The 237,535-nt window shown below is 38.6% G+C and overlaps 2 protein-coding genes, 1 long non-coding RNA gene, 1 other non-coding gene and 4 pseudogenes across 25 annotated transcripts; 3 read left to right on the top strand and 5 right to left on the bottom strand.

The window, feature by feature from the left end:
- Positions 1-17,035: 17,035 nt before the first annotated feature.
- B3GALNT1 (beta-1,3-N-acetylgalactosaminyltransferase 1 (globoside blood group)) lies at positions 17,036-44,158 on the bottom strand. 13 transcript variants are annotated; one of them, XM_042954908.1, is made up of 7 exons: positions 44,076-44,122; positions 42,491-42,586; positions 39,910-40,006; positions 26,063-26,126; positions 24,791-25,009; positions 23,140-23,235; positions 17,036-19,885 (listed from the first exon to the last, which is right to left on the bottom strand). In XM_042954908.1, exon 7 carries the CDS (start codon positions 19,849-19,851, stop codon positions 18,856-18,858), a length of 996 nt encoding a protein of 331 aa, XP_042810842.1. In that variant the 5' UTR covers positions 19,852-19,885; positions 23,140-23,235; positions 24,791-25,009; positions 26,063-26,126; positions 39,910-40,006; positions 42,491-42,586; positions 44,076-44,122; the 3' UTR covers positions 17,036-18,855. The 13 variants fall into 13 exon arrangements, with proteins under 13 accessions (XP_042810842.1, XP_042810849.1, XP_042810841.1 ...); XM_042954915.1 differs by lacking the exon at positions 24,791-25,009 and adding an exon at positions 20,313-20,379; XM_042954907.1 differs by lacking the exon at positions 24,791-25,009.
- Positions 44,159-44,294: 136 nt separating this feature from the next.
- On the top strand, positions 44,295-139,376 carry LOC122229619 (annotated as a pseudogene).
- On the bottom strand, positions 46,139-52,289 carry LOC122229622. Its single transcript, XR_006207080.1, has 3 exons — positions 52,184-52,289; positions 49,400-49,551; positions 46,139-47,189 (listed from the first exon to the last, which is right to left on the bottom strand). It is a non-coding gene; the product is annotated as an uncharacterized LOC122229622 (long non-coding RNA).
- On the top strand, positions 52,455-65,740 carry LOC122229321 (annotated as a pseudogene).
- LOC122199034 lies at positions 68,181-68,312 on the bottom strand. The gene has a single exon (XR_006193306.1). It is a non-coding gene; the product is annotated as a small nucleolar RNA SNORA72 (small nucleolar RNA).
- On the bottom strand, positions 95,958-96,822 carry LOC122229621 (annotated as a pseudogene).
- Positions 139,377-141,962: 2,586 nt separating the features above from the next.
- Positions 141,963-209,088, top strand: NMD3 (NMD3 ribosome export adaptor). 10 transcript variants are annotated; one of them, XM_042955668.1, is made up of 21 exons: positions 141,963-142,066; positions 142,631-142,686; positions 143,629-143,763; positions 145,457-145,553; positions 152,679-152,759; positions 153,774-153,902; positions 154,177-154,267; positions 161,843-161,921; positions 162,866-162,962; positions 164,750-164,867; positions 165,842-165,987; positions 168,713-168,825; positions 169,638-169,710; positions 170,924-171,030; positions 172,580-172,650; positions 173,090-173,200; positions 193,743-193,862; positions 195,359-195,461; positions 197,844-198,018; positions 208,337-208,411; positions 208,949-209,088. In XM_042955668.1, the coding sequence occupies exons 2-18, from the start codon at positions 142,643-142,645 to the stop codon at positions 195,394-195,396; spliced, it is 1,650 nt and encodes a 549-aa protein (XP_042811602.1). In that variant the 5' UTR covers positions 141,963-142,066; positions 142,631-142,642; the 3' UTR covers positions 195,397-195,461; positions 197,844-198,018; positions 208,337-208,411; positions 208,949-209,088. The 10 variants fall into 10 exon arrangements, with proteins under 10 accessions (XP_042811602.1, XP_042811603.1, XP_042811604.1 ...); XM_042955669.1 differs by lacking the exon at positions 141,963-142,066 and adding an exon at positions 142,234-142,301; XM_042955670.1 differs by lacking the exon at positions 141,963-142,066 and adding an exon at positions 142,291-142,309.
- LOC122230029 lies at positions 193,074-193,400 on the bottom strand (annotated as a pseudogene).
- Positions 209,089-237,535: the final 28,447 nt, after the last annotated feature.

The raw sequence follows: 237,535 nt of genomic DNA, 5'->3' as shown, positions 1-237,535 counted from the left end.
TATTTGCAATTCTTTAATCAAAGGAATAAACAATACTTACATTAAAAACTCCAAAGCTAGTTCCTAAGATCTGCATTCATTTTATGTGACCAACTTGTCCAAGGCACTTAACGCTGAAGTCACTATTGTAATACAACATGACTGTGCACAGATGTACACATTACTGGTAACCAATGGCTACATTCTATTCCTTGCGGTAGATAAAAGGTATTGGCCTCTTGAATCTTGTCTATGTGATAAGGGTATTACGAAGAGTATTTTTTTTGTAGAGTAAAGGAGCACAGGCAATCTGGATAATTTAACACAGGGCTTATTTCAGGCAACTGTAATGATTTCAACCCACATACATTTTGTGCATACGGGATTGCGTTAGAGTGACAGGTCGTCATTTCAATCCAACTGAAGTAATTCTAGGAAATTGATTACATTATTGAATTGGATCACTGGCAGTACATGCAAGATACACAAGGGAGTGATCACTTTTTTCCTTTGCCCGGTATACCTTGATTTTCTGGATTTTTTTTCTCCCCGAGTTATTGCCAGATCGAATGCTCTTACAGCTGTGTCAATGAAGAAGGTTTAGAAAGGGCAACATTTTGTAGTGCATTTGAAAGTCTAAGAATACATGCTGTGGATAAAGCTTTATTCTTTAATGGTTTCAGAAAAATTGTTTTTCCTTTGACTCATCATCATTAGACTGATCCTCCCATAATATTCTCCCCAGATTGCCTTAGCTTGTCACACCAGCATTCCTGAACCAGCTCTGCAGAAATGACATGACTGTTAGATACCATACTGGGGCCTATTTAATTGCCTCTAGATTAAATTGTTGGTATCTAGACTTTTGAGCTACTTAGCTGAACATGGCAGGAGTAATAGAATCCAGTGTTCCCCAGAGTGTGTTCTATAGAACCTAAGTTCCAAATGGAGGTGCTCTTCCAAATATAAGGTTCCATGGTCAAATGAGTTTGGGAAACATACTATCTTATCATACTGTGTGCTTATAAGCACATAGAAGGTTTTAATTTAAATGTCCTATGGCGGGGCGGGGGGGGGGGGTGCGGAATATACCACAAATGTAATTTAAGTTAGCTCAGTGTTTTTCAGATTAATTTGGACAGAGAAACTTTTTTGACTAACACCTAGTAACATTCCAAGGAGCTTGTGTTCCATAGGACCCACATTGGAAATTCTGGTATATGGAAACATTACTGTTTTCTCATTCACTGTGACTCTTAGTAGTAGCAGTACAGTTCGCAATTTTGAAACAAGTCCTTTCACATAGGAGACTGATTTGTCAGTGAAAGCAGTGTTAAGAAGCAGTCTGACTTAATAAGCCCATCAGCAGCCTCCCGTTGATAACAGAAGCCCAGCAGTCCTACCTGAAGCTCTAAACTTCTCTCTTCTTCCATGTGAATAATAAGTAGGAGCCTTGCTGTAGCTAGGGATTTCTTAGATTCATTCCAAGAGCTTTCCGTTCTGTTTCGAAGTTACCTCTTGGCTTTCCAGATTGAATCAAAATAAATAGATTTATATTTCATCACAACGTGAGAGTTTAAATATACATATTTAAAATAATAGAAAAGGGGGAAAAGACTTGGTTTTAATTCATTTTAAATTTTTAACTCAATTTTTAAAATTATGTATCCATTGTGTAATAATGGAAATGTAAACTAATACTTCTTTACTCTCCTTCCTCTGTCATTCTTTCTAGATTCAATGATATAATCCGAATCAGTCAAAGCTCATTCATTCTAAAATCCCTTTCCCATATTTTCCCACCTTTCACATTTTATGTAAAGGATAGTTTGGTAAGTCAACTCTTGCATCAGATGTAGGGCTTGACTATATAGCTCCATACTCCTCACTCAGCCTGGGCAGTGCTGGGAAGCTCTGAGAGGCAATCCCAAAATAACAGATGAAATAAATCTAGTCCAAAACGTGGCGCACGGGGAATTTAGGGTAACTTCATTAACTCAGAATTACCTCCACTGTCCAGGAATTATACCCACCCTGTGGACATTATCCAAACTAGTAAAAAACTGAAAGTGAAATTATTCAGGCCAAGTGGCAGATGGTGGAGGGCAAGTGATGGTTGACACTACATGGCTTCCGTCAGATATGTGCGTCTAGACACGTTTTCTAATATGTAAATTTTTTGCTAATTCATGATGTTTATGCTTTGTCCATTACTTTTTTGTTACCACTGTTAAGCTGCAGACTGTTTAACTAAGAGATGCTTATACTAATTTTGATGTGCTTAGTAATGACCACACCAGCACCTGTATAATCACTTTATTAATCCAAACTAAGGACTTTGTAGAGAGCATGTAGTAGCTGTGCATTTTAACAAATCATCATAGGCATTTTCACAACTCAAAACTCTGCCAGCCAGCAAGCAAGCAGCAAAGGTGTAGATTATATTTAGAGATGTGGTTCCATTTATTCTAGAAGTCCTATAATCTGGTATTATTTAACTACAAAATTCCCCCTGACATTTGCCAAATTTGAATTAAGCTCAAAGCCTCCAAGTACCTGAGTCCTTGGCTCTGAGCACCAGCAGATTGCCGCGAAGGATCTGGCAGCAGATTGTGGTGGGTGAGCATTGAGGGCAGGACCACGTGCCTGAGTCACTCATTACCTCTGTAGGAGAGGGAGTATCAGCCACACTCTCCCATCACCTTCTGTCATGAGGAAATTCCAGAGGTTAAATATGATATCATGCATTATCTCTACTTGCTTCTGTATATATCTGACAATGCATAATTTAACCTATGTTCGCACAGAAACAATGGTAGAAGTAGTAATCAAGGAACTGGGGAAGAATATCTTAAGGGTATCCAGACACTAAAACTGTAAAAAGCAGGTTTTCCAAAATTTGTGTTATCAGTCTTCTGCCATACATGGGTCGTATTTAATAGCAATTGCTGACACGTGCACACAGATCAGTAGAAGGCAATTGTTCCTACATCTTACCTACTCAGACGAGTGGCTTTCTACTTAGAGTATTGGCTAATGCTTTTTTTATGGGTTAAGAAAGACAGAATTCTAGAGCTCCTTTTATAGGACTGCTAGAACAGGCAGAATGACATCTAAGAAAAATAATTTGAACATTTTTTTAATTTAAAAAAAGGCAAAATTAATTTCCAGTATGGTCAAAGTCAGAATGAAAAGAAAAACATTTTTAAGAACACATAAAAGACAAAATTAAAAGAGAATAATATAAAAGGAAATATTTTAAGAAAAGGCATATTTTATTACATTATGAATCATGCTTTCTGATACTTGTGGTTTTTCTGAAGTTAAGGAGATAACATTGAAATAAGAAAATGAAAATTGAGTTATTTGTAAAGTTAGTAAAATTACAGTCCCTGTTCCATTCTTTCCCAATGAAAATGAATACATGTGGTCTTATTTATTGCTGTTCTAAACACCTTCACTGTTCTAGGTTCTGTTTACTTTCCAAATCTTAGCTACAACAGAGAGAGAATTTTAGAAGACATAATTTTTCAAATGCCAACATGAATACCAGTGAGTATTCAATTCAAAACAGACAATTATGAATCACTCAACTGGGTTTTACTCCTGAAACCAAGACTACACTGTATATTTACTAACTTGAATTTAAATAAACCAATTTTAAAAATAAATAAATAAAACACAATTACAAAAACAAACAACAGGGTAATTCCGTGTTCTCACCTGTGGGAGGTTTTCTAATCCATAGAATGCAAAGGGCCATATTTGCTCATATAATTTAAAAAAAACACCGATCGTGTAGAAATGATGTTTCAGACATCTTTAGCCCAAGAGAATGAGGTCTTTTGTGCAAATTTTAAATTTCTGTCTGTCTTAGTATATGTAAGAATAAACAATGACTGCTTAATGTACTAATGAAAAGGTACAAATCCTGCTATTTGGGAAAAAACTAGAAACATGGGACATTAAGCAAGACTACTCTCCACATTTAGGCTCTAAGACTATAACCAAACAGGCTTCATGTATTGGTTATTTTGATTGCCCTTTTATCTCAGGCATATATTCAGAAAATAGAGTAATAAATACAAAAATGGAGAAAATCCAATAACTTTTGCTTCTATTTTAGAATGCAGGGATGCCTAGCTGGCTCAGTCGGTAGAGCATGCAACTCCTAATCTCGGGGTCGTGAGTTCAAGCTTCACACTGGGCACAGAGATTACTTTAAAGAAATTAGAAAGCAGTGTTTGCCCTTGTTAGTTTGTCTGAAATACTTGTTCATATTGAAACATTAACACCTACAACATTGTCTTCAGTTTACCCTTCAATTACTAAAGCAAATGGCTTTGAGGTATAGCACGTACACAATTTCAGGGCAGGTTGTCCAGCTGAAATTTACTTTGCAATGCCTCAGTGTTCCCATGGTGAGCCAGGAAAAGGAAAATAAAAGGAAGAAGAAGAAATTTTAATAAAGTCAGAGAATGGTTATTCTGACAAGCCTGGAAAATAGTAATGAAGTTAAACGCTCCAGTGTGAACGTACGTAATTTCTATATGCCAAATGTACAAGGTATATTTTTAAATATAAGCATTATTGCATTTATAACAGATTGATCTACCTTATGAACAGATTTAATTAGAAAAGACACTATTTTTGCTGTAAGTACATCTTGTATGTTTTATTCTTTCCTTTACTAATTTTTCTTTTTTTTCAGATTACCTGACATGTGCCAAGCAGAGATAGTCTGAATGTCTCTAATGGTGAGCACTCAGGCACCATCCCTGCCTTCTTGGCATTTACAGCCCATGGGAGGTTTCGTAGATATTCTAATGCTCACTTTTGGCTGAATGGGTTGAAAATTGGCATCTATCATGATTTCCTCCAATAGGCTTAGATTTGTGAAGACAGGACAGAAAATTCTTTCCTACACATAAGAGGGTGCATGATAAAAGATTAGGGATATCTTGCTCACATCCAAGCAAATTGCATCAGATAATTATTCCATGTTAGATCACCTAAGTTTTTCTTAGGAAGTGAGGAAGTGAGACAGAGAACCCCTGTAGACCAGGGCAGGGGTAAGGCTGTCCCAGAGGAGGCCATCATTGAGGCCTCCACCCAAGTCAGACAACAGCCATACAAGGGCTCAGCAGTAGTATGGTCAAAGCCAAGGTGTCTCTCCCTCCAGGATCCTCTCCTGGAGGAAAGAATTACAGAAAAGGAGAATAAGGAATAATGACAACATCTCTCCATGGAATATTTTAATTTTTGTTCCCAAGAAGCTATATAGTGTAACAATCTTATGCCCCAAAAGAGAACCCAGAACTGAGGGTGTTTATCAACAGTGTTCCTAAATATATAAATAAGTGAACTCGTTATATAGAAAATTGACATGTCTCAGGAATATAATTTCTTTGTTTTAAAAATGAAGAGAAGACTAAATGCCAGATTGTTTTTTAATCATAAATTTGGTATCCATAGTAACTTTTGGCACAGAATTTAAGTTTTATATTTTGAACAAAAATAGCAACATCTATTTTCTGTGTGGCAAAACAAAACTAAATACCAGACTTTTATTTTTAACCACAGAAGCCACCACTTCTAAGTTCTTTGCCTGGTCATCTTACCGAGATCTCTTTTTCTGTTTGTGGCAATTGCTTCTTTATCCAAGGAACGTTAGCTACTGCCAAATGACATTAGAATCCTACTGAATTAGAATAATAGAAGGTGAATGATAAGAGATTGGGAATATCTCATAGTGATAAGAAGTGGGGAGTTTTGTTGCTGTTTTGTTTTTAAGCATGAGAACATATAAAAGAAAATTCAAATTAAGGCAAAACAACTTATGATTTGGTAAGATTAAAACCAGAGGTGGAGCCCCATTATTAAGGAAGTAAAGGAGAGTTGGAGAGAGGAAGAGAAAAAAAAAACAAACGCATAATTGAGTATGTTTTTTATGAATGGTATAGCTCCAAAGCTCTGATCTCATTCCTTGCTGGATTTTAAAACAGTGACTTTGTATAAGGTTTGACTGAACCAATTTCAACATCACGAAATTTTTCCATTAGTACTTTCTTGCTATTTTAAAAATTATAAGAGGGGCGCCTGGGTGGCGCAGTCGGTTAAGCGTCCGACTTCAGCCAGGTCACGATCTCGCGGTCCGTGAGTTCGAGCCCCGCGTCAGGCTCTGGGCTGATGGCTCGGAGCCTGGAGCCTGTTTCTGATTCTGTGTCTCCCTCTCTCTCTGCCCCTCCCCCGTTCATGCTCTGTCTCTCTCTGTCCCAAAAAATAAATAAAAAACGTTGAAAAAAAATTTAAAAAAAAAAATAAAAATTATAAGAAGTTGTTTACAAAACGATAACCAGGATCCATAAATTATTAGACAATGCTTTTTTTTTTAGGAATCTTCAGATTATATTTAATCATTAGATCACAGGCCAAAACGATTGCTCAAATCAAACAGGCTTTCTGATAAGTTAGTCCCTGAAAATTATCCATGATAAATATAACAAAATCTTCACAAAACCTCATTACTCTTGGTACTCTTTAGAGGTTTGTATACCTACTGTTCTATATTTGTCTCTAAGAGACATTTGAAACAACGTTAGATGTTAGTTTGGTGTAGAGCTCAGAGTAGATGGCGGTTCATGGTCACTCAAGATGCATGGTATGTCGTTCAGGTCCCTTTGATGTGTGCTAGGGGTAGATTTAGCCTTGTAGAGACTAATGTGTTCATGCAATCACTGATTCTGTGTTGTTGTATACAAAATGAACAGCTAAAAGTTCACCCTTGATGACAAGATTAAAGCAAAAATAAACACATTAAAGTTATTGGACTTTATACATGGGATCGCTGCTGTTCTGTTCTTTTGGTTAAACTTGTTTTCCATTCTAATCTCTGCTCTGGGGTTTTACAGTTTCTCAGTGCTTTTCAGTTAAAGTAGCTGTTGAGTGGAGAGGCCATGTAGGAAACAGCAAAACAATTCATGGGCCAAGACCAAAGCACAACAGAAGGAAGAGATAGGAGATACTGAACCTTCGAGTGCTATCATTTGGAACAGGAATAAGCCTGGCTATGGTTCAAAACAAGGTAAATTTTAAAAAATGGATGCAACAAAAATTTTTTATTGTTAACACAACTTTTATCCAGCTTGATACCTCATCAACCAAGTTTATATAATATAACTAGTATTAGGTGATGACAGAGTAGCTATACATACATGCAAACTCTAGCAACATGGTATGGCACACCTCTCAGAAAAGTGTTCAGAAGAAAATAGCCACGTACAAAGGTTCTCACAGATGCAGGAGAAAACACTGTGGAATCTGGAGACAGTGAAATACACACACACACACACACACACACACACACGCACATGTAGTACTACTTTTAGGTATTCTAAAGGTGAAATGCTCAAGCGTGACCAGTACCTAAAACCTAGATGAAGAATGATAAAAGTTAATCAGCAGATTGCCAAATTTGAAATTGGGTGTGACAAAGCAAAAAAATATGGTCTTGGATTAGTTTTCTCCTTTTCATTACAAATAATATTTGATAGCCAGTAGAAAAAGCAGCCCCCAAATTCTAGTCTTCTACCCCTTTTTCTAGGTAGAAAATTTCTAACATAGAATGAGAGATGTGATTCAAGATTTCAGGATGGATGTTTGCCATCTGAGTTAGAGTAAGAACTATGGACTTTTCCAATACTAGCCACAGAGCCAAAGAAATAGGAATGAAGATCCACAAATACCCCATCTTCACTTACAGCAATGGGTTATATACCCGCTCTCTCTTTCCTTCCTTCTATTTTGTTTTAGAAATATAGTAGTGGCAATTTATCAGTTTGTTTTTTGGTTTTTGGTTTTTGTTTTTTTTGAGGTAACAACAGCAGATCCTGGTAGCATAAGCAGAATGGGAATTTAACGATTTTAATGTAAGTGGTGCCTCATGGAATTCAAGGTCAGTAAGTATTTAAATACAGTCTTGGGAACAGTGCACACCTAAGACTCAAAAGCTATCAAGGATGCTACAGGGCTTCCTCTTCTAGCTCTCACAGACTGACTGGTATTGAACTAGGCCATCTACCATAAACAACTATAAAACTGGACGTAACTATATTACTAAACTAATATAATATACTAATATTATATTAGTATAAACTAATATACTAAAACTAATGCTGTTTTCAAGCATTAGACAATAGCCAGTGTAAGATAGCAATCTCTGAGAGAAGGGATCACAAATTATCCCATGATCAACTCTGTCTGTAAAGGGACAGTTTTCTGATTGTGGCACAGCATGCTGGAGTCCAAGCAGAGCTGGACCAAACCAAATCTACAGAAATCAGAGTTTGGGGCAAGTGATGTGACTAGAATCTGTGGAGGGCTGTACAGGGGGAGTTTCAAGAAGTCTATGTGTGGGCCCTCCATGAGTTCTTAGCCACGGGCTTTACTGAGTGTGTGCAGGGTGAAACACTGAGGCTTAACAGAAAGTGGCTGCTACTGTGTTGAGAGTGAAATAGAAACACTACATCTTGAGCATTGCTGGGGAATATCAAGTTCTGACCCAAGCAGAGTGGGGAGACCTCCTTAACACTGTTAACAACCCAGACATCCAACCTGTGCCTTAAGGGTAAAGACCATTATCTAAATTAAGGCCTACTTCAGACCTAGCCTAATTGAGCCTAAAACCAAGTGCTAATAAGATCCACAAGAGAGCCTAAGGTGGGAAGTTGAATTCTAACAAGTTGGAGGGGCTTGAGGACACTTCAGGCTTTTATAGACAGGCTGAAACAAACCATAATATGTACCCCTTCCTCCATCCATCCCTCCCCAAGTCCCACCAAAATACAAGGTCAAGATGATCAGCTAATGACTGAACCACTTACTAGAACAAAAATAAAAACCCAAAACTCTTCAGAAGAAGATAATGGAATCCAGAATATTTACATATTTATAACATTGCTCCCATTGTCTGGTACAATATAAAATCAAGAAGTCACCAGACACCCAAAGCAACAGGAAGATGTGACCACTAGTCAAGAAGAAACAGCAGTCAATAGCAACCAATTCTGAGAGGCCTAGATAATTGATCTTAGCATATTTTACAGCAGCTATAATAAATATATTCAAGGAATTAAAGGCAACTATGGTCTTAAAGAGAAAATAGATATGGCATCTCAATAGAGAAATGGAAACTAAAAATTCTAGAACAGAAAAGTAAATAAATGGAATGAAAAATTCACTGGATTCGCTTAACAGAACTTAGAGATGACAAAAGGAATCAGTGAACTTGATTATACACATTGCCCAGTTTGAGGAAAAGGTGAGAAAAAATTGAAGGAAAATTAATGGAACTTCAGGGATATGTAGGACACTATAAAACAGTATAAGATACAAGTTAGTCAAATGCCGGAAAGAGACAAGAGTGGGGCAGAAGAATATTTGAAGAAATAATGGCCACAGATTTCTCAAATATTATGGAAAATATCAATATATAGGACCAGGAAGATCAACCACAGGGAAGCTAAATATGAAGAAAGCACACTCCATAAAGAATTACCTGATGCAAAGTATCAATAGCAACACAGTTAAGAAGTCTTCCTCTAAGGGGTGCCTGGGTGGCTCAGTCAGTTAAGCATCTGACTTTGGCTCAGGTCATGATCTCACAGTCCATGAGTTTGAGCCCTCATCAGGTACAGCTCTGAGCCTGGAGCCTGCTTCGGATTCTGTGTCTCCCTCTCTCTCTGCCCCTCCCCTGCTCATGCTCTGTCTCTCTGTCTCAGAAATAAATCAAAACATTAAAAAAAATTTTTTTTTTAAGAAGTTCTCCTCTAAAACAATCGATTTGAAAAATAATTTTTTTTATTTTTTTTTAACGTTTATTTATTTTTGAGACAGAGACAGAGCATGAATAGGGGAGGGTCAGAGAGAGAGGGAGACACAGAATCTGAAACAGGTTCCAGGCTCTGAGCTGTCAGCACATAGCCTGACGCGGGGCTCGAACTCAGGGACCGCGAGATCATGACCTGAGTCAAAGTCAGACGCTGAACCGAATGAGCCACCTAGGCGCCCCCGAAAAATAATTTTAAAAAGCAAAGAGAAGTAGCTAAGAAGGCATTTGAGGAAATTATGTGGAATATTAGTGCTTAGTTAACTCAAAAGGGGAAGGAAGGGGCCATAAAGGTGCAAAACAGAAAGTAAATAACAGAATGGTACACTTAAACCCAATCATTTCAATAATTATGTTAAACATAAATAGACTAAGCACTTCCTAATAGGGCAAGTCTTTTTTTTTTTTTTTTTTTTTTAACGTTGCTGAGACAACTGGGTATTTGTATGGGAAAAAATGAACTTCAAACCCGTTCTCACTCTGATTAAAAACTTAAATTGGAGATGGATCATAGACCTAAATCTAAAGCTTAAAACTCATAAAACTTCTAGGAGAAAATATAAGAAAAAAATTCTCCCTGACCTTGGTCTAGGTAAAGATTTCTTGGTTGGGGCACCAAAAGCATGAGCCATAAAAGAAAAAAATGTGTGGGAATGTACAATGACAGACTTTTGAGAACTATTTGGCATTTTATAATAAAGTTATATATACATCTACCCAAAGCCCCAGCAATTCCATTCATATGCATTTACGCAAGAGAAAAGAAAACAACACACAAAAAAGGCATTACAAGGATCTTCATGGCAGTCTTATTCATAATAGCCCCAAACTGGAAACAACCCAAATGGATAAACAAATTGTTGTTTACTCATATGACAGAAAAATTCTCAACAATAAGAATATACTGACACATTTCTGGTCTGGAACCATAAACCTCCTGAAGGTGCTGGGTCCCCCATCAAGACCTTTTGACTCCAGATGTCAACCCTTTACCCTCTTGGCCTCTGTTCAGCCTGCCTGGTAAGGAGGCCAGTCTGGGGTTGGCTTCCATGGGAATCGTTGCTGTCTCCTGCAAGTTCTGAATGGAGAAGCCTATAGAGTCTCAGGCCTACCAGTCTGGCCCTAGACCAGCCATGGAAAAAGGGCACTTGGCCCCAGCTAAGGGTCTATTTGAATGTGGGCATTTTCTCTGTTTCTGTAAGCTACTGCCCTTCGATAAGCCTTAGACCCCAGCTCTGAAGCTCTGGCCAGAGATCACAATCTCAGTCTCACTGAGAGTCCACCAAGAATCCAATGTGAACTATGGACTTTGGGTGATAATGATATGTCAGCCACTGTAATACATGCACCACTCTGGTGAGCAGTGTTTTAGTAGTACAGGATGTGCATGTTGGGGGGCAAGGGAGCACATATTGTCCCTTCCTCTCAATTTTGCTGTAAATTTAAAACTGCTCTAAAAAATGAAATCTAATTTTGAAAGAAAAAAAAAACCAGCTCATACCAAAATTTCCCAGATTTCCTTAGTTGGAGGTAACCTTCAGATTTTAGCTTAAGTTGCTTTGCCCTCATTCTAAAATTTTTGAGAGGGACTGTCGTTGCCCTGATAGTGTCAAGTAGACCAATGGACTGTCTCCAGGGTGCTGGGATCTTAAGATGGGGGAGTCCTCGTGGCTTGGGTCACATTGCACTAAATATGATTTTCAGTAACATGAGTTTCAATAACAAAAGTGAGGTTTCCTACTAGTCATTGAGCTAAGAGATAGGGTTAATTATCACTTGACCTTTGAATCTCAAATGAATCATTATTTATAGATATTAGACTGTCCTGAAACCTTGAGACACTTCATTTGGAATAAAGTAATGACAGCGGCCTTGAGGCAGGAAGAACGGTTAAGACCTGTGTCCCGGGCACTGGTCATTTCATTGTGGAGTTACCAAAAGGCAGAGATTTTCCAGTTTCTCATTTATGAAGAGGACATAGTGAGTGTTGTTACCAGCAGGCCCTGAAACTACTTTGGTGCCAAGTTCATAAAACAAATTTCTGATATGATGATAGTCAGGGAGTAGACCTTAAAAGGCAAACAAATGTGGCCGTGGCCTTTCTTCTCATCCAAATAAGAAGCCGTGGTCCCCCTGGTGAGAGATGTACAGACTGTTCGGGGCTACAACCCTTGGCCTCTTGCTCTTCTGTCTCTCCTTCCGACAGAGGAATCACAGACAACCGCTGCCTTAAATGGAAGGCAGGCACTGCCAGGCAGAGAGAAGGCATTTCCTATCTGCTCCAGTCTCCACTGAGCAATGTGGGCTGCTCACAGGCAGGGCACCATTCTCCAGCAAGATCTGTCCCACACCCTCAGAGCTCCAGGCCATAAACCAGAGGAGAGTGTGACTGATTTCCTCACATCTCCCCACTCACCCTGGGCACAACCTGTCCTGGGCAGGGACACTGTTCTTGTGGCCCCACAGTCAGGATGCCCTCAGCTGTGAGGAGCAGATTACTGGCCTCACCACTACAAAAGTTCTAAAAGTAAATGGTCTCAGGGTGGACCCGGCTTATCACCTCAGCCCACTGCCCTGATCTTTAGGCTTGTCACTTCTTGGGATCAACACGGAAGCTGTGGATCCCAGCAGTGTAGACAGAACATCTGATCAAAGAAAAAGAGCCTTTCTCCTTTGCCTGCTTTGCGCTTTTTTTTTTTTTTTTAAATTAGGGAGGAAGCCTCCCAGAAGCCCACCAGCAGACGTCCCCTTGGGTCCCACTGACTGGGACTGGTTTGCACACTGTGGCCTCTGTGGTGGGGATAGCCTTTGCCTGCACAGGAGAAGGCCAGAAGGCGGGAAGGTGGGCTGGTAGCCCAGCAGCAGGCACAGCATTTGATCTCCCCCCACCCCACCCTGGCCCAGTAGCCTTTCCCCATGACAGTTTCTGACCCTGCTTTTTACCTTGGCCCAAATTTCTTGATATATTTGTTAAAACATTTATAAAAGTAATTTGTCCTCATTGTTGAAAATAACAACGAGTAATAAAAGGTACTTTAAACAAGAAAAAGTCACTGAGAGGCACTTCCTGTTAACATTTTGGTATGAGCTCATCCCGCCTGTTTCTCAAGAGTTTCTACATCTGCAGCAAGGGGGAAACGTGGCATTTAAAATCGTCACTGCAGCTGCTGCAGACTTCAAGAGAATGCCCTAATTTATCTTGAGGGAAGTTGATCTCTTTTTATCTGGGAAATCTCTCGAATGGGCTTCCTTAATGGGGAATTGGTAAGTGGCACTCACCTCCACCCTGTCTCCCACACAGTCTGAAAGGCAACAGTAAAACATAACGAGGACTGAATTAAAAGACATTTTGTAAATTATTTGTTGGTGACCTCAAACAGGCATGAGGGCTTGCAACTGTGGGAAAAGGGCCAGAGGTGGGGGGAGAAGGCTAGGCCTGGGGCCTGGGGCCTGGGGCCTGTGGCAGGTCTGTTAGGGATGCTATAACAAAGTACCACAGACTGGGTGGCTTATAAGCAACGGAAAGGTATTTGTCACAGTTGTGGAGGCTGCTAAGTCCCAGATTAGGGGGTCGGGTTCTGGTGAGGCCACCTTAGGGTTACAGACTACAAATTTGTTGCATCCTCATATGGTGGAAAAAGGGAGACCAACTCTCTGACTTCTTCTTCTAAGGGCACTAACTGCATTCATGAAGACTGCTCTCCTGATCTCCCAAAGGCCCCACTTCCTAATACAATCACAACGGGGATTAGAGTTCAACATATGAATTTTGGAGGGACACAAACATTCAGTCCACGACAGAGTCCAAGTTGAGGGGGAATTTTCCTTGAGGAGAGATGTTTTAATTATCTATGCAAGACAGACGACTGCAATAGCTGAAAGCAAAATTTAGGATTTCTCATGGTTCTGTGGGTTCATGGGGACTGGTTGGGAGGTCCTCGTTTGGGGTCTTATACAGCTGGGGTTGGAGTTGTCTGAAGGCTCAACTCCAAAACGATTTCTTTACTCACGTGTCTGGTACTTCGGCTGGCTTGGCGGGAGCACGGGATCTGGCCAGGTATCGCTTCTCTCTCCACATGGCTTTGCACATGGCTATCTTGGCTTTTCTCTGTGTGCTGGGCTCAGAGTGGTTGGACTTCTAATGGAAGCGTCCATTCCAAAAGACCATGGCAAACGTTGTAAGGCTTTTTTTGACCTAGTCTCGGAGGACATGCATCTCTTCTGTCAGGTTCAGTTGGTCTAAAATTACTTCTCTAACCAGCACAAAGTGTAGGTACTCCATGACAAATCTGAAGTACTATTTCAGAAGTCCAAATGCAGTGTCTCATCAACAACACAAAAAATACCTAATAATCATATAGCATTTACTGTGTGCCAAAAGCCCTGTGAGGTAGGTCATTTCCTCTCTTTTTGTAGGTAAAGAAACTGAGGCACAAAAAAGGCAAAGTGACTTGCCAGTGGCCACAGAGCCAGTAATCAGAGAAGCCTTAATTCAAACCCAAGCAACCTGGCTCAGGGTTCCTCAAGAACAGGAGAATCCAGGGCACCTGGGTGGTTCAGTCAGTTAAGTATCTGACTTCAGCTCAGGTCTTGATCTCGTGGTTTGTAGGTTCGAGCCCCGTGTCGGGCTCCGTGCTGACAGCTCTGAGCCTGTAACCTGCTTCCAATTCTATGTCTCCCTCTCTCTCTGCCCCTCCCCTGCTCACACCCTCTCTCTCTCAAAAGTAAATAAACATTAAAAGAAAAAAGAAGAAGAACAGGAAAACCCATTTTAGTGTTTCTGGCCCTGGGGTCTGAAACTTCAAATAAATATATTCCCTACTGGAGGTGACTTGAGGATTGCAACAGTCATTTTGCTGTATTGTCTTCTCCTGGGTAACGGACACCTTTTCACTGAAATTGTAAAAAAACCTACAATCCTGTAACAAAGACCCAGATCCTATTTGGAACTGTCTCACTGGTCTTGACCCTCATCCCCTTCTGGAAACCTGAAATTGACATTCTCGCCTCCTACATAGCCCAAGGCATTTCCACACACAAACACCCTGACCATATGCATGGAGGACACATTTATTTTGAAATGCATGTGCAGCAAACTTTGTATGATGTCATCAGGACCCTAGTCTTCTCTTCTTGCTGGCTATAGGATCTTGTCATACTGCTGGGGACAGCACTTGTCTGCTAGGGAGTTGCTACTCTGTGCTCCATTTGCCACTGCCCACTGGCATCTTACTCTACATTCTGTCCACCTAACTTCCCCAAGATGCCTGGTGGCTGCACATTTCCTTAAATCCATTGGAGACTATACACTGGCACCTCCAAGTTCCTCCCACCCGAGTCAAGGCTAATCCTTTCTGGAGATTTCTGCATTTCCATTGAGGAATGTGCTCTAACCAAACTCGAGGTTACCAAGGGAAGTGCAGTGTAGCTGGGCCTGGAATATTCTAGTCCTGGCTTGAAAACGAGCTTGGACAAGTTACATGCCCTCATATCAAAGAACAAGAGTTCCCAAGTCTTTTCTTGGCAAAGATCACTTTGCCCTCGGTGAACCATCATCAGTGACTCTGCACATACTAAATTAGAACAGTTTCTCCATGTTATTAATCAAATAAAAATTAACCCCCAATTAAGCTTCTGTTTATAAGCTAATCATGGCTGTTGTCTTAGCTTATTAAATTCTAGCCATGGAAACCTTTTCCTTAACTTAGGCAACCCTATCTTGGGTAAATGTATGGAATCCTCTCAGTTTTGGGGATTCTGAAAATTGTGCAGACTCCATTAACTAAAACCCCTGGCTGTGTTGACAATACCCAGGACTCAAAGACTAAATCCAAGTTTTGTGCCTCCATCACCCACTTTAAACACAGAGTGATGATATCTATCCTTCTTGGGCCCTCCTTTGTCCTTACAAGCCCCATGAGATAGCCCTTCCTTTGGGCAAAAATTCTGTCAAGGGACTGCCCACTCAAATCTCCTCCCCTTGGCTTTCAGATCAACATGTGCCATCTATTTTGATGGGATCCTTGAAGGTTTGCTCCCATAGTAACTACATTGCGACAAAGAGCTGATGGAGAGTGTGGGGGATCCCAATTAGAGTTAGTCTTCAGATCACACAAATCCAGAGAAGTTGGCTTAACATAAAGATTAATTCCCAGTGGATTAAAGGATAGAACACCACCAAAGATGGCAGGATGGACCTGCTACATAGTCACCCTCCCCATGAAGTCTGGCCATTTTCCAACTCCTCTCTCTCCCCTCCAGCCTGCAATAAGTGCCTACCAGACTCCAAGAGAAGGTTGTCCCCAACCTAGTGATCAGAAATTGTTATATTGTTATAAATAGCTCAGCTCTGGCTGCCCTGCATGGGTTGAGTTGCTAGGAACACAATAATGCCCAGCACATTTAGGGTGGAGCTAGGGAAAGATTAACAGGGGTGAAAGGGTAGCCCTCTCAGGAGAGGGATCAAAGCACCAGCAGCCAGTGAGCCAGAAAACTTCTGATCCACTCGGGCCAGCCTAAGAACTGCAGATCCTGAGCCTCCCCTCCCCTTCACACACTAGGTATGGCGGATTATGTTACTGTACCCAACTATTCACTCCCTATCCTCTAGAACAACACATCCCTGCCTGCCACCACGTGACTTGCACAACTTCCTGTGAGAATACACTATACCGCCTGCCGCTGACACTGGGCTTGGCATGGGATTTGCTTTGGTCAGTGGATGTCAATGTGTTTTGCCAGCTCTTTTTTCCTTCCCTCTATAAGAATGGCATGTTCCAGACAGGGTGTGACCTGCAGTAGATGTTGTGAGATGAGAACGTACAGGCAGCAGGTTGTGGCCACCGCGTGCAACCAGTGACACGCAATGTGGATGGGGGAAGAAAATGTCTATTGTTAACCTGAGATTTGAGAGTTGCTCTTGCAGCCTAATTGGGCAAAAGCTAATGCACTAGGGGTCACAAACTCAATGCTGCGGGCAAGCAGAGTAAATGAGTGAGGCAGAGCGTGTAATGCCATGGGGATGGCGGGGCTATGGCAGATGGGAGAGAATCAGCCCAAGGTTAGTCTCCAGCACTAAACTTTGCTATGAGTCAAAATAAAAAATGCTGTCTCTTTGGTTAAACATCAAAGGACAAAGTTTTAATAACACAGCTGATATTTACTACTTGAAAGTTTAGACTATTAAGAAACATACAGTTAAAAATAATGACCCAACTTATTTTTTGTAACCATTTAACTCTTTAGAGATCTTTTAGGCTCCAATCTCTAGTTGAAAAGAAACAATCTTCTGAAATTTGGCCACTATTCACAGTTTACTTGTGATTTTTTTTTATTTTGTTTTAAAAGTTCTCTCTTAAGAAATTTTTTGATTTAGCTTACAACATCAATATAGACTTCTGCAAAACCAATCTAATCACACTACAAAAATACCCACCATCTGTCTTAAAGAAAGTGACTCCTTATGAATGGGGATTAGCAAGGACATAGATTGATTCCATAGAATAGTTCATTTAATGGATTTTATTGTGACTGGTATCAGGTCTGAGATCAGGGAAATGGAAGTAACTGTTTTATAGAGAATCACATATTATAACAGTTCTAATTGAAATTAAGCCTCTCTTTCTGGAGAATCGTAAATATTTCAGTATTACTAAGCTGACTACATATTTTCAAGTTTATATTTTCTGCCAAGGGATTTTATCTTTTGCCAACATGTCATCTGGAAAAAAGCAATCACTTGTCCCATATCAGCCTCCATGGGAAATTGCACAATCCCCAAAATCTGGGGCCAAGGAGTCTTCCTCTTTGACTTCCGGTAGGTCAGAGGTGACCAACATCAACACTCCTATGAAGAAATGTGCTTCTACACAACATGGAATTCAGATAGGATCTCAGACCATATTTTGGGGCTTTCCTTTTGATGTGAAACTAGTAACAAAAGCAGCAGCACTTTTTTTTCTTTTTTCCCTCTTTATTTTCAAATTGATTGTTAATGAGAACGCATGTGGAGCAGATAAGAATAATATTCATAGTATTCTGGCCATCAGGGTCCTTCTTTTCTTTTTTGCCTTCAGAATCCTTTCCAAAAGGAAACATGCTCCCTGGCATTCTATATTATTCCCAATTTCCAGGTGGAAAAATGAGACAGATGGAGTGACATAAAAACACTGGGGATTGTAGTTTTAAAAACAAGACAAAAATTCAGATCTTCTTGCTTTTATTCTTCTCTGTATTACCACAGTAAAATATTTATCAAAGTCCAAGAGATTACTGATATGTGATAATTACCAATGTCTTTACATTAATGGAGCTATGAAATAATAAGCTCATCAGTGAGGTAACTGGGAAAAACTTCAAATGGATAAGGGTGAATCACTATTTGCTTTATACAGTACTGAAACAACCATAACATTCAAACACCAGGAAGTCCTAAGTAATATTAAATAGTAATTCATAACTGTGAAATGCTGTAACATCTTGAAGTACCTTCTGAATGACCAAAACGGATGAAATTTTGTTCAGTGTAACTTCAGTTTTTTACAAAGAACTATGTATTTTTAAAAACTGGTAATCCATGTCAGATATACACAAAACCCTTAACAGACTAGACTGCTCAATGAGTAGAGCTCCCCATTGCTTCGATGTTATGGACTAATGAGCTTATAATTCAATGAAACCCTTTTAACAAGTTCTAGCCTACAGAATGGCACGTTCAAACAGTTTGGCCCTATTCGTTTTATTAACAAAAATCCCCGATTCCTTTATAAGGTGTTTAATTCCTCTTACAATCACCTTTAAAGGGCCTGACTTGGTTTTGGTCTAGGTAAATCAAAGTGTGACCCTCCAGTCCCCAGTCTGTGCGTTCTTCATGAGTCTCAGTTCAGTGTAACTCAACACAGTGACCTTCCCATGAGTTTTCCATTGGACATTTTACAGTAATATTAATACTTTCCACAGAGTATCCTGTCTTTCTCTAGGCTTTTGTCAAATTAATAATGGCATGTGGTATTCCTTAGCATAACCTGCCAAAATGTGATAATCTCCTTGGAAGAAAAGCCATGAGCTGCAATCACACGTCTGAGTTGACAGACATCCAAATGGATCCTATATAAAAAGAAAAGGTTTGTGTCTTCTGGAATATGGATGTCCACGTTTAATAAATTCAAACAGATCCCAACATAAACATCTTCAAACTTGATGGGTTTTACGTGACTCATCATTTCATAGATTCTTGGCACCAAATCGCTGGACATTATATAACCCAACCCACTGCAGTAGGGAGGAAACACCTTGAAGGGATACTCTTGGTACGAAATATGGGCTTTTTGGTAAAATCCTCTATAGGAATAATTATCGATTAGAGGATAACCTGTGAAAAACTTCTCTGAATGGTTTACACTTAAAAGATACTTCACTAAGTTGCCAGTATTGATGAAAACATCAGTGTCTGTCTTCATGATGTACTTGGCATTGGGGCAAAACTCAGTTACCCACCTGAATGCCATAATTGTTTTCAAGGTCAGATTATTATACGTGTCTAAAAAATCTTGTCGTATTATGTCACCATAAAGAATGTGCTCATCCTCTAAGGACAATGCTAACACTTTGTCTTCCTTTTCGGCCGGCTGGCCTAGTAAGAAAAATGTAAGAACCTCATATCCCCACCAAGATTTTTTTTCACCCCAAGTAACTCTAATGGCCTGTCTGGCTTTCACATCTGAAGGGTGTGAGGTCACCAGGATGACAAGAAAAGGGTTTTGATGAGAGCAGTTTGAATGCTCTCGAAGTGTGAAGCGAAAGTCTTGTCTGTAAATTGGCTCATACTCATAGAAGTACATCCAGTTTACACGTTCTATCACATTGTAGTGGGGCAGGCTGAGGTACCACATCACAAGAAAACTCAGGAGGGATAGCAGCAGGAGGCTCCATTTGAGGGATCTCAGTGACATCCTACTCGGAAGAGTGGTCAAGAGAGCCAGGGCCATCCACAGCAGCTCAGAAGCACACGAGCCTGAGGTTCTGGAAGATTTATCAAAGACCTGGTTAGTACTCCACCACCCAAGACACAGTATTAAATGATATCTGATTATCTACTTAAAGAGTTGGAACAACAAAAGCTCCCAAGCAAAACCAAGAATCCTGACCCCAACCTAGTTCATTTCATTTAACTATAAGCAAATGGACACCAAAAACCAAGAGGGCATTTTAGCTTTTTACATCCAGACCAAGATTAAAAACATATCCTTCATTACTTCGGGAAAATTAATACTTCCTGTTTGATTTAAATAACTGTTGAAATATGATTTTGTCCCGGATGTCCAGAGGGACAGAAAAAGATGAGTAATGGGGGGGTTAAAAAATAAATCTGCAATTAAAAAAAAAAGCCGCATTTCTTCTTCACCGCTATGGAAAGAGAAGTGAAGGATTTAATGCAAGGAGATATTACCAGCAACATGTCCAAATAAACCAAGGGTCTTTCTCAGCTGTGTGATCAGATGTGGATTCTAGCAAATCTGGAATAAGGAAAACCCAGTGGCTACAATTATTCATGTGAAATGAGATGGGAGCAGACTCTTCACCTGAAAGGCAAGTCCTCTAGACACAAACAGGGTAAGCATCTCCAGAGTTTTTAAATGGTCAAGACTGTGAAATAGCTTTTTCCTTGCCCCAAACAGATCCCAGCTCCCCTTTTACCTCACTGGCTGAACTCCATGCTCAGTCTGCATATCAAGTGCTTAAATTAAAGGCCTGTCCATAGAATTGAGTTTTCATGTGTTTCCCATTCTAATCTATTCAGAAATCCTGTGCCAGATCAGAATCATGGGAGGGACCCTCCAGCTGAGATGAGAAGAGCGGTAATGTTACAGCATTCAGACTGGAGTGACAGTGTCACCTCAGTTCTGTGCTAGGTCCCAAGGATGAGGTTGGTTCACAATTCAGGATCCCACAGGGCTTTCTGGGCACCATGATATCAAGACAAACATGTGCTAAGTGTTTCCTAGACATTCCGCACCCACAGACAACACCAGGCACTAAGACCAAAGGAAGGAGATGGGAGAAGGGGACCCCTAGGCAACAGGTAAACATGGAAGGACAGGGTGGCACTGACTGTTTATATCAATGCTAAGGGACTTCAGAGTAAGGGATGGATGAACAACATGAGGGGCAGGCTGAGGAGGTTCCAATGGTGCCCTTTCACCCCCCATCCTTTGGGAAGAGGGGTCCTGGGAACCCAGAATCTGTTATGAAGGGCATATGTTAATGTCATTATATGGGAAGGCTGGCCCCCCAAGGGTTCTACCTTGGGTCAGTCTTAGGTCTTTGGATGCACAGCTCTTCTGCCTCTTAATACTATGAAAATGACAGGACCTCAAGACTCCTTGTCCTATTTGGCCATATCCTACCTGCCCTGATTAGTTCTGGTCACAGTCAGTAATCTCTCCTTTCTCTAGAGCTTTCTATATTTTAAGTCACACAATACAAACTCTCCAGTTCAGTTTCATGTATATGTGTCTTGCCCCTCCATTTGTAGTCTATGACCTTGTTGGCGAAGTGTTTCTCACAATAGTCAAAGTGCAAGACAGACACAGACCTACAGCAGGAGAGCAATGCACACGGACTTGTTATGCTATTTCCATTTGTGTAAAGGATAAAAGGTAGGTCTGTCCATCCCACCCCAGTCTTCCTCTCTCCCCCTTACTAGACTTGCACAGCCAGCTCCTGGAAAAACCGGAAACAGAAGAGACCTAGAATAAGAATTATAGAAGTAATAAACTTCTTCCTACACTGTCTCCTCATCTGCGACTAGACACTGCATGTACAACCCTAGGGGTCTTGATTTACACCTCAGCCAATGACAACTTTTATGTTTATTACAACACTTGTCAGATGGCAGTTTTACATCTCATTCTAACAAATCAGCACACTGGAATAAATTTCAGACTAACAAAAGGAAAGTATACTGCGTAAGGATCAGCATTTACAATCATATATAGGCAATGAAGGCCCCATTACTCTTCAATAATGGGAAGAACTCAAAGCAGCAAATCTTATTACAAAAGTTATCTCACATGCATTCAGTAGGCCATGTTTCTTTCTTTTCTTTTTTTTTTTGTATTAAAAAAAATTTTTTTTTAACGTTTATTTATTTTTAAGACAGAGAGAGACAGAGCATGAACGGGGGAGGGTCACAGAGAGAGGAAGACACAGAATCTGAAACAGGCTCCAGGCTCTGAGCCATCAGCACAGAGCCTGATGCGGGGCTTGAACTCACGAACCGCGATATCATGACCTGAGCCGAAGTCGGACGCTTAGACTGAGCCACCCAGGCGCCCCTGTATTTTTAAAAAAATATGTTTATTATTCTGAGAGAGAGAGGGAGACAGAACAAGAAGCAGAGGTGCAGAAAGACGGAGAGAGACAGAATCCTAAGCAGGCTCCACACTGTCAGCACAGAGCCTGACATGGGGCTCAAACTGATGAACTGTGAGCCAAAACCAAGAGTCGGACGCCTAACTGATGGAGCCATGCAGGCGCTCCTATAAGCCATGGTTTTTAAAAAAAATTTTTTTTTAACATTTATTTATTTTTGAGACAGAGAGACAGAGCATGAACGGGGGAGGGTCAGAGAGAGGGAGACACAGAATCTGAAACAGGTTCCAGGCTCTGAGCTGTCAGCACAGAGCCCGACGCGGGGCTCAAACTCACAGACCGCGAGATCATGACCTGAGCTGAAGTCGGCCACTTAACTGACTGAGCCACCCAGGCGCCCCAAGCCATGGTTTTTAAATGTGACAATGTGACTGTGGCTGTGATGTCTACTGCTATTGGCCCACAAAGAAAATAAAACAGCAGCAAGGAGAAGAGGAATTCTCTAGTCCAAAAAGAGGGAAAAGTCTTTCAAGGACCCACAACACAGGTGGTTCTAAGGGCAGAGAGACCAGAGTCTACAACCCAGCTCTGTCCTTTAACAAACAGGGCAAGCAGGTATGTTCTTCCTTTTGGAGCCTCAGTTTCCACATCTCTACACTAAAGATGTCAAATACAGTGGAGGGTGACAACATGTGCAAAGCATTTCACTGGCCATTAAGTGTTCAATAAATAGAGTCTGGTCCCCAGCTGTGTTCCACCCTTGGCAGCCTTTGTGTCCTGTCTGTGTTCTCTAAATTGATTTTTATTGTCAAACGGGTTATCCTGGAAAAATAATCTCTATGAGTTCTTACTATTTAAAGAAAAATATGTTTTGAAGCCATAAATATATTTCTATTTCTTACCTCCTTCTTGATTTATTTCTTCTGAGTGAAAGATCTTCAATTTCACCAACCGAACAGTCAGTAGTATGTAGTAGTCAAAAATAATGCTTGAAATTTCTGTAAGACATATAAAAAATGTAACCACATTTACTTATGGGTCAGGGAATTAGAAATCAAAGATGGTAAATGAAGCACGCCCACCTCCTCCGATTTCTTTCTGAACTAGGAACATGTATTGAAACAAAAAGTTAAAAAAGTTACCATTAGTCCACAGAACTCAAGAGTTCATGGCTTTATCATGGAAAACAGCACTTGGTATTCAAGGCTTAAAACATAAGCTAAATTCTCAGGTCAGCTCGTGTCTTAGATCACCATACCAGTTTTACTTCCCTGGATAAAGAACTCAGGGGTCACTAAAATAGGGTGAAACATAAAACTTCTAAGAGACACTCTGCTGGTATCCTGTCTTTAATTCTGTGTTCCATGTATGCATTCACAGGAGGCAACCCTTCCCAAATTCATCTTTCCCCTCTGAACCTCCATCTCTAGTGACAAATAACCCAAGGCACATTAATAAACAGTGAGAAGAGAAACAGTGCGACACATCTCACTTCCTGCCATGATTCAGTGGCTCATATCCTGGCTTTTACTAGTCAAGTTTGAAAATGAGAGCAGGATATAAAAGACAGGGAGTCACTGACATATACAATTATATATACAAATTTTATACAATTGTGCATATATATATATATATATACACACACACACACACACACACAATTATACAATTTTTATATACAATTATATACAATTGTATACAATTTTTTGTATACATACAAATTTTTTCCTTATATACAATTTTTTCCAATGAATTAAAGATCAAATGGAAGAAAAATGAGCCTTTAAAAGCACTAAAAGAAAATATGGATGAACATTTTAGTAATTTTGAAATGGGGAAGACTTTTCAATTACTCAACTATAGGGAAACAATCTAGAACCCATAAAGGAAATTTTGATCAAATAAAGATTTCAAAAATTTCTTGAACAAGGTTAAAAAGCAAAACAAAAACAAAAACAAAATAAAAATAAAAAACAAACAAAAAACTAAAAAAACAAACAACAATAAAAAACACAAACAAGGATGAAAGATTAAAAAACAAACTGGAGAGAAAAAAAAAAACAACCTGAGATTTATGACAAAGATTTGTAAACCCAAAGAAAAAAAAGAGTTCATACAAATTAAGTACAAGATGAACACTACAAGAGAATAAATGGCGGAAAGAGAAATTCTCAAGAGAACTACAAATGATCAATAAGAACAGATGTTCAAACTTACAAGGAAGCAGAAATATTGACAAAAATCTCAAATCAGCAAATTAAAGGAAAAAAAAAACCCACATGACAATAGTCAGTATGTGTGGGGGAAAAGGTATTCTCATGCACTCTGGAGGGAAATTTGAAAACACGTATCAAAATTTTAAATGTGTATACTCTTTAACCAAGCAATTACCACCTAGCAATTTATCCTAAAGAAGTAAGCAGGCAACTGTGTGTAATTTATAATATGGAAAAATTTGATTTTAAATGCCTCACAATTGGGAACTGGTTAAACAAAATTATGATCTATCCATACAACAGCATATATTTATTTATTATATGCGATGAAGCTTACCTATATCTTCCCTTGATATACAGCAAATGAAAATCGCAAAACTGCTTATGTGGTATAAGTCCTTAAACCCATATAGTCACATATGCTAAGCAAGATTTTCTAGAAGGATATGTCTCAGTATGTCAATGGCTTCTATTCTGCGGGATTTCTGGAAGACTTCTTCTTTCTTTCGTTTTTCTTTTTGTATCATTTAGATTTTCCATGCCATTTGTGTATTGTCTTTGTACATAGATAAAAACAAAGTCAAAAAATTTTTTTAGTTTTATGCTTGCATACCTCAAAGTTCAACTGAATGGTAGTAACCCTAAACGAGCAGGCAGGATTCTGAGTTTCATCTTACCCCAGGTTCTTCTCCCAAAGTGTAGCCACGTACAATTCATGATATGTCTATTAGGTATTATCCTCTCTAATTTCAGTAAATATTATCTCAACATAGTGAGGAATTATTTTAAAAGGTTAAGTATATAGTAATTCTAAATATAAATCTACCAGGACTTACATTAGCTTACAATAATAGCACTTTACATATAATCATGTTATGTATACACACACATATTTAAACAGTTGATGAAGTATTTGCAAGTATTATTAGTATTCCCCCAGTAACTCTATACAGTGGGCCAGCTGGTTTTACTGTACCTATTTTATAGATGAATTTTAGAGATTTCAAGTGAACTGAAAGTGAAATAAAGACACTTTCAAACAGACTAGGACTTACAAAGTCCACAAACTCTAGCTGGGAGAAGTATCAACAGAATATGTTTTAGTATGGAGAAAAGTGAACTCAGGAGGAAGGAATGGCATGAAAGGAACAGATGTAAGCCAGGAGGCCATTAAAAGACTGTGAAAACTAGTAAGTACAGGTACTGTAAAACAAAATGAGAGAAGAACAAGAATACAATTTTTTTTAATGTGGTCAGAAAAAGTGAAACTGAAATACTATACAAAAATGACATGGTTGCTGTAAAAAGACTTAAAATATGTGAAAAATTAAAATATGTTAATATTCTTACCTAATTCAAGAGGAACAAGGAGTGATAAACTTTAACATTTTACAAAAAAAATCATTTAAGAATGTACATTATTAACCTTGAGAGTGACTATTGAAAGAACAGATATGGAATACGTATCTTCCACACTGAGAAATAAAAGAAACAAAGCAAGCTACCAATAGAGAAGGAGAAAAAAGCAGAGAAAATGCAAGGCAAATAGAAAACACAAAAGATATCAGAAGTAAATATAAATGTACTGTCAGAGTAAATATAAACCTACCTCCTGAAAGAGATTCTCAACGTGGCTTAAAATTCTGCCATTATACTGCTTATAAGATGCATGCCTAAAACAAAACAACATAAAAGTTTTAAAATTAGTAAATAAAAACCGTATCATGACAATGTCAATCAGAAGGCTGCTGTAGTTAATTATTAATGTCACATATTATATTTATTCATTTTTAAATGTTCATTTTGGAGAGGGGGGAGGGGCAAAGCAAGGGGGGCAGAAGACCTGAAGCAGGCTCTGCACTGACAGCAGAGAGCCTGATGTGGGGCTCGAACTTATGAATCATGAGATCATAACCTGAGCCGAAGTCGGACGATTAACCAATTGAGCTTCCAGGCCCCCTCATGTCACATATTTTAAATGAACAGCATTTAAAAGGGATAAGATTTTGTTACTGATAAAAGGAGCCATGCAACAAGATAATTTAACAGTTATGAAACTATATCAACATAAAACATAGCCTCAAAAATATATAAAGCAAACTCGGAAAAGCCTAAGTACAAATGGAAAAAATCTATAATCCTAATGGGAGATTTAAAAAAAAATTTTTTTTTAATGTTTGTTTTTGAGAGACAGAGACAGACCATGAGTGGGGGAGGGGCAGAGAGAGAGGGAGACAAAATCTGAAGCAGGCTCCAGGCTCTGAGCTGTCAGCACAGAGCCTGACATGGGCTCAAACCTACAAACCGTGAGATCATGACCTGGGCCAAAGTTGGACGCTTAACCGGCTGAGCCACCCAGGCACCCATATATAATCCTAATGGGAGATTTTGAACAAATCTGTCTAAATCAAGCAGGCAAAAAATAAGGATATAAGTGTTTCAAATAATATTAATAATCTTGATCTAAGAGAATGGAATATTTGTTTCAAGAACACATGAAATATTCATTAAAAAACTGTTCATGTTAGGTTATATAAGTCATCTCAAGAACTTTCAAAACTCAATTCAACAGGGGCGCCTGGCTGCCTCAGTTGTTGAGCATGAGACTCTTGATCTCAGGGTCATGAGTTCAGGCCCCACACTGGGTGTAGAGATTACTTACAGAGAAAAAAAAAAACAACACAAAACAAACCTCAACTTAACAGAGGCCACATTATCTAACCACAATATAATTATGACAAAAACACAACTTGAAAAACACATAAACAAAAAAAACCTGTTTGGAAACTCAACACCCTTACACATAGTTTCTGTTTAATCCATAAATTTAAAGAGAATATCATATTGGAAATTGTAAAGGCACTATTACATCAACCACTTAACTGAAATCTATTGGTTTGCAGGGGTACGGGGGAAGAAGCCAAGCATTTTTTTTCTGCTTTAAACAATGATCTATAGTTCAGGGGGACAAATGTTACGACTGAAGAGGAAAAAGTCCTCTTTATAGAAAAATGCCAGTTATAACTGCAGGTAGAATGACAGAAGAAAGCTATCATTTTGCAACCTCTCATGAAACTATTGATTCGGGCAATGATGATCAATCAGCGTTTTAATCATCAAAGGAAAGATTAATAAGGTACCCAAGTAACCCTCCAAAGACTGCCTTTTACTTACAAGGACTAAAACAATGTAAAATTTACATTGGAGGAATCAGAGTGCTAATCATCAATCTTAGCAGAATGATGGCACAATTTCAGGCTATTTATCTCCTAGTGAGCTACGCTGTAAAGTCACAACATTGTCTCTGATGAATCCTAACCAAAAATGTTTAACTGGAATCTAATCAAAATTTACATGAATACAGGATAGAAGAACAAGCTAAGGAACACCACAGGAAACACTCAAAGAAATCAAGGAACTGGGACTGTCAACCAGCATGGTGTCTTCAGCCGGTCAGAACCATGAAAAAGGGGATGGCTGTAGGTTAAAAGAGGTTTAAGGACACACCAATTGCAAATGTATGGTCCTGGACCGGATCCTGGAGAAATCTGAATACAACATAGATATCAGGTGATGCCAGGAGGATTACTAATCTATTTAGGTGTGATAATGTTAGCTGGCTACAAAAGAAAATGTTCCTGGATAAACAAATGTGGTATTTCTACATAATGATGCTACTCAGCTACAAAAAGAAACAAAGCACTGATACAGGCTGTAACAAATACCAGTTTTAAGAATTCAGGATGTGGATGAACCTGAAAAACATGAGTCTTAAGTAAAAGAAGATCAACACAAAAGACCATATATATATATATGACTCCATTAATATGAAACATGAAAGGCACATCTATAGACAGGTTAGTGGTTGCCCAGCGGTGGCACCAGCAACTGGTTGCAAATGGAGATAAAGAATCTTTTTGGGGTAAAGGAAATACTTTAAAATTTGATTGGGTCATGGTTGCAGAACTGTGAATTTAGTAAAAATCACTGAATTGTACAGTTAAATAATTTATGGGTATGTAAGTCATATCCCAATAAAGCTGTTAAAAATAATGTAAAATTAAAAAACCTTTTCCTATTTTTAAGAGTATATATTTAGGAGTAGAAAGCCAAGATAGCTGTATTCACTTTAAAATATTTCAATAATGGGGTTCCTGGGTGGCTGAGTCGGTTGAGCATCCAAGTCTTGATTTCAGCTTGGGTTGTGATCTCATGGTTTGTGGGTTTGAGCCCTTCATTGGGCTCTGCACTGATGGCACAGAGCCTGCCTCTCTGATTCTCTCTCTTCGTCTCTCTGCCTCTTTCTTTTTCTCTTAAAATAAATAAACTTGAAAAAGAATTAAAAATAATATTAAAAAAATAAAGAAATAAAATATTTTAGTAATAAAAACTAAAGAGAGGAAAACATATTCTCTCTCTCATTCATGTATGGTGGAGTAGAAAACCATAACATCTCAATGGAGTGCAATTTGGACATACGTATACAAATGACAAATACATTTACTCTTTTCTCAGTAAATTTGTTCCTGGAATTTATTTTAGACACAGCTGTCTATGTCTAAAATGTTAAGACATTTTATTGTTATTAGGTACAACATTATAATAGCAAATATTTGGAAATAACCCAAGGGATCATTAATGAGGGATTACTTACATAAACAATGAAACATCCACACAATGGAATACTATACAGATGTTACTGACATTAAAGATTTGTACAATATATTAAGTGGAGAAGATATAGAACAATGTCTACAGTGTGCCAACTTTTGTGTCAAAAGGAAGAGGAAATAAAAAATATGTATTTGTATGTGTATGAGAAAAACAATGAAAAGACACAGTGGGCAGGGAGAAATGGGGTGGATGAGAGAAGGAGTGAGAGCATCCCTTTTTTATATTACTTTGGTGTATTACTTAAAAAATATTACTCAGTAATATTACTTTGTAAGTTACATAGTTTTTGTATTATTTTGATTTTTAAAACACATGAATACATTAAAATTCAAAACAATGAAAATAAAAAAAATTTCCTCCCCATTTTGAAGTGCCACAGATAAGGGGCACCTGGGTGGCTCAGTTGGTTGAGCGTCCGACTTCAGCTCAGGTCATGATTCCACATCTGTGGGTTCGGGCCTCACGTCAGGCTCTGTGTTGACAGCTCAGAGCCTGGAGCCTGCTTTGGATTCTGTGTCTCCCTCTCTCTCTGCCCCTCCCCTGCTCACAATCTGTCTCTCTCTGTCTCTCAAAAAGTAGAATAAAACATTAAGAAAAAATTTTAGGGGCGCCTGGGTGGCTCAGTCAGTTGAGCATCTGACTTCGGCACAGGTCATGATCTCACGGTTCAGGAGCTCAAACCCTGTGTCAGGTTCTGTGCTGACAGCTCGGGGCCTAGAGCCTGCTTTGGATTCTGCTCCTACCCTGCTCACACTCTGTCTCTCTCTCAAAAATAAATAAAGATTAAAAAAAAATTAAAAAAAATTTTTTTAAACACAGTGCTACGTATAAAAACACACTGGATGTAACTAAAGTAGTCCTTACAGAAAACTAACAACCTTTTAAAATAATATACATTTTTAAAAGTAGAATTACTTTATACACATTGTTTTGTATCCACTTGATTTTTTAACTGATATATAACTCACATACAGTAAAATTCACCCTTTTTATTTTACTCTTCTGTACCTGTAACCACCAGCATGATCAAGATATGAAACAATTCCATCATAACAAAAATTCTACTAGTGTCCCTTAATCAAGCTTTCCCTGAACTCCCAGGCAACCACTGATCTGTTTTTCATCCCAATACCTTTGCCTTACCAGAATATGTCACATAACTAGAATTGATACAGTATGAAGACTTTCAAGCATAGTAGGTAATATATTTTTTTAAAAAGATTGAAAATAAATAAGCTGAGTACTTAGCTCAAGAAGTTAAAAAAAATAATTCCAATGTTATTACATAAACAAGAAAACAGAAAGGATAATAAAGATAAAGCAGAAAACAATGAAAAACAAAAACCCAAAAAAGACAATTATTAAAAAAACAAACATTAGGAACAGAAGGGAAGAGTCTAACCTGTTAGAGAAACTGTAGCAAACTTAAGGATAAACTTTAGAAATATTTCTACCAAAGTCAGGAAAACAGTGTTTTTTTAGTGCGTGTCAGTGTCCACTAAAACAAGAGGAAGTAAGATGTAAAAACTGTTAAAGAAGAGAAAAAGAAACCTGCCATTATTTTCATTATTATGTAATCATCTACAAAGAAAACTCAAGAGGAAAAAGACAACTTGTAAGAACTGACAGGTGTACCAAGATGTTGGATATGAGCTCACATATATACCAAAAACACTGAAAAACAACAAAAATCTAGGGGCGCTTGGGTGGCTCAGTTGGTTAAGCACCCGACTCTTGATTTCAGCTCAGGTCATGATCCTGGGTTTGTGGGATCCAGCCCGTATCCCGCTTAGTGTGGAGCCTGCTTGAGATTCTCATTCTCTCTCTCTCTCTCTCTCTCCCCCCCCCCCCCACCCCTCTTCCCTGCTGGTGCTATCTCTATAAGATAAAAAAAAGTTTAAAAAAGATTTCTATCATTTAAAAAAAAGTCTAAGGAAAACCACAACAGCAACAAAAACTACAGTGTCAAACAAAGCTAACAAAAAATGTGCAGGACCCTAATGTAGAAAAGTAAAATACTTTTCTGAAGAATACAAAAAAACCCCAAAAAGATGTGAGTAAACGAGAGAGATAATGTGTTCAAGGATAAGAAGATTCAAAAGACTCAAAAGAGTCCACGTCTCCAAATTAATCAATAAATACATAACATTATGATGAAAATTTCTTGATTTGGAACAACCAATACAATTTTGAAAACAAAGAATGAAGGTGGGATGGTGGTGGGCTGGCTGTTATTAAATCCTATCGCAGAGCTATAGTTATGAAAACAGAATGGCAGACCAACAGATGAAATAGCTGAGCAGCACTAAGACCAAAGCTGATGTATCCATACGCAGGGACTTAGCAGACGTACCCATACACAGGGACTTGAAAAATGGCAGAGGCTGCCTCACAAACCAGTGGGGGAAAGATTCAACAAATGGTTTCAGAATAAATGTGGAAAAAAAAAACTATATTCATATTTATTTTCAAAATAAAGTTCCAGGTGGGTAAAAGAATTTTAAAAAGCAAAACTAAAATGATTACAGAAAAATACAGAATATATTTGTGAACCTCTGTGTGGCAGAGGCCTTTGTGAACAAATTACAAAAAGCATATCCCATAAAAGACAGGGGAAATACACTGGGTAACCTTAGAATATAAAGTTTATAGGACAAGACAAGTTAAAATGTGAGCCACAGACTCAGAGAAGATATTTACAACAAATAAAACAAAGGGCTGGTATCCAGAATCCTTGCAATATATTTGTTAGATAGTATATAGTTGTAATAATCTGTTATTAATTTTCATTTGTATAAAGTTTATATAAAGCTTACAAATCAAAAGGAAAATGGGTAACGTGTGAATAAGCTCACAGAAGAGGAATTCAGAACTTCCAATTACATGCCGATAAACATGAAAAGAGGGTCAGTCTCACTAGTGACCAGGGAAAGGCAAATTAAAGTCAGATACCAAGTTTTTAACCCATCTGAAAACATAAAAAAGTTTACTATTAATCACGTATTGGAGTGAATGATATTTGTCATACACTGAGGGTTGAAGTACAAGCCCACTGTGGCAGATAAGCAACATGGTTGCATCTAGAGAACTGAAAACCAGACTTTCCTTTCCTGGGACTACATCCTTGAAAAACTCTCATATGTGTACATGCATGGAGACCTGTACAAGCATGCTTACTATGGGGTTATGAAAACAGATAATCTGAAGCAACTTAAATCTCTATCCATAAGATAATAAGTAAATAAAACCTGCTACTGTCTTCCAATGGAATCCTAGAAGACAGTTAAAAAGAAGTGAATCGGATTTATACACAGAATATCAATTTCGAGAGTATTAAAAAATAAAATACTGAGAAAAATATACAAGTTGAAAAATTAAATGCATATATAATACAATTTATATAGTTTTAAACCGCACAAAAGCAAGAGAGCTTTAAAAAGCAGCTATGCGCACAAAACTATTTTTTTAAGTTTATTTATTTTAAGAGTGAGAAAACGAGCAGGGGCGGGGCAAAGAGAAAGGAAAAGAGAGAGAATCCCAAGCAGGCTCTGCACTGTTAGCATGGGGCCCGATGCAGGGGCTCGATCCCACAAACCGTGAGCCCAGGTGCCCCTAAAACTATTTTTTAAAGAAACTGCAGGAAAAGCTTCCACACTCACCAGTGTGGGTGTCACTGTGGAAGAATAAAAGGGTTGTGTGGTGAAAAGGGGAAAGAGAAGACTCGCCACAAATACTATAAAGTATTAATTAGCATTTGTTAATTCAGGATGATTGAAATACAAGTATTCTCTTCTATTTTTAGTTTTCTTTGTATTTTAAACCTATCAAAACAGGAAAAAAAGCATAACAAAAATGCCTGGACTTAAATGGCTTACCCTAAATCTTGGCTGTAATACTTAATGGTTGTGTGTGACTTTGAGGAAGTTACTTAACTTTTCAAAAAAGTCTTTTTTTTTTTTTTTTTTCAGCTAAAACCAAGCACCACAATACCGATGCAGTTACTGTGAGGTTTACGTGGACAATATGGACTATTCAGTCAGCAAAGTCAGTGGTTTCTGAAGTTAAAGTGACACTCGGGTATGTGGATAAATGTGGACACACTATGATGTCACAGAAATCAAGCTGGCCTGGTCTGAGACTTAGGACTGGCTCATACCCAGACAGCGGGAGCACAGGGCAGACGCTCTCCTAGCACAAGAATGAGTTTTGTGAGCTCTGACACTGTTCTAAATCCCATGTCCCAGGAGAGGGGCAGAAAGAACCTAAAACACCGATGAGCAGAAAAATATAAAAAGGCCCAACAAGGAAATACACTATTATTTTATTACTGACTTCTTAAATAATATCATATATCACTGTAAAGAACTTACATTTATAATTTTAAAACAATTTCCATTTGATAAAAGGTAAACTTATGATCATATTAAGTAAACATGCATTCACCAACTAGATTTTAAATAATTTACCCCAAGCAAACCATCTTCTCTATCCCACAAGCCCAGCACGATGCTGCTGCACCAGTGACCACAAATAATTACGGGTCGATTTGGTGGTTGATACATAAAAGCTGAAGAAACATTGCAAGTAATAGAAAAGCCCAGAAAACTTCCAGAAATAAATAAGAGGTTGGTTGCATCCAATGTTTTAGAAGAGAGCAGAAGAACTGAGATGCAGATTTCTTCTCCTCAGTTATTAATACCAGAACTTTCTGGCACCAAAGATGGATGCATCTATGTCTTATCCCCAAGTGTTACAGAGCCCTCAAAAGAGCTCTGTGGAAATCCACCCCTCCCCGCCCTGCCAAAATAATTCAAATGAATGTAAACTGGTATTTTTTAATGGAGGGCTTCTCAGCTTTTAATATGCTAATATACATTCTCTGAGAAGAGGATATATCATGCAATGTTTCTCAAATCTATCTGAAGAACCTATTTTAATTTTCAGTCTCTGGCAGGATTGAACTCTACCTTTTGGAAAAATCTTGTCCTAGACCATCTTTGTATTCACTGAATTAATAAACTAATTTTGGTGAATTAAGCAGTAGTTTGGAGTTAAAAAAATTCTACAAAATGGTTCAGTGTTTTTGGAAAACTTTTTAGTGTTATTCACTAAAGCTGAATATACATGTATCCTATGATGTAGCATCTCCAGTCCTAGGAAGAACACTCAACAAGTACATTGGGACACCAAAATATGTTCCAGAAGATTCATAACAGCACACCATCCATGATAACTCCAACCTGGAAACAACCATGGTGGAAGAAACAAATTTATGTAACAGCACCTTCCACAAAACAGAAATGAACAAACTATAACCTCATGTGACATTTTAGAGTCTCTCAAATATAATGTAGAGTTAAAGAAGCCAGACACATAAAGAATAGATACTATGATTCCATTTACACAAAACCGAAAAGCAGGCAAGAGCAATCTAAGGTGTCAGAATTAGGGCACTGATAACCTCTGGAGACAGGAAGGAAGTATAATTGGTAGGGCCCTGGGGGGACTTTATGGGGTTCCGGCCATGTTCTATTTCTTGACCTAGATGGTGCTTACAGGTGTGTTCACTGTGATAATTCATCTCCTAATTAGTATACTTTCTTCTTGCATGTTATACTTAAAAAAAAAAAAGTTAAAACAGCTTGGCAATCCAATCATTTTGTCAATCAGTGACTGTGTGCAATCATGTCTACAAGACATGCTGGCCCTAAGTGCCCAGCCGTGGCGAGAGCACCAGGAACTGTTTTCAGGCACTAACTCACGGGACCTTCAAGACAGTCCACAAATAAAGGTGCTCTGAAACCTTTACTGTTTGCATTGAATAGGTGAGGAAACTGAGGCTCAGGGAGAGTCAATAACTTGCCCAAAGTCACGGGCTCGTAGGTGGTAGGGACAAAATCAAGCAGGACTCCAAATCTCACATTCTTTTATTTTTAATTTTTAGTGTAGATTTATTTTTGAGAGAGAGAGAGCGCAAGCAAGGGAGGGGCAGAGAGACAGGGAGACACAGAATCCGAAGCAGGCTCCAGGCTCTGAGCTGTCAGCACAAAGCCCAACGTGGGGCTCGAACTCATGAACCGTGAGGCCATAACCTGAGCCGAAGTCGGACGCTCAACCGACTGAGCCACCCAGGCGCCCCCAGATATCACGTTCTTGGCACCACCCTTCCTATGCCAGGGAGTCTGCCACATCTCTATTGACCAGAATCACTCTGAATGGTTTTAATTTCTCACTACCACCAAACCTTGATTAAACACAGTAAAGCAGCATCACAACCTTACCATCTTTACACAGAAAGACTCAGGATGCTCACCCTCAAAACCTGAACTATGAGTTATTAACAATAGTAACAAATGGCAACTAATAATTCATGCAGATACGGACCTTCTTATTTGGCATCACAAATATGCTGGGCACTAGAAAATAAACTGGGGGGCTGACAGGGTGGTTGGAGGGATCAGTCCAAATGCAAGGACTCCAGAGAAACACAACAAAGAATTACTGCAATGGTACCATTATTTAAGCCAAAATAACCTGAAATTCTTTCCTGGGGTACAAAAATGTTGGTTATATTCTACAAAGGGAAAGCAAATTCAATTTTTTAAAAAAACATATAAAACTTTTCTACTCACAAGTATATGTTCATTAGAGAGCTGTCCATACAAAAACAAAGCACAAAGACAGTGAGAGCTTAAGGACAGCAAGGTTCATATTTTTTGAAGAAGATCTATCTATCCAGTCTGTCTCTCAGGAATACATCTCGTCTGTGGCCACGCCTCCTCCTATCCCTATTTCAGTCACAGTGGCTTCAGTTCTGAGCCCTGACACTTTCAAATTTTCCCTCCCTCAGAGAGTCTTCACTTGCTGTTTCTCTAACGCAAAAACTGGTTCTTGAAAAGTCTGGCTCCTTCTCCTGCTTTGGATCCCAGCAAAATGTCACTTAGGAGAGTCCCTCCCTGACCCCTTATCTCAAGTGGTTCCCCTGCCCCTACTTTCTATCACACCCCTCTTTATTCTCCTGTAGGCAATCAAACCACCTGAGATTTTCTGTCTATTATTTGTTTATTGTCTTCCCTTCAAGAATCTGAGGTTTGTGAGGGGAAAGGCCTTGTATATCTTGTTCACTGCCACATCCCTAGAGCCTAGCACACAGTAGGTACTAGGTGGGTATCTGAATGCTGTGCAAATGGTCTGGTAATGTGCTTTTACCCCTTTCATTTATTAACAAAATATCCCCAAGAATAAATTGAATCCAAAAGTAAACTCCTGAATCTGTTAGAGTATGCTTACTTTTCTTCGGCTTTCTTCTGAAACAAAGCCTTCTTCTAATAGGCTGCACTGATTCTGATCATGTTCACTTAAAAAAGTACAGACATGGGGCGCCTGGGTGGCTTGGTTGGTTAAGCGCCCACGGTTGGTGGGTTCGAGCCTCGTGTCGGACTCTGCTGACAGCTCAGAGCCTGGAGCCTGCTTCAGATTCTGTGTCTCCCTCTCTCTCTGCCCCACTCCTACTCATGCTCTGTCTCTGTCTCTCAAAAATGAACAAATGTTAAAATAAAAATTTTTTTTAAAGGTACAGACATGAGGGGCATTGGTTAAGTGGTTAAGCATCTGACTCTTGTTTTCGGCTCAGGTCATAATCTCACTCATGGTTCATGAGTTCAAGCCCTGTATCAGGCTCTGTGCTGATAGATGCAGAGCCTGCTTGGGATTCTGTCTCCTTCTCTCTCTGCCCTCCCCCACTTGCTCTCTATCTCTCACTCTCAAAATGAATAAACATTAAAAACAAAAAACAAAAAACAGGTCCAGACATGCAAAAACAAACAAAATCACCAAAAAACCACATTTCAATAAAATTCTAAGCCCATGCATACTAGATTTAGGGTCATCCAAGGAGAAAATATGTGGTATCATTAAAGATAATTACAATTACTGCCAATTGGGCAACATTATGACTCTTTTTCCACATACAAAACAGTACTACAAAAGGTGGAAGTCCTGGTAGCCTAAACAAGGTCCTGTGCACATTGAGTTTAATGCAATTCATAATTACACACATCACTCATGTCCTATTTCTTATAAAGAGAGAGAACCACGGGGCGCCTGGGTGGCTCAGTCAGTTAAGCATTCAGCTCTTGACTTCAGCTCAGGTCACATTTTTTTTTTTTTTTTTTAATGTTTATTTATTTTGGAGAGAGACAGAGCACAAGTGGGGGAGGGATAGAGAGAAAGGAAGACAGAATCTGAAGCAGGCTCTAGGCTCTGAGCTGTCAACACAGAGCCCAATGCAGGGCTCGAACTCACAGACTATGAGATCATAACCTGAGCCCAAGTCCGATGCCCAGCTGACTGAGCCACTCAGGCTCCCCATCAGGTCATGATTTTAATAGTTCATGAGTTCAAGTTCAGCACGGAGCCTGCTTGGAAGTCTCTCTCTCTCTCCCTCTCTCTGTCCCTCCCCTGCTCATGTGCTCTGTTTCTCTCTCTCTCAAAATAAATAAACTTAAACAAAAAATTTTTAAATTAAAAATAAAGAGGGAGACACACATATCAATACACATCGTGAGGAAAACTTCCCTTCTGGTACCCGGTCAAACTGAACATATTAATTCATAAACAAAGCAATATAAAACTCTACCATTCTGACCTCCTCTGATTATCATTAGAAACAAACACAACCAGTGCTGTCTGACCATTACCTCTCTCTTCCCTTTTCTTTCTGAATCCAGTGATTCTTAAACTTTGCTGCATATTATAATCTCTTGGAGAACCTGAAAAGCTCTGGAAGCCAGGGTATATATCCCAAACTAATGACTAAATGAGAGTTACAAAGGGTGGTGAGGTTTAGGTGGCAGTATTGTGAAACCTTTTCCAGGTGATTCCAATGTTGCTGCTCTAGATCTCACTATTCAGACTATAGTACCCGGGCACTGCCTAGGAGCTTGTTAGCCTTGGGCCCCACCCCATCTGATTCCAGCGAATCAGAAACTCCGTTTCTTGAAATAATACATGTTGAACATTTAGGACCGGGCTGGGAGACAGTAAGAACTAAGTAGAGAGTACCACTGTTATCATTAAGGTCCACTATGTGCTCCTCTAACTTAATTTGCTTACTTACATTTGTTCCATTTACAAACCATGCAGCTAGCTCCCAGTGTCTCTTATGTAACACCACATGGTCTCTAGCACATGTAAACATGTAAATAAATCCTAGTTTATCCACATTCTCCCTTCAGATCAGTAAGCTTTCTTTTTTTTCTTTTTTAGTAGGCTCCCCACCCAATGTGGGGCTTGAATGCACAACCCTGAGATCAAGAGTCACATGCTCTACCGACTGAGCCAGCCAGGAGCCCCAGTAAGCTTCCTTTTAGAGTCCAAAGATGAGGTTTCCTCTAACATCTTAAAGTTCCCAATGTTTTGCTCCCATGAGCATATAAGCCCACAGGAACTAGCAGTAGCGATCCACACGCCAAATGCAAACTTTTTTAGTTCCTCTTCCACACATGCTCCCCTCTCCCGTGGCCTTCCTCCTGCCCCCTAATCTTCCTATACCTGGGAATGATTGGAACTGTCAGAAGTCCTACAACAGGTACTTCTGGCAGCTGGAGAACTACAAAACTCATTAACGTTTTCAAACTGAGGTGTGAAATATTCAAGTGGCATCGATCTACTTTAAGGATTATGCATATTTGATAAAGCTTACGTTTCTCCCTCTCACTCCAAAGCACAGCTGGGCATACAGTAGAGAGTCAAATTTTATTTGCTGATGGGGGTTGATGGGGGGTGGGAGGGAGGGGAGGGTGGGTGATGGGTATTGAAGAGGGCAACTTTTGGGATGAGCACTGGGTGTTGTATGGAAACCAATTTGACAATAAATTTCATATATTAAAAATAAATAAATAAATAAATAAATAAATAAATAAATATTAAAAAAAAAAAGAAAAAAACTTGCTTTCTACTTTATCCATTTTCTTCACATTGCCCTCTCTCCATAATTTTAGCAACAGCCCCTGCTTGGTCCTGGTGCTGGACTAACTACTTTCCGTATTTCCACCGTTTATTGATTAAAACTATCTAGGACGTAGGCCCTACTACTGCAGCACTTCTTTTCCAGTTGAGGAGACTGTGATTTGGAGACCTGATGGTTAGTCAGGGTCTCACAGCCAGCAAGCAGTGCTGGGAATGCGGGTGTCCTCATCCCCTAAGTGGGCTCCGAAACCACTACACCACAATGCATCCTTCCTAATTTGTTTTCATCTCGGTGGCCTGGCATCTTCATACTTTCTTCCACGTAGTGCAGCATCTCTGATCTTTGTCAGGGATAAAGAGCTGTCAAAGCTAACCCATGAACTTATAAATTTCCAACTAGTCTTCTCTTCAAGTATACTTTTCAGAAATGGAGGAACTTCTGGCAAGAATGTTAATAAGTTTATACTCCAGATAACCCTGAATAAATTGCTGAGCTTTGGTAAACATTAGCTTTGGTAAACACTGGAACCCAAAAGGGTTCCTCCACTCGAAGATCAAGGGAAGCCTTACATAGCATGCAAGAATGAAGTTTCTCTCAAGTGGGCAGGGCACTGAAAGGTCTTTCTGGAAAAAAAAAAAAGGAAAAGTGAGCCTAATGACAGTGCCTAGTCGGTTTCAAAATTGGCTGATCCATCATGGCTAGTGTGTTTTCCACAGGCAATCATTTGTTCAACATATACTTCTTGGGCTCATGCTGGGCTGTGAGAATACAGTACTGACCCAAAGAGCCAAACACAGCAAAAATGGACGTACCTCTGCACCCAGGGGTGGGCAGTCTGAAAGAGCCACGTGACAGAGCTCCTGAAAAGAGGCAACAAGATGACTCGGGTCTGGAGAGAACCTAGGAAAACTGGAGCAGAACAAAGACCACACAAGTGAGGCAGAACAGCAGGAAGGCTGACTTGAAAGCTGGGCTTCCTGTCTCTGTTTTGATATAAACAGCTTTACCCATTGGAGGAAGGGGATAGGGGAAGCTGCTCTAGTTAATATTTCTTCTCATTGTTGCCCCAGATTAAGAATATTACATACCTTTGTCATTCTTGTCTGTCAGGCTAAGTCACTCATTACCTTTCCCTTAGTAATTTGAATGTCCTTCATTCATTTGTTTCTTCTTTCATTCATTCATTCATTCATTCAGTCAGTCAGTCAGTCAGTCAGTCGGTATGCCAGATCTGTTTTATTTTTATTTTTTTTTAAATTTTTTTAATGTTTATTTATTTTTGAGACAGAGAGAGAGCATGAACGGGGGAGGGTCAGAGAGAGGGAGACACAGAATCTGAAACAGGCTCCAGCCTCTGAGCTGTCAGCACAGAGCCTGACGCGGGGCTCGAACCCACGGACCGCGAGATCATGACCTGAGCCGAAGTCGGCTGCTTAACCGACTGAGCCACCCAGGCGCCCCAGCCAGATCTGTTTTAACGGTTGGGGATGCAATGGGGAAGACACCTGTCTTGCCTTCAGGTTGCTGACACAATGCAGAGCATGGAGGAAGGTTTGTGACTCCAAGTTTCAGAATGAACATTATCAGTAAAGCCCACCTTGAGAAGATGGGAGGGCGACCTCCCAGCTGAAATGTCTCCAAATGTGTGGTCAGGGTCCAGGGCAGAGAGCTGAGTTTGCACTCTCAGAATGTGCAGATGCTCGAGAAGAGCACAAATAATAGACCCTACATCAGTTTAGAGAAAGGAACTATTTAACATTAGAGATAAGAATTGAGAGAGAATTCTAATATATAGAAAAATTATAATATAATTTTTCCTCTCAGAAAGTGGCTATCTCCATCCTTGAAAACAAAGTCTGTTACCAAAATAGGAGCCAAATATAGTGCTTCTTTATGCTAACTTTAAAAAGCTGTTCAAAATGCACAGCCTGGGAGTTTAGCAGACATCTATGTTCTAGCCCAAGAGTGGGCAATTTTTTTTTTTTTTTTAATAAAAGGCCAGATAGCAAATATTTTCTTCATGGGCCATATGGTCTATCCCAGACACTTGATTCTGCCTTTCTAGCAAAAATGGTGCCACAGACAATATTAAACAAATAGGTGTGGCTGTGCTTCATTAAAACTTTATTTACCAATCAGGCTGTTGGTCTGGAAGTGTTCTTGGCATGAACTGGCATACCTAGAACATCAAGAAAATCTCAGTCTCCTAAGATCCTTCGTCTCTATGTTTCCTCATTACCCCAAAGGGTCTCGCAACTTAAAAGGGGGTCCTAGTGCTGGTAACATATTCCCCACATGACACGATTCCCAGAGGGGTAGGCAGGGCTGAGAAGTACTACCCTAGGCTATGGATGCTATACAGAGACACCAAAAGGCTTGGTTTCCTGGCTAATTCCAGGTCAGAAACACATAGAATGAAAAATTAATAATGTATTCTAGCTTTCTGAGTTTTATTCCTTAATTTCTCAGAGCTTCAAGGGGTCCAAGTTATCTCCCTAGCCAAATCTTCCATCCTGCAGCCTTTCAGGGCCTCATCCTTAAGATGTTCTGTGGCTTTATCTCCCCCCTCACCTAGAGGAGCCTCCTACCAATCACCAGGTCTCCTGTGCATATCCTCACCTTCCCCTCTCATCTAATTCACAATGTACCAAAAGCTCTAGTGCCAAAAGCAAATCAGTATTTATAATGGCCAACTTTTCACTGAAACAAAACCATTGTTCATAGTCCCATAAGAGATATTTACCAAAGACAGGCTGTTAAATGAACTGCAACTTTTGAATGCATCTGCTGTGCAAGGCCATTTAAAAGCATTCTGTTTGACCTCCCACATTTGACCTCATTTATGAAGCTGTATATAGTGTGGTTACCACACAGTGAGCAGGGATGAGCAATAACTGTTAGAACTGCAAGAGGAAAGCATATTTGGCCTGGACGTTATACAGCTGTGAATGGGATAAAGGCACTTCCTCAAATGGGAGTCTACTCATATCACCCAACAGTGGAAAGAACAGACTTGCAGACTGGGCACAGACAGAAGGCAAATCATTTTAACGGATAAAAAGAAAAAGTATCCACTGGAGTATTTTCTTAGGAATAAAGAGTTGAGTCTGAACTTGAATATGGCCACCAAATTAGGTTTATATAGTTAAATTTTCCTGACATATCAAGTATTTTAATAATAATCCAATTTTTTAGAAATATATGTATCATCCAAAATGGTTTAGTAAAGTTTAACTCTTACAATTCCTCAAATCCTTCAGGGGAAAAAATATACTAGAATATACAAAAGAACTTGTAGCTGTGTAAATGATCCTTGAAATGTTGTAAAGGAGACTATTACAGTCAATTTTAACCAATTAGGATAATTTCTAAATTAAAGTAAGATGAACTTACCCACAGAATTTCAGATGAGACTAAAGCACTAGCTTTTTTAGTTTTTCTGCTGATTTCCATATTCCATGCTTTAATTAAAACATTTGCTGTGAACTACTGAGCAAAAGAACAGAAAAGGAATATATCTAAGTCATAATTCAACAACACTGGGCAATTCGACATCTAAAATCAGTGTTCTATACCTAGCAAACTATTACAGGAGCAAATTATCATACACTGTTTTGGCATTCTCTTCCTTTTTGGAAAAGCTTTGATCCTCTCTTCTTCCTTGCTCTCAAATCACTTCATGCATCCGATCTGGAATAATATTTGGCCACTGTTTTGATAACAGGCTTTACTTTCACGACCGGAATTACTCACTGACCATTCATTTGAATGAACCTTCTAGTCTAGGAGAAAAAAACGTCTTAGACTCTTATCTCTTAATAAACAGCTGCCTTCTCTAGATTGATACAAATTCAGATGCGCTTTGATCAGACATCAACACATTCTGAGAGCACAAAATCGGCTCCCTACATCCTTCTAAGAAGACCTGGGGAAAGCTAAAATACAAACTTGTCCCCACTTGATGACTGCCAACTCAAATCAAATCTTGCTTACCTCTGAAAACAGGAAAAAAAAAAAAAAAAAAAGATACGGTTTGGTAATTTATTCCTTGGATGTAGCTTTCCCTAACGAGGCAGCCACCTTGTAAACGCTGGTACTATTTGCAAAACACAGAGTAAAAGAAAACCATCTCGGCCTTGCAAATCTCCCTCCTAGTCCAGCAATGAGGAGTGGAAGAGAAGGAAATAGGAATGCAACGCGTGCTTGCTGCTGGCATCATTCCTTACTGCTTGGAAAAGTGAGACTCCATTGCATATCTCAGATTTCTTTTAAAATGCCTGTATGCCCGTTAAGATCGCCTCCTATAAATCGCGTGCCCTAGCTCCTCGGGATTTCCTTTTCTCTCTGCCCAATTCGCCCATTCTCCTCCTTAGGTCGAGCTTCCTCGCAAACCCTCCCCATGAAGAAGAACGCTCCCGCATTTCATAATTCGATTCCCAGGCCCTTCCCCAGCGCCTTGGGAATGCGTTCGTCCCGGGCCTGCCGGGAAATCCACCGACACTGAGACACAAGTCGGCGTCTCCGCGTCCTGTCCCTCGCCGCCGCGGCCAATGCTCCCCGGGCTGCTCCCCGACTTGGTCGCCAGAGAGGCCCAGAGCGACGGAGATCCGGGGGCTGCGCCCTAGGGCAGAGCAGGCAGGGCAGAGTGCTCCTTGCGGCCGCGGCCTGGGCCCGCTACACGTCCCACCGCCCCTCAGTGTCGCCCACGGCCCCGCCAGGCCCCTTCTCCCCCAGGCGAACGGGATCCGGCAGCCGCTCTTTGCAGTGGCCGGAGCCCCAGGACGCGGCTGCTCCCGCGCAACCCCGGCCGCGCTCCGCGAGAGGGCCGGAGTGGGCGGCACCGCCCTGCCCGTCTCCTGGCCTCGCGGGGCCCGCAACTGCCGTTCCAGGAGAAGCGAATCCCAGGGCCGAGCCCGCCACCCAGCACTGGGGTCTCCAAGGCTTCCGATCGCCACACGGGACCCGGCCCGGCACTCACCTCCCGAGCGCGGCGCTAACCCTGCTCCGACACGGGCGGGCGGGCGGCCGATGCTGCCGCCCCGCGCGCACACGCAGCCTCCCGCAGCCGCACGCACGGCCGGGCGCGCGCAGACCACGCGCCGAGGCCCGGGAGTCCCTTGCTCGCTCGCTCGCTCGCTCGCACGCACGCGCGGGCCCTGAGCCCCAGCGAGCTGGGCCCCACCCGGCCTGCAGCTCTACGCACTCCCTGGGTGTGGGCTCTGTCGCACCTAGCCATCACGCTGCGTTCCGAGCACGCCGCTGTTAGGTATGCCTTTTACATTGGACGCGGGCAGGGGGTGGGCCGCGGCGGATCTCTGACAAGGATTTTGCCTTGTTTACGAGCGGCATAAATTCCCAGCCTCAAGCAGTTCTGGAGGGATTTACTTGTTCAAGTCCGCACAGCGCTATTAAGGAAAAGAAGAAACCTTGGGGAGTTCTTTAATCTCAGAAGAAAAGTGTGTTCTCCTTCTAGAATCGATGGAGAATGAAGGGTGGGGACACCACGGGGTTACAGTGGTCTGGTGTATGCATACGAGTCCCGGGAAGTCGATTGCTTTCGGGCATCTTGAAACTCTTTTGGTCTGGAGAATTCAGAGAAAGTCTGTCCTACCCAGACTTGTCACTAACTGGTGCTCCCTGGAAGAAGTGGCGAGGCTTTTAGGCGTGGTACCTGGGTGTTGCTGTATGGGTTCTGGTCATACCGGTCTTTGGGTGGAGGTGGTTGAATTAATCCAGAAATAATATTTCCTCTACTCTCCCGGCACCCCTGGCATAGTGCCATTTGAAAACCGTTCCCCATTCTGGCCGCTTGGCTGTGGGACTGTGAACAGTGTGGCTTCGGCATCCCCACGTGGAAAGTTGAAAGAACAGTTCAATGAGCACCCCAAGTGCTTAACTCCAAGGTTGAGTAAGTGTTAACATTTTGCCACAATTGCTTTTTCTCTCTCCTAAATACTTCAGCCTGCATTTCCTAAGAATAAAGTCAGACCTTCTTTCATGCAACCACATGAGAAATTTAATCACATCTAAAAACCTTAACAATTTGATAATATAACCTAATATCTAGCCCGTATACAAATTTCTCCAGTTGTCAAAAGATGTGTTATATATTGGTTTTGTAGAAAGATAGTACAACGAACATGTATACATTGCATTTGTTATATGTGTCTCTTTTAGTGCAGAACAATCCCCCTCACGTTTTTTGTTTTCTTGGCATTAACTTTTTGGAGAGTCTAGGCCAGTTACCTTGTAGAGAGTTATACGTTCTCCATTTGTTAGACCTTTTTTTTCCCTCCTGATGTCCTTTAACCTTTTCTCTAACTCCCTAGAAGGAGGATCAAGAGGTTTGATTAGATGTCAAGAATCCGGACTTTAGGAGGTGCTATTCATATTGTTCCTTATCAAGAAGAACATAGTATTAAATATTAAACACATTAATTTTTAAATATATAATGGGTTGTTCCAGTATCAATAACTGAAATCTGAATTGTCCTTAGATTTCTCTGTATGGTCCATTACAAAGTCTACTTTCCCTTTTGTGGTTAATAGGTAATCTGAGAGGGTAGAGGCTTTGAAACTCTTTGTAGGAGAAAGTCTTAGATTCCTGCAAGGAGAACACTGGTTAGAAATCCATTGCCTGGGTGGGTAGAGTAATCATCTGGTTCATTCTGGTTCTTGCTACCTCAGATCACCTTTATTGAATGAAATACTAGCTTTATTCAAAGAACAGTAAAATTCTGATCTCTTTAGAGTTTGGGCCACTTTAGAGTTCCTGTGGATAATTCTGGTAAAAGCACTGATGCTTCCTACAGGTCTTGTGATGTATGTTTTAAGATTTTATAAAATCTGGGAGGCATTTCCTATATTTACCTGGGCATGCCTTATCTGTCCTACCAGCTCTGTTCTAATAATAGAAATGGATCAAGGGTATGTAATGCACTGTGTAATCTCTGCCTGTTGTGCTCTGGTCTCCGGCTCATATAAATATCTGAGGGTGTGAGCTCATCCATTTTAAGTTCATAAGCTGTGCTGGGCAAGAGCTATGTCCAGTTTGTGCTATATAACAATGACCACTTCAGCTTCCACAAGAGAAGTCCCAAAGGGCATCATCTATTCCACAGACAAACGGAGAGTTTTAAACAGACGGCCTATATCCCCACTTGTCAAAAGAGGACAATTTTCAGTAAGTTAGTCTAAGTCAGTGAGTTGTGTCAGTGATTTTTCAGTTGTATCAGCAAGTTAGTGTCTGCTCTTACCCCTGACAGTTGATCGGAATTTCATCAGCATACTAAGAGTCCCAAGACAGAAGCTGGAAGGCAAAAGTGAGCCTTGTAAGTTATGTAGCATCATTTTTGCCACATGCTATTGGTCAAAAGCAAGTATAGGACTATTCAAGATTCGAGGGGAGGAGATCAGACAGGTCACAATTACCAGGAGATGAGGATCAGTGTCGGGGAGGAGGGACATATTTGGAAAGGAGCTACCACACTGATCTAAGCCAAATGCAAATTCAGATGTGTAGTATTGATCATATTGGTCCTTTGCTCAAAATCTGGTAGGGCTGGGTCATCTGTTTTACTTTGACCCTAGTCATAACTCCCCATCCCCAATTTGCACTGACTATAAATATGGCCCACCATTTCTTTTAGTTTACAGATTCCTTGGTTCAACTGCTGCTTCCTTATGAAAGCCTTTTGTGGGCTAAAGGGAAAGAATAGAGGAGTGAAATATGCATTTAAAAATCATTTGTGGTAATTTGAAGGTTCTCTGAAAATAACATAGGTGAATATAGGAGACAAAAATGGGTGTACAAAAAATGGGTGCACAATAAAATTGTATTTAGATAGTAGTAGGGGAATGAATGAATATTTAGGCTTAATGCATATTCAGATCTAAATCATTGTTGTGATTCTTTTCCTGGTTCCGGCTCTGGGAGGTAGCTGTGCCCTTTGCAAAGGGTAAAGTGATTGCTGCTTGCTGATGCCTTTATCACAGCCATTCTTCACCCCACCTTGGCTGACAATTTACCTCACTAAGTAAAGGAGGTCCATTGATAACAAAACTAGGCAGGCTCCATTGCAAACAGGTTAATCTATGGAGGAAAAAAAAAAGACCTTTGTATCTGGAAGGATGTATTAGGACGTGGATATTACATCTTACAAAAACTATGTTTTTATTTTAGAAAAGTTGTAGTCCAGTACTTGTTTTTAAAATGTTTTGGGGTGCACCAGGGGGAGCCTGGGTGGCTCAGTCAGTTAAGCATCCTACTCTTGATTTTGGCTCAGGTCATGATCTCCTGGTTCGTGAGAGTGAGCCCAGCGTTGGGCTCTGTGCTGACATCATGGAGCCTGCTTGGGATTCTCTCTCTCTCATTCCCCCCTACCCCAATAAATAATCTTAAAAAATTTTTTTTAAAATAAATGTTCTGGGGGCACCTGGGTGGCTTAGTTGGCTGAGCGTCGCACTCTTGATTTGGGTTCAGGTCATGATCCCAGGGTTGTGGGACTGAGCCCCCCTGTCACGCTCCGTTGTGAGTGTGGAGCATGCTTAAGAGTCTCTCTCTCCCTCTTCCTCTCTCCCCAACTCGTGCACACTCTCTCTCTCTAAAAAATAAAAATTAAAAAAATGTTTTGAATGTCCCATGAATAGTATGTATGTGTACTGCCAAAACCTCTCTAGAATGCAAAACAGAGCCATGGACAGCAGATTGGGACAAGAAATCCTAAATTAGTGAGAAGAAAAAGTCCAAAACCTTTAAGAGTTATTTCCTTTGAGGCAGTCTCCTTGTTCACTGTGTAGCATTTAGCTTCTTGTGATTCATCTATCCATTGCAGTAGAGGAAACTATCCCATGTATTACAAATATCCCTTTAATATTTCTCACAATTCTGAGAGTTGCTTGAATGGTTCCTTTGTGGTTTTGTTTGGGTTTATACAGTTATGTTCAGCTGTAGCAGGGATTGCGACACTTTCTGTAAAGGGCCAGTAACGCATATTTTAGGCTTTGTCTCTGTTGCATATTATTCATTGGTACTTATTTATTTCATTCTTTACACACCTTTGAAAAGCAAAAGCTAGTCTTAGCTCAAGGGCCCAACATAAAAACAGGCTGAGGGCCAGATTTGGCCCTTAACTGTAGTTTTCCAAAGCCTGAGCTAGAGAGTAAGCTGAGCTGAAGGTCCAAAGTGCCTGTTGGTGATGCTATCCATTGAGGGCCACAATTCTTCTGGAGGATTCTTTCATAGAGAGGAGGGTGTGGCCTCTCCTTCACAGGCTACATTGTCCATCTTTGGGCAGCATCTAAGATAGTGGGGGTGGAAGCTGGCAGCCTTGTTAAGGCATAGCCTTGGGAGTCAAGCAAGGTCACATATGCCATATTCTGTTGATCAGAGGAAACCCAGGGACCAACTCAGATTCAAGAGTTGGGCAAATAGTCTCTCGCTCTCTATGGGAGTTGCTGCAGATCCTGTGACTACAGCTAGCTGAACTAATTGGCAGACTTGTACTGTGTGCCCCACCAAGGGAGATCAAGGGCAGTGATGACCTTGACATTAGATTGACATCTCACACTTTTGTACTTTTTTTTTTTTATATATATATATACTATGCTTTTATACTTGCCAGCTGGTTTCTGATTCTGTGGGCACTCACTCACTTTCCTCAGTACTTGTTTAGAGGTGTCTCAGCCTCCAGATTATCCGCTCCCTGAGGGAAGTGACGACACCCCCCCCCTGCTGTGATATATCTTCAATAGCTGTGTTTTGCATTTAATTGAATAGTTTTACTGAGGTTTAAGGTCAAGTAATTTGCTTACTTCACAAAAGCAAAACAAATTTAAGAATGTAGCACTACCTATAAATTCTAGAAGAACAGCATGCATCAAAGAATTACATTTCACACCCAAATACTGTCTAACCAATCAGATGTTTAAACTTCCCAGATGCTTTCCAAACATAATCAAGAGTTAGGAAGCAGTCTCCTTAATGGTAAGTTTGAACTAGCAATCACCTTTAAAGACATATTATATTTTAACTTTAAATTTGCAGATGAAAATTGAACAGTAGCAACAGTTTGTAATATACGTTATGTATGTTCTAAGGCAAAAGTGATTCTGTAGAGGGTTTCTAATCTACAGTAAATGCTGCTACTAATTGCTCAGTTGAATTTTTTAATATGTGTTTTCTCCCAAATCTCATTGTAACTCCGTCTTCTTCTACTTGATGGAAAGCTTTGACAGTTTATTATGTTTAGAAGCAGCTGGGGTCTATTTCTAATTGATGATTTGTTATCTTATATTTCTTACTTGACTATCCACATTTTTCATTCTCTTCAGCATCTTCCTCCAGCGTCTCCTGTCTTCCTGAACTAGATGGATGGTGCTGCTTTTGTGCAAACGCAGACAATATTTCAGTCTCTCCTCTGTGTCCTTTCATCAGGCTATGGATACATGCAGGGCTGATATAATGTGACATGAATATGGCACTTAAACATTAACAAAATGTATTCACACATACTGTATGAGTTGATTGTTAATATATCAGTGGGATGGAGACTATCACTGTCTGCATTTGGCAGGTGAGGAAACTGGGGAGCAGACGTCCCAGAGTACCTCAAATTTAACATGTCCAAGTTAACCTCATAAAATCTTTTTATTCTCCAGGTACCTGATTTGGTCAAAAGCAGCTCCATTTATCAGTCACCCAAGTCTGACTTTCTTCTGATATAAAATTTAAATACAACGAACACACAAAACTTAAGTGTACATTCACTGATTTTTGACAAATGCATACACCTGTGTAATTCAAGCCTCTCTCCAGAGGGATGATGTTAGTAATATTTAAAGAGCTCCTAAAAACTGAGAAGGCAAACACCAACAACACAACAGAAAAATGAGTAGAAGATGAAAACAGAGTTCCACCAAAAAAGAAATACAAATAGCCCCTAAATGTATGAAAAGATGGTCAACCTTCCTATAATAAGGGAGATATTTAACAGTGAACAATCTAAATAGGGAATTAAAAACAATTCCATTTACAATAGCATCAGGAAGAATAAAACACTTAGAATTAACCAAGGAGGTGAAAGACTCATACACTGGAAACTATAAAACATTGCTCAAAGAAATCAAAGAAGACATAAAGAAGTGGAAAGATACTCTGTATTCACGGACTTATGGGGGGAATAAGATGACATATATTTGCATATTATTTTAAAAAGAAATGTAAGAAGGATAAACCAGAAACTACTGAAAATGTTGGAAAAGGAGTATAACTTCTCTGAGCTTCCTTCTTTATGTAGTTTTGACTTTTGAAACTGTAAATATTTTGCATATTAAATCAATAAAAATTTAAAAAGCAAACCCTAAGACTGAACACAGCTACAAACGAAGCTCCCAAATGAAACTATCATCTAGATACCGTAACTCAGGAAAAAAAGTTCATTCAACTTGCTTTTGAGCACAGTACTCTCTTAACAGAATGTATTTTAAGTACAGAAAGAATTGTGAATAAATAAAGACATTTTCTTTGTAGGTTTGTTTTTTATAGTGCTATCAGTGAAGAAATTCTCAAGTTATTTTGTATGTGTTAAGAAAACTGTTGGAAATCAGAAGATTTTTCCTCACTATGGGAGAAGAGAGATACCAATTGGAGGTTAGGAAAAATCCTGGCTTTTTTTTTTTTTTTTTGAAATTAGATTTCATTTGAATTGCAAGTATCAGTATTAACTTATGCTTCTTTAAAAATTTTTATTTCTGGGGTGCCTGGGTGGTTCAGTTGGTTGTGTCCAATTCCATTTCGGCTCAGGTCATGATCCCAGGGTCATGGGATGGAGCCCCATATTGGGTTCTGTGCTGAGTGTGGAGACTGCTTGAGATCCTCTCTCTCTCTCTCTCTCTCTCTGTCTCTCTCTGTCTCTCCCTCCCTCCTTTCTTTCCTCTGCCCTCCTCTCCTGCTCTTACTTTCTCTCTAAAATTAAAAAAAAAATGTATTTCCTAGCCCTGTCTCCTGAAAAGGCCTAGAAGCAATAACATTCCAGTAGCATTGGGCATAACTTGTACACAGATGCTGATTTCTAAATACTGTTCTCCACTGAAAGGAACCCAGGTTTTTTTGGGAAATGGCTGATTTTAAGTCTGGGATACAGGAAATACACAGTAAGTTGGAAACATCTCGTGCACAAGAATGAAGAAGTGCTGGAAATTAATGGGGACATGTCAAAAAGATACAGGAATTACCTTAAAGTTTTCCCTGCTGCCCAAATTTGTGATAAATTAAACATCAAAAAGAATAACGATGATAATGTATTATATCATCTTGAGTCAGAAAAGAACCCATTAGTCCATAGTGACACTCAAAATAAAGGTGGCGATGGAGGTAAGCTTTCTTCTTCCAAAGACTGCTAGCTAATAAATGTAGAAAAAATATAGAATACGAAAAATCACCATTTGCAACCACTATTGAAATAATTCAGGCAAGGATCATCAAAGGATGCTAAAATTATTGGGTGAAAGAGTTTTGAGGATATTGGGGAATGGGTTATTCACATATTATCATGTATCACCCCACAGATTATTTATTAATTACAATATAGTACACACACACACACACACACACACACACACACACAAAACAATGTATTGAGATTGTACCCTAATCTTTAAAACTTGCAGTAGCCCAGGAATGGGAGAAGTTCTTTTACAAGATCTTCAACAGTAATCTTCAGTGGAAGAGGAGAGTTCCTTCGCTTTTTTGTGTATTGTTTTGTAGTGCTCTTAACATCTAGATGCACAAAAGTATAATTCTTGAGGGAAACTGAGGCTACCAGAATGGAGATGTTTAGTTTGAGAAGCTAAGCCAAATATTTTATCTTGTAATGTAAAACTGGTATGTCTTGCCAAAGAGTGGTATTTTAGCAAAGCCAGACCATGCAGACTTGTGTCTAACACAGGAGAAAGGATTACTTTCCATATTTGGATTTAGACCATGCTCTGTTTGTTTTGCTGGAGGTGTGTATATGTGTTCTTTGTGGAGTAATGTGCAGAGAATTAGGAGCAGAACCTCTAAAACTGGAGGAGAGCTAAGCATACCTGATCTACCTTTGGAACTTTGGAAAAGTGACCTGGACTTGGTCCAATGTAGCACAGAGTGGACTGTGAATATGCCCACTGAGATTCTATAACCCAGAATATGCTGATGTTGGCTGCCATTATGTCATCATTATCCTGATGGGTGGGAGGGGGTGGAGCTTAGGATGACCATAGCCTTGCTTTGGTGGTGATTCTTTTGAAAGGAAACAATTCTACTGGCAATCATCCACATGACTAGTAGTTGTAAATTATTGGGGTGCAAAATTTAGGGATGGAGGATGGACAGGAACTGGAGAGGAAGAACTTTTATCTCCTTTTCAGTCCTTGCTGGAAGTATGACGTGGACCGTGAGACATCAAGATAGATGGGAGCCAAACAGGGAGGTAGTCAAGGCAAGGTTCCATTGGTGGTGGCATCTTTGAGAGAAGCCACTTCTAAGAGCAGTAAGAAATGACCACATCTGCTAAGCTTCCCTGCCAACCTATGTCAGCTCTGGTGGGGGTTTAAGGGAAGGGCTTGTCCCAGCCAGGAGACAGTGGTAAGGAGCAAAATGCTGCCTCTCCCTTATAGGACAAAGGGGTAATAAGGACGATGTCCCCAGTTAGCAAAGACACACAAATAATTTCCTAAGGGCATCAGTTCTATACAAATCAATTAATTAATGGAGTGTGTACCCATTACTCATTGGTTCTGTCTTTCCCTTATATAAATCCACAATCTCCTATCAATAATTCTGAAATCCCAGTGATTTTGAAAACAATATTTTTTCATAAGTTTACCACTTGCTGATGTCGGACTTCTTAGCCTCCATAATTGCATGAGCCTATTCCTTATGATAAATCGTTCATATATATATATATATATATATATATATATATATATATATATGGATATATATGTGGATATATATATATATATATATGGATATATATGTGGATATATATATATATGGATATATATATATGGATATGGATATATATATGGATATATATATATATATGGATATATATATATATATATATATATATATATATATATATGGAGAGAGAGAGAGGAAGGGAATAGGTAGGTATGTAGGTAAATAGATTTAGGGGATATACATTTATTGATTCCATTTCTCTGGAGATTCCAACTAATACACTAGATAATGAATACACTCCTTCCTTCATAAAATACTTGGTTAGGGAGAGCTTTAACTGTCATACATTTACAATAGCCTCATTCTTTTAACTGCTGGATGATATCCCTAGTTCTATGGTATATTTAACCATTTCCTTTGTAATAGATATGTAAGTTCTATATGGTTTCTATTTTCAGAATAATTGCATGTAACTTTTGGCAGAGAAGGTTGCTTCCATTATAGATTGAGAATTGCTGAGCCAGTCTAGCCATAGGGTGAAACACACAGGAGAGGAAAATGGAAGTATCTTCCACAGTGAGAATTTGTTCATTCTGTATCACAGACCTTAGGACAATAGCTTCCATTCTTAAAGCTTTGTGACCGTATTTTGCCAAATAAGGACATTGTTAAAAAGGCACAACAAAATAAAAAAAAAACTTTCTACCTGTTATCATCATCATTTTAAAAAACAGCTGTTTTAACATAAAGACACAGAGGCAACCTTAGCTTAATGGATGGTCACATTGAATAAATTCAACTGTATTCAAAATTCACTTCACTGTCTTTATTCTGTCTTTGTAGTCAGCAGGTAAAAAGTTTCTCACTCACCTGTTTCCATTTCCATATGCATCAGAAACAACTGCTTTAATATTATTCTGACTTCTGGAATTAAAAAATTTGGAAGAAAAGTAAAGTGAGAGAGTTCCTGCCTTCTGCAAAAGGGAGAACTCACAACCTAAGAAAAGCTGGTTATGGATGTTTCCTCAAACTCTGATGTAGGAAGTGATTCTAGGATGAGTTGGAAAGAATTCAAACCTTGGCTTTTGAGATCTCCACCAAAAGGAGGCCTGGCATGGAAAGAAGAGCATGATCTGGGCAGGGGGTTTTCTGGAGAGATTAATACCCATTGGGAAGACGCTGTGGCCTGATGTGCTCCATGATGGTACCACAATTATACATGCCAGGACAAGTTCTTCAGAGAAGAACATCTGAATCTATTAAGTCATCTTTATGCTGCTTTCCTTAACACATTTATCTTCTCTATCATGAACAAATTGTGAGAAGAATATGAGATTCATGAGAAGTGGAAAAATTGGTGATTGTCTTTTAAGGTAAAATCACCACAGTCATAACAGATGTTCTATTTTCAAAGGCAAGGAGAAGAAGAGAGAGAAATGCTGGCCCAGCAGAAAAGTGAGTGTGAAAAATAAAAGGATGGAGAAGCATTTTCCATGATTAGAAAGGCCCCTGCAGCATTCTAAGCCAGGAGCATCAGTTCAGCCAGCACTATGGTCCTCCCCGCCATCATCACGCTTGAGGCAGCAGGATATAGAGTGAGACCCCAGCTGAAGACCTGTGACTTAGAGTCAATTCTGCCACTCTTCAGGGGAAAACCTTGCACCAGCCAAATGGTCTTGCTGATCCTTTGTTCACTTCTCTATAAATCGGGATAAGAAGATTGCCTTGTGTGACAAGAGAATAAGATTAAAGCCCTGTGAAAATTGGAAAGTGTTATACAAGCAAATAGTTTGTATTAGTTGTTTGTAATAGTTACAAAATCCAGAAAGGTGAGGGGGGAGTTGGGGTGGGCCAAAGCTAGCCCATATGGGGACTATGTGCAAATTAGAAAAAAAAAGCCCCCTTTGGTGGACACAGCTCAGCCCCCCCCAGGACTCACAGCTAGGTTTGGTGGGACTTGGCTGGATTGTAGTACTACATTATCCTCTCAGGTGCATATGAACTATCTGCAAAACTCATGTGGCAGACCCAGTGGTCAGGGTCATTTGTTTGAGTCCTCGACTTCAAGGGGGTCCCAAATTCTGACTTCTATCCAGCAGAAATATGTGCAGAGAATTAGGATGAATCTGTACCACAATGATGATTCTAAGTGATATTTATCTAGCCAAGTCCAAATCCAGCGGGTGAGTGGTCTCAGTCCCGAGCTGCTTGGGCCTCCCTGAGACTTGTAAAGCCCAATTATTAATAACCTTAACAAAATCCAGTGATATTCAGCTTCAGTAAAGGTTTTTGGTTAAGTAGCTGCCTCAGCAATATTTAGATGTAGGACATTAATAATTGTATGTAGACGCATATCCAATATGTGGTGTTCACCCTTGGACAGCATCTCATTTTGCCCTGTTTGAAACCAGCCTCGATACTGGACTCAGTACTCTTTGTTCATGGCTTGTTTTATCCTAGTCATGCTGTCCTTCTTTCCTTCTGTTAAATACACCCAAGTTCATCCTACCCCTGGACATTTGTGCCTGCTGTTCCCTTTGCCTAGATGCTGTTCTCCCAGATTTTTGCATGGCTCAGTGCCTTCAGCTCAAATGACTTCTCTCATCAGAGAGGCATCTGAAATAATTATGTTGCTTCTAAGCTGCATTTTTTTTTAATTTAGCATTTTAACATCTCTGAACCTGAGATGCATTTAACAATTGCTAGTGTCTTATGACTGTGATTAGCGAGGCGGAAGGCACGGCTTAATTGTCACTGCTTGTTGTACAGATGCAAATTTGGATGTTAGTCTTGGTGGGCCTACCAGACATCTGCCTCTTCTTTACAATTTAGCCAAACAATCAGGGACACTAGATACTGGCACCTACATATCTAAGAAAACTCAAAGGATATTTTAAAGATCATGAAGATTTTCTTTTAAGACTTTATTTTTTAGAGCAGTTTTAGGTTAGCAGCAAAACGGAAAGGAAAGTACAGAGGGTTCCCACATACCCCCTGCCCCCACAGGTGCACAGCCTTCCCTGTTATCAGTATCCCTTACCATCATGGTACATTTGCAGGAAGGTTCTTTGGGTTTGAAAATGGTGAAGCAAATGCTAGCTTTCCTCACCAAAAATGAGAAAACACAATTCATTATCTGGAGAGATTCTCCTATGACGGAAGCCACACCTCAGGTCTAACCCTGTAACTGTATTTTATACAGTGTTAATTCATGTATGTATTTTAAACTTCAAATTTGTTTTAAAAAAATTATGTACCATAGATATTTATGAGAAATATCCATCTTTCCTAAGAAGACTTTATCAAGAGTATGACAGAAGAATTGAGATATTTATCTTCAAATTATTTGCTTTCCAAAGGCTGAGAAGATTTATTTTTCTGTTCATCTTAAAAATGAAAAAGTAGTAAAACAATAAATAAACTCAGTGACAGCTGACAGTATATATTTTCTAGGATCTGAAATTTGTATTCTTTTGTGGATTCAAACTTTCTCACTATTTCAAAATTATTTCAAATAGCTGATATTTCTCAAGTGGAGCTCATAGCCAAGTTTTAAAAGTATTTGCTTCCACAATATGTATTTTACTTGGTCTATTTTGCTTACATTAAGTTAAGTAGCTAACCTCTCCATCTTCATTTAAACAAAATAGTTCAGAGGCTTATAGTACTATCACTTTCAGTTTACTGGAAAATCTAAATTTGCTTCTTAAAAAGTAGCAAAACAGTGCTCAGCAAGCATATCCTTTTTAAAACTCAGAATTCAGTTTGGGTTTTTGTTTTATGTTGTTTTTATTGCTCATAACCTCCCAGGGAGTAACTGTATAGACATACACTGTCTTTTTTTTTTTTTTTTTTTTAACATTTATTTATTTTTGAGAGAGAGAGGCAGAGAGAGAAGGGGGGGACAGAGGATTCAAAGCGGGCTCTGTGCTAACTGCAGAGAGTCCTATGTGGGGCTCGAACTCCCAAACTGTGAGATCATGACCTGAGCCAAAGTGGGATGCTTCACCGACTGAGCCATCCAGACACCCCTGTATGTCTCACAGTCTTGATTTTGTTTCAGAAAGTATGTTGAAGTGGAGGAAAAAAGATCTCCTAGTTCTCATTCATTCTTCTAGTTTTTGAACCAGGTTTTCTTAGTCCTGACTTTTTATAGGTAGAGGTCATGTGTGAAATATACATGGCTAATGTTGATGAAAATAGAAACATGGATTTCATACCTGCTTTGTCTGTTTGGCCCCCTATTTTCCAGGAACTGACTCTTCTTTTCACTTGCCCTGCCCCTCTTCTGTCTTATCCTCAGGCTCAATCCATGCCAACATTTGATCACAGTGGAGACACTTCTATTCTACCAACTTGCCCCGCCCCCCCCGGCCATAGTCTTGAATCAAAGCTGGGTCAATCAGAGTCTCTCTGATGGCCTTTGGAATGTAGACTAGAAATTCTAGGCTTATTTTGGGAACAGGGGAATTGGAAACTCAGGTATCAACGGACACTTTCCGCCTTGTGAAGCAGGAAGTAGACTAAACCAGTGTGTAATAAGAGAGGAGGAAAAAAGGAGATGCAGAGATTGAAGCAGAGTTGAAAACTAAGGGGTGGAGGTAGGGGTGGAGGAAGAAAGACTCTGGCTTGGCTGCTTCCTACTCTTGGACCATTTGAATCAGCTCTGCGTTTTTATGATAAATTATCTTGTTTAAATTTCAGCTAGAGGTGGTTTCTGTTACTTAGAAGTGTTAACCAGTACGGTGTTTCCACATGAAACTTTGGGGAATTTCTCTTATTTCTTAATTGTTTTTGTTAGACAACTGTTGTAATAACCACAAAAGGACTTTACTCAGAGAATTTTTCTCACTTTTTTTTAATATATTTATTTTTGAGAGAGAGAGAACAGAGGAGGGACAGAAAGAGAGGGAGACAGAGGATCTGAAGCAGGCTCTGTGCTGATAGCAGAGAGCCCAATGAGAGGCTCAAACTCACAAACTGTGAGATCATGACCTGAGTTGAAGTCGGACACTTAACTGGCTGAGCCACCCAGGCACCCCTTTCTTCCTTTTTTTTCATCTTAGATTTACATGTTTAGTATCTTAATCTTTCTTTCTTCTTTCCTTGATAGAATCAATATTACATGTCTCTCTGTGAGGGGAGTGCAAAGGGTTTCAAGAAAATCTTCAAAGGCTAGGATGATATGGTCCATATACATTCTCGAAGTAAAGCTCTCTTCAGGGACAAAACTCTTCAAAGACGAGAAACATCTGGGGATAGAATCCAAATTTAGCAGGACACAGGCAGCAAAGGTCAAAGTAAAAGAACATTCAGCTTAATAGTGCGATGGAGGTAGAAAGGAACAATCAAATTTCAAAATGTAAGCCTGCCATATTCTTGCCAATTTTTCTTTAGAAAAAACATTGAAACAAGAGAACTCTAGAGTTATAATGTTCTAATATAGACTTATCATCAAGGTTTAGATAGAAAGTTAAACTCTAAAAAGTATTCCAAAACAACATTGTTTTTTAAAAGTTTAGGAAAACTACTTTGACATACAAATTAAGAAACAAAAAAGGGAGATAAAATTCTATGAAAATTCAGGAAATGGAGAATAATATTCCTATAGATGATGAAAACTTGCCCAAAGGACATTCTCATAAAGCAGATTAAAAACTATAATATCTCAAATCAAGCTAGAATACAAAGAAAATGATATAACAAATGAAAGAACAAATAAGTTTTATTTGACGTGATGGATCTCAGAAAAGAAAATCATTAAGAAATGAACAAAATGAAATGGCAGCCTACTTAATGGGAGGGCATATTTGCAAATTATCCAATAAGGGGTTAATATCCAAACTATACAAAAAACTTGCGGAACTTAACATTAAAAGAATCTGGTTAAAAAATGGGCAGAGGGCCTGAATAGACATTTTTCCAAAGAAGACATACAAATGGTAAACAGACACGACAAAGTGCTCAACATCACTAATCATCATGGAAATGCAAATTAAACCACAATGAGATATTACCTCAAACAGTCAGATGACTAATATCAAAAAGACAAGAACTAACAAGTGTTGGTAAGGATGTAGAGAAAAAAGAACCCTTGTGCACACTGTTGGTGGGAATGTAAATTGGTGCAGCCACTGTGGAAAAGAGTATGGATTTTCCTCAAAAAAATTAAAAAGAGAAGTACCACATAACCCAATTATTCCACAGCTTGGTATTTACCTAAAGAAAACAAAATACTAGTTCAAAAAAGTATATGCATTCATACGTTTATTGACACATCATTTACAATAGCCAGATACAAAAGATTTGGAAACAAGTATCCATCAATAGATGATTGGATAAGGATGTGGTATGTGTATACAATGGAATATTACTCAGCCATAAAAAAGAATAAAATCTTGCCATTTGCAACCATATGGAAGGACCTAGCACATATTATGCTGAGCAAAATAAGTCAGGCAGAGAAAGACAAATACCACATGATTTCACTTATATGTGGAATCTAAAAACAACAACAAAACCAACAAAACAAATGAACAAACAAAAAACCAAAACAAACAGACTCGAATACAGAGAAAAATTGGTAATAGCTGTAGGAGGCAGAGAGAGGGCAAAATAGGTGAAGTGTATTAAGAGGTACAAACTTCCAGTTATAAATAAACAAGGAATGAAAAGTATAGCATAGGGAGTATAGTCAATAATATTATAATAACTGTGTGGTGACAAATGGTTAATTACGGTTATTGTGGTGAGAATTACATAATATATAGAATTGTCTAATAATTATGTTGTACACCTGAAACTAATACAACATTGGATATCAATTATACTTTAGTTAAATTTTAATCTAAGCTTTAAAAATTATGTGCTGAAACCAATATTACACAATGCCTAATATCAAAAAACTAGAGATTATCAAGATGTATTATTATTTACTATCAAATTAATGCATTTTTGTGTAGACCTTATTATACAGCTTCTTCTGTATCCTCTATTTAATATCCTCTAATTGGGGTGCCTGGGTGGCTCAGTCGGTTAAGTGTCTGACTCTTGGTTTTGGCTCAGGTCTTGATCTCCTGGTTTCCTGAGTTCGGTTCCTGCTTGGGGCTCTTTGCTGACAGCATGGAACCTGCTTGGGATTCTCTCTCTCTGTCTCTCTGTCTGCCCCTCCCCCACTTGCACTGTCTCTGTCTCTCTCAAAATAAATAAACTTTAAAAATTATAATTAAAGGTATATATCCTCTATTCAATTAAAGAATATCTTGAGATTGTAAAACAAATTGGGAACTGTTGCAAATGGTGCCTTTTTAAACCAATCTTTGTTAACCAAAGTTTTCTTAATACTTTGTAACTAAAACAAAATACAGAAATAAACTGGGTGATAAGGTTGATACACTGCTGCTGTTTGCCATAGCTCCCTGTTTAAAAATTTTATGTTTACTAATTTTATGTTCACCTTTGTTTTTATTGTCTGCATACTAGGTAAGTATCATAAATTTGAGTTTATAGAACATTTATTACTTTCACGTGTTAAGATAGAAATGGAGAACTGAAACAAAATCAAAACTAGAAAAAGAATACAAAATAATGCCTCAATGGAAGATGAAACGAAGGGAAATTTTTAAAAATCACAAAGAGAGAGAGATGAAAAGGAGTCAAAAACCAATAAGACAGTGCACCTGGGTTGCTCAGTTGGTTAAGCGTCTGACTCTTGACTTCAGGTCATGATCTCATGGGTTCATGGGATTGAGCCCTCCTTTAGGCTCTGGGCTGGCAGTGCAGAGCCTGCTTGGGATTCTCTCTGTCCCTCTCTCTCTGCACCTTCCCCACTCGTGCATGCCAGCTCTCTCTTTCTCTTTCAAAATAAATAAACTTAAAAAATATAAACAGTGAGACAGGCAGAGAAGGTCAACATAATTAGTAATATCTGAGGAAAATCTTGACAAAGAAAAAAACCCTGAAATCTGTAATTTGAGACACTGAAATGAGAATTAAAATGAAATATTGAGAGGGCACTCAGTTTATCTGATAAAGCTGACCAGAATGACCACCACTGAGATACAGTCTAGTGAAATTATTGGACTTTAAAGGGAAAGAAATAAAAATTCCTTTAGGTACTTAGAGAAATAGCCCAAGTCATTTATATAGGGAAGAAAGGAATATTGTCTTTACATTTTCAACATCAACACTTTATTCTTAAAGAAAAGTAAGTAATATATTTAAGATACTCAAAGCAGGAAAATATGAGGCAAGAATTTTATATCCATACACGCTGTCATCAGCATAAGAACTCAGGGAATAGTATTCTTGATGAGTCTACTGGAGAAGGGGATTAAAATAAGTAAAACACTTAAAGTGACATTGATAAAATGACTTGATAAGCATTTAACTTCTACGCGGAACTAAGACTAAGTGAGAGATGTAAGGCAGAGAATGTAGTATGTAATGGCTGAATGCTCTGACAATGGAGATATAGTACAATTGTAAAAAGAAGTGGCATGAGAATGTGGAGAGCATATGCGATTTTGTACCTCTCTCCAGTCATCACATTGATGGTATTGTCACTGGCTCCTGCTGACTAGAGATGGAATAACTTGGGTATCACTAAGAACAATAAGAACAAAACACACCAAATATATTTAAATCCATGATTTCACCCTGATCCAAAAAATTAATTGGTCATCACTGAAGGATGCTCGGAAATCAACTCTTTATTTTGAAAATTGATAAATAAGAGAAAACAACCAAGCATTTATCCTGCCTTTCCTGTATAAACTGTAACACTAGGTAATCAAATAGTAGATGATGTGAATTTTCTTTTTATGGAAGAAGTCCATGAGATAGCTGAAGAAGAAAGAATAGAATTTGAATATCAACATTTTTTTGGCCATCTGTAATGAATTATTGAATCTAAGCATTGAGCATCAGTGGCTGCCACCATCACAAAAAGACAAACAGATATTTCGTGCCTGGAAAAAACGCAGCACCACCTATAAAGTAGTTTGTCCCCCTACCCCCAAATTAGTAACAGTAACCAAACTTGAATGTGACTCAGTCTGGAAATACAGGAAGGTCCTTCTATTGTGGCCTGCAATCCAAGTTATGACCACTCTATTTTGGAGCTTGAAAAGGCCAGATGCTTCTATGCCCCAGACTGAAGTTGTTTTAAATATTTGGTGGCTGCAGTAAAAGCAGAACACCTTACTGTGTTCTCCTAAGAATCTTCAACTAGAAAAAGGAGTAAACTCACTAGCAAAGAATAGATTTAAAAAGTTTTAACTTCCAAATGGTCTGGAGCTAGCTATGGATGGGGGTCGGGGGGCGGGTGGAGAATAGAGAGGATAGTAAGTAAATGATAACCACACACATAAAAAAATATGGAAGCACATTACCAACAAATTTCTAAATCAGAGCAATAGCCTATGAATTTCAGTCAACTATCCATGGCCCCAGATCTTCACTCGGCATGAATTCAGTTGCAAAATTTGTATAACTCCCCAAAAGGCAGCCTCCCAAATCATACCTTGAATGAAATCTTGGAAGAAAACAAACCAGGAAAATCCTCCTGACATAATTAATGAATTTTTTTTTCATTGAGGTATTTGATCTATCTTAAATTTATCTTGGTAAAAGGAATGAGGTTATCTCTACACCATTTATTGAACACTTCTTTTCTCTACTAATGTCTAGAATGCTACCTTTATAATACTTTAAATTCTCATACATATTTGTATCTATTTCTGGATTCCATTCTGTTTCATTGATCTACTTATTTATGTAGCACTACCTAAATTTTAAAAACGGTACTAAGAGGAATGCTGTATTATTGCATGAATTATAAGGAACTACTGAAAACCTTAACCTCTGGAATGTCAGAAATCAGGAAGCTTCAAGAAATAGATATTTTTTAAAGCATTCTGCCATTAAGGTGACTTAGGTCTAACAATTCACGTTCTGAGTGAATTTTGTCCAAAATTTCAAATTCCTTGGAAGATTTAATTGGCTCAGTTTATGGGTATCAATCCCAGAATCGATTATCTATTCTTGGGGGCACACGTTTGTGTATTATAGATATGATCGATGAGTACTGAACCTTATGTATCAAGGGAAGTTTCCAAAGAAACATAAGGTATTGTAAGCTGAACAGTACTTTGAAAACTGTCTTCTCCACTATGCCCATCAACCCATTTCATACATCTGAAGCTCTCCTATCTCTGAATGATGCAGTTCCCCCACCCAAAACTGCAGCCACCCCTTCCCAATAGAAAATGATATAAATTTGTGTCCCTTTATTGATCTAGCGGTATTACCATAGGACCATATACCTGTAAGCCAAGGATTTCCTAGAGCATGCCTACTCTTCCAGTTCTGTCAGATACCCTTAGATACTCTACAGCCCATGAATTAGCTGGAAAATTTTAATCATCACTAACACATGCTAAATAATGGTGGTTTTTAAACTGGGGTGCAAGTACATTTAGAGATACATAAAACCTTCCTAGGGGTACTCACTCCAGCATGAAAAGTTCTGAGAGCATCAATGTCCGGAGACTCAGCTTCAATATGGAGTCTTTCTTGTAATTGGTTTGCCTAAGATGTGTTTGAGTTAGAGGACTCTTACCTCTCCCGACTTTCCTGTCTCCTCCTTTACAGTAGACTTTACTTACTTTACAACTATACCTTTCCCCCATCACAGATCTTATTACTATGTTGCATCTACCAGGTAGTAAAACCTCAGAAGGACCAAACTACAAGCTATGCTATTTTATATTTTATTTTATTTTATTTTATTTTTATTTTTATTTTTTAAATATAATATATTGTCAAGTTAGCTAACATACAGTGTATACAGTGTGCTCTTGGCTTTGGGAGTAGATTCCTAAGATTCATCGCTTCCATACAACACCCAGTGCTCATCCCAAAAAGTGCCCTCCTCAATGCCCATCACCCATTTTCCCCTCTTCCCTGCCCTCCCCATCAACCCTCAGTTTGCTGTCTGTATTTAAGAGTCTCTTATGGGTTTGCCTCCCTCTCTGAAACTATTTTTCCCCCTTTCCTTCCCCCATTGTCTTCTGTTAAGTTTCTCAAATTCCACATGAGTGAAAACATATGATATCTGTCTTTCTCTAACTGACTTATTTCACTTATCATAATACTCTCCAGTTCCATCCATATTGTTGCAAATGGCAAGGTTTCATTCTTTCTCATTGCCAAGTAGTATTCCATTGAATATATAAACCACATCTTTATCCATTCATCAGTTGATGGACATTTGGGCTCTTTCCATAATTTGGCTATTGTCATTGGTGTTAGAGAAGCTTTCTTTAATCAAGGTACCTTTATAACCCACAGGAAAGCTTTGTGTCTTTTGCTATCTCATGTGTTTTTCAGTGGAGAGTGAAACATGACATTAGAAACAGAATATTAGAAACAGTATTTGATGGGGCGCCTGGGTGGCTCAGTTAAGCGTCCAACTTCAGCTCAGGTCATGATCTCACGGTTCATGAGTTTGAGCCCCGTGTCAGGCTCTGTGCTGACAGCTTGGAGCCTGGAGCCTGCTTTGGATTCTGTATCTCCCTCTCTCTGTGCCCCTCTGCAGCTTTCTCTCTCTCTCTCTCAAAAGTAAAACATTAAAAAAATTTTTTTTTAGAAACGGAGTATTAGAAACAGGAGAAATGGCAATTTTCATTCAATGACTTAGTCCCTTTTATCCCCTGACTCTTTTAAAAAGAATTAATTTTCTGTGAGAGAGTCCCTTGACCATTAGCAGGAAATTCGGGGGCTCTGGCACCTTATCTCTCCTGGGTGACAAACCCATGACAAGGTTCTTTTCCTTAACTTGTACACTCAAGATATGATAAGACCAATTCGAGAAATATCCATGTGCTTAGAAGCAAGCTCTCTGCATTTATACCACTCTTGGTAAGCTTGGTGGTTAATTTCATGCACTTGTGCCTTTGTGTATGTCTCAGTGGCATGTTTTTCAAATATTCAAGAAAAAGGAAGCAAAAAATTTCATTTTTACTTCTAAGAATTGGATCAATATTATATCTTCAAAGCAAAGGAACAGATATTGAGGATGAATAGGTGTTTTATTTTATGTTTCTTGGATGCCACAGAGCTCCTTAATAAACATTCAAAGTCAGTTTTTTGTCAGTGTCAGAATCACTGAAGGCATTCTGGGGTGTTATGGATGAAATCAGTGAGAAGACTTGGGGATTTGAGCCAGAAGAGTCTACATGGACTACGACAGCATGCAGAGTTGCATTAAGGAATAATGCTTCAATAAATATAGAAGTAGACATGAAGCATTCTACTGCACTTCCTGAGTGCTGCTTTCTTGGAGCTGACCATATGGTAAAATCTCTGGGAATTAAGCTATGTGGAAACATACATTTGTGGAATCCAGAAAATTGTTACAAAATTTGAAAAATGTTTTAGAAATAGATTTTCCAGCTCATGGTGTCCTGGAAAAATCTGATTTTTCTATGGATTGTGAGATCTATTATGCCTATCAACTGGATAGTGCCATTCCTAATCAAGTGTGTCATAATTCCCAACGTGGACAGCTTCAAATTTTCTTCTATGAGTGGTTAAGAGGACTACTGACTAGTAGACAGAGTTTTAACATCATTTTTGGTGAATGTCCATATTGTGGTGAGCCAATAACCTTGGAAATGTCTGGGAGGAAACCCTGAAATACGAATGTAACATTTCTGTGAAGAACTAGAAACTTTAGAAATTACCGAAAAGATTTTAGTTGATATCTTCAGAGAAAATATAAAACAAAACATACTAATGTCAAGAGAAAAAGAATGGTGAACCCATAATAATACACATCTGCCTTTGTCTCCTCACTAAGAGTAAACTGGGAAATTGAAGACAAAATCCTGTAGAACATTCTAAGTCTGTGACCTCTATACCAGTTATAGAAGTTGTATGTGTGTCAAGATGGAGATTTTAAATTATTGAGCATCTAGACTGGTAAAATTTTGATGGGGTTCATAAAATGAATTGGGGATGAGTACGTATTTTGTCTTTTGTTAAACACTTATTCAGACTGGTAAAAGAATCATTTTCATTAACATTTAACAATAGTATTGTTTACTCTATATCTGTATTTATTTTTCCTTAAAGTGAAGTCTGCTGGCTGTCACTCATTAACCACTTCTCCGCTCATTTGTTTATTCCTAAAAGGTACTAATTAGATATATATTAACTAACAGGAATGTGTTATGAATTTTTAGGAGTAATGCATTTAACAGCATTCGCTGAAATTGCTTTCTTTAGATCTGCTTTGCTAGTAACCCAACATTTTTCTTTTATTTGGTTGTTAATTTGCACAAAATAGATTAAATTTGTTAATGTTTACAAAATAGATTAAAATGTACTCTTAGAAACTGCATTTATGATAAGTGTTATCCAAATGGAGTCAGGATGTAATGCCCCAAGTTAAATATTGTATTCAACCAAGATTAGTTCCTTGTTTTGCAAATGATGATTTGCTGTTCTAATTCTGTCAAATGTATGCTTACCAACTGTCATTTTCAGACATTAAATGCAGTTGCATGTGGGGTGCCTGGATGGCTCAGTCTGTAGAATATGTGACTCTTGATCTTGGGGTCGGGAGTTCGAGCCCCACTTTGGGAGTGGAGATTGCTTAGGAAAAAAAAGGGAAATGAAACTATGTATGTATATAAAGAGAAATCTAGGTGTATTCTAGTATCCATGCATATAATGTCATATCAGTATCCATTTCTTCGTATATCTGTTACCTTTTTAAGGCACTTTCAGACTATCAAATATTGAAGTTTTGTATTAATATAGTTTTTAGTTAATAGTAAAAAACCATAATGTGAAATTTCCACTTTTATGGGGAACCATTCTGTCCAATTAGAGCTTGAAAACTAAGGTATTTCTAAAAAAAAAAAAAAAACAGGAATACTTAATAGTCATTTAGTAAGTATGGGTTAAGGTTTTAAGCGTAGTTTCCAGAAATGAGAAAGTAAGTAACTTTAATGATTGGGTTTAAAAAGTCCTTTGCAACTCAAGTGGTCTGTAATTCTTTACTTGCAGTAATGTTGAAGGAGGACCTAATTGTCAGTGTTGTCAGCTATTGGATTCTTAAAATTATTTTTCATGATAGATACCATGTGATTTTTAAAAAATAACTCAGGAGGGGGTACCTGGGTAACTCAGTTGGTTAAGCATTAGACACTTGATTTCAGCTCGGATCATGAGATCGAGCCCCACATCCTGCTCTGCACTGACCGTGCAGAGCCTGCTTGAGATTCTCTCTCCTTTTCTCTCTGCCCCTCTTCTACTTGTGCTTGTGCTCACTCTCTCTCTCTCTCTCTGTCTCTCAAAATGAATAAACATTAAAACAATTAAAATTAAAAAAAATAAAAACTCAGGAGGAATTCAAAGAATGAAATGATAGCACTAGAACAAAACTCACTCTATTCCTGTCTACTCATTAATAGGAATAGCACTTCTCAGAAATAAAATCTATAGAGATTTAAAAATTTGAATATAATTGATGCTGTGCCCTTTCTCCTTCTACTAATGAGTATTTTTCATCTATAAATCCATTGCTATATAGTTTAAAATTCTCTAATTCAATAAGAGATGAATGTCTAATAAATCTTTTATTTTTATATTTATTATTTTTCATCAAAATATTTTTGTATGTTGTTTTGGTCATTGTGTTTATTTAACAATTGTAAGGTTGAGTCATTCTAGGAGACATTTTTTTAACCTTAGAGTCTTGTATTACAGAGAATCTAAAAACATTAATTTCAATATATATATGTGGTTTCGTGACACAGAGTAGGAAAATGATGGTCAATATATGACACTCAAGCATAAACATATAATACGTGAGGATAAAATTTTGTGAAGGAAGTTGAATGCAAATATGAATTCAAGGAGAAAAATAATGATCTAAAACTTTTGACTTTTATTTTTTTAATTACTTTTTAGTTTTATAATTCATTTAATAGCAACTGGTAATCATCAAATTAGCAGTGGTTATCTTCAAAAGTTATTACTCTTGCTTTGCTTTCATTTTCAAGGATGATCAAATACCTAGAGTCAGAGACATCTCCTACATAAGTTTTATTTTATGAGTCAGACTTGGTTTATCACCAGCATTGATAAAACCAGACTTAGGGAAATAACTAGGTCTGGGGACACATGCACGGTCTTAATATAGCAGATGTTTAGCCTGCAAGAATTATTGCAAAATCAGAAGAGCGAAAATATTTGCAGACACTTTTGACTTTTGAAAAAGAGCTTGTTCAAAACTGATGGCTACCAGATGGGCAGTGGGGGTGGGGTTGGGTAGAATAGGTGAAGGAGAGTAAGAGTGCACTTACCGTGATGAGCACTGAATAATGTATAGAATTGTTGAATCACTATATTGTACACCTGAAACTTACTATAATACTGTATGTTAACTACACTGGAATTAAAAAATTGAGAGAGGTTGTTCATATATTTTTAAATGGATGTTAGTAGCTTTCAAATTACTATACTGTTGAGTTTGTAGTGAATTTACTTAAAAGAATGATGTATTTTATTTAAAAATGTCAATATATATAATTGCCACAAATTTTAACCCCTTAAGCTCATGCCGAAAAATTTTAGGTTACCTAAAATTGTACAACAATGTTTTTAAAAAATTCTTTTGAAGAATTCTCGCAAAGAGGTTTGAAGGCTATAAGCAACTTAGTTGCTATAAGCAACTTAGGGGAAAAGCAACTAACTTTTCCCTTAGGGGAAAAGGAAGAGGAAAGAGGTTAGGGATCTTGTTTAAATTATGCTAATTCTTAAGAAAATAAGGGGAAGGGGCAAATATTTAATCTTCTGGTACTACTTTTGCATGCCAGGCAGAAGTCTGAAGTCGGAAGAAGGAGAAGTGAAAACTATTACCTTCCCTTTACAGGCATGACCCAGAAGTTGAATCTATCACTTCCTCTATCCGTTAAATCTTAGTTCAGAACCATAGACAGTTGCAAGGAAAACTGGGAGATGTAAATATTATTCTGATGGCCAGTTGCCCAGTCAAGGAAATATAGTACAGGTCTTGTTCTCATTTTCACAAATGGTTATGCAGTCTTAGTTTGGTGTTAATGATTTCCCTTCTTTACCATTCTACTGTTCTGTTCTTTTTTTCTTTTTCTTTTTCTTTTTCTTTTGTTTTCTTTTTCTTTTTTCTTTTTGGTGAGAGAGAGAATCTCAAGCAGGTTCCACACTCAGTGCAGAGCCTGACACAGGATTCAATCCCACAATCCTGGGATCATGACCTGAGCTGAAACCAAGAGTTGGATCCTCAACCAACTGAGCCACCCAGGTACCCCTCTACAGTTCTGTTCTTTAAGGCCAGAGTACGTGATAAGAATAGCAGGAGCATTATATTACTCCTTTACATTTTTTTGTCATTAAATACATTTTTGTGTAGGGGTGCCTGGGTGGCTCAGTCGGTTAAGCATCTGACTTCGGCTCAGGTCATGATCTCACAGCTCGTGACTTCGAGCCCCGCGTTGGGCTCTGTGGTGACAGCTCAGAGCCTGCACCCTGCTTCAGATTCTGTGTCTTCCTCTCTCTTTGCCCCTCCCCTGCTCATGCTCTGTCTCTCTCTCTTTCAAAAATAAATACACATTAAAATAAATAAATAAATAAAGCAAATTTTTGTTTAGAGGCAATATTGACTAAGAAAGCATATTGGTATAGGATGTTCAGTAAGTAAACAGATGTTAGTCCTGGCAGAAGGATGATGGATAGGGGAAGCCTATTCAAATGCAAATTTAAGCATTTATTCTTGGTATGGTCTACATGATGAAAGGGGTCAAATAAAATCAGCCTGGCAACAGGTAGCTAGCTGTCAGGACCCTAGAGGAATGGTACCATCCTAGTGCCAGGATTTGCTACCCTGCTAGAAAATTAGGTACTCAACATTGGCAGGGCTGGCCTCTGTAAGGGAAGATTCCTTATTGAGCTCATGCATATGCCATCCCTGCAAAACCTATTGGTACTTCGCCTATTAGATAATTGAAGACACACCTAGCAGGTGAGGGAGAAGGATGACTGACATCCATAGAAACAGTACTCCTGTGCACATGGTTATTAAGAGCCTTTTCCTGTCCCCGTGGGCTTCTGTGATAAGTTAAATGGGATATGTATTAGTGAGTCTGTTGGCTTTGTAGTAAGTTCCAAATTCACAGTGGCTTAAGTAAGATAGAAGTTTTAGTCTCCCATAATATTTTAAACATAAACAGTCTGGGGTTGATATGATATTGGGGGTCCGGGTTTATTCTAATTGCTCTGTCATCTCTAGAATATTGCTTGCATGCTTACTAGTGTTTTATACTCATCACTACATTCACATGTCAGGCAGAAGCCTGAAGAAGGGAGAGTGAAAACTGACTCCCTTCCCTTTAAAGGCGAGATCCAGAAGTTGAGTCCATCACTTCCTTCTGTCCACTAAATGTTAGTTCATAGCCACAGATAGCTACATGGCAGGCTGGAAAATTCAGTACCTCAGTTATTTCAAGGGCTTACTCATCACATGCAGTCAGGGCTAGTCTGCTGGCCAGCATAGACATAGAAAATATGCCTTCCTGCAGAAAGTGAGGTTGTACAGTGCTACTTTGGGCCAAACTACCAGTTTATAGGAAATATGAAAGACAGAAGAACAAATCAAATGATGCCACAAGGAAACAACCAGCCAAATTCTAAATCTGGGCCATTCTATAAGATAAATGACCCAGTTTTATCAATTAAATGATATTTTAAAAGGATTTTAAGAGACATAACAATCAAATGTGGTTAGTAATTTTGAATCTTAATTGGAACAAACTAACTATAAAAAATACAATTTTGAGATAAGAAAATATGAATATATACTGTATATTAAATATTATTAAGGAATTATTGCTTATTTTTAAAGATATAATAATGGCATAGTGGTTATGTTAAAAAAATCTTTTTCAGTTACAAAGGCATACTAAAATGTCTGGGATTTGCTTTAAAAATATTTAAGCAAAAAGCAAACCATGGAGAGGGATAGGTGAAATGAAATTGGGAACATTTTAATAATTGCTAGTTATGTACCAGGTACATGAGAATTAATTATGATATTAAAATAAATAATAAAAATTTAAAAAAGAAATAAATATGGCAGCTGGTAATACATCCAAGCTAACTATTGCTACACAGCCTTGAGTTGCCATATATCTGCATTTTTCAAAGAATCAAAACTGCAGATTAAAAAAAATAAAATCTCTTGATTTCATAAAACAACAACAATGTGGCCAAATACAATAAATAGATCAGTGGGCTTGAATTTGTCCTTAGCCATCTGGTTCTTCTCTAGGAAAAGTTTGTTTTGTTAATAAGTTGTTTCCCCCCAAATTTACAGTGTATTCAACTTCTTTAATAACTGGAAACTGGTAGTTAAGGTCAGTGTCTGGAGACTCAGAGACGAGTGACAGATTGCAACAAACTGAATGGAGCTCTGAGTTTTGTCAGTGAAGGGCATGTAGCCAAAGGCTTAGGTCACAACATAAGTGTATGCAGAGAGGAACAGGTGGAGACACAGTATTAGTCCTGCCATGGTGCTATGGGCTGAACTGTGTTCCCCCCACCCACAAGTTCATATGTTGAAGTCCTAACCCCTAGTATTTCAGAATGTGACTATATTTGGAGATGGGGACTTTAAAGCGGTAATTAAGTTGAAATGGAGTCATTAGGATGGGCTGTAATCTAATATGACTGATGCCCTTATCAGAGTAGATTAGGAAGAGAGCCAGGGAAGATGGCAGAGTAGGAGGCCTCCGAATTCACATCCTCCCACAGACACACTGAGGCAACAGCTACGTGTAATGCAACTCACTCTAAAAATGACCTGAAAACTGGTAGAACAGACTATCCACAGCTAAAGACTTAAAAGGAAGACTACATCAAAAAGGGTAGGAGAGGCAGAGATTCTGTTGCCAACCAAACCCCTGGTGTGGCAACCCACAAGTAGGAGGGACATCAGAGGCACAGAGGAGCAAAGGGGTCAAGTACCACACTGGGCACCTCCAGCCTTGGGGACCTGCACAAGGAAGATGAGCTATGATAATGTCTGTCTTTGAAAATCAGCAGGGCTTAACTCCAGGAGCTTTGGAAAGTAGCTGGGCTTAACTCTGGGAGAAGTAGATGGCTATAACTCTGCTCTTAAAGAGCCAGTGCAGTGTATCACTTGTTCCAAGATCTGGCACAGAAGTAGCAATTTGAAAAGCACCTGGGTTATATGTGAAAGATTTGTTGAATAATTTAGGACATGTGCCAGAGGGACAGGGATCTGCAGGAGCTTTCTCGTGGAATGGAAGGGCTAGTGGGCACCATTTTTCTTGTCTCCCTTCAGCCTTTCTAGTCAAACACCTGTGGGAGGCAGTTCTGACATCCTCCATTTACCTTGTCAACACCACTTGCCCCACCCCAGCTTTCCCCTTTAGACCTACCACACCCAACCTGCCTGCTATGGCAGGTGTCCAAAGTGCCTTCTACATTGCCATACCTAGTAAGCATACTCATTTGGGACTAATGACTTCCCAGAGTGACTACCACCTGCCACACCCAGTGGGGAGTTGGAGCTGATATTGGCACCTGTCCAGAGTGACTCCTGACCCACGGAGAGGGGGACCTAGCCCCACCAACCAGCACTCCTGCAGTAGCCACAGCCTGGCCTCTCAGCTGGCAATGCAGGGATTGGGGCAAGACATGGCAGCCAGTGTGCCCACATCAATCTTGACCAGTCATTGCTGACAGCCAAGCTGGGGGCAGTTCAACCTACCAGTGTGTCCATAGCAGTTTCAGCCCACCCACAACAAGAGGGCTCACACAGCCCGCATAGAGGACCCCCTGGAGCACCAGGTTCTGTGACCAAGAGGAAATGCACTACTGGCCACAACAGGACTTCTATACAGGCCACTACTTTCAAGACCAGGAGATATAGGTGACTTAACTAATATGCAAAAACAGAGAGGCAAAATGAGGAGATAGTGGAATATGTTCCAAAATAGAAGAACAAGATGAACCCCCAGAAAAAGAGCTAAATGGAGATGGAGAATTGCAATCTACCTGATAAAGAGTTCAAAGTAATGGTGATAAAGATACTCAACAGATGAGAGAAGAGTGAATGAAATCAGTGAGAACTTCAACAAAGAGATTTAAAAAAAAAAAATTTTAAAAGAACCTATCAGAGCTGAAGAAAATAATAACTGAGCTGAAAAACACACTAGAGCGAATAATAGATTTGAGGATGCAGAAGAATAGTTCAGCACTCTGGAAGACAGGGAAGTTGAAAGCAACCACTCTGAACATCAAAAAGAAAAAAAGAAGTAAAAAGTGAGGATAAGTTAGGATGAAACAACATCAAGTATACTACCATGTGCATTATAGGGGCCCTAGAAGGAGAAGAGAGAGAGAAGAGGGCAGAAAACTTATTTTAAGAAGTAATAGCTGAAGGGGCACCTGGGTGGCTCAGTGGGTTAAGTGTCTGACTTCGGCTCAGGTCATGATCTCGTGATTTGGGGGTTCGAGCTCCACGACGGACTCTGTGCTGACAGCTCAGAGCTTGGAGCCTGCTTCAGATTCTGTGTCTCCTCCTCTCTCTGCCCCTCCCATGCTCATGCTCTGTTTCTCTCTGTCTCTCAATAATAAATAAAGGTTAAAAAAATTAAAAAAAAAAGTCATAGCTGAAAACTTCCTAACCTGGGGAAGGATACAGACATCCAGGTTGTAAAGGGGTAGTAGATCAATCACTTATAATGCTAGTATGAAGGTTAAAAGACACAAGTAGTAAAATCAATTATATCTACCAAAATTACTCGAGATACACAAAATAAAGATGTAAAATGTGGCATCAAATACATAAAATGTGGAGGGGGAATAAAAATGTAGTGCTCTTAGAATGTGTTCGAACTTAAGCAACTATCAACTTAATATAGACTGCTCTATACATAGGATGTTATATATGAACCTCTTGGTAAATAAAATCCAAAAACCTGTAATACATGCACATACACACAACAAGAGAAAGGAATCCCAGCATAACATTAAAGAAAGTCATCAAACCTCAAGGGCAGAGAGAGAAGAAGAAAGGAACAGAGAACTACAAAAACAACCAGAAAACAATTAACAAAATGGCAACAAGTTCATACCTATTATTAATAACCTTGAATATAAATGGACTAAATGTTCCTATCCAAAGAAATAGGGTGAGTTTAGTTGGTTAAAATACAAGACCTATCTATACACTGCTTACAAGAGACTCACTTTAGACCTAGAGACACACACAGACTGAAAGTGAAAGGTATGGGAAAAGATATTCCATGCAAATGGAAGCAAAAAAAAAAAAAAAAAAAGCAAAAACAAAAACTGGGATAGCAATACTTATATCAGACAAAATAGACGAAACAAAGACTGTAACAAGAGACAAAGGACATTACATAATGATAAAGGGAATGATCTAACAAGAGGTTATAACAATTGTAAATATCTATGCACCCAACATAGAATCACCAAAATATATAAAGCAAATATTAACGGACATAAAGGGAGAAATGATAATAATACAATAATAGTAGGGGACTTTAACACCTTACTTGCATCAGTGGATAGGTCATCTAGACAAAGAAATCAATAAGGAAAGAGTGGCTTTGAATAACATATTAGACCAGATGAAGTCAATAAATAATACTGAACATTCCAACCAAACAGCAGAATACATATTCTTTTCAAGGCACATGAAACATTTTCCAGGCTAGATCACATATTAGGCTATGAAACAAGTCTCAATAAATTGAAGAAGGTTGAAATCATATCAAGCGGCTTTTCCAACCACAACAGCTTGAAACCAGAAATCAATTACAAGAAAAAAAAAAAAAAAAAACTAGAAGGAATACAAATGCATGGAGTCTAAACAGCATACTACTCAACAACCAATGGGCCAAAAAGAAACCAAAGACATAAAAAAAAATATTTGGAGATAAATGAAAATGGAAACAACAGGTCACTATCTTTGGGACTCAGTGAAAGCAATTTTAAGAGGGAAGTTTATAGTAATTCAGACCTACCTCAAGAAACAAACAAACAAACAAATCTCAAATAAGCAATCTAACCTTACACATAAAGGATCTGGAAAAAGAAATCACAACAAAGCCCAAAGTTGGTAGAAGGAAGGAAACAACAAAGATCAAAATGGGAATAAATAAAATAGAGACAAAACAACAATAGAAAAGATCAATGAAACTAAGAGCTTGTTCTTTGAAAAGATAAATGAATAGATAATACTTTAGCCAGACTTATCAAGAGGAAAAAAAGCAAGGACTCAAATAAATAAAATAAAAAATGAAAGAAGTTACAAGTGCCACCACAGCAATACAAAGAAGGGATTATTAGACTACTATGAAAAATTATATGCCAACAAATTGGACAAACTAGAAAAAATTGATAAATTCTTGGAAACATACAATCTTCTGAGACTGAATCCAGAAGTAATAGATAATCTGAACTGACTAATAGGAATGAAATTGAATCAGTAAAACAAACAAACAAACAAAACAAAACTCCCAACAAAAAATCTAGGACCATATGGCTTCACAAGTGAATTCTACCAAACATTTAAACAAATGTTTTTAATGTTTATTTTTGAGAGAGAGAGACAGAGCACAAGTGGGGGAGGGACAGAGAGAAAGAGAGAGACAGACAGAATCCAAAGCAGACTCCAGGCCTTGAGCTGCCAGTCCAGAGCCTGACTTGGAGCTCAAACTCGTGAACTGTGAGATCATGACCTGAGCCAAAGTCAGATGCTTAACTGACTGAGCCACCCAGCGCCCTCTACCAAACATTTAAAGAAGAGTTAATATCTATCCTTCTCAAACTATTCCAAAAAAAAGTAGAAAAGGAAGGAATGCTTATAAATTCATTCTATAAGCCCACCATTACCCTGATACCAAAACCAGACAAAGACACTACCAAAAAAAAAATATATATATATATATACGTATATATATATATGTATATATATATAAATATGTATATATATATAATATGTATATGTATATGTATATATATATATATATATGTATATATGTATATATATATATATATCCATCCATCCCTGATGGACAGAGATGCAAAAATCTTCCACAAAATATTGGTAACTGAATTCAACAATACATTAAGAGGATCATTCACCACAATCAAGTGGGATTTATTCCAAGGATGCAAGGATGATTCAATATCCACAAATCATGTGATACACCACATTAGCAAAATGAAGGATAAAAAAGCCATACAGTCTTAATAGATGCAAAAAAAACATTTAATAAAATTCAATATTATTCATGGTAAAAAGCTCTCCACAAAGTAGGTATACATACCTTAATATAATAAAAGCCATATATGACATACCCACAGCTAACATCATACTTAATGGTGAAAATCTGAAAGCTTTTCCTCTAAGATCAAGAGAAGGATGTCCACTCTCACCACTTTCATTCAACATAGTACTGCAAGTCCTAGCTACAGCAATCAAACAATAAAAAGAATTAAATCATCCAAATGGTAAGGAAGAAGTAAAACTGTCACTATTAGCAGATGATATGAAACCCAAAGTCTCCACCAAAAATAATATTAGAATAGTAAATGAATTCAGTAAAGTTGTAGGATACATAATTAATATACAGAAATCTGTTGCATTTCTATGCACTAATTACAAAGTAGCAGAGAGAGAAATTAAGAAACTAATCTAATTTACAATTGTATCAAAAAGAATAAATACCTAGTAATAAATTTAACCAAGAAAGTGAAAGACCTGTATTCTGAAAAGTGTAAGACAGGGATGAAAAAAATTGAATATGATACAAGTAAATGGAAATATATGTATCATCTTAGAAGAATTAATATTGTTAAAATGTCCATAGTACCCCGTGCTCAGCATGGAGCCCAACATGGGGCTAAGTACCATGACTCTGGGATCATGACCTGAACTGAAATTAAGAGTTGGATGCTCAACCAACTGAGCCACCCATATGCCCCAGCAATCTACAAATTCAGTGCAATCCCTATCAAAATACCAACAGCATTTTATACAGAACTAGAACAAATAATCCTAAAAATTTGTATGTAACCACAAAAGACCCCAAATAGCCAAAACAATCTTAAGAAGAAGAAAGCTGGAAGTATCACAATTCCAGATTTCAAAGTATACTGCAAATATATAGTAATCAAAACAGTATGGTACTGGCACAAAAATAGACACATGGATCAATGGAACAGAATAGAGAGCCCAGAAATAAATCCATGTTTATAGCATCAATTAATCTATAACAAAGGAGCAAGAATATACAATGAGAAAAAGATAATCTTTCCAAAAAATGGTGTTGGGAAAACTGGACAGCTGCATGCAATATGAAACTGGACCATTTTCTTACACCATACACAAAAATAAACTCAAGTGAATTAAAGACCTAAATGTAAGACCTGAAATGATAATACTCCTAAATGAGAACATAGAGAGTAAACACTTGGACATTGGTGTTCACAGTATTTTTCTTGACATGTCTTCTCAGGCAAGGGAAACAAAAGCAAAAATAAACATTGTGATTACATCAAACTCAAGAGCTTTTGCACAATCAAGGAAAGCATCAAGAAAAGGAAAAGGCTACCTACTGAATGAGAGAAGAATTCTGATAAGGGGTTAATATCTAAAATATACAAAGAAATCATAAAATTCAACACACACAAAAACCTGCCACAAATAATCCAATTAGAAAATGGGCAGAAGACCTGAACGGATTTTTTTTCTAAAAACATACAGATGGCAAACATACATGAAAAGATGTTCAACATCACTTATCATCAGGAAAATGCAAATCAAAACCACAGTGAGATACTACCTTACACCTGTCAGAGCAACTAGTATCAAAATGACAAGAAATAACAAGTGTTGATGAGACTGGAGAAAAAGGAACTGTCTTGCACTGTTGGTGTGATGCAAATTGGTGCAGCCACTGTGGAAAATATGGAGTTTCCTCAAAAAAATTAAACAGAAGTACCATACAACCCACTTATTCTATTTCTGGGTATTTACCAAGGAAAACAAAAACACTAAGTTGAAAAGATGTGTGCATCCCTATGTTTATTGCAGCATGATTGATCATACCCAAGATTTGGAAGCAACTTAACTGTCCATCAATAGATAAATGGATAAAAGAAGAAGTGGTATATATACAGAATGGAATATTACTCAGCCATTAAAGGAATGAAATCTTGCCATTTGCAACAACGTAGCTGGATCTAGAATGTGTTATGCTAAGTGAAATAGGTGAGACAAAGACGAAGACAAATACTGGATGATTTCCCTCATACATGGAATCTAAAAAATTAAACCAAAAGCAGAAGCAGATCCATGAGTACAGAGAACAAACTCATAGTTGCCAGAAGGGAGGGGGCAGGGAGGATGCGCAAAATAATTGAAGGGGATTAGGAGGTACAAACTTCCAGTTATAAAATAAGTCATGGGATGAAAAATACAGCAGTATATAGTCAATAATACTGTAATAAAGTTGTATGGTGACAGATAGTAATTACACTTTTCATGGTGAGCATTTTGTAACGTATATAATTGTCAAATCACTATGTTGGATGCCTGAAAATAATGTAATTGTAATACCACATATCAGTTATACCTCAATTAAAAACAAAGAAGCTGGTCATCCAAATGACTTGTTTAAACAAATTTTTTAAAGGGGAGAAGAGATTAGGTTACAGACACACATACTCTTGGTGCCTCTCCATTCAATATGGCACCTTTAGGCACATAACTAACCTACATAACATGTACCTGGGTCCAGGTCATTGGGATCCAATCATGAGATGGTCCAGGTCCTGGCCCTGATGACATCCTATTGATGTTGAGTGCCATCACAACAGGGCTGGTCCTGCTCTGCCCCTTTCCATCCCCACTCCACTGGAACAGTCACTGTCAGTGATCAAGAAAATCCTCTGCCACACAGATATCACAGTTACCTGTTTTCTGACCACAGAAAGCATTTGGTGCTCTGGCACTGGAAGGTGCTATGGCATACTCTACATGTCACTGCCATTTATTTATACCCACTGCTTGCAGACACACCAGCAGAGATTCTAGAACAGAGCATCGCTAGGAAAATACCTTTGAAACAAGATTAATCACTGGAGAGGTTTAAAGCCAACACCAGATCAAGGCCAGGGTTTGGTTCTCTTTGAAGGATCTGCTATCTGTCTTTTTTGGGCTTAATAGGAGAAGAGAAAGTCTTTGGAAGCAAGATCTTTTTATTTGATCCCTTATTGGTTTCCTGCATAGTCAATTCCATTTTGTCCTTTTATAAAAGTTTGTAAAACATTTTTTAAAAGTGTTTATTTATTTATTTTGAGAGAGAGAGCATGTGAGCAGGGCAGGGGCAGAGAGAGAGGAAGACAGAGAATTTCAAGCATGCTCTGTGTTATCAGCCCAGAGCCCAACACAGGACTCAATGTGGGGCTTGAACTCATGAACATGAATTCATGACCTGAGCCAAATTTAATAATAATTATATATATATATATATATATATATATATATATATATATATACACACACACACACACACACACACATATATATATACACATACACACATCTATTTTATATATGCATATATTGTGTGTGTGTGTGTGTGTGTATATATATATATATATATATATAGTTTCAAAATTATATATATTTCCAATGTGAGTAGCATTTCTTAATTTTTTACTCAACAGCATCTCCTTCAGTCTGCACTAGTGTGAAATTTCTTGGCTGGCTCCTTTTCTCTGCCAGAGGTGAAGCCAAGTGGAAAAAACAGTCAACATTTTCCATTTCTTTGGCCCAGATGACCAGGATTGGGCATTTTGCTCAGCTCTGCATAACAAGCTACACAATGTACATATAAAAAATAAAATTGAATGAAGTAAGAGTAGGAACATATAAAACACTGCCTTTCCTTTTATTTGATGTAGCTATCAAGCTATTCTCTATCTGTCATTGTGGTAAAAAGCACACATTATTGCATAGGCATTGTGTTATATTTCTGGTCATATATGTACATTTAACTTCATACACAAAAAAGGTAATAGTTATAAGATACAACATCATGTAAAATGTATTCTTAAAATGTGTTCTAGTAACATAGGCTCTATGTTTTATGCAAGCTACATTTCATGTTTAAAATCTTTCTTGTTTTAGCACTGACTAGTATATAATTTATTTATTCTAATTTAGTAAGGAGTTTCAGAATAGCATGTTTAAATAATGGTCAAATTTTACCATAGGTCAATTCTGATCTAGTATGCAGGGTCCAATTCCAATGGAAGCTGTTACTTTGTCCCTCTTATTAAGGTCAGCAAAGATAGAATTCTATACATCTTAATCATATCTCCTATGACTAATTCAGCCCATAGGATTATAACCATGAATATTTTATATGTAACTTCCAGTAATAGTGCTCATTCTATCAATCAATATCAAATTAACCCCAAGATTACTGAAAATCTGGAATAAAATCCATTTTTAATAACATAGGTTATAAATGTGTATTGCTCTGGAGAAATGACTCTTGATTTTGTAATGCAATATTTATGAGAGAGTTTGGAACAGTGGAGAAAGTTCTGCCTTCTTTCCTCCATGTTGGAAGATCTGCTCCGTGGGAACAACTCGCTGCCATCATGCATAGGATGTTGTTCCACCTGTGTTTTGTATTCCTGAAGCCGCCCAGTGCCAATTCAACTTGAAGAAATTCTATTTAATGTAGTCTAACACTTCAATTTAAAGGTTTTTCTTTAATGTTTATTTATTTTTTAGAGAGAGAGACAGAGCACGAGCAGGGGAGGGGCAGAGACAGGGAGGCCCAGAATCTGAAGCAGGCTCCAGGCTTTGAGCTGTCAGCACAGAGCCTGACACAGGGCTCGAACTCACAGACTGTGAGATTATGACCTGAGCCCGAGTCAGGCACTTAACTGACTGAGCCACGCAGGCACCCCTCTAACACTTCAATTTAATAAACATTTAATGAGCAAAGCAGAATGCTAGGTTGTATTAATAAGGTGTCCCTTAGTTGTAAGGAAAGACAACTCAGGTTTATTTGTGTGAAGTCTCATAGAGTCCATGTTAGCAGGACAGGCTGGCCTCACTGGAACAACAGAGCTGCCAGACATCTCTTTCCCTTCCCTTGACTTACAACACCCCTTTCCTTTCTGTCTTCTGTTTCCTTTTCTTTTTTTTTTTTCATAGCATGGCATTTTATCCCTGCCATATTTTTGCTTCATTCTGCCTTTTGTCAGCTTCCTTTCTGTTCTCTGACCTGCTTATAAATGACCCATCAGAGCTACCCCCAAATAATACTTTCTATAATAAATATATATGTGTATATATAATAAATATATATGTGTATATACATATATATGTATATGTATATATAAAACAGTTTCTAGAAATAGTTATTTTTGCTTTTGTTTCCCTTGCCTGAGGAGGCATACCTAGAAAAACGTTCCTATGGGTGATGTCAGACACATTTCTGCCTATGTTTTATTCTAGGAATTTTATGGTTTTAGGTCTTACATTTAGGTCTTTAATCTATCTTGATTATAGTATAAGAAAATGGTCCAGTTTCTTTTTTTTTCTTTTTTTTTTTTTTTACATGTACTCATCCAATTTTCCCAGTGATGCAGGCAGGCTGGGTCTGAGGACCATGGTGGGTGCTGGGTTCCCGTGGGACCAGCTTAGAGGGTCCTTGGCTTCTTGCAGGATGGAAATCAAATGTGAGCCAGCAGGAAATGAAAGCAGAGTTTATTGAAGATATGAGTCTTGTCTTTGCTTGGGGCCTGGGGGGTTTTTATGTGGTCTGGGGCACATGTCCTCTCAGGAATCCAGGAATTAGTTGGAACAAAGCCGAGGATCCAGGTGATATTCCTTAGAGTCAAGGAATATCAAGATAACTATATATCAAGATATCTAAGACCTGGAGATCTGGAATATGCATGTGAAAGCTTCTTGTGGTCATTCTCACCTGGTCCTTCTTAGATGTTATCTATTCTAGAGAAGTCATTGACTCCTTATCTCTTACGAGGAGGACCTATGCTATTTGCATTACAAGGCGTGTGTAGAGTGGGGTGGGGTGCAGGTCCTGGCAAGAATAGAAGCCAGAAAAGAAGCAAAGGGGGAAAAAACAGCTTTTTCTCTCTTTGGGTTTCTTTGGTTTCCCTGTCTCACCAGCACTGTTGGTTGAAGAGACTGTGTCTTCCCCATTGTATAGGTAGCTTTCTGTCAGCCCCAGAGGACTGCCAGCTCACAGGCCAGTGGTCAGGATGGATTCCACTGCATGGTCCCAGCCTGATGCAATGACGTGGCTTGGCTGGTGTCTCAGTAGGGGACAAGGAACAGGGCCATTAGTGATGATAGCCTTGGTGTGAGGAAAAGAGGTGCTGCACAGCCACCTGCAAGAGACAGACAAATCTTAAATCCCGGATTAAAATGCTGACAAGGTAAGAGATCTCCTGAGACACAGATTAGAGAGCTCCATAAAATAAGCAGGCCCCTGTTTTCTGGAAGACAGTAAAAACAGACAAATTGGCTCAGGGGATGCTGGGGAAAGATTATGATATAGAGAAAGAAAGGCTTACAAAGCTCAAAGGCATCTTGTACAAATGTCTCCTAGGATGATCAATCTGTGGCCATCAGCCCAACACTCAGTCATGTAATATGTGAACACTTAAATGCACAACAGTACAGGCACCAAAGGCCCTATAGAACCAGGGGTGCACACAGGGCTAGTATTTTTGAGGACCTATTGTTTTCAAGGTACATTGCTGGAGGCTTTGCAAATACTATTTAATTTAATTTAACTTAATTTTTAGTTCTAGACTTGTGTTTAGTTCTAGACTTCTCTGTCCAATTTCCTTGCTTACTTTGTGCCATACTCTAGAATTCATTACTTTTCCCTATACACACAAGAGTTAGAGGGAACTACTTCCCTCCGGAAGTCAGTAGTTGAGATGAGGAACTTGCCTTGTCCCCACATGCTCTGAATTTCCCTTAGCCCAGGCTTCTGACTCATACTTCATACCCTCAGTGCCTCTTACTCCTGTCAGCTCTGGGCTCTGAGGCTCTCAGTGAGCTCTTCCTGTTTCTCCTCAAGCAGCTGCTTCCTTCAACCAGAGCACGCAATCTCTTTCCCAAAGCTTCACCTTTTAAACCTCCCCTTCCAATGCGTGGGATGAGCTCTATCAAAAAGACATTAGCTTTGGGGTGCCTGGGTGGCTCAGTTGGTTAAGCGTCCGACTTTGGCTCAGGTCACGATCTCGCGGTCCGTGAGTTCAAGCCCCGCATCGGGCTCTGTGCTGACTGCTCAGAGCCTGGAGCCTGTTTCAGATTCTGTGTCTCCCTCTCTCTCTGACCCTCCCCCGTTCATGCTCTGTCTCTCTCTGTCTCAAAAATAAATAAACGTTAAAAAAAAAATTAAAAAAAAAAGACATTAGTTTTTATAGAATTTTGGAAAACAAAGTACAGAGAAGATAGCATATTGCATTATTTATTCTCTTAGAGCTCACTGCTTTGTATCTGTTTGTTTATGCAAATAAGGAAAATGTTTGCATCATCCTCTCCATACTAATAGATTCCAGTTTATGAAGTAGAAAGTCATTTGAGATTAGAAACAGGTAAAACATGTACACAGAAAGTTAGGAAATGGAAGGATGAAAATCTTTTAAATTTAAAAATAGTTGTCAGGGCACCTGGGTGACTCAGTTGGTTAAACATACGACTGTTGATTTTGGCTCCGGTCATGATCCCTGGGCCATTGTATCAGGCCCTGAGTTCTGGCTCCGTGCTAAGCACAGAGCCTGCTTAAGATCCTCTCTTTCCCTTCCTCTGCCTGTCCTTTGCTCATGTGCATATGCATATGCACATGCTCTCTCTCTCAAAAAAAAATTTTTAATATAAAAATAAAAAGAAAAATAATTGTAGGGTGCTTGGCTGGCTCGTTCAAAAAGAGTGCGACTCTTGATCCACATTGGGTGTAGAGATTACATAAAATAAATAAATAAAATTTTTATATGTTCACTTTTTAAATTATTATTTTTAAAGGTTTTTATTTACTTAAGTAATCTCTACACCCAGTGTGGGCTCGAACTCACGACGCTGAGATCAAGAGTCACACGCTTTTCTGACTGAGCCAGCCAGGTGCCCCCAAATCTTCACTTTTAAAAAAATAAAATAAATGGTTGTGAAGTAATTGAGGGTTAAGTTTTTGCTGTTTTGAAGCTTTGATCTAATGGCACTATTTGGATTTATGAATAAATGTTTTTTTAAGTAATCTGAGTATAAAGTGCAAATGTGGATTTTTTTTTTTTTTTTTTTTTTACTTGTGCAGGATTCTCTCCAGCTAGTCTCCCAATTTCCTGGATGTGATTGAATGCCATAAAAACAATCAAACCAGTTTTGTTTTTTTTTTAACTTTTATTCAGTTTTGAGAGACAGAGACAGAGCATGAACAGGGGAGGGGCAGAGAGAAAGGGAGACACAGAATCCGAAGCAGGCTCCAAGCTGTCAGCTCAAAGCCTGACATGGGGTTTGCGCCCACGAAAGGCGAGATCATGACCTGAGCCCGAGTCAGGCGCCCAACCGACTGAGCCACCCAGGTGCCCCAATCAAAACAGTTTTTAACCTACCTGCAGCATTTTCTGTCTTCTAGGTTTAGCTAATTCTAAATGTTGTATCTTGAATACAGTGAATTATGTTGCATAAGAAATTCATTATAACAGTTTAGATAGTTTTAGCAATTCATCTTTTTAATGAAAAGTATGTGCAATCGCATACAATTATATTAGAAATATTTTCCACATATCTAGATATATTTTAGTCTTTTTTTTTTTTTTTTAAAGTAAGCTCTACACCCAACAAGGGGCTTAAACTCATGAACCTGAGGTCAAGAGTCACATGCTTTACCTACTGAGCCAGCCAGGCACCCCTAGATATTTTAAATCAGACTATTGTCTCAATCTGGAATGCCCTTCCACTCATTATATAAATAAATTCTTTATAAATTAAAAATACACACACACACTACATAAGTACATTCTTACTATAAAAATGGAAATAGTATAGGGCTATATATATAAAATATCTTTTCACCATTAATGTTAAAAATTCTTTATGTGTAGAGCATTGACATGCCAACTGAAAAGCTAAGTTTCCCAGGTTTCCTTGCAGCTGTGTAGTCACATGACACAGTTCTGCCAATGAGATAGAAGTTTACTGGGAAAGACTTTTGGGAAAGCTGTTTTTTCTCTGAGAAAGAGATAAACACATGTGGAACACATTTATTTTCTTTTTATCTTCTTCATGACTAGAATTTGGAGATAATTTGGAGGTGAGTGCAACGACAATCTTGTGACTGTTAGTAGGGGAGGTGTACCTGAGAGATGGTGGGATCAAAACTAGGAAGAGCCTATGGCCTGGATTTATGTGATCATAAATGTTTATGTTAATGTTCCTGTTCTAGGCAGCTACATATTACATACTTCCCCCCATACCAGACCCATCTAGAGATAGTGTGTATTTTTTGAGACCCATCTAGATTCATACCACATTAAATTTTTATCCAAGGTTTTTTTTCCCAAAAATTGGATTATATTATATATATAATATATATATTACTCTGAATCTCCTTTATTGTATAATATATACAATATATTATATTATATATAATTATTACATATTATATATTAATTATAAATTAACATTATATGTTATAAATATTAAATTATTAAATATTTAATTATTTATTAATGTATTTAATAATTATTAAATTATTAATTATTTAATTATTAAATTGGTGGATTATTAATTTATTAATATTAAATATTAAATCGTTAAATGTTATAAATTAATATTATATATTAATTATAAATATTATATATTATATGTATACGTATGTATGTATATATATTATATATATTGTTTATATGTATATATATTATATATATAATTCAATATATATAATATATATATATAATTCAATATATATTATATATATATATATATTATATATATATTACTCTGAATCTCCTTTATTGACTTAACAATATGGTCTAGATATCTTTCCATGGTCAGTACAAGAGGAGTTATCCTTTTTTAAAAATCATTTTAAACAAAAGACATTTTTTCTTTTAAAAGTGACACTTGCTTATTCAAGCTATACAGAAAAATTTCAAGTAAAAAGCAGCAAATGTCCCTAAATCCCACTATTTTTAAATAACCAGTATTATTGTTGGTGAGCATGATTCCTATCAGCTCTCCCTGAAAATACTGGGAATTGTTCTCTTACACTACCACCTCCATGTACATGTGTATACACATTGACATGCATGCACACACATACAAATACACACAAATATAGACATGAATATACATACACACAAATACACATAGGAACATGCATGCAAACACAACACAAAATGACACAAACACATGTAAATATACACACCTGCTCACATGGGAGAGTGAGAAACTTACAAAATCAGAACCTATCAAAAAGTGCTTAATTTTAGTTGAATTAAACTGAAAAACTATTAGAATACCTTTAGAAGTTATGACTAGGGCACCTGGGTGGCTCAGTCGGTTAAGTGTCCGACTTTGGCTCAGGTCATGATCTCGCGTTTCATGGGTTCAGGCCCCTTGTTGGGCTCTGCGCTGACAGCTCAGAGCCTGGAGCCTGCTTCGGATTCTGTGTCTCCCCCTCTCTCAGCCCCTCCCCTGCTTGTGCTCTCTCTCTGTCTCTCAAAAAATGAATAAATGTTAAAAAAAAAATTTAAGAGTTATGACTAAAATTGTTATAGAATACCAGAGAGCGATACCCAAAATTCAAACCAGATATCATTTTTAATGCCCATAAAAGTTATAGAATTAATAGCAGAAATAGTTGAAGCCAGAACGTCATATTAATATCTTCTTTTGCTAAAGAATCTGTATATTTAGCATTATAAATTATAATATTTAACAGATTTATTAGATTAACAATGTAGCCTTGTGATTCCAATTTAAAATGTAGAATTGAGTAACTGATTTAAATTTATTAATTTAAGTAGAAATTTTACTGTGTATATAATAGTATTAGAACATTTAGTGGACCTTATGTTTCACCATATTTTTAAGTTTAACTAATTTAGTTCATAAGAATGATTTAATTACTTGAGAAGGTTTGTATTACAGACAATCGAAGGACTTAAAAGAAAGGCAACATATTAAATTTATAAACCCTGTTTAAAACATTTCAAATAAATTCAGATTCTGTGTCTCCCTCTCTCTATGCCCCTCCCCCGCTCTCACTCTGTCTCTGTCTCTCTCAAAAATAAATAAAGATTAAAAAAAAATCTTTAAAAAAAAGGGGCACCTGAGTGGCTCTGTCGGTTAAGCGTCCAACTTTGTCTCAGGTCATGATCTCATGGTCCATGAGTTCAAGCCCTGCATTGGGCTCTGTGCTGACAGTTTAGAGCCTGGAGCCTGCTTCAGATTCTGTGTCTCCCTCTCTCTCTGCCCCTCCCCTGCTCTTGCTCTGTCTCTGTCTCTCTCAAAAATAAATGAAGATTAAACAAAAATCTTTAAAACATTTAAAATAATTTAATTGACTGCATTTGAGAGTGTGACCAAATATGAATTGAAGGCCATTAAAAGTGAAAGTACAAATCTGCTAGACTTATAATGGCATAATGAGATTTGTAAGCTGAAGTTAAATGCTTAAGGAATGAAATTAGATTCTGTAAATTAATAAACTGATTATTCAGTTTTAAAACCCAAGTAACTTCTAAACCGTCTTTTCTGTGACCATAAGAAAACTCACATTTATGTAAGAAGAGAAACTAAATGAAGCAAAACTTAAAGAAATGTCAACTTTGGATAACTGTTTCTTCCAGTTGTTAAGAAGTTATCTTATTCAGATATCTTCTAAAATTAAGACAAAAGACTATGAAAACCATTAAGGATTTGTAGTCATTATGTTTTTATTGTTCTTTAAAATTATGTGTTAGTTTTAACATTGAAAATGTTTCTGCTATGAAATATAATAGTTACCAACCATGCCAGTGTGCCTGGGACTGAGGGGTATACTAGAACTCACGGCTCTCTGTGCTGAACCCAGTAACCTTGGTCACTCTAATGGAAGGCATTATAGCATAGGTGCTAAGACTATAGATTGTTACTAACACCTGCATTTGAGACTTGAATCTTCAGCTTATTTTCTATTTATCCTGGGTAAATGGCTTATTTTCACACCTCTGTTTTCTCCTCTCTGAAGGAGGAGAATGTATTCTCATTGTAACTCAGAGGGAAACCTTCACAATGTCTGGAGCCCTTGATGTCCTGCAAATGAAAGAGAAAGATGTCCTCAAACTACTTGCAACAGGAACCCACTTAGGTGGCACGAACCTTGACTTCCAAATGGAACAGTACATCTGCAGAAGGAAGAGTGATGGCATCTGCATCATAAATCTGAAGAGAACATGGAAGAAGCTTCTGCTGGCTGCTCATGCCATTGTTACCATCTAAAAACCAGGTGGTATGAACATGATATCTTTCAGGAACACTGGCCTGTAGACTTTGTTGAAGTTGGCTGCTGCCACTGGAGCCCCTCCTTTTGTGGGCCGCTTCACTCCTGGAACATTTGCTAACCAGATCCAGGCAGCCTCCCTGGTGTCTTCAGGAGGGTACTGATAGCAGGGCTGACCACCAGCCTCTCACAGAAGCGAACAAACAAACAGTGAATATCCCAGAGGATTATTATGAAAATTAAATGAGTTACTATATGGAAAGCACCTACATTAATACCTAGAGTGTGGTAAGCACTAAATATATACTAACTGCTATTGCAAGCTCTCCACAGAAACATCAGTTATTGGACAGGTCATCTTTATTCTTCATTTTATTTTATTTTTTTAAAGATTTTTTTGTTTAAGTAATCCCTACACCCAACATGGGGCTCGAACTTACAACCCTAAGATCAAAAGTCACATGCTCTACTGACTAAGCCAGCCAGGTGCCTCTGTTCTTCATTTTATTATGTACTAAGCTGGTGCATGTCTTTTGTCTTTTTTCCCCCTCATTATTTCTTCCTAGAATATATATGCATGGTGGAAGGAGAAGAGCCATCTTGGTATAAGAGGGGTTCATGAGAATCATAGCTACATACTAGAGATTCTAGAGCAGAAAGCTAATTGGATCTTTGACAGCTCCTTGGAAGAATAAAAAAAAAAGATAACCATAATTTGTTTAAACGTTTGTTAGGTTTCCTGTTATACACAATTGAAAATAATTCCTACTGTTACAAACTATTCATTTAATTTTTAGTAATGAAAAAATGTGGAGTATTTTAGTAGTTCTCATGTCATTTTGAGTTGGGGTCAAAAAATCCCATTTTTGAGATTTGCTCCAATATTGATGTATGTACTACTGAAAAGAACAGGATACTGTTTCTTCTTTGATGGTGAAAAAAAAAAAGTTTAAGAAGTCAGGTCACCATGATCAAGAAAATCTTGTCATCTTCAATGATAATTACATGAGTCAATGGGGAGAGCCACAGTAGGGGAGAGAGAAACTGGTAATGGGCTGTTCTCCATACAAAAATGGGGATTATATTTTGTCTCTTTCTGCCAGGCATTCAAATGACCATTTTCAAATTTTTGAGAATGAGATGTTCTTAAAAATTATTTTCTTTTATAGTTTTCTGTTGCCTACTGTTTTATAATATGCATAGTGAGATAATAAATTTGAAAACAGGTAATTAAAACAAGAAAGCATAAAATAGTTCAACTCCAGAGAAAGGACTATGGCCGGTATTGGTTTGGGATTGAGAATAAATCTGTACCTGTTGTTGTTATTCCTAAATTAGAGTTGCCTGGTAACTCTACCCAGCTGTTAATTAAGCACTTAGGCAGCCACAGTCATTAACTCTTTCAGGTCCCCAGGATACTATTTAGTTATTGCTTCAATTTTCTGTACTAAGCCGACTAATAGGCAATGCCTTAAAACATTGAGAATAACTGGTTCATAATATATTTTATCCTCTTTATGATTAGATGGAAAAAGCAATTCTAATTTAGTTCCCTGTTCATTTTAATTTGGGTTAGCAGATGTTCTATGCATACTGAAGTCAACTATTTAATTTGCATTATAGAAGAATATAATAGCAATTTCTCAGGGTTTGCATGTGTGTGTGTGTGTGTGTTTTGTTATAGTGTGGTTTTAATTTCCTCCAAAATGTTGCTATAAAAATAGAATACATTTTATTTTCTAATTCGCGAAGAATATCCCGAGAACAAAATTGGGTTCGTAAAATTCAAACAATATTTTCAAATTAGATTTGTTTGAAGAGGGAATGAGGGAAATAGAGAAAAAAAGTACAGCAAGGGAAAGAAGGAAAGTAAAGAGAACAGTGAAGCTCTCAGCTTGCCAACAAGGATGTGGATCCACTTTGAGAAAGGTTTGTGGTAGGTGGGGGGAGCAGTTCACATGGAAAACATTCCTATTTCTAGTATGATACTACATTTTAAAAACTTATCTTCCATATATTCTTTTGTGTATATTAAGGAGGATTTTTGTACAAGCGACCATCTGAACAAATGGAAGGGAACGTACATATCAGTATTTTAGTTTGATAATTGTAGGTTTCCCAAGTCTTATTTAGAGTTAATCAAAAGTAAATGCTTGCTGTTTTAAGCTTCTAAGTTTTGGGGTAATTTTTTATGTGTTAATAGATAACATATCATAAGATTGTCTTGATGGAGCACCTGGGTGGCTCATTTGGTTGACCATCCTACTCTTGATTTTGGCTCAGGTCATGATCCCAGGGTCGTGGGATCAGGCCCCACATCATGCTAAGCATGGAGCCTGCTTAAGATTCTCTCTCTCTCTTTCTCTCCCTCCCTCTCTCTCTCTCTCTCTCTCCCCCCTTCTGCCGCTCTTCCCCATTCACATGCACTCTCTCTCTCACACAGGAAAAAAAGAGCATCTTGATGACTACATGAAAGCAAATGAATAATACAGATTATCATTATTAGCTTGTTCTATCAGAACTTTGGTCAGGAAGTAACTTCTTTCATATAGATTGTACCTATTCTGTTGACAAGCTCAATTTTTAAAAAAAAAAATTTTTTAATGTTTATTTTTGAGAGAGAGAGACAGAGTGTGAGTGGGGGAGGGACAGAGAGAGGGAGATGCAGAATCTGAAGCAGGCTCCAGGCTCTGAACTATCAGCACATAGCCCGATATGGGGCTCAAACTCACAAGCTATGAGATCATGACCTGAGCCAAAGACGGACGCTCAACTGACTGAGCCACCCAGGCACCCGGACAAGCTCAATTTTTTGATGTTTTGATAACTTTCAGTTCTTATTTTAAATTTCCCCAAATTCTGTCATCACTTGTAAGTTAGAGGTTACAGACGTTTCTACTTTCACTTCGTATTGGAAATATATGATTGGCAAAAATACATTACTGGATCTTACAGTAAACATAAATTACATCAATAAAGTATTCAACTACTCTCTAAAAACCTGTATATAGATGAATCCCCCCAAAATAGTTTCTGGCTTGTATGCTAAAAAGTCACTTTAGGAAAGTCTACATATTCTCTGTAGGGGTTTGATTAAAGTGTGGTTACTCTATAATCTGCCATATTTGGGACTATTTTTCAAAGGCCACTGAGCCTTATCAGTAACAACTTCATCTTTACATCCTCTGGTGAATAATGGTTACAAGATAGTATTTTAATTGTCTAAGGCCTAGATCTCAAACTCAATTCCTTTAGGGGCTGAGCACGTCAAGAAGATGAACGGGGTGAGCTGAATGGGGAGCTGAGGTCCTCCAGGAGCCACAAATACTCAACTCACGTCAGTGTCCTCATGCAGGCTTTCAATGCTGGGTTACCAGATTCTTCTAGCTTCAAGAGAAGATGGAAATCTTGCTTTTTATTTATGTTTTTAAAGAATTTTTGAGAGAAAACTCTCCATATTTTATATTTTTTAAAGTTTATTTATTTATTTTGAGAGAGGCAGAATGTGAGCAGAGGAGGGGCAGAGAGAGCAGGAGAGTCCCAAGCAGGCTCCATGCTGCCAGCAGAGGCCAACATGGGTCTTGATCTCCTGAATCTGAGATCATGACCTGAGCCAAGTTTAAGAGTTGGGCCCTTAAGTGACTGAGCCACTCGGGCACCCCCAAACTCTTCATATTTTAAAATATTGTTGGGGTGCCTGGGTGGCTCAGTCAGTTAAGCATTAAACTTCAGCTCAGGTCATGATCTCACAGTCCATGGGTTTGAGCCCTGCATCGGGCTCTGTGTTGACAGCTTGGAGCTTGGAGACTGCTTCAGATTCTGTGTCTCTCTCTCTCTCTCTCTCTGCCCCTCCCCCACTCATACTTTGTCTCTGTCTCTGAAGACTGAATAAACGTTAAAAATTTTTTTTAAATAAATAAAATATTGTTTCATTTGTCTGAAATACTTGCAAATGGAATAAAATACATCTGTGAACTGTAGTCATTTCCCGGGTATCAAGAGATGAGAGGGAAGCTGAGTGTATAGACTGCAAAGTTATTATTTTGTGGACAAAACCTCTATCTACTGGAAGAAATGTTCAGAAGCTCGTGTTACACATATTTCCAGGTGTTGGATACATAATGCATAGTTTCTATAAAGAGCCTAGCTCTGACACTGCATCATCAGACAACTAAGTGTTTAAAGTCTTCTCATCAAGGGTTCTCATTCATACAGACAAACTAGTTTAAATTTCCAAGAAAGACATTTCTCCCGTGCCTATAATCACTTTCCTGTGGATTCACAGTGGCTGGTGTTACGACACAGCTGTTTAACCAGCTGCAAAAACAATAAGTGGAAGCCATGTAGAAAAGGTCATCTGTCAGTTGGTTAGCACTGATTCATCATCCTAAGGGCCAGGAAAGCTGGGGCTCTATCATCATCACCTCAGGAATGTCAGCAACTTGCAGGGCCCAAAACAAATGTACTCTACTTTTGACCTTTACTCTTCACTCTCATAATGTTTGTTACTCTATTTAGCATAGCTGCTCATGTAAAATGTGCATCTATTGTCATAATCTCAAGAATATTACTTCATTTTATTTTTTATTTTTTTAACTTCTATTCATTTTTTTAAGAGATGGAGAGAGACAGAGCGTTAGCGGGGGAGGGGCTGAGAGAGAGGGAAACAGAATCTGAAGCAGGCTCTAGGCTCTGACCTGTCAGTACAGAGCCTGACGTGGGGCTTGAACTCATGAACCATGAGATCATGACCTGAGCTGAAGTCGGACAACCAACTGACTGAGCCACCCAGGCACCCCTAAAGAATATTATTAATGCATAATTACATGACAGGAGCTACCTTTTGAATTGTTGGAAAATGAGAGAAGATGACATCTTTAGCCTCTTCCAGGTTGGCTCATGTTCTGCTATTTCTACCCTATGTATTGCTCTTCTTATAGCTACCTTTTTGGACCTATTGATTACTGGCTATTGAAAAGAATCATACAGAATACTTTGTTTTTCTGATAGGTCTGTTGGGTAAGATTTATTGCATCCTAACTTTGACCTGGAAAATATTCTTTCCCAATTAAACTGCAAAGAGAATGGTTCCATTAACTGTATACATTACTCATTGTATAAAGTGTATCTTCAGGATGCCTGGGTGGCTCGGTTGGTTAAGTGTCCAACTCCAGGTCATGGTCTCATGGTCTGTGATTTTGAGTCCCGCATTGGGCTCTGTGCTGACAGCTCAGAACCTGGAGCCTGCTTCAGATTCTGTGTCTCTTTCCCTCTGCCCATTCCCTACTCACTCTCTGCCTCTCTCTCTCTCTCAAAAATAAACATTAAAAAATTTTTTTTTAAGTTTATTTTAAAAACTTAATAAGTGGTCAGACTTTTCCCGGCTACTATTGATAATAAAATGTTGAGCAAGACTCTAAATTAGTAATGTCAATCCAAGTGGAAGGAAGACAATTGATCGCTAACAATACTTACTTTTACATATAGGAAAAATCAATAGTTTTATCTGTTTTACGTATGGTACACAATGGGCATTCTTCATTAGCCTATAAACAAAGATTAACACATTTAATATTAGCAATTCTTTAAAGAATTGGAATATTTTGTTAAAAGCAAGGTTAAGCAATTTGTATTCAGTAAATGGTGAGTCCGTTGTATTTCTTTTGTCTTCCGAAAGAGAATTGCAAAGTACATGTGAAATAGCCTCTCCCAGTCCAATCCTCCTGCATATGACACCTATAAACTCTGGGCAAAAATAAACAACTAGAGGTATTGGAAACTAAAAGCAGGTAGAAATTGGGTCTACAGTTGGAAGAGGAAAATTGCACTGAGTGAGTTTCTCCATTTTTAAAGACTCTCAGTTTGAGGACAAGCCCTAGAAGGGGTAGCTAAAACCCCTGTGCACAGAGATAAGTGCATTGGCTTGAAGAACCAGAGGACAGAGTTCAGAGGGACCACAACAGCAGGACAACAAAGGGGAACATCCTGGAAAGGAGAGAGCCTGAGAGGGGATCCCCAAATTCTGTGTATGAACTCTGCCCAAATCTCTGGTTGGGCCCTAAACCATGCATACATGGGGAAGGCTAGCTGAGCAGCCCGGGTAAGGCTTAAAAAAAAAAAACAAACAACTGAATAGTGATTTCAGATGTACACCCACTGCAGGGAAGACAAAGTTTGAAGTTTGGTTCCACCCAAGTAAACTGCCTACTAAAACAGAGGAATGGGACCAGAATGGGGTCACATGCCCCTGTCCTAAGTGCAGCAGAAGTCAGGGCAGTGATGGTTTGCCATTTTCAGTCTTTTTATGGGTAGTAGATTGTGCTAGAAAGGATGCAGAAGGTTGGTTGGAAAGCAGATAGATAACGTAGAGGGTCTATAACTTTACAAAATTGAGAGAGTCTAGTTGAGGTAACGGAAGCAATTCAATTCTGTTGTATTGAACTAGGAAACTTAAAAAAAAAAAAGACAAGCTTACAAATTTATTTAATGTAAGTTTTATGTGGTATGGGAGCCTTCATAAGGAAATAAAGACCCAGAGAAATAACTAGACTTGTGTACTTTTATGCTAGGTTTGATGAGGAGTGGCAAGTCAAGGAGAAATGGAATGTTACAGTTAAGGAATGAGTGCTGTAAACTGGGGGGAACCCTGCAAGGCCTGTTTGTTGGGATTCTTCTTGGCTCCCTTTTGACCTTGGCTCCCTTTAAAATTTGAACCAAATTTTAACTCACTATATGGCAATCATACCTGCTGTATAATTTAAAACTTTTTATTGTGAAAATGTCAAACATCAACAAAGATTGATATTATGAATTTCTGCATATCCATTATTTGACTTCAACAATTGTCAACATTTTGTCACTATTGTTTTCTTCTGTATTTTAAATTTTATTTCCCCTGAAATTTTAATTTAATAGTTGTAAATGTACATAAAAATGGAAAGGATAGTATAGTGAGTTCCCATATACCTTTCACCTAAATTTACTAATCACTAATATTTTGGTATATTTGCTTTACTTCTCTCAAATATATATATATATATATATATATATATATATATATATATACACTCTCTCAAAAGTGTGTTTGTGTGTGTGTGTGTGTGTGTGTAGTTTCTTTTCTAAAACATTTGAAGGTAAGCTGCAGAGAACATTATACCTTGCCACTGTATCAGTTAACTTTTATTTTATTTTATTAGAAACTGTTTATTTTCCATCAACTTCATTTCCATTTTGTTTGCCTTTGTAGAAGAACAGCTTAAGACTACTCAGTGGTTGTTCCTGCCCATTCAGTGACCTGAGCAGTGGAAGCTGCAGACCAGTCTTCACTGGCAAGCTCAACACCCCAGTCTTCAGTGGGGAACTGCTGAACAGGCACAGAGGCACCTGCATGCCTTCAGACCAGTCCGAACTTCTGGGTGAGTAGCGATGAACTCAGGAGCTGGAGCAGTCCATTCACCTAGAAATTCCTCCTTGGTCACAGCCTTTTCAGTGTTGGTCTGCTCTTCCTTTTCAATCTCTTCAGGATCCCATTAGAAGTAGAGCTAAGGTATGACTTCCTATGTGTATTCATGGGAAATGGTACCTTGCATGCGCAGAACTTTCTCGGCCAGCATCCACCACATCAGACCCACTGAGTGAGCTCCCTTGCTGTTGCGTGGGATGACAGTGTCCATGTAGCACAGAGGAGAGTCTGTGTTACACAGAGCAGTAGTAGGCAGGTCAACATCAGATGCCTCTGTGAGAGGCTGGTGGTCAGCCCTGGGATCAGTAACCACCAGAAGTCTTGGCTCCTGGAAGGCTGCCTGGATCTGGGTAGCGAAGTGGCCAGCAATAAGAGTGGCTCTAACAGAAGCAGCAAACTTCAGCACAGCTCGCTGGCCAGTATTCCTGAATGATATGACACTGACATCAGCTGGGCTTTCAATGGCAGTAATGGCTCGAGCTGCCAGCAGAAGCTTCTCCCAGGTTCCTTTCAGATTTATGATGTAGATACCATCACTTTTCCTTCTGTAGATGTACTATTCCATTTGGAAGTCAAGGTTGGTGCCACCTTAGTGAGTTCCTGCTGCAAGTAATTTGAGGACATCCTTCTCCTTCATTTATAGGACATCAAGGGCCCCAGACATTGTGAAAGTTTCCCTTTAACTTACAACAGGAACACAAAACAACACCATACGGACCCCTCCCTGGGTAGCGTAAAAGGCTGTATCAGTTAACTGTTACTATAAATCACCTGGCGTTTTAAAATAACCATTTATTGGGGCGCCTGGGTGGCTCAGTCGGTTAAGCGTCCGACTTCGGCTCAGGTCGTGATCTCGCGGTCCGTGAGTTTGAGCCCCGCGTCAGGCTCTGTGCCGACAGCTCAGAGCCTGCAACCTGTTTCAGATTCTGTGTCTCTCTCTCTCTGACCCTCCCCCGTTCATGCTCTGTCTCTCTCTGTCTCAAAAATAAATAAACGTTAAAAAAAAAAAATTTTTTTTAATAAAATAAAATCAATGCATGTTCATTATTGAAATTTTGGAAAATAGACACAGGTTTAAAGGGGTTGGAGTGGGGTTTTCTCCTTTAAATTTGTCTCTATTTTCTATAGTTTCTATAATTAACTTCAAGTAATTATCTTGAAGTGAAATGTTACATTTGATGACACCTTAGGCTCTAGGAAAAAGAGTTTATATAAAACTTGAGTAAAATGGTATGAGGAGGGACATAGTTTATTATGTACATTTATTACATTTATTTATAATTTATTGCATTTTACCCCCCGCTGACTTCAGGGGCAGCTAGCTGGCTCATTTGGTAGCACATGAGACTCTTTCTGCTGAGGTCATGAGTTCAGCCCCATGCTGGGTGTAGAGCTTACTTAAAAAAAAAAAATTAAAAAACCACTTTACAATCCCTACTGACTTTTAATACATACATATTATAAGCTGAATTGTGTCCTCTCAAAATTCATATGTCGAATCCCAATACCTGAGAATGTGATTGCATTTGGAGAAAGGGCCTTTAAAGAAGTGATTAAGTTCAAATGGGGTTATTAAAATGGGAACCTTGGGGTGCCTGGGTGGCTCAGTCGGTTAAGGGTCCGACTTCAGCTCAGGTCACGATCTCGCGGTCCGTGAGTTTGAGCCCCGCGTCGGGCTCTGGGCTGATGGCTCAGAGCCTGGAGCCTGCTTCCAATTCTGTGTCTCCCTCTCTCTCTGCCCCTCCCCCGTTCATGCTCTGTCTCTCTGTCTCAAAAATAAATAAACATTAAAAAAAAAAATTTTTTTAAATGGGAACCTTAATCAAGTATGGCTGGTGTCCTTATAAGAAGAGGAAATTTGGACACACAGAGAGACCCCAGAGGTCAGTGCACATGGAGAAAAGGCCATGTGAGGACACAGCACAAAGGCAGTCATCTGCAAGCAAGGTGAGAGACCTCAGGAGAAATCAAACCTGCCAGCAACTTGATCCTGGACTGCCAGCCTCCAGGATTGTCAGAAAATAAATTCTGTTGTTTAAGCCACCCCATCTGTGGTATTTTGTTATGGCAGCCTGAGCAGTTGATATAATTCATCTGCATAACTACCTTTTTTCTCTTCAGTATTGTAATTGACATCTGAGTCCCGGACTTTCTCATATTCTCAATATGCATATTCTCTGCAGATCATCATGGAGACATGGTAATATCCAGAGCATGTGCTCCTGAATTTCAGTGCTTTGACTATGTTACCTATTTGGTTAAACTCATAGGCTCTGTTGCATTCCTTGACTGAATTCTATTTTGAAAGAAGATAAATAACTTCTCCTAAAAGTCAGCACGAGGCTTGACAGATTGATGGTCAACATCTTACTGTGGGTCCTTCATGAAGCATGGATGAGTCACACCAACCTCCCCTAGCCTTGAAAATTCCATGATCTATTCCAAAACTCTGATAATTTCTCTAATCTTTTGACAGCATTTCCTAGTATGTGACAGGCAGTTATTCTGCACTTGTATTAGTGACAATAAGAAAGACAGCTTTATCTATATGTGGTAATTCCTCAGTGGCTATTACTGACTTTACATGATTTATACTTTCTATAACTCTATCTCTGTGCTCTTTGGATACACATTTTTTTGAAGACAATTTAAGAACATTAAGACTCCAAACTTGGGTTAAAATTGAGCTTTGAATATAGTTGTCAGTCCCATTTATTATGCAGCTAGGCGTTGACAACATATTTTTTACCTCCTCTGGTCATACCAAACCAAAAATCATTGCTAACTTCATATAAAAGTAGTATCTCATCACTTGATGGCAAATAAAAGATATATTTCAAATTTTACATAAGACAGGAATAAAATAGATATTTTAGAACAAAGAAATATGAAATATCACAGAAAATTAATAATTTAAAACTAAACCCAGTATAGACATTTCTGCCTTTGTGGGGGCGCAGGTATGGAGGTGAAGGATAGTGTTGGGGAGGAAGGAATTTTCCACTGTTCTAGATTCTTCTAACTGGATTAAGAATTACATTGACAAAATAATCTACATGCCAAGTTGCCCTGTTGTGGGGCAACCTGACCTTGGCCCCTACAATAGCATAATTCCTATTAGCAGTTGAGCAACAATCTTTACTTCTTTCTTCCTTCAGAAACTGGTGAGAAAGGAAGAAGGGAAAGACTGAAAATGCAAAGCCCCTGCCCATTTTTTTCTGCAGATAAAGAGTGGAATCTAGAGTTGATGCCCACAGTTATTAAAGCATTTGGGAGTGGAGGGGTGCCTGGGTGGCTCAGTCAGTGGAGGGTCTTGCTCTTGGTTTTAGCTCAGGTCATAATCTCGAGGTTGATGGGTTTGAGCCTCATGTTGGTTTCCATGCTGAGGGTGCAGAGCCTACTTGAAATTCTCTCTCTCTGTCCCCCAAAGTTAATAAATAAACTTAAAAAAAAAAAGCATTTGGGAGTAGGAATGTCATTGATGTGTCAGAGCCTAGTTAGTGGTTGAAACAAAAATGCTTTGCATAATAATACAAAGGAAATCGAGTTTATTAGGGAAATCTAGAGGAGGAAGGTATCTAAAGAGGAGAAGCAGGAAGTGTGGAATCAGAAAAGGAATACGAAAACATGGCAGGAGGCCAGAGCCTTTGGAGATGAAGGTGCTCTGGGCAAAATTCCAGGCATTGGTGTGGCCAGCAGACTTTAAGAAGGAAGGACATCTAAAGTTCAGCTTTCAGTTGTTTGCCAGGTGCCACTGTCTTGTAGTCTCATCCTTCAGACACATTATTCCAGAAGTCCGAAAAGCTGCCGCACATATCTGAGGATAAATAAAAATGATTTTCTCTGCTCGTAAAGGGGAAGAGAAATATTCCTTGAATATTTCCTTGCAACTCCTTGAAAAGGTCTCTTTAGAATCAAAACAGTCCTTGATTCTCTCCTCAAATGTTTGGAAAGATAGATAAATCTCTCCAGGGCTAGACAAGCCCCATCTCCTGTTTCCCTATGCAAAGATGTCTCCAAAGTCTGAGCTTCATACCCCCTTGAAAGATTCACATACAACTCTGAATTAATCTAGCAGACTATCTTGAGTAACTCTTTGTCTCTCAAGTAGATAATAGTTTAATTATTCTTTCTTCTGCTTTATGCAATTAATTGTGTGAAATTTTATCCTGACTTCAGAGTTACTCACAGGCTACCTACGTGCATGTACTACTCTGTTGGCTTACAGAGTAGTAAATTAAATTCTTGTACTCAATTCCAATGCGTGTGTTTGGCAGTGGGAGCACATCCCAAACACCAAGCAATTCTCAGACACCAGCAGGATGTCCCAAGAATTTAACTCAGTTCTGACACTACAGAACTGAGTTCAGTACAGTACAGAGTTCAGTTCTACAAGACTGCTCCCTACTGCCCCCCCCCCCCATTTCAGACACCAGCCAGTCAGAAGCCCAGACTACATTACCTGTGCTTCTAACTGTCTAGCTATAAATCAGATTCCCATAACCTCCTCCTTGGGTTTGATTGATTTATTAGAGATAGAAGAAATATTAAAGTAAGATATGAGAAGGGGAGCCTGTGTGGCTCAGTCGGTTGAACGTCCGACTTTAGCTCATGTCATGATCTTGCAGTTCATGAGTTCGAGCCTCATATCGGGCTCTGTGCTGACAGCTCGGAGCCTGGAGCCTAATTCAGATTCTGTGTCTCCCTCTCTCTGCCTTTCCCCAGCTCCTGCTTTGTCTCTCTATCTCTCAAAAATAAAAACATTAAAAAAAATTTTTTTAAGTAAGGTGTGGGGAAAAGGCTTGGGGTTTCCATGCCCTCTCCAAGCATGCCACTCTCTCCAATCTCCACATGTTCACCAACCTAGAAACTCTCCAAATACCATCCATTTGGGGTTTTGTGGAGGCTTTATTAAACAGCCATGATTTATTAAATCATTGGCCATTGGTATTGATTCAAACTCCATCCCCTACCTCCTTTCCCCTCTCTAGAGGAGGTGGTTGGGGTGGGACCAAATTCCAAACCTGTAATCACATCATTGACTCCATTGGCTACCAGCCCCCATCATTATGTGCTTTCCAAAAGTCACCTCATTAACATAACAAAGACACCCATATCACTCTCCACAGTTAACAAAATTCCAAGGGTTTGAGGAGCTGCTTGAACCAGGAGCAGTGGACCAAGACCAAATATATATAAGAAATATATATTAAGAAATATATATTTGGTCATCTGAATGACAGTATCACAGTATCACAAGTCCTAAATCAGTTTTCTTTCTTTTCTACACTGATGTGGAGACGTCTCTCTTATTCAGAGGACTTTTATTTCCCTAACACATGCAAAAGTCTTACTTTATGCTTTAGAAGGAAATTAAGAAAAAGGAGATGTAACTTATGTAACTTCTTTAGACAAAGCTCTAAAGAAGAGATATGACATCCATACACAAATAATTTATCAAAAGCAAAAGTTTAGAGCCAAAGAAGACAAGGAGAGATGTGGTACTTCCTCCCCCACACCCACTATCATCCCAAAACAGATGCAGGATCTTCGTACCTCAGTTGATGTCTGGGACAAACACATAAACTAATACTTAACCTAATTGGGATTATCCTGTATGGGTTGTTTTGATTTCAACTCCTTTTTTTTTTTTTTTTTTTTAACTCAGCTCCATACCCAACATGGGGCTCAAACTCATGAACCCAAGATCAAGAGTTGCATGCTCCACCGACTGAGCCAGTAGGTGCCCTGCTGATCTTTTTAAAAAATAGAACATTTGTGTAACATTTCTCATGTTATGGAACATTTTTAAAAACCTCAGCTTTCGGATGCCTCGGTGGCTCAGTCTGTTAAGTTTCTGACTGCAGCTCAGGTCATGGTCTCACAGTTCACGAGTTTGAGCCCCACATCGGGCTCTGGGCTGACAGCTCAGAAACTGGAGCCTGCTTCGGATTCTGTGTCTCCCTCTCTCCTTCTGCCTTTCCCCTTCTCGAACTCTGTCTCTCTCTCAAAAATAAACATTAAAAAAAAAAAATCTGCTTCGATGACTGTATGATAGCATTGAATGGATACCTAAACATTTATTTAATAAATTTCCTCTTTATGTTATCATAGATAACATTTCAATGAGTAGCTCTGGTTTTTGTTTATTTTGTATTTTTCTTATATTTTTATTTGAATGTAATTTCAAAGTTCCAAAAAATTTGCCAGAATAGTGCAAAAATCACCCATATACCCTTTACCTAGATTCACCTATCATTAACATCTTGTCTCGTTTACTCTACCATTTGCTTTTTGTGGGTTGGGGGGACTTTTTCTCTACCAACTTACGTCACATTGGGGTCGTGGGGGCCTGTGAATTAATTGACAGTAGTCAAGTTCACAGGAGAAAGGACAAGATTTATTTATATACATGTGGGAGCATTCATAATAGTTTATATAGCAGTTTAGTAGGGGGAAAAGGTGTGGGTAGTTAAGAGTTTCAGTGAGAATGTATGCAGACTTTTTCCTCCCAATGTTAATGGACCATTTCCTTCCTGGCTGGAAACTCCCCTGGAGGGCAATTTATGGCAGCTGAATTCTCAACTACTGGTTCTGAGAGTCTGTTTACTCACAAACAGGAAAATTCCTTAAAGGGGGGTTAATGGCAGCTGTATATTCTGGGGGCTCTGCTTTAGTTAGCTAAGGAAATTTCAGATAAGATTTCCTTATGCATCTTTTGTAGCTCAAATGTTTCTCATTTAAAGTAATCTTTATGGTATTCTGGTGGTATTTATGGTATTCTGGTTATTGGTACTTTCATCTCTCTCCATGTATATGTATCTTCAATATATATACATATATATGTGTAATATATATTTATTTGTATTTACTTGTATAAAAAGGAAGCAAAATATGCCACCCCAAAATATGCCTCCTTAGCATATTTATTATTTTAAGTTGGTAATTTTTAAGAAACTGCAGACACAAGAGAAACTCTGAGAACCCAGTGGAAGTGATCTTTTTGTAAGAAACATGTACATTTATTTATAGGAGACATCTCCATTTCTGTAAGGGTTTCTCCCTGAGTGTACCAGGATGAAGAAGAAACTGTATAGTTTCTTAGTCTCTAGAAACTGTTACCCGTGGAGAAAGCATGGAATTACATCTACATTACAACCTTACTTTTTATTTTCTGTGCTTTTCTTGGTAACCTCCCATAACTGGCTCCCCACCCCCAACCTCTTCTTTTGTCTTTAGCTGAGGATGGTATTTAAGGAGATGCCTTTGGCCATTTGGGTGAGTTACTCAGTTTTCTTGTGTCTCTCCCATGTATACAGGAGGTATACATTCTATTGCACTTTTGCTTGTTTTTGTCCTGTTGGTCTGTCTTATATCAACTTAATTTTAGACCAAAGAACCTAGACAGGAAGAAGGGAAAACTTTTTTGCCCCCACAGATGGTGACCACGAAGGACTGGCTTGACTTTGCTTGCTGAGGCTGCAGCAGCTAAGTGATTCTGTGACCTCTGACAGGAGCCAGCAGAAGGTAAGAATTCCTATCATGTCAGTCTCCCAGTTCTCTGCCTGCTGGGTCTGATGAAAGCAAGCATGGTAAGGGAATTTTTCTTTTTCTAAATGTATATTAGCAGGAGGAAATATGTCTGGAACTAGTTCCTTTGGTATAGTGATTCTGGTAAAGAATTGTTGTGGAGCAACCTGATTGGGTGGAGGCTGGCCGTGTGGGCGGTGAAAGAATTCATCCAAGGCAGAACAAAGGAGATAGAAGTTTTGAATATACTGTCAGGGAGCAGCAGGCAGGAGAGCAAAGGAGAGACTGCCAAGAGGCAATGATGGGGGGCTATAGTTAGGGAGGAAGTGAAGAGTTATGGGAATATATGGAATTTTCCTTTTTTTGGTAACTGTGCCCAGTTGTAAGAATCCTATTGGTCAGCTAGGGCTTATAGATATTTTGAATGAGCCCATTTGCATTCAGCTGGGTGGTCACTGTGGGCCCTTTTACCATACTTAGGGTGCCATTGCTCAAGCCTATTTCCTAAAAGTGGCCTCTGCATTGGTAAAGAGTACTCTTGTTTTTTACTGATCCTTTCCTTCCCAGAGATAATCACAATTTTTCTTTGTTTCTGTCTGCTGTGTCATTTGTTATCTTGTTCTATGTCCTAAGAGTGTGGCTTTGTGACCAGTGAGAATATTCTGTCTGGTCTCCCAGGCAGAAGGTGCACTTACTGGTGTGCATTTTGATGGCCAGTTGAATAACAGGGGTTCTGAGCCACAAAGTCACAAGCAGCATTCTCTTTGTCTAACTGTGCCAGCTCTCAGGGGAGTTTGTTATTGGAAGTCCTGGCCCATAAGGGGCTTTTGCCTTCTCAACCTCCATTGTTCTGTTAGTGCTGAAAAAAATCCCATTATAGTAGCACCTACCTGCTATCACAGATTACTAGGACTGTGTCTGGAGGTATCTCATGTTCTTGTAGGAAACCAGAAACAATATTTTCACCACACCATTCTTACCACTTATAACAATGAAGGCCTTTGCTTTCTTAGACTACCTTTGGGAGTAAGCTTTCTGGTTCTAAGAAGGTCTGCATTTTTTTGCACCCTCTTGTGGGGTGGCTCTTTCATCTCTAGTTAAGCCATAAAAGTGCTCAATGGTTTGAGTTGCTGTTAAGATTAATAGACCCTCATTAACTGCCAGATAATGAATTCTTTGACTTGGACAAAGTTCTATATTTGAATTTTTTTTTTTTTAAAAGCAAGCTCTTCCCCTAAACAATTGTCTTATTGGTACCTGTAGAAAGACCACATTAAAAAGTGGACACAAAGAGGTATAATGGCTAGCCTTAAAGACTCTTCACAACGTGAAAGAACAGAAATTAGACTTAAGGAAAAAATAATATCCACATCAAGCATAAATTCCTTTCCCTCAAACCTGGCCCCATCTGCCTGTTTTTATTACGGAAGCTGGTCTGGATCACCTGGCAGAAGAACCAAGCGGCACTCGGAGATCTTGGAAGGAAGGAGGTTTATTATACACCCGTGGGCTCAGAGGAGATTATTTTCCAGAGATCTGAGCGTCGAATGCAGGTGGGAAGGGTAATTTATAGCATCATCTTCCGCATTCCTGAAGGCTTTTGTGCCGGCGCACGCACAGCTAACAGGACAGGAAGAACCCGGAAGAGGAGTCTCTAAGCTGAGAATTAGAGCTTGTTTTAGTTCCGTGGGCCATTTTATGGTGCAGAACTTTACTTATTTTCCCAACAGTAGTAATTTGGCGCCTGAGGCAAGCAGGGTGGGAACAAAAATCTGCAAGGGAAGTCTTCAGGCAGGGATTGAAATTCCCTTATCGGTCCTGTTGGCCACCATATAACAGATTTTTCCCTAATGGTTTAACTTCCCTTTCCTTACAAGATTTATAAAGAACACTCTAGCCTAATCTCTGAGACCAAAGTATACATGTTATTAAGATAAATGCTGAAAGGTAGAAAGTGAATTTACCAGAAGCACCTGGGACAGGCAGTAGGGCTTACTTTGCTATTTCTTCACACTCCTACTTTTCAGGGCCCTGTAAACAACCAGCTTCAGATTTTCCTATGCAATCTCCTTTGTGGATCTATCCTAGACCCTCCACCCAAAGAACTCTTATCCCCTGTATAGCAACAGATCTTTTAAGTTATAAAGCCCTTCTACCTCCATTTTTAGAATATCTTACAAAATTTAGACAGGAGTTAGAAAGTTAGTAGTCATTCACAACCCACCTCACAGAGGAACAAATGACCAAAATTACTCCCAGGCCCTCAAAAAAATTATCAGCTGAAGTCCAATGTTTAGAGGCTGATAAAAGGCCAAGGTTGAACTGTATACTCAGAAAGAAGGCTTTTGTTAAAATATTTATACAGAGTTTACAAAGGCATAATTATTTTGATTCCCATCTTTAAAAAAATTTTTTTTTAATATTTATTTGTTTTTGACAGAGAGAGACAGAGCATGAGCGGGGGAGGGGCAGAGAGAGAGACACATAGAATCCAAAGCAGGCTCCAGGCCCTGAGCTGTCAGCACAGAGCCTGACACAGGGCTCGAACTCACAGACCGCGAGATCATGACCTGAGCCGAAGTCGGATGCTCAACCGACTGAGCCACCTAGGCGCCCCTATTTTGATTCCTATCTTAGTTAGAAATCTCCCTGATATAAAGAAGCAAGTTTTTTTTTTTAATTTTCTAAATGTTTATTTATTTTTCAGAGAGAGAGAGAGAGAGAGACAGAGTGTGAGTGGGGGAGGGGCAGAGAGAGAGGGAGACACAGACTCTGAAGCAGGCTCCAGGCTCCACGCTCCAAGCTGTTAGCACAGAACCCAGTGTAGGGATTGAACCCAAGGAACTGTGAGATCATGACCGGAGTCGAAGTCAGACATGTAACTGACTGAGCCACCCATGTGCCCCTAAAGAAAGAAGCAAGTATAGTTGAAAAGATGATCATGTCCTTGATATTCAGACTGTAATCCATTTTTTTTTTTAAGTTTATTTATTTTGAGAAAGAGTGTGTGCACATGCGTGTGGGAGCAGGAGAGGGGCAGAAAGAAAGGGAGAGAAACAATCCTAAGCAGGTTCCGCACTGTTAGCACAGAGTCGGATGTGGGGCTTGAACCCATGAACCATGAGATCATGACCAGAGCTAAAATCAAGAATTGGATGTTTAACCGACTGAGCCACAGAGGCACCCCTGTAATTCAGTTTTTTAGGACAATTAAAACAACTGTTTTTGTCTTGCAACTCTCTACAAAGCCAGAATGTGACTCTAGAAGCAGTTCATATCCCACCTATCTTTACCAAATCCCATACCTTGTACATTCATCTCAAAATGCTTGCAGATATTGGGACGTTGGAAATGGAATTTTCCTGCACTTCAGAAAAAGGAAGGGCATATTTAAATTACACTAGACCGCTGATAATAGGCAAATATGCCCCCAAAACTTCCACTTGGGAGAAAACTTGTATACTTTCTCTGTGCCTTTGCGATGCAGATTTTTTATGCCCTTTTTCTTTAGGACCTAAGAGCCATTCTTTGAAATGCAAACTTTAGGGAGAAATTTCTCATTAGTAGGGTTATTGAAGACAGAGAGAGAGAGAGAAAGAGAGAGAGAGAGAGAGGGAGGGAGGAAGGGAGGGAGGGAGTGTATTTGGAAATTAGGCAAATGAAAAATCTTCTCCACAAATATTGGTAACTGTAAGGTCCATGGTTGTGTCTGTGTATGTTTATGTGTATCTATGAATGTATATTGTAGATGTGTGATAGTTTTCTACCTCCAGATGGTATTGCCAGAATTAATTTGTGAAAGAGCTCTATGTAGTTGGCTTAAACAAACAAGTGCTTACATATATTTAGTGTTTATAAAAATTCTGAAAAAAAATGTAACTGAATAACAGAAACTAACCTGGATGCTTTTCAAGTTCACCTGATCTAGGATAATCTTTGGTAAATAAAAGCTACTTGAAATGTATTGGTTTAATTAAAATAGACATGTTTTCAGAGTTACAACATTAAATGTAATGTAGATAGACAACTACCTGGGTTTACTAATCAAATTTATATTATCTTTGTTACAAAATTCGTCAGCAAGACATGAAATTTTCGTAACTAATCTGAACATAATTAAGAACAAGTGAATTAAATAAGTGTAAGTGAGGTTAAAGTTTATAGATGATTTTTTCAGCAATATTTTTGTCTACTTAAATGGTTTCCCCAAATATTTTTGGTAACTTAAAACCTTAGAGTTTTACTAAGTTAAATTAGATGGTGGAAATTCATTAAATATGTAGATCATTTCCAAATAAGATAAAATACTGAAACATTAATTATTGAACATAGGTTTTGATGTGAAAACGTTGGGGTTTGGAGCAAATGGTCATGAAAGAATTATTGAGGCCTGTTTGGTGCAAAAAGGTGGTCTTATTAAAGCGCGGGGCAGAACCCGTGGGCAGAAAGAGCTGCGCTGGGGTTGTGAGGAGTAGCTGATTATGTACTTTCAAGTTGGGAGAGGGTTAGGGATAGAAAAAATCTCTAAGGAATTTGGAAGCAAGGTTTCCAGGACCTTGCAAGGCTAGCTGTTGTTGGGATGAAGTTATTTACTATTCTTTAGTAAAACCTTAGTCATGAGACCCTTCAGATGTTTATCAGTGGGCCATATGTTTGAAGGATGATTGCTAGCATACATCTTGGTGGGTAGAGATAAAGGAAGTTGCCAAAGGAATGTTTATATGTTAAAGGAGACTTACAGGATCCTGGAGGTCAGGCTCAGGCTTATTTTAGGCTAAAGTATTAACATGGAGGCAGTCGAGTTCCTAGAGGAAGGTCACTGTAAGTTGTAAGGAAATTTAATTTTTTCTATATTTCTTTTGCCTTTGTTCTCTACATCAGGTTTATCTACTATTATCTTCTTATAACAGAAAAACTAAAAACGCTTGGGTTTGTTAGTAAACATGTCTTGTGCCACTTAGAAAGATTGTACTATTAAAGGGGGCACATGCCTCTAGAAAGTATGATATGTATTCATAAATTTGCCAATCTAAAGAATGCCAGTGTAACAGGCAGTTTACAATTTCTTCTTAGTTTTTACTAGAAACTAAAGTCTCTAAGGGTTAAGAATTCTAATGTATGCAATTAAAACTGCTAGAAATCATAAGGGACACATTTCTATATGCAAAGAAAGTAAGATGTATGCTTTTATTAAGAAAAAGTATGAAGAACGGAGTTGCATTTTTGTTGAGGGAAAAGAAAGTAATTTTGTCCTAAAGCAAAGCCGATTATCTCTAATGAGAAAGAGAACAAGGGACCAACTAAAATAGACATAGAAAGTTGTGGAAGGTTTATGAAAAAGGAATTTTGGCAAAGGAGTTTTATGTGTGATCAAAGTGGATAAGATTGAATTAATTTGTTCTAAGAGTTTTAAAAACAAGCCTTAATATCAATAATGAAGTTATATAAAACTGGAACTTAATTTTCTTTCATCTATTAAAAATGCAAAGTTTGTGTGAATTATTGGTCCGCTCCTGATAAGAGGTTGTAAAGGGTCTTTCCTTACCTTCTGGGTGATTGCCTAGAACAAAGAATTTGTATCTATTAAAGTGATTTCCTGTGTTTCATGTTGTTTTTGTTGGGTTTTTGATTAATAAAGTAAACCTAGTCTTCTTGGTATTAAAAGAGCTAAGTTTTGCTCAGAACTGTGTAGCCTTTGAAGACTTTGTCACTTGGTTAAGTAGATAACTAAGTATTTCACAGTGACCTATGATGATCCTATTCAGTCAAGTGTCCAAACATTTTGATACGTTTGAAGTTTCCAAGATCAAATTCTTTTTTAAAAATTTTTATTAAGTTTTTGATTTTAAGTATAGTTAACATACAGTGTAATATTAGTTTCAGGTATACAGTACAGTGATTCAACAATTCTATACATTATTCAGTGCTCATTATGATAAATGTATTCTTTAATCCCCATCACCTATTTTACCCATCCCCCCACCTACTGCCCCTCTGGTAACCATCAGTTTGTTCTCTATAGTTAAGAGTCTGTTTCTTGGTTTGTCTCTGTCTCTCCCTCTCTTTTCCTTTGTTTTGTTTCTTAAATTCCACATATGAGTGAAATCATATGGTATTTGTCATCCTCTGACTGACTTATTTCACTTAGGATTGTACTTTCTAGCTCTTTCCATGTTGTTGCAAATGGCAAGGTTTCATTTTTTATGGCTGAATAATATTCCATTATAAATATATATCCATTTTTATCCATTTATCTTTATCCATTCATCCATCGATGGACACTTAGGCTGCTTCTGTAATTTGGCTATTGTAAATAATGCTCCAAATAAACATAGGGGTATATATACCCTTTCAAATTAGTGTTTTTTTATTCTTTGAGTAAGTACTTGGTAGTGTGATTATGGGATCGTAGGGTAGTTCTATTTTTTAATTGTTTGAGGAAACTCCATACTGTTTTTTATAGTGGCTATCTATACCAGTTTGCATTCTCACTAGCCAGTGCACAAGGGTTCCTTTTTCTTCACATCCTCACCAACACTTGTGGTTTCTTCAAAATCAAATTCATTTTCATAAAGTTTATTTTTATTTATTTGGAAAGACACATAGAGAGTGTGTAGGGGAGGGGCAGAAAGAGAGGGAGACAGAATCAAGCAGGCTTCATGCTGTCAGCACAGAGCCTGATATGGGGCTCAAACTCACAAACTGTGAGATCATGACCTGAGCTGAAATCAAGAATCAGATGTTCAACTGACTGAGCCACCCAGGCACCCCTCAAAGTCAAATTCTTAATGAAGTACTTTTGATCTGGAAGAAACTTTGGGATATTTTAGAAGGTTCCAAGAAGCTCTTAAAAGATTTGTTACCTAATTAGGCTTATTTAGTATATTAAATTACATGGGAAGTATTGTCAAATAAGTGATGCTAAGCCTTCTTAGGTTATATTTGTGAAGATATGTTATTAATATAAGTGTTCTAGAAAATGTATGAAGTTTTTAAAAATCTTGTTTGTCTTGGTATAATGTTAGCACTTGTAATTCTAGTTATTATCTTGAAGTGTTGTTTGTCACAGAAGTAACCAAATTTCCTTGTTAATTGCATCAGAGTGAATTCTCAGCATTTCTTTAACCTTGGGCATTTTTAAGTCTTTTGTCATTTATAGACAGTTATTGTTTTACTCTGATAATTTTGCAAGTGTGTTTTATCTTCAGATATTGATGGAAAGGACTTTTGAGGAATACAAGGTTCTGATAACCTTAAGATCACAAAAGTGAACTGGGGAAGAATTTCTGGAACTAGTGGAAAAACTAGATTCAGGCAAAAAAGAATTAATAACATGGGACTGAATGAACTGAAGAGGATAATTATATTTTTTATGTTTTGGGGTTCTTTTGTTTCAAATATTGCTGATTTTTAAAGATGTTTTGTTTTTCCAGATTTAAGGAAACTTTTTCTCTTAAGCTAACTATAATTTATAGCAATTTGATAAAATATACCTTTGTGAACAAACTGAAACATTTATATTTTTCTCCCTACCCAACCCCTCCAGAATTCAGAAACTCGCAGTGAGCATTCTTACATTTTTTATGGCAATTTATTTATTTGCATAAGTTCAATAATAATGTTCTCCTATAACAGGATACAATTGTAAACATTAGTTATATTACCATGGCTTTGACTGGAATGTCATATTTGAGAGAGATACACATAGACTCAGGTATGACCAGACAGTTTTAAGGAACTAAGGTTGACTTTACGGAACTAATAAAGCCCCTTGGAAAAACTGCCTGGTACCTTGTTTGTACAGTTTCCAGCAGCCTTACCAGGTGAGTAAGGATTGTCACTTTCTGGCAAATGCAGGAACCTTAGGATATTTTGTGGATCTTGAGAAGAGGAATTTATCCAGATCTATAGGTATTACAAGGCGAATCTGATGGCAAATCTTTGGCTTTGCTTTCTGGCCTGGAGAAGCTTTTAAAAGTTCAATATAAGACTCCTTAAGAAATGTTCCAGCTAAGGAGATTTAAAAAGAGCCTACATGGCCAACCACTATTCTTGCCATGCTTATGTAAATAATCAGGCCAAGTTTATTGAAACCAGACTTATTTTGCAAAAAAATTAGCCATAATTTGGCTACCTCTGGTGGAAATGAGGGTAATTTTAGAGAGAAAAAGTAAGTTTCAGTAACATACTTTTATGGATATTAGATTCTAGTTCTGATTCATTGTCTTTGAGGGCTTGTTGTTTGCCTACAAACTGGACTGGATCCTAAATTCTTCTGGTTTCCTCAAATATCAGGCTGTGACTCTCCAATTAACATTTCCAGTTTTCTTGCATCCTTTTGATTTGGAATCATTGAGAACTAAAACTGCCCCTTTTTTCTGAAGTCCTAAAAACTAAAGCTAGACAACTCGATATAGATTTTGGAAAATTGCTACAATAGCTCATGTGTAGACTGTTCATGCCTATTGCCATGGGGGCCACTCAGAAAGATCACCAGGGACATCCAAACTGCAAAATACGAAATCTTTCAGATTGCCACTGCCTGCCCCCACTTTATCTGAAGATGCTTTGACCCTAACATCTAGTCTTGACTGGCTCCTACCTAGACTCAGAACCTGGTTTATAATCTGCTCCAATCATTAACCTTTTGTTTTTCTTTTGTTTCCATAAAAATGCCTCTTATTAATTACCTGATTGCTTGTGCAATATAAGCCTGACCTTGGGAGCCCAGTTGCAAGGTCACCTCCTGAAATGAGACACGAATGTTTAACTGAACTGACATATTCTCAAGACAGAGACTGGTTCAGTGAGATACGGAGCAGTCTATCAAATTACATTCTGAGTTTTGAAACTTTTTTAACGTTTCAAAGATAGAACTGAAGGGAGACAAAATATACCAACCCCAAATATGCCTCTATGGCAGAGTGATTATTTTAAGCTGGTTATTTTTAAGAGGCTGCAGACACAAGAGAAGTTCTGAAAGCCCAGTAGAAGTTACCTTCTTGTAAGAGACATTTACATTTATAAGGAAAATCGCCGTTTGTAATGGTGTCTCCCTCTATGTACCAGGAAGAGAAGGATATCTAAATCTAGAAACTCTTATTAGTGCTTAAGGCATGGACTTACATCTGCATTAGAACCTCACTCTTGTTTACTGTGGTTTTCCTGGTAACCTCTCATAACTGAATCTCCACTCCTAGCATCTCCTTTTGCCTTTAGCTGAAGATGATGTTTAAGGTGATACCTTTGGCCATTTGGGGGAGTTACTCAGTTTTCTTGGGTTTCTCTCATGTAGATAGGAGGTATACATGTTAGTAATTTTTTTTTCTTCTGTTAACCTATCTTATATCAATTTAATTATTAGACCAGCCAAAGAACCTAAAGGGTAGAAGGAAAAATTTTCTGCCCCTACAACCTATTTGTCTATCTAGATAGATGGATGTATAGATTTAAACTCAGAGAATATGTAGGTTTTTGTGAACCATTTCTTCCCACTATATTTAACCCTAATACTCCAGTCTGTATGAACTGTTAGAAGATAATGGAGGCATATTTATAATTTTTTTAAAGTTTATTTGAACAAAAATTGATTAGAATCCAGCAGTATCACACCAGATGTGGTTAAGGGTAATCCACTGACACAAGCAGGGGAAGATTTTTATAGAGAAAGTGTGGAAACAAAGAAATTATTTGATTGGCTAAAACTTATGTTTGCCTTATTTGGAAAAACCTAGCTGGCTGGGTGTGATTGGTTGTCCTTTGGTTTTGATTTCTTAATGTTGAAGTATTTACAGTCTTAGGTTTTAGTTTGCTTATGTGGAATGCTAAGGTTTCAAAACCACCCTAGTCTAATGGCCTCCTTGTTTACTTATTATAACATTACTAAGAACAGGTATATCTGTTACATAACCACAGTGCAGTTATCAATTTTAGCATACTTAATATTGATATAATTATATTTCCTAATCCACCATCCATAATCCAATTTTGTCAATTGACCCAATAATGCTTTTTATAGTAATTTTTTCCTCTTCAGCACAGGATTCAATGTAGGTTCAGGTACTGTATTTAGTTGTCACATCTTTTTTAGTCTTTCTCATTTTTTTAAGATGTAACTTTTAAGTAATCTCTACATCCAATGTGGGGCTCAAACACACAACACTAAGATTAAGAGTTGCATGCTCCACTGACTGAGCCAGCCAGGAGCCCCTTAGTTTCCTTTAATATGGAAGAAGTCCTTGGCTTTTCATCGTCTTTTATGACACTAGCAGTTTTGAAAACAAAAATAGCCCCTGAAAACACAGTACAATATTCCTTATTTTGGGTTGGTCTAACATTTCCCGAAGATTAGTTTCAGATTATGCATCTTGCCTAGAATAGTACATTAGTAATGTTATGTCCTCAGGAGACCACACCTGGAGGCACTTAATGTATGTGCCATCTGTCTCTCATTTGTTGTATTAATTTTGGTCTGGTCAAGGGGTTGTCTGGGCTTTTTACATTATGTTAGCTGGGGTTTTTCTCTTGTTACTAATAAGCAATCTGTGAGAAAAATTATGTTCAGTAGTACAACTCTGGTGATTATTAGATTCTACTCTTGTTAGTTATCTTTGAAGGTTTTTTATGTACCTATAAACTGGAGTGTATCCTGAAATCTTCTCATTTCCTCAAGTATCTGGCTACAACTCTCCAAACTAACATTTCCGGTTTTCTTCACTTCAAGGCTGTCCTTTCTCCCTGAAAATTGAAGTTGGGTGACTTGATATAAACTTCAGAGAAATCACTGCAACAGATCATGTATAAACAACCTTTATGCCTGTTGCTGTGTGGCCACTCAGAACACGTGATGGCATCACCAGAGACATTCAAACTGAAAAAGATGCTATGGGCCCAACATCTAGAAATCATTGGCTGCCCTCAGGACTCAAATTGGGCTTTTTATAGGCTGCTTCAATCATTAACCTTTGTTTTCCTTTTGTTTCCATAGAAATGCTTCTTATTAACTACCTCCTTGCTTGAACCTTATAGGCATAGTTTTGGGATCTCGATGTGTTACTGCTGTAGGGTTCAGAACATGTCACCCTAAAATGTGCCATGTTGGCCTATTGATTATTTTGAATTAAAGGTAGTTGAGAAAGAGTCAGTGCAAGGATGTTCTGACCTTCCTTTGCCCCCTCTAAGTGAGAGACTAAGAGAAAAATTACCAGGTGTACTCAAAACTGCAAAGAAAAGACCTTCACCACCACCCCCCCCCCCCGCACCCCCCGCCGTTCCCGGAACCAGCCAGGGCGTGCCCAGTTGTGGTCTGACCTAAAGGCGGGAACCAATCAAGTTCTGCTGAGTGTTCAAATTTAAATGTCAACCAATAACAGCACTGTAACCACCAAAAAATCCCTAACTTGTTTGTGCCTGTCTATAAAAGAAGCTGTAAGATCCTCGCTCGGGGCCTCTTAGCGTCACTGGCAACGAGTGTGCGGAGGACCGGGTTCGAACCTGCAATAAACGACCCTTGCCGCTTGGCTTTGACTCTGGACTCTGGTGGTTTGTTTTCGGGGGGTCTTTCAAATCGGGGTATATCATTTGGGGGCTCGTCCGGGATCCCCCCAAACCCCCCAGACCCCAAGTCAACGGGTCATCCCTGAGACCAATCGGTAAGTGAGCCGGCTCTGTCCGTTTCTGTTTGTTCGTTTCTGGCTCTCCCGCGTGGGATCTGTATCGGTGACTGACACGGCCCTGGCGGACGCGCTATAGGGCAGTCAGTCGGGTCCAGTAGGAGACGTCCACTGGCACCCGTCTGGGGCACCTTTTTGGGCCCATCGGAATTTTTCTGTTCGGGTGGCAGACACCCGAAACGCGCTAGCGATCTAAGTGTTGTGTTAAGTATTGTGTTCTCTATTCTATAACCTTTAAGTGTTAAACTCCTTCTCTTTCACAGGTGACCTGGCCTGGCCCAGCCAGAAATCCTCATAACTTTACTGTTTCTCCTTTTAATCCTTTCCTCCACCTCCAGGATACAGATGGGCCAATCTCAAAGCACTCCCGTTTCTCTCCTCGTTGCTAACTTCAGGGATGTTAGAACCAGAGGACAGAATTTGAGTTTAGACATCCGGCGGGGAAAATTAATAACCCTCTGCCGCTCCGAATGGCCAACCTTCGGCGTTGGATGTCCAACCGAAGGAACTTTCTGCCTCCCTATAATTGCTAAGGTGAAATCAAAGATTTTTCTACCGGGTCGCGAGGGACACCTGGATCAGATTCCCTACATTCTTGTATGGCGGAACTTAGTGGAAAATCCACCTCCTTTGTTGGCCCCCTTCCTATCCTCGGGAACGTGTAAGGTCCTTGCCATGTGGCCTGCAGATCCCCTAAAATCAAGGACGCCAGCCGCGCCCTTGTATCCCATATTGCCCGATAGTCAGGACCTACTACCCCTAGACCCTCCACCCTATCATCCCCCTCCCCTCGTACCCCAGGCTCTGCCCGCAGCAGCCGCCCCACCAGTCGCCCCGCTAGTTGCCCCCCCCAGGGGAACCAGGAGGACGGGAAGCGGCAGCTGCGCCGGAACCAGGAGGACAGGAGGCAGCAGCCGTGCTGGGCCCCATTGAAAACGAAACCAACCGCGAGGGGCCAGCCGGCCGAACCCGCGGGCGCACCCAGCGTGAGCCAAACCCTCGCCTCCCCGACTCCACTGTGGCCCTACCCCTGCGGGAAATAGGACCCCCAGATGAAACAGGCAACCCCCGACTCCAGTATTGGCCCTTTTCCACCAGTGACCTTTACAACTGGAAAACACAGAACGCTCAATTCTCTGATAACCCTAAAGACCTAATAGCTCTTTTAGACAGTGTCATGTTCACCCACCAGCCCACCTGGGACGACTGTCAGCAGCTCCTCCGCATCCTGTTCACTACAGAGGAGCGAGAGAGGATCCAATTAGAAGCAAGAAAGCTGGTTCCCGGAGACGACGGTCGGCCGACATCTAACCCTGACCTCATTCATGCGGCTTTCCCTCTAACCAGACCTCCACAGGATGAATGGGACTACAACACGGCAGAAGGTAGGGGAAGGCTACTCATTTATCGCCAGACTCTGATGGCGGGTCTCCGGGCTGCAGCTCGCAAGCCCACCAATTTGGCTAAGGTATATTCGGTTGTACAGGGAAAGGCAGAGAGTCCAGCTGCTTACTTAGAGAGATTAATGGAAGCCTTTAGGCAGTTTACCCCCATGGATCCAGAAGTCCCTGAGAACCAGGGTGCTGTCGTTATGTCCTTTGTAAATCAAGCAGCTCCTGACATTAAGAAAAAACTCCAAAGGCTAGAGGATTTAGAAGGGAAACAGATCCAGGATCTGCTCCGTATAGCACAACGGGTCTACAACAACAGGGATGCCCTAAAAGAGAGACAGATCAAGGCCACAGAGAAAATGACTAAAGTCCTGGCCGCTATAGTCCAGAAAGAACAGCCACCCCCAGAAGGCATTCAAACAACATGCCCTCCCAGGTGGCACTTAAAGATCAATGCGCCTATTGTAAAGAGAAAGGCCATTGGATATGAGAATGCCCCAAGAAGAAACAACCCCGTCCCAGCCAAGGACAATGGCAGCCTAAAATAGCCCCCATACTGTTTACCCAAGATACAGAATAGGGAGGACGGGGTTCGGATCCCCTCCCCGAACCTAGAGTAACGTTGCAAGTGGAGGGACCCCGGTCCAGTTCCTAGTTGATACCGGCGCACAGCACTCAGTTCTGGTCAAGCCCCATGGAAAAGTATCTGAAAAATCATCCTGGGTACAAGGGGCCACCGGAATAAAGAAGTACCCCTGGACAACTCAGAGGACTGTGGACTTAGGAACTGGGAAGGTAACCCACTCCTTCCTGGTCATTCCCGACAGCCCCTGCCCCCTGTTGGGGAGGGATTTGCTTACCAAAATGGGGGCCCAAATTCATTTCCAACCGGGGGGACCCACAGTGACTGACTTCCACAACCAACCCATATCTGTACTCACTGTGAAACTAGAAGATGAATATAGGCTCCATCAGGAACCCACTCCTCTGGATCAGGGCATCGAGCCCTGGCTTCAACGCTTCCCAGATGCGTGGGCAGAAACGGGTGGTATGGGGCTAGCAGAACATCACCCAGCCCTATTTATAGAGGTCAAGCCCGGGACCCCATCCGTGTGCACCAATACCCTATGCCCGCAGAAGCCAAAAATGGCATCACACTGCATATCCGCTGCCTCCTTGACTTCGGGGTCCTACGTGCCTGCCACTCAGCATGGAATACCCCCCTGCTGCCTGTGCGCAAACCCAACAGCGGGGAATACAGACCAGTGCAGGACCTGAGAGAAGTCAATAAGCGGGTGATGGACATACATCCAACCGTTCCTAACCCCTATACTCTCCTGAGCGCCCTCGGTCCAGAAGAACAATGGTATACTGTTCTGGATCTAAAAGATGCTTTTTTCAGCCTACCACTAGCGCCTAAAAGTCAAGAGCTATTTGCATTCGATTGGACAGATCCAGACAGGGGCATAAATGGCCAGCTCACTTGGACCAGACTGCCACAAGGATTCAAGAACTCTCCGACCTTGTTCGACGAGGCTCTACATGAAGATTTAAGTGAGTACAGACAACAACACCCTAATATAACTCTCCTACAGTATGTTGATGATCTCTTAATAGCTGCCGAGACACCCGAAGCCTGCATCCAGGGAACTGAAGGTCTCCTGCGAACTCTGGGAACCTTAGGCTACCGCGCCTCAGCAAAGAAGGCTCAGATCTGCAAGTCAGAGGTAACTTACCTGGGTTACTTACTGAGAGGGGGACAACGCTGGCTAACGGATGCCCGGAAGGAGACTGTCCTTCGTATTCCCAGACCGCAGACACCACGACAGGTGAGGGAATTCCTAGGGTCGGCTGGGTTCTGCAGACTATGGATACCAGGGTTTGCTGAATTAGCAAAACCTTTATACCAGGCAACAAAAGATCAACAGCCCTTTAGTTGGACGGAAGAAGCCAAACAGGCCTTCCAATAAATTAAAACTGCTCTGCTATCAGCACCTGCCCTGGGACTCCCCGATGTCTCCAAACCCTTCCACCTATATGTAGATGAAAACCGAGGCATAGCTAAGGTGGTGCTAACCCAGCATTTGGGCCCTTGGCGCAGGCCAGTAGCCTATCTGTCTAAAAAGCTAGATCCAGTGGCCGCCGGATGGCCACCCTGTCTCCGGATGATTGCAGCCACTGCCCTAATGGTAAAGGACGCAGATAAGCTGACCATGGGCCAAGAGCTACAAGTCACCACCCCGCATGCCATCGAGGGCATCCTCAGGCAGCCGCCTGACCGATGGCTGAGCAATGCCCGACTCACTCATTACCAGGGACTGCTGTTGAACCCCCTCAGGGTCATCTTCACCCCCCCAACGGCCCTGAACCCAGCATCACTGCTGCCAGACCCAGACATGGGAACCCCACTTCATGACTGCGCCGACATACTGGCTCAAGTTTATGGGGTCCGGGAGGACTTGCAGGATCAGCCATTATCGGACACAGACGCCATCTGGTTTACCGACGGAAGCAGCTTCGTTCACCAAGGACAAAGGTATGCGGGGGCGGCCGTGACTTCAGAGACCGAGGTGGTGTGGGCAGAAAACTCTACCCCCCGGAACCTCAGCCCAGAAGGCAGAGCTAATAGCCTTAACCCAGGCCCTAAAGTTAGGAAGAGACTGCAAGCTAACCGTGTACACTGATAGCCGATATGCCTTCGCCACCGCTCATGTACATGGGGCGATATACAGAGAACGGGGGCTCCTCATAGCTGAAGGGAAAGACATCAAAAATAAAGAAGAGATTCTAGCCCTGCTAGCAGCCTTATGGGAACCCAAAAAGCTAGCAATTGTGCATTGCTCAGGACACCAGAAGACAACCGACCCAGTTTCCTGGGGCAACAATTTGGCCGATCAGACTGCAAAAAACATAGCTCGGCCCCCAGCGCAATTACTGACCCTACAGCTGCCAGACCCCGGACCCCGGGAATTGCCCCCCAGCCCTGAGTATTCAGAAAGCGACATTCAATGGATGAGTAAACTTCCTATGACCCGAATCAAAGATGGCTGGTGGAGAGACTCCAAAAGCAGCATTATACTCCCAGATAAACTAGGATGGCAAGTTCTAGAGCGGATCCATCGCAGCGCCCACTTAGGTTCCCGGCGAATGTTGGACTTACTGAGACAGACCAGACTAAAAATCAGAAATGTCTCTGATAAGGTCGATCAAGTAGTCACTAAATGTACAGTGTGCCAACTCAACAATGCGAGTAGCAATCCTCAGACAACAGGGGTAAGACAAAGAGGGAGCAGACCGGGGACCTATTGGGAAGTAGATTTCACTGAGGTAAAACCAGGAAAATATGGATATAAGTATTTGCCAGTTTTTGTAGATACCTTTTCAGGATGGACTGAAGCCTTTCCAACCAAGAATGAAACGGTGCAGATTGTAGCCAAAAAGATCCTAGAAGAAATCCTGCCCAGGTATGGTTTTCCAGTAATGATAGGGTCAGACAATGGACCTGCATTTGTCTCTAAGGTAAGTCAGTGACTGGCTTCCATACTTGGGGCTGGTTGGAAATTACATTGTGCATACCGACCCCAAAGCTCAGGACAGGTAGGTAGAATGAACAGAACATTAAAGGAGACCCTAACCAAATTGACCATGGAGACTGGCGCTAATTGGGTGGTCCTTGTCCCCTATGCTCTGTTCAGGGTGCATAATTCCCCATACAAACTGGGACTCACACCCTATGAAATAATACATGGTAGACCACCACCCATCATCCCTAACCTAAAAGATAACCTTGTCAAAGCTGAGAACGATAATAGTCTTGAATTTTTGTTCTCCCTACAAGCCTTGCAGAGGGTCCATGAAGATGTATGGCCCAAATTAAAGGAACTCTATGAGACTGGACCCCCGCCTATTCCTCATCAATTCCGGCCAGGGGATTGGGTCCTCGTCAAACGTCATCGGCAGGGAACTCTGGAGCCCAGGTGGAAAGGACCCTTCCAGGTCATCCTGACAATGCCTACTGCCATCAAAGTAGACGGAATCGCCACCTGGATCCATTTCACCCACGCCAAACCAGTGGACCCGTTCTCAGACCTCATCGGAACTTCAAAGACAACCTGGACTGTTGATCGGACTAAGGACAATCCTTTAAAATTGACCCTACGCCCCCAACGGATTGAGCCGTAACTATGGTACTTGCCCTCCTCTTGATTGTTCTGCAAATTCTGTCTGTAAATCCAAACCCCCACAACTCCTATAATTTGACATGGGAAATTACTAATTTAGAGACTCATGAAGTCTACAACAAAACCCTAGGAACTGCCCCATTAAATACTTGGTGGCCAGATTTATATTTTAATTTAGAAAAAATTAGTCCATTAGAAAAAATGGAAGGAGGTAAATGGAGGCAACTGCAAAGGAGGGTATCAATAAGTAGAAATGGATTTTATGCATGTCCGGGATTTAGGACGGGGGCAGTGAGGCACACATGTGGGGTGTTTGAAAACCTCTATTGCGCAGCCTGGAGTTTTGTCACCTCCAATGATGGGGAATGGAAGTGGGAAGTAAAACCCCAATTTATTGAAATGTCCTATGTCCAACCATGTACCCGCACCAGGTATGATGAAAACTGTAACCTTATTCGTGTGAGATTTACAGAGGAGGGAAAAAAGGACAGGCGGTGGGTCTTAGGACTCACTTGGGGAGTCTACTTATATCAATATCCCCTCTTTGGGACTGCCATTCAAATAAAATTAGAAGTCTCCCCTCTTGTACAACGGGTGGGGCCAAATCAGGTATTAAAAAAGAGAAAAAAAAGAGACGAGCCTATCCCCAGGCAGATCCCCACTACTCCCTCCAGCAGGACCCCCGCCCTTACCCCAGGAGTAAAAGCACAAGCTGTCCAAGAAAATCAGAACCCAGAAGGCATAGACTCCCTATGGAAATTGCTAACAGCAGCGTATGAGGCCTTAAACCGATTGGACCCTGAGGCAACAAGGGCCTGCTGGCTGTTATGATATAAAAGCCCCCTTCTACGAAGCCATAGGTTTAGCTGCCCCTTTTTCACAGTTAGGAGAAGAGTCACCAGCAGCTTGCAAGTGGAATCAAAAGGGCCCCGGCCTCACACTGCAAGCAGTCACTGGCAATGGGACTTGTATGGGAAAGGTCCCCTCTAGCCATATCCAGCTCTGTGCCCCGACTAATTACTCTATAGATGAATCTAAATGGATAATTCCAGCTCCTGACAGTTTGGTGGATTTGTTCTAAGACAGGGCTCACCCCATGTGTTAGCAGAGATGTTTTTAATTTGTCACCCGAATATTGTATCATGGTATTAATATTTCCAAAGGTTATCTACCACCGAGAAAATGTTGTATATGATCTGTGGACAGAAGGGACGGAAGCAAGAGAGTCAATAAGAACAAAACAGGAACCCTTTACGGCCATAACCTTGGCCACCTTATTTGGCCTCGGTGCCATAGGGGCAGGAACAAGGATCTCATCACTAGCCATCCAGCACCAAGGATTCAATAGCCTAAGGGCAGCCATTGATGAGGATATAGCCAGACTTGAGGACTCAATCTCGAACCTCGAAAAATCTCTGACCTCCCTTTCTGAAGTGGTCCTACAGAACCGAAGGGGGCTAGATCTAGTCTTCCTCCAACAAGGAGGCTTATGTGCAGCCTTAAGAGAAGAATGTTGTTTTTATGCTGACCACACCGGAGTAGTCCGAGAGTCCATGGCTAAAGTTAGAGAAGGCCTGGCCAAACGGAAGCGTGAACGAGAACAATAACAAGGCTGGTTTGAGTCTTGGTTCAATCAGTCCCCATGGCTAGCCACCCTGCTTTCTGCTCTAGCTGGGCCCCTTATACTCGTCCTTCTCCTCCTCACCTTCGGGCCTTATATTATTAATAAACGAGTTGCCTTTATCAAAGACCGAGTTAACACGATCCAACTGATGGTCCTTAGGACCCAATATCAACCCATCATTACCGAAACATTTGAGTCAGACACATAAGATCCAATATTGGCTCTTAAGGCACCAAAGCGAGGGGGGAATGAGAGACTAAGAGAAAAATTACCAGGTGTACTCACAACTGCAAAGAAAAGACCTCCCGCGCCCCCCGCCCCCCCACCCGTTCCCGGAACCAGCCAGGGCGTGCCCAGTTGCGGTCTGACCTAAAGGCCGGAACCAATCAAGTTCTGCTGAGTGGTTTGAAATAAAGGGGGGAACCAATCAAGTTCTGCTGAGTGTTCAAATTTAAATGTCAACCAATAACAGCTCTGTAACCACCAAAAAATCCCTAACTTGTTTGTGCCTGTCTATAAAAGAAGCTGTAAGATCCTCGCTCGGGGCCTCTTAGCGTCACCGGCAACGAGTGCGCGGAGGACCGGGTTCGAACCTGCAATAAACGACCCTTGCCACTTGGCTTTGACTCTGGACTCTGGTGGTTTGTTTTTGGGGGGTCTTTCGAATCAGGGTATATCATAAGTAGAACATAACTTTCCTATGTGAAAGTACCCTCCTTATAGCAGCAGGGTAGATAGTTTCCTTATAGCAGCAGGGTAGATAGTTTCCTTATCACCAAAATAGGAGATAGGGCCAAGAAGGCTATATAAATGAACCTTGTTACTTCTTCACCATTTCACCTCAAGCCCAAACCTTGTCTTGTCAGTTCTTCACAAGTTTGTTTCTTTGTCTAAAATGTATAAAAGCTTCTTTGGTTCCTTGCTATAAGTGTCATATTTTTGCGAGGCTCCCATATGTACCTACATAATTAAATTTGTTTTTCTCTTGTTAATCTTTTTATTTCTGGGGGATCTCATCCAAAAACCTAGAAGTGTAGGGGAGAAATTGTTTTTTTCTCCTCTTTACCACCTCCTGAAGTGAGACACAACTTGTGAACTGAACTGATGTATATTCTTATGACTAAGACATTGGTTCATTGAGGTGGAGGAATCCTACCAACTCAGCTTCTGGACTGTGAAACTTCTGGAGGGACTTTCAAAGGTAGGAGTGAAGGGTAGCAGAATATGCCACACTAAAATAATTCCTCTTTGGCATAAGGATTATTTGGGGCTGATTATTATTATTTTTAAGGGTAGACACAGGAGTAGCTCTAAAAATAAAGTTGAATTTACCCTTTGGTGAGAGGATCTCCATTGATAAGGAGGTCTTTGTCTGTACCTGGAAGAAAAGAATGACTCTAAATCACAAGAAACTCTCATCAATGAAGAGGGTGTTTTCTTAAATCTGCATAACAACCTTACCTTGTTTACTGTGTTTTTCTTGGTAAGCTTCCATAACTGACCTCCCAAATTCCCAACATTTTTCTTTTGTCTTTACCTGAAGATGATGTTTAAGGTCGTGACTTGGGCCGTTTCAGGGAGTTTTACTCATTTTTCCTGGGTATCTCCCACATATATATGAGGTGTACATGTTAATATACTTCTTTTTTCTTGTGTTAAATCTGTTTTTTATTATGGGGGGATTTTAACCACAGAACCCAGAAAGGTAAAGGGAAAATGTTTCCCTCTCTACAATGGGAAGACACCGTAAGACCCTGTAGATAGTCTCCTCTAGATTTAGCATTTATTTATTAAAAATTTTTTTTTAACATTTATTTATTTTTGAGAGACAGAACATGAGCGGGGGGGGGGGGGGGCGGGAGGAGGAACAGATTGAGAGAGAGGGAGACAGGAGACACAGAATCGAAGCAGGTTCCAGGCTCTGAGCTGTCAGCATAGAGCCCAACATGGGGCTCAAACCCAGGAATGGTGAGATCATGACCTGGGCTGAAGTCAGATGCTTAACCAACTAAGCCACCCAGGCACCCCTACATTTAGCATTTATTGGTGATTTTTACCTGAGCCAATCTTTACTGTCTTGGCTGATGAAGATTTTCCCATTCAATCACTCTTCATATTTACAAGTCAGCACTTTCTTATACCTGCAGTGCGCGAAATTGTGCTTCTCTTTCCACCTTCATTACCATTTACTATCTTTTATCTAACCTTGTAGGTTAGAAAGTATATCATAATTTTTTGTTTCTAGATTATTAATGAGGCTTATTAATTTTTAACTTTGTTATTAAATTATCTATTCATACTATGTCTATTTTTATTAAGAGCTTTGTGTTTTATATATCTGCATGAAGTATTTATATATTTTGGTGCTGTTAATACATTCTCATATTGGTAAGTTATTTTTCTAGCTTTTTATTTGCATTTCAATTGTGTGTATAATTTTACCTTACATTTAAATATTTTTGTATTGAGTCAAATGTATCCATTTTTCCTTTGTGATTTTTCCCATTGGTATAACAATTAGAAAGTCTATTTTATAGAGTACATAATAAATTAAATAATCAGTATTTTAGTGTTGATTATATACATACTGCCTATACTGAAAGGGACCTTTTTTGTCTGTGTGGAAAAGAAAAGCTCTGGAATTGGGACAATTAGTTCCAAAGACAATTTCATAACAGTAACAGCTATTAATACAGGAACTGTTAGTGAAAAAGATTATGTGTGTGTTTATAAGATCTCTTTTAACACCAAGACCATTCACAACTTTGTCCATAGGGTCTGGTATAGTTAAAAGGTAAGCAAAAGGTTAGTTGCTGTTATTTATTTTTACAAAAGCCCAAAACAGAAGTCCAAATGGGGTAAAGATGCCCTCTAGTGGAAGGTTAGGTCCTCTTTATAATCAAACTGCAAACATAAAAAATCTGTCCATCATTTTATAAAGTGTATGCAATTGAAATGTGGGGTTTTTGCTTTCTTTCTAAACAATGGAATCAATAACAGAATTAAAAATTAATTCTCATATATAAGAAATGATATTCCCATTCGTATCTTCTTCCTGGATGGATTTTATTTATTTTAATTACTCCTAGAGTACATAATCCTGTACGTAGGAAAAACCAGATTGTCATGGTCAACAGTCTATTTTCTCTTTTGAAGAAAGAATTGGTCACTCTTTATTGACAAGTATATCTACTCTTTCTCATAAGTTTATACAAATAAATATTGACTTGTTCAATAATCTGAATGTGCTATCAGAATTTGTTTTAATTTCATGAAATAAATTGTTTTAATATTTTGAAAGTAAATAGTTTGCAAAGTTGTAAGTGCTAATGATAAATATCAGAAAAAGAAGATGTTGACAGAATTGCTTATTATGTGACTTTCAGTGTTGATGTGTTTGAGAAAGAGATAAAAGGGTATAGGAATTGAGTGTGTAGAGTTAATTTTGTGGTCTTTAAAAAAATAATTCTGGGCCAATTGGATATCCATCTGGACCAAAAAAAAAAAAAAAATCTTAGCTTTCCCCTCACCATAGAGAAAAATTGATCCCAAGTGGATTGCAGATCTAAATGTGAAATGTATGGGGCACCTGGGTGGCTCAGTCGGTTAAGTGTCTGACTTTGGCTAAGGTCATGATCTCAGGGTTCATGGGTTCAAGCCTAGCGTCAGGACAGTCAGGCCTGGAGCCTGCTTCAGATTCTGTGCCTCCCTTTCTCTCTGCCCCTCCCCTGTTTGTGCTCTGTCTCTCTCTCAAAAAAAAATAAATAAACATTAAAAAAAATTTAAATGTGAAAGGTAAAATAGTAAAGCTTCTAGAGGAAAACATTGGCATCTTCAGAATAGCAAATATTTCTCAAACTGCATAGAAACAGCACTAACCACAAGGGAAAATGTTGGTAATTGTACTGAATGAAAATTAAGAACTTCTTTAAGTAAAAACAAAAACAAGAAACTACTAAGGGAGTGAAAAGGTAAATCACACAATGGACGAAGACATTTGCAATACATGTATTCAATGAAGGACTCATCAAGAATATGTAAATAATTCTTATAAATCAATAAGAAAAAGAACATAGTAGAAAAATGGATAGCTAAATAGGTATTTTACAAAAAAATTCTAGTGACTAATAAATTTATGAAAATGTGTTCAACTTCCTTAGTCATCAGGGAAAGTAAACTTAAATCACAGTGTGATAGCACTACAACCAAAACTGTGCTGGTAAAGGTTGGACAATAGGCTTTCCAGGGGGAAAAAAAAGTATGGTGTGTATATTATAAATTGACAAATAATAAAAAAAATACAATATAATATATACTTTTTATTCTAAATTCCATATAGCCAATTGATTTTATAGAATGCTCTTGTTGATTTTTGCTGAAGTCTATCCATATCTGTAATTCAACCATGCTTTGATAACTTTTTAGCTATTCACAACATATCAACTACAAATATGACACTTTTGAGTTTAACCTGCATTATTCACATTTCCGCATCACTTTCTTAAGTCTGTATAAATCAATAGTACAATAAATCAAGTCCTTATAAGTAGCATTTCTCAGTTCCTATGGTGTAAACACTCCATTGTAGTCAATTTCATATTACCCACAGGCTATTGCTGAAGAAATACCTGACAGTGCACCATTATAATGTATTCCCACCATACAAATACAATTGATATAAATAACCTTAATGGCATTAAAGATAGTCAAATGTAATACAATGGGAGGTAATGAAATTTGAATACTTATTACCTTTGTTTTGATATAACTTACTTAAGTTTATATTATTTAATTTTTAATAATGGTTGTGTTTAACAACTAGCTTTCAAAATTATTGAAAATTTAACCATTGGGGCCTGTGACCTGGTAGGAGCCAACTCTAGCATACTCTTCAACCCACCAGAAGAAAAAGACAGCCAGTACCAAATGAGGGCCTAAGACCTGACAATTTAATTCCCAGTATATCCCTGATAAATGCACACATATATTCATCAAAGACATGTACAAGAATGTTCGCAGCAGCACTATTCATAATAGCAACCCCAAAATCCATCAATAGTAGAAAAGATAAATAAATCACAGTGTATTCAGTGGAATAAACCAATTATTACATGTACCAATATGGATGAATCTCATAAATGTGATGTTGAGTGAAAGAAACCAGATCCAAGATATATATACTGCAGTTTACATTTATGTAAAGTTTAAAAATAGGCAAAATTAATCTATAGTATAAATAGGAGAATGAAACCTCTTGGGGTTAGGACTCAAAGGGGACAACTAGGGTCCTGGTTATGTTGTTTACTTAACCTAATCTTTTTTTTTTTTTTTTTAAGTAATCTCTACCCCCAACAAAGGGCTTGAACTCACAACCCCAAGATCAAAAGGCACATGCTGTATCAACTGAGCCAGCCAGGTACTCCATGTTCTTTTTCTTATCTGGCATTGTTTACACAGATGTGTCTAGTTTGTGAACATTCATCAAATTGTACAACTTAAGATCTGTGTGCTTTTCTTTGGTTGTTGCATTTCAATAAAGAGTTTACTTTAAAATTTTTTTAACTTACTCTCTCGATTAAAACATACACACACACACACACACACACACACACAAAACAAACAAAAAAACTGACCTGATAATTTCAAGGTTAAAGTAAATTGGTTAATATAATTTATCTGAAGAAGTAGGGGAGTAGAAACCAGAAGGCTAAGTAATGGAGTCCCATTGTCTAACCATGAAACCGTGTGAAAGGAATTTTATTCTTTTTGTGACTCTATCCTTTCTACTACAAAACAGTAGTATTGGTGAATTACACAAACTGGAAAATGATTGAAAGAAAAAGCCTATTAAATATCTGTATTAACCTTAAAAACAGCTAAATACTTTATGAAGCTAAGTTATGTCAGAGTGCTATATCCTAGTGCTTTCCCTAAAAATAGGCTTTAATAATAAGAGTGAAGTAGCCATTTTAAAAGTTTTCAAAGACATTATAACCTGGTTAATTTTTTTCCTTTGGCCTGGATCCACAGAGGGAAAACAGCTGCAAGCCAATAAAATAAAATGGGAAGGAGTGCTTCTTAGTAAAAGATATGGGTAAATGGTTAAATGAATATTGGAAATGGACTGAAGCTTCCATCAGCTGTAAACACAGGAGAATGCAAGAAGCAGCTTTCTGCTGAGTAGACGTTAATTTAACAGGATATGTTGCAGATAAAAATATTTTCCAGAGATTATTAATTCCTGTAAGTCTACACCTACATTTTCAAATTAGTATCAAATTACTTTTGAAGGTTTTCTCCTCCCATATGTAGCATATCAAAATACTACATAAAAAAAGACATTAGATTCTGTTGCTACACAAAGACCCTTCTAGAAGTTTTACCACTACAGCACATTTCACATTTCATAAATTTTTATGCCTGTTTTGACCTAGACTTTCCTTTCTGTGTGAGTTACTTAGCAGAACTTAGTTTAAGAATATGTGATATGTCTAAAAGAGTATTCATTTAGATAGATGTGATGGAAAGAGATCATTTCTTGAAGATTCCTGTTGAGCCTTACATTTTGGTCAAGGATGAGAACCATTACCAAGCACCAGTTTGGCAATAATTCTATACTTTTCTTCTGAAAAGAGTCTTTAATCAATAATCCAAGATCTTGGAAGTTTTTTAGACATTTGGTTCTGCACACACACAAAGTTAATAAATGTGAGTGATAGGCTCAGATCAACTAAACAACCAGATACAGACACCACTTGGGCAAGTCAAACATGGTTTATATATTTAAAGGTGCAGCATGAAGTCAGAGCTGGTAGAGTATGCAGTAGAGAGATCAGTTCTCTTTGCCTGTTAACAGACAGAGTGCTTCCCCTTGAAGATCCCTCAAAAAGGCCACACCAGCAAATACACAGTATCTGGTAAATCTGAGCAAATGAAGCTCACATCATACCTTTCAAAGCTCAGCTGCCCACTTCAGACCTAGTCGTACACATATGGTACTAAAGCAGTCCAGGACATGGTCTTGTTTGGGTACATGCTGGAGAAAACTATACCGTGGCTAGGTGTACCTCATCTATCTCAGAGTCCTATGACCCATGTAAGGCTTGCAGGTGTAGAGTATGTAGTACTCATACTCCTAAATAAACTTTTCATTCATTACTCTAACCTCTCTAAGCTAAAACATCTTGAGCCAGATATAATCCTGAATTCTGTGCTGTGGAGCAGAGCAAGAATCCGTTACCCTGATGGTCCTTGGGCCAGATATATTCCTGATTTCCATGCTGTGGAGCAGAGCGAGAATCCATTACCCATGCTAATGCACCCTTGGACCAGCTTTAGGTCCTGTTCTACAAGTCCAGGCTTACTTAGGTTGACAAGGAATGATAAGACTGAAGAAGGAAAAAAAGACTGCAAAATATCTGCCCCAACCATAGACTGTCTAATTATGTAGTCACTAGCCATTATAAGACAACTTTTCTACTCATTATTTTCTATGTGGTTTTGCTTTATTTTGTTCATTTGTCTTTGCCTTCCAAACCTATGCATTGAGATATGGAGAATTATATCTAACCATGCTTTCATCAGGTGAAACGCCCATTTGCTTTAGACATGTCCTTCCTTTGAACTCAATTTTAAAATGATAGGATGCAAAGTTGCAGTGTCTCAATGCAATCCCAGCAATTTGGATTCATCATTGGATTCATCTGTAATATTTTAATTAGGGAAGAATTGCTAGATGTTACACATCTCTGCCTAAACTTTAGTGTACCTTAACTACTTTTTCATGCCGAAACTCTTACTCATCCTGGATCAGTCTGCTAAGGCAGAGAATTGATTAGGATCAGGAGTCAGGTTCAAACCCTGGCTTTACCACCTTCTAGCTTTGTAATCTTTGTTAGGTCCCATAGACCTTGAGCTTTGCTTTCCTTCTCAGTAAGGTGTGATTAAATCTACCTCATGGATTTGTAGTGACAGTTAAGCTAATGTTTGTAAACTTGGCTAGAACTTGACACATAATCCATGCTCAGTAAATATAAACTGAGTCTAAATCTGACAGTTTGGTCTTTTGGTGTATGTAGCATGTGCCAAAATTCTTTATTGTCCACAATTTTTACTGCCAGGGATGGGTTTTATTGAAAACCTTTAAATTTCAGCAATAAATTATTTGCTAGGATTTAGAGGATGAATTGTGAAACAAAAATGTTTGCGGCCAAAAGCATTTCCTTGTTATGTGAAACTAAGGCTCGTGAGTGCATGCCAAGCAACTCACAAATAAATACATATCATATTCTGGGCCACCACTTACTTTCTTGGAAGATTTTTGAGAAAATTAATGAGTGTATCCAAGAGTTTGTTGAACTCAAGTAAATTTTCACTGAGCCGTTTGCTTGCTCACTTTGTTAGGTGGATTAAAGGTTATGGGAGGGGGCAGGGTTGACAGTGCAACTAATGGACTAGGAAACAGTGAGCCTGCACAATAATGCAGGCAAGGAAAATCATTCCACATAGGGATTAAAATTTTAATTGGTTTCTCAAGGCACTTGCAGTCTCTTCAGGAGCTAATTCTGAATTTTAAAGGAATGCGAGAGGAGTGCAGTCATGACCATTTAGGACTTTCTATTTTACATTTATAAATATTAATTGAACACATTACCACTGTCTAAAAATGGCCTAATAAATATTTACCAAGAACAGCTGGCTATTAGATTTCTTAACTTCCTGCTTCCAACTGTGTTAATTTTGGCAATGAATGTGCAAATTACTTAGCTTGTTTAGGGATTCTGAACTTGGAAGGGACAGAGGTGGCAAAGTAGGAGAAGTTATATGAAAATCAGCAAGAAAGGCACAGGACAGTGGCAGGCAAAGGCTCAACTCTCCCTCCATCTCTAATTACTCCCCAGTCTCCATTTACTCATGTGATCTAGGTTCACCTGATTTCAGGTACCAGCCCTGAACTTTGGAGCTAATTGATGCAAAGGAGCAGGGACTTCGGGAAGCCCTATAGGTGCCACCTAGTCGTGTTCCCAGGAGAGCAGAGGCAGCAGTGGTAGCAGCAATAGTGTGTCCATGGTACAGGCTGCGAGAGTGATGTTTGTGTGGGCTTGACTGGGTAAGTTGGCTCTGATGTGTGATTTTGGGTGGTGTTCCTGGCTGCATGGCCCATGTCTGGTTCTCCACCTTCCTTTGTATTCTGAGGCCTACCATGAGCATGTTCACAAATTCCTTTCTGTTAAATAAGCCAGAATCAGTTTCTCTTGCTTGTAACTAAGAATATTATGTGGTGGAGCAATTAACTCAATTTTTGAAAAGCCAATAGTAGGCTGTCAAAAATTTCTACAGATTGGATTTGGTGTGGCCAATTTGAGACCTCCCAGATAAATTATAAGCTTCTTTATAAATGAAGTGGGAGAATAGAAAATATGAACAGAATCATTTCTTCATTTTTTTTCTTTTCTCATTGTCAAAGTAGTACATTATCTCAAATTTTTAAGTGGTGTTTTTAACAGAGAAACAATTACTAATAATTCTTTAACAGATTGTCATAGGTTCAGAGAAAGGCAAGAGTTGAAGTGGAATGACTGATGCACAGGGCGTAACTAGTTTGCCAGAGCTCTTGGCACTGTCGTGTTCATGACCAGCTGTCTGGAAAATGCATATTTCCTAGTAATACCTGGAAAAATAGTGTGGCCTGGTGGGAAAGACAAAGGAGACTTTTCCCTTTCTTTTAACACTCATGCCAATGATGCCAACAGACAACAAATGTCTATTTTAAGCAAAACATTGTGCTAGCAATTTGGAGAAACTCAAAGAAGTGAGATATCTGAATGCCCTTGAAGGAAACATATTCGTTCATTCATCTTTCAAATATTTATTACACTCGATTGTATTAGACACAATGTATACAAAGGTATTCTAGGTATAGCCCTTGTCCTCTGAGGCTTATGGTAAATAAGTACCATCATACCCATGACTAGATGCCCGTGTGGCCTCGTGATATACAGGAGCCTATTAGATATATTTATTTACTTAGCAGGTTATTTATTTATTTTTGGTTAAGATTTTAGACATGTACAACCAATTACCATAGCCGATGATTTTTTTAAAATTGATATTCATTGCAATATCTCAAGTTTGCAGATTTAAGCAGTATATAATCAGCAAGTTATAAATAAACTCAGATTATACATCTGTGTTCCCAAAGGTGGCATGTATAAGTACATTAACTAAAAGCATGCATCTAAAATTATGACTAACCTCTTTTTAAAATGCAGAAATATAAAATTACACTTTTTTAAATAAACAGATTATCTTTATACTTCAAAATCAAATTTGGCTTATATCAGAGATGGATGACAGCTATAGGATTGTGCTCTTCAAAGCCAATTACCTAATTTTTTTTTTTTTGTTACATGAACAATAGCAATGATAGTAAAGGAAATTACCCCCTGCATCTTAATTGCCAATCTGGCATTTAAGAAAGTTCTGCAAAAAGGTAGTGCAACTGAAAGGCTTCAAATTCCAAGTTAAAATCTGGTAGGCTCAGATTAAAATAGGGTATGTTGCAGGGGCGCCTGGGTGGCTCAGTCGCTTAAGCGTCCGACTTTGGCTCAGGTCATGATCTCACAGCTCATGATTTGAGCCCTGCGTCGGGTTCTGTGCTGACAGTTCAGAGTCTGGAGCCTGCTTCAGATTCTGTGTCTCCCTCTCTCTGCCCCTTCCCCACTCATGCTTTGTCTCTCTCTGTCTCTCAAAAATGAATAAACGTTAGAAAAAAATTAAAAAAAAAAAATAGGGTAGGGTATGTTGCAGATGAAAAAAGAAAGATACCATTGGTTTATTTTTAATGGAATCAAAAGTTGTTGACATTTCTTGGAAACGTGGAACTACTAAATTTCATTTCTCTAAGTATTTCTATTAGTTTTTCTTAGTGGTGCAAGTTATCACAAATAGCTTACAGAGTTATTCTCTACAAGGCACTTCTGTTTGCTGCTGTTCAGGAAGAAAAAACTGTTCTGCATTAACTTCACAATATATGTGTTTTTGCTATAAAATTTTATCATGGCAGATATCTAACAATTTTTTTTCACTAAATCAAAACATTTAGTATAATATTTTTGTTCTAACAGTATTGCATTTAAAAAATGTTAATGTTACACACAAAGAACCATTATCTTATTTGGCTATTAGATACTTAGTTGGAAAAGCCTACAGTTCTTTTGCGTTTCCCCTTTACTCTCACACTACTGCCACACTCATAACACTTTTGATACTTCTGGTCACCAAATGTGTGGAAGTTTTCTGACACCAAGCAATTCTCCAGGACACCTGCTGGGTGTACTACAATTTAACTCTTCTGACACCTGGAGACAGAGTCAGAAGATAGTGTCAGATCCCACAGGTTAAAGCCTCAGTCCCACAACAGTGTTCTCACCCCACTTCAGATGTCAATCTCAAGTAATGGGTCCCCAGGTTACCCACAATTTCTGTCTGACGTGGCTACAAATCAATGGTCTCATGACCAACTTCTTAGATTCACAGAGCTGAGCAGCACACAGAACTCAGGGAAATACTCGTTACCAGTTTCTTAAAGGATATGGTCAAGGATACAGATAAACACCCATATGAAAAGATACATAGAGCAAGGTCTGGCAGGGTCCTGAGGACAGAAGCTTCTGTCCCCATGAAATTGGGGTGCGTCACCCTCCTACTACATGGATGTGTTCACCCACTTGGAAGCTCTCTGAAACCCTTCCTGCTGGGATTTTATAGAGGCTTCCCTCACATTGGCAGATAAATTCACTTAGGAATTTACAAGAGTTTTAGGAGCCCTGTGTCAGGACTGGAGATGAAAACCAAATACATGTGTCTTATTATGAATCACAATATCACAGATATAATTTAAATCTCTTACTAAGAGAGAAAGCATATGAACAGAATGCAGAATTTCTTAAAGTTTAAAGGTTGAAGAACTCCAAAGGGCAAAATCTAATCAAGTGGTTAGCAACTTTGAAAGAGGTTAAAGACACTTAAGCATCTTAAGATCCAAGTCAAAATCTGGGCTTCTCCTCTTTCTAGGCATCGTCCCTTTGCTAAGTAACAACCTCCTTGAGCTTCAGTTCCTTCACGTGTCAGGTGGGGATCACTAACCACTTCTTAGGATTGTTGTGAAAATTAAATAATGAGTGTAAGGGGTCTGGCTTGTCGCAGGTAATTTAACACATATTTGTTCTGTATCTTTCTCTTCTCGAAGAGCTTAAGATCTAGTTGAGACTACAAGCTCTAAACCCAGGAAGGGATAAAGAAAAATCCAAGAGTTAAACCACAACTCACACGCACTGAGGTGGCTGGAGAAGATGATCTTTAATGTCCCTTCCAGCTCTAAGCATCGATTACTCTATGACAGCTGTATGAGAAGTGTCATGGGGCAGTGCATGATGAATCGGCAGTTGGGAAGTGCAGACAGTAAGTGCTGTGAGGTCGAAGAAGGGAGCATCTGCCCTGGGCTGGAATGGTTTTGGAAGACCATTAAAAAATTCTGAGCTGTCTCAGCTACAACAAAAGCCCAATTCAATTAGGAGAGCGACTGGCAAGAGTCTGATTATAATACAAATTCAAGCCCAGCTGAGGAGAATAATAAGAAACATAAAATACTGTAGAGAAAGAAGAAAGGAAAATGCAGTGTCAGCAATTTGGTTTCTGAAACACACAAAGAATATTAAGTAGCTATCACGCTTTTCATCCTTACAATAGTCTTTTAAGGTGGACAAAGTATTCAGCCCTGCTGAGAATCTCCCATGAGTGAGGGATTTGTTAGAAATGTGTTTGGTTCCAAATAATAGAAAACCTGCCCAACATTGGCTTAAAAATAAAATGGTGGGTTTTTTTCCCCCTAAATAGAAAGAACTTTAAAGGTGGACAGCCCAAGGTTGGTGCCACCTCAAGATAACAGTCAAGACACAGTTTGTCTCTAGCTCTCAGCCTCACCATCCTTAGCATGATGGCATATGCCCTTACTGCTTGTTGCCTTATGGCAGACGGCATCACATTTGCATTCCAGACCCGAAGCAGAGAGAAGGGCAAAGGAGCAAAGAGTGAGGGCAAATGGCATATCCATTGAGTCTGTGCCTTTTTATTAAGGAAGCTAGTTTTCCTGGAAGATTGCCCAATAGACTTCCCCTTCACCTGGTAACCAGAACTGTATCTCATGGTTGCTGCCAGTGGTAAGGACACTGGGGAGAAGAGGTTAGTCAGCCAACAATGTAGACAAAAGTGTTGAAGAATTGTGAAGAAAATTACTACAAGAGATAAAAGCAGGCAGTTGTTTTCCTTAAACAGAAAGCTTTACCCGATTTTTAATTTTATTTTTTTATTTTTAATGTTTATTTATTTTTGAGAGAGAGAGACAGAGTGCGAGTGGGGGAGGGACAGAAAGAGAGGGAGACAGAAATTGGAAGCAGGCTTCAGGCTCTGAGCTGTCAGCACAGAGCCTAAGTTGAGGCTCAAACTCGCAAACCCCATAAACCATTTAAAAACTGTAATAATTGTAGATTCACGTGCAGGTGTAAGAAACAATGCAGAGAGATCTCCTGAACCCTTTAACCTTCCAAAAATAAGTACAATATCACAGTCAGGATATTGGCTTGGAGATGGTCAAAATACAGAATATTTCCATCACTGCAAGTATCCTTCATGTTGTCCTTGTATAGCTACACCTACTTCCTTCCCTCCTGCCCTTCCGTTCATTCTTATTTTCTGGCAACCACTCATCTGTTCTCCAGCTCTCTAATTTTGTCATTTTGAGAATGTTACATAAATAGAAACATATGGTATATAACCTTTTGGAATTGGCTTTTTCACTCAGCATAATTCTCTGGAGAATCTGGAGGGTCACACTGAGTCACCCAGGTTGTTATTTGCATAACAGTTTGTTTCTTCTTATTGCTGAGTAGTATTTCAGGGTGTGGATGCAACACAGTGTATTCACTCATTTACTTGTTGAAAGATACCTGGGTTGTTTTGGCCATTGCAACAACAACAAAAAGCTGCTATATACATTTGTGTGCAGGTTTTTATGGGAACATAAAATTTAATTTCATCAGGATAACTGCCTAGTAGTACAATTGTTAGGTTGTATGGTAGTTGCATTTTTGGCTTTTTAAGAAATTGCTAAGTTGTTTTGTAGAGTGGCTATACTATTTTGCATTCCTACCATCAGTATGTGAGTAATCCAGGTTCTTTGCATCCTTGTTGGCATATGGTATTATCACTATTTTTTTTTTTTATTTTAGCCATTCTGATAGATGGGTAGTAATATCTCACCGTGGTTTTAATTTGCATATCCCTAATGATGTTAGACATCTTCATATCTGCTTGTTTGACTACTGAATATCTTCTTCAGTGAACTGTCTCTTCATGTTTTTTGCCCATTTTCTAATTGGATTGTTTTTTTTTTTACTTATATGTTTTGAGGGTTCTTTTAAATTTTTATTTATTATTTTAAAAGTTTATTTACTGGGGCGCTTGGGTGGCTCAGTCGATTGGGTGTCCGACTTCAGCTCAGGTCATGATCTCACAGTCCATGAGTTTGAGCCCCGCATAGTGCTCTGTGCTGACAGCTCAGAGCCTGGAGTCTGCTTCGGATTCTGTGTCTCCCTCTCTCTCTGCCCCTCCCCTGCTCATGCTCTGTGTCTCTCTGTCTCAAAAATAAATAAAAAACATTAAAAGTTTATTTATTTATTTATTTATTTATTTATTTATTTATTTATTTTAGTAATCTCTGCATCCAACATGGGGCTCGAACCCACGACCCTAAAATCAAGAATTGCACACTATTCTGACTGAGCCAGCCAGATGCCCCAGGAGTTCTTTTTATGTTCAAGATACTGGTCTTTAGGTGGATATGGTTTGAACATATTTTCTCCCACTCTGTAGTTTATCTTTTTGTCCTCTTAACAGGGTCTGTCACAGAGCAAGTTTTTAATTTTGATGATGTTCAACTTACCAATTTTTTCTTTTATATATCATGATTTTGTTGTTGAATATAAGAATTCTTTGCCTAGTCCTAGATCCGAAAGATTTTTTTTCTGAAATTTAAAAAAAACTTTCATAGTTTCATCCTGGGTCAGGTCATGATCTCACGGTTTGTGGGATCAAGCCCTGCATTATGCTCTGCACTGACACTGTGGAGCCTGCTTGGAATTCTCTCTCTCCCTCTCTCTTTGCCCCTCCCCTGCTCATGCTCACTCATTCTCTCTCTCAAAATAAATAAACAAACATTAAAAAAATAAAACATTCAACCTATCTCCAACAAAGTTATATTATAGTCTAAACCACAAGAGATAAAAATCAATATTTATGTTTACATTAATTGGTTGAGAGAGAGATTTTATGGATTCTGATCTAAAAAAATTTTTTTAAATGAATTTATACATAATGAATCTAGAAAATGCACCTGTAACTTCTTAGGAGGTCATACTCTTCCAGCCCTTTTAGGAATTCCATTTTAAGGCCAAGGCCAAACACACAGAATCTAAATTACAAATTTAGATTTGTATCAAATTACACCAAAGCTAAGATTTGAAAAAGGATAGATATCCTGAGCATAAGGACTATGGGATTAGAAAACCCATTTTTCCCAGATGAGATTTGAGGATTAAATAAAGAAGTGCAAAACGAGTTTCTTTCTGGTGTAATTTGCCCCTATTATCTCACTCTGAGACCAAGCTCATCCTAGGCTTGTAGCAGACAGATTTGACACAAAGTACTTACTTCTGACATCTGGAGATCTTATTATTGAGGGGCGAGAAGTGTGAGGAGAGATGTAGGTACTTTCTGCCACATAAGTATTTCATTTATGAAAAGCCTGTGGCCTTTCCATGCTAACAAGAGAGGGGTCCATATGGAGGTGTTGTTCTAGGCCCCCATGTAACTTTAAGGAAAACTTGCACAATGCCCAGAGCCCTTGACGTCCTGCAAGAGGAGGATGTCCTCTAATTCCTTGCAGCAGAACTCGCTTAGATGACACTAACATTGACTTCCAAACAGAACAGTACATCTACCAAAAAGAAAGTGATGGTGTATTACAAACCTAGAGAGATCTATGGGAAGCTTCTGCCGGCAGCTTGTTCCATTGTTGCCATCAAAAACCCGGCTAATGTCGGCATCATATTCTAGGAACACTGGCCACTGGGCTGTGCTCAATTCGACGGCTGCCACTGGAGCCCCTCCTACTGTGGGCCACTTCACTCCTGGAACCTTCACTAGCCAGGTCCAGGCTGCCTCCCGGGAACCGTGTCTTCTGCTGGTCACTGATTCAGGGCTGACCACCAGCCCCTCACAGAGGTGTCTTATGTTAACCTGCCTACCGTTGCTCTGTGTAACCCAGACTCTCCACGGCGCTGTGTGGACACTGCCATCACACGCAACAGCAAGGGAGCTCACTCAGTGGGTCTGAGGCGGTGGATGCTGGCCTGGGAGGTTCTGCACACACTCCCGTGCACCATCTCCCATGAACACCTGTGGGAGGCCACACCTGACCTCTCCTTCCACAGAGATCCTGAAGAGACTGAGAAGGAAGAGCAGGCTGATGCTGAAAAGGCTGTGACCAAGGAGGGATTTCCAGGTGAATGGACTGCCCCGGGTCCCGAATTTACTGCTACTCAGCCTGAGGTCTCAGGTGGTCTGAGACATGCGGGGTCCTCAGTGCCCGTCCAGCAGTTCCCTACTGAAGACTGGGGCTCTCAGCCACTGCTCAGGACTGGGCTGCAGCTCCCACTGCTCGGGCCCCTGAATGGGTGGGAACAACCCCTGAGGGATCCTAAGTTGCTCTGTCCACAGACTCTTAAACAGAAATGGAAATAAGGTTGATGGAAAATAAAGTTTCTTAAAAGAAAAAAAGAGGGGCGCCTGGGTGGCTCAGTCGGTTAAGCGGCCGACTTCGGCTCAGGTCATGATCTCGCGGTCTGTGGGTTCGAGCCCCGCGTCGGGCTCTGTGCTGACAGCTCGGAGCCTGGAGCCTGTTTCAGATTCTGTGTCTCCCTCTCTCTGACCCTCCCCTGTTCATGCTCTGTCTGTCTCTGTCTCAAAAATAAATAAAACGTTAAAAAGAAAAAAAGAAAAAAAAGAGCCTGTGAATAATAGATGACCTGATCCTCAGAAAGGCAGGCAGCCCAGTGTGGTGGTGAGGACATGGGTACAGTTTAATTAACCATAGTTCGGGTCCCGGTTCTGCCACTTACATGCTATAGAACTGTCAGCCAATTACATAATTTTTTGGGTTATCACCCTTATCTGCTCCACAAGAACAGGGACCAGTCGTGTTGTTCACTGTTGTATATCCAGTGCCTGACAAACCTGGCACTGTGGCATTTGGTGCCAAATCAAATAGGGTATTAAGGAAGTATATGGAGAAAGAAAAGACCAGCCCCTGACATTCAGAAGCTGGCCTGTGTACTCACAGGTAACCCACATTATTCTCCTGTTAGACATAAACAATTTCACACTGTACCAACCTCTGACAAGGTTACTTTGACACCACACTAAAATGAGACAAAGCAAAGCCACTGCATAATTTTGTATAACCATAGATAAATACAAGGTCACTGTGCCACCCAGGAAAATACCAAATACCCCCTCTATTGGCCAAGATGAGTAACTGCTACTTCTTTACTAATTTCGGCTTTCTTTCTGCCTCTCTTTCTATACATAAGATTTGTTGAGATATCCATTTATAGAATTACCCCTGCTTTCTGACAGCATCCAATCTAGAGAAGACCTGCTTTCTTAGACCTTCTCTGAGGTTACCCAATGAAAGCCCAAATTCTATGATAGGTTTTTTTCTAACACGCTCCTCCTGATACATTCCATGATTCCTCATGGTATGTTTGCATTCACTTCAGTGAAGAATAGACACAATGTATTTAACTACAGTTGTGTTCCTAGTGGTATTTGGCTTAAGGGAAATGACAATAGGAATGGAAAAAATGGGGAGTTATGTTGTTTCTTCAGAGTTGTTGTGCATAACAAATGGATAAATAATTTACCAACACATATTTAGGGTCTGTTTTGCACCAGGCACTGTGCTAGGTGCAGGGAATCTGGAGAAGAACGAGACCAGATTGCTCTCCAGCAGTTGAATCTGTGGAACGTGCAGAATAGAAAATTTATGATCCAATTTCGTGTTGTTCACACTATTATAGAGCCATACACCTTCTATAAAGATGTTGTAGGACCACACACTAAGGAGAAATGTCTTTTTTAGACTTATAACCTACAGAAGTGTAAGATAATAAATTTGTGTTGTTTTAAGGCATAAAATTTGTGATAATTTATTGCAGCAGCAATAGGAAACTAATATAGTATACTTGAGCTTAATATTTAAGGTGGATTGTCCTAGGCATAAGCCAAGGTAGACTAGTTCCTGTAGGATCTGTCAGTTGGCCTGTATGGCTGCATGCTTGGGAATGTGACAGGGTATGTCTGGATTAGATCCTGAAGGGTCTTCTTTCTACCCAGAGAAATTGGAAATTACCAGAAGGTTATCAGAGACCACTGGAGGATTAAAAGCAGGAGAGCGTGACAAAATCAGATTTGCATTTTAGAAGGATAGGTTGGAGTCTGGGAGTAAGGAGAAGGAATGGGAAAATACTTAAGTATCCTAGGCAAGAAATGAGAGGGTTTCTTTGATCACCTTCTATTAGATGACCTTGCTTAGTCCTTGAAATTGGGGTGAGAAGACAGAAAAAAATGTGCTCTTCAAATATTTGAGATTCTGTCATGAAAAACTGGTTAGCCATGGTCTGTGCAGTTCTAAGATCAAGGTATAAAGTCATAAGGAGATATGAAGTGCGCTATCAGGAAGCACATTCTAATAGTGGACTAAAACTATCAGATTTCTTCACAAATAATTGTGTCTTACGTTTCTTTCTTTCATCTATTCAACAAGTCTGCATTTGAGTATTCAGGATGTAGCAGGCATTAGGCATATGATGACGAACAAAGAGACACTGCCCTCGATGTAGTTTAATTTGTGTGTTGTGGTACTGTTTACATACAACTTTTATATAATCATTTATATAATCATGAAGCAAGCAAGCTCCCAATGAGGATATCTGAAAAGTGATTTATATACAAGGGCGAGGTTAGCGTGGAGTGAACTCTGGCCAGGGAAAATCGGGAAAGATAATAACCCAATAGAGGAGTTGTAAAGTCTATGTAAGTACCACCCACTATTGCAGGAGAGAGGCCGAGCCCTCTCTCCCCACTCCTTCCCGCTTGCCCCGCCTCTGGGCCCCGTCCCCACCGCAGGCTCGCCTGTGCCCTCCCCTTCCTCCGCCCCCACCCGCCGCTTTAACTCCTCGTTCTCGGTCCACGGGATTTCGAGCTCTTGTCTCGCGAGACTTTCGTCGTGCTGGCGTTGGCTGTGTGGCAGCCTGGAGGTGTCACCTGCAGGTGACAGGGGCTGTTTTGTCGCAGATTTCCCGCAAAACTGGGTCTGTCCCAGAGGCGTTAAGTAGGTTCTGGGCGGCGACCCGGCTTAGCGGTCGCGCGGGGTCCCTGAGGAGAGGGTGGGGCGGATTCCCTGATTTCCGGTCGGCCTCAGGCCGCGTGCGTGCCGCGTGTGCGCTGCCCGCCGGGAGCCCGCGTGAGGTTCCACCCGCCGTGTGCGGGGTCCGGGTGGGTGGGCCGCGGCGCCGTGACACCAACGGCGATTTCTGCGGCGCGGGGCTGAGGCCCGGTCGCTGCAGGTTTGAGGGTGAGGGTGAGGGTGGGGGTGGCGGCCCCGGCCCCCTGAGCGCCCTTCTCCTCCCGCGGGAGTTGGCGCCGTGGTGATGCTTGCGGCCAGTAGCCGAGTTTAATGGCTCAGGGAAACTCTGGAATTCTGGAATTTCTTTGGTTCTGATATTAAAAGGAAGTGACTTCTTACAAAGTAGCTAGATGGAATTGGTTATTTGCTGCTTTACGAGGCTTGTCTGACTTATTCAGAGAAAGAGAAGGAAAGAGAAGGAAGATTTGTATAGAGGTGAATAGGCAAGTGACTTAAATGCCACGATTCATTCTCTCTCTTGAAATCAAGGGCTACAGAAACATGGAGTATATGACGGAATCCGCCGACCGCACCCCTGGACACATGTGAGTCCTATTCCTTTTTCCCCATCCCCCTTGCATTTAAAGATGCTGAAGTGAGTCTTTGAAACTCACTACCTGGGAGGGAAGCTTTTCGTGTGTTTGTTTTTTGAGATGGAATTCTTTGTCTTAAGTGGGGAAAGTGGAAAGCTTTATTTCTTGAGAAAATGGAATTCAGTTTTAGTTGGAAAGTTTGTCGTAGCAAAATACTTGCTTTAAGAGTATTAAAATAAAATTAAAATAGTTGCTTTAAGAGTATTAAAATATTCACTATACATTCTTCTGGATGTCCATGTGATAGCCATTAGCCACATGTGGCTATTTAAATGTAAAGAAACTAAGATGAAAAATTAAATATGAAGTTCTTCAATCATACTAGGCATGTTTCAGGTCCTCAGGAGCCACATGTGCCTGGTGACTACTATATTTGAACATTACGGGTTATAGAACATTTCTTTGGGACAGCATCAATGATTCCTAAACATTTTCTGTCCCCAGTACACCTGGAGTTAAGACCCCCGTCCATTTTACCGCATCACTAGACATGAGTCTCTCTCCGTCCTTTGAAAAATTTTCTGTTCTGGGTAAATGTTTACATTTTGGTAGTCCCTATACTGGCACCTTTAAAAAAAAATGCCTTTGGACTATAAAGCTGTCTGATGATTACTATTAGAAATAATTTACACTCTCTAGACCTTCTGAACATCACCATAGTTTGAGGATTTTTGAAGTTCTAGCCATCCTTGTTTTTTTGGTGCAGTATTCCAAGGTGATGCTTTATAGCATCTTTGAAGATTGCTCTGCAAGTTTTTTTTTTTTTTTTCTTTTTTTAACGTAGAGATAATATGGCCTAACTTGGAAGGCTTTTGTTTGATAGCCTTTATCAAGGCATCAGATGCATTTATGAAACCTAACATGAAAAATTTATGCTGTATTTATTTATTTAAGCTTGTGCTGCGAGTGTGGTGTCCCAATCAGTCCAAATCCTGCCAATATTTGTGTGGCCTGTTTGCGAAGTAAAGTAGACATCAGCCAAGGCATTCCGAAGCAGGTCTGTGTGTCTTTCTGCAAGCAATGTCAAAGGTATGGTGTAGTACTTATTTTGTCCTACTTGAAGTTGAGATTTGTAGATAGGAGAGCCACTGGCATATGCTGAGATGACACCAACATACATAGAATAAAGTGCATGTAATTGACATTTAATTTTTACTTATGTTGGTGTTGGCAAAGATTTTAGGATTTGCAATTTTGTAATGTACTTTCCTGGTTTGCCCTGCTAATCTGGTAAAGTTAGTGGAAAGGTGCTTGGCTGTTTTTTTTAAATTTTTTTCCTTGTAAGAGATTAATAGGTTTGCTGTATACAGTGAACAGATATGAGTTGATGTTCATAAGGGTAAGTGAAAGAGATTACTAAGGATATACTGTTGTTATTATCATGAGGTTTGTTTTTTTTTTTTCATTTTAGTTACCAGATGCTATGTATGACAAAAACCCTCCTAAGTTTTAATGTTTTAAGTATTTGAGCAAAGTGTTTTAAAAATTTATTAAAATTCCCGTGTAACTAAATGACTGTAGTAAGCTATCAAGTAACACAAAACTGCCCAGTGACACTGCCCATATAAAACTAATTGCCTGTAATTTCCCAAATGGGTTAGGGACGGGGGGAAGTGGCTCATGAATCCCTTTGGGAATTTGAAAACTGTCTTTCCAGAAAAATACTTAAAATTTACATATGTACAAAAACAAGAAATTTTTCTGTACTATTTTAGGGAGTTTATAGTTTGCAAGTTTGGCGAGTATGAGGCTTGATCATTTACAGATACTTGCTGTTGAAAACATGGTGGAGTGGAAAAAGCCTGAGACAAAGAATCAGGAGACCTAGTTTGTCTTGGATTTCTCACAAATGAGCTTTTTGAAACTCTGCCAATTAACCTCTCTAAACCTTAATTTTGTCATCAGAATGAAAGGCTTTATTAATTGATATATGAAGCCCTTTGACTCCAGAAGCATGCTTATTACAAATGGACCTGTATAAGGTTTTTGAATGAACCTTTAAAGGTGAAAATCAGAATATGCACTTAAGTATGGCAAAAACAAGCATTCACGTAACATATTTAGAAGTATTATGTATTTAACAAATACTTATTGAGTGTTTACTATGTGCTTGGCACTCTCCTAAGTCCTGAGCAGACTGGGCTAAAAATCTTAAAGCATGTGCACAAAGGATTTAAGGTTTAATTTAATTAGGTTTTATTTAAGACTTAATAACGAGTTTTACAATTTAACATTTGGGAATGGACTTGAAACACATGAAAAGTCTGAACTACTGTTGATACATAGTATGAGGTGCTAATTTATCTTTTTTGTGTGTGAGAAATTAGCAGTTCTCAAGCATCTTAGATGCTTATTATAAACCATTCTAATACCATTTTAAGATGATTTCTTACCTGTTTTTCAGAGTGTAGCTTCAGAGAACTTTTAGGCATTTTTCAGTCCTCACTGGAATTCTTTGCTGGTGCTTGAAGTATTAAGACCTCTTTAATAGATTATTTGAGACTGGCTTTCTCAAATATACTTAGGATTTCACATTTTAAACTGAAGCTACTGATCTAATTGAAAGTTTTCTGGAACTGTTAAATATATTTGGGTTAAGTGCTTCATATCAACCTTGGGTATTATTATATCTTACTAATAATCAGTGGATTGTCTGCAGATTCACATTGAAATTTTTGTCTTTCCTGAGAAATGCTGGGTTTCAGTGTATTTTCTTTCTCAGATATTTCCAGCCACCAGGAACTTGGATACAGTGTGCATTAGAATCCAGGGAACTTCTTGCTTTGTGTTTGAAAAAAATCAAAGGCCCTCTGAGTAAGGTAGGTCAGTTAGTTAAATTGGTTTTTGTAGGCATGTGTTACTGTTTTTATATTTTAATCTCTTATTTTCAGAAAATCCTACCAGTAGGTTTTCCAAAAATAACTTAAATGTTACTGTTGGTAAGCACCCTACTACAAAACTGTGTCCATTTTTAAAGTTATATATATTCTTTTTTTATGGAAATGAAAATCTTTTTGCTTTAAAAGACTTAATGTGAAATGTGTTTTTTTCATTCATTATTTATCGCCAGCCTCTTATGTGCAGTAGTTTTTTCTGAAAATATTTATATAAAGGCATTGCTGGGGTCCCTGGGTGGCCCAGTCAGTTAAGTGTCTGACTCTCGATTTCTGCTCAGGTCGTGATCTCGTGATTATGAAATTGAGTCTTGCAGCAGGCTCTGCGCTAAGCATGCAGCCTGCTTAAGGTTCTCTGTCTGCTACTTACCTGCTCATGCATGCACACTCTGTCTCTTTCACCTCTTTCTCTCAAATAAAAAATAAAACATTAGGGGCGCCTGAGTGGCTCAGTCGGTTAAGCATCCGACTTCGGCTCAGGTCATGATCTCACGGTCCGTGAGTTCGAGCCCCGCGTCGGGCTCTGTGCTGACAGCTCAGAGCCTGGAGCCTGTTTCAGAATCTGTGTCTCCCTCTCTCTCTGCCCCTCCCCTGTTCATGCTCTGTCTCTCTGTCTCAAAAAATAAATAAACGTTAAAAAAATAAATAGATAAAAAATAAATAAAACATTAAAAAATATACCATTGCTAAACATAATTTAGGAGATTATAGTATTAGGGCTATGGTATTCAGTTTCTTTTTATTTTCATTATTGCTCTAGAAAGAAAATATTTATGCCTGTTATTTAAAGTGAGTGCATCATTGTCTCCAAAAAAACAAACAGGATTTTAGTCCAGTTTACCTCTCTCTCTGCATAACACTTTCAGCCTTCTTTGTGTTAAACTTTGATACCAGGTATATTTTTAATTGAAATGGATTCGGTTTGAAAGTCTTCAGATTCTATTTTATTTTATTTTTATTTGAGAGAGAGAGAGAGAGTCTTGAGAGAGAGAGAGAGAATGAGAGAATCTCAAGCAGGCTCTACGCTCAGCACAGAGCCCAATGGGCTTGATCCCATGATTCTGGAATTGTGACCTGAGCTGAAATCCAGTTGGATGCTCATCTGACTGAGCCACTCAGGCACCCCTTCAAATTCTCTTTTAAGCTCTGATAAAATAACATGAAATAGTTCTTTGAAATTTTTTCTTTGTTTTATTTTTTTTCATCCCTGGAGTTTCCGTTAGTCAAATGTTGTCCCTATTGGCTTAAAAGTTTGTCTTTCTCCTTGGGATGTTTTTAATCTTTTTGTCTTTTTTTCTGAGTGATTTCCTTTGCTTTATCTTCCAGTCTCTGTATTGATTTTTGTTGTTCCAGCAGTGATATTTTTAAGTTCCAGAATCTTTACCAAAGTCTTAATGTTTTTGATGCATTCTGTTCTTTTAAAAAAAATTTTTTTTTAAATTTTTCTTTAAACTTTTTAAAAATTTGCGTATAAGTTGACACACAATGTTACATTAGTTTCAGGTGTACAGCATACTGATTTGACATCTTTATATGTTACGCTGTGCTCACCACAAGTGTAGCTACCATCTGTTACCTTACAACAGTAATACAATATAATCAACTATATTATCTGTATTGTACCTTTTATCCGCACAACTCATTCCGTAACTGGAAGCTGTGTCTTCCACTACCCTTTCTCCATTTTGCTTGCCCCCACAGTCCCCTTCCTTCTGGCAACCATCAGTTTGTTCTCTGTATTTATAGGTCTCATTCTGCTTTTTGTTTGTTCACTTGTTTTTTTAGATTCCACATATGAATGATACCATGTGGTATTTGTCTTTCTCAGTCTGACTTCTTTTTTTTTTCTGACTTATTTCACTTAGCTTAATGTTCTCTAGGTCTATCCATGTTGCTGTAGATGGCAAGATACCATCCTTTTTTTTAATACTTATTTTTATTTATTTTGAGAGAGAGGGAGAGAGAGAATCCCAAGCAGGATCCACGCTGCCAGCACAGAGCCTGATGCGGGGCTTGAACCCACAAATCGTGAGATCATGACCTGAGCCGAAAACAAGAGTCGGATACTAATCTGACTGAGCTACCCAGGTGCCCCAAGATATCATTCTTTTTTGGCTGTGTAATATTCCATTCTCTATATACCACATCTTTTTTATTCATTCATCTACTGAGGGACACTTAGGTTCCTTCTGTATCTTGGCTATGACAAGTCATGCTGTAGTAAACATAGGACTGCATATATCTTTTTCAGTTAGTATTTTTTTTTCCTTTGGGTAAATAGTAGTGGTGTTATTGGATCATATGGTATTTCTGTTTGGTTTTTTTTTAGATTTTTTTTAAGTTTATTCATTTCGAGAGAGACAGTGGGGGGAGGGGCAGAGAGAGAGAGGATCCCAAGCAGGCTCTACCCTGTCAGCGCAGAGCCCGATGCAGGGTTCAAACCCACGAAACGTGAGATCATGACCTGAGCTGAAACCAAGAGTTGGTGACTCAACCAACTGAGCCACCCAGGTTCCCCTGGTATTTCTATTTTTAATTTTTTGAGGAACTTCCATACTGTTTCCCACAGTGGCTGTACCAATTTACATTCCTACCAATAGCAATGCATTTTGTTGAATTTTTCTGAAGGTTTGATAATTTTTTTCAAAAATTTCCTTCTGTTCTCCTAATTTGGCTCTGGAGTCAGTTTTTTGTGTAACTTGGTCTCACTTTTGTACTTCTCACTTTCAGGCTTTTGTCAAATGTCTGATGAGCCTTAATAATTCTTTAGTTCATTCAGCAGTGTTTATTAAGTGTCAGCTCTGTGCCAGTCTGCTTTTGGTCTTGGGGATATAGCAGAGACAAAATGTCTGTCTTAGGGAACTTTTATTCTATGTTTTTTTTTTTGTTTTTTTTTTTTTAAGTAGACCCCATGCTCAGGGTGGGGCTTGAACTCAACTACCTGATCCTGAGATCAAGAATTGGACGTTCTACTGACAAAGCCACCCAGGCGACCCTAGGGAACATTCATTCTAGTTGGAGGAGAGGGTGTGGAGTAGGCACTGAACAAAATAAGTCGGTATATTATACGGTATATTAAAAGGTCTAAATTCTGTGGGAGGAAAAACCAGGAAGGGGCTAAGAACTACACAGGGAAGAGTTGTAATTTAAGCTAGAGCAGTTGGCATTGTATGTCATCTATATTCAAACAATGAAATAGAGTGGTTAGGTAATGCCTCACTGATAAGGTGACATTTGAGGAAACCTTAAAAGCAGTATGAGAGGGAGCTGTGCAGGAATCTGGAGAAGAGACTTAATGGGTAGAGAAAACAAGTAGAGGCAGGAGCATCCCTGTGTGGAGAGAGTGGAGTGAGGAGGGGAAAAGTAGTGTGGGATGAAAACAGCAATCATGGAAAGTCATGGAAGGTCAGGTTTTTACTCTGAATGTAATGGGTAGAGTAGGTGTAGTGTAGAGTAGTAGCAAGATGAATGATTTATGTTTTAGCAGGATCCTTTGCCATTGTGTTTAGAATGCATGTGAAGGAGGTGGGGGTGAAGGTAGAAGTAGGGACCTATGGGGAGTGATTGTAGTAATCATAAGTAATGGTGGTATTTGGGTCAGTAGTAGAGGTGGTAAGAAATGGACGGTTTCTGCATCTACTTTGAAGGTAGTCAGTAGGATTTACTTATGAAGCTGGATGTGTGTATGTGATAGATGAGTATAAGTATGATATGACATCCATGATTCTTGAGCAACCAGAAGGAGGGAGTTGCTGTTAGTAGGTAGTGAAGACTTCAAAAGGAGCAGGTCAGGGTGGGAGAGATTAGAGCTATCTCATAGTGGTACTTAGATGTCCATTAAACATGGAAGTAGAAATAGTAGGCAGCTGGATAAATCAGCAGGGGAGTGGTCCAGACTGGAGGTAATGAATTTGGGATATAGATGCTATTTACAGCTGTGAACTTGAATATTTCCTAGGGAGTTTGGCTAGAGAAGGGAAGCAATTTGAGGACTGAATTCTGGGATCTTTTACTGATAAAAGCTTGGGAAGATGACAAATCAAAGGACACTGAAAAGGAGTTGCTAGATGAAATAGATGAAAAATTAGGTGAGTGTAGTGTCTTGGAACACAAGGGAGGTATTTTACAAAGGAAGTGATTGTGTAATTTACAGCTAATGGGTCAAGTCATGAATTCTGTAGATTTAGCAATGTGAAGATTACTAATGACTTTAATGAGCAATTTATGTGTAGTGGTGGAGATAAAAGACCTGATTTGAATGGAAATGAGAGAACAGGACAGGAATTGGAGGTGACAAGTATAGGTAATTCTTTTTTTCCTTTTTTTTTTTTTTTTTGAGATTTGCTCTAAAGGGAAACAAATGGGGCAATGGGTAGAGGGAAATAAGGGGAAGGGACCCATTTCTCAAGATGTGAGATGTTGTAGTTATATTTGTAAGTTATCTAGGAGTTGTAGAGTACAGAGGGAACAGTTTGCACAGAGACAGAATAATTGCCTGGGGCATGCCCTTGAAGAGTGGAAAAGAGATAGTATATAACATACTTGTGGAAGAATATCAACAAATATTTGGCACTTACTCTCTCCCAGGCACCATTTTGGGAACCTGGAATATTTTTGTGGAACAAAACAAGTATCTCTGTTCTCTAATGGTGCATTCTTAAGGTTGGTCTTGATAGGAGCAAGGACAGTTCATCTGTGGTAACAGGAGAGAATGTATTGGTAAGTGGGAACTTCTGGAAAATCTTCTGATTACTTTTCTAATTGAGAAATGAAGTCTGGGCAGTAGTTATGAGGGAAAAACTATTAGATGTTTGAGGGTGGAGGAGAAGTTGTGAAATAGTCCTCCAGTGAGTGGGAGAGAGAGAATGTACTAGAATGATGTTGTATGGTTACAAAGATTACTGTTAAAAATTTAAAGACTAGCATGATGTGTATTTCTTTCTGTAACCCCATCAGTTGTACAGGTAAGGCATAGAGCAGGCAGTGTACTGAATTTAACAAAGATTGTGATTTAGCCAGATGACTAAGGTAAAGTGAGAGAGGGACCAAGGGAATTGAGTGTATGCATGGGAATGGTTTTGATGATTGATCTTGAAATTAAGCTAGGATATGATGGAAGTGAGTAGATAAGAGAGGTATGAGAGATAGTGAAAAGGTGGTAGGGTGAATAGATCGTGGGTTGCAATAGGTTGCAGGGGTTTTAGTGCCCAGGAGCTAGAGCAAATGAGCTGGAAAGATAAGAGGTGGGAGACAGGATGTTTGGAGTTGAGATTTTGGAGAGGTTTCAGTTATTGGTAAAACTTACTGGTAAAAGGATATGAATAGCTGAGATAGAAGGAGGACGAGATCTTGTAAGAGGAACTCAAAGAAGGGAGATGCTAGGGTATTGTAAGGATATTGAAATCACTAAGTACTAATATTGTTGGAAACAGCAGCAGTGAGCCAGGAGCTAAAGTCTTTGAGAAATGAGAGGGGTGACCCAGGGGTTAACAGATGACTATAACAGAGTGGGTAGCATAGCCTTCAGATTCAAAACTGGGTGTGTTTAAGGAGGAGGCAGGGAGGTGGTTTGGAATTAGCAGTTAAGAGCAAGAAGGACACCTGTCTAGCTCTTGGTCCAGTGATAGGAATTAAAACAGAACAATTAGTCCTTAATTAGCTTTAGGGGAGCATTCTATGTAACGAGATCTAGAAGGTGAAGGGAATGTTTAGCAAAAAGATTGAGCATTTAGGAGGCTTTGTTGTGTTAGTGAATGTTGAGTTCCAGAGGGCGCTGTGAAAGGGTTTCAGAATTTTTGGAGGAGTGTTAGATGGGACAGAATAGGGAATATGTGTAATTGGAGTGTGGGAGATGAGGGGTGACTGAAATGTTTGGGGATGTTGTAAAGAAGAATAAAGGGCCCAGTTAAGTTGATCAGTTCTGACTGTCTGAGGACGGATAGTGTGGTGAGGCTGTGTTAGGAAATGTTGAAGTAGGTGTCAAGGGTCTTCTCTCCATTCCTGTGGATGAGGTTGGAAGCTGAGGGAAGGGCAGTCTTAGAGCCTTTGGGCTGCCTTCTTGACTCTTGCAGATGGAGACTGAGGGAATTAAACACTGCCTGTCACCCTCTTGTACCTGGGTTTTGCTTTAGGGGAACCAGTCATGTGAGGAGGGTTTTACTCTGGAGTGTTGCATCTACACTAGCAAGTCTAGTTCTCATCAGACAAGAGTTGACAAAATCATCATCTGCCCACCGATGTCTCCCAAATCTGTTCTCTCCAGCTCAGTTTTCTCCATAGAGCTCCAAATCAAATATATATCTTACTATCCTCTGAACAATTTCATTTGGGTGTATCATACATAAACCCTCTTAAATGTCTGAAACCAAAAATAGTATCTTCTCTCCATCAAATCTGTCCTTTGTTTCAGAAAAATAGTTATTACCTGGATGCCCAAGCTGGATACTTGAGCATCATTTTAGAATCTGTTCTTTTCATCCTTCCCATATACAGTATCACTCAATCCTGTAAATCTTATCTCCTAAATAACTCTTGGGTCTTTCTGCTTCTTTTATTTCCAGCACTTCTTAGTTCAGGTCACCTGCACTTTCTGCCCAAGTTATTGAAACAGCCTCCATTTTTGTTCCAATCCTCTTCTTCCTTGAAACACCCATTTTAGCCATATTGAGCTACATTCAGTTCTTTACATACAGCAAACTTTTTTGGCCTCTGCTGATTTAGCGGTAAGTTACCATTGTGGATTCAGTATTCAATATGAGACTCCCTTTAATGAATTTTTTAAAAAACCAATGTATTTAATGTAGAGAGAATAATCCAACTAGAAACTTGTTCGTGAGATTTCTTGTAAATGATGAAGTCATTAGATCGTCCTTTTATTTGCTCTTTTTGTTGCCATACCTCTAATGATAATTTTTTTTTTTTTTTTACTGATGATGTTGAGTAGTGATGCCAGTGAGATTCCTTAAACATCTTATGAAATCTATTAATGAGTTCTTTCATCTTTTTTCTCTGGTGGGAATTTAGGTTTCTTTTTGTGTTTTTTTTTTGAAGGTACGGCTTGTAGATGCAGGTTTTGTTTGGACTGAGCCCCATTCTAAGAGACTTAAAGTTAAACTGACTATTCAGAAAGAGGTAAGCTATACAAAGTTTCTCAGCATGTCTAAATTGTAGGTAGTGAAAATGAGGAGATATTGGTAAGTTACCTTATGGCTTGAATAGCTTAAAAGGGAAAGAGTAATCTTAATTTTAACTTTTGTTTTCTTTTGGGTCATCTGCACAGATGATCAGGTTGCTAGTAAGACCAGCTATTGCTGATGATTAGTGGGCTAAAGTAATTTTTAAAAGTTAGGAAAAAGATTGAAGTAAAAGCATGAGCTAAGACAGTGTTTCTCAAACTTGGCTAATCATCACAGTAATTCACATTAAGTGAATCCAACTGGATCCGTCTGGATGTGACACCCAGAAATCTATGTTTAAAAACTTCCCAGGTGATTTCTGGTGATTGACCATGTTTGGTAACAATTTAAGTAAGGAATGTTTGTTTTTTTGAGAGTTTTCTTTGTCTTATTTTTTCTTCTAAGGATGAATTCTGCGCGTGCGCACACACACACAAATACACACACACAAGTATATAGATACATAGATTCTTCAAAGACTATCTTCACAGCCACTTTAAAAGTAAATATGAAATGCGAATTTAATCCTACGAATTAAATTTACGTGTTTTTCTTAATACTGTAACTTATTTTTATAGTTTTTTAATTGGTTTATTATTGATGTCCTCAAAGCATTCATGGAAAAAGACTTTAAGTTAAATAGTAACTTTGTTTTTTAAGTTTATTTTTTTAAATTTATTTTGAGAGACAGATAGTGAGCAACCAGGGGAGGAGCAGAGAGAGAGGGAGACAGAATCCCAAGGGGGTTCTGCACTGACAGTGGGGCTCAAACTCACAGTCAGATCATGACCTGAGCTGAAATCAAGAGTTGGACATTTAGCCAACTGAGCCACCCAGGCTCCCCACAGTAACTTTAAATGTTAAAGTTCTTAAATTTGAAATATTATTTTCTTTTAAGAAAAATGTTACTATAAATAAAAAGGAAAGAATGAAGGAGTGATTTTTTTTTTTTTTTTTTTCCCCTTACCAGGTAATGAATGGTGCTATCCTTCAGCAAGTGTTTGTGGTGGATTATGTTGTTCAGCCTCAGATGTGTGGAGATTGCCACAGAGTAGAAGCTAAAGATTTCTGGAAGGCTGTGGTTCAAGTGAGGCAAAAGGTATTGACAGCAAGATGATGAGTGAATCCTTCATCTTATATTTTATCTTTGTCAGTTATGAACAGTTAGTAAAACCTCCTTTTTCTTTCCAAATCCTCAGGCACCAGGGATGGTTTAGGTTTCTGCAACATTCATCTTTAAAAATAGGTCACTATCACATTTAACATCATCTTTAGAGGTTGTTTTGTTTTAAAAATCAGTGTGCTATATCTATAGATGGTTTTTTTGTTTGTTTGCATTTCATCTATTAATCTAATAATGCATTTATGTTTAGACTTTGCACAAAAAAACCTTCTACTATCTGGAACAGTTGATTTTGAAATATGGAATGCATCAGAATACACTTCGTATCAAAGAAATTCATGGTGAGTTAAAATTTGAAAACATTTGAAATGATTTCGAAATTTATTTCAACTAATGTAAGAAGTCTTCTCTTTATTGACAATGGCTAGAATAGTACTGTCCAAAAGAATAGTTTCTTCTGTTAGGAAGGAAAAAAAGTCTTAGTTCTTTATCTGCATTGTCCATTATGGTAGCCACTAGCTGTATATGGCTATTGAATACTTGAAATGTATCTGGTGCAACTGAGGAACTAAATTCTTAATTTTTTTTCTATTTTAATTTAAATTTACACTAAGTAGCTACCAGATGAGTAAGCCAGTAGCTGCATTAATATAATATAAAGTGCTATGATGGAAAATTCATCGAGATCTTGTTTTATGCAGAGATCGATTTCTGTTTGGAAAAAAATTATTTTTGAGATTTGTAAGTTCTTTTGTAGTATTATTTAAATGTTTATTTTTGAGAGAGAGAGAGAAAGAGCATGAGTGCACGCACACAAGCAGGGGAGGGGCAGAAAGAAAGAGGGAGACATAATTCAAAGCAGGCTCCAGGCTCTGAGCTGTCAGCACAGAGCCGGACGCGGGGCTTGAACCCATCCATGAGCTGCTAGATCGTGACCCGAGTCAAAGTTGGATACTTAACCAACTGAGCAACCCAGATGCCCCTGTAATATTTTTGTTTTTGATATACAAATTATATATTTAGATTTCTTAAAGGTGGAATTTAAAATTTTTTGTATGATTTCATAATGGCTCCTTAGAGTATGTTCTGTCTTAGCACTTTCTGTTGATATAGTATACATATTAGATGATGGATAAATATTTCCCTGATTGATAGTAGAAAACATAAATATTCTTAAACAGACTCTTGAAGTTTCTTGCTAAAGGTTAATATTTGTTTGCTATTGGTGAACATGTACATATATTGTTTTCCTAGTCTCTAAAGTATAGGCTTAGAGATACCTGTTCTTGAAGGAATGACCAAATTCTTGTATCGTACTCCTCATTTTTGAGTTCCACTGTTACTAACTGATGTGTTGCTTATATCTTGTATGTCTTGGGAAAGTACTTTTGAGAAGTGTGGTCTTGGGTCCTTACATTGGGGAGAGAATATATGTAGTGATGTCACCTGGAGAACATCTTTTAAGCTTTGTGTCTGACCTGAATGCTTTACCAGTAGACATAAGGTTAATAGTCTAAATTGGTAAAACACAATTTAATGAATACTTAAAGTATTCTTAAGGAATTCTTAAGGTATACTTAAGGTAAGGTCCCTTCTTGTCTGTGTAACATAGTGCCTGGTTGTTTGTGGCTAGTCACCGGGCAAAAATACATCATTGTTTTGAGTAACTTGGTTTTGAGTAACTTTTTTGGGGACGAGGAGATCCAAATATTCTAGCTAAGAAAGCAAAACACTATTATTTCTCATCACCCTGACAGATATGTACTCACAGAATTGTTTTGTAGCAAAAGACTTGGATAAGTTCTGGGTCATAGTTTTTTGTTTTTTTTTTTTTTTTTTTTTTTAATTTTTTTCAACGTTTATTTATTTTTGGGACAGAGAGAGACAGAGCATGAACGGGGGAGGGACAGAGAGAGAGGGAGACACAGAATCGGAAACAGGCTCCAGGCTCTGAGCCATCAGCCCAGAGCCTGACGCGGGGCTCGAACTCACGGACCGTGAGATCGTGACCTGGCTGAAGTCGGACGCTTAACCGACTGCGCCACCCAGGCGCCCCTTTAATGTTTATTTTTGAGAGAGAGAGTGAGAGCATGAGCAGGGGGAGGGCCAGAGAGAGGGAGACACAGAATCAGAAGCAAGCTCCAGGCTCTGAGCTGTCAGCACAGAGCCTGACGTGTGGCTCGAACCACGGACTGTGAGAACATGACCTTAGCCGAAGTCAGACGCCCAACCGACTAAGCCACTCAGGCGCCCCAGTTCTGGGTCATACTTTTGCACTCATTTTCAAAACCCAAATATTGCAAATTTAACAGCCCTTTGTTCATCCAGAGGATTTAATCTGTTTTTTTCCCCCTACTAGTTCTTGATTTGATTTAAATAAATTTTTTGAATGTGGTTTATTTGTAACTTTGTTTTTAAAATCATCATAATATTAAAAATTCAGAGATAAAAATATCTATGAATAAAAGACCTCTATGTTCCATTTATCCCTTTGTTATCCCCAGTGTTAGTCCCTTAAAACAAGATCATATAATAATGTGTTCTGTATGTAAATTGTGGTAGCGTTTGTTTCCTCTTATGGGGGATCATTCTATAATATTCTGTGACCTGCCATCTTAATGTATTTGGAAACCTTGCTATGTCTTTGAACGTGGTTCTATTTCATTATTTTTAATCACTCTGTGTGTGTGTATATATATATTTGTTAATCCTTGTATAATTAGTTATATCTTATTGGTCCACAAGATATTCCATTTTTTGCTGCTACAAATGGCACTGTATTAAATATCCTAATGTTTGTGCATATTTGGTGGGTTTTCTGTGAGATTGAGTTCAAGAATTGAAATGATAGGGGGTACCTGGGTGGCTCAGTCAGTTAAACATCCAACTTCAGCTCAGATCACTATCACATGGGTTTGAGCCCCACCGTTGGGCTTTGTGCTGACAGCTCAGCGTCTGGAGCCTGCTTCAGTTCCTGTGTCTCCCTCTCCCTCTCCCCCTTCCCTGCCTGCACTCTGTCTCTCTCCTCTCTCTCAAAAATAAAGAAAACCTTAAAAAAAATTAAAAAAAAGAAATGACTAGGCAGGAGTATGCAATTACTAAATTTTTACATGTACTGCTAGATTGTCTTCAGAATAGTGCCAGTTTAGTCTCAGCACTTGCCAACACTATCAAATTGGTCTTTGTAATTTTTGCTCTTCTAGTAGGTAAAATAATGGTATCTTGTTTTAATTTGCATTTCCTTGATTACTAATGAGGGTTAATATTTTTATATATGTGTTAGCCATTTATGTTTATCTTTCGCTTCTTATGTGAATTGTCTTTTTTCCTCATTAATTTTGTGTCTTATTCTGGATATTAATCCCATTGTATGTATGTGTATATTATGTATGTATGTTTAGAGAGAGCTAGTGTGCATTTGAATGTGAGCCTAAGAGAGCAGATACTTTTTTGCATTGTCACATGCCTTTTATCATTTAAATTTTTTATTTTTTAGTTATAGAGCTCTGGCTTATAAATTTTGTGCCTGACATAGGAAAGCTTTGTATACTCCCACAGTTATATTTTTAAAAGTAAATTATTTGGGGGGATTTTTAATGTTAACCAGTTAGAGTTTTTCCTAGGTTAATCTATCCTTTCCCACTGATTTGAAATATCTCCTTTTTTGAATACACTTTTTAAAGTTTTGTTTTAATTACTCATTTCTTCTACTTAAAATTTTTTAAATTGAGATATAATTGACATGTAACATAGTAGTTTCAGATGTACATCATAATGATTTGATGTTTGTATATATGGCTAAATGATCACCACAGTAAGTCTAGTTAATTTTCATCACCATAAATATTACAAAATTTTTTTCTTTCTACTTTTTAAAATTTTATTTTGCTTGAATTAATTGAAAGTTTGTTTTCTAATATAATATAAATCTATTTATAAATATAAATATATATATTTATGCATATATATAAATATAAAAATCTATAAATATAAAAATAAGTTTTCTTGAATACATATTGATTCTATGTACCTGGTGTTTATAGCTATAGCTACCTTTTTCCACTATATATTGCATATTTCTTTTATTTTCAGCAAGAGTTTCAGCTGTTTTCTTCTCTTTAGTATATACCTAGGTATAGAATTGCTGAGTCATATGGTAAATTTATAATTTATGTTTATCTTTTTTTTTTTTATGTTTAGCTTTTAAGAAACTGGAAGAGTTTCCAAAGTGCATGTACCATTTTACGTTGCTATCAGCAGTGTTTGACGGTTCTAGTTTCTACATTGCCTTACCAATATTATGGTCTCTTTTTGTTTATGGCCAGTCTAGAGGGTAGTATGAAGTGGTATCTCATTTTGTGGTTATAATTTACATTTTCCTAATGACTAATGATGTTGATTATCTTTTCGTAAGGTTATTAACCATTCCTGTATCTTTTTTTGATGAAATAACTATCAAAATAAATTTTGATGAAATTTATCTGAAATAACTATTCAGATCTTTGGCCCATTTTTTAATTTTTTTTTTAATGTTTATTTCTGAGAGAGAGAGAGAGACCACAGCAGAGGATGGGCAGAGAGAGAGAGGGAGACACAGAATCCAAAGCAGGTTCCAGGCTCTGAGCTGTCAGCATAGAGCCTGACGCAGGGCTGGAACTCACGAGCTGTGAGATCATGACCTGAGCTGAAGTCAGACGCTTAACTGACTGAGCCACCCAGGTGCCCCTGGCCCATTTTTTAATTGGATTGTTTGTCTTGCTAAGTTTTAGGAGTTGTTGTTTTTTTTTAATATTTTTTTAATGTTTATTTTTGAGAGAGAGAGTGAGCAAGTGTGCAAGCAGGGGAGAGGCAGAGAGAGAGGGAGACCCAGAATCTGAAGCAGGCTCTAGGCTCTGAGCTGTCAGCACAGAGTCTGATGTGGGGCTCAAACTCAGGAACTGTGAGATCATGACTTGAGCTGAAGTCAGACGCTTAACCGACTGAGCCACCCAGGTGCTCCTCATCATACATATGATTTGCAAATATTTTCTGCTAGCCCATAGGCTGTTTTTTCATTTTCTTAATGTTATCTTTTTTTTTTTAATGTGATATATAAATACTTAACATGAGATGTTCCTCTTAACAAATTTTAAGTGTATAATATAGTATTGTTGACTGTAAGTACAGTGTTATATAGCAGATCTCTAGAGCCTATTCATCTTGCTTCACTGAAACTTTATGCCCATTAATTGGTAAGTAACTCCCTATTTCCCTTTCCTCTCAGTCCCTGGCAGTCATCATTCTACTCTTTGATTCCATGAATTTGAGTATTGTAGGTACTTCATATTGGTGGAATCATGCAGTATTTGTCTTTCTGTGACTGACTTACTTGATTTAGTATAACGTTCTCAGGGTTCACTCATCTTGTTGCATATTGCAGAACTTCCTGCCTTTTTAAGGCTGAATAGTATTCCATTGTATGTACATATACATTATGTTTTCCTCTGTTGTGGAAACAACCCAAATGTCTATCATCTTGTCTACTGTGAATAATGCTGCAATAAACATGAGAGTGCTGATACCTCTTTGAGATTCTGATTTCAATTCTTTTAGATAAATACTTAGAGATTATTGGAATATATGGTAGTTCTATTTTTAATTTTTTGAAGAACCTCCATGCTATTTTTCATAGTGGCTGTACTATTTTGCATTTCCACTGGAGTATACAAAAGTTCCTTTTCTCCATATTCTCATCAATGCTTGTTTTCTGTTGTTGTTTTTTAATTTTTTTTTTTAACGTTTATTTATTTTTGAGAGACAGAATGAGCAGGGGAGGAACAGAGAGAGGGAGACACAGAATCTGAAGCAGGCGCCAGGCTCTGAGCTGCCAGCACAGAGCCCGACATGGGGCTTGAACCCACAAACTGTGAGATCATGACCTGAGCCAAAGTTAGTTGCTTAACCGACTGAGCCACCCATGCGCCCCTGTTGTTGTTTTGATAATAGCCATCCTAAAGAGTACGAAGTGATAGCTCATTGTAGTTTTGATTTACATTTGCCTGACGATTTGTGACCTTGAGCATTTTTCGTATACTTGTTTGCCATTTTTGTATGTCTGACTTGGAGAAATGTCTATACAGTTTCTCTGCCCATTTAAAAAATTCAAACTTTTCAACCAGGTTATTAGTTTTTTTGCTCTTGAGTTATAGGAGTTCCTAATATATCTGGGAGATTAACTCCTTATCTGATATATATGATTTGCAGGTATTTTCTCCCATTTTGTAGGTTGTGTTTTCACTGTGTTGATGTTTCTTTTTTCTGTGCAGAAGCTTTTTACTTTGATGTAGTGCCAGTTGTTTGTTTTTGTTACCTGTGCCTTTGATGTCATATCCATGATATCATTGCCCAGACTGGTGTCATGAAGCTTTTCCCTCTCTCTTTTCTTCTGGAAATTTTGTATTCAAGGTCTTACATTTGATTCCTTAGTCCATTTTGAGTCAATTTCTGTGTATGGTGTAAAACAAAGGTCCAGTTTCATTCTTTGCCATGTGGATATCCTGTTTTCCCGGTGAAAAGGCCATCCTTTCCTCAGCGAATTGCTTGAATCCTCTGTCAAAGATCTGTTGATTATAAATGTCACAGTTTATTTTTGGATTGTCAATTTTGTTCCATAGATCTGTATATGTATCCTATGCTAGTACCATGCTGTCTCTACTACTTAAAATTACCAAGTTTTCAAATTGGGAAGTATATGTTCCCAACAACTTAGTTCATCTTCAAAATTGTTTTTGTTGGGGCGCCTGGGTGGCTCAGTCGGTTAAGCGTCCGACTTCAGCTCAGGTCACGATCTCACGTTCCGTGAGTTCAAGCCCCGCGTTTGGCTCTGGGCTGATGGCTCAGAGCCTGGAGCCTGCTTCCGGTTCTGTGTCTCCCTCTCTCTCTGCCCCTCCCCTGTTCATGCTCTGTCTCTCTCTCTCTGTCTCAAAATAAATAAACGTTAAAAAAAATTTTTTTTTAATTGTTTTTGTCTACTCTGAGTTATTTCAGTTTCCTATTAGCTGAGTTGTTTGGAAGAATATCTCTATAAACATTTCATAGCAGGTAGGTCTAGTTTTAATTATCCCTTTGTTGCTGATTTTTAATGCTACTTCATTGTGATCAGATAATATTGCCTAATTAATAATGTTTGGAATTTATTGAAGTCTTAAAAATATTTGTATATGATTGTTTTATGAATGTTCTGTGAATTTAAAAAATAATATATATTCTTGGGACTGTGTTCTATAATCTCAGTTAAATCAACTTTGATAGTTAATTATTCAAGTTCTATGTATCCTTCTTATTTTTAGTCTGGTCATTTTGGTTTTGATAGTCTTATACTAGTCCCCCACAATGTTGCACATGTGTTAACATTTATTAATTTCTTTTTTCTTTTTAATAGTTTTTTTTCTGCATCTCACTTCTATGTTATTAGGTGCATTCCTATTATCTTCTTAGTAGATTGTTTATTATATAAAATATTCTTCTGTTTAGTGTTTTTCTCTCCCCTTTTGACCTTGAATTTTACTTTGTCTGAAATTAAAATTGTGAATCTTTTTGTTGTTGTTGTTGGTTTGTTGTTTTAAAGTTTATTTATTTATTTTGACAGAGATGGGGGGAGGGGCAGGGAGAGAGAATCCCAAGCAGTCCCCACTCTGTTAGCTTAGAGCCAGATGTGGGGCTTGAACTTGGGAACCATGAGATCATGACCTGAGCTGAAATCAGCAGTTGGACGCTTAACTGACTGAGCCACCCAGGCACCCCTAAAATTGTGAATCTTTATGTTTTCTGATAATTTAGTTTTTTACTACACATTTAATTTGTGATATAGTCATGTTAGTAGAGGAAAATTTTATTTGCAGAATGATTTTCATGTGACTTTTCTTTTCTTTTTAAAGATGGGCTGGATTTCTATTATTCCTCAAAACAGCATGCTCAGAAGATGGTAGAATTTCTTCAGTGTACAGTTCCCTGTAGGTATGTTCTGAACCTAAATGTGAGTAAGTCTAAGGAGCTGGTAATGGACATAGGTCACATCCATTCTTCAGGCTTAGACTGCTTCTCTTACATTAAAATATTTAAAACTGTAGTCGAAGGGGCTTCTGAGTGGCTCAGTTGGTTAAGTGTCTGACTCTTGATTTTGGCTCAGGTCATGATCTCATGGTTCTTGAGATTGAACCCCAAGTTGGGCTTCACTCTGACAAGGCAGAGCCTGCTTGGGATTCTCTCTCCCTCCCTCTCTGTCTGTCTCTCCCCAGCTTGTTCTCCCCCCCCCCCCCCCCCAAATAAATAAATAAACTTAAAAAATTGTAAAAAAAATCTGTAGTAAGAATACTTACATACTTACATAATTAGTAAGCATCTGTTTGGGTTAGCCACTTTAAGGGAATTATGAGCCAAAGAGTACATAAGAACTTTTGGGGAACTTTGGGGAGCTAGACCTCACCCTGTGATAAGCAGTATAGTGCTAAACCTTTGATTGAATGTATTTAAATAAGACAAAAGAAAGATGGGGGTAGAGAGCTTTGGGGAGAAGCTTCATGGAAGAGGAAGGCCTGAAGCTCCTAAAATGGGAAATTTTGAAAGGTAGAGTGTAGTGAAAGATGAGATTAGTGTGAACAAAGGCTTGTGGTGGACATTAGTGTGGCTTTAAATGGATACTATATATAGACTACATTGGTCTGAGCCAAGGGCATGTTTTAGAGGTTTTGAGTAGGTAAAGTTGAAAAGAGGTAGAGTACAGTTTGATTGGTGAAGATTTTGAAGTATAAGTGGTTGAAATTAGGCTTTGCCATAATACAGGCATCAGGGAGCTATTTCAAACCTTGGACAGTGATGGTTTGATTTGATAAAAATTGATATTCTCTAGACTAAGTAGGGACCTTTGTCTTTTTATTATTATAAACTTTTTTTCTTAACAGACACAAAGCCTCACAGAGACTGATCTCTCAGGATATCCATAGTAACACATACAATTACAAAAGCACTTTTTCTGTGGAAATTGTTCCAATTTGCAAGGTACTTTTTCTCATTTAATTTATGTCGATAAAAGAGTACAAATAATTAATTGGCTTATATGTAATTATTATTAACTCCTGATTTTTTTCTGGGATTGGTTAAAAATTTAGAGTAACTCTTAAAGGATTCCTTTCTGACATATGCAGTCATGTTAAAAAGATATTAAAATAATCACGCTTAAATTATAAATTGGCATATGTATCATTTTGGTGTACTAACTAAAAGGCCTGTTTGCAGTTTTTTAATGTTCATATTCCTTAAAATTTTTGATCCTATTGGACACATGAAAAGTTTTATGAAAGTTTGAATACAGGAAATGACATTAAAATAATTATCAGTGAACCACTTTGTAAAATGTGTGTAAAATGGATTTTGGCATGATGAAATTAAACAGTATTGTGAAAATGAGATCATAGAATCATTTTTGTGATTTAAAAATATCTGAATAAATGTAGATCATCATTTCATTTAATTGCATTAAAGTAGAACCCTGCTTCAAAAATATAAATGAATTAAAATTCAACAAATAATTACTGAGGATCTACTAAATAGAAGGCAGTGTATTAAAGATTATATGTTTAAAGGTCTATACCATATAGGAACTTTTATATCAATATCTACTAATGATAAATGCCATAATTTATTGTGACCATCCCATATAAAGTTAATATATTTGAGTATATTTCACTTCTTCACATCTCATTATAATTGGGTTAAATCATATCATTTTGAACGTGAGAAAATAGAAGCCTCGGGAGATTAGATGACTTGCCCAAAGTTACATGACTACAAAATGAAGAAGCCAGGATTTATGCCTAAGTCAGTGATTCTAAAGCTTTTATAAAGATACTTTCTCACTAATTTATGGTGTAGTGTGTAGTAACGGGAATGAAATGATAGCCTAGAACAGGGTCAGCAGGGGTGCCTGGCTGACTCAGTTGGTACAGCATGTGACTCTTGATCTCAGGGTTATGATTTTAACCCCCCGCTGTTGGGAATGGAGCCTACTTAAAAAAAACCAAAAAACAAAAAACCCCGCAAAACAGGGTTAACAAACTTCTCTAAAGGGCCAGAGAATGAATATTTTTATACAACATAAAAGAGTATTTTCATTAATATTTGGAGGCTTACTAAGTTAAAAAACAAAGTACTGGACTAGGTTCTATTAGGGATGCACAGAATGCTTCAGTGGAGGAGCCTATGATTAAGAATAGATATAGCTTAAAACATAACTCTTTTGTATTTTAATGTAGCTTAAAAACAGGTAACTACATTGCTGATAATATTTTTTAGTGTACACATGGACATATGTGCTTTTCATGCATTAAGTCTTTGATTACATACTGGTGCATATAGCCATGATAGACATGTAGCTCCTCTGAAATTTGTTCTTTATGGAAATTGAAAGAAATCACAAGTAGATTTAGAAAATCACTCTCCTTCTGATGTTTATAATACTTTAGAATTCACACTGTACTACTATAGAGCAGTAAGCATTCACACTTCAGTAAAATTGAAATAAACTTTATAGCTTGGTGAATAAGATCTGGAAAAATACTTTTAAAACATGTTTATTACAATTGATGTTCCCATCTTAAGAAGGAAGAGCTTATTTTTTGTTTCTCTAAGATTTGATTCTTTTCTTTAGGCCCATTGTTGATAAATAGAATTAAAAATCACATTTTGGTTTGGGCATATACACCTGGGTCAGGCTTATATTGATGAGTGTTTACTGAAGACAGTTATTTAGAATTTGCTTCACTCTAAATATTAGTTCTTATGCCTAGGATAATGTTGTTTGTCTGTCTCCAAGACTGGCACAAAGCCTGGGAAATATGAACCAGATTTGTGTGTGCATTCGAGTAACCAGCGCCATCCATCTCATAGATCCAAATACCCTTCAAGGTGAGTTTTAGGAAATATTTGCCTTGACAGTTTTGTCCAGCAAGCTGTAATAACTTAGGTTATTAATTTTATCAAACATTCTCATTAATATTTGTTACAAAAAACTAGATAAGAGTTTTACTGCTATTTAGTTCTTACAAAACACTGCTTTTGATTAGTAACCCTTATGTTTTTTATTTGAAGAAATCTGTGAAGTTTAAAAAAATTTACTAGTTTTAGTTCATATATTTTTACTGAAATTGACTTATGTCATTTAGTTTTTGTGAATATTTGGGTTCATTGCCAAGTTTCATGTTTAGCAAATATTTCAAAGTTTGGAATATTTGACTTCTTGCAGTGCAGTAAAACATTTAGTTTAAATATGGATTTTAACTAATTCTTATTATCACACATAATTTTTAACATTCCTTTTATAAAAACTAATTTTTAAAGATCTCACATTGATAGGCGTCTCAGTACTTGCTTGCATCTTCTACTTCTTGATCTTTTTCATGTATTTCCTGTAATGTAGTTTTCTGTTATAAAAATAGAGTTTATAGTTTTTAGAGTCCTTTATTATCCTTGTCAATTAGATTCATAAGTCAAAGGTATGTTTGCAGTATTGGGATGAACATCTGTCAGGTAGGACTTTACTTACCATAAATTAAGCAGCTAAGATGATTGATAACATTTCTAACATGCCAGCACATGGAACAACTATACAACTGAATGGATCTGATCTTATTTTAAAGACACTTACCTCTGTGGGATTCTGATGATAGTAACTACTTAAGATATAACTGACACCTGAAATTTTTCTTGTATTGTGAAAAGTTTGGGGCTGATTTATAGGAGTAAATGATGATTCTAGAAAGTTGCCACTGTGGTTCTGTTGACCTCATGCTTCTCAGTTCATATATATCAACTTCTTCCTAATTAACACATTTGAAATACTTCATTTCTGTTGTTCTTTGATGTTCTGTGTTTATACTTAGTTGCAGATATTGATGGAAGCACTTTCTGGAGTAACCCTTTCAATAGTTTATGCCATCCCAAACAGCTAGAGGAATTTATTGTGATGGAATGCAGCATAGTCCGAGATTTAAAACGCAGTGCCGGGGCTGGAATGATATCAAAAAAGGTAAGTTCCGTCCTGCCCATCTTTTTTTCCACCCCCAGTTCATTATTTTGGTCCCTCTCTTGTATTTTTTTTAGTTAGTATAATTCCAAAATGTGGTTCCATATAAAGCTAACACCTCATTAGATTACAAATGCATTCCATATTTGTTTTTAGTGTGTGGTCATTGTGGTGAAATTTATTAGACTTAATTTTTCTGGTAAATTCATGTTTCTCTTTAATGTTGGGAACATTTTAAAAAATGTTTATTGTGAAAAAGCACTTCTTTGCTTTACTGTTATATAGGAGGACCAAATGACAAGCAAACTTTTTCTGACTAAAAAGTTTTAAACATTTTTCGGGGCGCCTGGGTGGCTCAGTCGGTTGAACGTCCGACTTCGGCTCAGGTCATGATCTCGCGGTCCGTGAGTTTGAGCCCCGCGTTGGGCTTTGTGCTGACAGCTCAGAGCCTGGATCCTGCTTCGGATTCTGTCTCCCTCTCTTTCTGCCCCTCCCCCACTCATGCTCTGTCTCTCTCTCTGTCAAAAATAAACAAACATTAAAAAAAAAAATTAAAAAAAAAAATAAAAAGTTTCAAACATTTTAAATTTGAGTATATGTTACCACTACTGAATACTTCAGAATGCATCTCTAAAACAGAACATTTTTCTACATAATCAAAGTATTATCATTCATATATAGTTTATATTCAAATTTCCTTGTTTGTCCCAAAATGTCTCTTGTGTTTTATTCAAAGTAGTACCTAGTTGGGGACCATATATTGAATGTGAATATTATACCTCTTAAATCTTTTACTTAATAATAGTCCCCTTCCATTCTTTCTTTTTCTTTTTTTTTTATAACTCCCTAAGGCAACTGGGGCATTTATCTTATGGATCTCTTATTGTTTCCTCATGATGTCATTTAGCTTTCTTTTTAATTTCTTTTAATGAAAAGTGGATCTAAGAGGCTTTCTTAAACTTAGGTTATTTTTGGCCGGAACATTTCAGAAGTGTTGCTGTGCATCTTTTATGATGTATCAAGTCATAGTAGCGTTTGGCTGTTTCACTAATAGCCAGATCTCTTCATAATAATGTTACGACTTTTTTCCCATTGTTATTAGCCTGCCTGTCTTGCTTCTTTCCTCCCATTCAGACTGCCCCATATTTAGCCAGTGGGAGCTCCTGAGTTCTTAAAAAAATGTTTTTGAAAGTCTTGTACTTTTTTAGAGCAGTTTTAGGTTCACCACAAAATTATGAGGAGTTAGAGATGTCCCATATACTCCCTGTATATACATGCAGGGCATATACATGCTGTTGCCTCCTCCATTATCAGTATCCACCCATGAGAGTGGTACATTTGTTACAATTGATGAATCTACATTGATACATGATAACCAAAGTTGGTAGTTTACATTATGTTTCTCTCTTAATATTGTACATTTTATGGGTTTAGACAAATGTTTGATGATGACATGTGTCCCTCACTATAGTGTCATAAAGGGATTTTCACTGCTCTAAAAATCCTCTGTGCTCTCTGCCTGTTCGTCCTTCCCCTCTATCCTAATCTCAATCACTGATCTTTTTACTGTCTCTGTAGTTTTGCTTTTTCCATAATTGTATATAGTTAGAATCGTATAATCTTTAAGTACCAAATAATATTTCATTGCGTGGATTTACCACGCCTATTTGCCTATTCACCTAGTGAAGGACATCTTGGCTGCTTCCAAGTTTTGACCATTATGAATAAAGTTGTATTAACATCCTTTGTTTTCAGTTTTGTGTAGACAAGTTTTCAACTCCTTTGGGTAAGTAAATACCAAGGAGCATGTTTTGTCATATCATTTGGTAATGAATGTTTAGTTTTGAAGAAACTAGGGATTCACTTTTTTTTTTTTTTTCAGTTCTTTCCTAAATCTGGGACCTGTCATTTTTCATTTCTCCCTCTCTCTTTTTGCCTCTCTGAGATTCCTTAATTCCTCTGTTTATTACTCCTAGTTTTTTCCCTCTTGATCCCATTTTACTTAGGTCTCTTTTTGTTAGTAAAAAGTATTGGCAAATGCTATACTTAATTCAGCCTAGAAATTTGAAATGTCAATTATAATTGTTTGTAAAATCCTATCTTGGAAAGGGACTTTAATTGTTTCTAGTTTAAAATTTCAAACTTGGAATGTTGTTTCTGCAATAGGTATTAAGGAAAAAAAGGGTTATAGCTCAAATAGTAGACGTCTAAAAAATTAATTTCATAAAGATTTGGGTTCTGTAGTAGCAGCAGCAGCAGCTACTGGGATTGTGCCGCCACTGGGATTGCTAGAATGTTTTGTCTGAACCTTGGTTTTTTGAACCTTATGTATAAAATAAGGGGTTGCTTAGGATATTTTCTAGAGTTAAGATTCTTGTACTTTTTCAGTTATTCTTTTTGCTCTTTGTATTGCCTATCTCCCTGTGAAAACATTTGCTTTGAAAATTCTATATATGATATCTGTATTTAGGTGACATTCTTAATGTTTTATAAAGCCTTGAATAAAATCTTAATAAACATACTTATTTTATGTATTCCTTGAGTTTTTCTGTATTCAATACAGTAATTTGTTAATTTTGACAATGTTTCAGAGATCTGAAAAATAAAACAGTTGCTGTCTTTAAAATGAAAATTTAGAAAACCAAAATCAACATTGTATATAGTTTTTGTGAGATGCATTTTGAATTATGCCTGGGTTATTGAAGAGTGCATTTTCTTTCCTGTCAAGCATACGCTTGGGGAAGTCTGGGTACAGAAAACATCCGAAATGAATACAGATAAACAGTACTTCTGTCGCACTCATTTGGGACATCTTCTAAATCCTGGAGACCTGGTATTGGGGTTTGTATTATTTTATAGTATTTTCTTTTCCCTCCCCTCCCCTCCCCTCTCCTCCTCCCCCCCACCCTTCCTCTCCCGTCCCCTTCTCTCTTTTATGAGTGTGAGCATACGCACGTGAGTGGGGAAGGGGCAGATGGAGAGGGAGAGAGAATCTTAAGCAGGTTCCATGCCCATTGCAGCACAGAGCCCAATATGGGGCTCGAACTCAAGACCCTGAGATCATGACCTAAGCTGAAGTCCAGAGTCGGATACTTAACTAGCTGAGCCACCCCGGGACTCCTATAAGTACTATAGTATTTTAAACTGGCGATTGACATTGCAAATTTTCTTTGGGATCCAGCAAAGCCATCTAAAATACTAAAGCTGTTTATTCCAAAAAGAATTTAAGAGTTTAGGAGCGTTACAGTTTGCTTATTGGTAGCTAAATTAAACTGGATTGGACAAAAGCTCATAGTTATTCCATTTTGGCCATCTTTTTAAAGAATCATTTTTTTTTAGTAAACTAAATGGAACCATCTAACTGAATTCTTAATGTTGTACTGATCTATGTCTGTTTTGATTCTTTTGCAATATGATAAGGTGGACAGTGATGGGTAATACGTGAAACTCACAGATAGCAGTGCATTTTGTCTTTACCAGTATCTATAAAGGCATGTTCACTGTATAGTAAACTGCAAAACTTTTAATGTGGAAAAGCATATTAAATGTTAATCTTAGGAACTCTAAATTCCATAAAATTAAAATAAAATAAAAAGTAATGTGGAAAGCATTAAGTGTTTCTGTCCTTAAGTGTTTAATTGTTTTTATTTCAGATTTGATTTGGCCAACTGTAACTTAAATGATGAGCATGTCAACAAAATGAACTCAGATAGAGTCCCAGATGTGGTAAGGCTTTAGATTTCTTTCCTGTGTTAAAGAGGATTGATAACTCTTATGGGTAAGATGCACGAGTTCACATTTATGAAAATAAAATCTATTTAGAGGTTTCTTTTGAAATTGGAGTTAAGGTGTAATGGCAAAAGCCTTCATGTTTAATCATGTGTCTTTGAGGAGAAAATCCAAGATTTATTGAGGTTTTTTTGTTGCTCTTATAATCTTATAATCGAATTTTCACTCTCTGTCAGAATGGCTTGGTACCATCAGTAGAGCAAAAATAAATTTGCAGCTAAAAATGATGACCTTTAGAACTTAATTTAGGTTCATTCTTTTAGGCTTAGCTTATTTCATATATTGTTCAGTTAAGGAGTTTAGAATTTAAACCATTATTCAGGTTATTCAGGCTTAACTATAATTGCAGTTGAAAATAATCTTTACAGTGTTCAGTCTTAGAGAAAGAATGTTACTTCTGAAAAAAAAAACTGTTAAATACTAACATGAGTTTATTAGAATCATGAACAAGAGTGAATATGAAATGGGAAAGACTATCTCCTGCTTGACTTATCTTTTAAAATAAACACTAATCTCTTTAGCTGTGGGTAAAAATAAAGTCAGGATATAAGAAGGACTCCCCTTCTCACCACCCAGTTGTGCTTTTATTGATTAGTAAATTAGGAAATAGAAGCATAGTTTAGATAAAAGTCTAACAAGGTTGTAAGAGGAGATTAAGACAGTCATACAAGATTTTGCATTGTGTAAAATTATTTTCACTTATTCCACAATTTTTTAAACTTCCCTAGGACATACATTTGTGAAAGATCTATGTACTTCTATAAGTGCTTATTAGTAGTAATAAAAGGAAAAATGCCTGCCTGTGATAATATTTCAGGATGATTAAGACATCAGAAATTTGAAGTTTTGGGTATAAAAAAGCAGTTTAATTTTTAGTCACTGGAAAATTTCGTTAGTAAATTATAACACATACAAATGATGGCTGACTGCATTTTCATAAAATACTGACTACATGAAGAAAAATGTTAAAAGTTCTCTTGACCCTGCCTCTTGATCCCTATTTTTTTTTCCCTAAGATGTAACCACTCATCAGTTTGGTGACTTTTCGGCATTCTCAGAATCTTTCTCTTTTTAACTTTATTGGATTTGGAGGCCCCGTTATTTAGTTCCCATTTTTTTGTAACTTTGCAAATATTTCTTTTACTTTTAGGTATTAATCAAGAAGAACTATGACCGTACCAAACGTCAGCGTCGTAGAAACTGGAAACTGAAAGAGCTTGCAAGAGATAGAGAAAACATGGATACAGATGATGAAAGGTCCTACTTTTCTTTAAACCTTATATGTTGTCTCAAAGGAAATCCTTATAATAAATCTTTATAGTTTTTATATTTTATATAGTCATCACATGATTATTCCATTCAGTATTAATTTTGTATTTTTATTGTGTTAATTGAATCAGCGTAAGAGGATATCGAATCAATGTAGGGAGGATATAATGATATTTAACAGATTTGATTATTATTTCCTGGGTTTTGACCTGAGAATTGCAACATTGTTGTAAACAACACATTTGAAAAGTTAACATTAGTAATTACATTGTGGATATCGCAAATAGCAAATGAGTACTTACGACTCCAGATGAAAAGAAAATAGCCCTTTAATATCAAATATGTTGCCTTTCTTTCTTTCTTTCTTTCTTTCTTTCTTTCTTTCTTTCTTTCTTTCCTTCCTTCCTTCCTTCCTTCCTTCCTTCCTTCCTTCCTTCCTTCTTTTTAATATGAAATTTATTGTCAAATTGGTTTCCATACAACACCCAGTGCTCCCAACGAGTGCCCTCCTCAGTACCCATCTCCCACCTTCCCCACCCTCCCACCCCCCATCAACCCTCAGATTTTTCTAAATATGCTGTTTTCAAACAACCTAAGGAGAAATGAAGATGTTGGGTTCTAGAAAATTATATTGGATGATTGAAAAATGGTTTTAATAATGGTTAAGACACTGTCTAAAAAAATGAGTTTAAATAAAATTGTGTCATGAAATGTGAGTGGTAGATAGCAAAATATAGTCTCATGTAGTTTAAAGTAAGTATTTATAAATATATAATGTTAAATTAGATATTATAAGTACATATATGGTTATTTCATCTATAGACTTAAAAGTGCATGTATTTTAACTTAGCCATATGACTTGAGGGGAGGGACATTAAAGTTTATTTATTTTTAGAAAGAGAGTGCAAACAGGGGAGGGGGAGAGAGAGAATGAGATACAGAATCATGATCAGGCTCCGTGCTGTCAGTGCAAGCCTAATGCAGGGTTCAAACTCACAAACTGTGAGATTATGACCTGAGCTGAAATCAGGAGTTGCATGCTAAGTCCAAGAGGTGGACTGAGCCACCCAGTCACCCCAATTGTGTATATATCATGTAATTTTGAAAGAAAATATTTTTTTAAATTTGTCAGACTATTTAATTAACATCCATATTTGACCTTCAGTTATTATTTTTAAAGATTTTCATACATGGAACACATTTATCTTACAGTGCTGAAAATGAGGAAAACAACTCCATACTGTCTTGGTAAAGATGAAATATTTTTTTTTTTTTTAATTTTTTTAGTGTTTATTTATTTTTGAGACAGAGACAGACAGAGCATGAACGGGGGGGTGGGGGGGGTCGTCAGAGAGACAGGGAGACACAGAATCCGAAGCAGGCTCCAGGCTCCGAGCTGTCAGCACAGAGCCCGACGCGGGGCTCGAACTCACAAACTGCGAGATCATGACCTGAGCCGAAGTCGGAGGCTCAACCGACTGAGCCACCCAGGCGCCCCAAAGATGAAATATTTAAATGTTTCTTTATTCTTCTGTAGGCAATACCAAGATTTCCTTGAAGATCTTGAAGAAGATGAGGCAATTAGAAAAAATGTAAACATTTATAGAGGTTAGTGTTTTACGAGTGTTTGATTTAAGTTGCATCTTTTGCTTTTGTATAGATATGTTAACCCCGTGTAAGTATTTTGGTATCTTAAACTTTCATTGCATAAATGACTTTTACTGTGTGGTTTTAAAAGTCCTCTAATTAAACATTTGCAAAAAATAAAAACACTTGCAGAACAGTAGGACTTATTAAAATGTTGTTTGCCCTATCACATTTGATATCATTGTATCCGAGCATGACCCTTCAAGTTTCTGATCTCTATACTAGTGGATATTTATTTATATATTTATGCAGTTCAGTCATTCAGTGAATATAAATGCCTGCTCTAGATGTGGTACAAGAACTGCTAATATAATATGTTTAAATGATAGGAAAGATGGTAGAGGCAGGCATTTTGTATATTTTCATATTTGTATTTGAACTCCTCCTTGTATTTTTTTAGATTCAACCATTCCTGTGGAAAGTGACACGGATGATGAAGGAGCACCTCGAATTAGTCTGGCTGAGATGCTTGAAGACCTTCATATTTCCCAAGATGCTACTGGTGAAGAAGGTGAATCGATGATGACACAATGAGATTGGGTTGTAGATGATTTCCATATCTGTAGGCTCAGGATGTTGGACAAAATAACTTTTATTGTCTATTCCATTTGTGCTTCCATATTGAGAGAGGAGAAATTTAGTTTTAAACTTGAATAAATGGGACTATTTTGATTGCTCATTCAGAGCACTGAAAGAGATTGATGGCTTTGAAGTTTTAGATAAAAGATTATGGAGAATGTAATTATTACAGATATTGAGGCCATTTTGCGTGTGGAATTTTATAAGTTTGCCTTTTTAGGAGACCCTACTCTTTTCCATACTGTAGCACTGGATTTCAAATCTTAAAAGTTGTGATTATTTGGAGGTTACCTAAATCTTGAATCATAAAACAAGCTTTACATTCATTTTGCATTGATTGCTTTAGTAAAAGTGCATATGAAGAATCATTTTTAATAGGAACTTTTTATGCACTTTGATCATTTTTATGTCATTGGGGTAGGTAAGTTGTGGTTCAGTTTATTCCTGGACATTCGGGAGAAGTTACTTTATTCAAAATGTTAACATCTTCAAAAGCTGTTAAATTGGGATTATCTTGATTTTTATTGCAGAAGAAAATATGTTTAAAATATGTATGGATTTGTAGCAAACATAGACTACTTAAAAGTTAACAATGTGTACTTTCGTTGTTTTTGCTCAGGCCAGCAGCTTAGAGCAGTAGCTTATGTCATAAAAATGTCTTCCTATCACTTCAAACATTTTTGCTTTTAAAATTTTGGTTTACAAATTGAGAAGGAAGGAATTTTCTTCATATTAAGTTTCTGTCATTGAGTAGATCACCATCAAAAAGAATATTTGAATCCAGCATATACATGATGAAATAATGAAGATGATCTTTATGCTTTATAAAACCATGAATCAGACTTGAATGAGAAATACCTTCCACTCTTTGAAAGAAAAACATTGGCTTGAATTTTAAAGTGTTCTGAGAATGAAGTATTAAGATCCTATTTCTGTAAGCAGTATCAGACTTACTAAGTATGCCAGAACCAAGAGCTAATTCATAAACTCTAGGTATACCACTAAATAAGGCAATTAAGTGAGTGCTGAATGGAGCATTTTCCTTTTTTTAAGATTAGACTCCCCAGTTCTGAAGTTATGGATAAAGGCCTGAAGTTTTTATAGTGGCTCCTGTTCTGTCTGCATATTTAAAGTTTTCACTTGTGGTTTGGTTTACCTCTTGTATGTCAAGACTTTAAAAAGCATGAAATAAAAACATTTTCCTCTTTTTTGTGTGTCCTTAAAGTGATTGTATTAGTGTCATATTTAAATGATAGTATCTTATGCAGTTTTCCCAGGTGAAATTATTTGAGTACTTTTCATGATTTTCCCACTAAAAATACAGTTTCCTGCTGAACTTATTTAGTATTATTCTCTTTTATGTTGTCTTTATGAGTAATGAAACTTCTTGGTTGAAAGGAGGCTATGACGAGGTGAAGGAATGTAGCTAATAGAAAAGGTGATAGCCAGGAGCCCTCACAGTTACACAGCCTTGATAAACTTACCATTTTAAGAGTATGGTTCCCAGGCTATGGGTCCCCAAATACTCTTGTTCATGTCCCAGAGTTGATACAATTTGGGAAGGCTGGCATTAATCAAATTTTCAAGAAGCTGATTTATAACCCAGTTTATAAATATGAGTAATTTCTAAGTCAGTATGATGAATTATCTTCTTTTGTAGCCAGATCTTCACTTAAAGGTGGTGTTTTAAAGGTGGAAGTCTTTTTATGAGCATGCAAAGAGTTAAGGGAGAATTGCTTGTATAATTTAACAGCATCAAGCTAATCCTTGCCATAGTAGAATCTAGAACTCCAGGCTTGAGTGTCAGGACTAGACACTCCTCTGTAGTCAATACTGAGTAAGTGCCAGTGTTTTCTCTAGACTATTTTAGTAAATTTGTTCATATTGATTCCATCCTTTAGATTACTTGATCTGTTATTTTTAGTCCAAGGGATGTTACCTTTTTTAATAATTTACTTTCAGTTTTGATATAATTTCAGACTGTTACAAGAATAGTACAAAGAATTCCTGGATACCCTTTCCTCAGGTTTGCCAAATGCCAATGCTTACCTCATTTGCTTTCTTTCTAAGTAAATTTTCTTACATAACCATAGGGCAATGATCAAAATCATAAAATTAACATTGACACAATAGTGATATCTAATCAGTGGGCCATATCGAAATTTTGTCAGTTGTCCCACCTATGAAGTCTTTTATAGAAAAAATAAATCTAAGATTGTGCATTGCACTGGGTTCTCATATCTCTTTTTAGACTTCTTTCATCTGGACCAGTTCTTGAGTTTTTACGTTTTATGTAATTGGCATTTTTGAAGAGTCCAAGCCAGTTATTTTGTAAAATGACCCCAATTTGGGCTTGTTTGATGGTTTCTCATGATTAGATTTAGGGTAAACCCTTTTAGCAGGACTAGAGGTAATACCAAGTTCCCAGAAGTAATACCAAATTCTCAATGCATTTGTATCTGGAGACTTGTGCTGTTGATTAGTCCAGATGTCCCTAAGCATTCTTAGGTGGTTAGTTGGTTTTCTGTTTTAAGGAGTTAGAGGATTTATTCCTTTTTAATCATGATTTTTCTTGATTTTTTTCCTTTTAAATTTATTTTCAACTTAAAGACAATGAAATTCAGTCTTGTCATTTTCAGTTCCATAAATTTTAATACATGTAGATTCACACAGTTACCACCACAAATTCCAGAACAATTTTATCATTCCTCCAACCTCCCCCCGCCCCGCAAATTCCCTTTGCTACCCCTTTGTTTTCAAGCCCTTCCCTCATCCTTAACCATCCCCCCAACCCCTGCAATTTCTGTTCTGTTCGCTGACTTTATGGTTTGTTTTTTCCAAAATACGTAAATGAAATCATACAGTATGTAGTCTCTGAGTCTGTTTTCACAGCATGGTGCACTTGAGATTCACCCAAGGTTTGTTTCTTTTCATTTTGAGTAATAACGGTGTTCTAGTTATCCATTCCCCTGTTGAGGCACATTTGAATTTCTAGGTTTTGATGATTAGGAGTAAAGCTGCTGTGAACATTTCTGTATAGGTTTTCCTTTTACGTAGGTAAATAAGTATGGATGGGATTGTTGGATCCTATTATAAGTGTATACATGTATTTAACTTTATAAAAAATTGCCAAACTTTTTCTGAAGTGGTTTGTGCCATTTTGCTTTCTCGCCTGCAGTGTATGAACATTTCAGTTATTCTGCATCCTCACCACCGCTTGGTGGTGTCAGGTTGTTTTAAAGCCAGACTGATAGGTGGATGGTGGTGTTTTTCTGTGGTTTTAATTTTCGTCTCCCTGATGGCTAATTATGTTAAGCATCTTCTCATGTACTTGTTACCCATATATCTTTATTGGTAGAATGGCCATTCAGATCCTTTGTCTGTTTTTGGAAGTTGGGTGGTTTGGTTTTTTATTGGTTGAATTTTTTACTTTGATGCTCGCGTTGTCCCAGATTTGGCCAGTGGGTACCCCATCAATCTGGCTTTTGTGTCCTTTTGACAGGCTCTTGTCCATATATATTTGATCTTGTTCATGCATATTGATGTTATAACGTAACTCTTTGGGCAGGTTTTGGGTTTCCCTTGTTCAGGCCCCACATGCAGTCTGCTCTTGGGTTATTTTCATGATACAGACCAGTTTACCTAAAAATAAACCAATTTACTTAAAATTCTTCAGCTTCAGTTGAATCACCCTGTGAATTAAGGAATCATGAAATGGCATCATAAAAAGCACAGATGTAGGCTATTCATTCTGCTTATCAATTCTGTCACATGTTGAAATAATTTGAGCAGTGGGGTGGTAAGCCTTGATGAAAGCAAGAAGTCAGCCTCAGTATCTCTTTGAATTTCAAAGTAGTGTGAGGAAAATATTCAATTTTAGTTCTTTGACTCGACACATTTTGAAAGAACTGCTTTATTACCTAGGAAAAAGGTATGATTCATGATAATTTCTGGTAAAACAAGAACTCTGTAGTACTCAAAAGTTATTTGGTGTAGGTTTGGTAGCCACTGTGTTTTTTACATAGTAATGAAGCTTGTTGTGTTATCTGATGGAGATTTTGTTTTCTGGTTTTGGTGGAGTTAGTACTGCAGTGGTGCCTGTCACACATTTTTCTTATGACACAGTTTCACATAAATATGGCTTTTTATAATTCACTTCATAGCATTGTTGTGAAGTGCTTTCAGGTAGTATATATACTAGCATTAGTTGATGAAGTACTGCACAGGAAATTCTGGGGAATCTATATTATATAGAAATAAAAGGATGTTTTGGAGCCTGTTTACCTGCCACCTATTAACTATATGAGTTAAACTTTCTGATGTTCTGTTTCTTCACATTTTATTTTTTAAGTTTGTTTTGAGAGAGTGTGAGTGAGCAGGGAAGGGGAAGAGAGAGAGAGAGTGAGAGAGTCCAAGCACTGTGCAGTACAGATCACTCTGAGCTGAAATCAGGAGTCAGACACTTACCCAACTGAGCCACTCTGGCACCCCATATTTCTTCACATTTTAAAAAGGAGTAATACTGCTCATTACACAGATAATTGTTAAAATTCTTCGTATACAATTCATAGCAAATTGTAACTATTTAATAAATAGTATCTGCTTTTAAAATTTATAATCACAGTTCTAGTGTTTTGTACTTAAACAAGTTGGAAAAACCCAAATCTTGTATGTATACACTTTTAAGAGCAGCATAGAGCTTATCTTAGAAAATGTGTGTGGTACAGAGAATTAGAAAAACAAAAGCATAAATTTCCAACATTTCCCTTATAGGGAGATCATCACTGTTAACATTTTTTTTTTTAATAGATTTTATGTTTTATAGTTGTAGATCTTCAGAAAAATTGAGAAGATAGTGCAGAGTTCCCGTGCCACACCCAGCTTCTTTTATTATTTAATGAGCCGGTACTATTACATTATTATTAACTAAAGGTTGTAGTTTAGGTATCTTTAGTTCTTATTCAGTGTACATTTTCTTTTCCAAGATCCCATCCAGGATACCATGTTAATGTATGTATGTTTGTTTGTTTGTTTCTTTCTTTTCTTTCTTTCTTTTCTTTCTTAGAAAGGGAGAGAGAAATGGGTGGATACAGATACACACACACATGCACACACATGCATGTGCATATGTGCACGAGTCAGAAAGGGGCAGAAAGGGAGAGAGAATCCCAAGTAGGCCACACGCTCAGCGTGGAGCCCAATATGGGACTCACAAAAGTGTGAGATCGTGACCTGAGCCTAAATTAAGAGTTGGCCGCTTAACTGACTCAACCACCCAGACACTTCCTCCTCATGTTACATTTAGCTGTCATGTTTTCCTTAGTCTCCTCTTGGCAGTGTCTCTTTCTTTGATTTCCCTTGTTTTTGAGGACCTTAACAGTTTTGAGGAGTATTCATCAAATATTTTGTAGGATACCATACCATTGGAATTTAATGTTTTCCCCCTAAGACTGGGATTATGGGTTATTGGGAGGAAGACCACAGGCAAAACGCTATTTTCATAACATTTTATCAAGGGCATATACTGGCAACATGATTTATCACTGTTGATGTTGGCCTTCATCACCTGACTGAGGTAGTGCTTGTCATTTCTCCGCTATACTCTTTTTCCCCCCTTTCCATAATGTGCACTTCAGAAGGAAGTCACTCTGCACGGCCTATACCTAAGAAGTAGTGAGTCATACTGCCCCTCCTTGAAGGTGGGATATCTGTATAAATTATTTGGAACTCTTCTGTATGGAAGATTTGTCTCTTTTCACCCATGTACTAATTTGTTCAGTCATTTATTTATAGCAATATGGATTCATGAATACCTTTATTATATTTTGGGTTATTATCTAATGCTACTTTATTTTGTTTGAATTGTTATAACTTTGGCCATTGTTCCCATCATCTGCCATCCGTTTACTTAATTACTCAATTCTACTACACACCTGTGTCCCATAAATACCTTGTGTTTTATGTATGGTTCCCTTGCCTTAGTCTTACAGACTGTACTCATTTTTAGCATTACTTAGATGAGCACCTTCTCCCCATCCCCTTCAGTGAGCTTGTTTCATATATTTGTAATACAGTTATTTGTCATAGTCTTTCAATCCCCTGACTTAAATGCTTTTTCAAAATTTGCATATAGGGAGATTCATTATTTGTACTATGAAGTCCTGTGGGCTTTCAAAGTTCATGTCTTGAATCAACCATTATAGTATCATACCAAATAATTTTACAGCCCTAAAAATCCCCTGCACTTTACCAATTCATCCTGAACCCCAAGTCCTTGGCAACCATTGATCATTTTATTGTCTCTGTAGTTTCGCCTTTTCCAGAGTGTCATATAATTGGAATCACATAACATGTAGCCTATCATACTGGCTTCTTTCACTTAGCAGTATGTCTTTAATGTTCTTTCTTTTTGTGGCTTGCTAGTTTATTTTTTTATTGTTGAGTATACCCCATAGTATAGATGTACCATACTTTGTTTATTCACCTATCCATTCATCTTGGTTACTTCCAGCTTTTGGTGCTTACGAATAAAGCTGCAATAAACTTCCCTATGCAGGTTTTTGTATAAACATAAGTTTTCAAATCAGTTGGATAATACCTAGGAGCCTGATTGCTGGATCTTGTGGTAACACTATCTTGAGTTTTGGAAGAGGCTGCCAAACTGTCCTCCAAAGTGGCTGTACCATTCTGCATTCCCACCAGCAATGTAAAAAAGTTCTTGTTGCTCTGCATTCTTATCAGCATTTGGTATTGTCAGTTTTTTTGATTTCAGCCATTATAATAGGTAGTGGTGTCTCATTGTTACTTTAATTTACAGTCCCCTGATGACACGTGATGAACATCTTTTTATATGCTTATTTGCCATCTGTGTATCTTTGATGAGTTGTCTATTCAGATCTTTGGCCCATTTTTAAACCTGGTTGTTTGATTTCTTATTGTGGAGTTTTAAGATTTCTTGTGTATTTTGGATACAAGTCCTTTTTATCAGATGTGTCTTGCAAGTATTTTCCCAATCTGTGCCTTGTCTTTAAAAAATATATGAAAATAATATATGTATATGAATTATTTATATGTAATACACGTACTTATACATGATTATGTAGAGGTGAGATCATACTGTCTATATACTTTTTTAAACCTTCTTTTACTTCTTAACTATTTTATGTCTTTTCCAAGCCATTAAAAATTCTTTTTTTTTTTTAAAGAATGTTTCCAATGTTTATTTCAATTGCATATTTCACTGCCTTTTTTTTTTTTTAAGTTTATTTATTTATTTTGAGAGAGAAGAAAGAGAGAACCAGTGGGGGAGGGACAGAGAGAGAGGGAGACAGAGTGTCCCAAAGTGGGCTCTGTGCTGACACCAGAAAGCTCGATGCAGCTCAAAGTCATGAACTGTGAGAATGTGACCTGAGCAGAAGTCTGATGCTTAACTGACTGAGCCGCCCAGGCATCCTCGCCATTAAAAATTCTTAAATATATATAATAATAAACCAATACTCCACTGCCAGATTGCAAAAATAGTCCTAATTCTTCACTCACAACTTTTATCCTGTAGCGTAGGACCAAATAATAAACATTTAAGACTTTGCAGTCTAATGGTCTCTGTCACAATCACTTTGCTATAGTAGCATGAATGAGCCATAGCCAATATGTAAATAAAAGGGAGTGACTATATTCTAATAAAGCTTAAAAAAAAAAGACTGTGGGCCACGTTTTGCCTATGGCCTGTAGTTTGCTGACCCCTGATGTAACTTTGTAGGTAGTGCCTTTTTGCTCTGGGCTTTGGTGATTAGAAGGAGGTGGAAGTTCTGAGTTTAGGCTTCAAGAGGGCTTGGGCCTCTATCATAGCTGTGAGAACAGGCGCCCCAGGATTTGTGGTCATTGTACAGCATTGCTGTGGCATTAGCCAGTTGATAGACTGATAATACCACCACCATTTGATTAGTTAGTCTTTGAAGTTGGGCATTTCCAGGTTGGTTTTCTCTGCCTACCCCTCATAAACATCTGTCCATTTTGCTCATTATTTTCTTAGGAAATGACTGTGTCAAAGAGTATATAAGAATCTTAGGACATGTTACAAAATTCTTTCCAGAAATATACCTTCCATGGGGTACAGTTTATGAGAGTATCTCTTTTATATTCTATTCTTGATGTTTTACATGTTCTTTCTTTTCACTTAATGATTTCTAGGTTAACTCAGATGAGGCCCAATTCATATTGATCTGTTGAACTTTTGTAGCAGTTACTATCTGTCCTACTTGGTTAGTTTTTATTTGTTTCCTAAGTTTTTATTACTATTTATGTATTTTGTCTTTCTAACTAGACTACATTTCTTTAGTGCAGTGCAGATATAGCACAATGCATAGGTCCTCAAATACGTAGTTAATACTATCTGATTTTTGAATACTTCGAAAAATGGGTAGAAATTTTTGTTGGGTATAGTTTGGCTTTAATTCCTTACAAGTCTGTCCATAAGATAGGAAACCAGATCTTAATGGCATTGGAGAGATGGTAAATGGGATTTGTAGGGAGAGTTGTTTATGTTGTTCAAGACTTCATTTTATTGGGGCGCTTGGGTGGCTCAGTCGGTTAAGCGTCCGACTTGAGCTCAGGTCATGATCTCGCAGTTTGTGAGTTCAAGCCCCACATCGGGCTTTGTGCTGTCAGCTCAGAACCTGGAACCTGCTTTGGATTCTGTGTCTCCCTCTCTCTCTGCCCCTTCCCTGCTCATGCTCTGTCTCTCTCTGCCTCAAAAATAAATAAAAACATTAAAAAAAAAATAAAAAAAAAAAAGATTTCATTTTATTTATGCAAGTAGGACCTGCATCTAATTCTAAACTTTGGTAAATTTTTATCTGTATAGTGCTAATTAGCCACAGAATTCTGATTTTTTAGTGCTAACATAGACTGTTCAGTTTAACACAGTAAATTTTCTTCCTCCAGGGTATTTCATTGTATATAATAGCACAAATGGTATCTGTAAATAATCATGTGGACACAGGACCTATACAGAGAAGGTATACTGTAATCAGAAGGAAATTTATTGGGCGGTAATCAAGAAGTACCAAATATGTGTGGTAGTTTTCCTGTGTTTGTATATTTGGATCAGAATAATGTTGAAGGGCTGACTACTTAATAGAGGCTAAGATAAATCAATGTTCATCTGGCTTTAAGGGTGTCAGTGTAAACAAGTACTGTACAAGTCTCCCTGGAATGTTACCAGACAGATTTCTGGGGTGGTAATACTCCGAATGGTCTGGAATGTGGAGTTGTGACTTCAAAGAGGATCTTTAAAAAAGTTTGTATTTTGATTGTAGAGTTTCACTGTGGCATTTTGTCTTTGTACTTTGAGATAGATAGACAAACTCTGATCCTAGGTAAATATGTAGAATAGCAAGAAGTTTGGGGCTGTTCCCCCAATCTCTTACTCTTTGCCTTCCGTGGTCATGTTTGCCATTTCTCTTTTCATAGGGAATAAAGTGTTACCCCTGACAGTGTTTTCATTTTTTGGGGGGATCAGAGTCTTATTCAGAGGCATATTCTGATGGAGGAAATATTTTGGGAGATAGCAAGTCTTTGTGTATGTGGTACATTGAATTCTTGGTCACAATTCTTAATTTCTCTGTAGTAATATATAGCTTTATACTTGCCCTTTATTCATGGTGGTGGAATGTATTTCTTCGCCCCTTAACTTTAGATTTGACTTTGTGACTTGGGATGTTAGCAAACATGGTAAGAAGGTAAGATTAAAATGCTTTAGCTTATTTGCATTTGTGCTCTTGTCCTTCTGTCATCACCATGAGAAGAATATGCCCTGGGTAGTAGTCCCTGCCTTCCCCAACTTGGCTCAGAATCGAACATTTAAAGGCAGTGTCATCCTAAATGGCTGATAAACCCATGAGTGGAGATTAAGTGATTATTATTAAGCTTTTGAGTTTTGGAGTGGTTTCTTATGCAGCATTATTGGCAGTAACTAACTGATAATCTTTGGTCTTTAAAATTTGTTTCACTAAGCAGTTTTTGATGGATAATACTTTTTCTTTTTAAAAAAAATTTTTTTTAACATTTATTCATTTTTGAAAGAGACAGATCGCAAACAGGGGAGGGCTAGAGAGAGAGGGAGACACAGAATCTGAAGCAGGTTCCAGGCTCCGAGCTGTCAGCACAGAGCCTGACTCAGGGCTCGAACTCACAGACCTCGAGATCATGACCTGAGCCGAAGTCGGCCGCTTAACCGACTGAGCCACCCAGGTGCCCTGGATAATACTTTTTCTTATAGAAATAGGCAACCTCCCTTTTCCCCACTTGCTTAATTAGGGTTAGATTTCAGGTGACAGTAGATGTACTCTTAAAGATTCCCTTAGAGCAGCCTGACTGTCACTCCTATTTTCACACTTAATCTGAGTGAGTACAAAACCTATTCTGGGTTCATCCCCATATATATTCTCCTTTCTGTATTATAGGTTTTAATGGTTTTAAATAGTGCTCTGGAAGGTGCCTTGGGCAGGTGGGGAAGGTTAAGATGATCTAGCTCCAGTTTTTCCTGACTGTTGTCAGGCTGAGCAGCTTCATTTTTATTTAGACATTTGGTTTTCATGCAGTATTTTGTTAGGAAAAGCATTTTTTAGAAAATTAAATATCATTGCTATAAACATACTTGTACATTCATACCATAGAATATTATTTATCAGTATAAAGGAATGAACTATTGATAGAACAACCTGAATGGATCTCAAGGGAATTATGCTGAGTGAAAACAAACAATCTCAAAAGGTTTCATATTGTATGGTTCCATTTAGGGAACATTCTTGAAACAAATTAATAGAGATGGAGAACAGTTTAGTGATGGCCAGGGTTTAGGGATGGGGGGTGTGTGTGTGGAGCTGGGTGTGGCTGTAATGGAGTAGCACAAGAGAGCTTCTTGGTGATGAAACAGTTCTTGGTTGTGGTGATGATTACATGAAACTACCCACGTGATAAAATTGTACACATGTGAACACACACAACACACACACACACAAATGCTTATGAAACTTATAAAATCTGAACTCTGTGAATTATGTCAGCATCAGTTTCCTGGTTTTGGTCCTATAATTTTCTAAAAATTATGCAAGATGTTACCATGGTGGGAGTCTGGGTGAAAAATTCACATTATCTGCCTGTACTTTTTTTGTTTTTGCTACTTCCTATGAGTATATAATTATTTCAGAATTAAAATTTAAGGATCAAAAGCATTGCCATGTAGAAGAGCTAATATTAGGAAAAGAAATAATTCTTTGCTGCTATCAGGTCATTTGTTTGAGGGAATGTTCACATATTTTATTGGGCAATTTATTCATCTTTGATAATCTGAGATGGTCCTTAGAGAAAAGTTAAAGTGATGAGAGAGAGAGTATGTGTGTGTGTGTGTGTTGTTTCAGTTCTGTCTAGTGGAACTTATTTAGAAAAGTCTCACAAAAGAACCCATTTTTTCTTTTGTTATTGCTGATATTAGCAAAAGGGAAGAAGGGCCTCAGCTTATGGGAGGTTATTTTGAGGGAGAAGGCAACTAACAGAGCTAATGCTTTTCAGTTTTGACAATCCAGAGAAATTTCTGTGTCAGGAAATTAAAAGCAGTTTCTTTCTAATAGAAGTGTTCAGAGCTGTGAATGTGCTCACATTTGCAGTAGCATTTTCTTTTGCTGTCAGGTATTTGGGAATAAACTGAAGCTCAGAAGAGTTGGGTGGAGACTTACTGGTTTGAGGAATAAAGTCATCTAATAGCCCCTGGCTTTGGACTCTAACCTAATTATGTGATGATAACATCACCAATTTCCTCTACTTTTTCCTGCATTGTCTGGTTTTAGAATTTCCAGTCAAGCAAGAACACTAGAAATTGTATAGGCTCAGGAGCCAGATATCCATCCTAGGTTCATATCCCAGCTGTGAGTCAGGCAAGTAAGTCATTTCTCTGACTGAATCTTCTCATTTGTAAAATGGGAATTCAGTTGCTTAAAACTAGAGGGTCCTATTATGAGGTTAATAGAAAAGCGGTATTTTTCAGATGGTTTGTACTGTGTACTGACATAAAGGGGCTAGAAGTGCCAAAAGGAAGACAAGTGGGGCTGGAGTGGTGAAAAGGAAGATCACATGCTGCAGCCATTTGTGTTGACCTCTTGCTGTACTCAGAGGTAGGCCTGGATCTGCTGAAGACATGGCACTTAACCAAAGCGTGTTGCCTCTGCCCCAGGCTCATCTGGAATCACTCCGTTCCCGTAGCAGCAAGAGTGCCTGCCAACAGCTGTCACACATTGGGAGTCCGAACCTTTCTCTTCCTTCAGCTTCCTCAGTTCCTTTCATGTCTGTCTAACGGAAGCCACCTGGCAAGAGAGCATAGAAATATAGTTTGATGTTCAGAGTAACATATAGAAGGGTAGGTAAAGTGAAAAACAGTGGGTAACTAATGTATACAAAGACTTGATACATATGCACTGCATAGATTTTTTTTTTAAGTAGCCAGTACTATGTATATGTATGTATGTATGTATGTATGTATGTATGTATTTAGGAGAGAGCATGACCTGGAGAGAAGGGCAGAGGGAGAGAGGGAGAATCCCAAGCAGGCTCCATGCCCAACGTGGGGCTTGATCCCACAGCACTGGAATCATGACCTGAGCAGAAATCAAGAGTCAGATGCTCAACTGACTGAGCCACCCAGGTGTCTCAACCACATATATACCTTTTATAATCAGTAACTGGGTATCTGTAGGAAGGAGAACCGGAGACTGGAGCATAGCCACGGAGGGATGCATTAGTTTTACTTCTCTCTTTACTTTTGGGCTTTGTTTTTTAATGCCTTTAGAACCACAGAATTGAATTGATTATACTCATTTTGTGGCATGTTTATTTTGGTTCATGGAAATCATCATGTCCACTGTTTTCTCCCTTTGTCACCCATGTCTCATATGTCCTACCTCCCATACTCTTATGTAGATACATTGAAATTCTTGAAAGATATATAATATCATTCGTGGGTTAAATTTATTTTTTTATTTAAGTGTTTATTTTTGAGAGAGAAAGAACACGAGTAGGGGAGGGGCAGAGAGAGGGAGACACAGAATCTGAAGTAGCCTGCAGGCTGCAGGCTCTAAGCTGTCAGCACAGAGCCTGATGGGGATTCGAACCCACAAACTGCAAGATCATGACTTGAGCTGAAGTTGGATGCTTAACTGATGGAGCCACTCTGGCACCCCCATGGGTTAAATTTAAATAAAGTCTGTTGTGCTTTACTTTTTTACACTCAGCATTATGTTTTTGAAGTGGATCCATGTTGCTGCATAGAAATTTGGTTCATCCTTCCTCATTTGCATGTTATTTTTCCATATGTTTGTATCACATTTTCTCTTATCTATTTTCTCATTGATGGGCATCTAATTTGCCTACAACTTTCACACAGTACTACAGTGAACAGCTTCATTCCTGTTTCATTATTGATCTGTTGAGAGTTTCTGGGATATATACCCAGTGTGGTGGGCAGCCTTTAAAATGGCTCCCAATGGTCCTTGCCCCCTGATATTCATGTCCTTGTTTAAATTCCTCCCCTTTAATATGGGCTGGACTAAGTGATTCTTTTCTAATGAATAGAATATGGCAAAAGTGATGAGATGTCACCTCTGAGTAGTTTACCAAAGATCTGTGACTTCTGTCTTGCTTGCCATTTCTCATTGTCTCTTCTCTGGGGGAAACAAGCTGTTATGTTGTGAACTGCCCTATGGAGAGGTCTATGTGGCAGGGAACTTATGTCTCTGACCAACAGCTATGTAAGCAAGCTTGGAAACATAATTCTCCACTTAACTTGAGATAACTGTAACCCCCACCTCACCTTTGACTGTAGTCTTTTGAGAAACTCAAACTCAGAGGCACTCAGCCAAACCACATCTAGATTCCTGACCCACATAATCTTTGAGATGATAAATGTTTGTCATTTTAAGCCTCTAAATCTTGGGGTAATTTATTACACAACGATAGGTAACTGATACACCCAGGCACATGACTGTTGGGTTATAGAATATATGCATACTTAGGGGCACCCGGGGGGCTCAGTTGGTTGAGCATCCTACTCTTGATTTTGGCTCAGGTCATGATCCTAATGTTGTGGGATCAAGCCCTGCATCAGACTCCACCTTGAGAGCCTACTTAAGATTCTCTTTCTCTCCCTCTGACCCTCCCCCCTACTCACGCTGTCTCTCTGTCTCAAAATAAAAATAAGTAGGGGCTCCTGGGTGGCTCAGTGGTTAAGCTTCTGACTCTTGATTTTGGCTCAGGTGATGATCTCATGGTTCATGACATTGAGCCCCACGTTGGGCTCTGTGCTGACAGCTCAGAGCCTGCTTGTGATTCTTTCTGCCCTCCTGCACTGTTCTCTTTCTTTCTCTCTCAAAATAAATAAAATAAAAATGAATAAGAATATATGCATACTTAACTAAGTACTGCCAGACTTCTTTCCAACAGAATACTTGAGGGCTTTTGTTTCCTCACATTTTCACTAGCCCTTGCTAATATCCTTTATAAATATTTTTTTGCCGGTCTGATAAGTGTAAAGTGATATCTCATTTTAATTATATTTATTTGATATATATTGAATATACTTTTGTTTCTTTTTTGGTCAGTGCTTATTCATATTCTTTCCTTTCTTTGGTTTTTCTGCCTTGTGTTGATTTAAAGAAAGGTATTGTGTAAATAGCCCTTGCTGGTTTCAGACATTACAGATATCTCATTGTATTACTTGTTAAATTTGCAAACAATGTCCTTCATTAAGCAGAAATATTTAATGCTGATGTAGTTATAATTTCTTTCTCCTTAAGGTTTGCTTCTCTGGGTCTTGTTTTAGCAGGACCATTGATATCCATAATTTAGACTTTTTTTTAATATTTATTTTTGAAAGAGAAAGGGTCGGGGAGGGGCAGAGAGAGAGAGGGAGACCAAGAATCTGCAGCCGGCTGCATGCTGGTAGGAAGCCCTATGTGGGGTTTGAACTCACAAACTGTGAGATCATGACCTGAGCCAAAGCCAGATGCTCAACTGACTGAGCCACCCAGGTGCCCCCGTAATTTAGACTTTTTAAGTAAGTCTTTTCTCTAAAAACCTTTGGATGAATTTAAAAATATGGAAAGGGGTGCCTGGGTGGCTCAGTCAGTTGAGCGTCTCACTCTTGATTTTGGCTCAGGTCATGATCTCACAGGTTTTGAGTTTGAGCCCCACATCGGGCTCTGCACTGACATCACAGAGCCTGCTCGAGATTCTCTCTCTCCCTGTCTTCTCTGCCGCTCCCCCACTCATTCTCTCTTTTGCTCTCTCTCTCCCAAAATAAATAAACATTAAAAATAAAAAATAAAAATATGGAAATAACTTGTGCTCTTTTGTTGCCCAATTCATTTGAATTTCTTTTGCTACACCACTGTCAAGTACTTATTTTACTTATAATGTGGTAACTTAGCCCATTCACAAATCTGGATGAAGATGAGGTGTGGCCATGTAGTAAGTGACCTGAATTAGGTTGATAGGGAAAACCTAGGAATGAATTGATATATTGGTCCCCAAGTTACAGAAACTATAAGACATATTTTTTTGCAAAGTAATATAAATGTATTTCTCTGCTTTTTTAAAAAAAAATGAGGGAAGCCCCAAATTCTTTAAAATAATAATTTTAGCTTTAGTTAATGTCCACCAGATGGCACCAGTGCACACTAAGTATTTATAAAATCGGAAGCATTATTCTCACACTTCTCTTAAAATCTTAAAAATGTATTGTCCATGTAATTAAGGAGGTAATTCTGACTCCCTACTAATTAGTCTTCAAGAAACTTTTTCTGAGGCTCTAGGTTGGGTGAGGTGTTTTGCTGTGTGGTCCTATAGCTAATAGCATTCACCTAATTGCTCTATAATTATTTACTGGAGTCTGTTTCTTCCACTTTAGGTAGAGATGGGGGCATTTTTAGCCTTGGTAGGCCCTGAATAGTGAGGCTTTCATTTATTTTTCTAATAGTCATTAAATTATGAGTTAGAGCTAGGTTTGGGAAGTAAGATCTAAAATCTAAAATGTAGACTACAATTTAAACATACCTTTCAATGCTTACAAAATCTGCAGTTTGGGAAAATAATGGAAGTAAATATTTCATTGTTTTAATTGTATATATTGAATTGATAATGAAAAAAAATAGCAATCATTATCCATCTCATTCACTGGACTGAGCTAGAAATCCCATTTCCTTTTGGGAAATGAACATAAGAGAAATTTACAAGCCTTGAAAAATAAATTTATGAATTAATATGCCCAAGCACCATAAAAGTGACTTCCAAGCAACAGGTTGGACTCCAAATATTAAACTTTCATACCATTTATCCTGAATGGCAGTAATGAAACTCAGGCTCTGTGTCTGTGATGTCTGGGTGTCTTAGAAAAGTTTCCATGAGCTCCCTCTTTCTTGTTTTTGGAGAGATGACATTTTTTCCTGTATTATCAATACATTTGAGATAGAGCAGGGACTGGACTCACCTTCCCTCTATCCTGACTGCAAAACCCAGGTTCCTTGATGGCGCAAACACTATGCCCTTTGACAGTACATCTTGCAGGAATGTGGAAGCAGGATGCTTACCAAAGGAGAGACTTGACTGTGAAGACTGGTGACTACCAAACCAGTCTATACCTAGGTGGGCCCCAGTGCTAACCTTTCACCAATTTTTTCCCTCTTTATAATACTAAAAATCACACCCCAGGGTGGAGATTTAAAATGCTAATGAGACATGAGATGCATGAGGAAGCATATGCTACCCATTGTGCCTGTGCGCCCAACTTTATATATCTTGCCCTGCCCCTACATGCTTAGCTTGCACTCCTTTTCTGTCTTAGCCATTTTGAAAACTTTCCCTGGCCTTTGTTTGGGAATTCAACCTGAAGGACCCTTTCCTTTGTGCTATCTCCCTTGTGCTAGATCATAAGCCCCAATAAAAGTCTTTTCCTGAAATTTCTGTTTGGTGCCAGTCTATTACTATTGCTTGGAAAGCCCAAGGACCCAAGTGTGTAACAAATTGAGAGGTCCAGCCAAGCATCAGACTTTCCTGGAAAACATATCTCCGGAGCCTTCTTACTGATGTTCACTTGTGGCAGGTTACTTCACAGGCTTTCTCTATTGAATCTTCTTTTTAAAAAATTATCGATACCAGTATTTCCCAAAGTGTGATTAGTGAAACGATAGTCTTCCTAGACTGACTTTCTTGGGAAAGAAAAGTGTTCTGTTGTTAAGCAAGAGAAAAAAAGCGTTCTGTTGTTACATATTCTGCTGTTTCCTTCTTTGTAGGTCACATTGTCATGTTAAAGACTGTAACAGTGATTCTCAATGGAGTGGTACTGTCCCCTAGGGAGTATTTTATAAATTATAAATTTCTGGGAGTGTTTTATTGTCATACTGATTGGCCTAGAGGTTATGGACACTAGCTAGCTTGCATTGCACAGACAGTCCCACAAAAGCAGGAATTATCTCTGGCTGTCTGGGACTTACTCTTGTCATTTATTGTCATATAGCTGAAAAATCTGTTTATAATTAAGCTGAGGACCTACCTCCATTTTACATATAAATACAAAGTAGTTGTGATTTTATAATAGACACTGAATGTCTTAGGACTATAATGAATGACGATGTCAGTCAAGGGAAGATTGTATTTTGTTTGGAGCTTTGCCAAGAATTATTTATTTCAGAAAAGCACATCGTGAGCAAACACAACTGGTTGTATTTGAGTCACTGATGCAGCACAACTTTGTAGCCCCGTTTGAACTGTCATATTCACGTGATTCTCCATACAAGTGTCTGACTTATGTCTTTTGGTTTAGTTATTCCCAAGGATTTATATATATATATATATATATATATATATATATATATATATTTTTTTTTTTTTTTTTTTTTTTTTTTTTTTAACATTTATTTACTTTTGAGACAGAGACAGAGCATGAATGGGGGAGGGGCAGAGAGAGAGGGAGACACAGAATCGGAAGCAGGCTCCAGGCTCTGAGCCATCAGCCCAGAGCCTGACGCGGGGCTCGAACTCACGGACCGCGAGATCGTGACCTGAGCTGAAGTCGGATGCTCAACTGACTGAGCCACCCAGGCGCCCCAAGAATTTATATATTAAAATACATATTTTGTTGGTGGTGGTCCTTTTGGAAATTGTTTATGTAGGATATGTCTATGAATTTTGTTTCAGGGTGTAAAGGAGGTGTTACAAAGATAGACGTTTTCACCAAAGGCATATTAGATCTAGGGTTCGGGACCACTATCCTAAGTAGAGAAATCTGGTGAATTTTCTTAACCCAGCATTTGCTAAGCTAATTTGATAATAGAACCTTTTTTTGTGTATAGTATCTGTTAACATTAGAGAAAGCTATAGTAATTCAAATCCTGTCATTAATGAAACTTTTTATAGTACTTTATACTTTTCACAATGCTTTCACATGCCTTATTTCAATTTATTTTCACATGAGGTACTTAGCATAGGTTTTCTCTATTCGTTCGGAAGATGAAGTAAACCAGGAGAATTCAGGTGACCCACCTTAGGACACTCAAAGGTGTGTGACAGAGCCACAGACAGACGAGAGGGCTGATTCCGATTCATGCCCTTTTTTCTACATCTGATGGCTCTGGGAGTTTGCCAGTCCCAGCGTAGGGTTCTCTCCATTTCTCCACGCTTCTGTGGCCAGGAAGTAGGGAAGGAAAAGGTGGAACCATGTCAGAACAGCACTGGGGCAGGTGAAGCTTTCCACACTAAGGGAGCTGACTGTCCAGTCTAAAGTCCACCAGCTTATTTCCCCCACTTCCTCCTTCTTGCTGTTTGCCTTTCAAGTTCACCACCTTTCTTGTATTTCTAGATCAAAAGGGTGATCAAAGGAGAAAAAGTGAAACTGCAGCTCACTGGTTAAAACTGCTGGATGGAATGTGGAATTTGTGATTTAACATTGCTTTCTCATTATCTTCTGTTGTTCCTGGGGCTTATGGTTAGTATTTGCATCACCAACTCTTGTTGAGATTACAGACCTACAGGATGTCTATTCTAAAGAGGAAATAATAATGGCAAACGGCTTTTACTACATGTCAGGCATCATTCTAAGTGCCTAATATACGTTAATTTATGTAATCCTTAACAAAAACTTTGTGAGGTAGGTAATAGTATTATCTCCATTTAGATGAGGAAACTGAGGCAGAAGAGGTTTAAATCACTTATTCGAGGTTATACAGCTAGTAAGTGATAAAAGAAGGGTTCAGTACTTTGCCCCAAGTGGTTCAGCTAGTAAGTGGCAGAACTGAGATTTGAGTCTGCACAGTCTGGCATCAGAGAAAAGCTTATGGATTACCAAAGAGGAATGGACTGTGGTAACGTCAGAATATGACAGATGGAATCTTGTGGTTTTCTTTTAGAATGAGTGTTGGGAGAACTTTTATTGAAAACTTACAATCAAGTTTGAGCTTTGTTTTTTAAATCTAAAAGGAGTGTCAGGGTATAAGAGGTCTTACAAGGAAGTTCCTACCTGTAAGTCTCAAGTGTCATACTCTCTTAAATTCTATCATTAACATATCAAACCTTTGAGTTTTCTTTGGGTTCAACTGTTAGATATATTCTTAAAAGACTAATGTATTTTTTTTAATAATTACAACAGACATTTATTTAAAGTAATAACATTGCAGCTCAAATAATTCCAAATTGTACATTTCGGGTTTACCCAACTTCTTAAAAATATTTGAGGGCAGCTGCAACCACAGATATCAACTCCATGATTATTTATTTGCCCATTCTTCTCTTTCCCGAATAACTTCTTTCAGATATGGTTCAAGGTAGAATTTATCCTCCTCATATTTTGTCCACTGCTCTTTAGGCAAGACCTGGTGCCTCATGGTCAGGTCCAGTGCTCTCTTAATGCGAAACATCCTGTAGTTATAAAGGTTCTCAGGAAGCCTTCTTATGGCCTCTTTCACATCATCATTCTCATATGTTGTATCATCTTGCGTTAGTCCCAGTTTATTGAACCCTGCAGCATTGTAATACCATTTTCAAATACCCTCCAGCCACTGGCTTGATGCTGCAACCGCAGGCCAGCTCCCCATTTTGACCTGAGACTCTTAAAAGACTAATGTATTAAACTAAATGACAAAGGTCAGTGACTTAGTAGTTTTGAGCAAAACTAACCAAGTGAACCTAGAGCCTACTGGCCAGCTAACTTCTTTCCTTCCCTACTCCTTTCCTCTGTTCTTTGGTTTTGCTTATGGCTGCACTCCAAGTAATACCAGCAGCTTGTAAGTGTCCTAAAAAAATAGATTTCAAAAGAGGAGCAGGACATTTTTATTTCATGCTTGTTGCCAAGTTTCATTAAGCTGTTTTGCTGGATTTTCCATTTATTCCTCTGTGATTTTGGTGTAAATTTATTACCCAGCCAACATGTGGGCCAGTGCTTCTTTTCAAGCTTATGCTAATTGATAACAGAAACCAGAGCTGGAAGTTGGACAAGACAAAGCTGCAAATGGAACACCGGGTGGCGAAGGGGGCACATATCATGTCTGGAGATAATGGTAAGCATGCTGGTGACCTGAGGTGAGGTACAGTGGGTGGGACCGGCCCAGGAAACACTGGAGACCAGTGGGCACGCACTGAGGGAGTGCCTGCTTGCTCAGGGTTGGGCACTGGGCACTTTGCATACAGTGGCAAACAAATTAAAGACCTCGCTGGCATCCTTCCTGATTCCTGAATTCAGATTTTAAAATGAGGCAATATATGGAATTTTCGAAAAGTCTCTATTGTGATGAATTGTTCCTCAGAACTCCCTAACAGCATGTCTTACCAACCTTAACATACACTTACCAAGTTGTGATTTCAGACAAGCCTGATGTAAAGTTCATTTGTTTTATATTCCTCTTACTACATACAAAAGGAAACACACATCACAAAGACAAGAAAGATGATTATTTGTTTCAAACGCTACCACAAAACATTTTCATAAAGTATGTAGTAGGTATTAAGGTGTTAGGTGCTTTGAGTACTGAGCAGTTAGCTGTAGAAATTTGTCACCAGAGAAACTCAGATGGAAAGCACCTTGCAGATAAAATCTGGAGATGATTGGATAAAATCATTAAAATCAGTAAAATGAGTGGATCACAATGGTTTTCTTGGTGGCCACACAATCAGGATTAAGAAACCATGGGACTGGGAATTAGTCTTCTTGGGCTTGACTCCTGCTTTGCTGTGAAACAGTGGGAGGTCCATGTTAGCCTCTCTGTTAGTGTCTCACTGGCCCACCTCACCAGGGATAACAAGCATTATATATAATGATGAATGGGAAAGTATCTTGGAAATTGAAACTTTGTACTATTTAAGATACTGTTGTTAGTTGTTAATTCTAGTTCATAATACAATTTTTTTTCTTCTTCTTAAGTAAGCTCCATGACCAGCATGGAGCCCACGGTGGGGCCCAAACTCATGACATGAGATCAAGACCTAAACCAAGATCAAGAGTCTGACACTCAACCGACAGAGCCACCTGGGCATCCCTAGTTCATAATATAATTTAAATGAGGCTCATTTATTCTTTGCAAATGGATTCTTTTCTCTATTATGATAATACTGTTGATAATATTTATATATTTCAAAGATTTAATTTTTTTTAATTTTTTTTTTTTTAACATTTATTTATTTTTGAGACAGAGAGAGACAGAGCATGAGCAGGGGAGGGTCAGAGAGAGAGGGAGACACAGAATCCGAAACAGGCTCCAGGCTCTGAGCTGTCAGCCCAGAGCCCGATGCGGGGCTTGAACTCACGGACCGCAAGATCATGACCTGAGCCAAAGTCGGACGCCCAACCGACTGAGCCACCCAGGCGCCCCAAGATTTTATTTTTCTAAGTAATTTCTACACCTAACATGGGGCTTGAAGTCACAACCCCAAGATTAAGAGTCAGCATTCTCTACAGACTAAACCAGCCAGAAACCCCTCCTTTAAAAAAAAAAAAAAGATTTTATTTTTTTAAATGGATAATACTTATTTAATTAACAGAAATGTGATTTGTCCACAGACAAACAGCAAGTAGCAGTGCTGCAGCTGGGGCCCTGATGAAGTTTGGGGAGATCTATGAATATCCTGATTCACAGCCTGTGGTACTTTCCTAGGGTCTTCAGGTTAGCTGCTTGGGGTCTCACTTCCTCTTTAATTATGTATAACTGGCTTCTTACTCTGTAGAGTTACTATTTTCTAACTAGTCAAGAGAGATAACTTTCTGGCTTTAATACATCCCCACCACATTTTTACTGGTCATGGACTGTTTCTTCCCATATGGGCATCAGTATCTGGGTCCCAACCTATATTCTATTGATTTTATAGGTACTGCAGGTAAAAAGGTATCCCCTAGTTTATGTCTACATCCGTATGTACAGACCAGCCTAGGTCTTCAGGGAGGCTCTATTTCTGGTGGTCTGAGGAGCTGAGGAAATTGCCATAGGAGGTATCTTCTTGGAGTGACCACAGAGAGCCAGCCATGCTCTAATGGCTCAAATGGTTCCAGGCCCTCTCTGAGGAACCAGAATTCTCATCTGGCTTAGATCCCCAGGGCCTGCAGAATAGCCCCGAAACAGCTGAGGGAACCTTAAAACTGATCAGTGTCAGACATTTTCCAGGCTGAGCTGCATGGATCGTTAGTCAACTTTGGGGGAGAGTTGCAATTGTCATAAACCTTGTGCTCCCAATATATGACCCCAGGGTTCTTCTAGGACATCTCGAGTATATCCTGGACTCTCTGTGATAGAGACTACTTGTTCGCAATTTGCTGTCTACCAGAGAGGCACTGGCAGCCCTGAACCTGACTCTGTTGTCAGGCTGGGGCTTTTCCTCATAGAGTCCTGATATGGTCAGTCTCATCCTTGTTATAAGTTTCTTTCAAATACTTCATATTTCAAAGCCCAGCTCAAATGTCACTTTCTTTTCCTATAGGCTCCCAACGTGAACATAATAAATTACATACATATATACATACTATACCATACAGTGCTGTGTGCCCATAGTACTTTATCCATACTTGTAGTGGAATTCTTAACACATAGTGTCTAAAACGTGTCTGCCTTTGTGCTTAAAGGGAGCTATAAACTTCTTAAGAGTAAAGACTACATGTGACTCATTTGATCTATTTATATATTTGCAAGGTCTCACATCATGATTGGAACATTCATGTTTATTGCCTTAAATTCTTTTCAAGGCCAATGAGATGGAAATCAAAGATAGTACCACTCTTTTCCTGATTAATTATTTCAACACATTTATCAAAACCTACTAACATGTTATACACCAGCCTGCCATGAAGAAGCAGTTATGAATAAGATGCACATATGATTCCCCTACAGGGAGCTTATAGTTGGGTAGTCTTCTCTATTTTCATGCCTTGTTGTCCCTGATAAATCAATTGTTGCTTCTGGTGGTGGTGAGCTAAGCCAGACTGTTCCTTCTCACTCATCCAGGACATGGACATGTGTTGCTGATGCTGGTGGTAGAAGCAGCAGACAGTGAGCAGAATTGTACCCTCCCCTTCTGACTGTGTTCATGATAATTGTGGCATGACCAATCATCATCTACTCTTGCCTGCTCTCCCCAAAGGGAACTCTAGATAAGTTCCGTAGCAGTGGATAATGACAGATTGGATCCTGGGAGCCTAGGCTTGACATCCTGGAGTAAAAACTCTGGGTGGATGGAGCCAGAGAGTAAGGAGGGTATCAAATCCAAGAAGCCAAGTCTATTTCAAATCCAAAGGGCAAGCATAAGATAGAAAACAGGGGGCCGTTTTAGTTTAGAAAGCTAGAGTTCAAAGTTTAGAGGCAATATTGGACAGAGATGAAGCTGAAAGGTAGGAATGGAGCTGGAGGTTAAGAGCTGGTTGATGTATCCAACAGTTTTGTGGTAAAGAGGTAAGATGTCAATAATTTTCTGTTCTTGAATTTCTCAGCTTGCTGAGAGATAAGGACTGGGCTGTTTGGAGGGTGATGTCAGCTTTATGGCTGAATAAGATGCCCATAGTTTGTGTCCTTCTCCCAACAACAACAATGTAGCATCCATCAGAGTGCCTTCGTAGAAGCTGTGGGATCCAGTACCACATGCCACAGGATCTGGGGGGAGACTTTGCCCATCCATACATCACATAATAGGCATATAGATGTTGGTCCCAGCTGTGGACTATGAACTGGCTCTAGCCCCTTTTGGGCTGCAGTCCAGGAGCCCCCGGAAAACAGTCTTCAACAGTCACCCACAAACAAAAGAGCCAGGTTTCCAGTGGAGAAGTTCCAGCGCACCATAGAAACAAAAAAAGCATGAGTTTGGATGCATTGGAAGGGGTGAGAGGAACAGTTTGATTTTATCTGTATCACTTCTACCCCAAGGCAACACAGTTTAGGGCCAAGAGAAATCTTCTTGGCCTTTGATCTCTCCTGTAGAGGAAAAGGAATGTGTGGGTGAGTATCTGGCTTCTCCAGCTGTATGGGACACTGCCAAAGAGGCTCATTTCTCTCTTCTCCATCCAGAGTACTGAGTCATGAGCTCCATGACTGAGGGGGGCAGGAAAAGTTGGAAGAGCAACAATCTGAACTCTTGGAGAGCATGAAAGAGATGTGGATCCTACTGTGTCACAGATTCCACCAAGAAGACTGCCCATGAACCACTAAGGACTCTTTGCTAGTGGATTCCCTCAATTGGCCCGTAGGTATCCCCACTGCCTCAATGCCCCACACTGTGAGTGCATTTCTTAGCATAAACCTTACAGGCCTGGAGAGAGTGGTATGATATATTCAAAGTGGTGAAAGAACAAAACCTGTCAATCAAGAATTCAGAAGGGTACCTGGGTGGCTCAGTCAGTTAAGTGTCTGACTTCAGCTCAGGTCATGATCTCAGGGTTGGTGAGTTTGAGTCCCACATCAGGCTCTGTGCTAATAGCTCAGAGCCTGCAACCTGCTTTGGTTTTTGTATCTCCCTCTCTGCCCCTTCCCTGCTCGTGCTGTGTCTCTCAAAAGTGAATAAACATTAAAAAAAATTCAGAAAAGGAGAGATAAAGACTTTCACAGACAAACAAAAGCTGAAGAAGTTAATCCCCATTAGACCTGCCTTACAAAAAATGCTGAAAGGCGTTCTTCCAGCTGAAGTGAAAGGATCTAATTAGTAACATGAAAATAGACAACACATTGGTAAAGCTAAGCATATGGTCAAATTCAGACTAATACTGTAGTGGTGGTGTGTTAACCACTTTAGTATAAGATCAAAGGACAAGAGAACTAGAAATAACTATAGTTAGTATAATTTGTTAATACACAATATAAAAAGAAGTAAATTGTAACATCAAAAACAAAAGGGGAGGGGTAGAAAGGTAGACCTCCTATGTGTAATTGAAGTTAAGTTGCTATAAGTTTAAAATGGACAGTTTTAGTTACGAGATGTCTTATGTACACACATCTTGCTAACCACAAAGCAAAAACCTGGAGTAGATTCACAAAAGATAAAAAGGAGAATCAGCGAATACCGCAGAAAATCAATTCACGGAGGCAGGCAGAAAGAAAGGAAAAAAGGAACAGTGGAAGTACAAAACAGCCAGAAAGCAATAAGTAAGGTGACATTAGTAAGTTCTTACCTACCATTAATTATTCTAAATGTAGGTGAATTGAATCCACCAGTCAAAAGACAGAGAGTGGCTGAGTGGATGACATAACAATACCCAACTATATGCTACCTACAAGAGACTTTCCACTTTCAGAACACACATAGGCTTCAAGTGAAGACATGGAAAGAGATATTCTGTGCAAGTGGAAACCAAAAGAGAGCAGGAGTAGCTATACTTCTATCAGACAAAATAGACTTTAAGCCAAAAATGGTAACAAGAAACAAAGAAGGTCATTATATAATGAAAATAGGTCAATTCATCAACATGTTATTACAATTATTTATGTCCTCATCACTGGAGCACCTAAATACAGTAAGCAAATACAGATCTGAAGGCAGAAATAGACAAAATGATACAATTAATAATAGGGGACTTTAGTACCCTTTCAACAATGGATATAGACAGAAAATCAGTAAGGAAACTCCAGACTTGAACTATACCTTAGACCAAATGGATCTAACAGACATATACAGAATGTTTCCCCCAACAGAAGTGCAATACACATTCTTCTCAAGTGCACATGAAACATTCTCCAGGATGGATTATGTGATAAGTCACAAAACAAATCTTAGCAAATTAAAGAATATTGAAATCTTAAGTATCTTTCCTGACCACAATAATATGAAACTAGAAATCAATAATAAAAGGAGGAAAGATGGAAAATTAACAAACATATGGAAATCAACATGCTTGTGAACAAGCAATGGGTCTAAGAAATCAAAAGCAAAATTAAAAAATATGTATCTTTAAACAAAAATGGAAACATAACATACCAAACCCTATGGGATGCAGTAAAAGAGGGAAGTTTATAACAATAAAGACCTACATTAAGAAAAAAGATCTTGGGAATGCAAGCTGGTACAGCCACTCTGGAAAACAGTATGGAGGTTCCTCAAAAAATTAAAAATAGAACTACCCTACAACCCAGCAATTGAGCTACTAGGCATTTATCCATGGGATACAGGTGTGCTGTTTCGAAGGGACACATGCATCCCCATGTTTATAGCAGCACTATCAACAATAGCCAAAATATGGAAAGAGCCCAAATGTCCATCGATGGATGAGTGGATAAAGAAGATGTAGTATATACACACAATGGAGTATTACTCGTCAATTAAAAAGAATGAAATCTTGCCATTGGCAACTACGTGGATGGGACTGGAGGGTATTATGCGAAGTGAAATTAGAGAAAGACAAAAATCATATGTCTTCACTCATGTGAGTACTTTAAGAGACAAAACAGATGAACATAAGGGAAAGGAAACAAAAATCATAAAAACAGAGGGGGACAAAACATAAGAGACTCGTAAATATGGAGAACAAACTGGGGGTTGCTGGAGGGTTGTGGGAGGGGGGATGGGCTAAATGGGTAAGGGGCATTAAGGAATCTACTAATGAAATCATTGCTGTACTATATGCTAACTAATTTGGATAAAAATTTAAAAAAATAAAATAAAAAAAGCAGAAAATACCCACCCAAAAAAGAAAAAAGAAATATCTTTATCAGATTTCACACCATAAGCAACTACAAAGAAGAATAAACCAAGCCCAAAGTTAGCAGAAGAGGGGAAATAACAAAGAACAGCAGAAATAAATGAAATAAAGACTAGAAAAATAATAGAAAAAAGTCAGTGAAACTGAGTTGATTTTTTAAAAAGAAAAGTGGTGGAGGTGTTAACTAATGCTACCTTAGTAATCACAGTATATAAATGTATCAACTCAACGTGTTGTACACCTTAAACTTACACAATGTTATATGTCAATTCAATGGTGCCCAGTCTTATGGGTGCAAGAGAAGAATTGTAAAGCATAGCCCTTGTCCTTTAAGGAACCTATTGCTTAGCTGTGAGAAAGGAATCACACTTAAAAAAAAAAAAAGAATGGAGTAAGATGGGGTTGAATTTAATTAAGAATCAGAAGACTAGAGACCCAAGTGGAAAGTGGCTGGGCTGGTGTGAGCTGAGGGCATGGGATGGCTTTGTGGGCCTTGAGGCACAGGCTCATTCACAGCCATCAATTTATGCCACACAGTTCTTTCTCATGTTGGGAACCTCAGTGAGGTCTGTGCTCAGGCCATAATTTACATGAAGAAAGATAAGGTTAACAGTAGGATGCTCAGAATGCAGCTTTAGTCCATTCAAATTTTTTTTTTTTTCCTAAAATACCTTATAAAGAAATCTCATTTATCATAGAAATATTCTTAGCTCTCATACTTCAACCATGGGAAAGCCAAGAGCTACCCAAAGCTTTTTGTTTGGCCTAAAAGTCGTGTATAGTAATGTCAGCTGCTTTGATGTTGGCATTTCACCACAAGTGGATGACACAGGTCAATCTGCCTTTGGGACTGGGAGAGTTTCCCAGCTCCACCTGGAGCCTGACTCACCTCATTGACCTCTGTTGCTCTTTTTGTGGCATGTTTTCCGTTCTGCTAGATTGCCTTTCGCTGACTAAAAAGATGGTTGCTCACCACTGAGGCTTGTGCAGGCACGTAACTGTTAGTACTAAGCAAGAGCCCCACGTGTTCTGGTGTCTCTCCCCAAGTTCTGCACATTTAACACTTGCCTTTGTGTTATGAAGCATGGAGTTCCTTTGATGCATAAAGTAAGATGTTCTCATTAATAACTGGCTTCCCTGTCCTTGCTTTGCTGTCAGGAGAGAACTGGATGATAAAACCTATGATTTATTTGGACTGGCTCCATTAAGAACTGACAGAGTGATGATTTGATTCCAGTAATGCTTTATTCTTACTCCATGTTTTGACTATCTAGCTGCGCCCCTGCTGAAAGTGACTCTTAATCACTAATTCTGAACTCACCGAAGAGTATAAAACAGTACACGTCACCTAAAATCTCAGTGGAATTACCTCTGTTATCAATAAATTTCATAAGACTTTCAAACTCTTTTTCAAATTATTATGAGATGATTGAAAAGTCCAGACAACTTACAGGTTCACCTTTTGACTGACTTACCGTTACAGGTGTTTCATAGGGACCATGCAATTGACTGTACAGTGATTAATTTGTTCATTGATTTTATTCAACGCGTGTTTATTGGAAGTTAACTCTGCCATGCTCTGTTCTAGGTGCTGGGAATGGAGCAGTGAATTAAACAGAAACCTGCCTTCATTTAGTGGAGGAAAATAGACAAAAAACAGAGGAAATAATTTGATTGGTTATTTGAGCATGAGGAGTGTTCAGAAGGACAAAAATGAACTGGGGCAGGAGATAAAGGCTACTAAGTTTGTGGGAGAAGAATAGGGAAAACATCTCAGTTTATTTTAAATAGTGTTGTTTGGAAACTCACTGAGAAAGTGACATTAGAGCAAAGACTTGAAGGAGGGTTAGGAGTGAGCCACATGTGTGATGGGGGAAGAGTGTGCCAGGCAGAGGATGCAATGGGTATAGGGGTCCTATGGTGGGAAGTATCTGCTACGTTTCAAGCCAGGCTGATGGTAACATTAGAACACACAGGCACAGGGCTGTATGCATGCCAGACGCTGCTTTATATCCATTATCTCATTTAATCCTCCATGTTTCCCTAGTCCCCATTTCTAAAGGAAGAGACTGAGGCACAGACAGTTTAGATAACTTTCCCTAGATTACCTAGCTGGAAAGTGGTGGAACCCAGGAAGTCTGGCTCTAGCGTCTCTGTGCTCAGCCACACTGTTCTGCTGCCTGATATTTAGGCATATATTTGCAGATATGAGGGCGCTGCTTATCACATTGTACCGTGCCACTTTGCTTTCAGGATAAATTATTTTCCCGATCTTAATAGTGGCATTAGTTATGCTGGTCTTGAGCCACTGGTTTATTTCAATTTAATGAACACTGTGATCTGTGACAATTGCTGGTCATGATTTTATGTTAGCCATTGAATATTTAAAGGTCCATCCTTTTTTTTTTCTTTCTTCATGTTGTATTTTTTTCTACCATAATAAACTACCTTAAATCCTTTTAGTTTTTTTATGACTTTTTAAAATTTTATTTTAGAGAGTGTGCGTGCAATCAGGGGAGGAGCAAATGGAGAGAGAGTATCTCAAGCAGGCTCCACACTGAGCATGGAGCCCAACACGGGGCTTGATCCCATGACCCAGGGATTATGACCTGAGCCGAGATCAAGACTTGGACACTCAACCGACTGAGCCACCCAGGTCCCCCTTATATCCTTTTAGATATAGGGAATGGTGAATGAATAGAAATACATTTATTTTATTATTTTTTTTAATTTTTTTAATTTTTAGAATTTTTTAAATGTTTATTTATTTTTGAGAGAGAGACACACATTGTGAGCGGGGGATGGTCAGAGAGAGAGGGAGACACAGAATCTGAAGCGGGCTCCAGGCTCTGAGCTGTCAGCACAGAACCCAATGCAGGGTTTGAACCCACAAACAGTGAAATCAGACCAGAGCTGAAGTCGGATGCTTAACCAACTGAACCACCCAGGCGCCCCTAGAAATACACTTTAAAAGAAGGCTCAAGGTACTTAGCACTTTGGTACTGAGAAGCACCCTGGGAAAAGCCACCTTCCAGCTTGGCCTTGCAAAACTGGGATTCCCATTTCTCCATTCTCCCAGCCATGGCCTTTCTCCCAGGGCTCACTCAGGGTTCCCTCTGGAGCTGACAGAAGAGTAAAGATGCAGACTTCTCTCTGAAACCACAGCCCTGACGAATGCAGTCTATGTGGCAGTTAGAAGCAGGGACTGAGATCAGACAAACAGTTCATACCCTGACCACCACCTGTCTGGTATCTGGGTCCTTAGCATCTTCACCTGTAAAATGTAGATCAAAATTAGTGTGTACCTCTTAGAGTTGTGAGGATTAAAATAGGGTAATGTTCACATGTAAAGTGCATAGTACGGGGCTGATGCAAATAAACTCTATGGAAATCTTAGCTGTTATTACTATTAGTTACTCCCTTAAAAACAAAACACCACTGGGCTTGGTTGACATCTGTCTCCATTTTATCCTGTCAAATGCCCCGTGGGGTCTCTCTGTGGTACTGGCTCCTCACATCTTGGATCCCAAAATGAATATGGCCTATTGGAAACCAAAACAAATATGAATAGTGAATGAAACTAAAAAGCACAGCCAGATTCCAGCTTACTAAAAGCCTCAGCCATGCTAAAGATAGGGCTTTGGTGGTACCTGGGTCACTCAGTCGGTTAAGTGTCCAACTTTGGCTCAGGTCATGACCTTATGGTTCATGGGTTCGGGCCCCATGTCAGGCTCTGTGCTGATAGCTCAGAGCCTGGAGCCTGCTTCAGATTCTGTGTCTCCGTCGTTCTCTGCCCCTCCCCAACTCATGTGTGTGTGTTCTCTCTCTCTCAAGAATAAATACACATTAAAAAAAATTAAAAAAAAAAAATAGGGCTTTGAAGAGATGCCAGAGAAGAGAGCACAAGGAGGAGAGGAGCTGTGTCGTAAGTACCTCTGCTTTGTAAGCTGGTCCTCCTCCCCCAAACCCCTTTCAATTGTTCAAGAAAAGTCAAGGCTTGTCACAAAATTGGCTTTGACTTTTTTAGGATTACTTCAAGTTCTGCAAGAAGAAAGTGATTCTATGAAAGAGGCTTAAAAAGTCCAATTAAATATTTCATTAATTGTGTTAGAATAAAAGAAAGACTTTTTCAAACAGCCTTACATGCTGTTTGTGGAGTGATGTGGTGCTGTGGGAAGAACATATGCATTGGGCCTGACTCCCAGCTGTGCAGTCGCAGGCTTTAAGAACTTCAGTCAAGGCCACAGGGTCCTCATCTGTAAAATGGAAATATTATCTACCACACAAGGCTGTTGACAGGATTCAGTGGTATGGCTGTGGGAAATCTGGCAGGTAACAGACTTTCAAAGATGTTAGTCTGATTTTTTCTGAAGCCTTTTCTTCATTATTTTACTTTGTGCCACATCATTAGAACTGCTTAATTATTCAGGATTTTTACATCTAGTTTGTGGATTATCAAAGCCCTTTGCTAATAGGTCTGTCTCTTGCTGACTTTAAAAATTACAATGTAACTGCCTGTTGGCTTGTCAGTTATGCGAACTAGATGATTCAACATCAATATTGCCAGATGCCTCAGTAGAATGATTTTATGAAGAACTTTGAAACTATAGTTAATGGAAATTTATTTTTTTTTATCTATGGACAGATTTTGCAAGTTGATAGTTTTCTTAATTTTAAGAGTTATTTTTTTCTGATGCTGCAGTGATCACAAAAATATGAAGACAGAATAAAATCACTCATAACTATTTTGCCTAGAAAAAAACACTACTAACTTTTAATTTTTTCCTTTTTTAAAAGTGTTTATTTATTTTTGAGAGGGAGAGAGAGAGAGCTCATGTGTGTGATTGGGGGAGAGGCAAGGAGAGAGGGGGAGAGAGAATTCCAAACAGGCTCTGCACTGTCAGCATAGAGCCTGACGCAGGGCTTAATCTCACAAACTCATGAGATCACAACCTGAACCGAAATCAAGAGTCGGATGCTCAACCGGCTGAGCCATCCAAGCACCCCTTAATTTGTTTCCTTTTTATATGCATAGTTCTTTATATGACTTTTTCCCACCTAAAAGTATATCATAAGTCTTTCCTGCATTGCTAACATTTAAATTACTTCCATAATGGATATACTGTGATCTTCATAATTATTTTCCTAATTAAAATATTAAAATGCTCCAAAACTACTCTGCAAAAAATGTTTTGGAATGTAAGCCTTTGTCTGCATTCCTGATTAGTACCTGACGATAAATTTCTAGAAGTAAAATTATTGGGTCAATCTTAAGCTATTTATTGCTATGTAACATGTTCTCAAAACTTAAAACCCAGTCCCTTAAAACAATAGTAATCATTCATTTGCACACAATTTTGCCATCTGGGGACAGTTTGCCTCACCCCACATGATGTCACCTGGCTGGGGTAGCTTGACTGGGGCTGGAGGATCTACTGCCTAGGAGACTGTCTCCAATGACTGACAAGTTGGTGCTGGCTGTCAGCTGGGGCCTTCGCCCTGACCTAGGTGGTCTTCTCCATTGGATTCCAAATGGGGGAGGTGGAAGCTGCCAGGCCACTTAAAGGCTGGGCATGGAACTGGCACAGGGTCTCTTCCAGCTTGCTCTCGTGGTCAGAGCAGTCCCAGGCCAGTTTCCAAAGAGTGGTTAGACCACATCTCTTTCTGAGGGGAGTGACAAAAAATTTTTGGTCATATTTAATCTATCATAGTCAAAGAACACATTGTCGAAGGATCTTTATACGCATCACCAAATCCTTTCCAGAAAAGTTGTAATGGTATGCAGTTCCACCAGCAGTTCTTGAGAATGCCCATCATCACACTAAACAACATTAAATATTGAAATTTTAGGGGCGCCTGGGTGGCTCAGTCGGTTAAGCGTCCGACTTCAGCTTAGGTCACGATCTCACGGTCCGTGAGTTCGAGCCCCGCGTCGGGCTCTGGGCTGATGGCTCAGAGCTCAGAGCCTGGAGCCTGCTTCCGATGCTGTGTCTCCCTCTCTCTCTGCCCCTCCCCCGTTCATGCTCTGTCTCTCTCTGTCTCAAAAATAAATAAACGTTAAAAAAATTTAAAAAAATAAATAAATATTGAAATTTAAAAAATCTGTACTTATTCAATATGTAAAATGTGAGATCTCATTATTTTACTTTGAATTTAGGTGATTATTAGTGAACTTTGATATGCTTGATAAAAATATATATTTCTTTGGGAACTGCTCATTTTGTGGGCCATTTGTTTATGTGTTAAACATAAATTTATATGTCTATTTATTACTGACAATAATAAGGTATCATATTCATTATAAGTATTCCTTTCATTTCTCTTAATTAAAAATCAAAAACCTTTCCTTCTTAATTGAGAAAAAATTAGAGAAAACTATTTCCTATTAAATTAACATGATTCTACCAGATCGCATAAATCTTTCACCTTATTAAATTAATTTGATTTTCATGAGAGTCTGGCAGCAATGCATTGGTCTCAAAATAATGGCATATATTATAATAAAATATTTTAATCAATGTAAGTTTTACCTAACATGTCAACATAAATCTAAGAAATCATATCATTTATTAATTATCTTCATTTTGGAGGGACTAAACCAAAAAAGTTTAGATAACTTTATCAGAACAGAAATCGATGAGTAAATGTGTTTTCATCCCTTAATTTTCTCATTATCTTTTAGCAATCTCGTGGGCAAGCTCCTTACCCACTCTGAGTCTCAGTTTTTCTAACTGCACAATGGGGTTATAATAATAGGCTCAGAGAAGATATTTGTGAGGGGCCTAGTACAGGCAAGGCTCGGCATGTTGTGGACACCATCATTCTTTGCTTATTCTGTCCTTTCTCATGAACCAAGAAAGACCTTCCTATTAGAATATCAGAGTCAGTTCTCTGAATGGCTTTCCAGGCCAGGGTTTGTGTTTTGGGAATGCTATCACTTAGCTCACCCTCAGAGTCCATTACTCACAGGTTGGTGTTTCCACAGAGTGTGTTTTGCCTGTGGTGCAAATCAGGCGCCTGTTCCAAACAGCACAGCACTATTATCAGGGCGCAGTGAGGGCAAACGTCTGTGGGACACTATGATACAGTCCCTTGAGAATAACCCTTTGGGAGCTTCTCAGAGCAATCTGGTGTCCAGTCTTCACACTCTGAGGGTTCCATATTTGTATTATGACTAATAATAGTTTTTACCTGCATGGCGCTTGACAGTTTTCATAGGATTTCCACGTGTTTTGTCTCCTTTGATCTTCATAGCTATCCTAGGAGGCCTGCAGTTCAGGTCATATTATTTCCCTTTTATGCATGAGGAAGTCAAGGCTTGGAGGGGTTATGACTTGTCCAAAGTTACAAAGCTAGCAAGTGCCAGGCCCAGTATCAAATGGCTCCTACAGGCCCCATCCAGAATTTTCCCATTGGATAGTGTGCTGCCTAATTCTCCACCACGGGCATTTTAGCAGGTGGCTCTGGGATGAGATCTACACGATGGATTTGTCTCCCTGTCTTCCATTACATGGGTGGGAGAGTGTCATAGTCAATGTGGACTCTAGAGTCATTGTTGGATCCTGGCTCCATCTCTTGTTAATTATGTAACCACTCTGGGCCTCAGTTTCTCCATATATAAATGAGAATAACACTGGTACCCAACTCATAGGAGTATTGGAGATTTAAATGAGACCATCTATGAAAAACACTAGCACAAAGCCTGACACCCAAATGAATGTTAACTAAAGCCCCTCTTCCTACTTGGTGTGATCAGAGAAAGTGAAAGCTTACCTTCCAACAAAATGTCTGCACAGCTGGCCTTTCACTATGCTTTGGACTTCAGGCATTGGTTTCAGGAGGGCTTTGTTGTAAAAGAACCATTTTTCATAGGCACCTGCCCTGCACTGCACCGAGCATCTTCAGCATCCTCAACCACGTTATCACAGTTAATCCCATTGGGGACAGGTAAGTATTGATTATTTCCAAAAAATAAAAAAAATCACCCACTAACTCTTGTTAACATTTTGGTATATTCTTTGTCTATCTTGTATGACCTTTAAGAAACTGGAACTGAAGGAGAGCAGAATATGCCACCCCCAAAAATACCCTTTTGGCATATTGGTTATTTTGAATTAAAGTTACCTAAAAGATAGCTAGCTGGTACAAGAAGGGCATTCTGACCCTCCCCTGTCCCCCTGAAAACCACATGGAAGTTACTTTTCCTGTACCCAAAGGATAGAAGGCACTCTTATCACTAGAGATAGGGAATTTTGGGCCAAGAAGGGTTCATTAACAAAACTAGTTGTTTCTTCACTAATACCCCAAGCTGAAACCCCTTTATCTTGTCGATTCTTCACAAATTTATCGTTTCCTTGTCTGAAAGGTATAAAAGTTTCCTGCTTTGGTCACCTCTTTGAGTCTCATATTTTTTATGGGGCTCTCATATGTACAAAATTAATTTTTTTCTCCCGTTAATCTATCTAATGTCAATTTAATTATTAGGCCAGCCAAAGCAGCAAGAAGGGAAGAAGGAAAAAGTTTTTTAACCGTGTAGTTTTGGTGCCTAATGTGGAGCTCTCCACTGGCTGCAGCCGCTGAGAGGTCCTGGGACCTGTGACAGGAGCCAGCAGAAGGTGAGAATTCTTACCATGCCAGTCTTCCAGTTCTTTGCCTGCAGAGTCTGGTAAGTGACCACTCTAGAGTGGTGAGAGTTCTTTCCTTTTTCTAAATTTAGATTAGCAGGAGGGAAAATTTGTGTGAACTAGTTCCTCGGGTATAGCAACTCTGGTAAAAGTTTGTTATGAGCACTCTTGTTTTTTATTGATCCTTTTTCTCCCAGAGATGGTCATTGTTTCTTTTGTCTCTGTCTTTCGTGTCATTTGTCACAACAAAGAAAACCATAGAGCAGAACACAGGCATGAGTCCTATAAGCCTGTTATTTGAGCCAGCATCACAGACTGGTGAGTTCATAGTTCTCACCAGACCAGGATCTGTTTAGACAAGCTTTGCTGGGGGTCACCAGATAAAGTTTTTCTTTCATCTTGTTCTATGTCCTCAGAGCTTGCCTTGTAATTAGTTAGACTATTCTGTTTGGTCACTGCCAGCCAGAAGATACACATACCAGCTTACATTTGGTGGCCAGTTGAATATTAGGGTCCTGAGGTACTCAGTTACAAGCAGTACTTTCTTTGTCTGGCCATGCCGTTCTTAGGGGAGTTTGTCATAAGAGCTTCCAGCCCATAAGGGGCCTTTATTGTCTGAACCTTTGCTGTCTTGTTAGTGCTGGAAAAGTCTCATTTTAGTAGCACTTGTGTAGATCTGTAGCTGGAGTCATCTCATGTTCTCATGGGAAACTGGAGACAACATTTTCATTACACCATTCTTACTGCTTGTGACCCCAAGTCTTTGCTTTCTTAGGCTAACTCTGGGGGTGAACTTTCTGGGTCTGATGAGTGCTGCATCTTTTGTACTCTCTTTTGGGATGCCTCTTATGTCTTGTGTGCCATAATATTGTTATTGATTTGAGTAACTATTGAGATGGATATAAGAGCCTACCTGTCAATGATGGGTCCTTGGAATTGGAAAACTTCTGTATTTGAAAAAAGTTTCAGAGAGCTCTCGTTCCAAAAAATTGTCCTATTCATACCTATGGAAAGAGCAAATTAAAAAGTGGATACAAAGAAGTATAATGGTTAGCCTTAGGGACTTCCTTAACAAGATGGAAGAACAGAAATTAGACTTAGGAAAGAGTTAAAATCCACATTCAACATAAATGCCCCTTCTTAAAATCTAGCTCTATTTCTTCAGCAAATTCCCTTAGCTCCCCAAACTCCTCCACCTTCCCCACAAAATCCCTTAAACACCTGGCTACCTGTTTTAACTTCTCTTCCCCTACAAGATTTATAGAGAACACTCCAGCCTAATCTTTAGGTCCAGGGCATGCAGGTCTCTCATGTAAATGCTGAAAGCCAGGAAGTATATTTAGCAAAAGCAGCAGGAAGTAAATTTAGCAGACTTGTTTTGCTGTCCTTTCAAACTGTCCCTGCTTTCCAGGTCTCTATGATCAGGCTCTGCCAGGCTCAGGCCTTCCTATGCAATATCTTTTGCAGATGTATTTTGGAATCTTCCAGCCCCACCTGAAGAATTCATGTCCTCTGGACAGCAACTGATCTTTTAAACTATAAAGCCCTTTTACCTCCACTTTCAGAAGATACTACCCAATTTCGATAGAAATTAGATTAGTGGCCATTTACAACCTCACTCACAAGAGCCTTGATTAGCTGCAAAGGTGTTCTTTTCACCCTTGATTGTACTGTAGTTAACAGACAAGTCAGATGGACCCCTGGAGAAAACCCTTCTCAAAGAGGAAACACATGACCAGAATTTCTCTCAAGCCCTCCTATGAATGATCAGGAAATGGAGCAGCTGAAGGCTACTGTTCAGGGGCTGATAGAAGCAGTAGTTGAACTTTTCCCACTAAGGGGAACTGGTCTAAGTTTGAATTGTATGTTGAGAAAGAAGGAGAGCATCCAAAGGCCTTTGTTGAGCACTTCATACAGATTTTTCAAAGGCATACTGCACTAAATTCTGAAGCTCTAGAGCATAGAGATCTTTTAGTTTCTGCCTTGGTAGGAAAATTCCTCCCTGATATCAAAAAGGCAAATTCAAAACAATGTGATTGGGTGGGCTAGTCAACCTCTAAGCATTATAATGGGAGAAGCTATCCAATTCTTTGAAGATAGCCATCAGGAAAGGAGAAAAAAAAGGAGTTGAAATTAACAATTCTTGATTTGCAATTTGGATATTTAGAGAAAAAAAGCATAACTCTGAGAACAACAAAGTCCACAGAGAGCCTTTCCTACTTGCCTCCAGACATTTTCAAATGTAAAAAATCAGGACCCTGGAAATGCAATTGTCCTGCACTTTAAAAAAAGAAATTTAGAGTCACCTGGGTGGCATATATTGGGGTATCCTTGTCTATTATCTGAAATTTAAGGTAAATACTATTTAAGTCGACTTCATGCCAAGCACAGAGTCCAACAGAGGGTTTGAACTCACAACCCTGAGATCAAGACCTGAGCTGAGATCAAGAATCAGACACTTAACTGACTGAGCCACCCAGGTGCCCCTAAGGTAAATACTACTTAAATTTCTCTTTTTTTAAATTAAAAAAATATATTTTTTAAAATTGTATTTATTTGAGCTCAAATTGAGCAACTGAGCATCTGTTGATTTCAGCTCAGGTCATGATCCCAGGGTCATGGGATGGAGCACCCCATTGGGCTCCATGCTGAACATGGAGTCTGCTTGAGATTCTCTCTCTCTCTCTCTCTCTCTCTCTCTCTCTCTCTCTTCCTCTGCCCCTTTCCCCAGTTTGTACTCTCTGTCTCAAATAAATAAAATGAAAAAAATATATTTTTTTTAATTTAAAAAAAGAGAGAAAAATTTAAGTAGTATTTACCTTAGGGGCACCTGGGTGGCTCAGTCAGTTAAGTGTCTGATTCTTGATCTCAGCTCAGGTCTTGATCTCAGGGTTGTGAGTTCAAGCCCTCTGTTGGACTCTGTGCTTGGCATGAAGTCGACTTAAATAGTATTTACCTTAAATTTCAGATAATAGACAAGTATACCCCAAAATTCCTGAGATAAAACTTGCATTCTTTCTCTGTCCCTTGAAGATGTGAGTCTTACCATATCTTTGAAATGTAAACACCATAGGAGATAACTAAAACACTGTCCATAATCACGTGAGACTGAAGGAAATAAAGTGTGTGTAGGAGGTTTTTAAAAATACAATCTGCAATGACATCTCCCTTGTTCAAACTCTAGTCTACAGCTTTCATAAGATTACTTGTCAAGGGCAAATACAAATCTTAAAAGTCTTCTCCACAAATAGTAAAAAAATTAGCCACATGAGTGGGTAAACTTACCTTATTCCAACTGCCAGAAATACAATTTGGATCCAACTGTTATTTGTAAACTAGTGAGTTTTGTATTATTGTACCTGATTCATGGCTAAAATTTTAGAGTGAAAGCTCTAAGTTCTCAGTTTGTGTCTGCCCTGTGTGTTAATTTATGTATGTTTATCCACATATGTTATACATGTGTGATTGATGTTTCCTGTCTCCAAATGGTATTACCAAAATTAATTTGTAGTAAAACCCTATTTAATTGGCTTAAAGAAAGATAAACACTTATCAAATTAAATATTTCTAAACTCTCAGAAGTGTAATAGAAATCAACCCACGTACTTTCAATTTCATGTCACCTGGGGTAGCTTTGGTAAATAAAACCTAGTTTAAGTTAGTTGGTGTAATTAAAAAAATGAATGTCTTTAGAGTTATTGGCATTTAAAAACAGTTAATGGTACTGTATTTTAGGTTTACTAAAAGTCAAATAAGCTCATGTTATCCCTGTTACAAAATTTGTCAGCAAGAAAAATAAGTTAAGATGATGGCTAGCTGCTTTAAAGTCTTATGAAATTTTCAGTAATCTAAATATGATTATTAAGAATAAGTAAATTAAATAAATGTAAGGAAGATAAAAATGTTTAAGTGAACTTTCAATAATAATCATTAACATTTTTTAAAATATTTATTTATTTTTGAGAGAGAGACAGAGTGTGAGTTGGGGAGGGGCAGAGAAAGAGGGAGACACAGAATCTGAAGCAGGCTATAGGCTCTGAGCTGTCAGCACAGAGCCTGATGTGGGGCTCAAATTCACCTACTGTGAGATCATGGCCTGAGCTGAAGTTGGATGTTTAATCGACTGAGCCACCTAAGCACCCCAACAGTAATCATTTTTTAATGATACGTCTATGTAAATTTTCTTAAATCTCTTTAGCAACTTAAACCCTCAGAGTTTTGCTAAGTTAAGTATAAATGATGGAAAGTCATTGAATATCTAGGTCATTTCTAAGTAAGGTAAAATACAGAAACATTAATTATTGAACATAGGTTTATATACTTTTGGCTTCTTATTGCAGAGATACTAAACATATTTGGATCTACCAATAAACATGTCTTATTTCACATTAAAAAAATTGTACTTCAAGAAAACATATGCTTCTAGAGGTTATGAAATGCCTTAATGGGTTTGACAATCTACAGAATACTGGTATAATAGTTCACAATTGCTTACTTAGTTTTCACTAAAAATAAATGTTCCTAACAGTTAAGAATTCTAATTAATATATAAAATAGTAAGGAAAAGAAAACTATGCAAGCAAAAAAAGATGTGTTTTGGCTAAGAAAAGGTATGAGACATGGAGATGTATTTTTGTTAAGGGAAAAAGTAGTATAATAGCTCTTTGCTTAAGAGAAAAAGAGAGAAATAGAGAGAAGGAAAGACAGTTTTTCCTGTATGGTCATGCTAGCTAAAATTGAATATATTTATTATAAGCGTTTTTTGAAATAAGGTCTAATATCAATAGTGTATCAATAGTGTACTTATGTAAAAAAAACACTTAAATTTCTTTTGTCTGCTAACAGGACAGTTTTCTTGGACTATTGGTCTGCTTTTGATAAGATTGTAGAAGGTTTTTCTTCATCCTTTAAGAAATCTGCCTAGAAGGCAAAGATTTTGTGTTTTGTTTTAATTTCCTCACGTTATGTTCCTTTTATGAGGTCTTTGATTACTTAAAACAGAGTCTTCTCTATTAAAAGAACTAAATTTTTTTCTACTATGTAACTTTCTGTATTTTCCTGCAAAGTCTTTAGTTGTTTTTAGTTGTCACTTTGGTTAAATGAATAACTTAATATTGTTCCACGCTAACCTGTGATACTTTAATCAAATGTTTAAAACCTACTGATATTTTTGACAAACTTTTCCCAAATCAAATTCCTTTTTTTTTTTAAGTTTATTTATTTATTTTGAGTGGCATGGAGAATAGGGGGGTTGAGAGGCAGAAAGAGAGGGAGAGAGAGAAAATCCCAAGCAGACTCTACATCTGCAGTTTGGAGCCTGACATAGGGCTCGAGCCTGGGCTCGAACACATAAACCTCAAGATCATGACCTGAACTGAAACCAAGAGTCAGATGCTTAACCCACTGAGGCACCCCTGCCCCAATCAAACTCTAAGTGAAGTCTTTTTGACCTTGAGCTTACTTTGGGATTTTGTAGAGTGTCCCTGGACCATCTTGAAAGATATATTCTCTCTCCTTGTAAAGAAGAGAGTTGATAAACTAATTGGAATTATTTGATATGTTAAATTACATTGGAAGCATTATTAAATCAGAAGTGATGTTAAATCTTCTTTGTGTTGTATTTGTATGGATATAGATTATTATTATTTAAAGTTTATTTATTTTGAGAGAGAGAGGGAATAAGAGAGGGAACACATGGGAATGGGTGGGGAAAGAGCAGAGAGAGAAGGAGAGAGAGCATCCCAAGCAGGCTCTATGCTGTCAATGCGGAGCCGGGCATAGGGCTTCAACTCACTAACCATGAGATCCCAGACTTGAGCTGAAATCAAGAGTCCCAATGCTTAGCTGACTGAGCCACCCAGGTGCCCCTGTATGGATAGATATTATTAATATATGTTTCAGAAATTGCAGGGGCGCCTGGGTGGTTCAGTCAGTTTAATGTTCCACTTCAGCCCAAGTCATGACCTCGCGCTCCATGAATTCGAGCCCCGCATCGGGCTCTGTGCTGACAGCTCAGAGCCTGGAGCCTGCTTCCGATTCTGTGTCTCCCATGTCTCCCTCTCTCTCTGTCCCTCCCTTGCCCATGCTCTGTCTGTCTCTCAAAAATAAACATTAAAAATTTAAAAAATATATACATATATGTTCCAGAAATTGTATAAAATTTTTAAAAATATGATAGGTAATGTTATTAGTCATAATTGCATTTATCATCTTAAAATGTTGTGTCATAGAAATAAATTACCTTGTTGATTGCATCATAAAAATTCTCATCAGATCTTTGACTATGGCCTTTTAAAAGCCTTCTGTCTTTATAGACAGTTATTATTTTAGTCAGATGCTTTTGCAAAAGTGTTCCTGCAAAAATGCTTCATCTTCAAGGAGACTCACAGAAAGGACTCTAACAATTACAGGTTTCTGATTACTTTTAGATAATACCACTGAACTGGGTAAGAATTTATAGAACTCTAATGGAGAAATTAGAGGCTTCATAAAACTGCTAACAAAACATCAAGATCAACAAAATTAATTATATGGAAATGAATAAACTGATGAAGATGATTATAACTTTTTATGACTTTTGTTTGAAATATTGCTGGTTCTTTACTGTTTTGTTTTTCCAGATTTAAGGAAACCTTTTTCTCTTTTCTCCTAAGCTATCAGCAATTTGGTAAAGTATACCTTTGTGGCAAAGATGAAACAATTTCTTTTTCTCCTTACCTGATCCCTCCAGTATTTGAAAACTTTTAGTGAGTATTCTTATTTTCATGGCAATATAGTTATTTGCATAAGTTCAGTAAAAATCTATCTTCTCATAACATAATTGGAAATAGTGGTTATATTATTAAGGCTTTAACTGGCTTTTACATTTGAGAGAGATGTCCATAGACCAGGCAGCTTTAAAGAACTAAAAGCAGCTTTGGGGTGCCTGGGTGGCTCAATTGGTTAAGCGTCCAACTTTGGCTCAGGTCATGATCTCACAGGTTCATGGGTTCAAGCCCCATGTCAGGCTCTATGCTGACAGCTCAGAACCTGAAGCCTGCTTTGGATTCTGTGCCTCCCTCTCTCTCCTCCGCTCCCCTACTTGCACTCTGTCTGTTTCTCTCTCTCAAAAATAAATTAAAAAAAAAATACAAAATACAAAAGAAGCAGCTTTAAGGAACTAATCACATTGTTCCTTAAAAATATGGTTAATGAATCATACTGACTTTATTGGGGTCAATAAAGCCCCCTTATCAAAAACAGCCTGATGCCTTACTTATGGGGTACCCAAAGCCCTATGAGGCAAGTAAGGAAGGTCACTTCCTGGCAGGCCCAGGAACCTCAAAATATTTTGGGGACCTTGCGAAGAAAGGAATTCACCCAAATCTATAGACATTGCAGGTAAAAATCTGATTACAATTATTGGTTTGACTTCTTAGCCTTAAGAGGCTTTTAAAAATCCAATCTGAGATTTGTTATGAAAAGTTCCAGCAAAGCAGACTTTAAAAGAGTTTATATAGTTAATCACTAGTCATATTGCACTTATGTAAATAATCAGGCCAAATTTATTAATACAAGACTTATTTGCAAGCAAATTCATCTTACTTTGATTATCTCTGAGAGAAATGGGGTTGTCTATAGAGAGAAAAATGATGTTTGATGGAAAACCGTAGTACAGCATTATAGATACCAGATTCTAGTCCTGTTAATTGTCTTTGAGGTTTTTTTTGTCTACCAGTAAATTGGACTGGATACTGAACATGTCTAATTTCCTCCCATTTGTAGCGACAACTCTCCAAACTAACATCTCCCATCCCTTTGACTTGTAATCGTTGAGAACTGAAACTGCCCTTTCCCGAAGCCATGAGTGCTGAAGTTGGACAACTTGATATAAACTTCAGAGAAATCACCATAATAGTTCACATGTGGACAGTCTTCATGACTGCTGGCTGCTGTGTGATCACTCAGAAGGATCACCAGAGATATTCAAACAGCAAACCAGGAAAATCTGTCAGAGTGCCCCTGCTTGTCCTCACTCCATCAGAAGATGTTTTGAGCCTGACATCTAAAAATCTTCTTGACTAGCTGCCTTCAGAACTCAGAAACTGCAATTATAGTCTGCTCCAATCATTAACTATTGTTTTTATTTTATTTCCATAGAAATGTATGCTATTAAATACTTGGTGCAGATGCTCACACCATGTAAGCCTAACCTTGGGAGCCTACCTGCAGCACCGCCTCCTGAAATGAGACACAACTGTTTAACTGAACTGACCTGTTTTCAAAGACAAGAGACTTGTTCAATGAGATAAGGGAGAAATTTGCCAATCAGCTTCTGAATTGTGAAACTTCTTTGAAGTTTCAAAGATGGGGCAGAATATTGCCACCCCAAAATATGCCACTTTGGCATATTGATGATTTTGAACTAAAGTTACTTGAGAAACAGCCAGTATAAGAATGCTCTGACCCTCCTCTGTACTCCAAATGTAGAAAATAAATCTATCATGTGAAAGGTATTCTCCCTGTACCAGAAAGGAAGAAGCATTTATCACTGGAGACAGGGGATTTAGAGTTGAGAAGACTGGATAAACAAAACATGTTACTTCTTCACTAATTTACTACCTCAATCCCAAACCCCTTTATCTTGTCAATTCTTCACAAATTTATCATTTCCTTGTCTGAAAGTTATAAAAGCTGCTTGCTTTGTTTCCTTCTTGGAATCTCATATTTTTTATAGGGCTCCTGTATGTATGAAATTAAATTTTTTTCCCTCCTGTTAATCGATCTTATGCTGATTTAATTATTAGACCAACCAAAGCACGTAGAAGGGGAAAAGAGAAAATATTTCAACCCCTGCAGGTTCATATTGTATAAAGATTTTTTGTGGTGTGCTTTCTTTTCTTTTCTTCTCTTTTCTTTTCTTTTCTTTTCTTTTCTTTTTAAGTTCATAGCAGCTTTATTTGTAATAGACAAAAACTGGAAAGAAACTATGTTTATCAATGGGTGATTGGTTACATGGATATATTCATACCATGGAATAATACTTAGCATTAAAAATGAACAAACTATTAATAGATACAATAACTTGCATAAACCTCAAGGATATTATGTTGAATGAAAAAAGCCTTTCTAAAAAGGTCATGGACATCATGGTTCTATTGAAATAACATTCTTGAAGAAGATAAAATTATAGAAATGAAGAGTAGTTTAGTGGATGCCAGGTGTCAAGAACAGAGGAGGGTGGGGAATATGCTATAAAATGACAACACAAGGGATCAGTGTGGTGATACTATTCCATAGATATATATTTTTAAATTTTTTTTAAGGTTTATTTATTTTTGACAGAGAGAGAGCGAGCATGAGCTAGGGAGGGGCAGAGAGGGAGGGAGACACAGAATCTGAAGCAGGCTCCAGGCTCCGAGCTGTCAGCACACAGCCTGACGTGGGGCTTGAACTCACGAAACGTGAGATCCTGACCTGGGCCAAAGTTGGACGGTTAACCAACTGAGCCACCCAGGTGCCCCCATAGATATATATTTTTTAATTGAATTATGGCTGACACACAATATTACATGAGTTTTAGGTGTTGTGGGTTGCTTTCTTCACTTCATGTTTACATTGTCTTTCCATATCTTTGGTAATGCTGAAAAATACTCCTTTATGGTTGCATTGGGGATTCCATCTGTGAAGATGCTATTATTTAATACCAGTTTGATATGTGGGACAGTTAGTTTTATTTTCCTATTATAAATAACACTAGGATAAACATCCTTTTACACAAGTCTTTGAGATCTTATCTGATTATATCAATTAAATTACCTCATAAGTAAATTCCTTAAAATAAGTTCCTGGAAATAGAATACGTTTTTAAAAATAAATTCCTAGAAGGGGCACCTGTTTGGCTCAGTTGGGTAAGTGTCGGACTTCAGCTCAGGTCATAATCTTGGGGTTCGTTGAGTTCAAGCCCCACATCAGGCTGTCTGCTGACAGCTCAGAGCCTGGAGCCTAGTTCAGATCCTCTAACTCCCTTTCTCTCCCCCTCCGCCAAGCAATCTCTCTCCCTCTCTCTCTCAAACATAAACATTTAAAAAATTCCTAAAAGAGAGATTGCTAAGTCAAAAGGAATGTGCATTTTGAGAAATATTGCTGACCTGCCCCCTAGAAAGTTGTGTCAATTTACTACTCCCACCAACAGTGTTTGTATCAGTGATCAAATCACTCAAAGCCTTCCACATTTTCTCCTAACAGACTTTTCTTTCCACCCTTTATTCCTAGTACATTCCTGTATAAAGCCTTTGCTTCAGATCCGCCCTCAGTTCTAGTTACATCGTTTTGCTCAGTGTCTCTCAAACATTCTCCACAGGCACCCTCTCTGGGCCTTTGCCATACCTTTTTAGAAATGTCTTCCTCCTCTTCTTTCATTTCTGAGTGATGTTTCCACAATTCAAGTCCCAACTCTTCTGCAAAGCCTTGCTTGATTGTCCAACTAGTAAACTAACTTTCTGTCTCTGAAGTTCCTCTACCTTTATTGTCTATGCCACTCATTTGTCATTTGTCACATGCTGTGATTTCTCTTTTTATGTTTGCCTGCATTGTTTCCTGAAGGACTCATACAGAACAAAATTATACTTAAAAATCCTTTATATTACCCATAGCACACACAAATGTAGCTTTGCATATGGAGCTGTGTGGTGATACATATAATGTATGTAATAATGTATAGTATAAAAGTCTAATGAGGGATCATAATGAATCCTCCCCTTTGTTCCAGTCACCAACAAAACACATGTATCCCTGTCAGGGCTGTCCCAGACTTCAAGAGGCTCAGACCTCAACTTCCTTGAACTTAAACTTCCTTTGTACTATGTTTATCTAAACTAAAAATGATAGAGGCTCTTTTCCACATAGCAGTTAAGGAATAGCTGAATTCAATTTTAAATCATAAAATTGTGACAAGAATAATCTGGCCAATGTCTAGAACCAGGAATCAAAATCAATTTGACAAAGAATATCTATCTATCTATCTATCTATCTATCTATCTAGATATAGATATAGGTATAGATAGATATATAGATATAGGTATCAACAACAAACCTAAATATCAGTTTTTAAAAACATTTAACTTTGAATGGCATAGAAAGTCCAGATACTGTTAGTGATTAAAAATGATAGCTCTTTCATTTTACTCCTGAAATCATTATTCTACAATATGTTGACTAACTTGGATTTAATGAAATTTAAATAAAAAAAAAGATAGTTCTTTCAAGAAATACTGAGATCCAAAGTTTGTCAAAATCATATTATATAAATAATTGACTACATAATGCAAATATACCATAAGAAGCTGAAAATTCTATAATTTTATGTTGCATTTAGTTACATCAAGTGCTGGGGTGCCTGGGTGGCTGTCAGCTAAGCACCAGACTTTGGCTCAGGTCATGATCCCACATCTGTGGGTTCGAGCCCTGAATCAGGTTCTGTGCTAACAGCTCAGAGCCTGGAGCCTGCTTCGGTTTCTGTATCTCCCTCTCTCTCTGCTCCTCCCCCACTTGTGCTCTGTTTCTCTCTCTCTCTCAAAAATAAACATTAAAAACAACAAGTGCTTCTTCATCATAACTAGATCATTGTAACTAGATCATCAAATGATCTAGTTAATAACATTTCTGGCAATCCTAGAAGATATGGTATATGAGAAGATAGTTAAAACGGACATTTGTAATCCTCTACAGTTTATAGAGCACAGTATATAGAGTCTATCATCCTGCTGGAGTAGCATGAACATACTCTTCAGTAGACATTGATTGTACAAATGAAGAATTGGAGACCTGGGGAGCCTGTCTGGGTGGCTCAGTTGATTAAGTGACCGACTCTTGATTTCAGCTCAGGTCATGATCTCACGGTTTGTGAGATCCAGCCCCAGGCTCTGCACAGACAGTATGGAGCCTGCTTGGGATTCTCTCTCTTTCCTTCTCTCTCTGCCCCTCCCCCACTTGTTCTCTCTCTTTCTCTCTCTCCCTCTCTCTCAAAATAAATAAATAAACTTTAAAAAAATATAAAAGAATTGGAGACCCAAGGAGATTAAAGCTTGGCTAAAGCCACACAACCAGTGAGTGGTGTCCCTGAGTCTCACACCCAGCTCTGTCTGATTTCTCAGTCTAGTTCAGAGCTATGCTCTCAGATATAACTTGGACTTCTACTACATATTTAGGAGCAGGTTTTAGGTTTACAGGCCTCACCCTGGCCTCACCCTGGCCTCAGGATCTTTGCACTTTCCATTCTCTCTGTCTGGACTGTTCATCCCACAGATAACCACTTGGCTTGTTCCCCCACCTCCTTCAGTTTTCTGCTCTGATGCCACTTTCTTCGTGAGTTCTTCCCTGATTATTTAAAATGCCAGTTACCGTCAACATCCACCCCCAACACACACTCAATAATTTCTTTGCCTTAAGAAAATAAAAGCAAAAATGAATTACCAGGACCTCATCAAGATAAAAACCTTCTGCACAGCAAAGGAAACAATCAACAAAACTAAAAGGCAACTGACATAATGGGAGAAGATATTTGCAAATGACATATCAGATAAAGGGTTAGTATCCAGAATCTATAAAGAACTTACCAAACTCAACATCCAAAAAACAAATAATCCAATGAAGAAATAGTCAGAAGACATGAATAGACACTTTTCCAAAGAAGACATCCAGATGGCAAATAGACACATGAAAAGATGCTCATTATCAAGTAAATACAAATCAAAACCACACTGAGATACCACATCACTCCTGTCAGAGTGGCTAAAAGTAACAACTTAGGAAACAACAGATGTTGGTGAGGATGTGGAAAAAGGGAAACCCCCTTGCACTGTTGGTGGGAATGCAAACTGGTGCAGCCACTCTGGAAAACAGCGTGGAGATTCCTCAAAAAAATAAAAATGGATTTACCCTACGGCCCAGCAATAGCACTACTGGGAATTTATCCAAAGGATACAAGAGTGTTGATTCGTAGGGGCACCTGCACCCCAATGTTTATAGCAGTGCTAGAACAATAGCCAAATTATGGAAAGAGCCCAAATGTCCATCAACTGATGTATGGATAAAGAAGATGTAGTATATATATGCAATGGAATACTACTCGGTAATGAAAAAGAATGAAATCTTACCATTTGCAATAACATGGATGGTACTGGAGGATATTATGCTAAGTGAAATAAGTCAGTCAGAGAAAGACAGATGTCATATGATTTCACTCATATATGGAATTTGAGAAATTTAACAGAAGACCATAGGGGAAGGGAAGGAAAAATAAGTTACAGACAGGGAGGCAAACCATAAGAGACTCTTAAACACAGAAAAAAAACCAGGGTTGATAAGGGTGGGGGTTAAGAGAGTAGGGGAGGTGGGTGATGGGCATTGAGGAGGGCGCTTGTAGGGATGAGCACCGGGTGTTGTATGTAAGCGATGAATCATGGGAATCTATTCCTGAAGCCAAGAATACACTGTATGTTAGCTAACTTGACAATAAGTTAAAAAATAAATAAACATGAAAATAACAAAAAATAAAAAAATAAAAATAATTTCTTTGCTTTTTTCTTGCTTTATTTTCCTCCAACCACTTATCACGTCTGATACATTATGTATTTGCTAACACTTGCTTGTTAGCTCCACAAGAACAGGAATAAAAATTCCTAATAAAAATGTTTTGTTCCCTGTGGTATCCTAGACCTAGAGCAATGGATGGTGTATAGAAGACAATAAAATTTGTAGGATGCACACAAATTAAAAAATAAATCCATGTAATGTCAAATTGAACTTATAGTAGCACAATTGGCTTTTGTGGCAGTAGTTTGAACAGCCTGATTTCTAGCTCAGAGGTTTTCATTCATTCCTCATTCCCTCTGTTTTGCTTTTCTTCACATACTTTATTATATACTTATTCATTTACTTACTTATTGTCTGTCTCTTTACCTTACTATAGTATAAGCTCTAAAAAGGCAAGGGCTGTTCCTGTCTTATATAAAGTGCTATATCCACACATAAAAAGCAGTATCTGGTACATAAAAGATGTCCAAGAAATATCTCTGATGAGATAATAAATTAAGGGGTGGGTGGATGGCTCAGTTGATTAAGCAACCAACTCTTGATCTCAGCTCAGGTCAAGATCTCGTGGTTTGTGATGTCAAGACCCGCATCAGGCTCTGTGCTGACAGTGTGGAGTCTGCTTGGGATTTTCTCTCTCCCTCTCTCTTTGCCCACCCCCCCCTCCCAAATAAATAAACAAACTTTAAAAAAAGAAATATTAAAAAAGATAATAAATTAATAAATGTATTCATTTAAGAAACATTTATGGAACACCTACAAAACACCTGGCACGGTCTGTCTTTAATCTTATGAGGGAGAAAAACAAGTGAACAGGGAATTGCAACACAAGTAAGCTTTTCCATGGAAGGGAGAAATGTGGAGACACCCCTCACCTGATCCTGATTGTGAGAGGTCACAGAGAACTTTCCAGGAGGGATTATTTGAACCAAGCTTGAAGGGTGACAGCATATGCAAAGGGTCAAACAAGAACATGGCAAAGTGTTGGGAGTACAAATATTTAAGACTGGGACTTGCGTTTAGAGGAGAAGGGGTCAGAGGAATCTGGAAAGCTGAGGAGCTTGTATGACATGCCAGGATGCTGGACTTTATTCTGAGGTTAGTGGAAGATTTTAAGCAGGGATTTGACATGAGCAGATTCTCTTTATTGTCTCACTGTAGCATTTGAAAGGAAGGACAAGACAGCAAAAATCAATCCTCATACCAGATCCACAAAGTCAGCAAATTTTAGGTTTGGCCCAACAACTGAGCTCTTCACTTTGTCAAGCACAGGCATAAGATAGGACTGTACAACCTAATTAGCCTCCACCCTGGCTGGTTAAGAAACCCAGTTACGGGCCCAGCCTTCTGTAAGTGGGCAGGCTGGAATGTTCCATGGCTCTGTGGAAACATCCAAGCCCAGTACAGCTCTTGGTGACAGTGCATGGGTGTCTTTAAGATGCCTGCCGGGAGCTTTCTCACTAGGATAAAACCCAGAAATAAGTTAAGCTGTAAACATCTAAATATCTTGATGAGCTAGTAATTCACATTCTAAATAACTCTAGAGAGTAATAGAAAGATTAATAACTCTCTTTTCCCCATTTCAATCATGCATATAATTTTAAATAATACATACAAATATTACATTTAATACTTGGAGGAGATTTATCTAAATAATTAGCTGGGTAAGCAGAAGATAGAAGTGATAATATGAATCAACTTTGACTTACTTACCAGTTTCTTGAGACCCTATGATAATTTGTGTCAGCAAAGCCAACTACTTCCTGCATGTAATAAGGAGAGAAATAATAGGGGACCTGTGAATGTATGTTGGGGCAGAAGAGTCTGTGCCTCTGGGGAAAGCTTCCAGCACAATGAGGGAAAGAGCTTAGTGAAAACAAGCATCTACTCATTCAGCTCACCAGTGGTTGAGACACATGATTTTATTTATTTTATTTTTTCTTTTAAAATTTATTTTTATTATTTTAATATTTTTAAATTTATTATTTTAAAATATAACTTATTGTCACAACACCTAGTGCTCATCCCAACAAGTGCCCTCCTCAATGCCCATCACCCACTTTCCCCTCTCTCCCACCCCCCATCAACCCTCAGTCCATTCTCAGTATCCAAGAGTCTCTTATGGTTTGCTTCCCTCCCTCTCTGTAACTTTTTTCCCCCCTTCCCCTCCCTCATGGTCTTCTGTTAAGTTTCTCAAGATCCACATATGAGTGAAAACATATGGTATCTGTCTTTCTCTGACTGACTTATTTCACTTAGCATAACACCCTCCAGTTTCATCCACGTTGCTGCAAATGGTCAGACTTCATTCTTTCTCATTGCCAAGTAGTATTCCATTGTATATATAAACCACATCTTTTTTATCCATTCACCAGTTGATGGACATTTAGGCTCTTTCCATAATTTGGCTATTGCTGAAAGTGTTCCTATAAACATTGAGGTACATGTGTCCCTGTGCATCAGCACTCCTGTATCCCTTGGGTAAATTCCCAGCAGTGCTATTGCTGGGTCATAGGATAGTTCTGTTCTTAATTTTTTGAGGAACCTCCATACAGTTTTCCAGAGCAGCTGCGCCAGGTTGCATTCCCACCCACAGTGCAAGAGGGTTCCTGTGAGAAACGTGATTTTAATTATATACCTATAGTAATCAAGGCTGGATGATAATAAATAGACCCACACAAATACATTCAACTGATTTTTTTTAAAGAAATTGAGTTAAAATTCACATAACATAAAATTAGCCATTTTATTTTTTTATTAAAAAAATTTTTTTTAAATTAGCCATTTTAAAGTGACATTTAATATATTCACAATGTTGTGCAACCACCATGCCTATCTGGCTCCAAAACACTTTTAGCACCCCAAAAGCAAACCATATACCTGTTTAGCAATTGCTCCCCGCTCATCCTTCTCCCCTGCCCCTGGCGACCACCAATATGCATTCCATCTCTATGAATTCACTTATTCAGGATATTTCATATAAATGGAATCACACAATATATGACCTTTTGTTTGTAGCATCTTTCACTTAACATAATGTTTCAAGGTTCATCCACCTTGTAGCATGCATCATGCTATGGCTTAATAATATTCCATTGTGTGTATGTGCCATATTTTATTTATCCATTTCTACCTTTTGGCTACTATAAATCATGCTGATATGAATATCCATGTACATGTACTTATTTGAGTACCTGTTTTCAAATCTTTCCAGCATACACTACTAACTGGTTTTTGGCAAAGAGGCAAAGCAGTTCAATAGAGGAAAGATAGTCTTTTCAACAAATTGTGCTGGAACAATTGGGCATCCATAGCAAAAATAAAATAAATAAACCGCGACTTACCTCCCATTACCTTATACAAAGATTAATCCAATATAGGCCATAGAGTTAAAAGTAAACTGTAAAGACGGGGCGCCTGGATGGCTCAGTCGGTTAAGCGTCCGACTTCAGCTCAGGTCACGATCTCAAGGTCCGTGAGTTCGAGCCCCGTGTCAGGCTCTGGGCTGATGGCTCAGAGCCTGGAGCCTGCTTCCGATTCTGTGTCTCCCTCTCTCTCTGCCCCTCCCCAGTTCATGCTCTGTCTCTCTTTGTCCCAAAAATAAATAAACGTTAAAAAAAAAAATTAAAAAAAAAAAAAGTAAAGTGTAAAGCTATAAAAACTTCTGAATGGAAACCCAGGAGAAAATCTTTTAGACCTAGGCCTAAGTGAAGCTTTCTTAGACATGACAACAAAAGTACCATCCACAAAAGGGAAAGTTGATAAATTGGACTGCATTAAAATGAAAAACAATTTTGCTGCAAAAGACCCTGTTCATGGCAAGAAAAGATAAGCTACAGGCCGAGAGAAAACATTTTAAACCACGTCTTTGCCAAAGATCTTGTATCTAGAGTAAACAACAACAAAATTCCCACACTCAGTAAAAAACAATCCAACTTGAAAATGGGAAAAAGACTGGAAGAGATATTTCACCAAAAAAGGAGATACAGATGGCAAACAAACACACAAAATATCATAAAATATCAATATCATTATCCATTAGGAAAATGCATGTTATAATCGCAGCAAGATATCACTACTCACTTATCAGATGAGCTAAAGTAAAAAAATAGTGATAACACCAAGTGCTGGAGAGAATGCAGAGAAACCAGATTTCTCAGACATTGCTGATGGGGATGGCATAGCCACTCTGGAAAGATACTTTGGCAGTTTTTTTAAAAACTAAACATGCACTTACTATAATGACCTGGCAATTGCACTCTTGGATTTTTATGCCAGAGAAATGAAAACTACATTCACACAAACATCTGTATATGAATGTTGTGTTTATAACAGCTTTGTAATCACTCCAAAATGAAAACAACAAAACTCTGGTACATTCATACCGTAGAATACTACTCAGTAATAAAGAGTAATGCAATATTAATACATGCACAACCTGGCTGTATCTCAAGGCATTATACTCAGTGAAAGAAGTCAATCTCGAAAGGTTAATACTTTGTGATTTTTTTTGTGTAACGTTCTCAAAATGACAAAACTACAGAGATGGAAAACAGATTAAAGTTTGCCATGGGGCAGGGACAGGTGTTAGGATGGGATGTGATTATAAATGGAGAGTATGAGGGGGTTCCTTTGTGATGAGGTAACATTCTGGTGTCTTGATTGTGGTGGTGGCTACATAAATATATGTACTTGGGATTACATATGCATATATTGCATAGAAACACAAACACACAAATGAGTGCATGTAAAAATTGCTGAAAATTGAACATGATCTTTGGTCTAGTTGACATTATTGTACAAATGTCGATTTCCTTTTTGCTATTATATGTAAAATGTCACCATTGGGGGAAGCTGGATGAAGGATCCTATCAGTATTTCAAACTAAAAGGTTAAAAAAAACTAAGTAGTGAATAAAAATACTTGTAAAAAGCTTAGAAATACCTGTATTTTTCATGTACATCTTAGAATTTTTTTGTTTTGGTTAGTATTTTTATTTTTATTTATTTTTTATTTTTATTTTATTTTAAAATAAAATAAAATAAAATTTTATTTTATTTCTTTTGAGAGAGAGAGGGAGAGAGAGAGAGAGAGCATGTGAGTATGAGTGGGGAGGGGCAGAGAGAGAAGAAGAGAGAGAATCCCAAGCAGGCTCCACGCTCAGCATAGAGCCCAATGCGGGGCTCTACCTCACAACCATGAAATCATGACCTGAAATGAAATCAAGAGTCAGACGCTTCCTCCACTGAGCCACCCAGATGCCCCTTTGGTTAGTATTTTTAAAACTGAACTTCTGCTTTCCCCCCAAACTTATTCTTTTATGCTTTTAACCTATGAAACTCAATGAGTTTATATGTGGTAAAAATGCACCACAGAGACTGGCTTGAAATGTGCTTATTTTGAAGCTCAAAGAGTGTTTAACATCACTTTATAGTTCTCCAAATAGAAGTACTTTGAGAGAGAACTTGAAGTCCTGGGTCCTATAGCTGTTTGCCTGGAGGCACCAAGCCACAGTCATAGCTGGGAACCCTGCCAAAATAAAAGAGCGTGTCTTATATCCTCATAGTTTTTTATCAAGAAGAACTTGAAAAATGAATCAAAATTAAAAGCCAGGCACTGCTGACAATAAAGAATATGGCCCCAGGTAGGGACACAACAGACCATTTGCAGTTTAAATAGAGTCTTGATTCTGTATTTTCTTGCATTGACTTAAATTTGGGCTCCAGCCCAGAGGAGCCCAATTCCAGAGGAAAGCTAAGTGCCAGCTATAAATAGACCCAGAGCACAGGCAATTTATTCTATCATTTGTTGTAATGAGGAACTTACATTTTACTTGGCCCTGCCTTACCTTATCGGCAAGTATTAACTGTATTGTTTACATAGTGAAGTTTTACTCTATTTTTGCAAATATGAATTTGTACTTAAGAAAGATGATTGAGGGGCACCAGGGTGACTCAGGCAGTTGAGCATCAGATTCTTGATTTTAGCTCAGGTCATGATCCCAGGGTTGTGGGATTGAGCCCTGCATTGGGAGCCACTCTGAGCATGGTGCCTGCTTGAAGTTCTCTCTCTCAAAAAAACAAAACAAAACCAAACAGAAAGAAAGAAAGGAAGAAAGAAAGAAATAAAGAAAGAGAGAAAGAAAGAAAGAAATTCTCTTTTTCTTCCCCTCTGACCTCTCCCCTACTCACATGTGCTCTCTCTTTCTAAAATTAAAAAAAAAATTTTTTTAGGAGGATGATTTAGAGTCCTTTCAGCTATCTGTAGAGAAAAGATGCCCTTGAAGAGCAGGTTGGGGAGAGTGACTGGAGTGAGGAATTGATTATCAGAAAAAAAAAAATAGGCATTGAGAATGGGAAAAATAAGAGTAGATCCATTTTGATAAAGCAGTAAATGAAGGCCTCACTCAGAAGTTGACATTTAAGGTGAAATCTAAAAGGTGCAAAGAACCAGCTAAGAGAACATTCCAGACAGAGGGAACCACAGGTGAAAAGGTACAAGGGAAGAAATGGCTTGGCAAGTCAGAGGTGAGTGAGAGGAGCTATTGTGACTGCAGGGCAGGGAATGAGATAATCAAAAGAGTGGTTCCTATTTTTCGTATTGCTCAGGAACAAGTTTAACACTGTAACTTAGAGGTGCAAAAGAAATATTGCTTTTTCTCCCTCTATCACTGACCTGATTTTCCTCACAGCTGTTACCCTGAATAGAAGTGGAGACTGAAAGAAAGGGCCAGAAGTTTAAACCTGCCAATTTGTGGTGTATTCATTGCTTTCAGATAACTCCATTGCCTTTGCAAGGTGGTGGGGAGGAGAGAGGCTCTGAGTCCACACACCAGTTGTCTACTGCCTTCAAGCTCCCCTTGTCTCCATCCTGACAGGGGCCAAAGCTTGTCCTTGTCCATCCAGTCGGGTGATGTGTCTTGGGAGGGCTCTTAGTCTATTCTCTGGACTCAGTCGGCCCAAAGTCCTTTCCTACAGACTCACCCCTACTTCCATTTTCTCTGATGCCACAGTTCCTTCTCTCTAAGGTTGGAGAGTGCCTATGAATCCCAACATAAGGCACTTCAGAATCACGTCATTGTTGCTCTGTGGCATCTTTACCACCACCACCATCACCTCACATCCTTCATGAGGCTGGCAGGAACATCTGGGGCTCTTCTGGGCCATATGGCAACCAAAGAAGTCTCTGAGTAGTTAAGTATTCTCACTACCTAAGTGAGCTTGTTGTGGTTGTTCAATGGAAAGTCGTAGCAGCTCCTCCACTCCTAACTTTCTTCTTGCCCCTTGTCCTATCTGATACCTCCCCCCCGCCCCGCCCCGATCTCATGGTCTGGGGAGGTGTGGTGGTGATCCATAACACATATCCATCTGATAACTTGCTTTCTCTACCTCTCTTCTTTTTCTAGCAAATTCTCTGACCTAGAAGGGGTATCTTTCTTCCTCCTTATGGTAGTTTTATTATTATTTTTTAAAGGTTTATTTTTGAGAGAGAGAGAGCACAGGGAAGGGGCAGAGAGAGGGAGACAGAGGATCCGAAGCAGGCTCTGTGCTGACAGCAGAGAGCCCGACACAAGGCGTGAACTCAAGAAATGAAGGATCATGACCTAAGCTGAAGTCGGAGGCCCAACCAACTGAGCCATGTAAGCACCTTTCCTTATGGTAGTTTTAAAACATATGCAAAATCTTTGATACTCTTTCCATCAAGAGGTATAGTCTATGTCACTTCCCTTGAAACTGGATGCACATCGGTGACTTCCTTAATGAAAAGAACATGGCATGAGTGATGCAGTGTGACATGGGCTGGATTAGAAAATGCTGTGCTTCTGGGAGCCTTTAGCCACTATGTAAGAAGCCCAGCTACCTTGTGGGCACCATTTGGGGAGATTATGTAGAGAGATGAGATAGAGTAAAAGAGGGAAAAAGAGAGGAGGGAGAAACCTGAGGAGCTTGAGCTGTTAGCTGTTCAAGTATGCCAGGCCAGGTGCCGACATGCTAGTTAAGAAGGCTTCAAGAGGATATCAATTTCAACCACGATCTGGCTGCAGACTCAAGGGACACCCGGAGCAGGAATCACCTGACTGAGCTCATTCAATGCTCTGATTTATGAGAAAACGAATGATTTCTCTTGTTTTAAGTCACTCTTTTGGAGTGGTTTGTTAATAGATAACTGGAGTACTCACTCCTCCTGGAGCTCACATTCTTACCAGGCTTTTTCTCCCTTAAGTAATCTGTACACTATGGCTCATAATTAAGCCATAGGTCCAGACCTCTAGGTAGAATGACCAATTATACTGACTTGCCTAGGATTGAGAGGGTTCCTAGGATGTGGAGTTTTCAGTGCTAAAACTAGGAACGTCCTGGGCAAATTGAAATGAATTGGTCACCCTACTCCAAGGTTTGCTTTGAAACTGAAGATACTTAGGGATTTTAGACTTATTGCATGATTATGTATTTTAATAAGAAGCAGCTATGGGCTTGGATGCTGACCCATTGTTGTAGCGGATATCTGTCCTCCCAAAGGGATGGATGGTATAGAGTCAGTAAGTAGGCTAATGTAGGCAAAGATAATTATAGGATCTGAAAATATTTCAAAAATATCTCATACAGATGGGGAAAGTGGATCCAGGCAAGGTCATTGACTTTTCCAAGGGTAAAGAGTGACAAAGCCATAATCTGGGATACGGATATTTGGACTTTGGTCAAGGGCTCTTACCTCCATTTTATGTCATTTCAAATGCTCATCAATATTTACCCTGTACCTATGGCATAATAGTGAGCCCTGGATAATAGTTAGGCTGAGGGAGAGCTGTCTTTGCCAGTAGGATAGTTTCACCATCTTCAGCTTTAGGCAGTGCACACATTAGACTAATCTGAGCCATACCTGGGCAAACAAAGCACCAGGAAATACATCTCCCTTGAAATAAAACCTTAAACCAACTTCAGGTCCGTTTTGAAATGGAGTTTTCACAATCTCACCAGAAATGTTAGTGAAAATTTGTAGGCCCTGTCCTGCTGTCCCAGAGGAAGCCCAGTTAACTTTGGGTCCATACCTCTGGGCTCTTGAAAGTGAAGGATGGGGAGGCTTCCAGCTGATATCAGGGCTGGTGCAACTAGATAGGGGCAAACGTGTATTTCTGGGTGTGTCTTTTGGCAACGAAGCCCAGACTGCTTTGGCAAATACACTGGAGGCTGGTAACTATCTGTTCTGCCTAGAGCTGAAGATGGAGGACGAGGTGGGAGGAAGGGTGGAGAAGGAGAACATTACTTGAAGTCTGACTTGGCAGGAAACTTGCCATTACAGTGTTTGCCCCACCTCTGTTTAGAAAGTGTATGCGGAGTGCTTGGGTGTGGGCTGCATGTGTACCTAACAACTAGAGTAGAGCTTTTACCAAAGATAGAAAATTGCTTACTGATATGATTCCAATGACATGGCCGCCCCACAGCCAGCCCCATCCCGTCCAGGGGATCCAGGAGGAAGCTCTGTTTTGGCCGGTAATGCGACATGGTGACAAAGCTGTGAATCATACCCGGTTAGATTCAGTTGACGTGTGAGCAGGCGTGAGTTACATTTCATGTAATGATTATACGATAAAGCCCTATAATTTTGCACAACCTTAAGATTCATTCAGGAGCAACTGCAAGTTTAAAAAGAGTCAAAGCTCTTGGGATGGCACTATTTTGAGGTTTTTAACCTTTGCTCTTCTTCTGTATTTCTTCTTTTCTCTTCCTTCCATTGAAGCAGGTAATTAAGTCTGTTCTTTGCTTCCATAGGGTGATATGGTTGAGAGAAGAGCAAGCCCAGTCTGCTTGTCTTCCTGGCTTTGGGAGCAGAGGTGGGGAAGGTGTGGGTCAAAAAGCACAGAAACAACATACTGGCCATACTGAACACATGGTCTGCACTCACTTGCCAAAAGAAAAAAGATTTCACCAAGACTAGAGAGAGATTTCCCAGGACTAGAAAGAGAAAGCAGGAGGAGAACAGAGAGCTCTGAAGTCCTGGGACAGAGAAAAACATGCCCTGAATCTTTCAATACTCACTCACTCAACTCTTGTACACACCATGCACTGTTCTAAGATTGCTGGACAGATACATATAGACCCTTGCTCTTATGGAGCTTACATGTTAGTGAATATCAAAACATATGGGGTTCCTATATGCCAGACACTATTCTTAGTGCATGGCATGTATTTACTTCTCACAACCCATTGAATTAGATGCTATATTCTCAGCTCACAACTGAAGAAATTACCACATAGAGAGGTTACATAATTTGCTGATCTCATAGCTAGTAAGTATCGAGCTGAATGTCGAACCCAGACAGGCTGGATTCATTTCTCTTAACTGCTTGCTTAATTTCTAGGCAGGGCTTTGGGAGGGTGGCAAGACACTAGTGTTGAGAAATCTGCTTGGGGCAGTTTCACAGAGACTCCCATGTCCCAGGTAGGTTAGGGCAGAAGTGAAAAGAACCTGGAACTCTAGGGGCTGCTACCTGTGATGGCGGATGTCTCTGAGCCAATCTTCCTCTCACTGTGTTCCACTGCTCCAAATTCTGGGATGCCAGCATGACCAGAGAGGAAGAGCCCTTGCCTCCTTGTCCTGCATGATGGAAGCCCAAGCAGAAATTAAGCTGAATTAAAAGAATCCAAATTTAAAAAAATGGCCAAAAATAAGCAGAGAAAGAGAATAAATGTTTTTGTAATCCTGAATCTGTAGACTAAGATCCAACTATATATTCTTGTGTGGGGTTTAGAGAAAGCTATGTGCTGCTAGTGAGAGGAGTTAAAAATCCCAGTCCCTTTACTCATTCCCACCTGGAATTGAGGTATTGCACAGGGGGACTAGTATTTCATGATTGCTAAGATGGAAATTCTTCAAGTCAGCATTTTCACTCATTTTTTACAGAGCAACGAGTTGTTAGAATTCCACATGGGTATGGTATATTCTGTGTGCCTATCGACATGCCATTAAAAAATGCACACTGTGCAATGTAATTACTCTCTAGTCAGTACGAATACGTCAATCCAATCATTTGATTCTGTCACAAAACACAAACCAGGATGTGCAGTAGAGTGTAAATTCTGCAGTACACAGTATAGAATCGAACTGCCTGGAGACAGTGCCCCCAGCAACCCATGCTGGGAAGAGATTTTCAAATCTACCCTACTTGTTAGACTGCAGACACTTGGTAGTTGCATAAACAGAGGCAGGTCTTGTCCTGTTCAGTTTCTCTCTGTTAAAAAACAAAACGAAACAAAACAAATTAGAAGTCACTGCTAATATGTTTGTTGGTTTTACAAGCTAACTTTTCAGGGCATCTGGGTGGCTCAGTCAGTTGACCATCTGACTCTTGATTCTGGCTCAAGTCATGATCCCAGGGGTGTGGGATGGAGCCCACTGGGGGCTCCGTGCTGAACATGGAGCCTGCTTAAGATTCTCTCTCTCCCTCTCCCCCTGCCCCTCCACCAATTCTCTCTCTCTCTTTCTCGAAGACAATACATTAATATACATTTTTAAAGCCAACTTTTCTAAAGGTGTAAGACCATTTCCATTGAATCATTGTTTGTAATTCATCCAGGTGCTCTCAACTCGCTAGATTTTTTATCAAGTTAGATTGCCACAAATAATGTATTCTGACTCAATTTGCGTTGCTACTATAAAATTTGCTTCTCCTGGGCTGTGACCCAAAGAATATGTTCTTGTTTTCTTGAGGCTTTGAGAACATCATTATAAGTCTGCTGCTTGAGGACATTACTTGTTACATTACGAATTTCCCTTCGTATAAGAATCCAATGCTTTGTTGGTTCTAAAATGTATGGCTAAATTAGTTCCCTTTCACAACGAGCAGTGTGAGCACATGGTCTGCACTCACTTGCCATCTGATTTCCTCATCCCCGGCTGGTGAATCAACCCGCTGAAACTAGGCTTTCTACCCTGAGCACACATTCAACTCAGAGGACAGTGCCTTTTCAATTTTCTACATTCCCAGTTCAGTTCTTATCACAGGTGCCGAGTGGATGTCTTGCTCTTCCTCACGTGTGCTAATACAGAAATTTGTGTCACTGCTGCCTTGTCTGTTCCTAAATGAGCCGAAGGCCTAAGGTAGTCCACAGTGTCAGACAGGGAGGAGACAGTGTTTGTGTTAGTTTCCTAAATGTAACAATTACCATAAACTTAGTGCCTTAAAATAACACAACTTTATCCTTTATGGTACTGGAGGTCAGAAGACCCAAGTCAGTCTCACTGGGTTAGTCAGGGTACTGGCAGGGCTGATGCCTTCTGACAGCTTGGCAGCGGAATCCACCAACTTGCTCCTTGCAGCTTCTGTAGCTACCTGTATTCCTTGGCCTGTGGCCCCTTCCTTATCTTTAAGACTCATCACTCCATGGGGTGCCTGGCTTGCTCAGTCAGTAGAGCATGTGACTCTATCTCAAGGTCATGAGTTCAAGTCCCACTTGAACTAATATATATATTATATAAAGTAAAGTTCATTATCACTCACCTCCCTCTTGTAAGGACCATTGTGATTCTGTTGGGTCAACCTGCATAATCCAGGATAATTGCTGAGTTTCTATTGACCAAATTCCCTCTTGGTCAGATTGCTCCAAATGTCAATTAGTGATGCACGGTCTTAAAACTGCAGGTTGTGTGAACTGCTTTTAAATAAGGCAGAATGGCCCATGTTTTATATATATATTTTTTTAATTTTTTTTTCAACGTTTATTTATTTTTGGGACAGAGAGAGACAGAGCATGAACGGGGGAGGGGCATAGAGAGAGGGAGACACAGAATCGGAAACAGGCTCCAGGCTCTGAGCCATCAGCCCAGAGCCCGACGCGGGGCTCGAACTCACGGACCGCGAGATCGTGACCTGGCTGAAGTCGGACGCCCAACCGACTGCGCCACCCGGGTGCCCCTGTTTTATATTTTATATAGCCCAGAATAGGTTATTATTTTTCTAGGTACATACCCTTGAATTTACTAAAGTTTGAACCTGAAATACCTCAAATACAATGTCACTCACCAAAGAGGAAACACAATTTTACACAAATGGATTGTGTTTACTTAATACAAACTACACTGATTTTCTCAGCTGAAGCCCCAGGAATTCTTTGCTCCTCTAGCTTGTGTTGTCCTCTAGCTTGGGTATCTAGTACATGGAAACTTTGTGAATTCAGTCCTAGGTGGTTACCTGCTCTTTCTTCGGAAGAGAGAACTACTGACTCCAGTAAGTGCTTCTGTAATATCTTGCACATATTTCAACTGCTAAATTCAGTTCATTCTATTATCATTATGTGTCTGTCTACCCCATTGATTGCTGGGCTCTTCAGGGCATTTTTATATCTTCAATCTTTGTATCCAACACAGTGAACATGGCCTCTGAGGCATTATGAGTCCTCCAGAAATATTTGTTAAATGGATTCATTTATTGAAGGAAGAACTCATACACTTTTTTGATTACATGATGAGAGCTTTATATAATACTCTGGTTTTCTTTTCCCTTGCATGCCAGAAGACTTCAAGCCAGATTTTATGCTCTGTGACAATAACTATGTCATCCTCATTCTGAAAGATATATTACTTCCATTTTTATTTTTCTTTAAATTAACCTGACTACATAGGTTTATTGTAAGTAATGCCAAATGCTTTTTAGAACTACAAAGAACATAAATTAGAAATAACGTACTTGGCAAATTTTGGATTTATGTTTAAGGAAGACCAATGCCTTTCACCATATTGAACCTAATCACCACGATGGTAACATTGAGAAAAATCAAGGAGCAATAAGCATTCGATAAACATGGGAAGGTGGTATGTATTGTGATTATCAATAGGAAAGACCAATGGGGATCATTCAAAGAATTTACTGCTGATGTATAAACTTCAAACAGGTACATTTATATGAGGAGAGTTGCTAAAGTTGTCTGGCACAGATGGATATTATGTAGCTAGAAGAATCATGTTGAAAAATTTATTTCAGTTTTTAATAGTTTTGTTTTGTTTTTTTTCTTTTAATATCTCGGAGAAAGAGAACGGGGCATAGAAAATCTAAAGGATTTCTCAGAGGAAAAGGAATATTATAGACCTGGTGAGAAAGCTGCCCTGTGGTCCAATCATGAGAAAGGCAGATGTAAGATACAGGTACCAAGTTCAGACAGAGTCTGAAAGGTGCACCTCAATCATGAGGAGAGAAAAACAATATTACATTTGAGATTGGGGAATGGTTGCCTTGGCTAGTTACAGTGACATAAATCAACAAGAATATTATTTTGTGAGGTGAGGAGGATATTCTCTGTCAAATTACTCTTGGTTTTGTTATATAGGCTTACCAGAAAGCCTAGGGCCAGAGTGAAATGGGAAAACATGAAACAACAGGAAAAAAAGAAAAATCAAAATGCTTGATGACAAGGCAGAGCTTTATTTGTCAAAGTTTTACTTTGGAAAATTTAAGAAAGTAAAAAAAGTTAAGCGTTTGTTTTGTTTTGTTTTGTTTTGTTTTTGAGTTGAAAGTGGACCATTGGTTTGACTTATAAAGCAAAAAGCACTTTCTAAATGGATACAAATAAACAGAAAAGTCAACAAAGAAGCAATCATCTCATCATTCTGTGAGTCAGTATTTGCTCTGTAAGGTCACTAGAATATCTGGTTTTGCTTTTTAAGCCTGATGATGTAAAATTTTCTAAAATTTTCCTAAAGGTTAAACAAAGGTAGTTCAATCTTTAATTTAAAAAAAAAATGCTCTTATAAACGAACTCCAGTTTTAATTAATTTTTTTTAATGTTTTTTATTTATTTTTGAGACAGAGAGAGACAGAGCATGAACGGGGGAGGGGCAGAGAGAGAGGGAGACACAGAATCGGAAGCAGGCTCCAGGCTCT

This window comes from Panthera leo, chromosome C2 (genome assembly GCF_018350215.1).
Source record: "Panthera leo isolate Ple1 chromosome C2, P.leo_Ple1_pat1.1, whole genome shotgun sequence".
NCBI classification, from domain to species: Eukaryota; Metazoa; Chordata; class Mammalia; order Carnivora; family Felidae; genus Panthera; species Panthera leo.
This window is presented reverse-complemented; position numbering and strand designations above follow the sequence as displayed.

Bases quoted from the DNA above. Each gene is read 5' to 3' on its own strand.
- B3GALNT1 (XM_042954920.1), bottom strand. From the start codon at position 19,851: ATGGCCCTGGCTCTCTTGACCACTCTTCCGAGTAGGATGTCACTGAGA.
- NMD3 (XM_042955667.1), top strand. From the start codon at position 142,598: ATGCCACGATTCATTCTCTCTCTTGAAATCAAGGGCTACAGAAACATG. The intron at 143,764-145,456 runs GTATGGTGTAGT...TTTCTTTCTCAG, and splicing joins TTCTGCAAGCAATGTCAAAG to ATATTTCCAGCCACCAGGAA. The intron at 153,903-154,176 runs GTATTGACAGCA...ATTTATGTTTAG, and splicing joins TGGTTCAAGTGAGGCAAAAG to ACTTTGCACAAAAAAACCTT.